The 288,358-nt window shown below is 38.2% G+C and overlaps 2 long non-coding RNA genes and 2 pseudogenes across 2 annotated transcripts, besides 4 other annotated features; 2 read left to right on the top strand and 2 right to left on the bottom strand.

The window, feature by feature from the left end:
• Positions 70,010–70,562: an enhancer, noted in NCBI's record as "NANOG-H3K4me1 hESC enhancer chr10:107604842-107605394 (GRCh37/hg19 assembly coordinates)". NCBI's record gives its function as "activates a minimal SCP1, AML or CMV promoter by ChIP-STARR-seq in primed H9 embryonic stem cells {active_cell/tissue: H9 hESC(primed)}" and the evidence as "EXISTENCE:reporter gene assay evidence [ECO:0000049][PMID:30033119]".
• On the top strand, positions 95,313–242,036 carry LINC02627 (long intergenic non-protein coding RNA 2627). The gene is made up of 4 exons (NR_120625.1): positions 95,313–95,487; positions 96,433–96,578; positions 97,620–97,728; positions 241,958–242,036. It is a non-coding gene; the product is annotated as a long intergenic non-protein coding RNA 2627 (long non-coding RNA).
• Positions 118,121–118,415: a silencer, noted in NCBI's record as "tiled region #11507; K562 Repressive non-DNase unmatched - State 13:Ctcf". NCBI's record gives its function as "represses a minimal TATA promoter and a strong SV40 promoter by Sharpr-MPRA in K562 cells {active_cell/tissue: K562}" and the evidence as "EXISTENCE:reporter gene assay evidence [ECO:0000049][PMID:27701403]".
• Positions 187,205–188,404: an enhancer, noted in NCBI's record as "P300/CBP strongly-dependent group 1 enhancer chr10:107487000-107488199 (GRCh37/hg19 assembly coordinates)". NCBI's record gives its function as "activates an origin of replication core promoter dependent on BRD2, BRD4, P300/CBP, MED14 and CDK7 cofactors, with strong dependence on P300/CBP, by STARR-seq in HCT116 cells {active_cell/tissue: HCT116}" and the evidence as "EXISTENCE:reporter gene assay evidence [ECO:0000049][PMID:35650434]".
• Positions 214,734–215,475: an enhancer, noted in NCBI's record as "OCT4-NANOG hESC enhancer chr10:107459929-107460670 (GRCh37/hg19 assembly coordinates)". NCBI's record gives its function as "activates a minimal SCP1, AML or CMV promoter by ChIP-STARR-seq in naive H9 embryonic stem cells {active_cell/tissue: H9 hESC(naive)}" and the evidence as "EXISTENCE:reporter gene assay evidence [ECO:0000049][PMID:30033119]".
• YWHAZP5 (tyrosine 3-monooxygenase/tryptophan 5-monooxygenase activation protein zeta pseudogene 5) lies at positions 225,922–229,338 on the bottom strand (annotated as a pseudogene).
• Positions 229,781–230,263, top strand: PPIAP38 (peptidylprolyl isomerase A pseudogene 38; annotated as a pseudogene).
• Positions 230,491–271,055, bottom strand: LOC107984266 (uncharacterized). Its single transcript, XR_001747580.2, has 3 exons — positions 271,020–271,055; positions 251,710–251,842; positions 230,491–238,453 (listed from the first exon to the last, which is right to left on the bottom strand). It is a non-coding gene; the product is annotated as an uncharacterized LOC107984266 (long non-coding RNA).
• Between the last annotated feature and the right edge of the window lie 17,303 nt (positions 271,056–288,358).

Below are 288,358 nucleotides of genomic sequence, written 5' to 3'. Positions count from 1 at the left end.
ATCGAGACCATCCTGGCTAACATGGTGAAACCCCGTCTCTACTAAGAATACAAAAAAATAGCCGGGCCTGGTGGCAGGCACCTGTAGTCCCAGCTACTTGGGAGGCTGAGGCAGGAGAACAGCGTGAACCCGGGAGGCAGAGCTTGTCGTAAGCCAAGATCACACCACTGCACTCCAGCCTGGGCAACAGAGCGAGACTCCGTCTCACAAAAAAAAAGAAAAGAAAAAAAGAAAAAGAAGTGTTAGCATATGTTGGTCTCTCTGGGCAAGATTTTAAAAATATGTTTTATTAAATTTTCCCAACAAACCAGTGAGATTGGTAGCCAACAAATATGACCAAATCTGTAAGTTGCAAAGTGCTTTGCAAATCTAAGAAGGTGGTATAATTACTATTACTGTTATCATGATTATGTGTAGGTTTAGGACTAGCTGTGGAAGCTGTCATAGGGCTGAAAATGAGTAGTGTCACGCATGCCCTCTTCAAAGAGCAAATGGGCTCCCCTCTTATATTTACCATGAATCTTTTTAAATCTATGATTGAAGAGGGCAAAACTTAACTACAGAGTTAATCAGCTGTCAAGTTTAAGCGCTAAATCTTGTCCATATAGCATGTCATGTATTCAAAAATCAAAAAGCACCATCTTTTCTTTTGTATGAATGAAAAAATTAAAACAAAATGAAGCAAATTTGTTCAGTAAATGCGTTTATTGTTTTCCACCTTCAATGAGGTATAATTGCCAAGTAAAAATGTGCTCATATTCTAGGTGTACAATGTGATGATTTGGTATGTGTATACCTTGTGAAATAAAACTACTACAACCAAATTAATAAGCACATCTACAACCACATGTAATTATCATTGTGTGTGTTTGTGTGTGGGCGGTTGGGGTGAGGACACTTAAGATGTACTCTTTTAACAAATTTCAAGTAAAAAATACAGTATTACTAATGATAGTCACCATGCTGAATATTAGATCCCCAGAACTGACTCATCTTATAACTGAAAGTTGCTACCCTTTGACCATCTCCCCATTTTTCATACCCTCCTGACCCTGGAAACTACCACTCTCCTCTCTTCTTATATGAATTTAACCTTTTTGTTTTTGTAAGATACCACATATAAATGAGATCATACAGTATTTTTCTTTCTGTGTCTGTCTTATTTCACTTAGCATAATGTCCTCCAGATTTATCTATTTTGTAAAAAATGGAAAGGGTTTTTTTGGCTGAATAATATTCCATTGTATACATAGCACATTTTCTTTATTCATCTGTTGACAGACACTTAGGTTTGTGCCATGTAATGCCTATTGTGAATAATGTGATGAACAAGGGAGTGCAAATATCTCTTCAAAGTCCAGATATTAATTTCCTTGGATACATACTCAGAAGTGTGATTGCTGGATAGTATGGTAATTCTATTTTTAGTTTTTTGAGGACTCTTCATATTGTTTTCCAAAATGGCTCTACCAACTTACATTCCTACTAACAGTGTATGATAGTTCTCTTTTCTCTGCATCTTCATCAACACTTGCCATCTCTTGTCTTTCTTGATAATAGTTATCATAATGGGTGTGAGGGGATGTTTCATAGTGGTATTGAATTCCATTTCTCTGATGATTAGTGATGTTGAACATCTTTTCATACCTGTTAGTCATTTGCTTGTCTTCCTTTGAAAAATGTCTATTCAGATCCTTTGCCAATTTTTAAATGGGTTATATATTTTCTTGTTCTTGAGTTGTATGAGTTCCTTATATATTTTAGATATTAACTCCATTATCAGATACATTATTTGAAAATATGTTTTCTATTCTGTGAGTTGCCTTTTCATTTTATTGATTGTTTCCTTTGCTGTGAAGAAGTTTTTAGTTTGATATAGCCCCATTTGTTTATTTTTATGTATTGTTTTGAGATGGAATTTTACTCTGTCATACAGGCTGGAGTGCAGTGGCGCCATCTTGGCTCACTGCAACCTCCACCTCCTGGGTTCAAGTGATTCTCCTGCCTCAGCCTCCTGAGTAGCTGGGGTTACAGGCATGCGCCATCACGTCTGGCTAATTTTTGTGTTTTTAGTAGAGACAGGGTTTTATCATGTTGGCCAGGTTGGTCAGGAACTCCTGACTGACCACAAGTGATCTGCCCGCTTCAGTCCGCAAAGTGGTGGGATTACAGGCCTGAGCCACCATGCCCAGCCTCTATTTTTGTTTTGTAGCCTATGCTTTTGGGGTCATATCTAAAATAATTTTGCCAATACTAATGTCAAAGAGCTTTTTCCCTATGTTATTCTAGGAGTTTCGTGGTTTTGAGTCTTATATTTAAGCCTTTGATTTCAGTTAATTTTTATATATGGTGTTCATTTTGATGGTTTTTATGTGGATATCCAGCTTTTCCAACACTATTTATTGAAGAGACTATCCTTTCCTCATTGTGTATTTTTTGGCATCTTGGCAGAGATTAGTTGGCCATATATATGTGGGTTTATTTCTAGGCTATTTTGTTCCATTGGTTTATGTGTCTGTTTTTTTTTATGCTGGTGTCATACTTTTTTATTAGTATAGCTTTGTAATATAAATTAAGATCAGAAAGTGTGATACCTCTAGATTTGTTCTTTTTCTTCAGGATTGATTTGACTATTTGGGGTCGTTTGTAGTTCCATATGAATTTTAGGATTATTTTGTCCATTTATGTGAAGAATATCATTGGTGTTTTGATAGAGATTGAATTGAATCTGTAGACTGACTGCTTTGGATAATATGGACATTTTTAACATTATTAATTCTTACAATCCACAAACGAGTTATCTTTCCATTTTTGTGTGTCTTCAATTTCTTTCATTAATGTCTTATAGATTTCATTGTCATGAATGTCTTAAAGATTGCAGTTACAGATCTCACTTCCTTGGTTAAATTTATTCCTAAGTATTTTATTCTTTTTGATGCTATTGCAAATGGGACTGTTTTCTTAATTTCTTTTTTAGATAGTTTGTTGTTAGTGTATAGAAACACAACTTATTTTTGCATGTTGATTTTGTGTCCTATAACTTTTGTAAATTCATTTATTAGTGCTAGCAGGGTTTCTTTGTACATATAGAGATAATTTCACTTATTCTTTCCAGTTTATATGTCTCATTTCTTTTTCTTGCCTAATTGCTCTGCATAAAACTTCTAGTACTATGTTGATTACAAATGGTGAGATTGGGCACTGTCTTGTTCTTGATCTTGGGGAAAATCTTCCAACTTTTCACCACTGAGTATAATGAATAAATCCTTTGAAATGAGGATGTGTCTTCAGTAGGCTAAAAAGATAAATACTCTGCTTTCAAGGAGCTCATTGTATAGTGGAGTATGAGAATAATTTGTTTAATGAGTACAGTAATAATCATCATCATAATTAACATTTATTGAGATCTTATCACATATCAGGCATTATTCTAAATATTTTACACTTAAAATCTTACGCAATCCTCACAAAAACCTCTAGTTTGGCAATATAAATAGTCCCATTCTATAGGTGACAATTTTCAGGTGATTCAAGTGATAAGTATTCTGAAAAAAAAATAGGCTGAAAGAGCACAGAACAGAGTGTTAGATCATTTTTTAAAATAGATATGTGTACTCCCTACAAAAATCTCCAATTTTTTTCAAAGAATCTTAAAAGGCTGGGCATAGTGGTTGACACCTGTAATCCTAGCACTTCGGGAGGCCAAGGTGGGCAGATCACCTGAGGTCAGGAGTTCAAGACCAGCCTTGTCAACACGGCAAAACCCTCTACTAAAAATACAAAAATTAGCTGGACGTGGTGGTGGGCGCCTGTAATCCCAGCTACTCAAGAGGCTGAGGCAGGAGAATCACTTGAACCTGGGAGGCGGAGGTTGCAATGAGCCGAGATCATGCCATTGTACTCCAGCCTGGGCAACAAAAGTGAAACTCCATCTCAAAAAAACAAAAACAAACAAGCAAAATACATCTTAAAATTGAATTAACCTTCACACCAACATAGTTTCTGCCAATCTATTTTATAGACTCATTGCTACAATCACTTGTTCATCAAGATCAAAAGCCATTAAGTGGCTTAAACTAGTATTAAAGAAGAGAAATCAGAGATAAAGGAAAATGTGGAGTTGGTTGTCAGTGAAATTATCATTTATTTCTGCTCCCTATTATCAGAGATTCAGAAATTTTTACATTATCCGGAGTGACAAATGTATCTAACTGGGTCTATCATGCGGTGTGCATATTATTCAGACCTTCTACATTCCAAATAAATGTAATCCTTTCATTTGAATTTTATGAAACTATACAGCTGTACTTATTCTTTGGATTTAGAAAGGATAACATGTTAAAGATAAAAAAGTTGTGGTCTAATGGAGTTAAATGACTTGCTCAAGTTCACAAAAGAAGTATTGTATCTGAGGTGTATCTGCAGTTTTGTTCTCGTGACTCCTGCCATTTCATTCACTCCTTACATTTATTCACTCATGTATTCATTCAATTTTTTATTTATACATTTATTTACATATTTATTCATCTGGTTTTATTAAGAACATACTGTTTGCCAGATCCTGTCTTAGGTGGAGGATCACAGCAGTTAATCTTCTACTACCACAGAGCTTAATATTTTAATGTATGAGATGGGGAATAAACAAAATAAATGAGTAAATATAGATCATATTAGATACCGATAGACATTAAAGATAAAATTTAGTAGATAAGTGCAATTGGATTTTTTTTTCCAGGGGAGGAGTACAATATTTTAGATAGGTTGACAAGGAAATCCCTCACTGAGAATGTAACTTTTGAGAAAAGCCTTGAAAGCAAACATAGGAGTGAGTCTTGGGAACAATTATAAGCAGATGGAATAACTTAGCAAAAATCTGAGGCACACATGTGATTGGCACATTTGAGGAATAATAAGGAGCCCACTATGGCAGCAATAGGGTGAGCAAGGGTGAAAGTGGTGAGAGAAAATATCAGACATATAAGAGGGGGCCAAATCCTGTTCTTCTCTGAAGGTAGCAGTTAGAATTTGGGTTTTCATGTGAGTGAGATGGGTTGCCCACGGAGAGTAGTTTCCCATCTTATTTACATTATACCATAGTGGTATGAGTGGCCTCATCCCTTTATAGGACACAGACTGCTTTTTTTAGTAAAATGGCTTTAGCCCAGTTACAGAAAATAATAATGTACATGCCCTTTCACTTTATGAACCCTATAGTTCTATGAATGGCAAGGAATATTAAACAGAAGAGAAAAGCATGTATAATTGATTTTGAATTCATTTTAAGACTTCAATAGAAGGGGTGATATAATTTCTTCAGTTATATCTTTGAAAGAAGCACCGAGCTACATTTCTAAAGGTGCCAAGATAAATAACATTAAGAATATATCTTGAATGATTGAAAAATCAAAGCAAGCTGGCATTAAGTCTTAAATTCTCATGGCTTTATATAAAAAAAAGTACTAGAAGGACTTAGTTCCCATTATGTTCCAACACAATGAAATATGACATTTTAATGAGAAATGCCACTATTCTGGGTTATAAAAGGACAACAAAAATGTTAAAACCAGTCAACATCACTGGGGTTCTTCCCTCCCACCCCCTTCATATACTCAGTATTTCATTTTGATATACTTGTCAGGCCCTTTGTTTTCCTTTGAGAAGATAGAGGAAATATTACTCAACATTTATTTATGGCTGTCATTGTTTTTAATATCGAACAGATATAGAATGAATTTTCTCTTTGTGTTTGTTGTTCTTAATCAAAATCTTTAATAATAAACTTTATTTTTTTGAATCCTAGATGCCCTTTACAAATATTACTTAGTCAAACTTTATTGCTCTCTGGAGAAGGTGGTTTGTGCTGGGTATAACTCTCTTATTGACAAGTAAATTAAGATACCAAGACACTGTCACCACTCACTAGGTAGAAGAGAGAAGCAGAAACAGGCAACTTAAGTGTGCTTCCTAGATTTTGCTTCAGTAGTGGAGCACACTTTATAAGTGGTATGATAATTCCAAAAAAGTAACAGGAATTTGATAGACAATAATCAATTTGGGGAAACATGGAGGAATTCAGCTATATTAGAGAAGACCAGAGCTGAGGACACTATCTCTTGCTAGTTGGTTATAAAGAGTCCTAAAAGGAGGTAGCTATGTTAATAAAGAAGCAAAACAACCTTCTTATAACAGATCAAACTGAATCTTATATTTGACTCCCTTTTGAATTGTCTGGCCCATTAGAGTCCTAGAGTGTTTTATACAGTCTAATCAGCCACTTGGGAAATTTTATGTTCACCTGTACTGCCAACAAGCTAGATAAGGGACATAAAATAGTCTCACAGGGGTTCGCTTTTGTCCAAGATTTATGAAGCTCAAAAGAAATCTCTTTTTTTGTCCAGCATTTCACATTTTCTTCTGATTTAGCCCTCTAGTAAAAACAAAACAAAACAAAACAAAAACAGCAAAAAACCCACCGCCCATAAGTACCACAGGTGGCAGATGTGGATAATGAAGGAAACATTATCAGGACAGTATATTTTATATTTCATACCAAAATCAACTTTTAACCCTAGGAAATTCATGTAAATGTTTGACCTCTTATGTTCTTCAGCTTCTACCCATAAATGCTGAAGATTCTAGCTGAGAAATCAAATATTCAGCATGCCACGGATAATACACATCTCCCAGGAGGGCAATGCAATATTCTAAGACATTGGAAGAGGAGGTTGTAATACTGTGGCTGTGCTTGATAGATAATGAGACATATGCTGGAGAACTCTGAAATTACTTCCTGCAAAATGACAGGGAGTTGATATATAGTTTGGAACTGTGATTCCAGACCTCCATTGCTTAAGAGGAAAGTCCCAATGACTTAATAAGAATCCTTGTGGGTTGTTTCAATTATCCATGTTTGGATTGTCTATCTCTACCTGAAAATACATGTCTGCTACTTGTGTTAATATTTATTCTTCTGAGATTCAAACATTTCAATAATATAGATTATTAAGTCTGGCTTTCACCTTTTACAGCTGAGATCTGGAGTAGTCACATCTCATAAGTGTTTGGTGGATGACCTATTCAATCCAGATAAAAATCCATGATATAGTGTGAAATAATGCATGCATGCATACATACACACCTTAGCCTACATGCATTTATTTTAGCAAACACCTACAATATACCAAGTACTGTATGCCTTTTGTCTATTCTCCCTGTAACCAGTCCCTGTCATTTTATAAAACTCAGCTAAAGCATTACCTCCTCCAAATTTCACCTCCTAACCTCCAACCTGATTTAGCAGTTTCTTTGCTATTCTCCCATAGCACAAATGCAGGTCTTTATCAGCACACATAATCACACTGAAACGTAACTTTTGAATTACTTGCCTGCTGCCCCTCACACACCCCACTAAACTCTAGCCATGAAAACAGGGATCATGTTTGTATTTACTATAAAATCCTTTTTATATGATAAGCTAATGAATTTAAATTTCATCCTGAAAGCATTGGAAAGACAAACAATACTTTTATGTAGGGAAGTGATAGAAACAGATTTGTGTTTCCAAGTGTTCACATATGCTGTGGTGTAGACTATAGCTTTTATCCATATTCTATAGTGATGAATGGCAGTAAGAACAACTGGACAATTATTTTAGTAATCCAAGTAATAAAGCATGGAGTTTGAATAAAGGCAAGGTATTTATAGAAAGTAGGGTGGAGAGAGAAAGAAAAGATTTTTAGTATTAAAGCTTTTAGAGATTTGGAGAGTGAATCTACTCTTTCCTTATATTCAATCAAGGGTATTCATATGGGATTCAACTTGTACTTTTGATGGCAACAATTTATGAAACAGTAAATAAAGTATAAATATACAAAATACAATACATTTCATTTTTAACATGCTAACCTTGAACTATTTATTTGTATGTCCCTCAGGGGTCTCAAAGTGGCAGGGAGCATGACATCATCCAGGAAGAGTGTATCACATGGGACATAGGGGGACCTTAGATGGAACTTAAAAGGAATAAGGATACTAAATTATGAGGACTTGGGGGACACTAGGGAGAGCTATCCAACTGGTTGCAACACAAAGAGTAGTGAAAGAGAAGTTGTTGATTAACCTTAGGACAACAACTTAGGCTTAATTATCTTACGCCATTCTTTTTTATGAGACAGAGTCTCGCACTGTTGCCTGGGCTGGAGTGCAGTGGCACCACCTCGGCTCGCTGCAACCTCCGCTTCCCAAGTTCAAGCAATTCTCCTGCCTCAGCCTCCTGAGTAGCTGGGATTACAGGCACGCACCACCACACCCAGCAATTTTTGTATTTTTAGTAGAGATGGGATTTCACTATGTTGGCCAGGATGGTCTCGAACTCCTGACCTCGTGATCCACCCGCCTCCACCTCCCAAAGTGCTGGGATTACAGGCGTGAGCAACTGACCTTACATCATTCTTAATCAGCATTGCTCTCATGGGGTCTCACTCATCAGGCGTTCATCTCTTCCATTCTTAATCTATAACAGCAGTCCCCAACCTTTTTGGCACCAAGGACCAATTTCATGAAAGACAGTTTTTCCAAGGACCAGGAGGGCAGGTCATGGGGGATGGTTTCAGGATGATGCATTACATTTATTGTGCACTTTATTTCTATTATTATTACATTGTAATATATAATGAAATAATTATACAACTCACCATAATGTAGAATCAGTGGGAGCCCTGAGCTTGTTTTTCTGCCACTAGTTGGTCCCACTGGGGGGTGATGGGAGACAGTGACATATCACCAGACATTAGATTCTCATAAGGAGCTCACAACCTAGCTCCTTATGAGACCTAGTGCACATTCCTCGCATGTGCAGTTCACGGTAGGGTTCGTACTCTTATGAGAATCTAATGTCACCACTGATCTGACAGGAGGCTGTGCTTAGGCAGTAATGCAAGCAATAGGGAGTGGCTATAAATACAGATGAAGCTGTGCTCACTAGCCTGCCGCTCACCTCCTGCTGTGCAGCCCACTTCCTAACAGGCCACAGACCAGGGACCCCTCATCTCTAATCCTGTTCTGCTAAATACTATATAAAGAACAAACTGTCATTCTCCAATGAGCGTACAGTAAAGACCAAAGATTGGGTAAGACTCTCTCTTTTCTTTTCTGTTCCCAGCATGGTTCTTTCATAATAAACCAATTCTTACTTTCATTCTCCCTCTGAAAAACTCAATTCATTGTAAATTGAAACAAATAAAACCCTACATAATACAAATTGCATTCAAGGTGTTCAGTGATTTGTTGGCTGATGATATCAAGAGATTGTTTTATCAGCTCTGAAAGCAATATTCATCACCATTTTGGCAGCTTTGTCACTCACATTTGGAAGCATCCCTTATGTTTAACTGAGGAGTAAAGGCAAGGACGAGCTCTTAATGTAAAAGCGTAGAGGTGCAATCATTCTAGGTTTCTCTGCCTAACTTCTCAGATTAAGAAAACAAAACAAAAAACAAGTGAGTAATTCCAACCTAAAAATGTCAATGTTAAGTCCAGGTTGTTATCTCATGCCCTGTAAACGTGGATGATAATTTCTTTTTCCCTGAGGCAAAATATAGAAAATATCAGGTCATGTTAGTAACAAAGTTTGGTCCAGTTGAAGTTGCTGCTTCAGAACTCTTGCCTCAGTTTTGGCAGTTAACAAGTTGGTCTGAAGGCATAGCTCCTCAATATGAAACTTTAACAAAAGAGTCACCAACAAAGCACATTTTTGGCAAATCACTTTTGTGTTGGAAGAGGAGTGAGATTTTGCATGAGAAGCTCACAGAACCTTTTTTTGAAAAATAGCAAAAAAGTATCAAAAAGCTTGAGGTCATTTCTTGATTCTGTGGTTAATGGTAGCATATTATTTCAACATTAGACGTAGGCTCTTTCCTTACTAAATTGCAGGAGTTTAGGCAAAGGTAATGGCAGCTACAAGTGTTCTTTAGGAAACAGAATTCCTACTGGGCTTTTAGGAAAAGTGTCCACAAACTCTTTGCCTTCAGGTCATATCAGGTCCTCATATCTAATTTAGAACACAATCCACTCTTCTTTGCTCCCTTGGGTTACCCCATGCTATTTACCCAGCGTATTTGTAGAGCACACTTTGCCAACTAGTGTTCTGCAGATGATGTACTAAGAGTTTAAAATATTAGTTGTTTTGTTGCTTTCATATAATAGAAAGCCAGGGATACAGGGTTTAGGCAAAAATATTCTATTTCACTAATTTGATGCAACATAGAAGGTAGAGATACCCACACCTTTTGTTCTTTTACTAGCTGTCTGCACTCTTTTAAATTGCTGAAAGCTGAAAGTGAAGAAGGTCGCTCAGGCTTTGTCTCTGTAATGGCAAGCAGCTGCTTAGTTTAGCTTCAACGCTTAGTGAGCAAAAGGTGAAGAGTCAAACTAAGCCATTTTCAGGATGATGTGTGCTTACAGTAGTCAAGGAAGAATTTAAATATATATATATATATATATATTTGCTAGAGATGAAGAAAATGAATGTGCAAAGAAGGGAAATAACACATTTAGAGTCACTGTGTGCATTGTACCAAGCATTTTCTGTTCTCCCTTGAAGTTTCATGTTAGTATTATTTTCCTGCTTTCAGGAGTATAGGTGTGGTCATGTGACTGGTTTTGTCCAGTGCAAATTTAGCAAAAGTAGTATGGGTTACTTTCATTTAAAAGCATTAAAAGTCATGTGTAAGTTTTTGTACCCATTTTTCTATCAGGGAAAACATGGAAGCAGGGAGATGGAACATCCCTCTGGCTCAGTCCCTGAGTGAGGACAAGATAGAGCAAAGCCTCCTAGCTGACTCATAATGGGCAAGTACTGTGAGCAAATAATACACTTTTTACTCTTTTAAGCCACTAAGACCTGGAGATTGTTTATTTTATTTTATTTTTAACACTTATTGTTTTATTGCAGCACAATCTAGCCTATCCTGAGTAATATATTCATCTAGTAAGTGGAATAGCCAGAGATAGAACCCAAATGTCTTACTTGTAGCCCAGGTCTTGGCCTATACAAAGCTTTGTGTAAAAATGCACACCAACACATGTGCCCAGTCACATATGGTCAAACGGATAAAGCATCAATTCTGTGTGCTAGATAAGTGATGTTTATGGCTGCTTCATTAGCTGGCCTTTAGAAACCATGTACGGCCTTGGTATGACACCTACAGTTTAGATGTCACACAGAAGTGCAACCTTGTCCAAAAGTATGATCACAGAAGGAAGTATTCTCTTGCTCTTTAGCCTTGCATTTCTCTCTCTACAACTCAACCCTAACCCCCTTTCTCATGTTGATGTGTGTCTACTGGGATTGTTTATAATTATCTGTTGAGATTGAATTCAATTGTAAGTTACCACAAAAACCAAACTAACAGTGCCTTAAATAAGAATTTTTTTCATATCAAATATTTAGAGGTTGGCAGCTGTTGATGACATCTTTGAAGTCCAGATCCTTTCTTTATTTTCAGTCTTTAGCATATTGCCTTCACTCTTCTGCTTGCAGGAACATGGTTGTAAAATGAATGTTGCAGCTCTAGCCATCACAGCCACATTTAGAGCAGGACTAACAAAAACATAAAGGAGGGCAGTGCTCACAGAGTTCAGTTTAGTCTTATGGGGCAAGACTGTGACTTATGCATGTTCCCTGGGGCAAGAGAGGCTGGCAAACTGCAAACCAGAATTTTTTTTATTGTCATAGAGTAATCCACGATTTGAAAGTGAGCATATTCTTGTCCAGAACAACACTGGGGTTGTTACCTGCAAGGAAAAAGAGGAAAATGAGTACAGTATTTGTCATGCCACCTGTTCAGGTTTATTCCAGGTCCTGAGATGAAAGATGATATCACCTCAGTATATCTGAAGAAGAAGTGTATTGCCCAATGCTCCACAATTGTTAATGTAAGAGCATAGAAATAGAATGTGCTCTAGGACAATGAAAATTGTGTATAGCCCTTCTACTCGAGGTTCATACAGTTCTAGCTACTTTTGTCTTCATGAATTAAGGCCCTTGAGTCACGTTAGAACAAAGATTGAGAGTGCTTGCCTGCATAGCATTGTTGGAAAATTATAGGAATATACTCAATGAGAGATATGGCTCATTAATTCTAGTTCTTGCTAAGTTCACTGGAGTGGTAACAAGCACCAGGCTTTGGATTCCATTAAACCTGGATTTGCCTTAAGGATTTGCTATTTGGCAGTTGTATGACCACATGTATAGCTCATTTTACCTCTGTGATTTTCACTTTTATATGTGTGTGATAACCCTAAACTTTAGGACTTTCAAGTAATTTAAATTATAATAGAAAACTAGTATCTATGAACATTACTCATATGTTCTTCACAAAATAAAAGCACTAAGGACAACTTAGAAAGTGATGCAGTGGAAGGAAAATCATGAGAAGGTTGCATTTCTTGGTAATAAAATGTTGGCCCCATGTTCCACCAGGAATTCTATTTTTCTACGCTACTTCAAACACTCTCCATAACCTTTGGACAGAAAAAAAAAATCTAAGAATCCCTCCTATTTCTTTCCATTTCTCTAAGCCTTAGCTATTGGCTAAGTGATTCTTTAAATTTTTCTTTATGCCATAGTGTTGTATAATTTATAAAGAACACTCTCTCCTGTCTTGTATTATTTAATTCTCCAACGTGTTTGGAGAGAGGATTTTACATGAAAGCAGTGACACAAAATAAAGCGGCATTGTACCAGTGTCTTGCATCTTTAATAAAGTTGCTCTCAAACAGCATTTCACTAAATGAAATGTACCCAGGAAAGACAAATTTTCATATATCAAAGGTATGCTCCGACCTGCTCTGGGACATAAAGCCTAATGCCATAATAGAGCCCAGAGGTTTGTGTTTGATTTGATTTGTCTTTCTTTTGTTATTTCCTTCTAAAGGAATATTACCTACTTTCCAAAATAATAATCCTAAGAGTAAAAGCCCATCTCATCCAATGGCAGAAAAAAAAGCACTATTAAGGTTGGAGACAGTCAGTGGCACTGTTCTATCTGAAGTTTTTTTGGAAAACGCACACACACACACACACCCCACAATACACACACAACAGGGAAAGTAAAGGGGGCTTTGTCAACTTTAATTATTTATAATACATATCTAGGAGTGCTCCAAACTTCATTCTGCAAGAAACTGACAAACACAAAACAAAGAAAAAGGAGAGAATCCCTGAAGGACTTAGTGTATTATGAGTGAGAGCTATAATAAGGACATGTGGGTATAGATGGAATGGTTAAAATACAGCTAGGGAAGAAAAATGGAGTCAACCCTATTTGGAGTGAGATGGCAAAAAATGCTTGATGACCATGATATCCCCATCCTGATGATAAGCATCATGCGACAGCCATGCTACTAATCAGCCAGCCTTCTTCTCATTCCAGAGTGAGCTGTTTATTATAATGGGAAATAACAGTCTTTTAAGGCCATAGAAATGCCATGTTTGTCATCTATTGGACAGATTTCCTTTTTCCTCAGGCAGATGTCTCCATGGTAAAAATTGAGGGGCAGGGAGCAGAAAGCACTGCTTCTACACAATGCCTGATGGGGAACCGAAGGGTGCAAGGCAGTGTGATACTAGTCCATTAAGTCACTTTCTTTTGGAATTTGGAAATGTGTTAATCTCCAAGTTCAAGTTTCTTCTGTTGAAAAGTAATTATCTCTTCGAATAATAATACCAAAGAGGCTGTCAGGTAACTCACAGGGCAAAGGTCCTATGAAGGTGAGAGTGGTAATATGATCTGAGGTAAGAGCTGGTAAGAAGTGCTCAAAGTCTGAATATATTTTAGCTACAGCCAACAGGATATACCAATGGATTAAATGTGAGTGTATGAAAAGAGGTGTCAAGAAAGAATCCACCTACTAAAATACCAAAGCATGGACTGGGAGCGTGCGTACCCTCTGTGCTGGCAATTGGCCCTGGAAAGGGCTGAGGTTGGAAAAGGAATAGAGGACAAGGAGGATTTCAAGGTCATCAATATGTTCTACTTACTATATATGCAAAAACACAAAAATAAAAATATTACATAAAAATAAATAATTTGTTAATTTTGCCATAAGCCACTAAAACACCAAGAGTCTGGGTGAAAATAGGAATATCCTGAAGCCTTAAATTTGGCTGTAGTTTTGATCTACAACCTTGGCCTATTCAGCTTGTAAATTTTGTCACCCTCTTTCTCTTGGTTTAGACCTTTTACATTGGGACACAAGAGACACGGTCACCCAATTTATACTGCATTATGAATTTGTTGCTCATACAAATTGGCCTCAGGGCAAGGTTGATTTTGCTTCATTCCACCTAGTTTGTTTAAATTCTTAACACATTATGTAATTCTGTATCTGTGTAATAAACCCTTTAGAAGTAGAAGTGTCACGTTTAATGGCCAAAATGAATCAGTGATTTCAGTTTCTTTTACTACATGAGAAATGTTTGTGAGAGGGAAATTTGACAGTGATGTTGCCATTGTTCAATCTAACTAGAAAACCTGATATGCAAAAACAAAGCCAAGAAGCCTGTGCTTTGTTCTCAAGTTATTCCATCAAATAAGAATGTCTATTTGCTACAAAGCCAAACTTTTTGAGAAATGGCCAGGCAAGGAAGAACTATGTCTAAACTTTTAGAATTCCTGTGACTGCGTAATGTTAAGTTAAAATCAAATTTTCTGTGAGAGGGAGGTGGTTCCTTCATCCCCTCAAAGCAAGAAATTCTTCTCAAATTATTGTAATACTGTCTTGAACTCAAGTATGCTAGGATGGAGTTGAATATTCAGCTCCTGAGCTGGAGTACAGACCATCTAGAATCACAGAATTCTCCAACTCATTCATTTCCAAGTACTGGTGGAGTACTGTCTGGTCTGTGATGTGTAGCTTCAAGGATCTACAGAAAACTGGTTTCAATAGAAGATATCCCCTTTAATCTCAAAATCCTATTATTTAAGGCTTAAGCAGTATCTCCAAGAGCTTTTCCACGATTTACTTCCATCCTCCTTATCGTCTTTCTTTCTTCATGCTCTAAACTTTAACTGCCTGGATTCAAATCTTAGTCTCACCCTTCATTAGTAGGATGACCTCAGGCAAGTTACTCAATCTCAGTGAGCCTCAATTCTCATCTAAAATGAAAAACTCAGAGGGGAGTAAGGTGAACATACAGTACTGCCTCAGCACATGTGAACATTTTCACATCAACTGAGTTCTGGGCAGATACATATTGACGTGAAAAAGACAGAGAAATAATAAGACATGAACTAATCAAGATCAAGATGCATTATTGATATGTGAATTGCATTGATACTATGGGAACAAAGTGGAAAAATTGAGGCATTGAAACACATTATTTGCTAGTCTTTCCTAGCATAGGACAACAGTGTGTTAAATATTTCATGAAGCATTGACTGTATGTGGACGTTAGTGGCTTTGTGCTAAATGTGTATAACTGTACTTCTTCAAAGATATTCTCTTTGTATGAGTCCTTCAGTTATTTATGTTCACATCATTTGTCCTATATTCTGTGTAATTGTTGTCCAGACTGTACATTTAAGAGTTACTTATTATTGACATCAATGGCCTGCCTCTATTAGCGAGGAACACCTTTATGTTTTAAGGTAAGAACCGTGATGAAATTTTTTTCATTAGATTTCAATTGAAAAACTAATTGTTCATTATCGGCTATCTAAAATTACAAAGAAAAAAGAATGAAATTAAAATTCCATGTAACCCTGCATAAACTCAGAGTTCAGTACATTATTATTTCGATGAATAAAATTCTGACTTTCTTATTTTACGTGTATGCAGGTGTTTGTAGATATATGTTTGTATTTGGTTGAGTATAGATTTTTAAGCAAATACAGAATTGTGTGGATATACATTATATTTTATGACAGCCTTTTAAAAAGTTAATATTACTGATTAGTTTCTTATTTCATAAGTAACAAATTATCACAAACTTGGTGGCTTAAAACAACATAAATTTATTATGTTACAGTTACGGAGGTCAGAAGTTTGAAATGGTTCTTACAGGCTAAAATCAAGATATTGTCAGAACTACATTCTCTCTGCAGGTTCAGGGACAATCTGTTTTCTTGCCCTTTTTGAGCTTCTAGAGAACACCTGCATTCCTTGTCTGTGGTTCCTTTCTCCAATTTCAAAGCCAAGCCAGTGGTAGCATCTCTCTCTCTCTGTCTCTCTCCCCCTCCCTCCCTCTCCCTCTCTCTCCCTGTTTCTCCTTGTTTCTCTCTCCCATTTCTGTTTCTGTTATCACACCTTCTTCTCTGATACCTGCATAATTCAAGTTTATCCTCCCATCTCAAGATCTTTACTGTAATCACATTTGCAGATTCTTTTTTTCTGTGTAAAGTAACCCATTGACAGGTTCTGGAGATTAGGACATAGACATCTTTGCAAGGGGTGCAGTATCCTCTCTGCCACAATTACATTGCACATATTTGCATTATATGGAAGATTTAACACACACATTTTTGTATACTACTGTGCTAATGAAACAATAGAAAGGGACAAATACATTTTAGTTAAAGCTATGAACCCTACACGTCTAATGGAATGGAAAAGTAGACCACAGCAAAGCAATTTAAAGAGTTTTAGGTAGATGGGAAAAATGCAAAATGATTAAACAGAAAGGAGAAAGTTGAAACATAAGTGCCTACAGTGGAATGATGGCAACAAAATGAAGATTAATCATGGTCAGTATCCAGGAAAAGTCCTGGATACAGTAGTGTTTGGAAACTCTTTAAACTGTGCCGAAAACAAAATGAACTCCTAAAAGATTATAAGAGAAGCTATTAAATTACCAGAGATACCCTCCTTCTTTTCAGTTAGGCAAACATACCTACTCTTTCCAGGCTGGTGAGAATTCCCTGGAGAAAAATAACTGGAAAGTCTTCGAAGATATATGGAAGCCCAGCATTGGAGGACAGAGTGACAGAGTTCACTGACAATTAGGGATTAACTAACACTCTGCATATAAATAAGTATGACCTCCATTCTCCTTTTGTTCAATCTACAGAATACTGGTTCTGAAGCGTAAGACGATTACAGAATTCTCCTCTGGAGTAACTGATTAGTCCCCTCAAAAATATTTCACCCAATATCATTCAGGTTTCTCCAATAAAATGGCTCCCTGATCAACCAACAATCAGACCTACTATCAACAAATATGGATCTTCCAATCAGCTTTTCAGTGACTTGCTGTAACCTATGGATAGACACCAAATCACAGCAGATATTTGAGTGAGGAAGAAAGATACAAAATAACCAATTAAAAAGAAACAAATTGAAAAAAATGGTCATTGGATAAATAAAAGATAACTTCTAAAATAAGATAATGGTTAATAATCTATTGTGTATTTCAAAATTGCTAGAAGAGAGAATTTTATCCAAATGATATCTTTAATTTTATATACTTTAGTGATGAGTATTTTCATCAGAAATGGCAAGTATTTGAGTTGATAGATACATTCATTTCCCTGATTTGATCATTATGCAATGTATATATGTGTTGAAACTTAAGTGTACTGCATAAACAGGTACAATTATTAAGCATCATTTAAAAACAAAATGAATCTATAAATTACTTTGGGCAGTATGGCTATTTCACGATATTGATTCCTCCTATCCATGAGGATGGAATGTTTCTCCATTTGTTTGTGTCCTCTCTTATCTCCTTGAGCAGTGGTTTGTAGTTCTCCTTGAAGAGGTCCTTCACGTCCCTTGTAAGTTGTATTCCTAGGTATTTTATTCTCTTTGCAGCAATTGTGAATGGGAGTTCACTCATGATTTGGCTCTCTGTTTGTCTATTATTGGTGTATAGGAATGCTGGTGATATTTGCACATTGATTTTGTATCCTGAGACTTTGCTGAAGTTGCTTATCACCTCAAGGAGTTTTGGGGCTGAGATGATGGGATTTTATAATATATACAATCATGTCATCTGCAAACAGAGACAATTTGACCTTCTCTCTTCCTATTTGAATACCGTTTATTTCTTTCTCTTGCCTGACTGCCCTGGCCAGAACTTCCAATATATGTTGAATAGGAGTGGCGAGAGAGGGCGTCCTTGTCTAGTGCCAGCTTTCAAAAGGAATGCTTCCAGCTTTTGCGCTTTCAGTATGATATTGGCTATACGTTTGTTATAGATAGCTCTTATTATTTTGAGATATGTTCCGTCAATACCTAGTTTATTAGAGAGTTTTTAGTGAGAAGGGATGTTGAATTTGATCAAAGGCATTTTCTGCATCTATTGAGATAATTATGTGGTTTTTGTCATTGGTTCTGTTCATTTGATGGATTACGTTTATTGATCTGCATACGTTGAATCAGCCTTGCATCCCGGGGATGAAGCCCACTTGGTTGTGGTGGATAAGCTTTTTGATGTGCTGCTGGATTCATTTTGCCAGTATTATATTGAGGATTTTTACATCTATGTTCATCAGAAATATTGGCGTGAAATTTTCTTTTCTTGTTGTATCTCTGCCAGATTTTGGTTTCAGGATGATGCTGGCCTCATAAAATGATTTAGGGAGGATTCCTTCTTTTTCTATTGTTTGGAATAGTTTCAGAAGGAATAGTACCAGCTCCTCTTTGTACCTGTGGTAGAATTTGGCTGTGAATCTGTCTGGTCCTGGGCTTTTTTTGGTTCATAGGCTATTAACTACTGCCTCAATTTCAGAACTTATTATTGGTCTATTCAGGGATTCGACTTCTTCCTGGTTTAGTCTTGGGAGGGTGTATGTGTCTAGGAATTTATCCATTTCTTCTAGATTTTCTAGTTTATTTGCGTAGAGGTGTTTATAGTATTCTCTGATGGTAGTTTGTATTTCTGTGGGATCAGTGGTGATATCCGCTTTATCATTTTTATTGTGTCTATTTGATTCCTCTCTCTTTTCTTCTTTATTAGTCTGGCTAGTGGTCTATTTTGTTAATCTTTTCAAAAAACCACCTCCTGGATTCACTGATTTTTTGAAGGGTTTTTCATGTCTCTATCTCCTTCAATTCTGCTCTGATCTTAGTTATTTCTTGTCTTCTGCTAGCCTTTGAATTTGTTTGCTGTTGCTTCTCTAGTTCTTTTAATTGTGATGTTAGGGTGTTGATTTCAGATCTTTCCCATTGCCTGCTGTGGGCATTTAGTGCTATAAATTTCCCTCTAAACACTGCTTTAATTGTGTCCAAGAGACTCTGGTATATTGTGTCTTCATTCTCATTGGTTTCAAAGAACTTCTTTATTTCTGCCCTCATTTCGTTATTCACCCAATAGTCATTCAGGAGCAGGTTGTTCAGTTTCCATGTAGTTGTGCGGTTTTCAGTGAGTTTCTTAATCCTGACTTCTAATTTGATTGCACTGTGGTCTGAGAGACTGTTTGTTATCATTTCCATTCTTTTGCATTTGCTGAGGAGTGTTTTTTACTTGAAATTATGTGGTTGATTTTAGAATAAATGTGATGTGGTGCTGAGAAGAACATATATTCTGTTGATTTGGGGTGAAGAGTTCTGTAGATGTCTGTTAGGTCCACTTGGTCCAGAACTGAGTTCAAGCCTGAATATCTTGTCAATTTTCTGTCTCTTTGATCTGTCTAATACTGACAGTGGGGTATTAAAGTCTCCCACTATTATTGTGTGAGAGTCTACATCTCTTTGTAGGTCTCTAAGAACTTGTTTTATGAATGTAGGTGCTCCTGTATTTGGGTGCATATATATTTAGGATAGTTAGCTCTTCTTGTTACATTGATCTCTTTACCATTATGTCATGCCCTTGTCTTTTTTCATCTTTGTTGGTTTAAAGACTGTTTTATCAGAGATGAGGATTGAATGCAACCCATTTTTTTTTCTTTCCATTTGCTTTGTAAATATTCCTCCATCCTTTAATTTTGAGTCTGTGTGTTCCTTTGCACATGAGATGGGTCTCCTGAATACAGCACACTGATGGGTCTTGACCCTTTTTCCAATTTGCCAATCTGTGTCTTTTAATTGGGGCATTTAGCCCATTTACATTTAAGGTTAATATTGTTATGTATGAATTTGATCCTGTCATCATGATACTAGCTGATTATTTTGCACATTAGTTGATGCAGTTTCTTCATAGTGTCATTGGTCTTTATACTTTGGTGGTTTTTTTCAGTGGCTGGTACTGGTTTTTCCTTTCCATATTTAGTGCTTCCTTCAGGAGCTCTTGTAAGGCAGGCCTGGTGGTGACAAAATCCCTCACCATTTGCTTGTCTGTAAAGGATTTTATTTCTCCTTCGTTTTTGAAGCTTAGTTTGGCTGGATATGAAATTCTGGGTTGAAAATTCTTTTCTTTAAGAATGTTGAATATTGGCCCCAACTCTCTTCCGGTTGTAGGGTTTCTGCAGAGAGATCCACTGTTAGTCTGATGGGCTTCCCTTTGTAGGTAACCTGACCTTTCTTTCTGGCTGCCCTTAACATTTTTTCCTTCATTGCAACCTTGGCGAATCTGACATTTATGTGTCTTGGGGTTGCTCCTCTCGAGGAGTATCTTAGTGGTGTTCTCTGTATTTCCCAAATTTGAATGTTGGCCTGTCTTGCTAGGTTGGGGAAGTTTTCCTGGATAATATACCAAAGTTTCAACTTGATTCCATTCTCCCCATCACTTTCAGGGACCCCAGTCAATCATACGTTTGGTTTTTTCACATAGCCCCATATTTCTTGGAGGCTTTGTTCATTCCTTTTTATTCTTTTTTTCTCTAATCTTATCTTCACGCCTTATTTCAGTAATTTGATCTTCAATCTCCCATATCCTTTCTTCTGCTTGATTGATTCGGCTATTGATACTTGTGTATGCTTCATGAAGTTCTCATGCTGTGCTTTTCAGCTCCATCAGGTCATTTATGTTCTCTAAACTGGTTATTCTAATTAGTAGTTCTTATAACCTTTTATCAAGGTTCTTAGCTTCCTTACATTGGATTAGAACGTGCGTCTTTAGCTCAGAGGAGTTTATTACCCACCTTCTGAAGCCTACTTCTGTCAATTCATCAAACTCATTCTCCATCCAGTTTTGTGTCCTTGCTGGAGAGGAGTTGCGATCACTTGGAGAACAGGGATTCTGGTTTTTGGAATTTTCAGCATTTTTGCGCTGGTTTTTCCTCTTTGTGGATTTATCTACCTTTGATCTTTGAGGCTGATGACCTTTGGATGGGGTTTTTGTGTGTGGGGGTATCCTTTTTGTTGCTGTTGATGTTACTGCTTTCTGTTTGTTAGTTTTTCTTCTAACATTCAGGCCCCTCTTCTGCAGGTCTGCTGCAGTTTGCTGGAGGTCCATTCCATACCGTTTGCCTGGGTATCACCAGCGGAGGCTGCAGAACAGCAAAGATTGCTGCCTGCTCCTTCCTCTGGAAGCTTTGTCCCAGAATAGCACTGGCCTGATGCCAGCTGAAGCTCTCCTGTATGAGGTGTCTGTCGACCCCTGCTGGGATGTCTCTCCCAGTCAGGAGGCACAGGGGTCAGGTACCAACTTGAGGATGCAGTCTGTCCCTTAGCAGAGCTCGAGCCCTGTGCTGGGAGAATCCTCCTTGTCAGTATCCACTGCTCTCTTCAGAGCCAGCAGGCAGGAATGTTTAAGACCATGGAAGCTGTTCCCACATCCAACCCTTCCCCCAGGTGCTGTGTCCCAGGGAGATGGGAGTTTTATCTATCAGCCCCTGACTGAGGCTGCTGCCTTTCTTTCAGAGATCTCTGCCCAGTGAGGAGGCATCTAGAGAGGCAGTCTGGCCACAGCCGCTTTGCCACACTGTGGTGAGTTCTGCCCAGTACAAACTTCCAGACCTCCTTAGCACTGTCATGGGAAAATGACCTACTCAAGCCTCAGTAATGATGGGTGCCCCTCCCCACACCAAGCTCAATCATCCCAGGTCGACTTCAGACTGCTATGCTGGCAGTGAGAATATTTCAAGCCAGTGGTTCCCAACTTTCTGGGCTCCATGGGAGTGGGGCCTGCTGAGCAAGATCACTTGGCTCCCTGGCTTCAGGCCCTTTCCAGGGGAGTGAATGGTTCTGTCTCACTGGGTTTCCAGGCTGTTCTATCAAGCTACCATTGAATTTCTTCACAGAATTAGGAAAAACTACTTTAAATTTCATATGGAACCAGAAAAGAGCCCCTATAGCCAAGACAATCCTAAGCAAAAAGAATAAAGCTGGAGGCATCACACTACGTGACTTCAAACAATACTACAAGTCTACAGTAACCAAAACAGCATGGTACTTGTAAGACAGATATATAGACCAATGGAACAGAACAGAGGCCTCAGAAATAACACCACACATCTACAATCATCTGATCTTTAACAAACCTGACAAAAACAAGCAATGGGGAAAGGATTCCCTAATTTTGCTGGGAAAATGGGCTAGCCATATGCAGAAAACAGAAACTGGACCCCTTCCTTACACCATATAGAAAAATTAACACAAGATGGATTAAAGACTTAAGTGTAAAACCTAAAACCATAAAAACCATAGAAGAAAACCTAGGGAATACCATTCAGAACATAGACATGGGCAAAGATTTCATGACTAAAACACCAAAAGCAATTGCAACAGCCAAAATTGATAAATGGGATCTAATTGAATTAAAGATCTTCTGCACAGCAAAAGAAACTATCATCAGAGTGAACAGTAACCTACAGAATGGGAGAAAATTTTTGCAATCTATCCATCTGACAAAGGTCTAATATACAGAATCTACAAGAAACTTAAACAAATTTACATGAAAAAAAGAACCCCACCAAAAAGTGGGTAAAGGATACGAACAGACACTTCTCAAAAGAAGACATTTATGTGGCCAACAAACATGAAAAAAAGTTCATCATTACTGGTCATTAGAGAAATGCAAATCAAAACCACAATGATATACCATCTAACACCGGTTAGAATGGCGATCATCAAAGAAAATATTCAGGCTGGGTGCCATGGCTCATGCCTGTGATCCCAGCATTTTGGGAGGCCGAGGTGGGCAGATCATGAGGTCAGGAGATTGAGACCATCCTGGCCAAGGTGGTGAAGCCCCGTCTCTACTAGAAATGCAGAAATTGGCTTGGCATGGTGGGTGGCATATGCCTGTGGTCCTGGCTGCTTGAGAGACTGGGGCAGGAGAGTCACTTGAACCTGGAAGGGGGATGTTGTGGTGAGCCGAGATCGCGCCACTGCACTCTAGCCTGGCGACGGACTGAGACTCCATCTCAAAAAAAAAAAAAATAATAATAATAATTCAACCAGGAAGGTAGATGTAATAAGTAGGAGGGCCTTTCTTCTCTAGGGAGCACCACTCATTCTCTTCCTGAGAATGTTAGTTTTATATGGATTTTCTTTAAGCATCACTTGGAAACACTACAAATAATGCAGCTAAGTGTTTAAGCAATTAGGGAATAGGAATTTTTTTTTACCCTTTCTCTTTTACTTGTTCCTTTATATATAAAATATATATATATATTTATGATACTTTAAGTTCTAGGGTACATGTGCACAACGTGCAGGTTTGTTACATATGTATACATGTGCCATGTTGTTGTGCTGCATCCATTAACTCGTCATTTACATTAGGTATATCTCCTAATGCTATCCCTCCCCACTCCCCCCACCCCACAACAAGCCCCGGTATGTGATGTTCCCTTTCCTGTGTCCATGTGTTCCCATTGTTCAATTCCCACCTATGAGTGAGAACATGCGGTGTTTGGTTTTTTGTCCTTGTGATAGTTTGCTGAGAATGATGGTTTCCAGCTTCATCCATGTCCCTACAAAAGACATGAACTTATCGCTTTTTACGGCTGCATAGTATTCCATGGTGTATATGTGCCACATTTTCTTAATCCAGTCTATCATTGTTGGACATTTGGGTTGGTTCCAAGTCTTTGCTATTGTGAGTAGTGCTGCAAGAAACATACGTGTGCATGGGTCTTTATAGCAGCATGATTTATATTCCTTTGGGTATATACCCAGTAATGGGATGGCTGGGTCAAATGGTATTTCTAGTTCTAGATCCCTGAGGAATCACCACACTGTCTTCCACAATGGTTGAACTAGTTTACAGTCCCACCAACAGTGTAAAAGTGTTCCTATTTCTCCACATCCTCTCCAGCACCTGTTGTTTCCTGACTTTTTAATGATCGCCATTCTAACTGGTGTGAGATGATATCTCATTGTAGTTTTGATTTGCATTTCTCTGATGGCCAGTAATGATGAGCATTTTTTCATGTGTCTGTTGGCTCCATAAATGTCTTCTTTTGAGAAGTGTCTGTTCATATCTTTTGCCCTCTTGTTGATAGGGTTGTTTGTTTTTTTCTTGTAAATCTGTTTGAGTTCTTTGTAGATTCTGGATATTAGCCCTTTGTCAGATGAGTAGATTGCAAAAATTTCCTCCCATTTTGTAGGTTGCCTGTTAACTCTGATGGTAGTTTCTTTTGCTGTGCAGAAACTCTTTAGTTTAATTAGATCCCATTTGTCAATTTTGGCTTTTGTTGCCATTGCTTTTGGTGTTTTAGACATGAAGTCCTTGCCCATGCCTATGTCCTGAATGGTATTGCATAGGTTTTCTTCTAGGGTTTTTATGGTTTTAGATCTAACATTTAAGTCTTTAATCCATCGTGAATTAATTTTTATATAAGGTGTAAGGAAGGGATCCAGTTTCAGCTTTCTACCTATGGCTAGCCAGTTTTCCCAGCACCATTTGTTAAATAGGGAATCCTTTCCCCATTTCTTGTTTTTGTCAGATTTGTCAAAGATCAGATGGTTGTAGATGTGTGATATTATTTCTGAGGGCTCTTTTCTGGTCCATTGGTCCTATATCTCTGTTTTGGTACCAGTACCATGCTGTTTTGGTTACTGTAGCCTTGTAGAAATAGGAATGTTTTAAATACAGAGTTTTGTACTGCAAAGTATTTACAAGTATTAAGAGATTGTAGTACACAACTTTGTTGTAAAACTCTAGTAATGTAAATTGATACTAAAGAAAACGAACCCAGAAAAATCAAGTAACTTGGATCACACAGCACAAGAATTAAGAAAAGGAGGAAATTATTATTCTTTGTTGAATATTTTCCATTTGAATAGTTAAAAGAAAATTAAGTATTTGCATATTATATAAAAATTAATGTGTATTGACATAGTGGAAAATAACCATGTGTAAATCTGGAACAATATTTGATATACTTACTAATAAATAAAAATTGAAAGTTAAAAAAAAGTCAGGAAATGACAGATGCTGGCGAGGATGTAGAGATACAGGAGCACTTTTACACTGTTGGTGGGAGTGTAAATTAGTTCAACCATTGTGGGAGACAGTGGCGATTCCTCAAGGATCTAGAACCAGAAATATCTTTTGACCCAGCAATCCCATTACTGGGTATATACCCAAAGGATTATAAACCATTCTGCTATAAAGACACATGCACACATATGTTTATTGCAGCACTATTTACAACAGCAAAGACTTGGAACCAACCCAAATGCCCATCAATGATAGACTGGATAAAGAAAATGTGGCACATATACACCATGGAATACTATGCAGCCATAAAAAAGGATGAGTTCATGTCCTTTGCAGGGACATGGATGAAGCTGGAAACCATCATTCTCAGCAAACTAACACAGGAACACAAAACCAAACACCACACGTTCTCACTCATAAGTGGGAGTTGTACAATGAGAACACATGGACACAGGGAGGGGAACATCACACACTGTGGCCTGTCGGGGTATTGGGGGCAAGGAGAGGGAGAGCATTAGGACAAATATCTAATGCATGTGGGTCTTAAAACCTAGATGATCGGTTGATAGGTGCAGCAAACCACCATGGCACATGTATACCTATGTAACAAACCTGCACGTTCTGCACATGTATAACTTAAAGTAAAAAAAAAAAAAAAAGGCTGGGCGCAGTGGCTCATGCCTGTAATCCCAGCACTTTGGGCGGCTGAGATGGGCGGATCACAAGGTCAGGAGATCGAGACCATCCTGGCTAACATGGTGAAACCCCATCTCTACTAAAAATACAAAAAAAATTCACTGGGCGTGGTGGCGGGCGCCTGTAGTCGCAGCTACTGGGGAGGCTGAGGCAGGAGAATGGCGTGAACCCGGGAGGCAGAGCTTGGAGTGAGCCGAGATCACGCCACTGCACTCCAGCCTGGGGGATGGAGCAAGACTCTGCCTCAAAAAAAAAAAAAAAAGAAAAACAATGAAGTAAATATAAAATCTTTAAAAATACGATAACTAACACAAGTAAAAGAAACCAGACTTTATATAAAAAAGTCAAACAGGAAATAATAATACTATGAACACTACAACCAGGATAGCAGAAATTTAAAATCAACAGAAGGATTGGAAGATAAATCTGGAGAAACACTACTTAAAATGGAATGATTGGCAGTCTATTAGTTTCCTAGTGCTCCTGCAACAAATTTCCTCAAATTGGTGACTTAAAGCAACAGAATTTTTTTTTTCTCACACTTCTAAAGACTAAAATTCTGCAGTCATGCTGTTGACAGGGTCCCACTCCCACTGAAGCTCTGGGGGCAAATTGGTCCTTGCCTCTTGTAGATTCTTGTGGCTCTGAGAATTGCATTGCTTGTGATTGCACCATTTCAATCTCTGCCTCCACCTTCACAGGGCCTTCTCTTGTCTCTGTATGTCTATGTCTCTCCTTTGCATGTCTTTTTTTTTTTTTTTTTCCCAAGATGGAGATTTACTCTGTTGCCCAGGCTGGAGTACAGTGACATGATCTCAGCCTCACTGCAACCTCTGTCTCCTGGGTTCAAGCTATTCTCCTACTGCAGCCTCTGAGTAACTGGGATTATATGTGCATGCCACCACACCTGGCTAATTTTTTGTAATTTAGTAGAGATGGGGTTTCACCATGTTGGCCAGGCTAGTCTTGAACTCCTGACCTCAAGTGATCCACCCGTCTCAGCCTCCCAAAGTGCTGGGATTACAGGTGTGAGCAGCTACACCTGGCCTTGCATGTCTCTTAATAGGATATTTGTCACTGAATTTATGCCTCACCTGGATAATCCAAGATAATCTCATCTTGAAATCTTGCACTTAATTGCATCTGTGAAGAACCTTTTTTCAAATATGGTCATACTTATAGGTTTTGAGGATTATGATATGGACATATCTTTTTAAAGGCCACCATGAAACCCACCACAGGGAGAAACAGGGTACAGTAGAAAAGGATACAAGAAAATTAGGAGATCAATTTAAGAGGCTTGACATCTGGGTAAAAGGAATTCCAGGAAAATAGGAAATAGAAGGTAAGAAATTGTCAAATGTTATATAAAAATTCTCAGAACTAATGGGCATGAGTTTTCAAATGAAAGATGCTACTTCCAGTTTTAGTTTCAACATGTAAAGAATTTAGAAGTCATTGTTCCCATCCTAACATCAAGAAAAAAGCTGTACAGATTTAAAATTAATGATTTTTTTTTTGGTCCATCTGACACCTAAGTTTGCAGGGTGAGCTGCCTCCTCAAACTCTGGAGAAACAGGCTAATCAAAAAGTCACAGATGGGATCTGTTCATCTGGAGCAGAAGCTACTTGGAAGCATTAACTGGCGAACATAATTCCAGAAGCTACTGGAAGCATTAACTGGTGGACACAAGGAATGGCAATTGTGATGAATTCTTGAAGTCTGAACGGAGACTAGACTGTGTCAGAAACTCCCAGGAGCCGCAATCTTAGGAGAAGCTTCCACACTTTCATGATCTTTACCTTTAACAACCTCACTAGATTCCTAAGAATGATGATCTCATAAAGATACCCTACTGGCTTAATAGGGAAAGATAAATAATTATGTACCAAAACCAAGGGAAATTTATTACATATATGCAAATACTGTTTTTCATTAGAAAGTCAGCCAATGAAATACATCAAAGGAACAGATTAAAGAAGAAAAATTATATGATTATATCAATTGATGCAGAAAAAGCATTTGAAAAAATCCTAAAAATACTCATTCATTAAAAAAAAACTCAGCAAACTTGGAAGACAGAGAGATTTCCTCTACTTGGTTAGGAACATCTATATAAAATCTGCATTTTATATTATATTCAATGAGAACACTCAACACTATTTTTCTAAGATTGGGAACTAGGAAGGGACGTTCTCTCTCACTCTTCTATTCAATATCATAATAGAAGTCCTAGACAGTGTAATAAGATAAGAAAAAATAAAGGCACGAATATTGGGAAGAAATAAAACTGTCTCTTAATTGTAAAAACAAATCCCAAATAATTGACAAAAAAAATCTGGAACTAATAAGTATGGCAAGATCATAGGACATAAGGCTAAAACACAAAATCTAAATACTAGTAATGTAAAAGTAGTACTTTAAATTTAAAAAGCTATAGCATTTATAATAACACCAAATCCATAAAGCATTTATGTGTATTATGTGAGTAGAATACAGGTATAACTCTAACAAAAATTTATATGTGAAAATCTACAAAACTTTAATAAAAGATTCACATAAATGAGAGATATTCCACATTTATAGATTATAAGACTCAATATTTTAAGATACCAATTTTTCCTATCTTGATCTATGTGTGGAACATGATCTCAGTCAAAATCCCAGCAAGGATATCAACAAACTAATTCTGAAGTTTTTAAGAAAAGGTAAAATTCTAGAATAGCCAACACAATACTGAAGAAAAAAATGTTAGAGGACTCAATACTACCTGATTTATTACATACTATTATATAGTAATGCAGACAGTCTGATGTTGGCAAAAGAATAGACACATATATAAGTGGAACAGTGTAAGAGTCCAGAAATGGACCCACACAATCTGGTTGGCAACTCTTTGACAAAGGAGCAAGTCAATTCGATGGAGAAGGGATAGTTTTTTTTAACAATTGGAAGAATCTATATGCAAACAAATAAGAAATGGAACCTGGAGACAGACTCCTTAGCTTACACAAAAATTAACTAAAAATGAATCATAGACCTAAATGTAAAATGCAAAACTATAAAACTTAAAAAAAATAGGAGAAAATCACCTACAGCTTGGGTTTGGAGATAAGCTGTTAAATATAATACCAACAACGCAATTCATGAAAAACTTGATACATTTAACTTTATTAAAATAAAAACATAGTAAAGAGGATGAAAATGCAAGCCATAGGTGGGTAGAAATATTTGCAAATTATATATCTGATAAAGGACTTGTATTAAAATTTATGTAGAAAACTGAACAAGAAGAAAATAACCACCCAATTGAAAATGGGCATAAGATCTGAGTGGATACCTCACCAGAGAAGATTTACAGACCAAATATTCACATGAAAATATACTCAACATCATTTGTCGTTAGGAAATTGTAAATTAAAATAACAGTGAGGTATTACAAAACATCTGTTAGAATGGCTAAAATCCAACATCGCCGAATGCTGTAGAGCAACAGGAATTCATTCACTGCTGATGAGAATGCAACTGGTGCAGCCACTGTGGAAGACATTTGTCAATTTCTTATAAATCTAAATGAAGTCTTTCCATATAATCTATAATTTTGCTCCCATGTTTACCTACATTATTTGAAAACTTATGTCCACATAGAAACATGCTTGTGCATGTTTATTTTAGCTGTATGCACAATGGCCAAAATCGACACAACCCAGCTGTCCTCAAGAGGAAAATGAATATATAAAATATGGCACATCCACACAATGAAAACTAATTTAATAATTTTTAAAAATGACCTCTCAGCCATGAAGAGACATAGATGAATCATAAATACATATTGCTAAGTTAAAGGAAGCTAGCATGAAAAGGCTTACATACCACATGATTTCAATTGCATGAAATTCTGGGAAAGGTGTAGAGATGGGAGATGGGAGGGAGGGTCAAGTAGCTGCAGCACAAGAGAATCTTTAAGGTAGTGAAACTACTATGTATGAAACCGAAATGGTGCATATGAGTTATTTTGCGTTTGTCAAACTGCATATGTCAAACTGTATAACACAAATAGTGAATCTTAATATATATATATTAAAAACATATATATTTGGAGGTCAAGGAATCCCAGAATGGAAGGAAGAATGTGATAAAATAATCTAATGTTATTACATATATATCAAACAACCTCACTAGGGTGGATAGGGCTATAAGCTACTGACTTAAGTACTTCAGAAATATCTGGATTCTAGAAAACAAAAGGTACGGTGGCTCACCCCTGTAATCCCAGCACTTTGGGAGGCCGAGGCAGGCAGATCATGAGGTCAAGAGATTGAGACCATCCTGGACAACATGGTGAAACCTCATCTCTACTAAATAAAATACAAAAAATTAGCTGGGTGTGGGGGCATGCACCTGTAGTCCCAGCTACTGAGGAGGTTGAGACAGGACAACTGCTTGAACCCAGGAGGCAGAGGTTGCAGTGAGCTGAGATAGTGCCACTGCACTCCAGCTTGGAGACAGAGAGAGACTCCATCTCAAAAAAAAAAAGGTAAAAGAAACTATATATAAGTACTGTACTCTAGTTGATAAAAGTCTGCCCCCTCCCCAGAGATATAGGTTAATAATTCTGAAATCACTATACACAGATATTGGAATTGACCATTTCGTAAATAAATGACAGATGATAGAAGCCAGGTTTCTCACTTTTGGAGTGGGAACTTACAAATAAGCAAGAGCAAGGGACTCAAATGATCATTGTGGTAATGACTTAGGGTTGGAAATATCATTATAAACTCATGTTTAGTTAAATATAAATATCGATATTGAGATAGGGGTGTGTGTGTGCATGTGCACACGTGTGTATACACAGGTTAGAACCCACACATCTATCTTCATGCTCTGTTAGCTGAGACTGCCTAGAAACAACCTCACACTAGTACAACAAACATATCTAGTGCCTAGATCTTGGTTTCTAATAGCATTCATTAGAAAGAAGTACAAGCGTTCTTTGAAAAAATGGGTTATTATAGGTCTGGTGCCAGAAATATATAAAATGTGCCTGGACCATCATAGTGCCAGAAAGTAAGGAAGTGCTCAAACACACACACATGCACATGTACACTCATGATGATAGGGGTATGTTAAAGGGAGATAGAAGACAACTGAAAGAAACCCAGTGGCCAAACATTTTGAGTATCAAGAGAAAAAGAATATTGGGTTACAACCCCAACAATAAAATATATATCCATTTTTTTCATATTTGCATATAAATGATTGAATAAATACATACATATGGGAGAGTAGATAAATATTTCATACAGAAGAGTTTAAATAATTTATATAAATACTCATCCTTAAGGAAGTTGAACATAACTTTTCAGTTGTTAAATATGAGCTGGGCATAGGGGCTTTATTCCAAAGAGTACAGTATGGAAAATGAGAAAAAAAATTAAAAAGCTGTATAGTGAAGAAACCTAACAAATACTATATCAAGCCATGTGATCACAGTTAACATCAACAGTGATGAGACATGCTGCTAATATGAACCCTCAATATGGTATGATAAAAATAGTACTTTATGTGTTTGTCTTCTTCCCCAAAACAAGAATAGCACCAGAAGAATCCCAAATTAAGATCAGTCAACAAGATATCTAACCAGCGCTCTTCTCAAAATTGTCAGTCACAAAAAAGAAGAAATGGCTGAGAAATTATCACAGCTGAAAGAACTTTAGGATATAACTAGATGTAATGTGGCATTCAGAATGCAATCCTGTAACAGAAAAAGGACTTTAGGGAAAAACTGAGAAAATCTGAAGAACAAGCATGAACTTTAGTTAATAATAATGTATCAATATTATTTTATTAATTGAGACAAACATACCATACTAATGCATAATAATAATAGGGGCAACTGGCTGTAGAAGGTACAAGGGACTTCTGTACTACTTCATAATATTTCTGTAAATTTTACCCAGCATAAAATAAAAATTTTATTAAAAGGAAGAAAGGTGCCATAAAGTAAATGTTCAACACAATGAATGAAAAATACAGTAAAGCACATCTTTACACAACTTATAACACTGAGAAATTTCATCATACTCTTCAACAACGATACTGAATATGTTATGAAAATGGAACAATATTTTTTTACTTTCATTATGCTCTTTTCTATTTAGAAAGTGTAAAAATAGCAGGGTGAAGGAGGGATAGTGCCCTGATTCATGTAGATCTCATAACTTACAGGGGAATTGATAATCTAATCCATCTTTATCTGATATCTAAACAAATGTTTCCAAAAGCATGTTCTGCAAAGCAAATCACTTGTCAGGAGATATTTTCTAAAGAAAAGACTCCATGGTCAAATTAATTTATAAATGATGAGTAAAACAGTGGTAAGCTTTTGCATTGTCTCCCTGCTTTGTGAAGCTCCAAGGGGAAAATCAATGCAGTATTTCCCAGACATATGTGATAAGGGAGCCAGCTTTTCACAAAGCATCTGGAGGGCAGATCCTAGCACTTTGGGACATTTTGCTCTAACATTCTAAATAGTAAATATTAGGTACCAGAAACATATGTTTCTAAATATTATTTCTAAAGTAACTGAAAAATCTCAATAATAATTAAAGAAAGGCCAGGAATTCTAAGTATTAGTTAAGACTTAAAGAGGAGCAAAACATTCCAATATTGGGGACGGGCATAGGGAGGAAGAAGGAAAAGAAGGGGAGGAAGAAGGAGGAGACCTCTAAAGGGGTCACCTCAGGTCAGACTCTCTTCTACCTGACCCTTCTACAAACCTTGTTTCATACCTTGCTTGGAGTTTTTTTCCCTTGTTTTTTGTTTTTATTTTTTTCTTCCTTCCTTCCCTCCTTCCCTCCTTCCTTCCTTCCTTCCTTCCTTTCTTCTTCCTTTCTTCCTTTCCTTTCCTTTTCTCTCTTTTTTTTCTTTTTTCTGCGAGAGATAGAGTTCATCTCTGTTGCCCTGGCTGGAGTGGCACAGTCGTAGCTCACTGCAGCCTCACATTCCTGGCTGGGCTCAAGCAAATCCCCTTACCTCAGCCTCTGGATTAAGCCAGGAATATAGGCATGCCATCATGCCCCACTATTTTTTTTTTTTTGGTAGAGATGGGGGTCTCACTATTTTGCCCAGGCTGGTCTTGAACTCCTGAGCTCAAGTAGTTTTTACTCTTCTATAGCAACTTAACCTGCAATGAACTGAAGCTGAAGAGATGAAATGTGATCTCAGAGTGCTACTGGAATTTCACTGTAGCATATTCATTTCCATTTGCATTTTAGGAATCTTTGTCAGGAAGTCATTATTTTTCTGTCAAAATATTGCAACTTAATTTTGATCAGCCATTTCTGCACAACAGGGAAACAGAGATGAAGTTAAAAGCTTAATTAGGTTCAGGGACTCCCTAGCCTCTGTGCTCACTATGGTCTTAAATATAAAATGACATACCGTGTATTAGTACTTATTCCTGGTTGGTCAGGTTGATGTAGTTGAGAATTCTGGACCTAGTTTGAGTTTCACTTGCATTTTATTTTTTTGCCTTTAAATATGTGGAAGGGAAATAACATTTAGTGTGCACCAGCTATATGTTTTGCCCTGTGTAAGAGATTTTTATCCACATCAATCATTTACTCAGCACAAAAAACCTGGAAGGCCATTGTAAAGGAACTTTAGTTTGGTCACTCAGGAATGGTCTTTATTTGCTTATCACCATTTTCTATGTCCTGCAGGTAGAAGATTGGATAGCTTCTGTATATTAATGTGCTATAAGATTTTATCACTTTTGCTTTGAATGTGTTCTAGCAGGGTAAAGTATCTGCAGAATGCCAATCCTGACCTTAAGCTCTCAGTCCTAGACTGCTTATAAAATGTCTTCCAATATCTACTTTGGTCTTATAGCTCTTGAGAAAAGAAAATCCTCTGCCTTCAATTTCAGTATCTAAAACACATATTCTTAGAAAATCTTATTATGTCTAATCCAGGGGTTCTCAAATATGAGTCTGCCATGGAATCAACTGTGGGATTTTTTTTAATTGGCAAGAGACTCCGATGCAACAGATCTAGGATACGGCCCAGACCTCCACACTTCTAAGACATTTCATCAGTGCTTCTGGGGCTCACTACCTAATAAAGCACTAATCTCATTATGCTTAGAACATAGGTCACATAAGTAAGTTTTAGTAAAATTCTATCTATGATACAGCACAAGTCTGGCTGACAAGCAGAATAATAGGAATAATATTACTATCTGTGGAAAAAGGAACAGAGCACCACAACGAGCCTATGAGACCATAGAAGCAGTCGAGTTTCAAACAGTGACATGTTGCTAAACATTTGATATATATGAAATTGAGTAGGTTTCACAATGTGAACTGATGCAGACTTCTGGGAGCATTTTACCCAAGCCATCTCACACTGGTACTTGAAATCTGCAGTGAAATTGGAATGGAAGGCTTTGTTTCAATCCATTCCAATATTCCCTGACATGCACAAGAATCCCCATGTAGGATAAATTAACCAGAGAGAATAGGAGCTGAATGAGTAGGACTGGCAGGCAGTCTTTTTAAATCACATACCAGATCCATATTTACACTTCCTATTTGTAGCTTCCCTCATAGAAATGGACTCGTGTGAAATAGGAGAAAAATTGGTTAAAATGTACCTTAGAGAGGATGACAAGAGAAGGAAGTGATGGATGGGTAGCATAGATGCCTACTTAGGCTCCATTACCAAACGAATGAGCATCTTTTTATGTGCTGAATTTCTCTAATAATTTGTGTTGATGATGATTTGGCAGCAAATTAAGATCAATTCATGCAAATTTCCTTCCTTACTGTGCTGAAGAGGTAGGAGAGGGATTGAAGCAGGGAACTTCCAACTCTGTGCTCTGTTAATTTATCTTCTGAGATGTAGTTACCTTTTTGCTACCCAGATTCAGAACATGAAGCCTTTCTTTCGCTCGTGGTGTTTCTGTAGTACTCTGATATTTAATATGTGCTCTGGGATCAGCAATATTAGTACCATGAGGGAGGTTGTTGTAAATATAGAGTCCCAGACTTCATTCCAGACCTGTGGAATCAGAATTTGCATTTTACCAAAATCTCAAGATGATATAGGTATAAACCAAAGATTATATAGGTATAAACCATGTTATGGAGGAATTTATTATGGTCTGGCAAGCCATACTGAGAGATAACTTCAGTACAATGAGGTAAGTGCTATGATATAAAAAACTGTTCCAGGGATGTTGGAGAAGCACGAAAAAGGGGGCATTTACCACATTTGGGCATTAGTATGTGCATTATTACAGTTTGTGGAACACTGATCTAAAAGACACAAGTGATAATGTTCTGCTACATAGACCAGGAACTTGAGATTGTTACACTTAGTTAAATTACCCTGGGGCCAGGGTTTATTTCTTGTATTGAAGGCATGGTACTTTGATGATCAGCTGTTCCAGAAATGATTTGCACCTGGTTTATGCTTCTCGGCCTGCAGCCCAGGATTTTTTAGCTTCACATGCTCCTCCTGCTTTGACTCATGCTGTTTATTCAACATCCCTACATTGTCTCCATGCCCAAATGTGGTAAATGCCCCCCTTTTTTGTGCTTCTACAACATCCCTGGAATAGTTTTTTATATCATAGCACTTGCCTCATTGCACTGAAGTTATCTATCAGTATGGTTTGCCAGACCATAAATTCCTCCATAACATAGTTTATACCTATATCATCTTTGTGTAAGGCACTAACAGCAACAGTGTGTGAAACACTGTGGATACCAAGATTACTCTTAATGAATACTGGTTTAAGTGAACGAATAACTTCATCAGCAGAAAAGGAGGCATAGGCTGGGTGACTGGGTGATATAATCAGATAGGTGGCTGCCAAGTGAAAGTGTATCTATTCAGCAGCCTTGATGAACAAGTGATATCCAGGGAAAGGGAAATAACCATGTAGGCCTACCCTGCCCACATCTTTTTCATTAAGTTCAATTCTGAGTTTTAATCTCTAAGAATTTTCATATCACTATCAAATCTAACATTGTAAACACCACTCCAATCTGGGCATCACTCCAGACCAGCTGAATTAAAAAGTCTTGGAGGTGGGGACTAAGGCCTTACTGTTTTTAAACCCCTGACGAAATGTTCATAATCCACTTTTCTATGAGGATTGTCTAAAACCATTATAGACAGAATAGAAACTGAGATACTGAAAGCTTTAGGAAATAAGAAATAGAATTATAAGCCATATTATTGTGACCATCTTCATCCTGGAAAAGATATGACTCAGAGGAAGGATAAGTTTTCTTTAAGTTCTATAGGAGCTGTCATGTGGAAAATGATATTTTTAGTGACTCCAGAAGGTACAATAAATATAAGTAAAGAGAAATTTAAGGGAGTTCAACTTAATATGTAGCAGCTGTAACATTTTTTCAAGATCCATATATATTTAGATGTACAAACAAACAAAAAGAAAATATAATTAATATCTTCATTGTTTTAGCTTTCTGAAACTCAGCCTCTGTATGGAACTTCTACTTGATGTCATAACATGTGAATTTGATGTCAGAATGTATAATTTTTGTCACTTCTGGGTAAATCCAGGTGCTTCACTGTCTTCTCAGTTATTTCAACTTTAGTTTGGTGAAATCAGCATTTTTCCCATCTCCCTTCTTTTCCTTACGTTCACGACTACATTTTGTGTGGTTTGTCCACAATCTTGGTTTTTTTGAAAGGCGGGGGAAAAGACATGTATTTCATCCTCTGTTAAAGGTAGGCATTTGCTGAGAATTAACTGCTTTGGTCACTGAATGGGTATGTCCAATAAAATGTTTGTATCTCCATTGGATGCTCTGTTTTATGATCCACAGAGCTTTACAGCTCTTGTATACACCCCTCAGGATACATCATCTCTCTCTTAGCTAGCCTTTGGCTGGAACTTTCTTAGAGACACAGGAAAGTCTAGCTGTCTGTGAAATTATTTCAACACTATGGGGCCTTTAGAGCTGCCTTTTCTGCATTGGCCTCACCTTAAGTTAATGCTACTGCATCCTTCCGGAGTTTCAGATGGAAACTTCGAAGTTTTCTTCCTGAAATACATTTGAGGATTCATCTTTCCCAAAACACATCCAAGTGTAAAAATCATAAGGTAACACCTCAAAAGTATGATTAAATCATGGAAAGGAGATCTTTTGTCAAGGGTATCTATCAAAAATAAAATGTACCAGATCAAAATATATTCTACGTCCTATTACAGGAAATTTAAACAGTGTCTAAGTGACCAGTTTTACGGATATGGTTAAGGAAATCCAAGATTATTTTAGAAGGTTGGATTAAACCACTGGTTCCTAAATGTAGTTATGCAGTAGAATCCCCTAGAGATGTCAAAGCTTAAATTCTAAGGTCCTCTCCATTTTTGCTTATTCAGAAATTTGGAGAAGAAAGGATATTTATTTTTTGATATAGCCTCACTACAATAACTGTAATAGCATTGTACAGTTTTTATCCAGAGAATATTCTCTCCCTGGTAAACATTCTGTGGCAGATCTGTTGACTTTATCTTAAGGAAAAAACAAAGCAGGCCTAGTGAGCATTGCAGAGTCCTCATGAGCCATACATTTGACTGGCTCCTGGTGTCACCCTCTTGGGTTTCCAAGGCTTTAGACTCCTCTGCTTTTCCGAGTAGAATGAGTTGGTGAGTGAGGAAGATCAGGGTTACGACCCTTAAAAAAGAAGCAGGCGGACAATCAGTGTGGCTTTGCTGACGTACTTCTGCTGAGCTCCGCTTCCAGAGAACAGCCGTTCAGAAAACAACCTGGTTTTCTTTCAGGTAAAAGGCAACTTTCTCTCTTCTCGAGAGAAAAAGAAAAGGATGCATCAAAACCAAATTCACCTCACTTCTCTCAGAGAGATTTTGGATGTTCATGTTAAGTTATTTTTGAGGTATCTGCACATGGTTGACAGATAAATGTGTGTGTCTAATGTGGACATATTCCTTGCCTCCTCCTAACCATAGGAACAGTTTTTTATTCAAGTGTTTCTGCATTGCAGAGGTTATCTGAGAAAGATTAAAGTAGGTATATTTTTATATCTTAAGTTCAGCAGTAAACCAGACCATTCGTACATAATCCGGTTTATTTTGTTTAACAACAGATATTACTAAATATTTCTCTCAAGTCAGGCTAGTTACACTATTCCTTTCTGATACTTTCACCACCAACTAAATATGTCTTTTCCCTATTTTTTTTTTGTTTGTTTGTTTTTAGGGTATGAGAATCTAAGGTCTATTTTTAAGCCTGGGGAAAAGGACAATTGCAGAGAAAAGACCGAAAATGTGAAAGAGAAAGAGATGGTCTTGGTGAAGATGGGTCAAGATAGGCTTGTAATAAACATGATGCCCTGATAGTGCCTGGAGATGCCCCTGGCCAGGCCAGAGAACACAACATATTAAACTTGAACAAATTAAACTGTTGGTCAAAACTGGCTCACCTCCCAGAGTCTGTTTTTTTTGAAACGGAGTCTTGCTCTGTTGCCCAGGCTGGAGTTCAGTGGCACAATCTCCGCTCACTGCAAGCTCCGCCTCCCATGTTCAGGCCGCTCTCCTGCCTCAGCCTCCCAAAGAGCTGGGACTACAGGCACCTGCCACCACGCCCGGCTAATTTTTTTTGTGTTTTTAGTAGAGACGGGGTTTCACCGTGGTAGCCAGGATGGTCTCCATCTCCTGACCTCATGATCCGCCCGCCTCAGCCTCCCAAAGTGCTGGGATTACAGGCGTGAGGCACCACACCTGGCCCAGAGTCTGGTTTTAATTCCTGAATTACAGAGTCTGGAGTTCTCCACCAGAGTTTCTCTTCCCTGTGACTACTCCTCCCTCTGGGGACAATGATGTTTTCTCCATGCCCTTTGAACATCCGTGAGCCCCATTCATCGATATCGAGGGCACAGTATGGTCCATGCTTGGTAAGGATGTACATCTTTACAAGTAGGAAGTTGAGAATAGTACACAACCAGTCCAGAAAATGAAAACTGTACTTCTTTGTTTTTAGCTGCTTACATCTCCATAGAGGTAAGTAGGATAGAAGGAAGTCTTGCCATTATTTCTGTTAAGTTACCACCCTTTAGTTAGAAAAGACCTTTAACAGGCCAGGCATGGTGGCTCATGTCTGTAATCCCACCACTTTGGGAGACCAAGGCGGGCAGATCACTTGAGGTCAGGAGTTTGAGACCAGCCCGGCCAACATGGTGAAACCCTGTCTCTACCGAAAATTCAAAAATTATTCCGGCATGGTGGCAGACGCATCTGTAATCCCAGCTACTCAGGAGGCTGAAGCAGGAGAATCACCTGAACCTGGGAGGCAGAGGTTACAGTGAGCCGAGATTGTGCCACTGCACTCCAGCCTGGGCCACAGAGCAAGACTTCATCTCCAAAAAAAAAAGAGAGAGAAAGAAAAGAAAAAGACCCTTAACAAAAGAAAAGCATGGATAGTAAGAGGCAGATAAGAGAAAATCAAAGTGAATCATCTTCTACTGTGAGCACCTAACTACTTTAGCCACTACAGGCCCAAATCAAGAGTTAGTTTGTTGTCCCTGACAAAAAAGGAGCTAGTTTAAAAAAAAAAAAAAGAGAAGTGAAAAGGAAAATAAAAGTCAGAAAATGACTAAAACAAAACCAAAGGAATCTATTCCAATTTTATGAACAATAAGAGAGAAACAAATTTCCAAATAGTTTTGTCGTTTTTAATTTTCTTTGACCTTCTCATATTTAAATTATGCCGTACTGCTAGGTTTCCTTTTAGACAGAGAAAGGAAATGCTGTGTAATAGGATCAAAAATTTAAGTAACTTGGTCCAGACAATACAATTAAGATGAGTGGGTCAAGATTCAACTCCAGTTTCAGCCTCAAAATCCTCTTGTGCAAAGTGGGCAATTGTACTTACATCATAGACTCATAGTGAGGATGAAATCTGATTACATAAGGAAATTGTGTAGAGCAGACTTTATGATAGAATAAGTCTTCAAAAGCTGATACTTAACCATTATTATTATTATTAACTAGCAGCTCAAAAGACTGTTAGCTCATCAAACAGGTACCAACTCTATTTTCATTTTTTTGAGAGAACTCAGAAGCAATGAGGTTCCTATTAACAATAATAATAATAATATCAGAAAGAATAAGTTGGTTTAGGCTGCAGTAACAAAGAAAGCTCAAATCTCAGTGGATTAAAACAAAGACCCACTTCTTGAGAGTCAGCTGGGAGCACTGTTCCACATCATTCTGTTCTGATTCGAGGCTGATAAACCATGGTCTTCTTTTAATGATGTGCTGGTCACTGTGGCAGAGGATGAAAGACAGCAGGATTAAGCACATCCATGCCCTTGAAGCTTCTATCTAGAAATAACAGGGCACTTCCGCTTCCATTTCATTCACTGTAATGAGTCACCTGGGTGGGGAATTACAGTACTCTGTGTGTCCAGATGGAAAGAGAACCAGAGTATCAGTGACAGCCCTATAGCAGCAGTCACACTGTCTGTATATTAAAGACCTACAAGACAGGAATCATGATGTGATTTTTATACATTATCTCATCATCATGATAATTCTCAATGAGGGCTGCTTTAATCCACAATTTGCAGATGAGGAAGCTGAAGTGCAGGGCATTTGGAAGAGTAACCCAAGTGCAGGGAACTAATAAATGACAGAGCCAAGATCTGAATTCAGATCTTCTGCTACACACAATACTACCTCCCTTATCTACACATGGACTTGGGGATGGTTTAATCTGGATGCCTTCCTTGTTTGGGAGGTACTGTAGAAAAGAAGACACATTTTGAATATGGTGCCATAGCTTTAGAACCAAAATGTAAACAAAAGTGTTCAGCAGTAATGTTTAAAAAAAAAAAAGGCCTCTGAATTATAATTCTGCTTCACCTTAATCATTAATGTCATCATCATTCTTTTACATTAAAAAGAATGTCAGGTTCTTGACAGAACAGAGCTGCTATGCAGAATTTGGAAATTATAATGATTCAACTAATAGGGGCTGCTAAGGTGAGCTAGCAAATGTGCTAACATCTTTATGCATTATCTCGGTTAGTCTTCCCAGCATCTCTTTGAGAAAGATATTATTATCTCCACTTTCATATAAGGAAACTGTGGCTGAGAGGCATTTTGTACTTTGCCCAACATACCACAGCCTGCTTAGTTTTGGCTGTGCCATCTTTAAATCCTATAGCCTGTGCTTTTACCCACCATGTATTCTTACTTCCTTAGCCCCTGAATACTCCGAACATGTGGTTTTGAGATGTTTACATTGGATACTCAATCCTAGTCTCTCTGTATACATTCCTTTATCTCCAAGACATACTACGCTTTTTCCTTACCTATTTGTGCTGCCCAAATAGGCTTTCTGAAAATTTTCTAGTTCTAGACACCCACATCTCACTGAACATTTAAAAGGCATGTCAAAAAAAAAAATGAGACAACATCAAACTAAAAAGCTTTTTCACACCGAAGGAGACACTCAACAAAATAAAAAGAACAACCTTCAGATTGGGGAAAAATATTTGTAAACTATACATCTGATGAGGTGTTAATATACAAATTTATAAAGAATGCATACAACTCAATAGTAAGAAAACATATAACCCAATTTTAAAAATCGGCAAAGGACCTGAATAAACATTACTTTAAAGAAGACATAAAAATGGCCAATAGGTATATATTTTAAAAATGCTCAAAATTACTACTCATTAGGGAAATGCACATCAACACCACCGTGAAATATCACCACATATCCATTATGATGGCTATTACCAAAAAAGACAAGAGAGAGCAAGTGTTGGTAAGGGTGAGGAAGAAAGGAAACATTTGTGCACCGTTGGTGGGAATGTAGTTTGGTGCAACCATTGTGAAAAATAGTATAGAGGTTCCTAAAGAAGTTAACAATTAAATTTCCATGTGACTCCGCAATCCCTCTCTTGAGTATATAACAAAAGAAATAAAACCATCACCTTGTAAAAATACATGTACTCTAATGTTTAATGCAGCATAATTCACAATAGCCAAGGCAGGGAAACAATCTAAGTGTCCATTGATGGCAAAATGGATAAAGAATGTAATATATATATATGCAATGGAATATTATTTAGCCTTTTAAAAAGCAGGAGATCGTGCCATTTGCACACATGGATGAACCTGGAAGACATTATGCTAAGTAAAATAAGCCAGCTGCAGAAAGAAACATATTGCATGAGGACTATAGTTAATAAAGGCATAACTCATTTTACTGCACTTCACAGATATTCCCTTTTTTTTTTTGCAAGTGGGAAATTTGTTGCAACTCTGCATCATGCGAGTCTATTGGCACCATTTTTTCAACAGCATGTGGTCACTGTGTTCTCTCTGTCTCATTTTGGTAATTCTCACAATAATTCAAACCATTTTATTATTTGTGTATCTGTTATGATGATCTGTGATCAGTGATCTTTGAGGTTACAGATTGTTTTGGGGCACAATATACCTTGCCCACATATGACAGCAAACGTAATTGGTAAATGTTGCGTATGTTCTGACTTCTCTACCAACTGGCTGTTCCCTCATTTCTCTCCCTCTCCTGGGACTTCCCTATATCTTGAGATAAAACAATATTGAAATTAGGCCCGTTAACATTACAATGGCCTCTAAGTGTTCAAGTAAAAGGAGAGAATCACATGTCTTTCAGTTTAAGTCAAAAACTAGAAAATGATTAAGCTTAGTGAAGAAGGCACGTTGAAAGCTTGAGACAGACCAAAACTTCAGGCCTCTTATACCACACAGTTAGCCAAGTCGTGAATGCAAAGAAAAAGTTCTCAGAGAAAATTAAAAGTGCTACCTTAGTGAGCACACATAAGAGAGTGGAACAATCTCATTGCTGATACGGAGAAAGTTTTAGTGGTCTGAATAGAAGATCAAACCAGCCACAACATCTTTTTTTCATGAGAGTCTGCTGTTGATGATTTCTTTGTTTTTGTATGTTTTGTTTTGTATGTTTGAAAAGTCTTTATTTTATCAGGATTTTAAAAAACTCTTTTTTTAACTTTTAAGTTCAGTGGTACATGTGCAAATTTGTTATATAGGTAAACTCGTGTCTTAGGGGGGTGTTTGTTGTACAGATTATTTAATCACCCAGGTATTAAGCCTAGTACCCATTATTTTTTACTGATCCTCTTCCTTCTTACAACCTCCACTCTCTGGTAGGCACAACATTTTTTTAAGCCAGAATCTAATCCAGAGCAAGGCTCTAACTCTCTTCAGTTCTATGAAGACTGAGAGAGGTGAGGAAACTGCAGAAGAAAAGTGTAAAGTTAGCAGAGGTTGGTTCATAATGGCTAAGGAAAGAAACCATCTCTACAACATAAAAATGCAAGGCGAAAAAGCACATGCTCAAGTAAAAGCTACAGCAAGTTATCCGGAAGATCCAGCTAATGTAATCAATTCAGGTGGCTACACTAAACAACAGATTTTCAATGGAGACTGAATAGCTGTATATTGAAGAAAGATGCCATCTAGGACTTTCATAGCTAGAGAGGAGAAGTCAATGCCCGGCTTCAAAGTTTCAAGGGACAGACTAACTCTTTTTGTAGGGACTAATGCAGCTGGTGACTTTAAGTTGATGCCAGTGCTCATTTACCACTCCAAAAATCCTAGGGCCCCAAAGAATTATGCTAAATCTACTCTGCCTGTACTCTATAAATGTGACAACATAGCCTGGATGACAGTGCGTCTGTTTGCAGCATGGTTTTGTGAATATTTTAAGCATACTTTTGAGACCTACTGCTCAGAGGAGGGGGGAAAAAAAAAGAGATGCTTTCAAAATATTATTGCTCATTGACAATACATCTAGTAACCCAAGAGCTCTAATGGAGATCTACAAGGAAGTTAATGTTGTTTTCATGCCTTCTAACACAACATCCCTCCTGTAGCCCAGGGATCAAGGAGTAGTTTCAACTTTCAAGTCTTATTTAAGAAATACATTTCATAAGGCTGTGGCTGCCATAGGTAGTGATTCCTCTGATGGATCTTGTCAAAATAATTTGAAAACTTGCTGCAAAGGACTCATTATTCTAGATGCTATTAAAAACATTCATGACTTATGGACAGAGGTCAAAATATCAACATTAATAGGAGTTTAAAATAAGTTAATTCCAATCCTTGTGGATGACTTTGAGGAGTTTAAGACTTCAGTGGAGGAAGTAACTGCAGATGTGGTGGAAATAGCAAGAGATATAGAATTAGAAGTGGAGCCTGAAGACCTGACTAAATTGCTGCAATCTCATGATAAAACTTTAATGGATGACGAGTTGCTTTTTATGAATGACCAAAGAAAGTGGTTTCTTGAGATGGAATCTACTCCTGGTAAAGATTATGTAAACATTGTCAAAGTGACAACAAAGGATTTAGCATGTTACAACAACTTAGTTCGTAAAGTAGCAGCAGGTTTTGTGAGAATTGACTCCAATTTTGAAAAAAGTCCTACTGTGGATAAAATGTCAACAAACAGCATCACATGCTACAGAGAAATCTCTTATGAAAAGACCAATGAATAGAGGCAGCAAACTTCATTGTCTTATTTTAAGAAATTGCCACAGTCACCCCAGCTTTCATCAATCACCACCCAGATCAGTCAGCAGCTATCAACATCGAGGCAACTCTCTCCATAAGGAAAAATTACAATTCATTGAAAGTTCAGATGATCATTAACAATAAAGCATTTTTTAGTTAAAATATGTATATTGTTTTTGTAGACATAATGCTAATGCACACTTAATAGATTACAATATTATGAAAACAACTTTTATATTCACTGAGAAACCAAAAAAAAAAAAATAGTGTGACTAGCTTTATTTCAATATTTGCTTTATTGTGGGTGGTATGGAACCAAATCCACAATATCTCCAAGGTATGCCCGTAATAGTATATTGTATTCAGAATTTTTGATTAATGAATAGATTGCAGCTGCTCTTGCCATGGGATAGGGAAATGGGTAATTATGGGAGATGATGTATATGTGAATTTGTTTTACTATAGTAACTATTTTATTATATATTACATATTTATTATGTGTATATTATAAGATCATGTTGTATACCTTAAATATACACTAAATATACACAATAAAATGTATTTTTTAAAGTTGTATCATTAACTCTTTTATGAGTAGCACATAAGGGACTTAATAATAAATGTGATATCAGTGCCTGGCGTAAAATAAGTGTTCAATGCATCTTTACCAGATAATACTGTAGGAAAGCATATGGAGACTAAGAAAGTTCAATTCCTTCATTAAAAGAATGTGTTGACCATCTACTATGAGCCATTGTTTAGATAATATACAAAATACATGGGCAGGCCTGGTGGCTCATGCCTGTAATCGCAGCACTTTGGGAGGCTGAGGAGGGCAGATCACTTGAGCCCAGGAGTTCAAGACCAGTCTGGGCAACATGGCGAAACTCTGTCTCTACAAATACAAAAGATTAGCATGGCATGGTAGCACAAGCCTGTAGTCCCAGTTACCCAGGAGGCTGAGGTGGGAGGATCACTTGATCCCAGTGGTCGAGGCTGCAGTGAGCCATGATCACACCACTGCACTCCAGATTCGGCAACAGAGCAAGACCCTGTCTCAAGCAAACAAATTTAGATCCTAACCCATTAAGAGTTCTCAATAAAGTAAAGAAATTTAGAATAGAGTTATATGTTTATTTTATCACACCACACATTTAATTTCTGAAAATATCTAGGAATGACTAGAACTATGATTTATTTAAGAAAATAATATCCCATTTGACTGTGTCCTGCTATATATGGGACTTAGTCTTCTCCTAAAGGTGGAAATGATAGAAAAAGCAGTTTATTTGCTGTGCCTTTTACTAGCCTTGAGGGCTTTGTCTTCATTCATAAGCACCCATGTTTTAAGGAACAGAGCCAGATAGAATTGGAAATTGCACACACATAGGTAGACTTTCAGTGTATTAAGGAATGATTTTCACTTGATCATTGTTTCCAATAAAATAGAAACTGAAGTAGTCCCCTAGAGCATTGTTTGGGGAATGGTGATTTTGTTCTATTGCTTTTATTGACTTGACTCTATGTGTTTTTTTTTTTTTTTTTCCAGAACATCGTTGCCTTTAAATTGTTTAAAATAAGTTAAAACCATAGTGATTAGCTATTTGATGGAATTGGGAAAACAAGTGGAGGCACATCAGAGCATTAATAATGAAAGGGCATTTTAAGGATATACAAAGAGCACAGATGTTCTACAGAGTAACATCAAGTTTTCTCATCTATTAGGGGTTCATATGTGAAGTTGATAGAGATTGATTATATCTCTCTCACATCCTTACCTGTATTAATCTACTTCACTTTAGGGTAGTCTGAAAACTGCTTACAGACAGTATTTGGCAGGGAACACCCCTTTCAGAGGTAGCTCAATATATTTAAACATTTGATGTTAGCAGCCTGCTAAAGTGAGTTGAAACACAGCCCAGAGTCTGGAGAGGATAAGTATAGGTGAGTGGTTAAGAAGACCGGTTCTAGTAACACATTTCCTGGTTTTAATCATGGCTTTATTACTTAACTATTATAATAACTCTGGGCCTGTTTCTGTATCTGTGCAGTGGAGTTACAAGTAATGTTAATCTTGTTGGGTTGTAATGAGAGTAAAATAACATAGTACAAGAAAAATGCCTACAAGAAGCAGTGCCTGGCAAATAATCTGATAAATGTTATTTATTATTATAGTTCAAGGGCCTCACAAATACATTTCTTGGTGACTAGGTGACACTCTGTGTATCCTGCTTTTTAATAGGTATTTGTATGAAAGAAGAATTATTTCTACATAGGATATGGGAAAAACCAAAAAATCACAAGTGCCTATTAACAAGAACTTGCATTAGAGTACAGACAGACTCTGGGGCCAAGGCTAATGTCCAGCTTTCTCTCTTTTTGTTTTTTTTTTTTTTTTGTCTCTAATAACAATACAAAGAACTCTTTATTTCCCCTATGAACAAAATAGTAGGCTTAGCTAAACCAAGTCCAAAGCTTTTGGAAGAGAAAGACTAGGGGTAGGAGGCCTATGAGTAGTTATGTTGTATAATGCCAGAGAACTCATGCAAGTATAGACTGTTGAGGTCTCAGAGCCCTCAGTAATGGTGCTGTCATCTAGACTTTAGTTAACTTCAGGGGCATTTGCAGAACAAGGCCCTTATTACATTGACTGACAGCCTCATCTCTCCAGTCCCCAAATTTGGAACATACTGGGGCAATTGTAGATTCTTCACTCTCTTGGAGGAAGCTATTAATGGACACCCAGTAAATCATCTTCATTCTAGAAAGGCATGAACACTCTACCCTGTTTTGATGGCTATCTGAAGCATGATTTGGGTTTCATCACATCCACCTTACCAAAATAGATATTTTGGGGAGAAAGAACTACATATTTTAAAATATGGAAGTGTGAAAAGTACACTGGTTTTCTATAAATATATGTCAATGGCTTTAGCTTATTGCTCCCATTGTCCTCAAACTGCAACATAAGTGACACATGTTGACTGTGTCTTTAATTAAAGTGGGATATATAACTGATATAATGGTAAAAGCCTCAGTTGATGGCCCAATTCTGTGTGCTTGAGACTTGACTTCACTACTTATCAATTTTGTCAACTTGGACAATTTGTTGGTTTCTGTAAGCCTCAGGGGTTGAACCTACTGGTCTAATAGCGAGACATTGATTGTATCTATTTATTGGGTCGTTGGAAGGATTCAATGTGGTGATATATTCAAAGTGTTCAGCATAGTACGTGGTTATGCATAAATGCTCAAAGACTTTGGCTATTAATTTCCAGGCTGTGAGTAGCAAATTAAATAGCATTTATAAAGCTGCTTTTACAAGTGGAAATAAAGCACAAAGATATAAATTCCTGTAAGATGTTTTGCTTATACTGTTGAAAAATAGGTTCTACCAGAAAAAATTAAGATATCTGAAAATTTCTCTTAAAATGAGATTCTTAGAAACTGAAGAATATCCAAAAATATCTAGGAATGACTAGAACTATTTATGTTCATGTTCACCTTATTTTTATTTTTAATCGATATATAATACTTGTACATATTTTAGTGGTACATATGATATTTTGATACCTGTATACAGTGTGTAATCAACAAATCAGGGTAATTGGGAAATCTATAACCTTAAACATTTACCTTTTTTTTGTATTAGAGCATTATAATTCTTCTCTTCTAGCTATTTGAAATACACAATAAATTATTGCTAACTCTGATTTCCTTACTGCACTATCAAATATTAGAATGTATTTTTTAACTGGAAATTCAAATTTATTTCCTTCCATTCAACTGTTGCTGAATATATTTTAGTAAATATTAAACTATGGGAAATTCTTTAGTCATTGTTAATTTGAACAGTGCTTTCCAAATTTGGATTATTATCCAAATTGTCCAGTGGCTTTTCATACAGATTCCTGGAATCTATCCTAAGAAATTATGAAATGTGAATCGATAAGTTACAGAAATGTTTTGAAAAACTTTCAGAATTGATTCCAATGACTTGTGAGATTTTTGTAAAAAACTAAATTCCATCATATGTTTCAGGTCAGGGCTGAAGTCTACACATTTTTTTGCTTTACACTCATGAAGTCAAATATAGTTTTTTTGTGTAAAATCTCTCTGACTTGTAATTTTTTTTTCTTTGGCCTGCATCTATCCTAGTCTAAATCATGATCTTAGTCTAAATCAGTACCTAACCTATCACTGATGTAGCTTCATAGCTGTCACTCTACCTCTAGTATCTCTGTACTCAAAGTCATCCTTCCCTTAGGACCTGGCAATTCCATTGTCATTTTCTTTAATAAGTAGTGAAAATGTATTTTGTAGCAAAGAAAGGTAAGATGCAGTCAGGGGTTAAATATGAGGTAGGTGACCACTATGGATCAAATAGTGTTCCCCCAAATTTTTATGCTGAAACCCTAACCTCAAATATGACTGTATTTAAGCTTTTAGGAGGTAATTAAGGTTAATGAGGTCATAAGGATAGGGTCTTAATCTGATAGAATTGGTGGCCTTGTAAGAAGAAGAGAGCAATATCTATCTCTCCAGCCACCTACATGCACTGATCAAAGGCCACATGAAGACACAGCAAAAAGTTATCTGTCTGCAAGCCAAGAAAGAGCCCTCTCCAGAACCCAACCATGCTGGCACCCTGATCTCAGACTTCCATTGTCCAGAACACATTAAAAAACAAATTTCTGTGGTTTAAGCCACCAAGTCTATGCTATTTTGTGACAACAGCCTGAGCTGACTAATGCAGTGATAAACAGCGAAATGATTATTTTGAGTATATACGTATTAGATTTTGTAGGAACAGATAAGACAGTATAATATGACAGCCAGGTACAAATAAGTAAAGATGCCACTAGCACTGCTATGTAATATAAATAATTCTATATAATACATGAGAAAAGTCAATTGTTCATTGTTGCTACTAATCTTCCATATTCGAGCAGAAGCAGAGTCCAGGTAAACATGAGAAGAATGGTGTTCTGCTGTATTCTGCAGAGGGCAGATGGTTTGATGCCTAGAGCTAACAAAACCTCTCTTGAAGCCATCCAATCAACTCCTGTCCTTCATATGCAAACTCAATCCAAGAGACCACGTGGAATAAAGGATCCTTATGCTTCTTTCCCACCCTTCTTATTTTCTCTAAGACACATTTTGATAAGTGCAAATACCTTGTGGCTTCATATTTGCATAATAAATGCTGCTTTTTTGACATGGAGATGTGGATCAAGGAGATGAAAAGACCTTGTGACTCAGAATATAAAATTTCATCTGTGTTAGAATCAAAATCTATTTACATATTTTGGTTTTATTTAATGTTTTTCAAATATAAAGAAATAAACTTTTCTAAAGGTACATTGATAATTCTATTTCTTGAGAACTAGAAATACATATCACATTTAAATGTAAAGTGTGTATGTTTTTTATGTTTATGTTTTCTATCATCAAAGCAAAAATCCAGAGATGAATCTTTCAGCCTAGGCATACAGGCAGAATACAGGTGTGTGGGGCCATTTACAGTTGCTAGGTTCAGTGCAGTACCCAGGTTGTCATTTTTGAATTTTACCACTGGACATAAATGGAAGTTATTGATCTTCTGCCCCACTAATATAATAAAAATTCATTTTTTGGGTTATTTTGTTGCTACTCTGCAACTTATAGAATGGTGTGTGGTAAAAGTTGACGTGAATGAATGTCACAATATATATTAAAGAAATTTAAAGGAGAGAACAAAAATGCAATGATCTAAGGACTGAAGGAGCCTACATGGAAAACTAGGCTTGATAGTTGGGTATGGTTTGAATTTGCAGGGATTTCCAGTCAAGAAGATCAATGTATACATGGTATTGGAAGCAAACTCTAAACATGGTTTAAATTAACTGGTTTAAATATTTGGTTTTGTGTTTGCTGCTTATTTTTTCTGTGTACATTTTAATTGAGGTATATCATGAAGTGCACAACATCTTGTGTACTTCACAAGTATGTATATCATGAAGTACACATACTTGTGTAACTACTAAAGAGATGGATGATATAGGCATCTTCAGCACCCAACTTTGCTCCTTTATACTCCTTTCCAGGCAATATTCAAGCTCCCACCAAATCTTGTGACTTCTGTTACTTACAACAATTTCCTTCCTTCCTTCCTTCCTTCCTTCCTTCCTCCCTCCCTCCCTCCCTTTCTGAGTTTTGCTCTGTCGCCAGGCTGGAGTGCAGTCGCATGATCTCTGCTCACTGCAACCTCCATCTCCCGGGTTCAAGCGATTCTCCTGCCTCAGCCTTCTGAGTAGCTGGGACTACAGGAGCACACCATCACACCTGACTAATTTTGTATTTTTAGTAGAGACAGGGTTTCTCCATGTTGGTCAGGATGGTCTCGAACTCCTGACCTCATGATCTGCCCACCTCAGCCTCCCAAAGTGCTGGGATTACAGGTGTAAGCCACTGTGCCCAACCACTTAGAATAATTTTCTAATTCTTGATCGTCATAGACAGAAAATCATGTAATACACACATTTTTTCATCTAGCTTCTTTCAGGGCTTTGAGATGCATACATGTTGCTTTCATGTAGCTCTGGACTGCCCAATTTAAGTGCTTTTTAGTATTTCATTGTATGAATAAACCAAAATGTACTATTCATTCTCTGGTGGATATTCAGATTGGGTTTTTTTTATTTTCAGTTTTGATCTTCTGTGAACATTCTTGTAATTGTCTTTCAGTGAGAACAGGCTTTCATATTTTCTGGAAATATGCCTGGGAGTACACATGCTGGTTCATAAGGCAGGTATATGTTTTACTTCAAATGAAATTGCCAAACAGTTTACAAACATGGTTGTAAATATTTACTTTTCCAGCAGCAGTGTATAAGAGGTCCAGTGTCCCACACCTTCATCAACATTTAGTTTTGTCAGTCTTGTAATTTTTACTGTCTTGACGGGCAGATAGTATTTTGTGTAGTTTTAATTTTCATATTCCTCATGAATAATGCTGTTGAGATCCATTTTGTATGGTTTTTGAACATTACGTATCTCTTTGGTGAAGTATCTGTTGAATATTTTGCCCTTTTAATGATGTTGCCCTTTTTGTATTGATTTATAAATGTTATTTATATATCTAGATATTAGCTTTTGGTAAAATGTATGCACCCAAAAACATCTTTTACCAGTCTAAGATTTGCCTTTTCTCCCTCTTTATAGTATTTTATGATGAAAGAAATACTTAGTAAAATGATTTTATTCTTTTTCAAAATTTTAGTGTATCTGTTTTATATATTTTGAATTTTTTATTACAACAAATTTAGAATTATCTTTCCTATAGTCTGGTTTTTTCATTACGAAATATCTTTCTATAATTCTAGTAATACTTGCTCTGTTAAAGTTTATAGTGTCTCATTTTGGTATAATTACCCAAGTTTTCTTTTGGTTAGTGTTTATACCTTTTTTAATCCTTTTGTTCTCTGTTCTTTATTTCAGTTGTGTCTCTTATAAGCACTAACGTTTTTATCCTGCTAAAAATCTATATCCTTTAACTGAATTATTAATATTTAGATTTTCTACATTTAATGCAATAGGTAGTATATTTGAGTTTATATTTACCATAATAATATTCATGTCTACATTTCCCATGTGTTTTTATTCTCTATTTTATATTTTGTTCTTTTTTCTCACCTTTGTTTGCATTAATCAAATATTGTTATTATTGGCCAGGCATGGTGGCTCACACCTGTAATCCCAGCACTTTGGGAGGCCGAGGTGGGTGGATCACAAGGTCAGGGTTTCGAGACCAGCCTGACCAACATGGTGAAACCTTGTCTCTACTAAAAATACAAAAAATGGCTGGGCGTGGTGGTGGCCGCCTGTAATCCCAGCTACTCAGGAGGCTGAGGCAGGAGAATTGCTTGAACCTGGGAGGCGGAGGTTGCAGTGAGTCGAGATCGCGCCACTGCATTCCAGCCTGGGTGACAGAGCGAGACTGTCTAAAAAAAAAAAAAATTGTTATTATTGTTATCATTATTATCATATTCTTGTTTCTGTTGACTAGAGTAATATACTTTTGTTGTTGTTATTAGTTTAGGGTTATCCTAGACAGTACAATGTGTATCATGTAAACATTTTGATTCTGATGTAAATTTTAGTACCTCCTGGACAATGCCAGAACCTCATAAATTTTAACTTCATTTATCGCCTTCATATTTATGTGCTATTGTTGTCCCTTATTTTATTTGTAAATTTTAATTATATAATACATTTTAATTAATTTGCATAAACAAACATAAATTGACTCATATTTATACATGTATTGCTTTTGATTACCTCCCATTTTATTGTGCTTCCAACTAATATTTTTGCATGAAGAATTTGCTCTAGCATTTTGGATGAGAGTGAGATTGTTGACATAATATTTATCTGCTTTTATTTGCCTGAAAATGTTGATTTTGCCTTAATTTTTGAAGGATGTTACTGAAGGATATAGAATTTTAGGCTGTCCACAATATTATTTTAGCCCATTCTGGATAACATTTTATTTCTTCCTATATCCGGTCTCATTCACAAATGAGTTGTCTATCTTTTTGCTACTCTTTTAAGAGTAATAATATTCTCTTTGGCTTATTTAAAGACTATGTCTTTATATTTGATCCTTAATAGTTTTTTAATGTATTTTTCTAGTGTGCCTATGTGTATTTTTCTTTGATTACCCTGTTTGAGTCCATAGTCTATCATCAAATATAAATTTTGGGGGAGGGGGTCAATATCTCTTCAAATATTGTGTATTTCTTTGTCTCATCTCCATCAAGACTCCAAAATGCATTTCTTAGCTTTTTGTTGTATGGTTCATCAGCCCTTACTCTCTTTTCTGTATTTTTCATCCCTTTAAAAAAATCTTCATTCTGAATATTTTGTCCTGGCTTCTTTTTCTAATTCATTAATCTTTTCTTCTAATTTGTCTAATATACTATTACACCCATTACTTGTTTTTTAATTTAATTTATGGTATTTTTTGTTCAGTAATTTCCCCTTTTTATTCTTATTTATTTATTGAGATGGAATCTCGCTCTTGTCTCCCAGGCTACAGTGCAGTGGCATGATCTTGGCTCACTGCAACCTCCGCTTCTGGAGTTCAAGCCATTCTCCTGCCTCAGCCTCCTGAGTAGCTGGGATTACAGGCATGGGCCACCATGCCCAGCTAATTTTTGTATTTTTAGTAGAGACGGAGTTTCACCATATTGGCCAGAGTGGTCTCAAACTCCTGACCTCAGGTGATCAACCCGCCTTGGCCTCCCAACATGCTGGAATTACAGGCGTGAGCCACGGTGCCCAGTCTTATCTTTTGTACATCTAGCTCTTTGGTAAAATTTATTATCCTGTTATTTTTTTTTCTTAAAAAATTAAGTATCAGTTGTTTTAAAATCTGTATCTGAAAAGTACAGATCTGAGTCTATTTCTATTTTATGGTTGGTTTTTATTGTTGTTTGGTTTGATATTTTGTTTGTTATTTTTCCCTCTCTTCTTATTGGATTGTTACTTGGTCCTGTCTCCAGGTATATCTGGTGTTCTTGTTTCAAGCTGAATTCTGGCTATATGGACGAGAATTTTCAAAGACTCTAAGGTGTTATCTGTATCTAGAGAGGGTTTTGTGTTCTCCTTGTATATTTAATGTAAAGGAAGATGGCCTTAATCCAGTTAGCTTTTCAAGTGACTCAAGCCTGCAGCTCAGTCTTTGTGAAGGTCTGTCTGGAATGTATGCACTGTGTGGAGGTAACGTTTTACATTCTCAACTGAAAATCTGGGTTTTACCAGGGCTTAAACTCTCTGTTGCTGTCTGCTCCAATTTTCATTCTCTCAGTACTGTGAGATTACCAAAAGCTCAGCCTAGCTTTTCAGATTCTTACCTTTCCCTTTCTCCTGCCTTCTGGCCTTCTTGCCTCACAAAAGTTAGGAGGCAGCAAATGCCCTGTGGAAAAGTGCTGCTGAACACCAGGCTTCCTCGTACAGGCTTCCTTTGCTCCAGGATTTTGGCCTTGGTAATACCAATTTCTAGTTTTTATGTCCCCAGCCCTGTGAGACTGCTGAAAGCTCAGATCCCACAATTTTGATGATCCTCTTATCCCAGTGTTTAGAAATGACAACTGCCTTGAGGGAAAAAAATGACAGAGAATTTATGGCTTACATCACTGTGCCACCAATCACTTAGGGCTCAAGATCCCTTAATTCCTCACCCTCTTGGTTGATTTCTGGTGCCTTCAAAAAGCTGTTTTGGTATTTCTTTCAACTTGTATAGCTTTTCTCTGTAGATATGGTTTGATTAAAGTTACTCTGCCTTACCGAAAAGTATTTTTCGCTTGCAGTCTTTTTAATTTTGTCAAGTAATCAGGTATCAAGGTGTACAGTTTACAAAATGAACTAAACTGAATATGACAATCAAACCTTTATTTACCGACTGAGACAGTACTAGCAACGGGCCAAATTAGCCCCCCTATTCTGTTCCATTGCTTCACGGGGAAGGGAACCAGGAAAGGGTCAGGTGGATGCTGCACAGACATAGGGGAATCATCCCACTGCTAGGGATCCCTGAACAAAACGATCTTGTCTCTTTATGGACCCCTGGGCAGAGGCAAGGGTACAGGGAAGGCATAGGAGTGAAAAGGTACTGAGTCAAACTGGAACAAAGTTCTTCAGCCAAAAGCCCCAATAAGGTAAACTTGGTGAAGATGCCAAAGAAGGGCCTTACCTGAGGCACCTAATAAGGTGGTGTATTAGTCAAGGTTCTCTAGAGGGACAGAGCTAATGCTATATATATTGCATATATATATATATAGAGAGAGAGCATATATATATTGCATATATATAGCATATGTATACTATATATATAGCATATATATTGCATATATATAGCATATATATTGCATATATATAGCATATATATTGCATATGAAATATAATGCTATATATATATATATATATATATATATATATATATATATATATATGAGTTTATTAAGTATTAACTTACATGATCACAAGGTCCCACAATAGGCCCTCTGCAGGCTGAGGAACAAGGAGAGCCAGTCCAAGTTCTAAAACTGAAGAACTTGGAGTCTGATGTTTGAGGGCAGGAAGCATCCAGCACAGGAGAAAGAGGTAGGCTGGGAGGCTAGACCAGTCTCTCTTTTCACATTTTTCTGCCTGCTTATATTCTAGCTGATCTGGCATCTGATTAGATGATGCCCACCCAGATTAAGGGTGGGTCTGCCTTTCCCAGCCCACTGACTCAAATGTTAATCTCCTTTGGCAACACCCTCACAGACACACCCAGGATCAATACTTTGCATCCTTCAGTCCAATCAAGTTGACACTCAGTATTAACCATCACAGGTGGCTTCTTAATAAAGGGCTGAGTCCTTGACTGCAATTTCCTTCCTTCATATCCGGGCACTTGCTGAATACCAAGTCTGGTGTGTGAAGGGTGACTTCCTCCCATGAGGGACAGGCAAATCTTTGTTAATTACCTTTTGTTAATTGAAGGATCACACATAAGATTTTGGCCTATAGCCAAAATGAAACATGAGGAGCCAGTGCATCTCTATCCCCCATAAGGCTACTGTTCAAGCCATACACATTCCTCAGCCCCATCTACTTTCACTTTCTATGGTTTTTTGTTGTTGTTAGAAAGTTCAGTACACCCTACTTGGCTAAGTATACACCATTTCCTCCTGATTCAGGAGTCTATCTTCCTATGAAGGTAACTCCAGGCATTGACAATCCAGGCCCTATATTTAGAGTCTGTTAGGTTCATTCAACATCCAATTTCTTTTATGGGCAAGAGTTAAACTTCATTTTGTTAATACATACATTATATCTATATTTTTATACGTATGTATATATAAAATATGTGCATATATATGCACACATAATATATGTACATATGTAATAAATAATATGTATATGTTAACAAGTTGATAGATGATTCTCTGAGAGAAATTTTATATACAGGCTAGTTTTTAAAATTTAGTAGAATAGTAGAGAAATAAATTTTACAACTTCTACATCTGCAAGGGTTTATCCTTCTGTCTTGATTTTTAAAGATATCTTTATTCCTTCCTGTTAAAGAAGAAATGCCTGAAATCTGTAGTCCCTGGATGACACTGTTTGAGGTTTTACGTTCAAAAGTATGAGTAGTATCTCTTAAATTCTGTTTACTTATTAGGGGATTTAGTCAGCCCAGGAGTCTGACTTAGCACAACCCCTCCTTAGTAGAAAATGGCTCCCAGTGGTGGTGTTGTAAGGCTAATTTTCTGGTCATTAGACAAGAGAAGATGACTTAAATTTTAGTAAAGCAATCTTGTACGGCAGAAATATATCATATTGTTGCATGCAGCTAAAATAATCATACCTACTACTCTGTGCAAGATAAGTGTTTCCCCAAATCTGCTTTCATTTCCATTAGTGCTGCATCATCATCCTTTCTCCCATATCAGATTTATAGCATGTATACAGTCTGAGGAAATAAGATTTGGAGTTTCTATTAATCATGTAACTTTCAGCCCAAACTCCCTGACCTAGTAACTCTCAATTTCTTTGTCTATTTTAACATTTCAACAAAATAAAAATGATTCTCACTTGTCCCTATCCCTCATCCCCACCATGGCACACACACCCATTGCCTGGTTTAATCAGGTGCTGCAGTCATTCTCCAACATTTACTAAAGGAAAGGAGGGATGCAATCAGATTTGGTGAGGTCTTCAGGCTGCGTTTCAGGAGTGACCGCTGACATTGCAACATTGACGGTGGCTACAAACACATGCGCACAAGATCATTAATATGGAAGACAAAGTTAGATGCAATAGTCCTCTGCTTTATCTGGGACTCAACACTTCCCTTATTTTTGATCCTTGAATCTGAGAACTAAAGTCTGTTTACTGATATAAGGGCTCCAACAAACTAAGGAAGAAGGCCATGTAAATGTGCTAAGATGAACACCACACAGGCTATTCAAGGCATGTGTGCATGTGGAGTAGCAGGAAAATGCTGGCAAGAGCATCTTGAACCTTTCAGGTAAACCTAAAATGAGGTCAACTTCTCTGTGACATGTTTCTTATCTTTAAGTTCAAAACCTGAAGTTCAATTTAGTGAAATCTTTGTGGTTTTTCAAAACTAGTAAGATTACCTTCTGAGTCTCTCAAGGTCAGGAAGTATTTCTACCTTATCAGTTACGTCTTTGCTCTTATATTCTACATTGCCTTGCCAGGAGTGCTCACATAAAAGGAATTTAATATTTGTTTATTCTTGGTAGAGAATTCAGAAATCTTTCTCAACCTTAACTCCCACTGATAAGAAGAAATAGGGCATGGAAGAGGGAGTTCTAAGACCACCTCTCCCATGTGTCCAACCCCAAGGACTCCTAGGTTATCCTCCTGTGTTTTCCTTGGACATTGAATGCCTTTAAGATATCTTGGTACTTTACCAATATACAATTGCTGATTAGACGATTAGACACACAGTTTCCGTCTTTTTCTTGAGCATGTAGAGTTTGGCTGTAAATCTTTCACTATTCTGTATGCAGCCTGCTTAGCAGGCTTGTTAACTGCAACACAAGAGGGTAAGCATTTGCAAATAAAGCATCTGTCCTCTCAAATCAATCCATGTGCCCAGAGCTTACAAATCTGAGTATGTAAACACCAGCAGTACTACACAAAGTAGACATGGGCTCTAACCGTAGCAGAGGATTATTTATATGGAACTTTTTAGCAAAAATTACTGAAATAAAAATAATTTCAGGGGTAAATTTTGAGAGTTGGCTTTTTAAAGTATGCATTCCCTTGAAATAAAATCCATACTATTAACAAACATGTTCACAAATCAAGTTTACAGCTAGATACATTTTCATAAAAAGAAACAAAACCTTCCAACATACACAAGGATCAAGAAACAAAAATTACCACCACTCCAGACCACGCTCGTTCATTTCTGAACTTATATAAATGGGTTCAAGCAGTTTGTCCTCTTCTGTGTCTGACTTATTGTATTCAATATTGTGAGAGTCATGTGCACTTTTGCTTGAATTGTAGTTTATCATTATTTCGGTCTACTTTGTATTATGTGAATATACTACAATTTAATCATTCTACTATTAGACGTTTTACTTTCCTTTAGTTTGGAGATTATTAAGAAGAGTGTTGGCACGAGCAGTCCTGTGTGCTTTTTGGTAAACATACGTCCTCCAATTTGTTGGGTAGAATTCTGAAAACTCAGGAGTAGAATTTCTTGGTGAAAGTTTATACATATGATCATCTTAGATATTGCCAAATACTTTTCTAAAGTAGCTATGGAACACTAGTGTTCTATATATAGATATATTTTCATGAATAGAAACAAAACCTTCCAACATACACAAGGATCAAGAAACAAAAATTACCAGCACTCCAGACCACTATATATATATATACACATACATATATAGTGTTCTATATATAGTGTTCTACAACTAGTTTTAGAAAAAAATAATGTATATACACATTTCCATATACAGAAACATTTTTATATATGTAATATATATATAATATATATTCTATATATATTATATATATATTATATAATATATATTATATGTAATATATTATATAATATATATTATGTAATATATATATAATATATATTATATGTAATATATATATTATATATATTATATGTAATATATATTATATATATTATATGTAATATATATTACATATATTATATGTAATATATATATTATATGTAATATATATTATATGTAATATATATTATATATATATTATATGTTATATATAGAATATATATGTAATATATATAGAAATATTCCTAAATAGATTCTATATTTAGAAATATTTTTCTAAAGTAGTTATGAAACACTATATATATAATTGTGTGTATATATATAAAATTATATATATATATGCAATTTTTATCATTTAAAGCATAATTTTTAAAAGTGGTAATACAGATTTATCCTCCCTCAGAAGAGTGTGATACTCTCAGCTGCTTCATGCCTCCACTAATGCTTTGGTATTCCCTGTTTTTACAGTTCACCCATTCTGGCAGGCACTCAGTTGCAGAGCATTGTGGTTTTACTATAACAACATGAAGTTGGGAAACTTTTCAATGTGTTTTCATCATTTGAATAGCCTTCGTTGTGAAGTATTCATTCGAGTTGTTTGCCCATTTTTAGTTGGTCTCTTTTACCCTATCTTATTGATTCTGGGAAGTTTTTAATAAAATTTTTGATGAGTCCTTTGCTTTGTCAATCTCATTACATGACTTACCAATGGTATATTTGGATTAACAGAAGTTCTTATTTAAAGTAATGCAAATTTCCATTTTATTACATAGTAGTACATTTTGTGTCCTGTTTATGAAATCTGTTTATCCCCAGTGTCATGAAAATAGCCTATATTTTTTTCTAAAACTTTTATGATTTTACCTTTTATTTATAGATCTACAATATACCTATAATTGATTTTTATAAAGAATGGGATATGAGAGTCAAGATTCCTTTTTTACCCTATATAAGTGTTTAATTGGTTTAGCCACAGTTATTGAAAAGGCCATCTTTTTCCCTACAACACATTAGTGTCATTTTGTCATAAACTAGGTAAGTCTGCTTGTGAGCTCTCTATTCTATTCCACTGGTTTATTTATTTATTCTCAGAGCAATAACATCCTGTCTTGATTATTATAGCTTTAAAATAAGCCTGAATATTTGGTAGTATGATACTTCAGCTTTGTTGTTTTTCTTCAAGTTTTTCTTGCCTATTCTTGAGCAATTTTCTTGGCTATTCTTGAGTTTTGTATTTCCATATAAATTTTAGAATCAGCTTGTCAATTTCTACCCCTAAAACCTTTGGCAATAACTGATTGAAATTCTTTTAAATCTATAGGTCAATTTGGTAAGAATGAGCATCTTCATAATATTAAGTTTTCAATACAAAATATGATGTATTATTACATCTTATTAGGTCTTCTCTAATTCCTCACAGTAATGTTTGTAACATTTGGTGGAGAGGTCTTGCACATCTTTTATTAGATTCATTTCTAGGTATTTGATGTTATTTGAAGCTATGGGGATGAGTTCAGCTTTAATCTGAAATATTATGAACTAGAACCTACATCTTTAGAGAAAAACATTGGCAAAGAATAGTCAAATAGTGAGAGCGCTACCTATCCACTGACAGGTCATTCTTAATATCCAATATACAAAGTTGAATGTAAAGTTAGTACAAATGTTCTAAAATTAGACTGTCCAGATTTGGAACCTTAACTCTACCATTAATACATGTATAGTGTTTGGTATTTTATTATTATTTCTGTGCATCCGTTTCCTCATCTGTAAAATGGGGTGATGACAATATGTACCTCCTTGTGTCTTCAGCGGCTTAGAGACACCTCTTGCAAAGCACCTAACATAGAGTCTAGCAAATAATAAGTGCTAAATAGATGATTATGATTTTATGATAATGAAGATGATGATAATGGTGATAGTTGTCATGATTTTAATGATAATAATTATCATTACATATTTATGAGTCTTGAAGAAAATTTTTTTCCCTCCGTTACTGGTCTTGTTCAGAACTCATCACACATGTTTGAAGGGCACTGCTGTTATCTGTACCTTCTATACTCATATATCTGCAGGTCCTGAAGATGTACACATGACTTTTCTCTAGCAAATCACATTTGGAGGGTCAGCAATTCACCAAGCCCCTCCTTGATTTTCATGTTAATTATAACACTATATTGGTACATTTCAACAAAATAACATAATTTAGAAAAGATATCCTTACACAGTTATCCCAGAAAGTATCAGACTTGATTTACATTACAAAAGAACACCACTTGGAGTGTGTTGAAGTCATCACGGAGTGTTGGAGTGTACTGAAATATCTTGAAAGAGGTAAGTGAAACAGATAGATATTTCTATGTTGCTCTTTTTTCCCTTTGTGTTTTTTGTTTGTTTGTTTGTTTGTTTTACTGTTTGCGCAAAGGCATTTGCCTGAATGAATAATCTCTTGTAGATTATCAACTTACGTTTTTAAAATTCTGTTGACAGAAATTGAAATTTGGACTCTACCACCTGCATTCCTAAATATCCTCTGAAGTATTTCCTCTCTGTTAACCAAGCAGTTATATGCAATGCAATATATAAGGTAGAAGTTCTTGCACCTTTGTGCTCTTGCTACTGCTCCCGCCTCTTCATGCGCTTTGTCTAGTAAAGAACTGCATGTGAATCACAAGCCCTACTTCTTCTCTAAAGCCTTTCCTGGATTGTAGTTTTTCCCTTTGAAGTCTTTATGTCCCATGATTATGCAACAACAAAAATAATAGTAACAATTTTCTCTGAGGTATCTTAAATCTTTCCACTTTCCACGTTCACAGACTCTACATGTACAAAGGTCAGTATGTGTATCTTTTCAGTGACTATATTATTCATAATATGTAGTACATTTCTTTTAGGATTTGAGCCCAGCTTATGCCCCTACCCCATTTTGAGGTATTTCTTTCCACAGAAAGGGCCCTCTGTCATGTTTGCACTCTCTGCATAGTCTGTGTCCTGGCCATTGTTAAGAGGATCAGAAAAAGGGACTGAACCCTATACAGGCTGATATAATTTGTCCTGAGAATCTGAAGCAAGGTTCAGAGGTACTAGTTGTTTTTGGCACATGCTAAAACTGAGAAGTGTTATGAAGTCAGGATGAGAGCGGCCACATCTGGCATATTCATGCCATGGAGGGAAAGTCAGTCTAGAGAGAAGAAATGTGGAGCTGTCACTTTGAAACAAATCAGTAAGTCCATGGGGTGCTAAAGAAAGTGAAAGAGTGACACTTGATTCTAACTTTCTGTTTATTGATTCAATTCCTCAGGACTCTGTATGTAATTATTTACCTTTGGATTACCTGTCTTTCTAAGATATTCCCCAAATTCTTTCAATATATTCTCTTCCCTCCCCCATTTTATGTATAGCAATTTATGCTTTTCAGCTACTTGCAGCTAAAAAGAGTCTTAACAAATATATGGCAAGATTATGCATGAGAGATCAGACAATTCCCCCTTCCTCACCTCAGCGACCTTTCCAGATTGTCCTTAGCAAAGCTACGGACGAGAGGAGGGTGGATTCCACTTGGAATTCTGACATCCTAGGCTTTCTCCTTTTCCCATTTCTTTTACCCTCAGTCTCTTTTCTCTCAAATGTACTTATTACACTCATGTTTCAAGTCTAAATATCTTAACACTCTTGGGAAATGTGCATTTTAACACAGAAATCTGCAGATGTAGGTTAATACAAAGAAATGCCACAATTAATATAATTCATATATTAATACTTCCTCATATTTATGTGAGATATGCACATATACATCATCTCACTTGGTTTTTTTTGTTTATGAGATGTGAATTTTTTTATTATTATACTTTAAGTTCTAGGGTACATGTTCACAAAGTGCAGGTTTGTTACATAGGTATACATGTGCCATGTTGATTTGCTACACCCATTAACTCGTCATTTACATTAGGTATTTCTCCTACTGATATCCCTCTCCCAGTCCCCACCCCCCAACAGACCCCAGTGTGTGATGTTCCCCACCCTGTGTCCAAGTGTTCTCACTGTTCACTTCCCACCTATGAGTGAGAACATACGGTGTTTGGTTTTCTGTCCTTGTGATAGTTTGCTGAGAATGATGGTTTCCAGCTTCATCCATGTCCCTGCATAGGAAATGAACTCATCCTTTTTTATGGCTGTATAATAGTATTCCATGGTGTATATGTGCCGCATTTTCTTAATCCAGTCTATCAATGATGGACGTTTGGGTTGGTTCCAAGTTTTTGCTATTGTGAGTAGTGCCGCAATAAACATACGTGTGCATGTGTCTTTATAGTAACATGATTTATAATCCTTTGGGTATATACCCAGTAATGGGATCGCTGGGTCAAATGGTATTTCTAGTTCTAGATCTTTGAGGAATTGCCACACTGTCTTCCACAATGGTTGAACTAATTTACACTCCCACCAACAGTATAAAAGCGTTCCTATTTCTCCACATCCTCTCCAGCATGTGTTGTTTCCTGACTTTTTAATGATCACCATTCTAACTGGCATGAGATGGTATCTCATTGTGGTTTTGATTTGCATTTCTCTGATGACCAGTGATGATGAGCATTTTTTCATGAGTCTGTTGGCTGCATAAATGTCTTCTTTTGAGAAGTATCTGTTCATATTCTTCGGCCACTTTTTGATGGGGTTGTTTGTTTTTTTCTTGTAAATTTGTTTAAGTTCTTTGTAGATTCTGGATATTAGCCTTTTGTCAGATGGATAGATTGCAAAAATTTTCTCCCATTCTTTAGGTTGCCTTTTCACTCTGATGGTAGTTTCTTTTGCCGTGCAGAAGCTCTCTAGTTTAATTATATCACATTTGTCTATTTTGGCTTTTGTTGCCATTGCTTTTGATGTTTTAGTCATGAAGTCCTTGCTCATGCCTATGTCTTGAATGGTATTGCCTAGATTTTCTTCTAGGGTTTTTATGGTTTTAGGTCTAACATTTAAGTCTTTAATCCATCTTGAATTAATTTTTGTATAAGGTGTAAGGAAGGGATCCAGTTTCAGCTTTCTACATATGACTAGCCAGTTTTCCCAGCACCATTTATTAAATAGGGAATCCTTTCCCCATTTCTTGTTTTTGTCAGATTTGTCAAAGAGCAGATGGTTGTAGATGTGTGGTGATATTTCTGAGGCCTCTGTTCTGTTCCATTGATCTATATATCTGTTTTGGTACCAGTACCGTGCTGTTTTGGTTACTGTAGCCTTGTAGTATAGTTTGAAGTCAAGTAGCGTGATGCCTCCAACTTTGTTCTTTTTGCTTAGGATTATCTTGGCAATGTGGGCTATTTTTGGTTCCATATGAACTTTAAAGTAGTTTTTTCCAATCCTGTGAAGAAAGTCATTGGGAGCTTGATGGGAATGGCATTGAATCTATAAATTACCTTGGGCAGTATGGCCATTTTCATGATATTGATTCTTCCTATCCATGAGCATGAAATCTTCTTCCATTTGTTTGTGTCCTCTTTTATTTCATTGAGCAGTGGTTTGTAGTTCTCCTTGAAGAGGTCCTTCACATCCCTTGTAAGTTGTATTCCTAGGTATTTTATTCTCTTTGTAGCAATTGTGAATGGGAGTTCACTCATGATTTGGCTCTCTGTCTGTTATTGGTGTATAGGAATGCTTGTAATTTATGCACACTGATTTTGTATCCTGTACTCTTTTTTTCTCTAAACTTCTCACTTTATTTCATTAATTTGATCTTCAATCACTGATACCCTTTCTTCCACTTGATTGAATCAGCTATTGAAGCTTGTGCATGCATCATGAAGTTCTCTTGCCATGGTTTTCAGCTCCATCAGGTCATTTAAGATCTTCTCTACACTGTTTATTCTAGTTAGTCATGTGTCTAACCTTTTTTCAAGATTTTTAGCTTCCTTTCAATGGGTTCGAACATGCTCCTTTACCTCAGAGAAGTTTGTTATTACCGACCTTCTGAAGCCTACTTCTGTCAACTTGTCAAAGTCATTCTCTGTCCAGCTTTGTTCTGTTACTGGCAAGGAGCTGTGATCCCTTGGAGGAGAAGAGGCGCTCTGGTTTTTAGGATTTTCAGCTTTTCTGCTCTGGTTTCTCCCCATTTTTGTTGTTTTATCTACCTTTGGTCTTTGATGTTGGTGACCTACACATGGGGTTTTGGTGTAGACGTCCTTTTTGTTGGTAATGATGCTATTCCTTTCTGTTTGTTAGTTTTCCTTCTAACAGTCAGGTCCCTCAGCTGTAGGTCTGTTGGAGTTTGCTAGAGGTTCACTCCAGACACTGTTTGCCTGGGTGTCACCAGTGGAGGCTGCAGAACAGCAAATATTCCTGCCTGGTCCTTCCTCTGGAAGCTTCGACCCAGAGGGGCACCTGTCTGAATGAGGTGTCTGTCTGCCCCTACTGGGAGGTATCTCCCAGTTAGGCTACATGAGGGTCAGGGACCCACTTGAGGAGGCCATCTGTCCATTCTCAGAGCTCAAATGCCACACTGGGAGAACCACTGCTTGCTTTAGAGCTGTCAGACAGGGATGTTTAAGTCTGCAGAAGTTGCTCTGCCTTTTGTTCAGATATGCCCTGCCCACAGAGGTGGAGTCTATAAAGGCAGTAGGCCTTGCTGAGCTGTAGTGGGCTCTGCCCAGTTTGAGCTACCTGGCCTCTTTGTTTGCCTATCAAGCCCCAGCAATGGCAGACGCCCTGCCCCTAGCCAGGCTCCAGCCTGGCAGGTTGATCTCAGACTGCTATGCTAGCAGTGAGCAAGGCTTCTTGGGCATGGGACCCACCGAGCCAGGCATGGGAGAGAATCTCCTGGTCTGCCGGTTGCTAAGACCGTGGGAAAAGCACAGTATTTGGGCGGGAATGTCCTGTTTTTCCAGGTACAGTCTGTCACTGCTTTCCTTGGCTAGGAAAGGGAAATCCCCCGACCCGTTGCACTTCCCGGGTGAGGCAGCGCCCCACCCTCTTTCAGCTCACCCTCCATGGGCTGCACCCACTGTCCAACCAGTCCCAATGAGATGAATCAGGTACCTCACTTGGAAATGCAGAAATCACCCGTTTTCTGCCTCGATCGTGCTGGGAGCTTTAGACCGGAGCTGTTCCTGTTCAGCCATCTTGGAATGGAGCCCCTCACATGGTTTTTGAGGCAATTTTGACGTGGATTTTCTTTCACACATGAGATACATTCTGAGGGGAACTAGAAGTCCAACCCTTTCAAAATATCTCTGTAGCTGCTTTCCTGCTATATGTGCTCAGTATCACTGATGGACATTGGTATCTATCACATTGTTAAACTGCTTCCTTTATGATGGAGTTATTTTGCACATAAGGACTAAGGACAGGAATGAGTATAAAGTGTACTAGACTTGATCCATGTAATTTTTTATTACCATTTCTGAAATTTCCAGGCTGTGGGGCTTGAGACAAGTTGCTTTGGAGGCAAAGTTTCCCACCTCATCACATAGGTGTGGCAAGTCCTGGTGGGGCAACATGCCTGATGTAGTGACCCAATTCAACTCATTCTTCAAGGTCGGTGCCTACCTGACACTTTCTCCAGGTATTGCAGTGATCTCTCCTTGCTCTGAATTCTGAAATTTAGATAGCTTTATCCAAATATATAGGACTCAATTCCAAACCAGCTTCTCCCAAATTGTTTGTATTCTGGAATAGTATTCAGCAGAATGTTAATAGATACTGAAAAAGGCTGTGGGGTGTGGGTGTGTGTTGTAAATATGTTTCCACCTCATACCAGTCCAAGTAAGACAGAGTTGAATAAGTTGCCTTTATTTACTGCAAGACTTCTCAGAGGGTTTGATGTGTTAATATGCCATGTGGACTTCCAAAAGGAGGCTATAGTACCAAGTGTTCCACTCAGCACTAGAATTAGGGGAGGGCAGACATGGCATATCCACTATGATTTCTTAGAACACTGTTCCTTAAAACATAGTTTGGGAAATGTCAGTCAAGATACTTTCATTTTTTATTCAAATTATAAGTAGTCACATTATCTAAAAAGTTTAGGAAAATAATCAAAGTTACCTGATCCCTTAATATTCTGTTGTGTGAGTTACCTAGAAAACATGCTTTCTAGAAAAGGCCTTTTTAGGAAACATCTTCAAGAATCACGGAATTGAGGAACTTAGGGGGATCTTAGAGAATTATTACTGTTGTTTTTACAAATGATGAATAGTAGAATAACTTACTGAGTCTAGAAATATTAAGGAACTTGACCAGGATTATTCAGGTAGCTAGTGATTGAGCCAGGGCGTGAATCCAGCCTACAACACCAGCAGTTCATTGTCTTTTTGTCACTGCCCCAGGACAGCTCATACAGGATCACCTGGGAAGGAATTACCTTCTGAAACTAGGGTCCTTTACAAATCTCCAGAACGCTGGCCACACGGCTGAAAAAAACTGAACCATGCAAGCATGGGGTCATCTTCTCTCCATGCTCTTCCAGGAATAAGAGAAAGCCTTAGTGCTTTTCCACATGGATGTCAACAAATTCAAATTATGACTGACAAATGAAGAAATTAGATTGGAACTTGGGGACAATAGAATTCATTTACAAAACAATTATTTCTATGTATTGGCTTCATTAAAAACACACACACACACACACAAAAACCCAGGCTTATAGGATATAGATTAGAAATAGGGAAGAGTAGGCTTCTGAATTGATAAATGTCTTGGAAATAAATTCCAAAACCCAATAAAATTTATTATATGTGATAAAGATGGAAAAAAGTTGGAGGAGGAGGAACTACCTTGGTGCATGATCCTCCAAACAAATAAATAAAAATAACAGCAATACAAAGAGTTTTAGAAAAAGTTGAAAGAAATTAAGAGTTTAAAGAAATTAGGAGGTAGAAAAAGAGTTACAACAAAACTTCTCATTGCTACAGTAACCAAAATAGTGTGATACTGGTACAAAAACAGACACATAAGCTAATGGAACAGAATAAATAACTCAGAAATAAAACCATACTTCTATGACTAGCTGATGTTTGACAAACCTGACAAAAACAAGCAATAGGGAGAGAATTCCCTATTCAATAAATGGTGCTGGGATAATTGGCTAGCCATATGCATAAGATTGAAACTGGACCCCTTCCTTACACCTTATATAAAAATTACCTCAAGATGGATTAAAGACTTAAATGTAAAACCCAAAACTATAAAAACCTTCGAAGACAACCTAGGCAGTACCATTCAGGACATAGGCATGGACAAAGATTTTATAACGAAGACACCAAAAGCAATTAAAACTAAAACAAAAATTGACAAATGAGATCTAATTAAACTAAGCTTCTTCCGCACAGCAAAAGAAACTATCATCAAAGTGAACAGACAACCTACAGAATAAGAGAAAATTGTTGCAAACTATGCAGCTGACAAAGGTTTAATTATCCAGCAACTATAAGGGACTTAACTTTATAAAAAGAAAAAAAAAACAACCCCATTAAAAATTGGGCAAAGAACATGAACAGACGAATATATACGTACTTCTCAAAAAAGATATACATATGGACAACAATCATATGAAAAAAAATCTTGGCTGGGTGTGGTGGCTCATGCCTGTAATCCCAGCACTTTGGGAGGCCGAGGTGGGTGGATCACCTGAAGTCAGGAGTTCGAGACCAGGCTGACCAACGTGGTGAAATCCCCGTCTCTACTAAAAATACAAAAAAATTAGCCAGGCGTGGTGGCACACACCTGTAGTCCTAGCTACTCGGGAGGCTGAGGCAGGAGAATCGCTTGAACCTGGGAGGCAGAGATTGCAGTGAGCTGAGATCACACCATTCACTCCAGCCTGGGCAACATACGTGAAACTCCATCTCAAAAAAAAAAAAAAAAAAAAAAAAAAAGCTAGCTCAACAGCATTCATTGATCATTAGAGAAATGCAAATCAAAATCTTAATGATATACCATTTCACACCAGTCAAAATGGCATTATTAAGGAGTCAAAAGCTCACAGATGCTGGCAAGGTTGTAGAGAAAAATGAATGCTTATACACAGTTGGTGGGAGTGTAAATTAGTTCAGCCATTGTGAAAGACACTGTGGCAATTCCTCAAAGACCTAAAGACAGAAATACCATCTGACCCAGCAATCCCATTACTGAGTATATACCCAAAGGAATATAAATTGTTCTATTATAAAGACACATCCACGTGTATGTTTATTGCAGCACTATTCACGATAGCAAAGACATGGAATCAACCTAAATGTCCATCAATGATAGATGGGATAAAGAAAATGTGGTATATAAACACCATGGAAAACTATGCAGCCATAAAAAAAGAATGAGATCATGTCCTTTGCAGGGACATGAATGGAGCTGGAGGCCATCATCCTTAGCAAACTAATACAGGAACAGAAAACCAAATAGTGCATGTTCTCACTTATAAGTGGGAACTAAATGATTAGAACATATGGACACATGGAGGAAAACAACACACACTGGGGCCTATCAGAAGGTGGAGAGTGGGAGGAGGGAGTAGATCAGGAAAAATAACTAATGGTTACCAGGCTAAATACCTGGGTGTTGAAATAATCTATACAACAAACCCCCATGACACCAGTTTACCTATCTAACAAACCTGAACCTGTACCCTTGAACTTAAAAATTAAAAAAAAAAACAAAAAACAAGAAAAAAGGTGGTGTATTTACACAGACATATATTATATTGATTGACAGCTAAATGGCAGCACCATATGAACTAAAGATTTTTTTTTTTTTTTTTTTTTGAGGCAGGGTCTTGCTCTGTCACCCAGGCTGGAGTGCAATGGCAGGATCTCAGCTCACTGCAACCTCCACCTCCCAGGCTCAAGGGATCTACCCATCTCAGCCTCTCAAATAGCTGGGATTATGGGTGCACACCACCACGCCCAGGTAATTTTTGTATTTTTAGTAGAGACAGGGTTTTGCCATGTTGCCCAGGCCGGTCTCCAACTCCTGAGCTCAAGCGATCCACTGGCCTCGGCCTCCCAAAGTGAGCTAAAGATTTTTAATACATTGTCTTATCTAATCCTCACAATATCACTATGCTATAGTAGACCACAGTGTGGCCCCCACCCAGACCAGCACAATCAGAAACATGTGGTAATGTTTTACAAATGCAAATTTGCAGTCATCAACTCAGAATTTCTGAATCAGAAGCCCTGGCGTGTGACTCTGCGATTTCCTGGTACACTGATCCAAACTCTCCAGGTGATTCTGACACATTCTGAAGTTTGAGTATTCCTGCATTACGTTCATCTTAAAGATGTGAAAATTAAGGATAAAGGAACTTAGACAATTTCCCTTAAAGTCATCCAGCTCAAATGCGGGAGAGAGGGCACTTAGACATGTGTTCCTCTACATCTGATGCCCATGCTGTGAATCAACATAGTGTATTGCGCTTCTCTGATAACAGTATTCTTTTGTATTGAAGGCCTTCTCAGAGCTTTGGCGCATAAATAAATAAGGTATTAGGATAGAAAATGAGTTCTCCCAGGGAAAGAAACAAGGGAAAGAAGGTAATAAAGCGTTCCTACCAGGCCACAGAAAGAGACAGCTGCAGAATCTATTCACCTCCATGTAAACAGCTCACCAAGAGGGAGGCGTTCAGCAAGGCAATTGGGGTGAAAGCCCTGAAAAATGCCCCAGTCTTTCCCTGCAGGGTTTATGAACCGCTTTGGCAGGCTAACAGCAGCACATTATATGTAATTGCTGGTTTACTCTACCTTGTCTGCCTTTTATTTTCACAAGGAATCCTTGTTATTCAGTGGGATTAGCAAAGGAATCTATTAAGTGGTGGCTACAAAGACTGCACAGTATTTATTCCAGTAATAAAAAGTCTAATTTTGCAATAACATGGCAATCTTTGGGAAGCGCTGGCTGATGGAATCCAAGTCTGGCAAAATTAGCCTCTTTTGGTGGTGCTTATTATGGTGCCTGTGAGAAGGGAGAGGAGGGGGAGGTTATTTGCCAAGTAAGCCCTTTTGCAAAACAAAACAAATTCCCTTTCACACAATTCTAAAATGGAAAAATGGGGAATCAGCCATCAGGCTAAGAGAGCAGAAACAGCAAGGGGGCAGGCTCTTAATTAATGTAGGCTAAGGCTAACTGCATTTAGAGGCAGGGATGTGTTCTTGGCAAACGTGCGGAGTAGTTTGCCACCTGGTCCTATTCCTCCCTTCCTGAGCCATTGGCAGGTGCCTGGTGCCATCAACATGCCTGTGGGCTCTCAGTACCGTTTATGATTCAGTGAAAATCAAACTTCACTTAGCGATTCACAGAATTTCAGAGCTTAAAGGGACCTTAGACCTTACAGATAGTTAATAGATTATGTTGTTATTAAAGACACAGCACCAGGACTTTAAATCATGTCTCTTAGTTGTCGTTTCCCCTCGCTTTTCCCACAGTTTCATCAATTAGTGTTGATTTCACATCATTGTTTCTTCATTGTACCATTCACAAGGAAGCTCTAGACCACATGAAAGTAAAACCATAAATTCAGAACTGCTTATTTCAGAAGCGGAAATCCCCTTGGTATTTATTGATTAGGATGGCAATTGCTTCTTTCTTGATCCAAAAGATGTTTTAAAATTCAAATTCCAGCCTGAAAAATATTAGCTGTGCATCTCCAGAGTTTGCCAAGTCTAGATTGAGGACAACCTTTTGTTCTCATTCTACATGCCTCAAGAGGCATAAACTAAAAACTTACTTGCTTTTGTTTCTTAAACAATGGCTTTGAGTGCTGGAATAATTTAATAAGCTCGCTGCAAAGCCTTAGTTCTTATTGCAAAAAAAAAAAAAAAAAAAGAGACCGATATGTTGTGACTGCATATATAACTAACATTCCAATTAACCCAGACACTCTAGGATCTCTGAGAGACAGCTTCAGCTTCATTTAATACACATAGTCTCACTAAACCACAAACTCAGGTTGCTATCAGTGGGAGTGGTTATCATAAAAATTAGCCAGAGATTACTAGCTGCTGTCCAAAATGGAAAGAACAAACATTGTAAAGCACCGATATAGTAATTGAAACACAAATAGAAATTTAAATCATTTCTACTTAAGGTTATGTCTTCTATTTATCCTACATACTCCTAAATTAACACCCATCCTTAACATCAACAATGATTAACATTTCATATACTATTACTTAGTAAAATTGAGAGTAGATTCATATTATTTTAGCATAACTAAATATCATCCCATTTATACAATTTATATTGAAATTGATGAGCCAAAAATTAACTTAGATTTTAGCCAGAAACCATCAAGAGGAAAGACTGACTCCTGGTTTATGTTTATGATGAAGGATAAATGATGCTTCAGTTTTTGTCCCCACTGACAAAGCTATTATGTGAGTTTTGCTTGTGAAAGCTTCTTTCTAGGTTATAGCCACTAGTGGTCATTAGGAATTGTTAGTAAATGAACATGTGTTTGAAATTCGTAAGTATATTTATGACATCTAAGTTCATTCAGCAGTTTAACTCATGGGTGCCTCTGATAAAGCACGTTTCAGATAAAGAACAGTTTAGTTAACTTGATTTGTGGCTTTGCTTGTTGTTACTCTTATGCCATTGCCTGCATCTTTCACAGCCTGGGCCTTAACCCTTTCTCTTCCTTTTGACTTTCCCTGTCACCTGTGGTGGAACAGTATGGCCTTCAATGAAAGTTCTAAAATAAAAGGGACATATTGATTATCTAAATTCTATTCAGATTCTGTTGTACATTGCCAGGTCCATGGACTCTGTGTAAGTGCTTATAGTAACATAGTGGCATAAGGGAAATAAAAAACAAGGGTTGTATTTTCAGGACAAGCTTTTAGCTGTCACTTGGCAGCAACAGTTCAGAATGTAAGTAACATTTAATGGCAAAGACATGGAAAGAAACGTGATGTATGTTTTTTGTTAACTAGTGTCCCTCTAATCCTATCCAATCCTCCTCTACCACACACACACACAGGCACACACACACACACACACACACACACACACACAAATAAACATCTTAGAAGGGATTGGGTCACTTTTGTTATTGTCACAGATATTATAATTATTAGTATTTCGCATGGATTCCAGGGACTCTACAAGAGATGCAACAAGGATTTAACACCTCTGTGTAGTAAACACTAAGGAATAGCTTCCTTATTTCTCTTAATTGAGACAGGATAAAAGTATCATTGGTCGGAAAGATGAATGTAAGCTTTGTTTGGGTATTTTGCAAACAACTGATTCTGAAAAGAGGAGATACTCCACTACACAAATCTTCGTGGACAAGATTTTAAAATTTCTTTAAGGATGGAAGAAATGCAATTGTGGATAAACAAGCATAATGATAATATTTTTTCCGATCTTGCTCTAATGTAACCACAACAGAAAGACATTTAAGAGAGCATAAAGTTTTTAAGTCATTGTGCTGTTCTATTTCCCACATTCTTGTTCTGCAACAGCAGTGCTCTTTAACTGTTCATCCTGCCACCCACACAGCAACTTATTCATGTGTAAAGGTTAAAGCTGCATAATTATGGTAGAAACACATAAAAGCTACACAGCCTTACAGCCTGATGTGTTCAGCACATAATATTGGAGAGAGTAAGGGACCATGCATATATATATATATATACACACACACACACACACACATATATATACACACACATATATATACACACACACATGCATTCATGCATATATATATATATATATATATATATATATATATGCAAAAGAGGAATAGACAGAAACAGACAGAAACAGACAGATGAAGAGAAATAGGGGTGGGGGGATTTTTTCCTTTTTGGATAGAATTTTTTCCGCAGAAAAAAGTTTGCAGCTCTGCATTAGAAAATGGCCGCATGTTACCAACTAGACTAAAAGCAAATCTGTCTCTAGGTTTGGAAAGAATCTTTGCTTCCCAGACACCCAACTACTATTTCTCTAAGGACAACTCATGATAATACCTGTGATAGTTTTAACTTACCAATGTGTGCGTACTGATTCTAGCAAAGATCCAAGTGGTCTAGTTTAGGATTTCTTTTTAGAAAAGGCACTCATTTAGGCACATAGTAGTCACAAAGTACGTGCTGGTTGAATGAAATAAATTTTATCTGGGAAATTATGTTACAGATGTATAGTTGCATTAATTTGAACTAAAATATGTTTCTGGGGAGAGTTCCTGAAAAGTCATTAAACCCTATAAAAGACTTTGCTAATTGGGAATTAGTTCTGGAAGATGTAACCTGACGGAAAAGGAACATAGATTGGTAAAAGAGGGAAAATCACTTGTAGAGCAGAAATTTTAATGGCTGTGATTGCCTTCCTTACAAACAAACAGGAAATTAGTGCCTTGAGTGTAACTTACACATTGTAACTGAAAGAAGACCCTGATGAGATGTTCAGTACTTACATTATACATCCTTACGTTAGATTCTTTTCGCTTTTTAATGCAAGAGGCCTTTAATGGCAAAGTTTCAGATAATTCCTACAAGCATGATCCCAGCAGCACCATTGTATTTCATGGAATAGCATAATTCGCTTGACAGAAACTGAATAATAATTTTCAACACTTTGACATGACATTTATTGATTTCTTATAACTAGTTCAAGTTGAGAGAGAAAGGAAGGAGAAAACCCATAACCCCAAGGCATTTAATGTTAGAACTGCAAGTGATCTTTTGATTTATTTAATATAAAATGCCTGTATTATGAATGACATGAAAAAAGCCCTCAATGATTGCCTAGTTTTGTAAGTGAGGAAATGAATGCTCACAAAAGAATCAGACCTGTCTCTTCTGGCTTATCTTTCAGAGCTTCTTTGCCATGTTCATTCCTGAACCAGAAAATCGCAAGCAAAGTTAATAGCATCCACAAGTCCTACTGTTTATCAGCGTTACTGCTCATTCTTGCCTAACTGCTAGTCAGTTTTCTTCCTAACTTAAGCCACAGAAATGTATGAGATTCCATCTCCTGGTAGAAGTTATGTGCCTCCTCTAGAAACCGGAAGTGTAGGGTTACTTATAGACGAGACATCCTGGGCTTAGGAGCAGTTTTTGATGATTTGTTCATTTATAAAGCAGTGACAACCGGCTTGAGTGTACAGATCTAAATGAAGACAGGATAATGCTGATGCAGATAGTGATGATGGCTGTAACAGCTCACATATGTTCCTGTCACTGTGCTAGGCACGGAGGCATTACAACTCTATCAGCCCTCTCCATTTATAGTGAAAACCAAGATGTAGAGAGAGAGAGATTAAGGATGTGCATGGCAGAATCCAGATCTAAATCTGGGTCTCACTGATTCAAAGCACACAGCCCTAACCACTATAAAATATTGCCACCCACATGGAGAAATCATAGAAATAATCCTCATCTCAAATCCAGCTGGATCACTGGAAATTTCCCCAGAAATCCTCTTCCTGATGCTCTTTCTCCAGAGGAGTTAGAGATGTTCTTATTTATTAATAACAGTTTTCTTGAAAGCCACACAGGGTAGTATGTTATTGGTCTTATTTATTTGCTGAGGAACTAGAAAGAGAAAAACATAGTAAGGTCAGTGATGAAGTCTATCAATGAATCACTCAAATCCCCATTCACTTTCCTAATTTAGGTATCTTCTTACTAAGAATTATTTATACCACATTTAAAATATGTGCATATAAAAATATACTTTAAATTTGATTTTAGTTCTAAATTCTTCCATTCTAAAAGTTATTATCAATAAATTGCCATACAGTTGCTTTTCTTAAACATGCTGATGAGTAACGTGTGGCTACAGAGAAAATGAAAGTATGAAAATCACTCAGACAATGTGAGTACAGAGCCATGACAGTGGACATAAAATATTCAATTCTTATTTATAAAAGTGGAAGTATTACAAAACCCTCTGGACTTTCAACCTGATCCAGTTATAATGAAAATCCAGTAAGTTCCTAGAAACTTGGAATTCTTCCTCTTGTTTTAGAAATCTTCTGGATTAACTTTGCCAGTCTATTTTTTTTCCTTGGCATTATTGCTTGAATGCAAGACTCTATTGGTCTAAAGTTGGGGCAGAGAGAGAAAGCATGGAGTCATCATCCCTTACCAACCCCACCTGGATGGACTTACAAGCAGCACAAAATGCTAGTTTCTGTTCGGCGAGAAACTCTGACATTCAATGGAACGGAAAAAAAAGTATTTTTTAAAAATATTAACTTTTATGGCTACTAAAAGATGTAAATGTTTCTGTCCTACAGGGGTGGGGTTAGGATAATTCTGAGGTTTGAATGAAGATATTCACTTTTGACTTTTTAATTTTATTAGTATACTTAGTATTGTTGAACACATAACCACAATAAAACATTTAAAAAATGCAAAATTACTGGGAAAACCAAACCCAAAAATAATAACGAGTATATTTATTTGACATTTATTTTGTATAATTCACTTGTATATGCACTGTACATGGATTATGTAATTTAATCTTTGCAACAACTTCAGGAGACAGTATTTTTAGTGTTCTCATTTTATAGATCAGAAAACCAAGAATTAGCAAGGTTTAAATGATTCATCCCATATCACCCAACAAATAAATTGCAATTAAGCCATAATTTCATATTTGCATGCTTCCAAAATGAATGCTACCACCATCTTATCCTGTGTAGCTATTTCATGTGAAGAGATCAAGCCTTTATTTTAAAGAGATTCATCAGATTTTCATTGAAGAAAGAAATACAGGCTATTCTAGTCTCCAGAAAAAAAATAATAGTTCAACTAGAAGAAATCAAACGTAAGAAATTCCAGTCCTAATGTAATATTTAGAAGAAAGTTAAAATGCAGAAATAGAGGCTGTGTGTGTAATAGCCACCTCAGTCTTAACTGTCCTGCCTTTACTTCCTGACTGTAATTTTGTCTCAGGTTCATATTTCACACATACGGAAAATACCAGCTATTCCCAGAAACATGTAATAAATGGATAGGAAAAGCTATGATTTCTTCTTCCCTTAAAGTATATGTTCCTTTGGACAAAACTACCATTAATTTCCCTACTGCTCTTCTTTTGCTGAATTTCAAGATTGTACAAGATTTTGTAACTTGCTTCCAGAGCAACTGAAAATGGAAAATGTTAAAATAAGTGCACATTTTCAACTTGATCATTTTTCTTTACTTTGCTTCCTCCCCTGTATAAGAAACAGTTTTTAACCTCAAGTCTTTTCTGCATCTGAAAGACTTTCAGAAAGGGGTGGGGTTAAGAGAAAGAGAAAGTTTTTTTTGCTAGTCTACACTAGTGTAAACAGAGACAAAGTATAGCACTTTCACTTTCATTACAGACACTGCCTCTTTAAGGCAAAACTAATGAATTTGACAGATCTTGCTCACTCCACTACATCTATGAGAGGTTGCTTAGCAACCACAGGACATTGGAGAGAGGGCAATGTTAGAGCAGGTTGCAGAAAGAAGGAACTATCATTAACTCTGCAGATGTTAGATATGATCCATCCGCTATCTCCCTTTCTTTTGTGTTATCTATCGGTCATTTCAAATGGCAGGTCCTACTGCTACCTAGAACTCAAGATTTACGATTTCATCCTTTACCTTCCAAGCCAATGATCTGATCCAACCAAAGATCCTGTGAAAAGCATTCTTTCACAGAGTGGAGGGACTGTTACAGTTAAAAATAACAATGACCTGTTTGAATCTTATGCCTCCGATCTTTCTCACATTTTTCGAGTGAGAAAAAAAAAATAAAAAGCAAAATATTTTCAACAGTTTCATTGGCTAATTTTTGTTTTGCACATTTCAGTTTGCTATAGGATATTGGACCTATTCTCTTGCTCATAAGATGGACTTGACCTTATTAGAAACTGATTTATATGAGGTTTTTTAGTCCATTTATATGAGCTCCTGATTCCCTTGAGAGCTTGCTGCCACAGGGTTCTTTCATTATTGGTTTATACATTTAATCCTCTATGTACATAAATAATTCTTATTAACCTTTATTTGACTGATATATCTTAGTAATTTCCAAAAATACCACTTTTTAGTCCTAGAAATAGATATGCAACTTTTACAAACAATTCTAAGATCATAAAGTATGGGAGATCAAATTTACTTCCTGAGTTAAATAGTGGCAAATAAGAGCAAATATTTTATTCTGTATTTACTATGTGCCAGGCTCAGAGCTAATTCCTTTAAGAAAATATAGCATGTATTTCTCATAGCAACCCTATAACGTAAGTACTATTGTTATTAGCCATTTTAAGAAAAAGGAAACCAGGTTTTACTATCTTGTTCAAGATCATAGTAATGTTAGTCATGAAAGCAGTGATTGAGCCTAAGTCTGCCTACACCCAGAAGCCAAACTGGGAACCCAAACACCATTCTATCTCTCTAAATGTTAAAGGCTCCACAACTGGTTCTTCAAAAATAATAACAAAAAAGACAGAAAGAAAGGAGGAAGGGGGAGAAAGGAAGAAAAGAAAGAGCAAAAAATATTATCACTTAGTATTAGGATCTTAAAAAACAAGAAAATGGTAAAAAAAAAAAAAAAAAGAAATGTCCTCACCTTTCAATAGGTGTCAGAGAAAAAGCATCAGATCACTTCTACATGATGAAATCCAGGAAATGTAAATATTAAAACATAAACCTGAGATATTTATGGTATGGTGAAAGCATTCATGTTTTTTAATCCAACAGATCTGAATTCAAATCCAATTTCTATTCCTGGTTCTGCAGTTAACCTCTAAACCTCTCTTCACCTCTCTAGACTTCAGATTCACAATCTATAAAATAGATATAGCAATACTAGGTTTGTTATGAGAAGTGAGATTACATACCAAAATTGCCTCGTTCACTTCCTGTAAGTAAAAGGCACTCGACAAATATTGGTTAATATTTTTCGAAAAATGAAATAAATGTGGGTAAGTAAGGATCTATAAAACTAAATGAGAAGAGTAAATAATCTCTGATGTTGTTATGAGAAATCCCACAAGACTGTCCATTATTGATTTCCATGATTTCCTAATTATTGACACCTATTTAATTGTTCTAGAAATGATACTAACCTATTCTTTAAATCCAAAATTCATCTATACACACTGTAACACCCTTTCTTTATTTTTTTATTATACTTTAAGTTCTAGGGTACATATGCACAACGTGCAGTTCTGTTACATAGGTATACATGTGCCATGTTGGTTTGCTGCACCCATCAACTCGTCGTTTACATTAGGTATTTCTCCTAATGCTATCCCTCCCCCGACCCCTCACCCCACGACAGGCCCTGGTGTGTGATGTTCCCCTCCCTGTGTCCAAGTGTTCTCATTGTTCAATTCCCACCTATGAGTGAGAACATGCGGTGTAACACCCCTTCTTAATGACACACTTTCTGTATGCAACATGCTGTGCTATATTTTATGTTCAATTCAGGTGCAAGCACAGTCCCTTTTATCAAGGATTATAAAAGGAGAAGGAAGGCACACACACAAATAAATACAACAAGGCAAACAAAACTGCTTAGCAGAGTTTGGAGAAAAAGTTTTCACTTCTGGCTGGGATGTCAGAAAATAGTTCCTAAACCAAAGAAAATATAAACAAGGTCTCCTCAGTAGGCATTTGTAGTTTGGTGGTGGATTTTTATTTTTTTCATATAGCAACCACTTATCCCATCTGCTACAACAGATTCTTATGATCTCCCTTTCATGTGAGGAATTCCCGCTCTAGAACCCACTCTTGGCGCTTGTGATTTGGTGCTACTAATTCTATCTAGTGATACTTGAGCACCCAGCAAGATCTGGGCCAGTCAACAGAGTCCATGGCCCTGGCCACAATGTTTGGTTCAGTGGTGAAAACGTAATCCATAACAAGTCAATCAACCTAGTTCTGTCTTTGACCCAACAGGAAAGCTTCTTTTCTCTTCCACAGGATAAATGCCTTTCTATGGTATGGCTGTGTTTCTATAACTAAGCTGTTCTCACATTACTATTGATATCATTTAAGCATTGAACTCAGCTATACTCAAAGCTGAACCTCCACCTCTGGTCTTGCCTGTGTATTTTAATTATCTAAGTCCATATATATTTTGTCCTACCTGTTGATTTTTTTTAACTTTTTGTGGGAAATGAAACACAGTTTATATTCCCAATTGATACAGCTTTGAAGAACAACTAAAATTTCAGCAGGTGGAGAGGGTGGAAAAGGGCATACAAATAGGAAAAATACAGGTGAGGGCATAGGCTGGAGAACCTGTTCAGGGAGAGGGAGCCCAATGTGCAGTCACCCTCCTGCTGTCCTCCTGCCTATACCCACTAATCCATGTCCCCTTCTACTGGTGTCACTGAGCTAAATGAAACCCACTGCCTTGCAGTTGAGGGTCAGGGACTTTTTGACCATCTCTCGGACACTGGCATCAAGCTTTTTATGTGGTTTCTATCCTTTGCTGTGTAGCCATCTGGACTCCAGTGAAGAAGAGAATACATTTAGTGTCACCACATAAAGAAGCAGATGTAGCCCTATCAAACAACCCCATAAAGTTAATTAGATGTGATGAGTTCTTTTTGTTCACGTTTATCTACTAAACCTGAAAAGAATGTTGGAGAGACTTGCTTAGCAGAGCTCATCACCCACCCCACAACTCCCACAGATGGGAGGAATGACACATACTGCTGGAAAGTGCGCTCAAATTCTTCTCTTTTCTTATCAAGATATCTCCTCTTGCATACTTTTCTGGAGAGTTTAGTGAGTAAAGGAATGTGTGTAGCAGTTAATTAGACAGAAAAGTGACCCACACTTCTTTCTCCCAAATGTCAGCTCACTGTCTTTCATTCTGTTTCATAGGATCAGTGTTAGGGTCTGGAGAGAGTGGCATGTTCCACATCTGGCCATTAATGGGATGGCTTTATCCTCTTTTTTCTGACCCACTCATTAAAGGCTTGGCTCAGACCTCAGCTGCTCCATATTTCCTTCCCAGAACACTCCAGTCACAACCTGCAGCTATGGGACTCAGACCCTGCTGTGGAATCATACTAAGGTGGCGGGGGTGGCAGTGAAGTGTCACAAGTAATCCATTACTAGTAAGTCACTTGTGAATAATTTATATTTTCACAATTTAGGTCAAATTCAAGCTTAGCCCTATGGAAACAATATTCTCACTCTTTTAGATACTGTCAGAAAATTCTCTCATTTCTATATTATATATCTCAAATCCCACACAGCTCTTACCTCCACCGTTCATCCTCCCAAGTCCCAGTTTTCATCTGAACTGCAAGAAGTCCCTGTCATTTTGCTTCTACTGTCGGTCTGATGCCTACCCTGGACTGTAAGCCACACATGTACCTCTCGAATACTTCTAAAATGTAGATGAGATCATTCCGTGTCATGGCCCATAATCCTCCAATAACTTGCCTACACATTGAGACTGAAACACTTGTCCACCAGCTTCTATGGGATCTGGCCCCTGACCTTCTCGTTATACTCATTTCCCTCACTCTGTTTATTCCACATCAAACCAACTGACCTCCTCATTCGTCCTTGAAAATACCAAGTACATTCCAGTCTCAGGAACTTTGCACTTACCATTCCTTTGACAGGATTGTTTATCCCCCAGATAGTAACATAGCCTTTCTCCTTCACTAAACCCAGGACTTAGCTCATAGACAAACTCCTCAGAGTTATTTCCTGACAGTGCTACTTAAAATGGCACCTGCTCCATTCACTATACCTTTACCATCAGAGCAGACATTATCATTTGACATCATCCAACCACATATCTCTTTATCTGCTTCTCAACAAGATTATAAGCTCTATGATGGCAATGACTTTGTAATAATTACTACACATAACAGTATCTTGAACAATCATTAAGGTAAGTACTCGGTACTTATTATTGAACCAAATAAATAGCCTATATTATATCTTCTCTATTTCAAAGCCAGTAATGTGTTTAGCATGTAAAAGGACAATTGTTATGTGTTTCCTGTACAAACTATGGTACCTGGCTATGCCACCGTCTACTTATACTAACACCAAAGCTTAGAATAACACTTAGAACATAGTAAACACTATGTAAGTATATGCCGAGTATTTTAATATATAATATGAATTTAATTATCACAGCTCTGTCAGGCACTATAATTGTCCACATGTTAAATATATGGAATCTGAAGCACATATAGTTTAAAGATCTTGACTAAGGTCATGCAGTTAGTACATAGCAGAACTAGGATTTGAACCCAAGTAGGCTGGCTCCAGATTCTGTCATCTTAACTAGCAGGCTATATACTACGGTATTACTAAATTGTTTGGAATGATATGATGTAAGACAGTGATTTTATCAATAGTACTTAATCAGGTATGATTTTTATTTTATTACTCTTTGTACCATATTTTATCTACTCAATGAAGATACTACACTCTGAGCAAGACCTAGGTCTTCTGTAACTCCACTGTGCCACACATATAAGATATACACAGTGAGGATTTGTTGATGGATTGTTGTAAATGCGTATACCCTGGAGGGACTAGATCGTAACCTTTTTTTTTTTGGTGGAGTCTTGCTCTGTCGCCCAGGCTGGAGTGCAGTGGTGTGATCTCTGTTCACTGCAACCTCCGTCTCCGTCTCCTGAGTTCAAGCAATTCTCCTGCCTCAGCCTCCTGAGTAGCTAGGGCTACAGGCGCGTGCCACCACACCCAGCTAATTTTTGTATTTTTAGTAGAGATGAGGTTTCACCATGTTGGCCAGGATGGTCTCGATCTCTTGACCTTGTGATCCGCCTGCCTTGGCCTCCCAAGGTGCTGGGATTACTGGCTTGAGCCACTGCACCCGTCCAGCCTACACCTTTATTGACTGCTGGTTGAGAATAAAATTTTTAAAAACCAGAACTCAATATAAACACCTAGTTGAGAAAACAATAAGGAATATGTGAACATAGAAAGCAAGAGAGAATAATTATGTCTAACTTGGTCATCTTTACAATTCTATTAATGGAGTTACTGTGGTTTTTTTTGTTTTTTTTTTTTTTTTTTTTTTTTGCTCTATGGAGTAAACACAAAATGAAGGAACTTCCCTTTTAAGACGTGTGTATCTAAAGTCGCTGTTTCTGAAACAGAACAAACTAGGGCCAATTCATATTTGTACCTTCTCATGCTTCTGTGAGCCAGGAGTATGCCTCCATTCACGGGCTTTCTTAATTAAATGAATTGTCCTGTGACATCACCATGTCAGGCATTAACATTACATATATTTTTCAAAATCTATTTTCAGAAGGAGTAATTTTCCATAAAAAATATTTGCAATAACAAATATTCAAAATCATTACGGTTCTTCCATGGTGAAATAATCTAAAATGGTGACATCAATTGAATCAGTCATTTATAATAATGGTATTCATACTGCGTTCTTTGGCCTTTTCCTATTCAGCATATGCTATTTTATTTGAAAGCAGTCACAGTGACATTTATTGGACAATTCAATGGTCTTTTACAGATAAATTTAGCCCTTCTTCCTATTTAAATAGAAAGGATAAAAATGTTTCTTCCTGGGAGCTGCTTAAAACATTCCCCTAGATTAACTTGCCTTCCTTCTTCTGATAGAAAATGTTACATTCTGTTTAGGAGGTCGTGAGTCAGAGATCTAGAGATTTAAACTAATCCTGATTTGAAAATTTTAGCTGTGACCCCAGAAATCTTTCAAAATGTCTTGCCTTGTTATTTGGAATAGATATCCAAGATAAGAACTGAATCCATCAGCAAGGATTTCCTAACTTGCCCTTAGCTTCCTTCTGATTGGCAAAAGCAATGCTCCCCTAACTCCAGCTTTCCTGTCTGTCTTTATTTTTTACACTATTAATATCTCAAGTCCTTAGCACTTTTCCTTCTTTCTTCCTTCCCCTCACTTTCTGCCATTTTAAATAGAAGGAACTTTATGAGTATTAACTTGACTCAGTTTCTTCTGACTTAATAGTGCTAGGCAATAACACAATACACAAAATTATCCCCCTGAGAACGCTAAATATCAAGAAAAAATTTAAAACTTAAAAAATGTCCTCTGGATAGCTAAATGCAGTAGGAAGATTGTATATGTGCGTGTGTGTTTGCGTGTGTGCATATACACACACACACACACACATACTTACTGCCTTTATGGATGAGTAAATTCCAGTCATGTAGTACAATTTAGGTAAGCAATGCTCTCTTTAAACACCTAGGGTCTTCTCTAAACGATGACACCACAAATGTTTGATTGAGTCAATTTAGTGAGAAAATCAGTCAAAGCAGATATTTGGCACCATGCAGACAAAACGACGAGCTGATTAACTAAGTTTTGCCACTTAACTCATGGTTGTTGGGTATCACACAGGCTTGGTCCCATAGCAACAAGCTAAAAGTATAGCCTTTCTGATATTTACTAAGTAGTTATTTTAGCATTAATCCCCTGAAGTTCTGTACATTATCACAATAGTCTTAAACTATTTTCCAATGAAACCTTTATTCCACATCATGGATTTCAGACTACCACAAGATGAAATGTGCAAATATTTAGTTATAACCTAAAAATTCATAGACTCCCTTGATATATACCAAGGAGGATTACTGTGTTCCTGTTCTCAGCTCTATCAGGCTATGAGCTCCATTTACCTGACAACATATTGAAACAGTTATCTACATTCCCTGCCTCATATTTTTCACTTCCCATTTATTCCTTAACCAAATGAAATTTTGCATCAACATCTCTCCAAGGCTGCTCTCTCAAAGGTTAGCAATAATCTTGGCATTGTCAGATGCAGTGACTTTTTCTCAGCCTTTATCTGGTTTCAAGTCTATGTAACTTGACTCAAGTGCCTCCTTTTTGAAACGTTACACTTTGGCTTTTATGGGACAATTCTCTTCTCTTTTTCTAGTGCTTTTGCCTGTCTCTGTCAGTATCTTCCACTGGCTCCTTTACCTTAAGCTGCTCCTTAAGAGTTCGTATCAACAGAAAGACAAAAATAGCATTTTATCACTTCTGTGTGAAATCTAAAAAAGTCAAACTTAGAAAACTGGAAGTAAAATGGTGGCTGACTGAGGCTATGGGGTGGGGGAAGTGGGAAGATATTGGTCAAAGGAGTATAAAATTTCAGCTATAAGATGAATAAATCCTAGAAGATCTAATGCACAGTAATGATAACTATAGCTAACAATAACATACTGTACACAGAAAATTTGCTAAGTGAATTTTAAGTGTCCTCACCATACATACACACATACATATACACATACACACACGTACGCGCTGACATAGTTTGTATATTTGTCCCTGCCCAAATCTCATGTTGAATTGCAATCCCCAGTATTCGAGGAGGGGCCTGTGAGAGGTGACTGTATCATGGACCTGGAGTGTGGATTTCTCACCAACAGTTTAGCACCATCCTCTTGGTGTTGTCCTCAGTGACTTCTCTCGAGATCTGGCTGTTTATAACTGTGTGGTACTTCGCTCTCTCTCTCTTGCTCTTGCTCCCACCATGTGAGAAGCCTGCTCCCCCTTCACTTTCCACTGTGATTGGAGGCTTCCTGAGGCCTCCTCAAAAGCAGATGCTGGCACTGTGCTTCCTGTGCAGCCTGCAAAACCATGAGCCAATGAAACCCTTTTTCTTAAAAATTACCAAGCCTCATTATTTCTTTGTAACAATGTAAGAATGGCCTAATACACACATACACACACACACACACACACACACACACACACACACACAAAGGTAACTTATGTGAGGTGGTGGGTATGTGACAGCTTGATAGTGGGAATCATGACACAAGGTCTACTTATCCAAAGACTGCATTGTATGCCTTAAATATACACAACTTTTATTTAACAATTATAGCTCAATAAAACTGAATAAAAAGGAGTAGGTGTCAGAAGAAAAGAATGTACTGTTTTTTGACCTCTTCCCTTTTCCCACACACAATTTTTGTTCATGGCTAATCTCAGTCATTTCTAGATGTAAAATCTATATAGGTAGCCTGTCAAATAGAAACCTCCAGCATAGATCTCCCTCTAGACTGGATTTGAAAATTTGAACTGCCTGCCCAACATTGATAGTGTATATCCTATAGACACTTAACACAGTCCATATCAATTTTTTTATCTTTTCCTCCAGATTTCATCACCCACCTGTAAAGAGTAAATAGATATTAATATACTCTCTATTAATTACATCGGAAGATTTAACACATACAAGTTCTTCCCATGTTCAAAGGTTTTACAAATAATGCCATTAAATCCTTATAACTACCTTTTAAGATAAGTACTACCATTATAATTGTTTTTAATGAGACACAGAACAGTTAAATAATTGTCTAAATTCATACAACTAGATAGTAGCAGACCTTCGCTTTGAACTCAATCTGGCTAACTGTTCTTAAAATATATACTAAACTAGAGAAAGGAGGGAAAGGCAGAAAAAAAGGAAACAGAAAGAGTACTTCTTAAGCAAAAAGTTGACAGAAATATACTATTCATTGCGCTCTTCACTTTACTGCAGCCTAATTCAAACTGTATTTAGTAAAACCTGTGTTGACATATACACTAGGAGTGATTTAGTTTTGAGTGATATGTCTTGCAAACATTTGGTTTATTGTTGAACCATCCCTTTGATATAGATGCCTATATATGTATATGTGTGTGTGTGTGTGTGTGTGTATAGAGAGATATATGTAGATGCTTTCCTCATTATTTTTAATCTTGTTCTTAAATAGCAATAGATCTTCAGGAGTGAAAGTTGTTAGGAATCATCTAGGATTTCTTTGTTTTATAAAGGGGCCTAGGGAGTTGAAGTGATTTGTCCATAGTTACAGAGCAAGTTAGTGGCTGAGCCAAGAATAGAATCCAGATCTTGAACCATTTCGTATTGTGTTTATTCCAATACTGAATATATATACATATATATGTGTGTGTGTTTCATAACATATGGTACATAAGAATAATAGTGTCTTCTGTGTTTAAAGTACTAATTCGCAATTTGAATCTTATGTTAACTTTGTAGAGTTCTATCCCTTCTTAGCCAATAGATTGATTAAAGATCTGATTGGCCATCTGTTATGTGCAGAGACTTGTTTTATTCACATCCCAAGCAGCTTTTAGCAGGCTTCTTGCTCCTGAAGAGCCTGTAGAGGATTAGAGAAGCTCAGCATGGATTCTTCTAAAAGCTGGTCCTGAACTGCCCCTGGCTGTGTCCAGGAAATAGGACCTAGTTGAAGAGAACAGAGTTAAGTATCAAGGGAGACAGTGTGTGCAGCACAGCTGAAAAAATGAGGGTAGGAGAAGATAGAATTCAAGTTGGCAGCTCTACCTTTTTCCTGTCTGAATCACTCCCAGGTGGTAAAGGAACAAAGAATGGGCCCTGTCGTGCCTGAAGAAAGACAACCATGCATCAGCGCATCTAGCTGATCCGCCACTATTCTGGCTAAGGTGCCCATTCCTCAGAATCAATCATGGGACCAGCCAACAGGCTGCATCTCCTGTAACAGGAGATAATGATCCTCTCAGCAAGAGTTTATACCCTTGACCTATGCAGATTATCAATCAGGCAACAACTATTATTACTTGACTTTTTATATTTTTTATTTTTATGGATACATAATAGGCGTATATATATTTGGGGTCCATGAGATATTTTGATACAGGCATATGATGTGTAATAATCATATCAAGGTAAATGGAGCATCAATCAGCTCAAGCATCTATCATTCTTTGTGACTTAAAAAAATATTCTACATTGGGAGCTGAACGTGGTAGCTCATGCTTGTAATTCCAGGTACTTTGGAAACTGAGGTAGGAGGATTGCTTGAGCAAGGAGTTTGAGACCAGACTGAGCAAAATATCAGAATCATATCTCTAAAAAAAAATGGTGGTATACACCTACTAGAGAGGTTGAAGCAGGAGGATCACTTTAGCTCAGGAGTTCCAGGCTGCAGTGAGCTAGGATCATACTGCTGCACTCCAGCCAGGGCAATAGAGAAAGACCCCATTTCCATTAAAATAAATAAAGTCTACATTGCTTTATCGTGGACTGGGTTTGCAATGTACAGAGCCCCTTCATAAACCTCCTTTTATTTGATTCCTACAGAAGCCAAAGGGTTGCAGCAGGGCAAGGGTTATTACTCCACTTACACTTAAGGAAATTGGCTAAGCTCTACACTAATGATCAGAAAACTACAGATGATTCTGGCTTCACCACCAATTAACTTAACAAGTCACTTTAGTTCTTCAGAATCAGTTCCTCTTTTTCTGTGTGCCTTTCAGTCCTAACATTCTGAATCTAGGATTCTCAAGTTAATAGTATAGTAATGATATTCTTATCAATTCCTTCTGTTCTTATTGAGAGGGAGAAATAAAGCAAATGTCTAATAATTTTTATAATTATTTCACTTTTTCTTAGTCTTTAAGTTATTGCCAAAGAAACATACTCAGAAAAAAGCTGAGTAGTGTGTTCCTTTCCCAAGAAGAAAGTCAGGCTGACAGAGTATTTGTTCCTCCACTATACTTAATACTAGGGACAGATTTGTGGACAAGTCCTCAGGCATTAAAGAAAAGAGTTGTATTTAAAAAATAGTATACCTTCAAAAGCATTCTTTGCTTCTCATATATGATTTTGATGCTACAACTATTTGGACAGATTAGAGGTGACCTTAGGTAGTTCTGTTCTAGGTCTTGTCCATATACAAATATTATATTTATATAATAAACATAACACAAATACAACTTTCCTTATTTTTTTATTTACAGTCATAGAAAAACCATGAATGTTAGTGCCACCTCCTCTAGCTGCCTGATTATGCAACTAGTTAAGGCAGAAAAATCTAACTGTTGGACATTTAGATTATTATCAAGCTTTTGAAATGTGTTATTGTAAGCAATCTTGAAATAATACATCGTTTTATGCCTGTAGTGTGTATACCTTTGGTGATATAAATTTCCCATAAGTAAATTCCCACAAGTGGAATTAATGGGCCAAAGGCTATGATTGTTGTTACTGTTTTTTAAATATATTAACAAATTACTTTATAAAAGTACTATAATAATTCGAAAGTTTGGATTCCCACTAAGTCAACACACTTGACCATCAGCAAATTTAAAAATCTCCTCTAGTTCTTGGAAACCTCAAAAACAGGGAACACAATTTTATTTGCAGGTCATAATGAAGTTCTAGAATGAGGTCTATCATGTATCACTTAATAGTTCTAAATGGAGGCTTATTCACTAACAGTGGGATGTGGTTGATTGACTCAACACTTAACACCATGAGTTCAGCCTTATAAAACATCAGAAGTAGGGAGCTTTGCTTTAATACATCATGGATATGGTGTTTTCTTAGGTTCTACACAAGTATACCCTGAGATAAAGACTTAGGCACAATTTGAGAGTAGATCCCAGGAAACTCAAGTAAATGGAGTGGGAAAAGTCTGACAGGAAACAGAGGGAGCCAATAAAAGGTGTGCTAATAAGTGAGTGATGCCTTGGGAACTGTTAGTTGCCTTGTAAAATGTTCTACGTAATTACCTGTCATAGAAGTTGCGGAAGCTGAGTATTTTTCTATCAACTTTAATCAGGTTGTCCTGGGTGTGTCATATACCAGTATTTTCAGGATGTTCTGCTCTCCTGGCATTGGAGAAATTTGTCAGGCAGGGAAACAAAAATACAACCCTGTGTGGTGAGAGTCTGTTAGGGTGTTTAGGATGTGTCCACTGAAGCTATAAGTGAGTTCAGAGGTGGCCAAGTGAATACGTAGCATCTGCTGCACCTGGGAATGAGGGCCTCTTGCTAATAGTGTTTAATCCAAAGGAAGAATGAAACGAAGAACTCAGGACCTTCCTCTAGGAATTTGCCAAGCCTACAGCAAGCTCTGGCCATTGTACTATGATCAAAAGTATAAGAGCTATTATTATATTATAGATTTGGTATAAATGTGAATATATCAATTGGTCAGACGACTTGGGAATAGGAGAGTCTGGTAAACTGAATTTTCAAGTTAAACAAAAATATTTTAAATAAAATTTAAATATCTGGTTTTAATACTTGATAAAAATAGTTTTCCACAGTCAGAGTTATTTTACCTGTGTTTTTAAGTTAAATTTTTTATTTTGAAATAATTGCAGATTCATATGTAATCATAAAAATACAGAAGGAGCCTATGTATCTTTTACCCAGTTTCCCCTAATAATAACTTTTGCAAAACTATCGTAGAGTATCAAAACCAGAATATCAAGAGTAATACAGTCAAGGCACAGCATTTCCATCACCACAAATATCCTTCATGTTGCCCCTTTATAGCCACACCCACTTCACACTAGCCCCTCCTCCTTCTTAACCCAAGGCAGGTTTACAAGGTTCTACAGCAATGCCACTGTCTAATTCGAGCACATGTTGACCACCCCAGAAAGAAATATCATACCTGTTAGCAGTCACTCTTCTTTCCTCCCTTTCCCCAGCATGTGGCAATCACTAATCCACTTTCTGTTTTGTTTCTATGGATTTGCCTATTACAAGGGACATACAATGTGTGCTTATTTGTATCTAGCTTCTTCATTTAGCATAATGTCTTCACCCACGTTGTAGTATGTGTCAGAATTTAGTTCCTTTATATAGCTGCGTAATATTTCATTGTACAGATATACCACATTTAGTGTATCCATTCATCAGTTGGTGGACATTTAGGTTGTTCTGGCTATTATGAATAATGCTGCTGTGAACATTTGTGCACAAGTTTTTGTGTGAATGTTTTCTTTTTTGTTTTACCTGTTTTAAAAAGGACAGTTCAATACATGTGAGTAAATAGTTGTTTGATGTTTAGGACATGATAAATTATTGAGATTATCTTTCTGAGAATCAATTGTTTTAGTGCACAGACTAGCTATGAAAAACTGTATGGAAGTTTGAGTTGAACATGAGTTAAGTCTAGGATATATCCTCAGGTTTTATAATTTCTTTAACAACTCTTCATTTATTGATATTTGTTAATGTTTTTAATAAGCAAAGTGTACAGATATAAGTGAATATACACACGAAGTCATACTTTTTATGTTCTAGTTCTTTGAGATTTTTACATTACTGAGTTAATAACACATGGAAATGCTTGGAACTTGAACTGCTCTCTGAGCAAGAATCTAAAGATGAATTACAAAAGTTAGTAGAAATCATTTTAAAGAAATAGAGATTTAGGTTCAAGTGAAGCTAAACTAAAAATATTCAACATACTGTTAAAAAATAAAGACAATTCTGTTTAACATAAGCGAGATTGGTCTGAAAACAATGAGAGAAAAATCATAATCACAAGAAAAAAGTTGGCTGTGTCTCTTCAAGCTCCACTGGGGCAGAGAGAATTAGGTCAGTGAAATTTGAGTATTATATTGCCATTTGAAAGGCTATCCCTGCTGTGGAGATGGACACATCAGGCTGTTTTTGTCTCACACCATTAAGCCTAAAATCATCTAATTCACTCTCCTTATTCTAATTCCATACTAATCAAGCAAACTTCTGATTATAATTTGGTTTCCCTCACTGGTCTGCCTATAGGGCGAAAATGTGCTGGCCATTCTAATGTGAGTATTCCAGGCCACAGGGTGCCTGCATTTCTCATTGTAAGTTAATGAATTATCATCCTGATCTATATTATTCTTGTGAGACATAGTGCTTGTCTTGTGATGATGTGATCTGGTTTGTATGCCCAGAAGACTGAGGTCCACAGATATCTTTTCACCACAGATGCTTCTCAGTGGGGCTTCTCAAGGCATCCCCATTGAGGCCCAAGCCCCAAACTCCAACATCGCCCTTCACTGACCATTTCCTATTCAAACATCTATTTGCTGTTGGTCATGACCATTAGGCTGAAAATGCCCACAGGTAAAACTTTTACTGTAAAAATTCAAAAGGTCTTGGTCTCTCATTACCATCTGTTTCAATATTTCTTTACTGATGAGACAGGAACAAGAGAAATGAGATTTTTAAAAAAATATTTCTGGACACCATTTCTGAAATCATTTGACAACTTCATACAAACTCAGTTCCCAAACTTCCTGAAAAGAGGAAAGGTCAGAGAGGGAGAGGACAAGAGACTATGTGGCAGCTCAGGGGACTGTGTGAGATCAGAGACCCTGGAATCTCGCTGCTCAGATTTGAATTCTGGCCTCACCACATGTGATCTTTACCAAGATACATGAGCTTTTCTATGCTGTAATTTCCACATCTGTATTAATAAAATGGAGCATTGATAGCATCTGACTTGTAGAGTTGTTATGAGCATTAAATTCAATAAAAAGTTTTAGTTAAATGAACACATAGTGAGTCTTGGCATTTTTAAAAAAAACTTATTGTACCTACCAAATATGTTAAACTAGTGGCTGAACCTACCAAGATTTGACCTACCAGTATTACAGGCCTTGAGTACCAATCTGCAACATTACTTTTCTGGGTGGCTGTTGTAAAGCAGTGTTAACTTTGGGTCTCTGTTAAACTCACACTAATGTGTGAGGCTTCTAAAAGCCTCTTTGATTCATTCTCTGGGATTTCAGCTAAAGCAAGGTTACTATGCGGAGGCAAAGGATTTATCTCTGTGCAGTGTTGTTGGACTGTACTCTCAGATCTGCCAAGGGGAGCTTTCTAACTTGGTCTTTATCTGAAACCCTAGTCTACGCTCCCAGATTCAGTGGAAGAACCAAAATGACAAGTAACAGTTGAATTTATTGACCTCTAAGATTCCTTCCAACTCTGGCCTCTAGGAGCCATGTCTGTTCACATCCATGCAATTTCTTTTCCCTCTTATTGGTCAGTGGTCTCAGATCAAGCTGAATCCATGTGCGAACCAGTGGAGATTCTTCCAGAGAATGAGAAACCTGATGGCCTGCTATTGCTCTAGGTTATGATGTAGGTTCCCACAATTTTGGAACACAAAGACCTAAGGTTTGCATTAATGTTGTGTAAGCATTTTATTTTCCTGTAGGCAGAAAAAAAAAAAGCTTGTGGTAATTTTTATCTTAATCTGTTGACTGTTGTTGCCACTGTCCTGCAGTGTAGACAACACTAGAAGCGGGCATATTAAAAAACAATAATTTCCACAGCATTCTCTGGACTTATTTGTATTAGAATTTGCCAGCAACAATTATTCTATAGGTCTTAAATGCAATAGATAGCCTACTTGGACATTTTCCAGGTGATAGTGAAATGACTAAAAATAGAAATTTTCTGTCTTCCCACATTCCTATACCTTGCTTATTGTCAGTGGAGTTGCTCCAGGTATAATCTCAAGTATTAAAATTGGAAGAATGTCAGTTTCACTAGATGTTTGCCAGATTCAATGTGATATAAAATATTTTAAAATCTGCAGTGATGACTCTTTGTGTAATGCACTGTTCTATCTCAATTGAAGGAAACAATTACATTTTAGTGTTAGGTAGATAATTGTCTTTTTATGTTAACATGATTCAGACTTATGCACCTACCTTTGCAATTCAGAATATTACTTTTGTGTAGCAAAAGTCAATCCCTTTAGGATTTCTTAATATACAGGCAGCATTGGAAACTTCACTTTAAAAATATATGCAACATATGCTAGAAATATTGTGATAGAGATATTTACTCTTACTACTCAGCTTACAGAAAAGCAATATATTTGCTTCCTAAGTGCCTAGTTCTTACACTCAATGAACATAAATCATTCTGTAGCATTCACAGGAAATGAAAATTTATTTTTGGAAAAGCAGTAGATTAAAAGTAAGAAGAAGATGAGCCAGAAGGTGTTATCTCTTCATCCTGAGCATCTGTGTATCCAGTGTCTTCCAAACTTCTGCCAAGTTCTTCTCAAATTTTTGGCCTTCCAGGTTGTCTTTACTGCATAAATGGAAATAATCTTGAGGATAAAATGTCTCAGCAATTCAGTTTCTATATAAAAATCATAGTTTTTGTTTTTAAATCAGTGACTTCTGCAAACAGCACTGGAATACACCTGTGGTCCCCAAACTTCATTCCAAATAGCAGCTTGTAAGTCTACCTTAAAATAGATTCATTTTGTTAACCATTTGCTATTTCCCATCAAAAATACAGGTCACTAGAGAGACCAAACCCGGCTATTAACATCGTGGTGACTTTATTAGTTTACCCAGCAACATTTATTGAGTGCTTATTGTGTTCCAACCATTGAGCTGGGGGAGAGTTGGCACTCTCAGTGAGTATGTGATGCCTCTACCTAAAAACATCCTGTTTATTTTGCCCGTGTAGAAGAAGGATCCATATGTAAAGCTTCTATGCAGAAATGTACTCTGGTGTAGTGGCAGAGCAGGCATTATTTAAATCCACTCCATGAACTGTTTTAACAACTGGCAGTTCCACAGTCTTACCTCCTTGTCTCCCTTGGTTCGTTTATAAATAATTTGCATGCTGCTTCAGTTCAGTGTTTGGGGAGTAAACTGAAATCTATTTACTGAAATGATTAATATCCACTCCTACTCAGTGGTACATATAAAAAATTTATTTTTTGCAAATAACTCATTTACTTGAAAAATCAAGTATATTAAAAAGGGTGAAAAGATCTGGTTTTTGTTATCTGTGTTCCATGAATCTTTGAAGTAGAACTCTTGGGGATCCTCAGTTCACCCCCCTTATACTACTCATGAGGGATGAAGGGACTAGGAGCTGACACCCCCAGATTCTCTTTCTGTATCCTCAGACAGTTCTTTTGAGATGTGAAAATATTTTCCCCTTAGATTGTTAAATCCTGATTTTAGCAAAGAAGAAGAAAAAAAAACACAAGGATGTCAAACTGTAACAGAATGCCCTTTTTCTTTGGGTATAGTTCTTTAGAAAAGATGCACAGCCCAAAATATCATAAATTTAGAGTGTAAAAATGACTAACATTTACACTGTTAATTATTTGTTTTGTGTGTCTGTGTTCTGTGTTCCACTTTGTGTACTGACTGGGTTAGTTCCTCTTTTTCTTCAGAGATAGGGAATTCCACAACTATAATTCTGATATTCTGTAAGTTTTTTCCTACCTTAATAAGTAGTGTGTTTTGCCCTTGTACTAAATAAAAAAATAATTTTCTTGGGATCTGGGTCCGGCCTGGTTCTACCACTGCCTTGCTGTGTGATCCTAGGTACATTGTTTGTCCTCTCTGGGCCTCCGTTTTCTCCTTAGTATAAAGAGTGCCAGGCAACGGCCAATGGCTTCTACAATCCCTTTCATCCTGGACAGTCCAGTGTTGTGATACCCTGACACCAAGACCCTTCCTTGGTTGTCTGGCACAGTGCTGCCACATACCATCTCAGGAACTTTCATTTATTTCCCTTTGTGTCCAAACATCAGAAAGGCTTTCTGAGTTGCTTGGTAAGGTCAAATCTCTGGGTAAAGGATTTTAACTGGTTTTTTTTGGCCCCCAGGTACACCGTTGTCAATTCGTTTTTAAAAATAAAATTTGGACGTTATTGTTATCCTGCTTTAAAACTTTTTTTTTTTGAGACGAAGTCTCGCTGTCACCCAGCCTGGAGTGCAGTGGTGCGATCTCGGCTCACTGCAGGCTCCGCCTCCCAGGTTCACGCCATTCTCCTGCTTCAGCTTCCTACAGGCGCCCGCTAATTTTTTTATACTAATTGTATTTTTAGTAGGGACCGGGTTTCACCGTGTTAGCCAGGATGGTCTCGATCTCCTGACCTTGTGATCCACCCACCTCGACCTCCCAAAGTGCTGGGATTACAGGTGTGAGCCACCATGCCCGGCCCTTTAAAATGTTTTTGAGAACTCCTTAACAAGTCCTCTAAGCCCACAGAATGTCATTCTTGATTACCTTTCTCCACTCACTTCTCACCAACTTCCTCCTCTCCTTTTATACTCCAGGCATAATTAAATGTTCTCAGCTCTCATATCAACACCAACATGCTGCCTTCCGCCTTATCCCAGGAACCCCCTTGTCCTCTGTGCTTGGCCTGACTCCTACTGATCATCCACATTACAGCTTAAATGTTGCTTCTGGGACATATTTCCTGAATACCTAACACTGCAGAGACAGGTCCAGGTGCTCATTGTAGGTGCTCCCACAGCTCCCTGGATCACTTTCTAATATTTTTTACCCATTATTGCAAATATCACTGGTATTTTTCCACTTCCATTTTATTTTCTGTTGCATGCTGTAGTTCTAACTATAGGGCAGGATGTAGAATAGGTGCTTTACTAATATTTGTGGCATAAATGAATGACGAAAAAAACAAATGGAATTAGAAAGAAACTTGTAATTCTTAAGAGTCCAAAAGGTATCTCTCTCCATCTCCCAACTAGCCAAGGTGTTCTTCAGCCTTCCCTAGGCTAAACTTCTCCATTGGATCAATAGCAGGTGGTCAACAAAGACAAAAACACCATCTTCAGAATGACTCAGATCATCCTCTTGGGCAGCCCTTTTTGGATATCTCTATGAAATTCTGCAGGTATTGTGCTGCTTCAATACCCTGATTGTCTCCCTATTTCCAATTATTTCTATTCATAATTTTTCTTCTGGCTGGCATGAAATATCTTCCATGATCACAACCCATGCAGCCTATTTAATATCCATTTCCTTTTCCTCCCCGGTTGGTACCATATACTCCAAATATTGGGACATCTCACTGTTACATCCCCATGTTTGTCTTCAGACACGGTTGTTTGTTCTACTTGAGATGTTCCCATTTCCTCCCAGAAATCCTAACCCTACTTACTCTTCAAGGAGCATTGTGAGCTTCTGTTATATCATTTGAATTGCACAACTTACTGGACTCACCAGTTGGCATTGAGGGAACCTCTACATCTGGGGCAGGTCCCAATTTACCTTTGTCCAAGTTCAATCCACAGAAAGGTTTTGTGGTACTCAGATTAGGTTTTCGAAAACATAATTAATTGCCAGAGTTCAAAAGACAAGAGGGCATGCACAAAAATAAGAATTTATTGGGCATCTCTTGTAAAAACATCAGGAGATCTGGCAATAGCAGGTGAGGCTAAACTCTCATAGAGCAACATTTGATGCTGAATTGCACCCTTCCCCTTAAATGGACCATGACCTATCAAGTTGCCATCATCTCACCTAACCCAAGTATGTTACTTGCTAGGCCCCATATGCGTTTGAGTTTGAAGACAGACCCTGTTTTCCGTTTCCCAGTTTGGGAAGAGCATGAAACAATTACTCCCTGAATAAGGAGCAGTGCTCACTATGCACACATAAATTTATCTTTTGACTGATTTTTTTATCTTAACGTTATTCAGGTAACATGAGTACCGAAAGAATTCATTGTCTCCATCTTCCTTGTACAGAATGTTCACAGATTCTTGGTGGCCACTGAGATAATAGGGAGGTGCAGACAGAGAGTGATTTCAAAGGCTTCAAGCTATTGCTTAACAACATATGCTCCTTTAAAAATACAGAAATTCATAAAAATGCCAACTTTTGGAAATTGAATTTTCTTTTATAAATCATTCTCTCTCTCTTTTTTTGACAGCTGAAAGCTGACACGCATAATTATTTCCTGTTAGATACTGAAGAAAAAAAAAAGCCCAGGAGATATTGTCGAGACTGTTTCTGGGGTGTGATTGGGGGATAGGAGATGAGTAAGTAATGAAGACTTTCCTGCATAATAGCAATATTGTTATTCATACTGTATGACAATTATTAGTTATTAGTTACTTACATTTTCTCAAAACACAATACCATTCTAATCCATCTGTGCCCAATTTAGAGAGTAGCTCTAACTTCTTCCATAATATTATTGCTGTAATTTTTTGTGAATACCTCCTAGACCATTCAGTGGACAGCAAACAGTGGCCAGCTCAGGAGACACTGATAAGGACAGAGAAGCCACAAAAGATTTACACTTGAAAGCAAGATTTAGTTTATTCTAGAGGTGCCCAGAATCAGGGAAATAGATAGAAATTGTGAGGTTAGAGATTTAGACTTAACATATTAAAGCATTTTAAACTACATCAAGTTATCTGAAAATAGTCTGGGCTTTCTTGGGAGTTGATGAGTTACCTGTCAAAAGAGGTGTTCTGGAAGACATTGGGGCAGGGGGTGGGACAGAGGTGGATGAGGAGAAATTACTTTTTTTTTTTTTTAAGACAGAGTCTTGCTCTGTCACCCAGGCTGGAGTGCAATGACGCGATCTCGGCTCACCGCAAACTCCGCCTCCCGTGTTCAAGTGATTCTCCTGCCTCAGCCTCCCAAGTAGCTGGGATTACAGGCACCCGCCACTACGCCCAGCTAATTTTTGTATTTTTAGTAGAGATGGAGTTTCACCATGTTGGTCAAGCTGATCTCAAACTCCCGACCTCAGGTGATCTCCCCGCCTCAGCCTCCCAAAGTGCTGGGACTACAGGTGTGAGGCACCCTGTGCTGGTGATGAGAAATTAGTTAATGGGGACAGTGTACTTTTTTTCTGGTGATGGATACCCTAAAAGCCTGACTTTGCTGCTAGGCAATCTATACATGTAACAAAATTGCACTTGTACACCATAGATTTTTACAAAACAAAATACATAAATCTATTTTTTAAAAAAGAATACATTGGATTACCATCTGTAGGTAGTCGGTACTGAAACAACTTCTATAGGTTGGTCCATAACCTCCCAGGTCACAGGTCACTTTTAGCCTAGCGACATAAGGCAATTTTATGCCTCTGAAACTCTAAAAAGAAATCTGTTCATATTTATTAAAATTTTAATAATGGTTTACACTAGTTGTTAGAGTTATGGGTCCTTTTAAATTTCTTCTTCAGACCTTCTGAATATTCTAAAAATGAGCACACATAATTTCTCAAACAGAAAAAAGTAACAAGTTTCAAAGAAGAAGTATTTCCTTTGGGTTGCCTAAGGAAGCCAGCACTGCTACTTGAACTTAGACTATCAAAAATGTAACTTTGAATCTTTGCAATAGCTAGGTATTGCATAAGAATAGCTGAGCTAAAATGCAGCTTCAAAACCTAATTTAAAGACCACCTTCTCCTTAAAATGTGTCCTGGTTATCTCAAGAGGTCAGGATCTCTTCCTCCAGAATTCCTTATAGCTAGCACCTATTTAACTGCTTATGGCCTGAAATTAATTGTCATCCTCTCCTGTGTGCTTATTCTGTGTACCCAACTAGACTGTAAACCTTGAGAAAGTAAAGTGTCCCATGGCAGCAATTAGCAGAGTATTTAGGGGACTTGTAGATGTATAACTTAAATGCCTCTAGAGTATCCATTGCCATTTTCAAACAAAGATAACCAGGTCTCTCTGGCAGGTTTATTTTTGTTCATCTTTATAATATTATAGATTTCATTCCATTACAAACAATAACTAAAAATAAATACATTAAAACATATGCATGAAGTTTTGCACAGATAAAATTATAGGGTTTTTCACAAACAAAAATTATTTGATGTATGTGTATCTGTGTGTATGTGAGTATTCCCTCAATACATGGGTGAATTATGGTACAATAACCTCACACAATAATCAGAAAGTTATTTGTATTGGTTTTTGAATGGAATATATTTCTTTATAATATTCTCTTGCCATTCTCAAGCTAAACTGCTTGTCTTTGTTTAAGATGTTCTCCCATCCTTGCTATTCTGATTATCATTTTCACTTTTCCTGAGCACAAACAAACTAATGAGAAGAGAGGACAGGAGACATACTTCAAGTGTATATTGTAGATACTTCAAGTGTATATTGTAGATCAGGGCTCTTACTCTTCTAAAACACATTAATATATATTCCCATTATGGAGAAAAATACAAATTTAAGAGATGTTTTGTGAAATTATGCTTGGGAACATAGTTATAGTCAAAGGGCACTTAGAAATGTCACTACTTTAGTTTCCATTAAAACATCTTTTTCCAAAATACTATACTTTAAATAGATGGGTTTTGTGTGCTAAACCAGGATAATGCTGATATTGGTCATTTTTGGTGTGCTTCTATTTTCATGATGATAATCATCTCTGGATAAAACATATTAAGCCAATCAGGCTCATCCAATTTTTCTTTTGAAGAAATAGCATACCAACTGTTTTTGGTGCAGCTCAATGTAGCCAATTTTCAACACTCTCTACAGTGGCTGTTAGATAATAATTGTTCAATGTGAGGTACAGAAGCATGGTTCTGTTGCCTCAAAGCTGAGCAAATTCCATGGTGTGATTTACATGTTGGTGCTTCTCAAGGGAGCAGCCCAAGGATAGACCTCATCTGAATCCATGTGTTTGCGGCTCTTTTCTCTTCTCTAATTGGCTTCTTGCACTCACAGATTTCTCCATGGAACACTCCTTTGACAAATGGCTTGCACACAAATCCCTCTCTCTGGCTCTTCTTTTCAGGAATAAAACCTAAGACAAATAACCTTAAAATTAGAGTGAAGGAAATAAATTATGTGCTTTGACAATAAATATTTGAAAATAATACTTATAGTAGGTAAGTGATATAGTTTGAATGTGTGTCCCCACCAAATCTCATGTTGAAATGTAATTCCCAGTATTAGAGATGGGGCCTGGTGGGAGGTGTTTGGATTATGAGGGAAAATTCCTCATGAATGGCTTGGACCATCCCTTTGGTGATAAATGAGCTCTCTCTCTTTGTTCTCAGGAGATCTGGTGGTTTAAAAATGTGTGGCACCCCTCCCTCTCACACTCTCTTGTTCGCTCCTTTTCTTAGCATGTGACATGCCTGTTCCCCCTTTGCCTTCTGCCATGATTGGAAGCTTCCTAATACTGCTATGCTTCCTGTGTAGTCTAAGAACCCTGAGCCAATTAAACTTCTTTTCTTATAAATTACCCAGTCTCATGTATTTATGTATAACAGCGCAAGAAAGGCCTAATACAATAAGAATGTCTGGGATAGCCAAAATAGAGAAGTAACAGAGGTTTTGACTTTAGAGCAGTGGTTCTCAACCAGGAGAAATTTACCCAACACAGGACATTTGGCAACATCTGGAGACATTTTGGTTGTGATGAGCCTGGGGATGGAAGTAGATGCTACCAAGCATCTAATGCATCGAAGTGAGGGATGCTACTAAATATTCTACAATGCGCAGGACATCCACCTACAGCAAAAAGTTATCAGGCTCAACATGTCCATAGTGCTGCTGTTGAGAAACACTGCTGCAGACCCAGCATCCTTCTTAATTCTTTGCATGTGTGTGAATGCGCCATATATAGTCCTTTAGTCACACTACATTGGCCCCTTCAAATTTAAAGGGAGTTTATCTACTTTTGTGCCTCTGACTTCATAGAATTTTATGAAAGACATATAATTTAGAGATCAAAAAAGTCTACTCAGCTGGGCACGGTGGCTCACGCCTGTAATCCCAGCACTTTGGGAGGCTGAGGCGGGTGGATCACCTGAGGTCAGGAGTTTGAGACCAGCCTGACCAACATGGAGAAACCCCATCTCTACTAAAAATACAAAATTAGCTGGGCATGGTGGCACGTGCCTGTAATCCCAGCTACTCCAGAGGCTGAGGCAGGAGAATCGCTTGAACCCGGAAGGCGGAGGTTGCGATGAGCCGAGATCACGCCATTGCACTCCAGCCTGGGCAACAAGAGTGAAACTCCATCTCAAAAAAATCTACCCAGACATAGGTTGGAATGCATTCAGAAAATAGCTGTAGGGAACACTTGATGGACCAAATCAAACTTTTCTTTTTGGGAAACCAAACTTTCCTTTTTGATATTTAATTTTCTTCAGTAAGTTAATTGCTCCTTTCTTCTAACTCCGCACCTCCAATGCCTAGCACCATTCTTGTTTGAGAAAAGGACCACCTCAGATCTAGCTTGATTTGTATCATGTATCTGCAAAGCAATTAACTGGGTAAATTTTGTTTTGTTTTATTGTATTTTTTAGATTTTTCTGACACAATGAAGTTAGAATCTTTTGTTCTGAATGCATTTGTGTATCATATCTGTGTAAATATATGTGTGTGTATATATATGAATATAAATACTCATATCTCTATATTATTTCTATAATAATTATTCATATTAATATTCTCAAAGATATGAATCCTTCTTCTCTTTAGGGGGAAAAAGTAAAATTAAGTATGAAGTTCTATTTGGGAACTCTAGAATTGGTGCATCTGTTATGAACATCCTTGGTAATCTCAGGTATTCTGACCACACACCCAAAAGCAACAATGTATATGACTTCTGCTACCTTATTTATTTTCTGGGACAATACACAGTCTCACTGTGTTTGAAATATATCATTCAAATCATCTGATGTGCAGGGGCATTTTGAGTTGGCTGACTCCCTTTTGTGTTGGTTTTGAATCCATCCGGTGCTCCAGTGCAATGCATTTCCTAAGATTATATGACAGAAGTAGAGCTATTAGACCAGCGGCTAACAGCTCCCCTCTAGCTCATCGTGGGGTCAAATGGAATTCAGGAGGGGGCTGGCACACAGGAAGTGGGGCGCTGCAGTGGCGACTTGGGCAAATTTGACCTGTGAAAAATCCAGGTTTACACAAATGCTAAATAATGGATTATTGAAAATAATTCTTCACTTTGTGGATTTAATGACAGAGTTTCTTTGATTTGCATTACTCCAAGAACATTTACAATATAACTTAATTTTCAACAAAAAATTATACAGAATGTTCCAGGAAATGGTTCTTTTCAACACTAAAATTATAAATCACAGACAGTGTTAGGCGAGATCTTATTGATTACACAGCTTAAATTCTAACATTTTAGCTCTGAGGAGAAGCTCTTGAAGAAGGATAATACCCAATATTTGAGACATCATGGAAACTGATTGGAAAGTTTCCGTTTTATAAATAAGTGACCATGTACCTAGAGGGGCTTGGCCTGGGCTAATGATGACTTTTCTGCACATACCGTTTCTTGTTTTTTTTGGAGAATTTCCACAGATACTGTCCAATCCGGGAATCACAATTCCCTAAGGACTCTCACAACTCCTAAGTCTGTTACTAACCTCAATACCAAAATTATCAGCCTTTCTAGGGAGATAATCTATCAACCTGATGGTTCAATAAATGCTTGTTAAATTGCATTGAACCAGGTTTGTTCACACATCCATCCCATGGTGATAGACTCTGGGGATACCATGGCAAAAACATACAGAGGTTTGGTAGACCAGCTACTCTCTGACGGGAAATTGTGGCACAATTCTAAGACAAAGATTGGGAAAGGCTTTAGCACTTCAAAACACTTTCCTCATCTGCTCTCTGAAGCTTGAAATTCTTTAAACAGTAATGGGCATCTTTAGGAAGAAATGAATTCTATGGAAAGCAAAGTTGCTTAAGCATTTAACTGAAATAGAGAGTGAAAGTGATTCAAGTATTAGGCAAAAGTGCTAGGTTAGATGTCCATTGTCCTGGACCTCAATGGTACTTGTCTGCCCTACAGCCCTTCCTCCGTCTTTCTAGCAACAGACACAGGCTACTTGGTGATAGGGGCTGGCCAGAACCTCCTCTGAGTAAGTGGAATATCTCTACACCTTGACTGTGTTTATTTATCCAAGAATGGGCTCATGACCTTTATTGGGCCAGTCAAGGCATTTCCTAAGATTTTTAAACTGGGATCTGGGATTTTCTCAGAGGCCAGACCTGCCAGTGACCCCACTTCTTGCCAAAAGTAGGAAACAGAGCTGCAAGTCAGCCTTGAGAGAAGGAGCCTTCATGCATGATAATGTCTATATCCAGAAAGAATTAAGGGTGGTTAAGTGGTTAAAAATGCAGGTTTTAAAACACCAAAAGCAATGGCAACAAAAGCCAAAATTGACAAATGGGATCTAATTAAACTAAAGAGCTTCTGCACAGCAAAAGAAACTACCATCAGAGTGAACAGGCAACCTACAGATTGGGAGAAAATTTTTGCAATCTACTCACTGACAAAGGGCTAATATCCAGAATCTACAAAGTACTCAAACAAATTTACAAGAAAAAAACAATTCCATCAACAAGTGGGTGAAGGATATGAACAGACACTTCTCAAAAGAAGACACTTATGCAGCCAACAGACACATGAGAAAATGCTCATCATCACTGGCCCCATCAGAAAAATGCAAATCAAAACTACAATGAGATACCATCTTACACCAGTTAGAATGGCCATCATTAAAAAGTCAGGAAACAACAGGTGCTGGAGAGGATGTGGAGAAATAGGAACACTTTTACACTGTTGGTGGGACTGTAAACTAGTTCAACCATTGTGGAAGACAGTGTGGCGATTCCTCAGGGATCTAGAACTAGAAATACCATTTGACCCAGCCATCCCATTACTGGGTATATATCCAAAGGATTATAAATCATGCTGCTATAAAGATACATGCACACATATGTTTATTGTGGCACTACTCACAATAGCAAAGACTTGGAACCAACCCAAGTGTCCATGAATGATAGACTGGATTAAGAAAATGTGGCACATATACACCATGGAATACTATGCAGCCATAAAAAATGATGAGTTCATGTCCTTTGTAGGGACATGGATGAAGCTGGAAACCATCATTCTCAGCAAACTATCGCAAGGACAAAAAACCAAACACCGCATGTTCTCACTCATAGGTGGGAACTGAACAGTGAGAACACTTGGACACAGGAAGGGGAACATCACACACTGGGGCCTGTCATGGGGTGGGGTGAGGGGGGAGGGAAAGCATTAGGAGATATACCTAATGCTAAATGATGAGTTAATGGGTGCAGCACACCAGCATGGCACATGTATACATATGTAACAAACTTGCACGTTGTACACATATACCCTAGAACTTAAAGTATAATAAAAAAAAAAATGCAGGTTTTAGAGCCAGACTGCTGGAGGTCAGACCTATAGCTTTCTATTAATTCTGTGACCTTAATAAAGTTATATGTTTTCTTTTTCGCTCAGTTTCACCTTCAGTAACATGGGAATAACAGTGTTTTACCCCATAGGGCTGTAGCAGATTAAAGATGTCTCAAAAGCTTTGATACTCCTCCTATGGAGAGTTGGGGTCTATGCCTCCTCTTCTTGAATCTTGGAGGGCTCTGTGACTGCTTTAGAATACAGGTTCTTCTGGCCCAGGCCTGAAGAACAGATTTGTGTGACTTGTGTTATAGACCATCCACATAGAGTTAGAATCTCAGGGTTGATACGCATTGTGGACATCATATTGGCATGAAGCTGAACCCAGTTGAAGACAAGTGGCAGCACCCTGACTCTAAAGAGATTAAAAGGAAACGTAGGGATTTATTAGTGATATAGTTTGGATATTTGTCCCCACACAAATCTCAAGTTGAAATGTAATCCCCAGTGTTGGAGGTGGGGACTAGTGGGAGGTATTTTGGTCATAGAGGCCAATGTTTCATGGCTGGGTGCTGTCCTTGCAATAGTGAGTACCTACGAGATCTGGTTGTTTAGGTGTGTGGCACCTCCCACGCCACTCTCTCTTGCTCCACTTCTCACCATGTGAGATGCCTGCTCCCACTTTGTCTTCTGCCACTACTGTGTGACTTGTGTTACAGAATTTTCTCTTTCATCTTTGTTGTCTCTTTTTAAATCTGTAATTTTATTATCATGTGCCACCAATCTGTAACCTTGTAATAAAACCAAACATAAAAGGAAACCTTTATTTATTTATTTATTTATTTTTTGAGAGGGAAACTTGCTCTGTTGCCCAGGCTGGAGTGCAGTGGCGCAATCTCGGCTCACTGCAACCTCTGCCTCCGAGGTTTAAGCGATTCTCCTGCCTCAGTCTCTCTAGTAGCTGAGATTGTAGGTGCCCGCCACCAGGCTGGGCTAATTTTTGTATTTTTAGTAGAGGCGGGGTTTCACCATGTTGGCCAGGCTAGTCTCGAACTCCTGACCTCAGGTGATCCACCTGCCTCGGCCTCCCAAAGTGCTGGGATTACAGGTGCGAGCCAGTGTGCCCGGCGCAAAAATAAACTTTTTATATCCAAAACTTACGTAGGCACAAGTTCTGTCTTTTGGCTTTTTTTCACTAGTATATAATTTGTAGGGAGTAGTACTCTCCATGTTAGCAAACATAGCAATGAAGAATTCACTGCTTACGGTCCTGTGCACTGAAGCAATAAAATAGAGAAATGAGGACAAAGATAGAGAGAGAAGAAAAATTAACTCAAGAGAGAACCCGTAGTGGTTATGGAGATAAGCTGACAGAACCAAATAGATGTCTGCAAGTTTGTGAGGAAGCTAAGTGAAGTGGGTACATAAGTATGTATTGTTAACAAATCCAGATGCTGTCTCCAAACTTAAGCCTTGTTTGCAAAGAGAAGTAGGAATGGCGGAGCTTTTATCCCATATTTTTGGAAAATTTAGATGCCATTTGTTTCTGAGGTTTTGAAAAACATTTTCCTAAAAATGCATCAACCTGTTTGCTTTTGGTTGCTCTCTTTTTTAAAAGTCACTCTGAGAGATTTGGGGAAGGGGCGTCTAAATTGCTCAGACTCTGATTTGGGGATCTAGGAGTCTGGGACAAAATTAAAGGTGATTCTGGTTAAGGGATCAGCAGAAAATACATATACACCTTTTTTCCTATGTTCACAGCCATCCAGACCCACAGGAAATGGGCATTCTTGCTGAAAGTCATGAAAGCAACTGATTATCTGCTAAGTGGAACTCCAGGGAGCATGTTCATCCTTACATCTTACAGAGGAGGCGACTTTGCCATCCAATTAGTCCTATTACCTTCTCACTGGATCACAAAGGCATTTATGGGAATAAGTCATTTTTTAAAGGAAGAGAGAAGTGCATTTAACATGAATAGTTGTCTAATAGCATCATTTCCCCATTTCTCCTTCCCAACAAAGAACCCCAGGTAGCCTTTGTGCCTGGAGGTGCGGTGGTTATTTCATTCACAGTTCCAAAGATAGGGCTGACTGGCCTGGGCGGGAACGGGAGTAGGGGGATGGGGGTGGGGAGGTAATACTCTCAAACAGTGCATGGTCTGGAATTGGGCATTTTATTAGATCTAATAGGCTGATCACTTACTCTGTAATTGTGAGAACTTTTTTGGTTTGAATTTTTGTCCGCTTGATGTGAATGAAGAAACAGGTAGGACAATTGTTATAGGCAGCCATCTGTCCATAAGTGCAACCAGACTGAGGATTAAGCCAATGCCATAACTGGCAGAACAGGCCACCCGGCCAACGCTACTGAGCTGTGAGATTGATGTACCTGAATCCTGCCCTAATACAGAACTTATACTTTACAATTCATTTCATAATCTTCAAGGCCGTTAGAGAAGGCTTTCCTGATACTTGTAGCAAAAATCTTCCTAAATTGAAAAAGAAATGATATCTGAATACTAAGAACTCGTTCCTTATTTTCTACAACTAAATTTTAATATGGGGAAGAGAAAGTGAAAGAACATATGAGGATCCACGATGACAGACGGGAGGGCTGGGTAAGGAGAGTTGAAAGGTCACAGAAAGCAGAAACTAGCAGAGCTCAAAGAAAAGCTTATTGAATTCACAATTTCTGCATGAGTGTTGTTTTTTGTTTTGTTTTGTTTTGTTTTGTTTTTTGAGATGGAGTCTCACTCTGTTGCCCAGGTTGGAGTGCAATGGCGCAATCTTGGCTCACTGCAACCTCAGCATCCCAGGTTCAAATGATTCTCCTGCCTCAGCCTCCCGAGTAGCTTGGACTACAGGCGCGTGGCACCATGCCCAGCTAACTTTTGTATTTTTAGCAGAGATGGGGTTTCACCATGTTGGCCAGGCTGGTCTTGATCTCCTGACCTTGGGATCCGCCTGCCTCAGCCTCCCAAAGTGCTGGGATTACAGGTGTGAGTCACCACGCCTGGCCCATGAGGTGTTTTAAACATAGCTAACTCTAGACTAGAGGGCTGCTTCTTTTATTCAATATATATTCTATATATATATAGAGAGAGAATATAATGATTTACAACATATACATATATTACATATACATATACATATACATATATTATGTTTATGTTTTAAATCTCTACCATGTACTAAAAAAATACAAAAATTAACAAGATAAACATTTCACCAAGATAAACATTCATTTAGAAATTCACAATATTAAAAAGTCTATAATAATATTTAAATTTGTAATAGTTCCTTAGAATTGTATTACCTCATCTAATCCTTAGAATAACCCTGTGGGAATGTTCATATTTCTCCATTTTATAGAAAGGAATCAAAGACTCAAGTTGCCATAGCCATATAATAAGCCAGTTGTGAAACTAGGGTTTCTATCTCAGTCTACCTGATTCTTACAAATCCAACCTCATTTCTTCCACGGTACTATCCTCCTTGGAGAATAGGAGATTAGGATTCACCATACCCAACCACTTTAGGTATAGTAATCCCATTTGGCAGAGGAAATTTTTAGGTAATACAGTGATAGTAGGATTCTTCTAAGACCCGAAGCTCTGAATCACATAAGGAGAGGGAAGGATACTTCAACAGGCCAAAGTTGTTCATTTGTTAGATGGCTTGAGATGATTTAAAATATGATCTTCAGCCACAGAACTGAAAAAGGGATAATGGCTTAAAGCAAGATTGAATTCATTAGCTCTAGATTCTAATGACTTAGCGCTGTGTCAGAACTAGCACACACTGCTCTTATAAAAGAACCAGAACAAGTTCTTTGCTTCATGATGGTACTTCATCTTTTCTGAGTAGAGGTGGAAGACACAATTTTGAATCACAATTCATAAGAGTTGTTAGTGTACTAAGTAACAGTGAATATCCTCTGCTGTTTGCAAAAAAAAAAAAAAAAAAAAAAAAAGACTGCAAGGAATATGTGCAAATTGCAACATAATTGGCTAATGATCATGAAACAACAAGGGAACTAGTTGGATCATGAACAGAGTGGGCAAAGATACTATGAAGCATCACTAGAGAACCGTTTGTGATTTTTTTCTTACATGGCTCCATATATCCATGATGTCGCAGCTGAAGGCTATTCGGTGGCTGATCATTGTGCATAGGTTAATGTCTAAGCTACTTGACATGCCATATACAGTCCTTATGATCTGGCTAATGTCAGACTTTATGCCCATGCTTATCACCTTCTTTCTAGCATCATATTTAGTTCTCTAAATTTACCTAATTCTCTTCTATCTCGAGGCTTTCATTATTTCTATTTTATGCAGCTAGAATATTCTCTTTTCTTCTCTTAGAAATGATAACTCCTAATATGCCTTTAACTCCTATTCATTCAGATTATAGTAGCTATCTCACTTGTAGACTACCCTATTGTCAATCCTATTGAAGCCCTTTTAATATTCTTTTAATATTTACTTATTTGAATTCTCTACCACTTTGGATGATTCATTGTTGTACTCCAAGTACTTGATAGGTACTTGTCAGGAAGTACTCTTTCAGGAAGAAGTACTGATAGTACTCAATAAGGAAGAAGAGTTTTCTGGACTGGGTGATAGCATAGAGTTCATATCATTCAATAAAATCTTACTGCATTAGAAGTCTATGATTTAATGTATTAATGAAAATTAAGTTGCATCTACCTTATAGTTTAAGATGGCATGTATATTTGATCAGACTGTGTATCTATATAGATTTATAGATATAGATGTAGTACATTCCTCAAGCCCCACAAAAATGACAAAAATGTGTAAGGCATAAAACACAAAGGAATGAAATAATGGGAGGTGAGACATAAACAAGATTTTGGAAGCTAAAAGCAAATGGAAAAGTGAAAACTGACTTAGCATGACCACAAAATTTAATTCTGTGCTTGAAGTAAGAAGGCCAGGAAGAAACCTCATGTATGAAGGTGAATCCCTAAAAGGTGTAGGATTTGAGAAAAACAGGTATCTTGGAAGTGGGTTTAACATGGGCCTAAGCAGGTTGTTTGAAGATCTTTCTGAGGAGGGACAAGACTCCCAGATATGCTCCCTGACTCTACACAGTCACATGCTGACCCTCCTCAACCTGGATTGATGACTAAGAGTTTATTCTCTGAGGAGAGTGAAATAGAGTCTATACTGGGGATTCCAGAAATATTTAATGGGAGAAATCCATATCTAAAAAATAAATATATAGAGAGAGAGTTAAATGTAAGTTTCACAGGGAATATTGAATTCTCCTATTCTAGTCTTCTCCTACATGTCTCCCAAAAAGCTGGCAGCCAGCTTGTACACTTCCAGTAGGAGTTAGAAGCAGTTCTCCTCTAAGATTATCTGACCAACTGAACCTAAAAGACCTAAAACTGCTGACATTAATGATTCCCCAAAGAAACAGCCCATCCAGATAATGTTAGAGATACGACCATCACCCAAAATTCCAACTGAATGCATAGAGTTTCTAATCAACACTTTGTTTCTCACTCTTTAATATAAGCAAAAACAGGGATGACTAGACATTAGAAGCAGGCATTGGATATGGAAAACAAAGACAGAAAACAAACACAGAACTTCTCAACTGTAGTATCTTTAGTTTATAAGCTGAACAGTTTCTATCATTAATATTCTTAGAAATATAATTACATAGCATCCACAAGAAAAGAACAGAGTGCCACATTAAAGAATATGCAAGGAATATAAATGAGTTCTTGGTGATAGAAAAATAAGTTAAAATAATAAAACATTTATAACAAAGTTAAAGAAATCTTTCAGAGAAAGAACGAAGGATACGTGATGAAGAAAAGAAGATTAAAAAAAAAAAAGAAAAAAAAACCTTGAAAAATTAAAGGACCAATTCAGGAGATGCACTGTTTGAATAATGAATGGCCCAGAATAAAGAGAAAGGAGAAAATGGGGGTGGATGGTACCATCAAAGATATAATTCAATCTTCTTTTCAGAACTAGAGGACTTGATTATACGGACTGGGTCCATTAGGTGGCCAGTATGTTGGATAAAAGCAACACCAAAGTGCATTACTGCAAATTTAAAGACATGGTTGATAAAAAGAAAGTTCTAGAAGCTTCCAGGTAAAAAGAAAAAATTCACATGAAAAATTAGAAATCATAGTTGCTTAGGATTTCTCTGCATAATAGCAACTCCAGAAGCTGGAACACTAGAGAGAAATATCTTCGCAACTCTGAGGAAATATTTTTCAACACAGAATTGTATGTTTTAGGTATGCCAGATTGTCAAGATATTTTCAGTTACACCAAAAAAAAAAAAAAATGCTTGTGTATGCATTCTATCTCAGGAAGCTATTGGAAAGTGAGTCGTATCAATATGAGGGAGAAAACCAAGAAAGAAGACAAAACAGGATATGAGAAATAGGGGAGTCAGCAAAAGAGACAGGCAGGAATATCCTTATGATGATATTAAAAGAGTTTGCACAATAGCAGTTATTCAGCAGGGTTAGAGAGCTACTTTCCAGATTAGAGGTGGTTGAAAGGGAGATTTAAAAAAAAAAAAAAAGATGAAATGGATAAAAAATTTAGTTTGATGGTATTGAGAGAAGATTTACCCAGCTGGTGAAGATTTGGGAGCTGGGCTCATGATAAATACTTAGAAAACTAGGAAAGTAAGAAGAGAGAGAAGAATGAAGAGGATGAGGAGGAAGATTAAGTAAATTATCAATTCCAGATAGAACAAACTCTTGTACAGGGAAGGAAAACTAACTATGTTATATACCACATGTCTCAGCTATGAACAATCTTAAGAGAGTAAAAATGAATTAAATAATAAATATATTGACCTGAACAATCATATAGTATCATTATGTAAGGTAGGATGGTTGTAAAAGAAAGCTATATTCTCATCTTCCATATGGAGAAGTCAAGAGAGAATGTTTTAAACTGAAAAAAAAATAGAACTAGTAATGTAGGCTTGTTATTTAGAGATTTTTGATGTAAATACCAAAGTAAGCAATTTACAGGGAAAATATTTGCCTCTGGGAAGCAGATAATGGAGGTGGCAAGAGAGTACTACAGCTGTAAGATTGTGTATTATTGTCAGGGTAACACTAATTGCTATAACAAACAAACCCCCATGTTTATCATGGACTCAAACACAATGCAAGTTTATTTCTCACTCATTTAACAGCCCAAGGTGATTGTTTCTCTACGTGGATATGGCTGTCTTTCATGTGCTCAACAAGGAAGAAGAAACTCTGCCTTCAACTTCATATCTGGGGTCACTGTGTTTATCACTGTCCAAGTCTGTCAGGTGAACAAAGAGCATGGGGAATTGTCAAGGGTGGGGCTGAGAAAGTCACACCACATCTGCTCCAGTTGCCTTGACAGAACTCGGTCATAGGGTTGCTCCTAACAGCCACAGAGGCTGGGAAATGTAGCCTAGCTGTGTATCTAGGAAAAATAGGAGGACACAAATTTTGGTGAATGGTTAGCAGTCCTGCCAGAATTTGTAAAAATATTGGACTCTTTAAATTAAGTGTATTACAGATTGTTGCTGTAATTGTGGTTTTGTTCTAAAATGATAAGAGGAAACAATCCAGCAGAAGTCATTAAAATTTAACAATGGTTAGATTATGATAATTTTTTTACCCAGCATTTTTTAAATTATAAAACTTTATTGAAGATATAGAAAGTTCTTGTCTCAATTCACCTTGCTCCAGACTTCTCATAGGGAAAGGTCAAATGACACTTCGTATGAAGACAAACTCAAAAATCCAGTTGGTTCATCTGTAAAATGAAACCCAGATAATGGAGCAATGTCAACTTCTCTGTTATTATTTTAAGATTATATAATGGGATTATTATTATATATAATAGAATTATACAGGATTATATGTAAATACATATATAATAGGATTATATAATATATATATAGGATTATATATACTATATTATATATAATATATATTATATATGTATATACATAATAGGATTATATAATACACATATAAGATTATATGTATATACATAATAGGATTATTTAATCCTAGAATATATATTATTTTATATCTTATACATTATATAAATTATATATTTTATTTACAAAATATATATAATATATAATAGGATTATGTAATCCTAAAATAATGGCAAAGAAGGTGACAGTGCCTCATTCTCTGGGTTTTATTTTACAGATGAAGCAACTGGATTTTTGAATAACTAAGTGGTGAACCCAAAGTTGGTTATTCACTCATTCATTACGCTGATATTTATTAGAGCATCTACCGTGGACAAGTCACTGCTTATGTGAAGATGGTAACAGCAGCAAACAATCTAGACAAGCTCTCCTTTCACACAGAGCTTTAATCTTAGGGAGGATGCCCAGTGGCAGTGAGGACTCTAACCTGGGTCTTCAACCTGAAGATCCCAGCAGCTCATGCTGGGTCTCTCCAGCTATTAGACGTCTCATATATCATGTCTCATCTGTTACACTGAAATAACCTTCCTGCAGCTATATGATCAGATGGCCTCCCTTATTTATGGAGTGAACAAAAGATGCAAATTATATTTGGGAAAGTCCCTGTGAATCAAAAATGACACCCGTTTTCCCTTAACAGCTTTTAGGAGATGTTTCAGAATAGCATGGAAGAAAGACATGTGCACATTCCCTGTATAGTTTGCCATTCTTTTCTCCCAGCTATTAGAGGCACTTCTGACAGGTACCTTTTCTGGCAACTTCTAAAACTTGTGAGGTATGCTCTCCTATTTGACCAGGCCTAAAGAAGTCTTTTTTCATAAACTGCAATATCTATAAGATATTCATCCAGCTGCCTGAAGATCATCTCTGCTTCCTTCATTCAGGAAAATATCACCACTGACATGCCCTGCTTGCACTTAAATGATGTATGCTTAGTTGGTGCAAGGTTTAGTGAATAAGAATGTTTGAAGAAAAACTTTAAGCTTTCACTGGACATGAGGTCAGTTACAAAGAATAGGGGTCCTAGAAGAGTTGTCTTCAAGGGATTGTCATATAATATATTGTCCAAAATGTAACACTTTAAGAGTGGGAGGTGATGCTGTTAACAATGATGCTGAGACAAAAGGCATAAACAGAACTCCAGACAAATAGGAAATGTTAGCATTAAAGACTGACATTCACTTTCCTTGATGCATGAGTTGATATAAGTTGGTATGTATGTGTGTGTTTATATATTATGTGTGTGTATATACATACATACATGTATGTGTGTGCATATACATACATGTATGTGTGTGTATATATACTGATATATAAATACATACATATATTGCATATATACTGATATATGAATACATACATACATATGTATATATATCAGTATATATTATTCAGCCTTGAAAAGGAAGGAAATTCTGACACATGCTACAACATGGGAGAAACTTCAAGCCATTACAGTAAGCGAAATAAGTCAGTCACGAAAGAATAAATAATGTTTAATTCCACTTATATGGTACCTAGAGTAGCCAAATTCATAGAGACAGAAAATAGAACGGTGACCACCAAGGGCTGAGGGAAGGAGGAAATGGAGAGTGCTTGTGTAATGGGTCAGAGTTTCAGAAGATAAACACATTCTGAGGATGGATGGCGGTGATAGTTGCACAACATTGTGAATGCATGTAATGTCACTGAACTGTACACTTAAAATAGTTTAAATGAGAGATTTTGTTATATATATAACAAAATCTACTACAATAAAAATTGATCGACTTCACTCTCTTTATTTGGAAAATGATGAAACCTAGACAAGAATTTTCCTTTGGGCCTTTGTCCCAGGCATAAGCATGTTATGATCTCAATAGAGATTCATTGAGGTGGAAACACAGTTAAATCACCCACTGCTCCCTGCTGTGTTGTGACCACTTGGGAAAAGAAAGGAAGAGTCTAATGGGGATTAACTTCCTGGCAAAGCTGGCCAGAGAACTCAGCAAGTCCTCCCACTTGCCTCCTTAATCTAAACTTGAGTAAGCCCAGACTTAAGCCAAGAATGGCAGGCAGAGAATTTGGAACTAAGACAGCAATGACCTCCTGGATCCCCAGAAGCAAACTCTGTTGGATTTGCTTATCACATGGAGTAAGGCAAACTATCTCTTTCTAAGAGTAGGATACCCAAGAACCCAAGAGGAAAAAAAAGAACAAGGGGACCAGGAGGAAGATGACCCCATTGTCTTGGTATCAGATAGTGGCTCTCTCTGCCTGCCACTCTAATAAAGCTTCACAGATGTCAGGTTCTCTCCAGGCTCAATCATCACACAAGGAGCTCCCACACACTACAATCAATGAGGAGAGACATGTAAAAGGATTGAAGGGAGTACTGTAAATAAAGAGAAAATAAAGATTCCTGTTGAAAAAAAAAATTTTATTTTTTTATTTGCTATCACTTTTATTTATTATTATACTTTAAGTTCTAGGGTACATGTGCACAACGTGCAGGTTTGTTACATATGTATACATGTGCCATGTTGGTGTGCTGCACCCATTAACTCGTCATTTACATTAGGTATATCTCCTAATGCTATCCCTCCCCCCTCCCGCAACCCCACAACAGGCCCCGGTGTGGTGTTCCCCTTCCTGTGTCCAAGTGTTCTCATTGTTCAATTCCCACCTATGAGTGAGAACATGTGGTGTTTGGTTTTTTGTCCTTGTGATAGTTTGCCGAGAATGATGGTTTCCAGCTTCATCCATGTCCCTACAAAGGACATGAACTCATCCTTTTTTATGGCTGCATAGTATTCCATGGTGTATATGTGCCTCAACAGGTGCTGGAGAGGATGTGGCAAAAAAAACAGCCTCTAACCTTTCCTTTTCCTGTGCCTTCTCAGATATACAGCAAACCTTTTACTTCTTATTAACACACGATGTTGGGGAACATTGTCTTTTCTTCTTTACCCTGTAGCCCATCATCTTCTGTGGGCACCAAGCAATTTCCCATGTTTACTCCGAAGGCTGTTCACATAAGTGAAACCATTTGCACTGCACGCTGTAAAGGAAGGGAGGTTATGGCCCTTGGATCCAAGCTGAATAATTCAGACACAGTCTCATTCCTACACATCACTCTCCCTTATTTAACCCTGCATTGTTATTTTTATTTATTTTTTTTCTTTTGAGAGGGAGTCTCGCTCTGTTGCCCAGGCTGGAGTGCAATGGTGCAATCTCGGCTCACTGCAACCTCTGCTTCCTGGGTTCAAACGATTCTCCTGCCTCAGCCTCCCCAGTAGCTGGGACTACAGGTGTTCGCCACCATGCCTGGCTAATTTTTGTATTTTTAGTTGTGATGGGGTTTTACCATGTTGGTCAGGCTGGTCTTGAACTCCTGACCTCAAATGATCTGCCCACCTCGGCCTCCCAAAGTGCTGAGCTTACGGATATGAGCCACCACACCCAGCCTCCTGCATTGTTGACTAATTGATTTATATGTCTATGACCCACCCTATCCCTGAGCCCCAACTTTAGAGCAAGATCCTAAAGGGAGCATAGCATGTTGGTTGGCTGTCGAGACCTTCTTTCCACAACAGTCCATGCCAGCACACCCTGTGGATTCCATAAATGCCTATGCTCCTGATCCATTTATTAAGTTTCTGTGCATGCCTAGGGCAGGGGCAGGTCCTTGCCCTGAGGGAACCCATTATTTAATAACAATCTATAGATTCCGGAGCTGCTGGTGGCAGGGATGCTTTCTCACAGGTCCCATGGGCTTTGGGGGGAAGATTTTCAAGAAGATTAGGAGATGAATTTGTTTTGAAAGACAGTACAGAGTTAGCCTTGACTGCAAATTGGACATTTTATTGCATTTGTCTGATGGATAATCACAGATAAAGACTTTGATCTTTATCCCCATGGCAGCAATAAGAAAAAGGCAGGAACTCTGTGTACTATCTTTTATTTCTTTTCTCTGCAGTTCTGGGAAAATTGAGCCTATTTAAATGCTCAGAAGAGTCTCTCCTTGTGCTCTTAAATGTTGCTGGGCGTTAACCACTCTGTCTTTGTCCCCGACAATACCATGATAAGATGGAGATAGGGGAGGGACTGTGAAGCTCTTCTCTCTCAGCAGAAAGACTAATGGATGGGGAAGAATAAGAATGTTGAAAGGAAAGAAAAGGAAGAATAGAGGATTAAATGCTGAGTGTCATGGAAAAGATCAAGGGAAGAATTACAACAGCAGTGCAGCATGGCCGTCCCAATGAATGCAAGAGATCAGATTGGGGCTTTATTCTTCAGACACAAGATGCTGATGGTCTGTGGCCCAGATTGTCAACATCAGGACCTTTTACTCTTCAGATAGATTCTCCCCCCATGATCAAACCAAGTGAAGCATTCCACAATTAAACTTGTGAACTGACTCAAAAAAAAAAAATGGGCATGTGGAGAAGCTGAAATGGAATTCAGGGAGTTTGATAGTACCAGATGAAGCTTCTTCCCTCCCACGATGTATTTAACTGACTCCACTGGCTATAGAATCACTATGTTTGTTGATCATGTTTATCAAGGGCAGAAAGTAACTTTCACTATAAAATGAAGACTATATTAACTCTTATTTATCCTTACAAAGGAGTTGGCCAAATGCCAGTTCCTTCAAGGCTTGAGATGAAGTCTGGTGCACTAGAGCGGATGTGTGCAGGTGGTACACATAGGTACCAGGGTGCAAGCACACAGGCCCACCCATTCTAGGCAGCTGGGCTATGCTGCTGAGCCACAAGTGTCTGACCCTATTTGGACAAAGAGACTTAAATGTAGACATTATTTACCACCATGTCCAAAGGGGATTACATGCAGAATCATTTCATTTTCATGTTAACTTGTGGGATACTTTATATGATTAGTTTTAAGTCTAATACATTGTAGTCTTCATTCTGTCTTTATTTCCCCGTGTTTTAATGTAACCATAACATTGTAACTAGCCTGGACCTCACTTGACTTTTGAAATGCCCTGTGTGTATATGTGTGTGTGCGCATGTGCACGCATGCACATTGGACAGAGCAGCGGAAGGGTCTTAAAGTGAAAGGAATTCTGTGCTGAAAATTAAGTTACACAGAATGTAGAAATGATTGCCAGTTTTGCTCACCAGCCCTTTATTTATTTTTCAACAGCAGCACAAATCCCATAACAATTAATTCTGTACCTAGCCCCGGGAACCACAGGTACACCCAGTACAATGTGTAGCAATAGTTAAAACTTCTGGAAAGAAAACAAACTTCTAAGGTTGCCTCATAATCAGGTCTCTCCTCTAACATGATTTTGAATGACACATGTAAAAGAATGACCTCTAGTGGTTAGATGCCAAACCTACAGTGCTGTAATTAAGAACCAGATCTTAATGGGTGGGGGTGGGACTGTATTCAAGCAGTTATTATACAAAGCAGCATGAGGCATCCTAATAGAGAACACACACCCACCCAACTTTCTCTCTTATAACTTAGCAATTATACTGGAAAGGCATCAAAGTTCGCATATCTCATAGAAACCTAGAATTAGATCAGGGGCTTGTAGCTTCTTTCTCAATATGACACTATACACAGTATTTGCTCATACTTCTACTTAAAAATTCCCAGTTACTAGACACATTGTACTGGTAATTTATCTTTATTTTCTTCCTGCATAATAATAAACTCTGTTTTTCTTTGAGGAATAATTTTCCCATGTGCCTAATTTAGGGAAAGGGAGTGGGAGATAGAGCATATTATTCTACATCTCAGTGTAAAAGTGAAATGTGGACAATCACTTCCTCTTCCCTTGCAGCTAGAATCTAAGCTCATGAACTAAGAGTAAATAGTCATCTTCCTCCCCAGTAATTCAAATCTGGAATGAGGGGGTTGGTGATTGATAGTGGCAGTTAGGTACATGCCCGAAGGAAGTATCTAGAAGTAGAGGCAATGTCTAGCAGGTTTTGCAGTGGTTATGTCCAATGCATCTAGCATGTTATGCATCATTTTCAGGCCAGAGTATTCATCCAGAACTGTATTATTTCTTTATTCTACCTCTTTTTAAAGCTTGGCCTTTCAGGCTCCCAACATTCTATAGTATCTCAGCAATTTTATTGCTTAGACAACCAAAGTTGTCTTCTCTTGCTTGCAACCAAGAATTCAAATAGGTCAGTCTGTTTCATCAATGGTATACACCTCCTTATTATAGACACTGCCATAAGACTTGATGCTACCTTCTTCTGCAATTTGATATTCCTTTGGTGTAAGTTGAAAGTCTTAATGTGTTCTTATTAGTTTTCAAAGCCTTGGTGTTTCTGTGCTAACACTTCTACAGAGAAAGAAAATCATTTGCTAAAATTTAAATAACTAGAAGACAATTGCTTAGCTATTTTAATTAATTTGGGGTGGGGTGTGCTGTTATTGTTTTTGTACCTCCACTTTGAGGTGATATAAGCAAAGGAAACAAAATGTGCACATTGAGAATTGGGTTAAAAATAATAGACCTCAGACCTCTGTGAGTGGGGTATATTTCCTGTACAGACTTCTATACAGGTATATGTCTCATATAGACTTCCATATAGGTATATTTCTTGTATAGACTTCTAATTTTAACTATGAACTCCTTGGGATTTCAGGGAAATAAAAATATAAAAGAAGCCAGTTTTTCTTGTAATGTCTTATGAAAATCTGTTGATCTTATGGTGCCTGCCAGCACCATGGGAAAAGGCAACATAATGGCTTAGTCCAGCTCAAGGGTATGAGGTGTCTCATTATTCCTTCCATGAAGGGATTTTTCTGTAATCTTTCAGTTCTCTAATCAGCCACTCTCACCTATGTCCCACCCACTCTTATCACAATAGCATCCCATATCTCACATTAACAGGAAAGACAGAAAAGACAGACTTTGTCTATTTTTCCTACCAATATATGCCTCCAATAGTTCTATGACTTTCTTGTGTACACTAAAACGTTTAAACCTTTCAGATTCAACTGGATTATATACTAGCATCCCCATATGAAAATAAGACTGGGCCAGTGTTATATAAATCCTCCACAGCAAATAGAATACAAATTATGCACAGCGTTAACGTTAGACTTCATGGGAAAGAAGATCAAAAGATTGCCCTGGAAACATATGAAGTTAGAGGTGACATATACCCAGAAATGTTTCAAGGCAGAAGAAAGGAAGGCTCTGACCAGTCAGCAGTCCTTAGTCCTATAAGTTGGATAATCAGCACAGCTCATTCCAATTCAATTTGACTCTCTTTTTTAAACCTGAATAAATAGTAAATATTTCTACCCAGAGTGATACATCTTTAACATCTTTAATTCTCATTGTACGAAAAGAATATTCACTTTGAAAATCAACAATATTTAGTAGGTCGAAGGATACAAAGTTGTAGTTACATGGCATAAACAAGTCTAGAGATCTAAATGTACAACATATGGACTATAGTTAATAAAATTGTATTGTCTTAGGGTTTTTTGTCAAGTAGATTTTAGCTATTGTTATCACAAAAAAGTAACTATATGAGATGATAGATGCATAATTTGCTTTACTGTTGTAACTATTTTACTACCTACATGTATTCCATAACACATACTGTAAACCTCAAATGTACACAGTAAAATTTACTTTAAAAAAAAGAAAATCAGCAATATCCAGAACTGTCAGAGTAAAACTCCATTTTGTTCACAATAGTGTACTTACTGTCCACTCCCCTAGCAAAATAAATTTGAACATGGTAGATTTTATGATGATTTACAGCAAAGACAGTTTTTAAGATGCTTCTGTTAGCCAGAAAACAAGCGTAAGCATAAAGGGCTTTGCCTGATTCTTCAGCTTACCAGTGTTGCCATGTGTTTCCTCTTCCAGTTCTACATACAGGAATTGAACAACCTCTGAACATCTCCCTTTGAATAGGCAGTGTATTAATTGCCTTGAAAATACAGTGTTTATTGGAGATAACCACAGATCTTCTGTAAACCTATCACCCATTTTAGCAAAGCATTCAGAAGCAGTCAATTGTCCTATTGAACAAATATGATCAACCTTTCCATAGCTGAGTCTTACTACACATCCATCAAAAACACAAAATAGTATGTCATCATGAACATTTGTAGAAGCTAGGATCAATTGGAGTTGTTTGAAGAAAAAAAAAATGGCCAAGAAACTCAAGTGACCTTATAAGCAGGAAAAAAAATACTAGGAATATTGATAGCAGGAAATCAAAGTATCAATCCATAGAAAGCAAGAGGGAGGCAGAATAAATTAAATGGCCCCTTAGTTCCTGGACTATATCCCTCTAGAGCAGTGCTCCAAAACACACATAAACACACACCCATAAGCAATACTTACCATCATGTTGGGTAATCTTGACCCAGTAGACACAGACACACAGACACACACACACACACACACACACAAACACACACACACACACACACACACACACACACACACACTCCCCATACCCTTAAATCAGGTTATGTCCTGACATTTCCCTACTTTTGCTATTATGGAGGAATAATTTATGCACAGCAAAGTACATAGATTTTCAGTGTACAGTTGGATCAGTTTTAACACACATTTTTAAGTTTCTCCTGGCTCTCAGGCACTTTTTTGTAGGCACCGAGATTGTTAGCCATAAGTAAAACAAATCCCCTGACTTCAAGGAACTTACATTCTAGCAGAACATGCAGATAGTAAACCATAAATATACAGAAAAACAGACTACAAATCAAGGTGAAAAGAGAAGGTGCATTATTCACAAATGGGGGTAATGGAACTTATCCTCAATACGATGACATTTCAACAGATCTGAAAGTGGTGAGAGATTGAGCCATCCAATTCTCTAACGAATGCAAATGCAGGCAGAAGAGAATGTATACACTTATGTTGCCGTCACCCAAACAATACATGGAACATTCCCAACACTCCAAAAGGTTTCTGTACCCTTTTCAGTCAGCCCTCTCCCCTACCCAGATAACTACTATTCTGATTTCTTCTATCATAGATTAGTTGTGCATATTTATGGACTGTATATAAATGGAATCATACAGTATACACTCGTTTGCGTTGCCCGATGCATTTCACTAAATTCATTTTTAGCTCCCTAGTGGGTTGCAACCCAGTTTGAAAAACAAATTGATTTAACATATACCATACATCAGATTGACTTGGTGGGCTTAAAAAATGCAAATTGTCAGACCCCCACAGAGATTCTGATTAAAATGTAGATTACTGGGTCCACTCCAGACCAATAAAAGCGTACATCCTAGTGTGGTGCTGCAGGTTGTTCAAAGACTACACTCTAATATGGTTTACAGATGAGTTTCTCAATCACTCTAAACAATGCTTTCACCACCTCCCCACCTCTATCCCAGCTAAGAAAAGACAGTGACTCCTTGTTTACTGCTTATGGAATCAAGCCAAGTACCCTTGTCAGATGTGTGAGGCCTTCCATCGAAGAGTCTTACTTTCCTGGCTGACACACCTTCCTGTTACTCAGCAACAGCAATGAGAATCTCATCTGTTTAGTGACCTCTCCTGCCCAGTCATCCCTCCACCGTGGAATCCAACGCTAAATTTCTACTGCATGCAAGAACCTATCATTGCTTGTTAAGTTGAATGACAGCCTCAGATTTATATTCCCTGGAAACTGTGTTGGTCATGGGTGGATCTGTGAATAATAGCCAAGTCTGTAAGGCATTACAGGTTCATTCAGAGGTAGATTGATTGACTTGTGTTATTAATTCTCCTCCACAAAATTGTGTTCTGTGCTATTTCTCTGTTAAAGAGAGCATTCTTTGGCTCTACCACCTTGTTAGAACATTGGTACTATGTGGTCTCCTGGGTATATCTGGGAACAGATTGGCCTCATTTCTCCTTATGCTTTCTCACTCTACAAATAGGAGAAAAAAAGGCTCTTTGAGTTATGGTTGAAACAAAAGTTGTAAAAATATATCACTAAAGGCAGGAAATAAGGGGTAGGATAAAGAGAGGGGGCTGGGAAATTAAAGGAAACCTTCCATTTCTAGTCTCTGTGTTTTGTTCTCTTCTCTCTGACCCATATAAAACACTGTAAAAATGTGTAGTTATCAGGGTTCAGTGCCCCTTCTCAGTTAAATTCCTTCATTTATTTTTTCTTTCATTAATTTAACATACATTTTTAAGTTTCCCCTGGCTCTCAGGCACTTTTGTAGGCACTGAGATTGTTAGCCATAAGGAAAACAAAGCCCCTGCCTTCAAAGAACTTTCATTCTGTTGGAACATGCGGGTAGTAAACATATAAACATACAGCAAACTATAAATAAGGATGAAAAGGGAAGGGTGCATTATTCACAAATGGAGGTAATGGAAGTTCTCAATAAGGTGGCATTTCAATATCTCTGAGAAGGGTGAGAGATTAAGCCATTCAGCTCTCTAAAGAGGGCAAATGCAGGCTGAAGAGAATTGCAAAGGCCCCAAGGTGGGGCCTTCTTCCGGTGTTTGAGCAATAGAAGTGAAGCTGTTGTGTGGGAGGTCAGAAAAGGATTGTGAAAGTAGAACACGAAGGGACGAACTTTGGCATTTATTCTGAGTTCATTAAAAATAAAACAGAGGGTTTTGAGCTGAGACACACGTAACGTATTTTATGTTTTCATAGATTTACTCTTACTACTGTGTTGAAAATAGACTAATGGGCAGAAAGGAGGAATTGTGGCAGCTATTATAATAAGCCAAGTAATAAACAGTGATGGTAACTTACAACAGGGCAGTGGGATTAAAAATAGTAGGATTATGATTATATTCTGATGGTGGCAATGACAAGATTTGTTCAAGTGTGGGGTATAGAAAAAGAGGGTATCCCAGGATAATTCCAAGGCTTTTGGCCTGAGCAACATGAGATATGAGGTTACCATTTACTGACACTATAGAAGGATTAAATTGGAAGAGGGTCTGGGAAGTCATTTTTGAACACCTTTTAGATATCCAAACAATGATATCCAGAAGACAGCACATATAAAACTGTAGCATTCACGTGATATGTTTAGTCAGAGATATAAACCTTGGATTTGTCAATTTATGGATGTCACATATATACATAGAATATTTATTTATTTATAGATGGCATATATGTAGTGGATTTGTCAATTTATAGATGGCATATCTATTTATATGTCATATATGTAATCTATAAATTGACAAATCCAATATATATGCCATCTATCTATCTATCTCCATGAGGTTGGATGGTTGTACAAAGAGAAGGAACAATGTCCAAGCACTGAGCTCTGAGATATTTCCAATATATGGCTGTCAGAGAGATGCAGAGAAAGAAATAAAGAAGACAGAAAGGAAATGTTCAGTTATATGAAAGGAGAACCAAGAGGATGTCAGATCCCGGAAGCCAAGTGAAAAGAAGATTTTAACAAGGAGCATGTGATCATACAAGATGTCAAATGCTCCTGATAGGTTAAGTAAAATGAGGTCTGATAATTAATTATTGAATTTAGGAACATGGAATTCATTAGTGATTTTGACAAGAGCCCATTCAGTGGAATTAGAAGCGATGAAATCCTCATAGAAATGGGTCGAACGCTGAATTGGAGATAAATTAGAGACAGGTTTTCTGTCTGAGAGTTGGAATAACTCTCAAGGAGATTTGCTATAGAGTGGGTAGAGAAATGGTAAAGTAGTTGAACTATATGAACAGATACACACACGTATCTCATCTTAAATAAACATACAGTACGTTTGTGAGCTCAGGAAATAATCTAGTTGAGAGAGGAAAGAGCTGAAGATTCAGGAGAGAAGTGGGGGAGTGAAACATATCCATGAAGTGATGTACTTAAGTAGGTGACAGACAATGAAATCTGGAGCACAGGGGAGGTGCTGGTCTTGGAAGCATGGAGAACTCAGCTATTGGACAAGGAGGGAAAGGGGAATGCATGGATACTGATGTTGCACATATGGTTGGGGTAGCTGGCAGAAGTTTTCTTCTCATTACTACTGTTTTGTCCATGAAATAGAAACTGAGGTCATCAGCCAAAACTGAAGATGAAAAAAGAGGTATTGGAGGAGCAAGAGAATACATAAGTCCTCTAGAAGAATTAGACCATGCAAGGATGAGGGAAAAGCAGTAGAATTTCTCGGCATCGCTGAGGGCCCATGGGAGGGTAGAGTCATCATAGTAAAATGTGAGTTAGAACTTCACATGAGTTCATCTTTATCAGACCCCTTTGCAGATGAAATAGACCCCACCATGTGATACAATTGCCAGAGGAAACCAGCACCAGATATATTCCAGGTCCTAGTTCACTGTCCCTACCTATACGCTCTTGTGTTTTGTCCTCAGTGTCATGTGTGTTGGTTTGCTCCTCTAAGCAGATCTAAAACCCCTCCTGGACAATGGTGTGTCTCCTATGCTACTTAAGATTTTCACAGGGCCTTATACTGTAGAGGACATAAACTTACTTAATTCCATCATTTATGTCTTTAGCAAGTGGTTATTTTCTGACTATCAGAATTGTGACAGATGGTAAAGCATACCAGGTCTTATTCCCTTGGGGAATGCTATAAAGTGACTATTCCCTAATTAGGGAGAAAATGAATCCAGGGAAAAGAAAAATCTACATAAGCAAAAAAACAACATGAGTGATCACCCCTCCCTCACCATTAAGATTTTGTACCCAGGAATCAGGGGACTCCAGGTAAAATAAGGGCCCTCTTTGTTTTAGAAAAGAATAGCAGTGGAATATTATTTTATTAAACTTGTAATCATAAAACATTATATCTGGGAGGAACTTTTTGATTTTCTCATCCTGAAAAGAGGTCCAAAAATGTTAGCAATGTGCTTAATTATTATTGATAGAAAACAGCATTGGAACCTCTGATGCTGGATTATCAGTCCAATTCTCTCCTTACAAAATCAAAGAGATGAACCAGAAACTAAAGATGTTCTCCCTCTGCCGCTCTAGATAAGCAGACTGCTTTGCTCTCTCCCTCTCAGGCTTGGGCTTGAAGGGGTGAATTAAGATGATGCATTTCTTTCTCTCTTTTTTGCTTTCTTTTTTCTTATTTGTAAAAGTGTGTGGGGTACATGAGAAATTTTTACATATATATAATTTGTATATAATGTATAGTACTCAAGTCAGAGTATAAATGTCCATCACCTGAGTACAATACATTTTTTAAACTATAGTCATCCTACTCTGCTATCAAACATTGAACTTATTCCTTCCATCTTACTGTGTGTTTGCACCGTTTAACCTACTTCTCTTAATCCTCCCCTCTTTTCTTCACTTACTCTTCCCAGTCTGTTATCAGTTTTTCCACTCTGTACCTCAATGTGTAAAAAGTTTCTAAATTCCCACATATAGACGAGAACATATAATATTAGTCTTTTTATGCCTGTCTTATTTCACTTAAGAGAATGACCTCCAGTTCTATTCATGTTGCTGCAAATGACAGGATTTCATTCTTTTTATGGCTGAGTAGTATTCCATTGTGTATATGTAGCAGACTTTCTTTATCTATTCATCCACTGATAGAGACTTAGGTTGATTCCATATCTTTGTATTATGAGCAGTGCTGCAATAAACATGTGAATTCATGTATCCCTTTGATATATTGATTTATTTTTCTTTGCGTAGATATACGCAGTAGGATGGAATGGTACTTTGGTTTTCCTTTGGGTAGATACCCAGTTGGATGGAATGGTAGTTCTGTTTTCATCTTTTGGGAGAAATCTTTATATTGTTTTCCATAGTGACTGTAGTAGTTTACATTTCCACCAACAGTGTATAAGAGTTCCCTTTTCTTTACATCTTCACCAGCATCTGTTATTTTTTGTCTTTTTAATAATAGCCATTCTGACTGGGGAAAGATGATGGCTCATTGTGGTTTTTATTTGCATTACCTTGATGATTAGTGGTGTTCAGAATTTTTTCAGATACTTGTTGGGCATTTGTGTGTCTTCTTTTTAGGAATGTCTAATCATATTCTTTGCCTACTTTTTAATGAGATTATTAGTTTTTTTTCCTGTTTTCCTTTTGAGTTCCTTGCATATTCTGGATATTAGTTCTCCTGTTGGATAAATACTTTGCAAATATTTTCTCCCATTCAATAGGTTATCTGTTCATTCTGTTGATTATTTCTTTTGCTGTGTAGAAACTTTGTTGTTTAATTAAATCTGATTTGTCTATTCCTGTTTTTTGCTTCCTGTGCTTTTGAGGTCTTATTCATAAATTCTTTGCTTAGACCAATATCCAGGAGAGTTTTCCCTAGATTTGCTTTTAGTATTTTTATAGTTTCAGGTCTTACCTTTAAATATTTAATCCTTTAAGAGTTGATTTTTGTATATAGTGAGAGATGGGGGTGCAGTTTCATTCTTCTGCCTGAGTCTATCCAATTTTCCCAGCACCAATATGGTGCATCTCTGAGCTCTCACAAGAGGAAATATTTAAGTTTGGCACACCAAATTGCAACAATTGAACTCTAATGCATCTGTTCTCAATACATGATCTGTCAGGGTCTTCCAGATCACAGATGCACTGGACCTTCCTAGTATTAATGTTATAAGAAGGAGAAGGAGAAAGAGGAGAAGGAGAAGGAGGAGAAAGAGAAGGAGGAGAAGGAGAAGGAGAAGGAGATAGAAGAAGGAGAAGGAGAGCAAGAATGAGAAGCAGAAGGAGAAGGAAGAGAAGCAGGAGGAGGAGAAGGAGAAAGAGAAGAAGGAGAAAGAGAACAAGAATGAGAAGAAGGAGAAAGAGCAGAAGGAGGAGAAGCAGGAGGAGGAGGAGAAGGGGAAGGAGAAGGAGGAAGTGGAGGAGGAAGAAGAAATGGAGGAGAAGGAGGAAAAATGAGGGAAGGCGGAGGGAAAGGACAAGAAAACAAAGGAGAAGAAGACAATGATCAAGCTTTCTTCTTTATTGTGAATAATTTACTCATGGAATTGAATAAAAACCAGGCTTGTCTTTACTTGTGTCTTAGAAGAAAGTCAGAACAGGTCTTTCCATCCAACCTGACTGGATGTTTTTGAAGCTGATCAAAATATATATTTAAAGCACCTACTAATTCAAGTTCCTAGCCTAAACATGGGACTCATAAGAATGAGTTTCCATATACCCTAGTGGCTAAAAACATTGTCTTTAGACTAAATAGACCTGGGGCTAAGCCCTATGACACCATTTACTTTCTCGTAATCCTAGGCAATTCCATTTACTTCTGTAAGTTTTATTGTCTGGGAAATAAAAATAATGATATTGTAATGGTCATTAGTTATATTCACTAAATATTTCTGGTTCTCTCACCTTTTAGGCACATGGTTAATTATACTTCCTCACCCCTTTGAAGTTATATGTGGTCCTGTGACCTGCCTTACCTATGAATTATAAGTTGTAGAAGCTTTAAAACACCTATGCAAGATTTGTCTCACTCTTTTCTCCTCTAGCACACCTATTAGTGATATTTAAAGTGGATGGTGGCTGCTCCATTAGTCTAGGTTCCTGATATGGTTTGGCTGTGTCTCCACCCAACTCTCATCTTGAATTGTAGTTCCCATAATCCCCATGTGTCATGGGAGGGACCAGGTGGAGATAATTGAATCATGGGGGCAGTTTCCCCCGTCCTGTTTTCATGATAGTGAGTTAGTTCTCAGGAGATGTGATGATATGATGGTTTTATAAGGGGCTTTCCCCTTCACTGGGCACTCACTTCTCTCTCCTGCCACCATGTGAAGGAGGATGTGTTTGCTTCCCTTTCTGCCATGATTGTAAGTTTCCTGGGGTCTCTCCAGCCCTGTGGAACTGTGAGTCAATTAAACCTCTTTCCTTTATCAATTACCCAGTCTCAGGCAGTTCTTTATAGCAGCGTAAGAATGGACTAATACAGTCCCTCAGTAGGTGTGATAGAAAGGGCCCATGATAGACATGTAGCATAAAGTAAGAAATGGTTGTCTTAAGTCTCTGATGTGTTCATGGAGTGTGTGCCTGTGTGTGTCTGTGTGTTTTAATGATAGTATTACTCATTTAATCCTTATATCACTCATATAAAGTAGTGGTATGGACTAACTTGTGTTCCCTCAAGATTTATATATTGAAGTCCTAACTCCCACTACCCCAAAATGTGGCCATATTTGAAGATAAGGCCTTTAATAAGGTAATGCTGAATGAGGTCAATAGGGTGTGTCATAATCCAATCTGACTGGTGCCTTGTAATAAGAGGAGATTAGGACACACAAAGAAACACCAAATACGCATGTGCACAGAAGAAAGACCACATGGAGACACAGAGAGAAGGTGGCCATCTGCAAGCCAAGGGAAGAGGCCTCAGAAGAAACCAAACCTGCAGCCATCTTTTTCTTGTACTTCTAGCCTCCAGAACTGTGAGAAAACAAATTTATGATGTATATGCCACCCAATCTGTGTCATTTTGTGATGGTAGCCTGATATGGTTCAGATATTTTTCCCCTTCAAATATCATATTGAAATGTGATCCTCAATATTGGACGTGGGGCGTGGTGGGAGGTGTTTAGGTCATGGGGGTGGATCTCCCATGAGTGGCTTGGTGCCCTCTCCATGGTAATAAATGAGTTCTTGCTCTGTTAGCTCATGTGAGTGCTGATTGTTTAAAGAAGCCTCCGCACCTCCTCCTCTCTTGTTCCCTTTCTCACCATGTGATATACTCGCTTCCCCTTTGCTTTCCACCATGATAGGATGCTTCTTGAGGCCTTACCAGAAGCCAAGCAGATGCTGGTGCCATGCTTGTGCAGCCTGCAGAACCACTGTATTAGTCCATTCTCACACTGCTATGAAGAAATACACAAGACCAGGTAACTTATAAAGGCAAGAGGTTTAGTTGACTCACAGTGACTCACAGTTCTGCATTGCTGAGGAAGCCTCAGGAAACTTACAATCATGACAGAGGGCAAAGGAAAAGTAGGCACCTTCTTCACAGGGTGGCAGGACAGAGTTAGTGCAAGCAGGGGAAATGTCAGACACTTATAAAACCATCAGATCTTATGAGAACTCACTATCACGAAAAAAGCACGGAGGAACCACTCCCATGATCCAATTACCTGTATCTGGTCCTGCCCTTCACATGTGGGGATTACAGAGAGTACAATTTGAGGTGAAATTTGGGTAGGGACGTAGAACCAAACCATATCAACCCTGAACCAAACCAACTTCCTTTCTTTATAAATTACCCAGTCTCGAGTATTCCTTTATAGCAATGCGGAATGGACTAACACACAGCCCTAGCAAGTAAATACAAGTAGGTACCACAGATCTCCCCATTTTACAGATGGAGAAACTAAGATTAAATATTTGCCTAAGGTGATACAATCAGAAAGTAGTGGAGCCAGGGTTAGAACTGGGCACTATTAACTCTAAAATCCCTGATCTAGAATCCTACTGTGAAAGATCTCTTTTCTAATTAATTAGTTAATTTCTGACATCCCAACTAGATTAAAAATTCCACGAACAAAGCAATCCTACCTGTTCTGCCCACAGCTGAACATCCGCCCCCTTGAAGAGAATAAGCAAAATAAACACTTGCTGAATAAAAACATATAGAAAGTATCAGGCACATAAAATAAATAATAGCAGAACGAGGTGGTATTTTAAGGAGGATTTAATGAAACCAGCAGAGGTACGGGCAGGTTTCAAAAGACCATCAAACTCTGCTAAAGTACCTTGGAACTAGCAGCAGTATTACCATTACTATATCCAGACCTGGAAAAAACAAAGAGGGAAAACAAAATTACCGGGACTTGATGATAAAAGAGCCAAGGGAGGGTTGTTCCCTGCCAGAGAATGTAGTTATGGAGTGCTTCCCAGTGCCAGAAATGTGCACCAAAGCAGGGAGGAAGTGGGGCAAGAAAAAAATGCCTGTCTCCTCCTACACTCTATTCTCCTTGTGATTCTCACTAAGCCAACCCCGATGGCAACCCAAAAGGCAAGAGTGAGTGATGCAGTTCATAGGAGTCAGTCTCCCAGGATACCAAAGCCAGAGAAGAGCAAAGATTTAGGAAGTGGAGAAGCAGAGGTTGGCTGTGAAGAATAAGCAGCGCCCTGGTAGTATTAAGCAAGGTATCGTTGATATCTTACTATTCGTTTTCAAGAACAAAATGTAAACACATGGAAAGACTTGATAAAGAAGTGGTATTAAAATGTTTTAGTCTAGTCATTCTTCAGACAACTCCAACAAATGGGATGCTAATTAACCTGAAAGAAATAGAACACTATCCAGAATTTATAAAAATTGACACCTTGCTATAAAGGATTATCATTCTGAGTTGCTAAGAGTTCAGAGCAGTTTGTCCTTTAGCATCCCCTCTAATCTAAATACACTCAGCAAGGAAATGATACAGCTCAAATGTTTCCTTCCTCCCCAGCAGCCCAGGCCAACCATTGCTCAGTTCAACCAATTAGCAATTTGCAGGGAGAAATGTGAACAAATTAATGCTGATGACTTGGGGCCACTAATTGGCTGCTGGGCTGTCGGAGTGGCAGCAGTTGCTAAATCAAATTGATGGCTAAAGGCTGTGAACTGTTCAGCCGTCTGCTCTTCTCATTTGGGGCTTCGAGGCCGAGGAAGAAGAGTGTTTGCTGTGGCATTTATGTCAATCTGCCATGACAGGCTCATCAACCCCAGGGCTGTGTATGGCCAGTGTGTTTACTGGTAATTGTGGGGCTGGCTGTGAGTCTGTGGCTCTGAAAAGGCAAAAGGTTGCCACTCTTGGAGAGATGCTCTCATCGTTTCTGACAGGCGGCAAGCCATCTGAGGTGAACTGTGAAGCTGACACTGTACGAGAGAAGCAGTGTGAGTCCTCAGAGGCCACATGTTGGAGGGCAGGTGCAGAGGCTAGAAGGAAAGTAGAAGGAACTGCCAAAGAAGTAGAATAAGGGGCACCAGTCAAAGAAAGAATACAGGCCTCTCAGACAGGACACCTGGGAGCAAGTTAAGTCACCTCACCCCCTTCACTATATGTCCCCTGGGTCCCTTTCTTATTTGAGAAATGAGAAGATTCATAAGAAGCACTGCTGGCCTTTACAGAGGAAGATGTATTACATGACAATGAAATGAGGAATTTAATTTATTTTCTTACATGTAAACAAACTCACAAGAACTTCAACATCAAAATCGGCGTTGTTCCCTATGATGTAGTCCTCTTAGAAGGGGTTACTTATTCCAGAGATGCTATTGTTTCTCAAATCATGTCTGGATATCTTTTCTGAGAACTGTCAGAGAAACAAACACTTGCAGCTCATTTAAAAAACAACCTTCCTAATGGTTTACAACAGTGATTCTTCAGCAGGGATGATTTTGCTCCAGGTCCCACCAGCCATTTGGCAATGCCCGGAGACATTTCTGTTTATTACATCTCTGGGCTGGAGGGGGTGGGGGGATGCCATTGATATTTAGTGGGTAGAGACCAGGGATGCTGCCAAACAACAATGCACTGGACAACCCTCCAACAACAAGTAATTATCCAGTCTGAAATGTCCGCAGTGCCAAGACTGAGAAACCTTGATTTACACTAATGTCCATCAAAAGGTAATTTGGTTGACTTTGTGGATTTATCCAAAGATCAGTTGAAACTAAGTCTCATGATTAAGGTGGTTCATCAAGCTAAAAATAATACCATTCCTGGATTGAAATGAAGGGTGATTATAGAATAATGAGACTGATTTTCTTTCTTGTCAATTTCCAACATGGAGTCCACAAAAAAGGTTTCAAGCAATATTGGCATTCATGTATTAATTCCTCTATTCATTAAATATTTATTAAACATTTAATATGCACCAGGAACTGGCCGGGCATGGTGGCTGACGCCTGTTATCCAAGCACTTTAGGAGGTCAAGGCGGGTGGATCACGAGGTCAGGAGATCAAGACCATCCTGGCTAACATGGTGAAACCCCGTCTCTACTAAAAAATACAAAAAAAAAAAAAAAAAAAAAAGAGCTGAGATGGCGCCACTGCACTCCAGCCTGGGCGACAGAACAAGACTCCGTCTCAAAAAAAGAAAAGAAAAAAAAATTAAAAGAAAATTCGTATGTTCAAGGTGTTCTTGGTCTAGAGGAATACAGGGTAATGAATCAGTGCTGTCTGGCAGGGTACACCCTTTCAACCTCTTCACTGCTCTGCTTCTCCAAAGGTTGTTTCCTATAAGGATTACATGAGTTAATAAAGGTAAAATATTTAGAACACACATACTAAGCACTCAGTAAATGTTAAATATGAGTTATTATTACTAAAAATATAATAACCATGGATGGCTTCCTAAATGGATTTCTTTGAAGAATACATACTATCTAGGAGTACACACTTGGGCATCCCTGAAAATATACAGATGCTGCCAATTGTGCATTTTCTATGTTAGGCTGTGATTAAAAATGTTCTCAACCAAAGGAAATATGCTTACATCCTCATTGGAGATGGTTAGTTCAAGAAAAAAAATTAAGCATTTTGTAGATACTCATTAGCATTTCTGATCTGGAAGGCAGTATTCAGATTACTGTCATAGATATATACTATTAATATAGTCAACTATCTCTGTCCTCATTTGGCTTTTAATAATCTTGAAAGATAAACCACAAGATAATTAACCAGGAAAAATGAGCAAAACCAATAAATGGTGGAGAGGTTCAAAAGAGGAGATCCCTCTAGGCTAAAATGACAGCTTCCAGAGGAATGGCAGTGAGAGAAAGAAGAGCAAAACAGAGAGAGAGACTTTGGTCCTTCATTCTTCTCATCCATGGAGGTCTCAGCAAAATGTAAGGTTTATTAAATCAGATGATGTGCAAAGGAAGTGCCAGGAAAATTTGTCGCAAGAAGGTTGGAATGGAGCCTTGAGCAGGAAAGAAAATGGAAGTGTTGAGCTGACTGGAAGCTGAGAACTTTGGTCTGACTGCTGATTCAGAATTATCTCAGGCTGACTAGATAGAGACAGGGAGGCCTGTAGTGGCTCAGTGAGGAAACTCAAAGCTGGATGCTCTAGGAGCCTCACTGCTATTTTCAGAAACCTGGCTTTTTTCCTAAGCTAGGAGCACCTTGCTGATACTTTCTGAGACTGGGCATAAATTGAATATTCATGAGTATCTGCTAGAATATCTGTTTAGTATTAGGCAAAAGAAAAAGTAGAAAAAGGTGGTATGTAAATCATATCTCTGCACATCGAACCCTACTTGAAATGCACTAAGGAGGTTCATTATTTAAAAGAACTTTGTAGGGAGGAGGAGCCAAGATGGCCGAATAGGAACAGCTCCGGTCTACAGCACCCAGCGTGAGCGACGCAGAAGACGGGTGATTTCTGCATTTCCATCTGAGGTACCGGGTTCATCTCACTAGGGAGTGCCAGACAGTGGGCGCAGGCCAGTGTGTGTGTGCACCGTGCGCAAGCCGAAGCAGGGCGAGGCATTGCCCCACCTGGGAAGCGCAAGGGGTCAGGGAGTTCCCTTTCCGAGTCAAAGAAAGGGGTGACGGACCCACCTGGAAAATCGGGTCACTCCCACCCGAATATTGCGCTTTTCAGACCAGCTTAAGAAACGGCGCACCACGAGACTATATCCCACACCTGGCTCAGAGGGTCCTACGCCCACGGAATCTCGCTGATTGCTAGCACAGCAGTCTGAGATCAAACTGCTAGGCGGCAACGAGGCTGGGGGAGGGGCGCCCGCCATTGCCCAGGCTTGCTTAGGTAAACAAAGCAGCTGGGAAGCTCGAACTGGGTGGAGCCCACCACAGCTCAAGGAGGCCTGCCTGCCTCTGTAGGCTCCACCTCTGGGGGCAGGGCACAGACAAACAAAAAGACAGCAGTAACCTCTGCAGACTTAAGTGTCCCTGTCTGACAGCTTTGAAGAGAGCAGTGGTTCTCCCAGCACGCAGCTGGAGATCTGAGAACGGGCAGACTGCCTCCTCAAGTGGGTCCCTGACCCCTGACCCCCGAGCAGCCTAACTGGGAGGCACCCCCCAGCAGGGGCACACTGACACCTCACAAGGCAGGGTATTCCAACAGACCTGCAGCTGAGGGTCCTGTCTGTTAGAAGGAAAACTAACAACCAGAAAGGACATCTACACCGAAAACCCATCTGTACATCACCATCATCAAAGACCAAAAGTAGATAAAACCACAAAGATGGGGAAAAAACAGAACAGAAAAACTGGAAACTCTAAAACGCAGAGCGCCTCTCCTCCTCCAAAGGAACACAGTTCCTCACCAGCAACAGAACAAAGCTGGATGGAGAATGATTTTGACGAGCTGAGAGAAGAAGGCTTCAGACTATCAAATTACTCTGAGCTACGGGAGGACATTCAAACCAAAGGCAAAGAAGTTGAAAACTTTGAAAAAAATTTAGAAGAATGTATAACTAGAATAACCAACACAGAGAAGTGCTTAAAGGAGCTGATGGAGCTGAAAACCAAGGCTCGAGAACTACGTGAAGAATGCAGAAGCCTCAGGAGCCGATGCGATCAACTGGAAGAAAGGGTATCAGCAATGGAAGATGAAATGAATGAAATGAAGCGAGAAGGGAAGTTTAGAGAAAAAAGAATAAAAAGAAATGAGCAAAGCCTCCAAGAAATATGGGACTATGTGAAAAGACCAAATCTACGTCTGATTGGTGTACCTGAAAGTGATGTGGAGAATGGAACCAAGTTGGAAAACACTCTGCAGGATATTATCCAGGAGAACTTCCCCAATCTAGCAAGGCAGGCCAACATTCAGATTCAGGAAATACAGAGAACGCCACAAAGATATTCCTCGAGAAGAGCAACTCCAAGACACATAATTGTCAGATTCACCAAAGTTGAAATGAAGGAAAAAATGTTAAGGGCAGCCAGAGAGAAAGGTCGGGTTACCCTCAAAGGAAAGCCCATCAGACTAACAGCGGATCTCTCGGCAGAAACCCTACAAGCCAGAAGAGAGTGGGGGCCAATATTCAACATTCTTAAAGAAAAGAATTTTCAACCCAGAATTTCATATCCAGCCAAACTAAGCTTCATAAGTGAAGGAGAAATAAAATACTTTATAGACAAGCAAATGCTGAGAGATTTTGTCACCACCAGGCCTGCCCTAAAAGAGCTCCTGAAGGAAGCGCTAAACATGGAAAGGAACAACCGGTACCAGCCGCTGCAAAATCATGCCAAAATGTAAAGACCATCGAGACTAGGAAGAAACTGCATCAACTAATGAGCAAAATCACCAGCTAACATCATAATGACAGGATCAAATTCACACATAACAATATTAACTTTAAATATAAATGGACTAAATTCTGCAATTAAAAGACACAGACTGGCAAGTTGGATAAAGAGTCAAGACCCATCAGTGTGCTGTATTCAGGAAACCCATCTCACGTGCAGAGACACACATAGGCTCAAAATAAAAGGATGGAGGAAGATCTACCAAGCCAATGGAAAACAAAAAAAGGCAGGGGTTGCAATCCTAGTCTCTGATAAAACAGACTTTAAACCAACAAAGATCAAAAGAGACAAAGAAGGCCATTACATAATGGTAAAGGGATCAATTCAACAAGAGGAGCTAACTATCCTAAATATTTATGCACCCAATACAGGAGCACCCAGATTCATAAAGCAAGTCCTCAGTGACCTGCAAAGAGACTTAGACTCCCACACATTAATAATGGGAGACTTTAACACCCCACTGTCAACATTAGACAGATCAACGAGACAGAAAGTTAACAAGGATACCCAGGAATTGAACTCAGCTCTGCACCAAGCAGACCTAATAGACATCTACAGAACTCTCCACCCCAAATCAACAGAATATACATTTTTTTCAGCACCACACCACACCTATTCCAAAATTGACCACATAGTTGGAAGTAAAGCTCTCCTCAGCAAATGTAAAAGAACAGAAATTATAACAAACTATCTCTCAGACCACAGTGCAATCAAACTAGAACTCAGGATTAAGAATCTCACTCAAAGCCGCTCAACTTCATGGAAACTGAACAACCTGCTCCTGAATGACTACTGGGTACATAACGAAATGAAGGCAGAAATAAAGATGTTCTTTGAAACCAACGAGAACAAAGACACCACATACCAGAATCTCTGGGACACATTCAAAGCAGTGTGTAGAGGGAAATTTATAGCACTAAATGCCTACAAGAGAAAGCAGGAAAGATCCAAAATTGACACCCTAACATCACAATTACAAGAACTAGAAAAGCAAGAGCAAACACATTCAAAAGCTAGCAGAAGGCAAGAAATAACTAAAATCAGAGCAGAACTGAAGGAAATAGAGACACAAAAAACCCTTCAAAAAATCAATGAATCCAGGAGCTGGTTTTTTGAAAGGATCAACAAAATTGATAGACCGCTAGCAAGACTAATAAAGAAAAAAGAGAGAAGAATCAAATAGACACAATAAAAAATGATAAAGGGGATATCACCACCGATCCCACAGAAATACAAACTACCATCAGAGCATACTACAAACACCTCTACGCAAATAAACTAGAAAATCTAGAAGAAATGGATACATTCCTCGACACATACACCCTCCCAAGACTAAACCAGGAAGAAGTTGAATCTCTGAATAGACCAATAACAGGCTCTGAAATTGTGGCAATAATCAATAGTTTACCAACCAAAAAGAGTCCAGGACCAGATGGATTCACAGCCGAATTCTACCAGAGGTACAAGGAGGAACTGGTACCATTCCTTCTGAAACTATTCCAATCAATAGAAAAAGAGGGAATCCTCCCTAACTCATTTTATGAGGCCAGCATCATTCTGATACCAAAGCCGGGCAGAGACACAACCAAAAAAGAGAATTTTAGACCAATATCCTTGATGAACACTGATGCAAAAATCCTCAATAAAATACTGGCAAACCGAATCCAGCAGCACATCAAAAAGCTTATCCACCATGATCAAGTGGGCTTCATCCCTGGGATGCAAGGCTGGTTCAATATACGCAAATCAATAAATGTAATCCAGCATATAAACAGAGCCAAAGACAAAAACTACATGATTATCTCAATAGATGCAGAAAAAGCCTTTGACAAAATTCAACAACCCTTCATGCTAAAAACTCTCAATAAATTAGGTATTGATGGGACGTATTTCAAAATAATAAGAGCTATCTATGACAAACCCACAGCCAATATCATACTGAATGGGCAAAAACTGGAAGCATTCCCTTTGAAAACTGGCACAAGACAGGGATGCCCTCTCTCACCGCTCCTATTCAACATAGTGTTGGAAGTTCTGGCCAGGGCAATCAGGCAGGAGAAGGAAATAAAGGGTATTCAATTAGGAAAAGAGGAAGTCAAATTGTCCCTGTTTGCAGACGACATGATTGTTTATCTAGAAAACCCCATCGTCTCAGCCCAAAATCTCCTTAAGCTGATAAGCAAGTTCAGCAAAGTCTCAGGATACAAAATCAATGTACAAAAATCACAAGCATTCTTATACACCAACAACAGACAAACAGAGAGCCAAATCATGAGTGAACTCCCATTCACAATTGCTTCAAAGAGAATAAAATACCTAGGAATCCAACTTACAAGGGATGTGAAGGACCTCTTCAAGGAGAACTACAAACCACTGCTCAAGGAAATAAAAGAGGACACAAACAAATGGAAGAACATTCCATGCTCATGGGTAGGAAGAATCAATATCATGAAAATGGCCATACTGCCCAAGGTAATTTACAGATTCAATGCCATCCCCATCAAGCTACCAATGACTTTCTTCACAGAATTGGAAAAAACTACTTTAAAGTTCATATGGAACCAAAAAAGAGCCCGCATTGCCAAGTCAATCCTAAGCCAAAAGAACAAAGCTGGAGGCATCACACTACCTGACTTCAAACTATACTACAAGGCTACAGTAACCAAAACAGCATGGTACTGGTACCAAAACAGAGATATAGATCAATGGAACAGAACAGAGGCCTCAGAAATAACGCCACATATCTACAACTATCTGAACTTTGACAAACCTGAGAAAAACAAGCAATGGGGAAAGGATTCCCTATTTAATAAATGGTGCTGGGAAAACTGGCTAGCCATATGTAGAAAGCTGAAACTGGATCCCTTCCTTACACCTTATACAAAAATCAATTCAAGATGGATTAAAGATTTAAACGTTAGACCTAAAACCATAAAAACCCTAGAAGAAAACCTAGGCATTACCATTCAGGACATAGGCGTGGGCAAGGACTTCATGTCCAAAACACCAAAAGCAATGGCAACAAAAGCCAAAATTGACAAATGGGATCTAATTAAACTAAAGAGCTTATGCACAGCAAAAGAAACTACCATCAGAGTGAACAGGCAACCTACAACATGGGAGAAAATTTTCGCAACCTACTCATCTGACAAAGGGCTAATATCCAGAATCTACAATGAACTCAAACAAATTTACAAGAAAAAAACAAACAACCCCATCAAAAAGTGGGCGAAGGACATGAACAGACACTTCTCAAAAGAAGACATTTATGCAGCCAAAAAACACATGAAGAAATGCTCATCATCACTGGCCATCAGAGAAATGCAAATCAAAACCACTATGAGATATCATCTCACACCAGTTAGAATGGCAATCATTAAAAAGTCAGGAAACAACAGGTGCTGGAGAGGATGTGGAGAAATAGGAACACTTTTACACTGTTGGTGGGACTGTAAACTAGTTCAACCATTGTGGAAATCAGTGTGGCGATTCCTCAGGGATCTAGAACTAGAAATACCATTTGACCCAGCCATCCCATTACTGGGTATATACCCAAAGGACTATAAATCATGCTGCTATAAAGACACATGCACACGTATGTTTATTGCGGCACTATTCACAATAGCAAAGACTTGGAACCAACCCAAATGTTCAACAATGATAGACTGGATTAAGAAAATGTGGCACATATACACCATGGAATACTATGCAGCCATAAAAAATGATGAGTTCATATCCTTTGTAGGGACATGGATGAAATTGGAAACCATCATTCTCAGTAAACTATCGCAAGGACAAAAAACCAAACACTGCATATTCTCACTCATAGGTGGGAATTGAACAATGAGATCACATGGACACAGGAAGGGGAATATCACACTCTGGGGACTGTGGTGGGGTCGGGGGAGGGGGGAGGGATAGCATTGGGAGATATACCTAATGCTAGATGACACATTAGTGGGTGCAGCGCACCAGCATGGCACATGTATACATATGTAACTAACCTGCACAATGTGCACATGTACCCTAAAACTTAGAGTATAATTAAAAAAAAAAAAAAAAGAACTTTGTAGTAAATCCTTATGAAAAGCAAGTAAGACCTTTGGGATTGTCCCAGCTCAACCATCTCCTAGCTGGGAAACTTGAAGTAAGTCATTTCAGTTCACTGAGACTTACTAGGACCCCATATTATAAATAAAGAGATTTTTTCTTCAGCCTTTTCCAAGAGGTTCTTATAAGCCTCAGATGAGTTAATGTATGTGATATCACCTCGTAGAGTGGTAAACCACCTCACTTTCTTGAAGATAATTAATTTCTGTCTGACTGGTTGTCTTAGAATGAAACTGCTTTCTATTGAGTCAGGTTTATAGGTTAAGAAAAATCTGAATTCTGGCAAAGTCAAGATTTAACCTAATTATTTCAGCCTTCTCTGTACATGAAATAGTATCACTGAAGTCAACTTGGAGCAAGTGTTTAAGACTTAAGCACTGTGAGTCATTCCCCTCGACTTGAAAACATCAAGGAAATAATGCCAGAACCATTTGCTCTATAGAATTTTGGTACAATAAAATGTGCTAATGGGTAAGAAAATGTTATTAAGTTAATCCTATTAAATCATTGCTATATATAGAAGCAATGCTATTTTTTTCTTCCTGTAGTATGAATTTGAGCTGAACTTAAAAATCATAGGGTGGAGGTACATCTCAGTGGAAATTAAGGTTACTTTGATAGAACCTCTTCCCACCCAAGTCCACACACACAGGATGCTCTAGAATGTGTTTTGGGAATCGCAGTCAGTCCAGTTATAAAATAACCTTGTAGTAAATCTTCATGAAAAACAAATACAATTTTGGGTTGTCCCAGCTTTATTATCTCCAGGTATGTGAGAATAGAAAGAAAACTCTACCTCCATACTGCCATTTATCTGTCAGAAACTACACAATAATAAAATTCCATGGCTGGCAGGACTTTTATCTAAACAAAACCCCTATGTTTATGCTTTCAGGTTTCCAGGAAGTAAGGAACTCACATAGTGATTATTCTTAGTGTTCCATTAAACGAGTTCCAGACTTTTTGGTCCCCAGCAGGAATTGCCTAATGAAAAGGATAGATCTAGGATGGCTCTAGCAGTCCCGCAAGATAATTGTTTTGTAAGTGCTTTAACACAGTTTCAAGAGGCAACAGAAACAGATGAACCATCAAAGGGAAAAGCAGGACTTTCACTGTCCCTCCCTCCTCATTGGCTGAGCTCTCTGCTCATAGGCTGCCTAGAGGCTGGGGGTCAGCAATTAAGTTACATCTCCATCTCAAGGGAAGAAACTGTCAATTACCAGAAACAAAACAAACAAATAAATAAGTAAATAACCAAACCTACCCAAACTTCTCTCCATTAATTTCATGTCTTAGCATTTCCCAGGCAACAATTGTGCCCCAAACAGCATGCCTGATTCTTCTTGACAGTGATTCATTTTAATGTTTAGTCTTCGGTCTCAGATATCTGTGTGTATGAATTTGTGTTTGATGCAAAAAAAAGTCTATAAGCTAAAAATGCCAAATACCATGAGCTGAAATGAAGGATAAGATACCAAGTCAAGTCAAGGCCAACGCTGTCATGGAGATGGGGGACAATGATTAACCACCTTGAAATGTGATGGTGAGAATAATCATAGCAATCCCTGACAATAAAAGTGCCTTTTATATTCTACAGAAGCCTTGAGATCCATTGCCTCTTTCATTCAATCAACCTTAGGAATCACTTCTTATGTTACAGACATTTTCTAGTTGCTGGAATGCAATGATGATAAACACACTGAATAAGGTAAATATTTCCTGGGAGCCTAAATTCTAGATGGAAGAATGCACACACAGTAAAACAGCACTGACAAGTGCAGTGATGAAACTGAACAGTCACCATCATAAGCCAGTGAAACAGCTCAAGTGGACAACTGGGATTTCTATTTTGTACAAAATTAACAAAATGTCCTGATTAAGACAAGTTCAAATAGCCAGGAATCACCAAATCAAGGATTAGCTCCATGTCCAAAACTCTGCTCCCTACACCATACTGCCTTTTAGAAGCATCTTATTTTTAATACCTACACATGGCTAGATGTTTGCACACACTGAGATACCAGCCTTATGGGGTCAGCTTGACATCAGCATTGAAGACTCAGGATTGAAATTTACCAAACAATGAATAAAGACTCTAAAGTTAGAGCCAACTTTAAATTCTGGCTTCTCCATTTACTGTCCGTGTAAACTTGGACCTCTCTAAGTTTTCATTTTCCTATCTGTTAATAGGGATGATAGTTCTCTACAGATTATAAGTTGTTGAAAATGTTGAAAGAAGATCTTATTTTTATGTTTCAATATTACCTAGCACAGGGTTGTAGAACTGGTTGAGTAAATCAAATCCTGTAGGATAAAGAGCAGGATGGATATTGTATTAAGTGATTTCCTATTACCCATGCTCTGAGAGGCAATTAAACATCCCTAAGAAACATTTCGGATGTTAAAAGTTCGATACGCTGGAATGTTGGTTATGTATTGAAAATTTTCAAATTTGCCTCTCTTTTTCACAATCTTAAGTTCAAATTATAAGAAAAATATTTTTATCTTTAAGAACTCAAGAGTATTATAGCTGTCATCTGAAGTTATAACTGAATAAAAAAGGACTAAGACTAGCACTAAAATATCAATCATACTAATTATTTCTGAACTTGAAAAATTTGGATTTCATAAGACTTTTATAGACTTCCAAATCAGATTAAAGATCAGGTCACCTATATCTAAGAGTGCTGAGCTAAATTGATCAAGCTTCCAGCAAAGTGGACAGCACACTACCAAGGATATGTAAAGAAATGAAATTCACTCTTGCTGCAAAATGTCTATCAGTTGAGTATTTTTTTGCGGCTTTCATGTATATCCAGTCAGCTGAGGTTCAAAAAGCAGCTTATGCATGGCTTAATGCTCCTTGTTGGGAACCAGTGATTTATTTTAGTATCTACATTTTAGATTCTTTAATTAAATAAGGCTAATTATAAGCCTCAACTTATAAGTAAGTTTGGGATTTTTTCCAGTTCATTGAGGTATTATTGACAATGGAAGTTTGTTTTGAAGGAAGTTTAAGAAAGATAATTTACCTCACTTATAGGATTTGGCACATAATAGGCACTCAATAAATGTTAGATATTATTATTACTATGAATCTCAAGAAGTTGAGTCCATAAAAAAATTTTAAAGTGAAGCTATAATAAAAGTTGCATAAAAGCAGAAATTGGTAGGCTAATCATTTTTAGAACTTCTTTCCCCCAGTGGCTGTGAAGTAGTGAAAGGGAATCTGCTTCTATTTATAATATTTTTGTGTTAATAATTTTCTTAAGAAAAAAATCACCTTCTCAACCTCATTTACAAATATTGAATAAATGTTTAAGAAATAGCAAATGGTAATGGAGCTCCATTATTGGCTTGCTTGAGACTTCCACATATCCTGGCCAGCTTTTTTATACAGAATATACTGCTGGAACATCCAGCATTTTATTTTACTCATTTTAACTACTGCTGTCTTTCCAGTTCCCCAGTTCCTAAACATCTGGTATCTCTTCCAATTGTGTGGTCAGTGTTTACAGGATGCCTATTATAACAATTATTTCTGTACCTGTCTGGATTCCCAACTTCAAGGAATATCCACTAGAGAAATGGAGACAAACCGTGTGCATGTCTGTAACCTTCATAGGATGTAACACTGGCACCTCCACATTGCAGGGCTAAGTGAATCCTGGACACATGAATAGTTTTCTCTCCAGGGAGTGAAGAGAAGCGATGAAAAATTATGAGGAGCCCTGAAGTGCTCTTTAGATACCTTTACCATGCCTTTCTATTGATTAAAAGGGATAAGACTGCTTTTTTCTTTATAAAGACCATGGAATCTAGAGACTTCCTGTATTTTACCATAATATTCCTAACTCATGAATACAAATGTAGGTTTCTGGATGGTGACACAGTAACTGAATTGTGTAGAAAGTTGAATTCAGCAAGGCTGTTTCCCTGAACCATATTGAACAGGGACCTTGAATGGATTTCTCTGTTTCTATGAGCATTAAGCCAAGAGAACATCTTCCATTAGAATCCAGTTTATTCTGCTGTTTGCTTGTGTGTATTGCTAAAAAGCAAGCTGAGATACTGTCTTAGTGATTCTTTTAGCTTTCCTCTTTTGTTCTGTTTTTCCTGCTTGTTTATTGTATTTGTCTAATGCTATGTTTTATCAGCATGTTGGAAATGAGATTCCTACTACCGATATTACAGGATGTAAATCAGCTTTGATTGAACTCTTGCAGACACATATTTGCCTAAATACAGTCATTTGCTATAAGCTCCTTTCTCAGGACCCAAGAGAAGGGGGAAATGTGTATGTCCTTGGTTAATCCCAACCTCAGTATCTCTGTTTTAACAGAGCAGTTAATGACTGCCCTGGAAGCAGGATCAAAGTGGAGGGGAGGTCTATTTTCAGCAACTTCAAAATACACAGCATAACGATCTGCTTCAGCTGTGTCCTAAGCACTGAGTCAGCCCACCTCTAAGCATGCAGGGCTGTTCCAGGCACCACATTCCTCAAGGACTACAAACAGAGTGCTGTTGGGTTTAGTATCTTATTAGCAGTCATTAGGGCAAATCCAGGTTTGCTTCTCAGCCTACACACTCCTTACCTTTAGAATCATGTTTTAATCAATTACATTTTACTTTAAACTTGGAAATTTTGCTGCTGAACTGCAGTGTGTCGTCAGAAGCTAACAGGGGTTTACATCATGAGTGTTAGCCAGGAATCTATGTCCTATACAGATACTATCAGTCCTATTAATAGCTACTAGCAACATATAAATCTTAGTTAATGAATTGTCTAATCTGTATCCTTTCACCACATATTCTACTCTAAACTGGAGCCCTGACAGCATGTTCTCCTGTCATTGGAGGGATGTCAGCCATATGGAACTTTCCAACCCAGTAGAACCCCTCAGTCCCATTATACACAGAGCTTGGCCACCACAATCTAAAATGGTTTGGATTAATTGTCTTTTCGTTAAGAGTCAATAAACAAGTTCCTGGGTCCACACAAGCTTCTTATAGCAAAAGCTCAATGTTGCCATTCATCATTGCCACCAGAGAACCAGAAACTCCATTTGTTTTCTCTGCTGCTGACAAATGTAATTTATAGGCTTTAAAGACCTAATTATTTTCTGCGATGCAGAATTAAATCTGAACACTTCTACTGGACAAGTGAAAGAGGTAGTGGATATCTTGGAAGTCAGCCCTCCAAACTGTTTCAGATTCTCAGGTGAGAGGAAGTAATGGGTAAAAAATTGCAAGTTCAGGCCAATATGAAAAGAGGGCAAAAATAATGTTCTTATAAACCCAGTGCCCGGCAGAAGCATTTACTACTGATGTTCATTCCAGATTCCCTCAAATATTACTGTCCATCTATCTCCTGGCTTTTTTATTTTTGGCTTCTATCTCCAAGTCCTACTCAGAGGACTGCCTGAGGGCTGTTTTGCCTTCCAGCCTGGAGAGCTAGAAGTGCCTGGAAGTTTACTTTCTTACTCTCTCCCCTGGGCATTCCTCAGCCAGTGACTAATCAGTACAGGAAAATTAAAACCCATCCACATCACCTTGATGAATTCAGAACAAACTCCAAAGTGCAATTCATCCCCTAGAATTCCTCTGCAAGATTCAGCTGAGGCCAGCTCGTTGCCTGAAATCTCTTCCTTGCTTGGCTTATTCCCTTTCCTTGTGTTTGTTTCACCACTCTCCTACTGGATTTTCTGTCGGGGGGGTGTCTCCTTAATAAATCACTTGACTATGAATCATAGTCTCAGAATCTGCTTCCCAGCCACCTGCCTTAAAGCTTACCCACAAACCAGCTTTATTATAAGGAAAGTACCCAAATGACATTGAAAAAGAGGGGTGGAAGTAGCTCTTAGTGCCCAAAAAAGACACTTGACAATGACAACATTCACAATCCGTGCCTGTCCTGGGTTAATCCCATTTTAAACCTGTACTTGGCCAATTCTCTCCTAGAAAGGGTCAGCTTGGTAGGGGAGAGCCTGCTAAAGGACCCCACTTATCATTGCAGGTACTAAATCACTTCACACCTGGGTGTGGCTTCAGCTAGCTGGCCATGACAACAGTGCTGAAACAAAATTGTAGATGCTCGATTCCTAAAACATCAAGTGCAGGCACCACTCTGTGTGCTTGAAGATTTCCGTGACCCTTCCTTACCTCCCACTTAGCCAACTTCAATTTCTACATTACTCAGCATGCATCCTCTATTCCCCAAGATATATTAACTCTTTATTGTCCCCAATGTTTCATCCTCACACCAACTCAGTGCCTTTGTTCATATTCTTTGTCTATCTAGAATGCATTCTCTTTCTACCAGTGACTAATCTACCATAAATTAATTTTGACTCCCAATACAGTCTTCAAATTCTTTTTCTGACATAAATTCTTCCAATTCTTTTTCCTTCAACACAGATTTGAAATTCTTTTTCCTTCTTTCTTATTGTCAAAGTCCCCTTCTTTGCCAATCTTTTACTTTTCTAAAAGTGAGATTTTTCTTTCCTAGATGTTGTATAAATTCCTGATATTTAATTGGAAAACATTACTTCAGTTTCCTTCTGATTCCAGATGAGTTCAATTTCACTAAGTAATTTATTAGAGACCAAGAAATGAACTCAAATAATATCAAATATATGTATTTTAAATGTTCCCCACCCCTTAAACTGCAGAAAAAGAAAGCCTGGCTAAATCCCTTAGTACATCACTTGAACTTAAACCAGAAAGGTATAAGGGAAACTTGTCAGAAGTCTTAATAAGGAGGTTATATTTATCTAGAAATTAACTGAGAGCACAGCCAATTTGTTTATTGTAAAGAAAGACCACCCACTTCTTCCAATTTACTTGACTGAAATATGGAACAACACAGATGTCTCTTTGGCAGAGAAGCTAACAGTATATATTAAAAAACTATAGAGAAAACTCTCATTTGCAGATAAATTAAATAAGTTGTCTTTGACCAGAAGATAAACCAGTCCACCCCATGTGTATATATCTCTGGGCAGGCAGGAAAATAAGTGAGCTCTTGCCCTATTTGTGTATGTTTGTTTCTGAGACCTCTGTCCACTGAGCAATAGTTGACTTCATCCATGGAATATAGGCTGGGTAATTGTTTGTTATTAGCAGATTCTAAATCTCTTCTTGGGACCTAAGTCTATTTATGTGACTTTGTAACATATTATTTAAACTTTGTTACAATGTTGCTGTTATTTTTCAACAAGGCTAATTTTCTTTTTTTGTTAATTTTTTAAAAATTATTATTATACTTTAAGTTCTAGGGTACATGTGCACAGTGTGCAGGTTTGTTACATAGGTATACATGTCTCAGCAGAATCTAGTTCAATAGGAATGTATCTCAAGGAAATTCATAGAATTTGTCATCAAACTCATTTCTCTCTCCTTTTGCAATGATAAAAATTGTTTCTACTTTTAGCAGTGCACTGAGATGCTATGAAGTTTTTATCTTGTTTGGGTTGGATAACTTCACCATATCTCCAATTTTCCTGTCTGGAAAATGGAGGAAATCAAATCTGATCATTTCTTTTTCTTCTTGATTCTGTCGAGAGAGACTAGTCTTAAAAATTTCATTTTAAGCAATAAAATATTGCCATAACTTAAAGATAATAAAGAACATTGAGGAATTACTGTGGTGATCTGATAGTCTTGGGTGACAGCTACTATTTAAATACTAATTTCTTCTCCTAGATTTTCTGTATCTGTATATTGTTGTGGTGAAATATATTTCTCACGTAGGAGATTGGAGTGTATGCTTCCTTTATATATGTGAAAAGAAGCAATTAAGAATTTTATATTACTTTACAAAGACTATTTTATCATTTTGAAAAAAAATATAGATATGGTGTGAGCTCATCACATCGTTTTAAATGACGGCAACTATCTCTCAGCAACTGCTTTTGGGGAGGACAAGCAATATTTTAAACTGTTCAGTGTGCTCTTTGCTGAAATGAATAGATGACTACAGTGATTATAGCAGCTAGGATATGATCACAGAATAAGCTACTTACACATTGCATCTGTTGGGGAGCTGTAAGGATGTTTAAAAAACAACACTCCCAGCTTCAAAATTTTAAAACAAGCTAATAATTGTTGATGGCATATTATGTGCTGGATTTTAGGATTTATTTTACTTGATCCCTGCAACAACCTTATAAAGTAACTATGGTGATTATCCTCATTTTACATAATAGAAAAGAGGTCCGGAAAAGTAAAGTTATCCCTCGTCTAAAATCACACTGCCAGCAAGAGGCTCAGTAAGAACTCAAACCAAGCAGTATGATATTACAGAGCTCTCACTCGTAACCATTGTACAATACAGTCTCTCATAGGCAGCCACATTTCACCTTCATCCTCAAAGAGCATGGAGTCAGATGTTCTGCATATGAGACTGTATTATACAAGACATTTTCCTAGTACTTTGGGATGCCAAGTGGGAAGATCATTTAAAGCCAAGAGGTCGAGACCAGCCTGGGCAACATAGCAAGACCTAGTCTTCACAAAAAAAAAAAAAAAAGTGAAAACAGCTGGGCATGGTGGCACACTCCTGTAGTCCCAGCTACTTGGGAGGCTGTGGCAGAAGGATCGCTTGAGTTCGAGGCTGCAGTGAGCTGTGATTATGACACTAAACCTGGGCAACAGAGCAAGACCCTGCCCCTTAAAATAAGTTTTTTAAAGACATTTATCCAGGCGCTTCTGCATTTCTTTGGGAGAGGGCAGACTAATAATAACCAGAGTGGACAGAAAAGATCTGTTACCTGGAATATCAGGGAATGGGTTTGTAAGATTAACCAACCCCGAAATGAGAATAAATCAGGATATATGGAGAACAAGAGAAAAAGCAGCACACAAATATCTCATTACCAACTACTCATGTAAAATAAAGTAAGTCAGCCTGAGATAAACTATCTAAAGCATCATAATACAATAGGGAAAGGGAACAAGTGACTATTGGGTGAGGTCCTCACTCTTGCCTTAATAAGTGCAATAATTATATCTGACAAACTTCCAAACTTCTCATTTATGTTGTGTTCGTTTTTCATAACTATTAAATGTAGGGATAACAGATATACTTTTCAACCAAACCCTAGAAGGTACTAATAAAACCCATCAAAGAGGGTCATTTATTTGTATATCATTTGCCCTTTGTACAGAGAAGGAAAACTTATGCGTAAAATGAGTGTTCCAGATGGATAGGTTCTATATAACTGAAGTCACCTTATATTTGGAATCAGCCAAAAGACACTGCTGCTTTGAAACATAGAAAAGGCACTTTGATAGTTGAAGAACAGACTGCCTTGAGGTAAGGGAGAGAGAGAACTACATGACTTCCAGCCATTTCGAGCATGGCATGATTTTGTTCCATTTCTCAGTACAGGGTGGCAATGCAGAAGGACAGGACTGTACAAAGGAAAGGACATTGGACTGAACATGGTGGCAGCAGGCTAAATAATTCCCCCAATATATATCCATGTGTTAATCTCCAGGAGCTGTGAATATTACCTAATGTAACAAAGGGGTCTTTGCAGTTGTGATTGAGTTAAGAATCAGGAGATGGGGGAGAGTATCCTGGATTATCCATGTGGGACCAGGATCCTCACAATAGTCCTTATGAGAGAGATGCAGGAGGAGTCAGGTCACTCCAGATGATGGAGTCACAGCGTATGATGAAGGAAGCAGAAATTTAAAGTGATGCATTTTGAAGACGAAGGGAAAGGTCACAAGCCAAGGAACATTGCCAGGTGGCTACTAGACACCAAAAAAGGCAAGGAAATAGACTCTCCCCTCAGACCTTCTAGAAGAAGCTACTTCTGTAGACATGTAGGGATAGCAGACACCTTGATTTTAGCCCAGCAAAACTGATTTTGGACTTCTGAACTCCAGAATAGTAATAAAATAAATTTATGTTGTTCTAATTCGCTAAATTTGTTACATCAGAAATGGGAAACTAATACAATGTTCAAGGTGCTTACTTTGCCAGACCCTTTGCCTCTCTGGCCACCTTTTCTAGCTCCTTAAATTAAGCCCCTATGAAATTAGAACCTTCTGTTTCTGGATCACAGTGATCTCCTCCCAGTCCAGCACTTCCCAGTATTCTAGACCTTCTTAAAGCTGGTCCCTAGTTCGGCATCATCGTCACTCGAGAACTTACTGGAAAAGCAAATTCTCTGGTTCTAACACACCCAAGTGCTCTGGTGCTGGGGGTGGGGGCAGCAACAGCGGGTTAAGCGAGCCTTCCAGGTGATTTTGATGCATGATTTTGAAAGCATGAGCACACCCATATGATGAAGCCCTGAGAGCCACTCTCTACCCACCTTCCCTTTAACCTCTTTCCTCCTTCCCTCCACAGCATGGTCACCTGGTCTTCCATGTTCCTCCGTCTTCATCCTTCCCTCATCATTCATTCTTTCTTCATGACTTTGCCCCAGCTAATTTGAGACTTAGATGGACTGGAAGTCTGATTCCTTTTTGTAAATGTGCGGGACCACAGCCCGTCTTTTGGTAGGGTGCTGGTGCAGAGAAGGAAGACAGGCAGGTTACCACAATTTCTAGAATAAGAAGTAGTTCACTCTGGATGATGGCATGCTTATTTTATTCAAGGTGGTTGTATCAACCTCCTCCCTCACCTATCTTTTTCCCTTCACCAAGGCTTCATATGAAGTTCTGGATCATGTGCCTTCTGAGATGTCATCATCCACACTTAGACTCTTCTCCAGGAAGATCACACATTTTGCTTTGAAAAATAATTCTAAAGTTGTCTTTCAGAGGACAAACTTCCTATGTGCATGAACGTATGGGTAATAAGAGGAGGATGTGCCCAACTAGCTTAGTTGTTGTTGTTGTTGTTGTTTTGTTTGTTTGTTTGAGACAGAGTCTTGCTCTGTCGCCCAGGCTGGAGTGCAGTGGTGCCATCTCAGCTCACTGCAACCTCTGCCTCCCAGGTTGAAGCGATTCTCCTGCCTCAGCTTCCTGAGCAGCTGGGACTACAGGTGTGTGCCACCATGCCCGGCTAATTTTTTTTTTTTTTTTTTTTTTTTTTTTTTTTTAGTAGAGATGGGGTTTTAAAAGCAGTTCACAATCAGTTATCCTGAGCATTGCCCAAAGCAACTCCTGTCCTTTATGTTAGCTGACAAAGTTTGAGCATCTCACCAGGTGTGCGTGACTTTCCCCTCCTTTATTTTACCTTTTATTATACCTTGAATCTGACTTAGACTGCTCTCTGTCTTGCAATATTTACTGAAAAGAAATGTTCTTCTGCTGGCTGCTTTTCTTGATTTGCAGCACTATTATAGTGTCATTATTTTTACATGTATTTTCTGTTACTTTAATGTCTTCTCTCATCCTTTACCACTGAATAGTATTCACCTGATTTTTATTTTGAGCGCTCATCCTGCAATCTTTTTAAGAGATGAGGTCTGCGTGCTGTCCTTTGGTGATTATTCTGGCTTCAGCTGTCCTCTGTCTATTGAGAAACCCCAATTTAAATCCATAATGCTGCCAACTCTTCCCTGAACTTTACATCTATTCATCCAGGTTTTGCTCAGCATCCCTGCTTGTACCCAGATTTTTGCATGTATTGCAGAAATCAGATGTATCTCCTTTCTTCACATAACCTCCACTTCCTGACCACAAGAGTGAGTCGGGGAGAAAAGATCATGACTAAAACATGGACGGTTTTTCTTCTCTCTCACTCATTTCCTTCTTTCTATATCCTCCTCTCTCAATCACCAAAGCATTGTGCTTATTTTTCTTCCTGATGTTTCTGTATTTCTGTATTACTCCTTTAGATTTGACCTCCATTACTTTTTGCCTGAAATATTATGTACTTAACTACTAAGACATCTTACCTCTAGTTTCGGTATTCATCTTCCTAAGGTAAAGCTCTGACCATTCTCCAACTTACATCTTTAAGTAAGTTCTCTTATCACTCACTGGCTTTGGATGAACACGGTTCGGCTCAACTTATTCTTCATAATCTAATCACAATTTGGATGGTCTGAAATATAACCTCTATATCCAGCAAACTGGAATTTTTAATAAAAATATAACTGTTTTCTCCCACTTTTATACCTTTGGTGTGCCCTATGTGAGAATTTACTATACACTCCTCCCCTGTTCCACCTGGAAGAATCTACATTCTTCTTTAAAGTCCGCTTAATACTCCTTATCTTCCATTCTGTATTTTTTCAACTCACCAGATTGAAGCCATTTATCTTTCCTGTAATTATAATGCTCCTATATATTTCTTATCTTATTCTGCCATGTATAATAAGTTTACCTGTCTTCGGAAATAAGTTTCTTTAGGACAAGGGACCAAGTCTTATCATTTTTTAACACCCTAGTGATTTGCACATTTTTAAGAACACAAATCTGAACTGAATTAATTGAAATCAACAGTTGCCTTTAGGCCAGGGTGACTAAAGATGTATAGTTTAGTAGAGTAGTTAATACCTGCTTCCTTTTCACAGGTCATAAAAACGTATGAGTTAACACATGACCAAAGTAGCAACAAGAAAATTAGGATAAAATAAAAATAGGTCCCTGTGAATAGTGTAACATATGTGAGACAGAGGGAGAACTGCTACTCCAAAAGTGAGCTTGTGTCTTTTTCCTCTGCAAATTATTCTCTGTAGACATTCCACATTATGTTAGATCAGCATTTGAATTTACAGGTTTAAGTTTCAGATAATTTGACTGGACCTGCACCATATCTAAGTCCCTGAAAATACAATTCTTAGAGTGTGATTATTGTGCTCTTATTAGAAAATACCTATTTATATTAGTATAAATAACATAGATTATCATCCTAAATCCGGGTAGACACTTAAGGACTTGAGAGGTCTAATTTAATCCTCCCCAAATTAGCCTCCAAATTTCATTATCAACATTTACATATGTTTCTAACAGGCATGGGTCTGATTGTTTTTACAGGTATTAGCTTATTTAATTCTCAAAACAATTTAACTTCATAGATGAGGAAACTGAGACTAATAGAAGTCTGAATATTGCCCAAGGTAGAAAAGCTAATGAGCTACAGAAACAGGATTCAAAGAGATGTTTTTCTGCTGCAGAGCCCATAATCCATAAAGCAATGCCTAATTCACTGGAATTCGTGTTCTCTACTGATGTTCCCTTACAAATTAGGGACTACTAAGCCTTGAACTGCATAAGAAAGTTAAAAGGACAGTAAAAACCTCTATTGATTGATTAGAAGAATCAATGCGTCAAATAGATGCAGATCCTCATATTCTATGTAATACTGAACTATGTATTTTCTCTCATCATTAGAACACTCTCAAATATCCAATACAAAACAAAAATGTGTATTGTGCAATTCTGTGTTAGATTTTTGCTTTAGTTTCTGTTCTTCAAAAGGAGACCCAAGGGGCTCTTGAAATGTCTACACCTGCAGCCTGAAAAAAGTACCTCAGTCAGACGAGTTCCTCTGAGAGATTATGCTCACCCATCTGTTTTCATAAAAGTTTAATGCCAGATAGCAAACTCATATATTGTTTTGTTTTAACTTAATTTTTATTTAATCTGTTGTCAGAAACCAGACTTCAGCAATCTGGCAGCAGGTGCACAGTAACACACATACAATGTGTTCTCTCTTTGCTTCCCCAAGGAACGGTTGGTTCACAGATGCACTGGCTCTACTACACATGGCAATAATTTGGACCCTTGCTGGGAGGCAGTCACTGACCCTGAAGGTTTATATCTTCCATTCTTAATCAGTACATCTCTCGTTACTTAACCAGTGCCAAGCACTGTGGTTTTCTCCCTCCCTTTTCCTTCTAAAATCTAGAGCCCAGAACTGCCCTCATATCACCACCTCACTGACCCCTAGCCAACAGCAAGCAAGTCATTTGCTGTAGTCCTGCAGTGGAAGCTTCCCTGCTGAGTCTCAAGTTTATGTCCAGCACCAATAGCCTCTGGCATTATTTTAATAATCCTCATTGTGTAGACAAGGTGAAACTTTTGTTCAGTTTTTATTATATGCTGTTACACTTCTGAGGAAGTTTCCCTCAACTTCCAGATATCATACTGTTTCCCTTCCAGTCAGCCATAGCCCATGTTGTTAGCAATGATATGTCATTCTTATTTTTTTTTCTGTGAATCAAGAATAGTAGAATAGCTATAAATTCCAGGCCCCTCCACATAAGAGAGAGACGCTGACCCTCAGCAGATAACTAAATAATCAGCTTTCTAGCAGTAAGAGTTGTGTCTCCTTTCAAGTAACCAAGTAACTCCCTGTCAAAGAGGTTCCCATCACACACACACACACACACACACACACACACACACACACACACACAAAGAAAAGAGAAAAACAAGAAGTTCCCATCAGGAAAGGTGATGGATGCAGTTGGATGAAACTTCTGTGTCTGGTTTTGATGGCCTTGTCAATGAAAGTGATGAGTACTTGCAACTAATATTTAGTCACTATCCATTATCATTTTATTCATTTTTCATCAAGATGTAGAGATGAGATTGGCTCAAAGATAAGGCCAGGATTAACATATGGGTACAGTGTACATGATCCCAGTTGGAGAGATTACAGCAAAGGATTCAACCCAAGGGAACTTGGGAAAACACACACACTTAGGAATAGGACTCCACCAGTATTAATACTTCTTAATACTAGGATAAAGAGAGGCAAAGAAATAAAGCAACTCATTGTTTTAGTGTCATGATTCTCAAACCTTAGTGTGCACCAGAATAACCTGATGGGTTTGGTGAAACACAGATTGCTGGGCCCAACCCCTAGAGATTCTGATCCAGCCTATTTGAAGCACAGTCCAATATTTTCTAAGAGGTTCCCAGGTGATGCTCATGCTCCTGGTCTGTGGCCCACACTGTTCCAGTGATTCTCAAGTCCAGTTGCACATGAGACTCACCTGAGGAGTATTTATAAAGCAGATGATTTGGCCTCATCCTAGGCCAATTAAATTAGGATCACTATGGCTGGTTCTCGGCATTATTGTTTTCAAGAGCTCCTTGGACAATTCAAACATCCAGCAAGCTTTGAGAACTACTCCAATGTAATTGTATAAGACCAACTTTCTGCTGGACTTGTTCTCACTTTGTGCCTTACATTTCCAGGAAGAGGCTCTGATACTTCTTTCAACCTTAGATCACAGTTCTTCCAGAACTTGTTCTACTCGGTATCTTCAACTTCTCAGATCTATGCAAGACATTAATTGACTAGAAAACTCCATTTTGTTCTATGGGCAGTAGAAAATGGAAATCTCTCTCAGGAACAGGAATTGTCTCCTACATTCTCACATCTCTCTCTTCCTTTCCTCCCCGCTTTCCATCTTTACATGGGAGAGACTTACTTTTTTTTTTCTTTTCTTTTTTTTAGCTCAGTGCTGGATCTGACAGAGGGCAGGCAAGGAGACTGAGGCTCCTGTTGTGTGATATACAGAGTCTGATACCCCTCATAGAGCGTATTCATTCCCTTGCAGGAGCAAAGGGTGTCAGCTAATTGCTCTATACTGGAGAGGCACCTCGAGTCAGAAATTCAGCTGAATTAATTGGCAACTCTGAAAATAATGGATTGTTGTGGTGCTGGGACTCAGCTGGAGAGAGCACATCACAACAGACTAATTAACCATCCCCCAGCCCTCACTGTTCTCCGGCTTTTCCCTACAAAGCTCCTTATTGCTTCTCATCTCCCCCACTCAGTGGGTCTGGGATGGAAGTAGACAGTCAGCACTATAGGTAGTTTGAGCAATGCTCTTTATATACTTTCAACTGAAATGAGAAATGCCCTGAACCTGGGCCTGTGGATAGTCAACCAAATGAGCAAATAAATCATGTAGTCCAAAAGACTGGAGAGATACTCTGTTTGCTATAAAAGCTTAGGAATTAGAGGTTAGATGACTGTAGCTTCTGGGGAAAGGTGTTTTTCCTAACTCCCTAGCTCATTAGGAAAGATTTATCTGGGTTGAACTAAACATGCCGTGAATTTATTTTGGGCACCTAAAAGACTGGAGTTTTTCTGAGTCTGAGTATGTCAGCATCTGAAATGTTGACACAATTTTCTTCTTTACCTTAGAAAGAAGCAAGAGAGTAGGAGAGGATGAGATAAGCCTGGTTAGAAAAGTTTTATTTTTCTTTCCAGCCAGTTTGGACCTTTGTCTAAATCAAGGTTTCTCAACATCATCACTCCTGACATTTTGAACTGGATCATTCTTTGTTGTGGGGGCTGTTCTGTGCATTATAGGATGTTTAGCATCCCTTTTCTCTACTAACTAGATGCCAGTAGCAGGCAACACCTCCACCCTTCAAGTTTTGACAGCCAAAAATGTCTACCAGGGAGAGGGAGGGGGAAATCACCACTTTGGTGAACCACTGGTCTTAAGTACATCATCCATTTCTTTTGACAAGCTTCATATGGGTTCAGATAGTCTGGCACCTGCAGAGGATTTTAATCTTTAAAAGTGTTTTTTGTGCACATTTGCTTATTTGATCCTTACAAGTGATGTACAAGGTTGAAAGGAGAGCAGATAATTCTGGAAACCAGAAGAAATGGAGGATCTTGTTTGAGGCCATACCTCAAATTCATGACAGAGCTGGGATAAGAGCCTAGATCTCTAGATTTACAGCTCTGCACTGTGTCACTGCCACCATTCTAAGTGGGCCATGAGCCTATCACCATGGTGTCATATTTACACTGAGAATTGTGACTGTCTTGAGACTCTGCTTACTACAATATCCTCATACATTCCCATGGGCTTGCATACTGACTAGAATCTACAGTGGGTAGAATGTGTTTATCTGGCTATGGTTAAGGCCCATCCATTGTTGCACTTTGTAGTTTGGAAAGGAAAATGCAGACTAAAGGAAAGTGATGATATATTCTCCTGTCTTTGGGTCTTTGTCAACTATAAAGTGCTTTCCTAAAATATTTGTATAGTCTCAAGAGTCAAAAACATATTCACATACCTTACAACTCTGAGCCTTAATCTTCTCACCCCACATGTATTGTTGAAGATTAAGCATGACTAATGCACTTGTCTAAGAGCCTGGATATTATCTAGTTGTACATACTTGGTTTGTCAATGATGCCCAAGGCTATAAAAGTTGAGTTACCGAAGGTCACTAAAGCAGTCGGGGAAGTGGCATAACCAAAATAAAGCCTAAGAGCTTAAATCAGCTCTCCTTTTTTCCCTAGAGGAAGGTGGTAGAAGAGAAAGGAATAAGCCAACCCAGTTAAATGGATTGCTTATAGCATTCAAAAAACAAATACTGGGTATATTCTCTGGGCAAGGCATTGTGCAATGCTGCCTCTCTTGAGTTCTGTTTTGTAAACCACTTCAAGGCTGCACTCAAGATTAAAGATGCACTGAGAAGCTGTCAGTCATGTGTTTGTTCATGATCTGTTGCTTCTTAGTAAACCTCTTTATATTTCTGTATTTCATTCTTATTCTATTAAATTTGCAAGTCTTATTCTATTAACTGTTCACAGATATGTGTGTGTCATCACATCTAACCATAGCTCTCCATTTTCATAATGTTTTCAAATGGTCCATTCTAACTTTTAGTCAATTTACAGAGGTTTGTACATACAAAGAGTTAAACTTTTTTCTAACTTCAATGAAATAGCGTTTGGCTTTATTATTATCATTGGCTACTTCTCCATTGAAAGAGGCTAAGTAATAGTGTTAATGAGCAATGTTTTTTTCGTTGTAGTTGTTCAAATAAAGACCTAAAATTTAATATGGAAGAATTCTTTATTTCCATTGGATGTGGCTTGCTTAGATTAAGAGAAAAAAAACCAAAAAAACCTCACAGCTCTTTTACTTTCCAAGTATGATTTACAGGGATCCTTTAACTTACTCAGTATTGATTGCAAGTGAATTGAGTGGTGACAGGAGAGGAATAGGACTTATTAAGTAGGTGGCCTTAAGTTATGAAGAGATTGGGATGCATGGGCCAACTGCCAGCCCCGAGTCTGATTTCCATGCCCCAGCTACCTGGAACCAGATAGGCCAAAGCAGATTTTTTTCTCTCTCATATTCCTTTTTGATCGAAGTTGGCTGTTCCAGAGTATCGTTTGTTATTCGTCCTGTGAATTCTTCTCCTAATCACTCATCCTGAGTAGAAAATATCAATCAACAAACCACTAAAAGTCACATTACTTTAAAAATTAATTTCAAACTTTAAAAGCATCTGTTGAACTTTATTTTTAAAGGCTACAGTTCTCTACAAAGAGCCTTGGCAGGGGTAAAATATTTTCTTTTTGAAGAGGCTTTTAAAAAAAAAATTGAAGTGAAAATATTGGCAACCGTCTCCAAGTTCTTCAGCAAATATAATTTCATTCCTCAGTATTAACTAAAAACTAGAAATGAAGAAAAGGCATATTTACCCTCTTCCTTTAATGTAATAGACCAACAGGGTTTTCACTTTGAGAAATGTCAAAATGTTCTAATGCCTCACTGCATATTTTAATTTACAAATCTCTTATTTGTTTTCTTTTCTTCCTCCTCTATTCTTTAACTAGACTACTGCAAGCTTTGAGTTTTGTATTTAACTACTTAGCCGCCAATCTTTTCCTTTGTTTTTTTTATTTTTTGTTTCTTATTTTTCTTTAAGAACTTCACTGATGCTTTTTACCATTTATAGTTGGGAAAATGAGCAAAGCTTTTGTAGATTGTGTCAGCCCCATGTTAAGCTTTAATTTATGGAGTGACTTTGAGATTTGGAACAAGATAATTGGTGGAGTAGTGAACACTGTGGGAAATATTTTACATGAATAAAAAAGGGAAAATTAGTTAACAAATATTTATTTACCAGCTGCTGTGTTCGGAACCCTTTGCTCAGCAGCTCAGTAGATAAGAAGGTGATGAAAGAAACCAGAAGTGCTGAGAGGCTTACTCTACGGGTGGGGACCCGTGGTCAGGAAAGTATTAAAATAACTTACAAAGGCACATAACAAAGGGCAAAGTCACATAAGACAAGCCAGAACAGAATTCAATAAGCAAAATAAAATGTCAGGATGATTATCAGCTCATTCTAATACACTTGTGTTTAAAACATGGTTTCATCATCTAATGGCCACATGAACTTTGGAAATTGACATACCATATACTCTTCCAATGTCATTACCCAGAAGTAAAATAGGCGTGATATTCTTTAGATAACAGGGTCAGAGATAATATCTGTGAAGCACCTTGCACGATACTTGGCACATAGGTAGGCACTGAAAATGTAATAACTTGTGGAGATGGTGGTGGGGGGTGTAATTAACTATGATTACTATTGTTGTTACTACCACTAGCACCACCGCTGCTTTCATTACTACAGTTATTGCTTTGTTCTTCCAGTCATAACCCAAACACTTGGAAGGAACTATTAAAACTTCATTTTTTTGGCTGGTTACAGTGGCTCATGTATGTAATCCCAGCACTTTGGGAGGCTAAGATGGGCAGATTGCATGAGCCCAGGACTTTGAGACCAGCCTGGGCAGCACATCAAAACCCTGTCTCTACAAATACAATAAAAAAAGTAGCTGAGTTTGGTGGTGTGCACCTGTAGTCCCAGCTACTTGGGAGGCTGAGGTGGGAGGATCACCTGAACCAGGGAGTTTTAGGCTGCAGTGAGTCGAGATCACGCCACTGCCTTCCAGCCTGGACAATACAGAGAGACCCTGTCTCAAACAAACAAACAAACAGAAAGAAAAAAAACTTCATTTTTGGCTAAAGGATATGTGAGTACACATGGTGTGTTTTAAATGTCACCTGATGACCAATCTGAAGATTTAAGTTTACAATGTTACATTTTGGAATTTTAGTAGTCATACTTAGGAAAGTAGTCGGTCTTCCTAAGTCAAGGAGAAAAGAAGAAAGCCAACACAGAAAGCTAACTTTGTTGCAGGTAAAATGCTAGGCTATCAGTAGTAGCATCTCATATGGAGCATCACTGGGTCAGGTGCTGCCAAAGTCACCTGTACTGCTAGTAACACCTTGCTTTTGAGAGGGGAGAGGAGAACCCCCAGAAGCATGCCTTGGTGGTGAAGATTGAACATAAAGACTCATGGTGGAGTAGAATTGCTACTCAAGTAGAAGTAATCTATGTGGAAACTACTTGAGTGAGGCATGGCCTAAACTGAAGGCCCTCAGTTTGGCAGGACCAGAAATGGAAATGTCTCAGCTGATCGAGAAGACTGACTCAATTTAAATCACACTTTAACTTTTCCTATGTCTAAAATTCTCTTATTTACTTGTCAGTATACTCCATGGTAATGTCAGAAATATCTGAAAAACTAGTTTGTAATTTTAGGTCTATTAATCCCTTGATACAAGATACATTTAAGAATTCAGAATTGTTTGGATTTCCAAATGGTGATGTAGTATATTTCATGGAGTTTGCCTACCACCCCCACTGCGCTCTGTAGCAGGGGTGGAAGTTGGAGGGAAATAATGACTAAAAATAGTCTTACCTTACTACAGTTCAGGTTTTTGCCACCAAATGAATTTCTTACAAAAATTACAAAGGAAGGAAGGAAGGAGAAAGGAAGAAAGAGAAAGAAGGAAGAAAGAGATAGAAAAAGGCAGGAGGAGTTTGGTTTGATAACTATTGGGATTTCAAATGAAAGTTTGTGGACCTGTAGAATAGTGTGTGAAATACAGAAAATCTGATTGATTTACTTAGTGAAAATTTATCCTAACTATAGAAAAGCCTGGTGAACGGGTCTTCCCAATGAAGGAATATACATCTCTGGAGGCCGAAAACTAACAGAAAATAGACAGACTTTCTTTCACCTTTGAAAGTAGAGAATACGGTCTTTAGGGGCTTTTTCTTCTGTACTATACATAAACTATCTGCCTTCGCTGATATTTTTTAATTTAAGTTATGAAAACTTTAGTTTTAGTTAAAAAATTATGATTCCTTAAAAAAAGATTGTCACCATTTTTGAACCCTTAGAATGTAACATGATCTGTGCTAAGTACTCTATAGAAACTCTCTCAAGTGTCTCATAACAATATTATAAGGCAGGAATTGCGTTTACTAATAAGGATACCTGTTTACTAATAAGAAAACTGAGATTTGGAAAAGCTAATTACCAAGATCAGATATCTGATAACAGAGCCAGAATTTTAAAATGAATGTCCATCAACAAAATATTTAACTGCAACTCTAGGGTACCCCTGATTAATCTGCAATCATTTTTTAAATGTATAAGAAATATACTTCTATGTGGATTACTTCTGAGGAAGGTCAGTGTTTTCCTACTCTCCATGTTGAATTTCTTTCTTTTTTTTTCATTTATGAAATAGCTTTTTCAGTACTTCATCCTCGAAACCTGAACTTGCCTTCATCCCATAAGAATCAGAGGGAACTTAAGGTCTTGAACCACTACTACTTCTTGTTATCCTGAAGAGCCTAGTCACTTTATGGTTCTCTGGCATAGAGCTAGACAAAGCAATGCCTTCAGTGTTTTTGATGGCCCCAGCTAATGCTGCTGTTAAATACCTGATTTTTGCAGTAGCAGCAATCAACGCCAAGTCACCAAACTGGTACTATATCCATTAGCCAAAGGGGAAAGGGTGATTACATTGGGCCCCTTCCATCTTGGAGAGGTGTCTGATTTGTCTTCACCAAAAATAACTTGTTTTTAAAACTGGTGGTCAGGAACAGTGGCTCATGCCTATAGTTCTAGCACTTTGGGAGGGTGAGGCAGGAGGCTCGCTTGAACCCAGGAGTTCACGGTCAGCCATGGTCCCGTGTTTGTGGCACTGCCCTCCAGCCTGGGCAATAGAGCAAGATTCCATCTCAAAAACTAAAAATGAAATAAAATGAAATTGGTTATCCCTTTTCTGCCTGCTGTGTTTCTGTCAACATTATCATCCATACAATTACAGGATGTCTTACTCATCATTATAGCATCCAATACTATGTCGCTTCTAACCAGAAAATCACAGTGAAAGATGCAAAGTAGTTCTTTCATTAGCATAATATAAGGGATAGAAGAGAGCATGCAGTTGTCACTATTCTAAATAAAGATATATTTACAATAATGTTTTAAATTATTCCTGTGTTTTAACTTAAAACATATCCATAGTCAGGAGAGAACTCTTCCACCACACACACACACACACACACACACACACACACACACACACACACACACACACACACAAAACAATGATTCCTTTGAAATGAAGCTGAGACTGCCACCTGACCAGGTATTCCCAACCTGGCAAAAAAGGCAAAATGGTGAGGGAGTTACATTGCCCCCTGGGATGGTCGATTCCCACTGGCAAGGGATTTAAGGGATGCTGTTGTACAATGGGAGCAAGAAAGAATATGGAGTCTTAGAGGATCCCTTTAGACATTAGTACTGCTTTCCTCATGGATATATTTTAATGGAAGACTGCAGGTAACCCCATATATGCAGAAACATTAGAAGCTAACATCTCTCAGGAAAACTTCCAGTAGTACTTGCTGAGCGCAGTTTGAATGTGGTGTGAATAGTAGAGACGTTATTTTAAGTACTAATTATGCCTTTGGGCCAGTTACAGAAACAAAAACTGTAACATCTACCTTATTTTTGCCATGTATATACATGCATGCATATATATTCTATGCACATATATCTATTCACCTATAGAATTATCTCTTTAAACTCATTTTCCTCTGCATTCTTCTTTGCCCCATCATTTGATATATGGTGGTATATCGAAGGTTAACTTATGAGTGTAGTCCTTTGGTTATAGGACATTAAGACAGGGTCATTGTAGTGGTTGTAAGAATACCCCCCACAGATTCTCAACCACAGGGAGTGTAATTGACCAAGTTCCCAGCTGTTGTGCTCTGAAGTCCAAAACTGCGTTTCTGCTGGGGCAGTGTTTTCCACGGACTGCTTCTAGCCAATGATCAGGTATAGCAGTGATGCTAACACAGGCTTTTTCCTAGGAGATGTGGCTCTCATTTAATGCAGAGCTTCAGCTCAGAGCTCTTCCATGGCCTTGCCTAGACTACACATTCCCCAGACTACCCAGGAGTTTAGGATGATTCCACTCAACTTTCCTTCCCACTTTACTTCCTTGTGGGGGTGGGTGGGAGACCTCTACCACACTCTGGCACCTTTCCAAGCCTCACCCAGCATCCACCTCATTTTCTTTTACAAGGGTTTCCTGGGTAACCCCTTGCATATTTAATCCTTGGATGTTTTAGTATGCATGAAATCATTGCTCATTTAATCCCATCTTGTTCTCATCTTCCTAGACCAAAAAAATCATCGTAGAATAAGAAAAAGAATAAGCATCATGCAGACTCTCATCTCAGAATTGGAGGCAGTAATTGATAAGTTTCTGGGCTGAGATTTTTTGATAAGAGGGTAAGAGGGTTTTGTAAGGAACATTAAGTTAGATAAGAGCTGTCTTTCTTTATGTTTCTTTTAGTAAGTAGAAGTTGGGAAGAAGGCTATGTGGGTAGCCAAAATAGTCAATCTTACAGATGATTGCCAGCATCTGTAACCTCTTTTCCTTAGGTTCAAGTATGTGGTTGGCAGTGTCCAGGTCTGGCATTGATGGTGTCAGCAGTACAAGCTGGTGTGTCTGTACTTAGTAATAGCACAAGAGTTTTCAGGGACGAATTTTTCAGCACCATAGTTGGCTTTGTTCTTGCTGCTTAGCCAGTGTTCCTGGCTTTCCAGCTCTCACAGGTTGTGGGAGCTTTAATACTTCCTCCTTTGCTTTAAATTGCCAGTTTTTCTTCCTGTTGCATACATAGAAGTACTCTGACTGTCAGTCCAGATTTTTATGTGAAACAAATGATGCAGTCAAAAGGATAACTGGAGATAAATAAACGCTTTTGACAAAGGTGTGGACAGTGTTCAGAGAAAACTGCAAAGGATGGTGAAGCCTCTTGCAGCTAGCAATAGCAGGGAGTCAATATCCCTACCATCTCTGAGGGAGCCAGGGATGGTCACTAGAACTCAGAATGAGGCTTGTAGCTAAAGGATATGGCTGTAGCAAGAAGCCTGGCCTTTGGGGAGGAATACAGCCATGGACAGTCTTTAGCACAGCTGAGAGGCAACTAGGGCAATAAAGAGCCATTCTCTCTCCTTTCACTCCCCACTCTCCTACTGGTACCTTCCAGTGGTTGCACCCAGGTAGAAGCTGGAAGGCAAGTGAGGCTGTCAATGCCATCCATAAACATCAGCATCCCAGGGCAGAAAGAGGGTGGGAAATGATGGAGACATATGGAGAAAAAGAGGATATCCAGTACATTGGCTGACAGAAGAGGAAAATGTTATTGTTTCTCAGCTTTGCTTAATTTAAAATGTAAGTGTATTTTTCTTTTTTTAATTTTATTATTATTATACTTTAAGTTTTAGGGTACATACACCCAGAAGAAGAATCTTCTGGCAGCATTGATCTGATCAGTTGATTATGACATGAGACTTTCAAAATCATGTATGGTTTATACCACATAATTCAGAAAGGTCAGTGAGGCTATTGCTTCACCCTTAATTTTGACAAATAATTTCACTGAATGTAGAATTCTGGATTCACTTTTTTTGTTGCGCATTAAAAATGTCATTCTCTTGTCTTCTGGTCTGCATTGTTTCTGTGGAAAAGTTGGCTGTCATTCATATTGCCATTCACCTATATCTGAGGTGTCTTTTTACCCCTAGCTGATTTTAAAGTATTCTGTTTTTATTTTGGTTTTAGTCATTTAATTATAATGTGCTTAGATGAAGTTTTCTTTACATTTATTGATACCACTTACTTTTTACTAAGATATTAATGTGTTTCCCGTCTCTCCAGATTGAAAGTCTTACATTGCCTGTTGTTGATGATTGTATTAGTTCATTTTCATGCTACTGTGAAGAAATACCCAAGACTGGGTAATTTATAAAGGAAAGAGTTTTAATTGATCACAGTTCTGCAGGGCTCGGGAGGCCTCAGTAAACTTACAATTATGGCAGAAGGGGAAGCAAATACATCCTTCTTCACATATTGGCAGCAAGAAGAAGAATGAAAGCCCAGTGAAGGGGGAAGCCCTTCATCTTGGTAGTCTTTTGATAACACTTGAATAATTTTTCACTATTGCTCTATTTGCCTATTTTATTATCTTCTGTGGATAGATATAGGATATTTTATTTGCTAAGGAAAGCATTTATTTCATATGGATTTCAATTATATTTTCACAAACTTGAGCTAAGATGTTTTAGTTTAATAACATTTTGTACCAATAGTTATTTTGCTGGTCCCATTTATTTTATAAGTGTGCTTTCTCCCTCTTTTAATTTTATTTCAATGGATAATCAATTTTTTATTTTGTTCCAATTTTCAAATGAAGAGCAAATAGATTTATTTATTATGTTTCCTACCTTTCTCCAACTCTTTTTTATTATATCTTGATGACTAGATTCTTCTTTTTCCATAGGTTTTTATTGTTGGTCAGTTTTAACTTGTTGATATACATGCTTAATTTTTACTTTTTGTTATTTGAAAAGTATTTACATTTTACATTGCTTTAGCTATATCTCATATGTTGAAATATAAGTCTTTTAAACTTTACCTCCTATAAATCCTGTGGTTTCATTTTTTATCCTCTCTTTGCATTTTTCGTTTTCTAGCTTGTATAAATTAATTAATTTTTTACTAAAGAATATCATCTGCACCATTTCTGTTTTTTGGAATTCATTAAAATTTTCTTCATTATTATAAGTTCAATTTTATTAGTGTCCCAGGTTGCTTGAAATGTAGTGTATTTTCCCTTTTTGTGAAATATATCAGACCACGTTAGTTAGATTATTTTAACCATCTCAACTTTTACTTTTTCAGGCTGCATGATCTCTCATGGACATAGTTATGATTTGACATTCTTTTTATGTGTGGTCTATATCCTCTAAATAGTATTTATAGCTAAATAAAAGGTTTTTTAAACAACATAATAAGTATTATGATATGAGGAAATAATGTGATTTTTTTTTTTATTTTTAGAGTATCAAAGATCAGTCAATAAAAATTCCCACTTGTTTGTCTCCCACAGTGAATTATGTTATATTTAAAGAAAACATAGAAGACCGGTGGATTCAGTTATTTCTAGCATTTGCTCTGGCAAGAGTGAGAAGAGTAGTTAAATACATACACACACAAATATTTGCATATACATACAACTATCATATCCCCTGGATTTGCTCACATTTGTAATAAAGCACTCTTTACAAACTAGTAAACACTGTCATTACTTACAAGGCTGGTTGACATGCTGTTACGAAGTCAGAATAAGTAAACGTTTAAAAGTTCTTTTCTATTTTGCTGTCATATATACAAAATAAAATGGCATGTACATTTTTAGATTCGCTGTGTATTTCCTTTGCAAGATATGCTCACTTTATCTGTGAATGAGTTCACAGGTGGTTGCATATTTTAAATATACCTGAAGAACCAACACGCATAACTTAGTTATGCGTGGAAGGAGAGTGGAAGTGGGGAGAACAAGAAAGTCAGTGTAAATGTGGTTAAAGAGGAAAAGCCTTGAATTCAGAGCTAGTAGGGGGGTAGGTTTTTATTTCATCACCATCACAATCTGAATAACTCTATAAAAACTACAATTATATCTTCTAGTTTTGCCATCTGTATAATAGGTGTAATTGCCATTTTCCTGCATACTTCATTGTATTGATTCACCAAAAAAAGAGATGTATTTTGACAACTCTGAAGCCAAGAAGCCTCTAGATTCAAAATGATGGATGATATTGGCATTTCCTCCTAACCTTCTACCCCTAGAGCAGGTATATTTGTCCTCCTCTCCACTCCAGCCTTGAATGCATTGTATGTTAGAGTTTTCAGCTAAACTTGTGTTTATCTTCTCCACCTGCTCAGTAAATCTCTTTTACTGTTTTGTTTACTGGCTCAAAATTAGGGGGTTTATATTCTAAGTGTATCTTCACAGAAATGCAAATGGATTTTACGATAGCTAAAGTCAGCTGCTCAAGCACACTAGTTTGCTGACCTTTCATGGTTGCTTTGGAGCTTAGGACATTTAAGAGCCAAAACAAAGACAGGTCACCTGTCTGTGCATGCAGTTCTACTCATTTTCAACAAACATTCATTTCTTACATGCTCTAACAAAACCTTATGTTGGGTGCTTGAGGAATAAGCAAAGTTGATTAAGATTATGTCCTCCAAGAGCTTCCAGTCAATTCCAGTGAATGTTGCTATTTTTTTCTATTTACAAAAATACACTATCACAGGCAGTATAATCATGTGGAAACCTCACATTGGAGCCAAGAAGAAAATGAAAGTTTCTAGAGTAACTTTCACAGTTCTTAATATCATTAGCCTATTTCAAAATAAATAAGAAACTACCAGGATTGTGGTGAGCCCATATGATAACAGAAGCCTAAACACTCATAATGAACTGCCCTAAAAAGATGGAAAGTTAGCAATTTCTATGCAGTTTCTGTCAGGCTTTCTCCAAGGCAATGAGTGGAATATAGGAATCATTATGTAGGCAAATGAGGTTGGCATTAGGCACAAAAAGTCCCACTGGGAATGACAAACGTGCTAATGCTCATTAATTATTTTGGCTTATTAGCTTAAAAATATAGGAAAAAGAATTCTGTTTCTTTTCCTATGTTTGGGTTTGTTATTTGCTTTATAAAATGCAAAGTGCAAAAGAACCGTATCTAGTGCTGGAGTGTCTAATTAAAGTAATCCCTTATATATTGTATTGTTGCTATGTTTTCATCTTAATATCAACATTTCCTACTGAGTGTGCGTGGTTAGAGTTGTGTTTGTCCAAGGTTTACATTCAAGACTCATGTCACAAACAAAACAAAAAGTGGATTTTTATATGCAAGAGCCCAGGCATTGCCTCTTTCGAACTGAATCTTCTTACGTGTTCCACAGCTAAGTTAAAAATGGAAGAGCCTTTGTATGTATATATCACAGTGTCTTTATCCATTCATCGTTCAATGGACATCTAGATTGTTTCTTGGCCATTATGAATAGTACTGTGATGAACACTGAAGTGCTATATCTCTTCAAGATCCTGATTTCACTTCCTCTGGGTAAATACCCAGAAGTGGGATTGCTGGACCCCACATTATAGTTTTATTTTTAATTTTCTGAGGAACCTCCATACCGTTTTCCATAATGGCTGCACAATTTTGCATTTTTACCAGCAGTATATAAGGGTTCTGGTTTTGTAACATGCTCACCAACACCTGTTGCCTTTTGTTTTGTTTTTTTGTTTTTGTTTTTTTAGTAATAGCCACCCTAACAAAGAAAGAAATCCTGCAATATGTGACAACATGGATGAACCTGGGGGAATTATGCTAAGTGAAATAAGCCAGTCAGAGAAAGACAAATACAATGATCCTTCTTACATGAGGTATCTAAAATAGCCAAATACCTAGAAGCAGAGAGTGGAATGTTGGCTGCCAGGAGAAGGGGAAAGGGGGCAATGGGGATTTGCAAGTCAACAGTTACAAAGTTTCAGTAACACAAGAGAAGCGAGTTCTAGAGATCTGGTGTACAACATTGTGCCTATACTTAACAATATTGTATTGTATACTTAAACATCTGTTATGAGGGTAGATCTCACGTTAAGTGTTCTCACCACCGTAAAGATAATGTTGTAAATGGCAAAGTCTTGGGGTCACTCTGCTGTTTCTTGGGGTGACTGTAAAACTACAGAACCATTCTGAGGGTCCCCACCATGGTGTTCATGAGCAGGATAGTGTATAAACATCAGTGCATTTTCAGCTACCATGTCTGAGTAAGAAGGATCTGAAAATATTTAGGTGGCCAAATGCACAATACAACATCATTCTGTATCTCTGTCTACTATTTGGGAAAATAAATCCCTGCCAATTCTGAGCAGCTTCAGGAAAGCTATTTATTGTGACTAATTATTCTGGGGCTCCAGAATATCTAGGCAGCTTTCCTGATCTCACACGCCTCAGCTATTTGCCAGTACGTATGATATGCATGGGCACTACAATTGGGTTCTTAATGCCTAGTCTCATTAAATCAGTTTTATTTTTTGTTTTAGGGGTTATTGTATTTGTAGAATTCTATTCCTTTAAACATGTGTTCCCATGCACCCAAGCCTGGATGTTCAATAGAACATAGGTGATTCCATTAACTATCTCACTGATTGCATCCATAAATAACTAACATGAAAACAAATCAGTTTTACATTCAGGTGCTTATTTCCTAACCCCTCTTGCTCTTCCATTTTTGCTCATAGTTGCGTTGAACATTACCCTGTCAACTCTTCAAGTATTTGACTACAAAATATGCTTGGTAAATAATATAGGGAGATTAACTAAATGGTACATAATTACCACAAATTTAGAGTCCTGTAAAAGAATATATTTTATCCATGATTAGAAGGCTTACAGACTTTCCAAATCCATTTTAATATATTTGACAGTAAGCCATGGGAAATTTTAAACAGCAGACAACGCTTATTCAGAATTTATAATAAGTTGGCCCTAGATTACCGTATTATTAAAGACTTCAGCACATGAAGCTGCTAATTTGTTTCCTTTCCTAAACACACATGCTCCCTCCCAGCACGTTGTTACCACCCCCCACATCAGCAACAACTATAAACCTCTCTGTGTTGAAAGCTGCGTGGAATTGAAATATAAGTCGATTTTTAAACTTTGCCACACTAACAAGATATATCAAGTTCTGGCACACACTCAAACAAGTCAATTAAGTAAAGCAATGAAGCAGTACAAGAAACTCTAAATTTTTCCTTTTTTTTTTTTTCCTTTACTTAACTGGTGCCAGGGAAGGCTGGGCCCACTCTGTCTGGCAAGGGAAAATGTCCGTGTAGTAATTGTCTGAACAGCTTTGAAATGTCACTAAAAAAACTTCATCTTCTCATAACAGGTCTAGGACCATGAAACCAGCATGCCTATCTAGGAGCAACTGGGGAACCCCACTAAGAACTTGCACAATTTTTTTAAACTGGTCATCAAATGGACCAGAACTGATGAATACATCTTATCTCTATCCATGCTTTCTCTCCAAAAATGTGTTTTCATGTTGAAACAACAGTGCCATTGCCATCTTTATCCCACATAGGACTCCTTGGCATTGACTCTTCCACCAGCAGCTGGTGGCATGACTCTTTGCTAAAACCTTCCTTTGCTAAAGCCTTCCATGAGATTGTGCTCAGTTCCCATTGTGCTAGCCATTTAGGCTAGACACGTATGAGGGTGGACACCCCAGGAACAACCCTAAAGAGGTAGGAACTGGTGGGTCAGCTTCCTTGCTAATCGGGTGGTGTGATTCTGATCCTATCCCATCTCCCAATGGGCCCCAGCAGGGTGAGCCCCAGCCCAGCAGTAACCTGCTCATTAATGCATCCTGTCATTGGTGTCCTTCCCTTCTCTCTCTCATTCTTCAATTCTCTTATCGATGCTTCTTAGATCACTTCCCAAATAAACTACACTTAAATATTTTCCTCAAGCCCTCCTTCCATGGGAACCCAATCAAAGGCAAAATTTATTATAACTAAGGTGGCAAGAACATGGATTCTCCAGTCAAAATACCAGGGTTTCAACTTTGTCTCCATCAGACTAGCTGTATGATTTTGGGAAACAAACTTATCTTTTCGTCATTTTGCCTCAGTTTACTCATCTTTTGTGATTATCACATGGAATAATGTATGCAAAACACACTTAAAATATTACCTGGCACATAGCAAATATCAAACAAGTATTAAGCTAAAATGAATTACTATTATTACTATTATTGTTTTGGCCAAACATTGAGCTAAGTGCTGGGATAAAACAATAAATTAGTTAAGATAAAAATCATATCCTCGAATTGCTTATAATCTAGAGGAAAGCTAGACATACAAACAAAAGTCAGAATAAAATCAGTAAAAACTGTTGTGTGTTAAATAGAGTTTGCTTTTATCTTCCATGAATGTGTGGATGGATTTCTACTTGACATAAACATGTGTTTATCTACAAGAATAATTGAGTATAAATGTAATTTTCCTTGTTATTTAAGTGAAATACTATAGAGTTCTTATAAAACTAACACTAAAGGATCCTGCTTTAAATTAAATTTAGCAAACACTGATGCCTGGATTAATCAACTTACATATTTTGTGTGTTGTATTCCTTTAAAATTAGGCTAATCTGTATTGAAACACTTGTCAACTGCTGCTTGTAGCCTCCATTCATACCATGGTCCGCCTTCAGTCCAATAAGCCGAGAGGCTGCAAGAGGATGAACAACATGGTCACCTGTAGGCTGATTGATACACTAATGCAACCATTCCATTTCATCAGAACATTTTCATTGTTTATCCCTGGAAATATCAAAAGGCAGTTTTCAGAGGAGTCTTTCATATTGTCCCAAAGGACAACATTAATACAGGATAACAAGGAAGAGATGGACAGTGGAGTAGGAGTGCTTAAACCGACCCCGATAATGCAGTGTACCAGACTATGCTTCTGAATGTGCACTATGCTCACTTTATTAGATAGAAATGTACCTAATGGAACAATTTTAATGAGGAGACTTTGTTATCCATTGGGCCAGGACCCAGTTGGCTTCATGATGAACCTGTGCTTGGTTCTGGGATAGAGGCCAGTGCCATGTGGTACATGCAGAGTATTGAGAGAAAAGTTTGTTCACTGGCCCAAATCCAGAAATGAGTCTGACAATAGCAGCACCAGCTCTAATTAGAAGGGAAAAGTCTGTTTGTTCCTTCTGTGTGCTATCTCCTTCCCTTCCTCCAGTCACCTCAAATAATGATAGTATTAATAATATATTTTAAAAGAAAAATGTAAAGATAATAAAGGTTTGTGACCCTGGTTCTCATCCACAACTTGGAGCTGGTGCCTGCAACATATCAAGTATCAAAAAAAGGACAGGGTGTTTGCCCTTTAAGAGACAGCATTTTCCTCCAGGCATGTTTACAGACTGACTATAGCTGGCGTGAGCTCACGGGTATGGCTGGTTTCTATAGATGATCAGTTCCTTTATTCCCTTTGAAAACATATGCATTTGAACTGATGAAAGAAGTTTTGTTGTTGGTAACAGGGAGACCTGCCATGCTATAACTTGAAAGTCTACCTGCACTTTAAAATTGAAACCTTGGCCCAGCTCGTGGGAAAAAAAATAAATTAAAAAGAGCAGTTCTGTTTTGCTTTGAGAAAAATCTCAAGTTTCAAGAGTGAATAATTAGAGAAAATCATGGTTGTACCTTGCAGCATTTTTTATTCTTATTATTTCTGTGTTCTCCTTGGCAAGACCTTGACATTAACCACAGTTTATTCTTTCTTTCCTTAAGATTATGTAACTCAAAATGTGGACACTCCCTAATGGCTGTGGCACACAGACATCTGAGTTTGGCATCAGTGCCATGTGGCTTTAGAAACTCATGGTTGGGCACTTTTTTCTTAATGGATGATACTACCACTGTGGATCATGAGGTGACTCCATTAGGACCTAAGAGAATTTATGAAATAATTTTTTCTTCAAATTATGACAGCATTTATTTCCTACACCGCTCATTCTGAAAAAGAATTGTCTCATCTTGGATCCAGCCCAGATAGAACTACTTAGTATTCACTGACCACCCACCCTGATACTGCCCTCTTTGCTTGTGTGTTCTCTTCATCTAGAGTACTAGTCTCAAATGTCTGTATGCTCGTAAAACAGTAGTTTTGTTGTTTTATCCTTCAAACTGCAAATCAACTTATTTCATAAAGCAATCTTGATTTTTTCAGATATAGGATCTTTCCTTCCTCCTATAACATGCTCTTTTTACTTATTTTTAAGTGAGCCCTATTCATTTTGTCTATTTGTAGAAGCTTCCTATTTGACACTTCCTGGTTGGGTTAGAAGGCTGAAATAAGCAATTCCAGAAGACAGAATAAAAGGAGATCTAGAGAAGAGGCATGTCAGTGGATCTAAAGGAATGGCCAAAAGTGTGCAGATCTTTGAGTCTTACCTCAGTACCCAACAGAGATCTTCAACTGTGTATGAGGGATTAAAGAAGCCGGTGGATAAATGACTCATCCAGTGGCTATCAGCCAGCTTCTGTGGTAGGCCACTCCAGGCCTGGTACAATGGGGCTATAAAAGGAACAGTCCTGGTGGCTGAGATAAAAGCTCTGTATGGGCTCTCTAGTGAAAGCTGATCTAGCCACTGCTGATAGCCAGTCAGCAGCAGTGACAGAATCTCAGTGCTCAATATGGGACTATCCCTAAAGAAGATCAAACAGCCACTTGGTGGCACATTGATCCAGTTGGAATCTTTCAACCCTGAAGAAGCAGTGATTCTTCCTTACTAAAAATGACAACTATTTCCAATATGGGTTTAGCATGCGTCTCTACTATACTCTGCTAGCTTTACTATCTGAGGGCTTACAAGTTATTAAGATTATCATGATTTAGTGGCATGGATCCTATATAATATTGCTTTGGAACAAGAGACCCACTTTAAAGCAAGTGAAATATGACGATGGACTCATGACCAGAGTATTAACTCTTCCTGCCATATACTTTATCACCTCAAAGCAGATGTCTCGATAAATTTTATTTTATTTTATTTTATTGTTTTTATTTTTTATTTTATTGTTATTATACTTTAAGTTTTAGGGTACATGTGCACAATGTGCAGGTTAGTTACATATGTATACGTGTGCCATGCTGGTGTGCTGCACCCATTAACTCGTCATTTAGCATTAGGTATATCTCCTAATGCTATCCCTCCCCCTTCCCCCCACCCCACAAGAGTCCCCAGAGTGTGATGTTCCCCTTCCTGTGTCCATGTGTTCTCATTGTTCAATTCCCACCTATATGTGAGAACCTGCGGTGTTTGGTTTTTTGTCCTTGCGATAGTTTACTGAGAATGATGATTTCCAATTTCATCCATGTCCCTACAAAGGACATGAACTCATCATTTTTGATAGCTGCATAGTATTCCATGGTATATATGTGCCACATTTTCTTAATCCAGTCTATCATTGTTGGACATTCGGGTTGGTTCCAAGTCTTTGCTATTGTGAATAGTGCTGCAATAAACATACGTGTGCATGTGTCTTTATAGCAGCATGATTTATAGTCCTTTGGGTATATACCCAGTAATGGGATGGCTGGGTCAAATGACATTTCTAGTTCTAGATCCCTGAGGAATCGCCACACTGACTTCCACAATGGTTGAACTAGTTTACAGTCCCACCAACAGTGTAAAAGTGTTCCTATTTCTCCACATCCTCTCCAGCACCTGTTGTTTCCTGACTTTTTAATGATTGCCATTCTAACTGGTGTGACATGGTATCTCATTGTAGTTTTGATTTGCATTTCTCTGATGGCCAGTGATAGTAAGCATTTTTTCATGTGTTTTTTGGCTGCATAAACGTCTTCTTTTGAGCAGTGTCTGTTCATGTCCTTCGCCCACTTTTTGATGGGGTTGTTTGTTTTTTTCTTGTAAATTTGTTTGAGTTCATTGTAGATTCCGGATATTAGCCCTTTGTCAGATGAGTAGGTTGCGAAAATTTTCTCCCATTTTGTAGATTGCTTGTTCACTCTGATGGTAGTTTCTTTTGCTGTGCAGAAGCTCTTTAGCTTAATTAGATCCTATTTGTCAATTTTGTCTTTTGTTGCCATTGCTTTTGGTGTTTTAGACGTGAAGTCCTTGCCCATGCTATGTCCTAAATGGTAGGTAATGCCTAGGTTTTCTTCTAGGGTTTTTATGGTTTTAGGTCTAACGTTTAAGTCTTTAATCCATCTTGAATTAATTTTTGTATAAGGTGTAAGGAAGGGATCCAGTTTCAGCTTTCTACATATGGCTAGCCAGTTTTCCCAGCACCATTTATTAAATAGGGAATCCTTTCCCCATTGCTTGTTTTTCTCAGGTTTGTCAAAGATCAGATAGTTGTAGATATGCGGCGTTATTTCTGAGGGCTCTGTTCTGTTCCATTGATCTATATCTCTGTTTTGGTACCAGTACCATGCTGTTTTGGTTACTGTAGCCTTGTAGTATAGTTTGAAGTCAGGTAGTGTGATGCCTCCAGCTTTGTTCTTTTGGCTTAGGATTGACTTGGCGATGCAGGCTCTTTTTTGGTTCCATATGAACTTTAAAGTAGTTTCTTCCAATTCTGTGAAGAAAGTCATTGGTAGCTTGATGGGGATGGCATTGAATCTATAAATTACCTTGGGCAGTATGCCCATTTTCACGATATTGATTCTTCCTACCCATGAGCATGGAATGTTCTTCCATTTCTTTGTATCCTCTTTTATTTCCTTGAGCAGTGGTTTGTAGTTGTCCTTGAAGAGGTCCTTCACATCCCTTGTAAGTTGGATTCCTAGGTATTTTATTCTCTTTGAAGCAATTGTGAATGGGAGTTCACTCATGATTTGGCTCTCTGTTTGTCTGTTGTTGGTGTATAAGAATGCTTGTGATTTTTGTACATTGATTTTGTATCCTGAGACTTTGCTGAAGTTGCTTATCAGCTTAAGGAAATTTTGGCCTGAGACAATGGGGTTTTCTAGATATACAATCATGTTGTCTGCAAACAGGGACAATTTGACTTCCTCTTCTCCTAATTGAATACCCTTTATTTCCTTCTCCTGCCTAATTGTCCTGGCCAGAACTTCCAACACTATGTTGAATAGGAGCGGTGAGAGAGGGCATCCCTGTCTTGTGCCAGTTTTCAAAGGGAATGCTTCCAGTTTTTGCCGATTCAGTATGATATTGGCTGTGGTTTGTCATAGATAGCTCTTATTATTTTGAGATATGTCCCATCAATACCTAATTTATTAGAGTTTTTAGCATGAAGGGTTGTTGAATTTTGTCAAAGGCCTTTTCTGCATCTATTGAGATAATCATGTGGTTTTTGTCTTTGGTTCTGTTTATATGCTGGATTACATTTATTGGTTTGCGTATATTGAACCAGCCTTGCATCCCAGGGATGAAGCCCACTTGATCATGGTGGATAAGCTTTTTGAGGTGTTGCTGGATTCACTTTGCCAGTATTTTATTGAGGATTTTTGCATCAATGTTCATCAAGGATATTGGTCTAAAATTCTCTTTTTTGGAGCTGTCTCTGCCCGGCTTTGGTATCAGGATGATGGTGGCCTCATAAAATGAGTTAGGGAGGATTCTCTCTTTTTCTATTCATTGGAATAGTTTCAGAAGGAATGGTACCAGTTCCTCCTTGTACCTCTGGTAGAATTGGGCTGTGAATCCATCTGGTCCTGGACTCTTTTTGGTTGGTAAGCTATGGATTATTGCCACAATTTCAGATCCTGTTATTGGTCTATTCAGAGATTCCACTTCTTCCTGGTTTAGTCTTGGGAGGGTGTATGTGTCGAGGAATTTATCCATTTCTTCTAGATTTTCTAGTTTATTTGTGTAGAGGTGTTTGTAGTATTCTCTGATGGTAGTTTGTATTTCTGTGGGATCGGTGGTGATATCCCCTTTGTCATTTTTTATTGCGTCTATTTGATTCTTCTCTCTTTTTTTCTTTATTAGTCTTGCTAGCGGTCTATCAATTTTGTTGATCCTTTCAAAAAACCAGCTCCTGGATTCATTAATTTTTTGAAGGGTTTTTTGTGTCTCTATTTCCTTCAGTTCTGCTCTGATTTTAGTTATTTCTTGCCTTCTGCTAGCTTTTGAATGTGTTTGCTCTTGCTTTTCTAGTTCTTTTAATTGTGATGTTAGGGTGTCAATTTTGGATCTTTCCTGCTTTCTCTTGTAGGCATTTAGTGCTATAAATTTCCCTCTACACACTGCTTTGAATGTGTCCCAGAGATTCTGGTAAGTTGTGTCTTTGTTCTCGTTGGTTTCAAAGAACATCTTTATTTCTGCCTTCATTTTGTTATGTACCCAGTAGTCATTCAGGAGCAGGTTGTTCAGTTTCCATGTAGTTGAGAAGTTTTGAGTGAGCTTCTTAATCTTGAGTTCTAGTTTGATTGCACTGTGGTCTGAGAGATAGTTTGTTATAATTTCTGTTCTTTTACATTTGCTGAGGAGAGCTTTACTTCCAACTATGTGGTCAATTTTGGAATAGGTGTGGTGTGGTGCTGAAAAAAATGTATATTCTGTTGATTTGGGGTGGAGAGTTCTGTAGATGTCTATTAGGTCCGCTTGGTGCAGAGCTGAGTTCAATTCCTGGGTATCCTTGTTAACTTTCTGTCTCATTGATCTGTCTAACGTTGACAGTAGGGTGTTAAAGTCTCCCATTATTATTGTGTGGGAGTCTAAGTCTCTTTGTAGGTCACTCAGGACTTGCTTTATGAATCTGGGTGCTCCTGTATTGGGTGCATATATATTTAGGATAGTTAGCTCTTCTTGTTTAATTGATCCCTTTACCATTATGTAATGGCCTTCATTGTCTCTTTTGATCTTTGTTGGTTTAAAATCTGTTTTATCAGAGACTAGGCTTGCAACCCGTGCCTTTTTTTGTTTTCCATTTGCTTGGTAGATCTTCCTCCATCCTTTTATTTTGAGCCAATGTGTGTCTCTGCACGTGAGATGGGTTTCCTGAATACAGCACACTGATAGGTCTTGACTCTTTATCCAATTTGCCAGTCTGTGTCTTTTAATTGGAGCATTTAGTCCATTTACATTTAAAGTTAATGTTGTTATGTGTGAATTTGATCCTGTCATTATGATGTTAGCTGGTTATTTTGCTCGTTAGCTGATGCAATTTCTTCCTAGCCTCGATTGTCTTTACCATTTGGCATGATTTTGCAGTGGCTGGTACCGGTTGTTCCTTTCCATGTTTAGTGCTTCCTTCAGGAGCTCTTTTAGGGCAGGCCTGCTGGTGACAGAATCTCTCAGCATTTGCTTGTCTGTAAAGTATTTTATTTCTCCTTCACTTATGAAGCTTAGTTTGGCTGGATATGAAATTCTGGGTTGAAAATTCTTTTCTTTAAGAATGTTGAATATTGGCCCCCACTCTCTTCTGGCTTGTAGGGTTTCTGCCGAGAGATCCGCTGTTAGTCTGATGGGCTTCCCTTTGAGGGTAACCTGACCTTTCTCTCTGGCTGCCCTTAACATTTTTTCCTTCATTTCAACTTTGGTGAATCTGACAATTATGTGTCTTGGAGTTGGTCTTCTCGAGGAGTATCTTTGTGGCGTTCTCTGTATTTCCTGAATCTGAATGTTGGCCTGCCTTGCTAGATTGGGGAAGTTCTCCTGGATAATATCCTGCAGAGTGTTTTGCAACTTGGTTCCATTCTCCCCATCACCTTCAGGTACACCAATCAGACGTAGATTTGGTCTTTTCACATAGTCCCATATTTCTTGGAGGCTTTGTTCATTTCTTTTTATTCTTTTTTCTCTAAACTTCCCTTCTCGCTTCATTTCATGCATTTCATCTTCCATCACTGATACGCTTTCTTCCAGTTGGTCGCATCGGCTCCTGAGGCTTATGCATTCTTCACGTAGTTCTCGAGCCTTGGTTTTCAGCTCCATCAGCTTCTTTAAGCACTTCTCTGTATTGGGTATTCTAGTTATACATTCATCTAAATTTTTTTCAATGTTTTTAACTTCTTTGCCTTTGGTTTGAATTTCCTCCTGTAGCTCGGAGTAGTTTGATCGTCTGAAGCCTTCTTCTCTCAACTCGTCAAAGCCATTCTCCATCCAGCTGTGTTCCGTTGCCGGTGAGGAACTGCGTTCCTTTGGAGGAGGAGAGGCGCTCTGCTTTTTAGAGTTTCCAGTTTTTCTGCTCTGTTTTTTTCCCATCTTTGTGGTTTTATCTACTTTCGGCCTTTGATGATGGTGATGTACAGATGGGTTTTTGGTGAGGATGTCCTTTCTGTTTGTTAGTTTTCCTTCTAACAGACAGGACCCTCAGCTGCAGGTCTGTTGGAGTTTGCTAGAGGTCCACTCCAGACCCTGTTTGCCTGGGTACCAGCAGCAGTGGCTGCAGAACAGCGGATTTTCGTGAACCGCGAATGCTGCTGTCTGATCGTTCCTCTGGAAGTTTTGTCTCAGAGGAGTACCCGGCCATGTGAGGTGTCAGTCTGCCCCTACTAGGGGGTGCCTCCTAGTTAGGCTGCTCGGGGGTCACAGGTCAGCGACCCACTTGAAGAGGCAGTCTGCCCATTCTCAGATCTCCACCTGTGTGCTGGGAGAACCACCGCTCTCTTCAAAGCTGTCAGACAGGGACATTTAAGTCTGCAGAGGTTACTGCTGTCTTTTTGTTTGTCTGTGCCCTGCCCCCAGAGGTGGAGCCTACAGAGGCAGGCAGGCAGGCCTCCTTGAGCTGTGGTGGGCTCCACCCAGTTCGAGCTTCCCAGCTGCTTTGTTTACCTAAGCAAGCCTGGGGAATGGCAGGCGCCCCTCCCCCAGCCTCGCTGCCACCTTGCAGTTTGATCTCAGACTGCTGTGCTAGTAATCAGCGAGACTCCTTGGGCGTAGGACCCTTCGAGCCAGGTGCGGAATATAATCTCCTGGTGTGCTGTTTTTTAAGCCGGTCGGAAAAGTGCAGTATTATGGTGGGAGTGAGCTGATTTTCCAGGTGCCATCTGTCACCCCTTTCTTTGACTAGGAAAGGGAACTCCCTGACCCCTTGCACTTCCCGAGTGAGGCAATGCCTCGCCCTGCTTCGGCTCGCACACGGTGCGCTGCACCCACTGTCCTGTGCCCACTGTCTGGCACTCCCTAGTGAGATGAACCCAGTACCTCGGATGGAAATGCAGAAATCACCCGTCTTCTGTGTTGCTCACGCTGGGAGCTGTAGACCAGAGCTGTTCCTATTCGGCCATCTTGGCTGCCAGACCCCGATAAATTTTAATACATTATTAAAGGCTCACCTAAGGCACCAGCTTGAGAAAGACACACTAAGAGGGTGGGCAGTTCTTCTGAAGGATGCTATGCTATGCACTAAAGCAATCACAAGACATCGAATACATCAGACTGGACACCAAAAGTGAGATGTATGATTGGCCTCTTTATTACTCCAAGCAGCCAATTACAAAATTTATACTTTCTGGCCTCAGAATGTTAAGCTTTGCTGGATTAAAAGCACTGTTTTCCAGCAAGGAATATTTCCACCAAGAGTCACAATGAGAATTCGATTGAACTGTAAGTTACAATTCCACTTGGTCACTTTGGGCACCACATGCAGGTGGGCTGGACAACAGGCAACGAAAAGTTTAGGTTTGCTATGCACTGAATGTTTGCCAAAATTCATATGTTGAAGCCACAGTCCCTTGTGCAATTTGGAGCTGAGGCCTTTGAGAGGTAAGTAGTTCATAAGAGTGGAGCCCTCATGGTGGGAGTAGTGCCCTTATAAAAAGACAACAAGAAAGACAATCTATCTCTTTCCCTCTCTTTCTTTCTCTCTCTGCCACGTGAGAATACAGCAAGCAGCCGGTCATCTAAAAACCAGTGAGAGGGCCTTCACCAGGAAACAAATTGGTTGGTACTTTGGGATCATGGACTTCTCAGCCTCCAGAACTGTAAAAAATAAATATTTGTTGTTTAAGCCACCCAGTCAATGGTATTTGTTCAGGGATAGCAGCCTGAACTAAGACGGGATTATTAACACTGCATGAGAAGCTGGGGTTGCTACCATATCATGGAGCTGAGAAAGACTATATGCAGAACTATGGGAATTTACTAGAATGTATATTTGGGCTTTATGTCTGGTGTTAACACTGTGAAGAAAATTGAGGCAAATAGTCTGATGAGTATGAGAAAATAAAGGAATTATCCCTCAAGGATAAAGGATTAGATCACCACAACATGTAGGCAACCTAGTGACTGAATTTCTCCCTGAAGGTGAGGGAAATCTACAACAGGATGTCGAGCCAAAAGGAAGAAGCTGAGGAAAAATTAATACAAGTAGAGAGTTTATTTAGGCCAAGTATGAGGATTGCAACCCATGAGTATAGATTCTCGGTATAGTCTTTTCAACCCTGAAAAGATTCTCTGATTACCAGCAGTTACAAATGGATTTTATTTTATTTTATTGTAGCAGTGAGGTCTCCCTATGTTATCCAGGCTGGTCTCGAACTCTGGCCTCAAGTTATTGATCTTCCTACTACAGCCTCCCAAAGTGCTGGGACTGTAGGCATGAGCCACCCTACCTGACTACAAGTCAATTTTTAAAGAAAAAGTAGGGAGAGTTCCTGAGTAGTTTCCTAAGAATTTACATTAAGATATTGATTGGTTATAGATTGTTATTTGTATCACACATTCCAGGAACATGAAAATAATCACTGAGGCAGCTAGTCAGAACCAAGAAGACTTTAAACAATTGTCCCCAACCATAAAGGAGAGGGCATGATGAAACTGCTATACTCTTGTCTCTCTGGGCCTGCATACTTTACATAACTTGGACTGCCCTAGGACATTTTTATTTTCTCAGGTGGTAATACTCTCAGAACTTATTCTGGTAGGACAGCTGCATTGCATTCCATTAAACTATGCTTTTTTTTTTTTTTGCTACTCTTTTCAGAGATCCTTGCCAACTTCAGTGCTCTTTGCCAACACCAGCACCTTCATAACAGGTCTTTATTGAATTTTCTTCCTTTCCTGTCTCAGTCTCCCCACTGTCACTGCTTCCTTTTGGAATTATTTTCCAAAGAAACTATCCCAAATTAAGTCGTTATCTCAGGTTCTACTCTTGGCAGAATCCAAATCAAGGGAAGCACCATTTTTATACAATTTATAAACACATATACTTTGAAATGTAATACATGTCACGCACGTCCGTGTGAAGAGACCACCACATGGGCTTTGTGTGAGCAATAAAGCTGTTTATTTCACCTGGGTGCAGGTGGGCTGAGTCCGAAGAAGGAGTCAGTGAAGGGAGCTAGGGGTGGGGCCATTTTATAGGATTTGGGTAGGTAATGGAAAATTACAGTCAAAGGGGGTTGTTCTCTGGCAGGCAGGGGCGGGGTTCACAAGGTGCTAAGTAGGGGAGCTTCTGATCCAGGAGAAGGAATTTCACTAAATAATGTCATCGTTAAGGCAGGAACCAGCCATTTTCACTTCTTTTGTGATTTTTCACTTGTTTCAGGCCATTTGGAGGTATACGTGCAGGCTTGGGCTCAGAGGCCTGACATTCCTGTCTTTTTACATTAATAAGAAAAATAAAACAAAATAGTGTTGAAGTGTTCGGAAAGTGAAAATTTTTGGCGGTGGTATGGAGAGATAATGGGCGATGTTTCTCAGAGGTGCTTCGAGTGGGATTAGGGGTGGCGTGGGAACCTAGAGTGGGAGAGATTAAGCTGAAGGAAGATTTTTGTGGTAAGGGGTGATACTGTGGGTTGTTAGAAGGAGCATTTGTCATACAGAATGATTGTTGATGGCCTGGATATGGTTTGGGTTGAACTGAGAAACTAAACAGAAGACACAAGGTCCAAATAAGAGAAGGAGAAAAACAGGTATTAAAAGACAAAGAATTTGGGAGGACCCAGGACATCCAATTAGAGAGTGCCTAAGGGGGTTCAGCATAATTACTTTCTTGGTTGGCAAGTTTTTAGACTCTATCCTTTAGTTTTTTTATATTGTCATATACCAGGCCAGATTGATTTATGTAAAAACAACACTTTTCATTTAAAAATATACAGAATCCTCTTTTTTTAGCAGTGAGTAAGTCGAGGCCTTGGCAATTTTGGAGGAAAGAGAAATGCAAAGCCAGCAATTGTTTGTTAAAGGAGGATTAGAAACAGCTAGGAGAGAGTGAGTGAGATTGAGTGTGATGGAGATAGCTGGGGAGAGGTAGAGGGTGGCATAAGAACGGGAGTGAGAATAAGAGTAAGTATAAAAGTAAAGAACAGGACTTTATCAGGGTGAAAGTATTGGAGTGCACCCTGTCAGCAAAGATTATCTATCCACTTTAAGAGAGACTTAAGGGTGGTGGTTTGAGGTAAAACCAGGAGATATCCTTTATGATGGTTTGAAGGAAAAGTGTAAACTGGCAGTGTAAACAAAGGCAGGGTATTTACGAGTAGTTGAGAATGGTGAATGGGAGTATGACTAGACAGAAGACAGTAGGGATGACCAGTTTTTGGGGTGCAGTTCAAGTTGGGCTGGTGTCTGGAATGAGACTGGGGCCTAATAAAAATGAGCATCCATACAGGAGCTCAAATGGGCTGTATCCAGTAGCATCCTGAGGACAGGCCCGAATTCTGAGAAGGGCAAGTGGTAAAAATATTGTCCAGTCCTTTTTAAATTGGAGGCTGAGCTTGGTGAGGTATGTTTTTTTAAAGACCATTAGTCCATTTTACCTTTTCTGAAGATTGAGGATGGTAAGGGTATGAAGGTTCCATTGAATACCAAGAGCCTGAGAAACTGCTTGGGTGATTTGACAAGTAAAGGACAGTCTGAGAGGTGGGAAGGCCAAATCGAGGAATTTTGTCTGACAGAAGGGAAGAAATGACCACGGTGGCCTTCTTAGACCCTGTGGGAAAGGGCTGTACCCATCCAGTGAAAGTGTCTACCTAGACCAAGAGGTATTTTAGTTTCCTGACTCAGGACATGTGAGTAAAGTCAGTTTGCCAGTCCTGGGCAGGGGCAAATTCTCGAGCCTGATGTGTAGGGAAGGGAGGGGCCTGATAAATTCCTGAGGAGTAGTAGAATAGCAGATGGAACACTGAGAAGTGATTTTTAGAGGATAGATTTTTACAATGGAAAGGAAAGGGTTTTAAGAGGTGGGCTAGCGGCTTGTAACTTACATGGAAGAGGTTATGAAATGATGGCAGAATAGAATGGGCCTGTGAGGCTGGAAGGAGATATTTTCCTTGGTCCACGAACCATTTGCCTTGTGTAAGAGATTGATAGGTGGAAGGTTCAGTGGGAGAGGTGGGAGTAGCCAATGAGGAGGAGAAAAACTGGCTCTGAGAGACAGAAGTTGGAATGCTAGCTGCTTTTTTAGCTACCTTATCAGCATAAGCATTGCCCTGAGCAATGGGATCTATCCTTTTGATGGCCTTTGCAGTGAATGATTCCAGCTTCCTTTGGAAGTAAAGCAGCCTTTAGAAGAGTTTTTATTAAAGAGGCATTAATGATGGAGGACCCTTGTGTAGTGAGGAAACCTCTTTCTCCCCATATAACAGCATGGTGGTGCAGGATGTGGAAGACATATTTAGAGTCAGTATAAATATTGACGCATAGTCCCTTTGCAAGAGTGAGGGCTCGAGTTAAGGCAATGAGCTCGGCTTGCTGAGAGGTAGTGGAGGGGGGCAGAGCAGTAGCCTCTCAGTGATAGATGTGGAAGATACTATAGCATAGCCTGCCTTTGCTGGTGAGTGGCGATTAGGCCTGGTGGAACTGCCATCAATAAACCAAGTGTGATCAGGGTGAGAAACAGGAAAGAAGGAAATATGGGGAAATGGAGTGAATGTCAGGTGGATCAGAGAGATACAGTCATGGGGGTCAGATGTGGTATCTGGAATAATGTGGGAGGCCGAATTGAAGTCTGGGCCAGGAACAATGGTAATTGTGGGAGACTCAACAAAGAGTGCATATAGCTGAAGTGGGTGGGGAGCAGAAAGTATATGCATCAGGTGTGAGGAAGAAAATAGATTTTGGAAGTTATGAGAACTGTAGAGAGTGAGTTGAGCATAGTTTGTGATTTTGAGGGCCTCTAAAAGTATTAAAGCAGTGGCAGCCACCGCACACAGACATGAGTGCTAGGCTAAAACAGTAAGGTCAAGTTGTTTGGACAGAAAGGCTACAGGGTGAGGTCCCAGCTCTTGTGTAAGAATTCTGACCACACAGCCCTGTACTTCAGCTGTGTGTAATGAAAAGGGTTGGGATGAGTTAGGGAGAGTTAGTGTGGGAGCAGCTTTTAGGGCTGTTTTTTAAGGAATGGAAAAGGGAGTGGGGAAAGGATTTAGGATTTATGGGGTCAGCTAGGTTTATCTAGAACAGAATAATGGGTTGTGGAGGGAGGTATTGAGGATAGGAGAGTATATGGGTTTGGCACCACGGGGTGGATAGGCAAGACAATTTGGTTGGTAAGGCGTAAATCCTGAATTAACCTGTAAGACTTGTCCGGTTTTTGGACAGGTAAAATGGGGGAATTGTAAGGAGAGTTTATAGGCTTTAGAAGGCGATGCTGTAGCAAGCCAGTGATAACAGGCTTTAATCATTTTAAAGGGTGCTGTGGGATGGATATTGAGCAGGGTAAGGGTGATTAGGTTTTAATGGGATGGTAAGGGAGTGCATGATCGGTCACCTAGGAGGGTGTAGAGGTGTCCCATACTTGTGGACTAAGGTGGGGAGATACAAGGGGAGTTTGTGAAGGAGGCTTTGAACTGGGAAAAAGGGTGGCAATGAGGTGTCGCTATAGTCCAGGAATAGTCAGGGAAGCAGATAATTTAGTTAAAATGTCTCAGCCTAATAAGGGAACTGGGCAGGTGGGGATAACTAAAAAGGAGTACGTAAAAGAATATTGTCCAAGTTGGCACCAGAGTTGGGGAGTTTTAAGAGGTTTAGAAGCCCGGCCATCAAAATACACAACAGTTATGGAGGCAAAGGAAACAGGCCCTTGAAAAGAAGGTAATGTGGAGTTGGTAGCCTCCATATTGATTAAGAAGGGGAGGACTTACCCTCCACTGTAAGAGTTACCCAAAGCGTCTGTGATGGTCCAGGAGGCTTCCGAGGCAATCAGGCAGCGTCAGTCTTCAGCCCGCTAAGCCAAGAAGATCTGGGAAGGAGTCAGTCAGAGAACCTTGAGCCAGAGTTCCAGGGTCTCTGGGAGTGGCTGCTGGGCAAGTTGGACAGTCTGATATCCAGTGGGGTCCTGCACAGATGGGACACAGCTTAGGAGGAATCTCAGGCTGAGGGCATTCCTTGGCCCAGATTTCTGGCACTTGAAGCCAGATTTCTGGCACTTGAAGCAAGATCCTGATGGAGGAAGTCCTGAAGGAATGCTTGACTGCTGTGGCTTAGGCATTTTGAAGTGTTTGTGTGCTGGAGGTGCAGCTGGGTTTTGTCTCACAGCAGAGGCAAGTAATTGTAACTCTTCTCTATTATTGTACACCTTGAAGGCGAGGTTATTTAAGTCCTGTTGTGGGGTTTGAGGGCTGGAATCTAATTTTTGGAGCTTTATTTAAAGTCGGGAGTGGATTGGGTAATAAAATGCATATTTAGAGTGAGACGGCCTTCTGACCCTTCAGGGTCTAGGGCTATAACGCATCTCAGGGTTGCTGCCAAATGAGCCATGAACTGGGCTGTGTTTTCATATTTGATAAAAAAAAAAAAAAAAAAAAAAAGAATGCCCAAATGCTAACTGATTTGGGAGAGGTCGAATAAAGAAAAAGGAGCATTAAACTTGACTATGTCTTTAGCTCCAGCCACCTCTTTAAGAGGAAATTGTTGGGCAGGTGGGGGAGGGCTAGTCATGGAACAAAACTGTAAGCTGGACTGGGTGTGATGAGGGGAGGTGATTGAAGGATTATAGGGTTGGGGAGCAGAGGCTGAGGAAGAATTGGAGCCTGATTCAGCCTGGTGGGGAGTGACTTGAGGAGGAGCAGTCTGGGGAGGAGTGGAGAGGTCAGATGGGTCGGTAGAAAAGGAAGATTGAAAAGACTCAGTGACGCTTGGGGTTGGGACTGAGGGGACAGGCAGGAGGGAAAGAAGGAAGATTTGAGACGAGTTGCATTGGGAACAGAGACTAGGGAGGGACTGATGTGTAAAAGAATGCCTGGATGTCAGACACCTCAGACCGTTTGCCCATTTTATGACAAGAATTATCTAGATCTGATAGGATGGAAAAATCAAAAGTGCCATTTTCTGGCTATTTGGAACCATCGTTGAGTTTGTACTGGGGTCAAGTGGCATTGCAGAAGAAAATAAGGCATTTAGGTTTTAGGTCAGGTGTGAGTTGAAGAGGTTTAAAATTTTTGAGAGCACAGGCTAAGGGAGAAGAGGGAGGAATGGAGGGTGGAAGGTTGCCCATAGTGAAGGAGGCAAGCCCAAAGAAAAGAGAGGGTAGAGACACAGAGAGAAGGAGTGGGGGGGGTACTTGCCCCCCAGGGGAGGTGGTGCTTGCCCCCCAGGAAAGTGGTACTTGCCACTAAGGGTGAAGGATCAAGGCAGGCGTCCCCGCAGTGATCAGACACCTCTGAAACATGGGTGAATAATCAAGCAGGTGTCCCTGCAGTGATTAAACACCAAGGGAAGACTGTCTTCCTGAGTCCGTGACTGATGCCGGAGTTTGGGGTTCACGGATAAAACGCATCTCCTCTGTCTCTACCAGAAAAGGAAAGGAACTGAAATTAACAGAAGGGAGAGATTGAAGGGTGGCGCCAATATTGAAAGGAGAAAGAGGTTGAAGGATAGTGAGAGAGGTTGGAGAAGAGAGTAAAAAGAGGCCGCTTACCTGATTTAAAATTAGTGAGATGTTCCTTGGGCTGGTTGGTCTGAGGACCTGAGGTCGTAGGTGGATCTTTCTCACGGAGCAAAGAGCAGGAGGACAGGGGATTGATCTCCCAAGGGAGGTTCCCTGATCTGAGTCATGGCACCAAATGTCACGCACGTCCATTTGAAGAGACCACCAAACAAGCTTTGTGTGAGCAATAAAGCCATTTATTTCACCTGGGTGCAGGCGGGCAGAGTCCAAAAAGAGAGTCAGCAAAGGGAGATAGGGGTGGGGCCGTTTTATAGGATTTGGGTAGGTAATGGAAAATTATAGTCAAAGGGGGTTTTTCTCTTGCAGGCAGGGGCAGGGTTCACAAGGTGCTCAGTGGGGGTGCTTCTGAGCCAGGAGAAGGAATTCCACAAGGTAATGTCATCAGTTAAGATAAGAAACAGCAATTTTCACTTCTTTTGTGATTCTTCACTTGCTTCAGGCCATCTGCATGTATACATGCAGGCTTGGCCTCAGAGGCCTGACAATACATACATAATGTGATTTTTTTTTCTATTTTTTATTATTATACTTTAAGTTTTAGGGTACATGTGCACATTGTGCAGGTTAGTTACATACGTATACATGTGCCATGCTGAAGTAAAATTATATTTTGGAAAAAATACTGTGCTTATGGCAAGTTGCTTCTGACTGCCTTGACCAAGTCCACTTTAAGGTTTCCCTCAGCTTGATCCGACTTTACACCCTTCTCTCCCTGTCTCAAGGCCCCTGGCCTCCCTTTCCTTAAGTTAGAAAACTTGTAATTGCAAATTCTCTATCTGTCCCTTTGAGATATAAATCTTATTCCAGCCTCTGGTCAGTTTTACAACCCAGGAATGTCTTTCTCTAGGACCAGGAGCCACCCTTTGAAATGGAATCAACAAAGTAAATAATGCCTCTTTCTCCAAGTCTTTGAGGGCGCATAAGAGCCTAATGGCCTTGGGTGTCTTGCTCCCAGTTGTAAAAATATATGATGCCATGAAGATAGGAGAAAGTTTATTTTCTTTTAGGTATGGCCAATTAGCCAATACAAGTGGAATAAGATTGGGCCCCACCAGCTCTGGAAACCTCTCCGACTTCTTGTTTCAGCTGGATCAAGTTCAGACTGAGTTCTGGTTTCTCCCTGCTATCGCATTACTCTTGAATAAAGTCTTTTCATAACCATTTAACATTGTCAAGCGCAATTTTTGGCTTGCCAGTTCCAAGAAATCCCAGTCTTCTTCTATGGGCAGGGACTGTCACATATTTTTTCTCCTACAAGACTCTGCACAAAACTGTTGATATAATATGTGTCCACTATGCACTTGCTAAATAGTAATATATTTGGTCTGGCTACCTCTACCTCGCCTTTGCCTACCTCAGCTCTTCCAAGCCTCATTCTTACTGTAGCCAGAGTTACATGCCTGCATACAACATTTCAATGCCAGGAAATCCTTTGTTCATGAGGTAAAGTTCAAAATTAGCATGATATGCATGATTTTGCAAGATCTAGCCCTACCTTGCCTTTCTAGATTCTTCAGTGATCATGCTCCTTCTCAAAATGTATGCATGAAGAAAGTTGCACAAATATATTATCTTAGCACATATTGCTCTTTCCATCTTGAAAACTTTTCCTCTCCAGTGTTCATTTGAATCCCATCCTTCAGGTCACAATAGACATATTTCCTTTGAGAAGTTTTCTGAACTGCAAGTCTGAATTAGATGCCCTCTTTTAGATCTTTGAATTTTTTCTATTTTATTTTGTTATTTATTTATTTATTTATTTATTTATTTAATTTATTTATTTATTTATTTTTGAGATAGAGTTTTCACTCTTATTGACCAGGCTGGAGTGCAATGGTGCGATGTCAGCTCACTGCAACCTCCATCTCCCAGGTTCAAGTGATTCTCTTGCCTCACCCTCCCGAGTAGGTGGGATTACAGGCACCTGCCACCATACACGCCTAATTTTTTGTATTTTTATTAGAGATGGGGTTTCACCATGTTGGCCAGGCTGGTCTTGAACTCCTGACCTCAGGTGATCGACCTGCCTCAGCCTCCCAAAGTGCTGGGATTACAGGTAACTTTTCCTATTTTAGACTTCATCTTTACTATTCCTTGTGGACTTGTTTGTCTCCCTGCTACATCCACCCTTCCCTTCAAACTGTGAGGATCCTAGTACGCAGCATATAATAAGCACAAAATAAATATTTGCTAAATGAATGATTAAGAACCTTCTTTTTTTATCATGGTCATATGCTACCTTTGGCTGATTGATATTTGATCTAATAGACAAGTCCTCAAAAATAATGGAAGAAAAACAAGCTTCACTTTAGAAAACATATTTCCAGCCTGGAAGAAACAAATGAGAATTTGAGGAGGCTTTATTTTATTTCATTCCTATGCTTTTCTAGAAATTACCAAAAACATTGAAACTTACTTTCTGGTGTCTGATTTATGTAATTTATATAATGTCTCCTAATACAAGAAAATATTTCCCAAAGGAGAAATCACCCACTGAAGTAGAGGGCTAGGACTCTCCTCTCCAACTTACAAGACGCTTGGAGGCTATTAATTCCACCTGCTAATGAAGACATCAAACTTTTCTGATACAGGAAAGAAAAAAAATTCAGATTACAAAAAGTTAATCTATCACAGCATTGGTTTTCATAGAATGATAGGTAAGTCTTTGAAAATCATGATAGCAATCAGTTAACGTCAGGTTATTAAAAATTACTTACATGGAACATTCATATACCTATTTTTTAATGCTGTAACCACATTGTGAGATTCACATTATCATTATACAGATAAGGAAACAGGGCTCAGGTGATCTGTAATACATGTCCTTAGGTCAGTCGGAGGCTCTGGCATTGGCCACCACTCTCTGTGGCCGCTGGCTATTCAAAGGAGTTGTGACTCACCTTGACCCGCCTCCTCCATCCATAATCTACATGTCCACGATTAATTCGTAATCCAGCTGCCCACCCTCACCCTCAGGTTGCCTGTGATCAGATGTACTTGATACCCTCATAAGGGCTCAATTTAAGAAGTAGGTGGCTCTTCCTCTTAATACGTGGAGAGTTTTTACCATCTGCCACAAGAAGCACACACACGACCCCTCCGAAAGGCTGAAAGCAGCGTTCCATTTGGTGGCAGGTCAAATGGTCATGCAGAATTGTTACCAATGTTGAGAGCCTTCAAAGGCCAATCCAGATTGCTACCATAACTTCTTGTTTACAACAGCAATGGGTACTAATAGGCAGAAAAGAAAATACAGAGATGTGTGAGAGATAACCCACCCCACAGATTCAAGGAAGGGTCATTTTCTGATGTCATTAGGCTGTGTTTTGTTTGCTGATAAATGTTCACCCTGGCGTGGAGTGGAGGCTGAGGAACTGCATCATACTGCCACAAGTCACAAGCAGTGTGTTTTTTCACAAATTAGTGTATACCATATACTTACACAGTCAGGAGAATCAGACATAGCCAAAGGTTGGGGAAATTTAAAACCTACAATTTGTGCTTGATGGGTTTTTTTTTACCTCTTGTTTTACTTCACCTCCCTATCTCCTGCTTCCCACAAACCCCTGTTATATACAGTTTTTTTTGTACATTATTTCTATATATCACTTATTGAGTTTTCATTTATTGGGCACTCTGATAAATATTTTGTTTTGTTTTGTTTTTTCAATTAAATTCCCCACAACCCTATGAAGTGATGTTAGTAAATCTCTCATCTTACAGAAAAGGAAACTGAGGCCCAGAATGTTAGAAAACATGGCCAAGGCAACATAACTAGTAAATATTAGGAAAAGGTTTTGAACATGTATTCGACTCTTCAACACTCATGCAATAATATTACCCAGAATCTTCCTCTAAGATGACTAATTCCTGACTATGATATTACTTTGATTACAAGTGTATATATTTTTCCAACAAAATATGATTTTATTTTAATAGGTCATAATGACTTTCCCTCCAAGAAATATATTTCTATTGCAGAAAAGTTAGGCGTTAAGGGCAAAAACAGTATCTATTTCCAACACTAGTCATATTGATGGCTCTTCATATGGTGGAGGTCTAAGTTTCAAGTTGTGGTATGTGAAGTATTAATCACTCTAGAATTGGAATGCTTACCTAGGGTTGAATCTTGAATTGGAATGTTTATCTAGAGCTCAGATCAGTACTGAAATGCACAATAACAAAATTGCATCTCTCCATCAGACAAACTCCCTGAAAACCTTCGTTGAATGTGTGAGGTACTGGATTAGGTGGTTTGGTAGATATACACATGATTCATATAGAGAACTTTTGGGAGCTCAGAACAAAAAATGAAATGTCTACATATATAACTTGCACAATATTGAAAATAAAAATGCTAAAATGGAAGTTTAGATAAAGAACAGTGAACATTCAGGGTAAGGTAACATTACTTTTGAAGTCACATTTGTAGTGGATGAAGAAGTGATTTTAGAGCCACACAGACCGAGGTAGGAAAAAATCCCAGCTCTTGAACCTCAACTTCATGTCAAGTGAAACAAGTCACTTAATCTCATTGTGCTAGGTTTTTTATCTATAAAATGAAGATTAAATGTATTTTTTATGTAAGAAATAATCTGTTCTATATAGATATAGGTATCTATACATACCCACACACACATCATAGTCTATGTCTTACTGTAAGAACTCTGTAAATCATGTTTTCTTTTCAATTGTGGGATAAGAGAAGAGGCCATAGAGAAATAGCAAAGTAAGGGGTCTGAAAAGATCAGGAGAATTTGTCAGAGCCAAGATGTGTTTGTTAGACAGGAAGAGGGAGAGAGGATGAATCCAGGAACAGTGAAAATCCTAAGTGAAGCTAAGGGGAAAAAAATACTGAGTTGCATCTTCAAGCTAAGTCCTTTCTACATTTGTTAGTACAAAGGTAAGTCAATTTGGAAAGACAGTTTAGAACCAAGTAGGAGAGGACGTGGCAATAGACTAAAGAGTTTAGAAATATTCATGAATGTCACAGAGAATCACGGGAGCCTCTGGGTAAAGTATAGGAATGTTGTGTTGTCATGATCACGTATATGCTTCTGGAAAACTATTAAAAGAATTTCAATAACTGATTAGAAGAGAGAAGGATTGTAGCCTAGGAGATCATAATAGTAGCCAGAGCATTGATCTAGGCAAAACTATTGAATGACTAAATTTGGGAAATGACTCTGTCAATGAGGTAATTAGGTCGGGATAAGATAGCTTTTGGAAAGAGTGGTGTAGTGCTCAGTGGCATAGTGCTCAGATCAAAGATTACACTGGCATTTTGACACTAAAAGATTGGGAATGTAGTGTTATGTATAATAGAACATTATTTTGGAGTATACAGTAAGGTTAGAGGAAATGATCTGCTTGGGGGTTTGAATTTTCAAGTTCCAGAGAAATTTATAAAAGTAAGTAAGAGAAAGGCAGGAAAAAATATAATCTTTTAGCTTGGGAGAGAGGCTGAAACTCTAAAAACAGGCTATATTTCTCATTTGCATAGAGGTCATAATAGAAGTTGTACAGTTATGTGAGGAAATAATAGAAATTGATTTATTTAGGGACAGGTCCATAGAGCCTTACATTGGAAATGCAGAAGGATAAAAGATTTGAGAGTGAAAATAATCTCAGAAGTCAGATGAAAAGCAGAAGATAGAACATCCTGGGAACAAATGTAGGTGTAAATCAAAAGGGATTTTTAAAAGCTGGATAAAAAACAAAAATGATGAAGATATGCCAAATAGTCATTGCATTTGGTGGGCAGTAAACTTCACAGAGAACTATTACTGACTAATGATATATAAGTCAAATTGTAGGATGTAGGAATAAGTGGGTGGAGAGTACATAGAAATAATTAGTGAAGAACAATAGTTCTTAACTGGAGGTGATTTTGCTTCCAAGAAATATGTGGCACTATCTGGAGATGTACTTGGCTATCACAATGGCAGGGTACAGTGTCTGCTAGTGACACCTATTGAGTAGAGCCCAATGATGGTGTTAATCATTCTGTAACACACAAGACAGCCCCCCACAATAAAGACTTATTTGGCCCTAATGTCAATAGTGCTGAGGGTAAGAAACTGGTGTAGAATGAAGGGAGAGACTTGTTGGGAGTTTGGGAGAACAAGATCAAAGATGAATTTCTTATTGTGCCATTAGGTAATGTTGGCGAGTGTAGATGAAGTAGACCTTGGAGAGGAAATACTAAGTGTTCAATTGAGAAAAGTTTTAATTGGTGGAATATTCCAGATGAGATGGCTATGAGATCAAATCAAGGGCATGATTGGAGGACTTTGCCTTAAAGGAGTTTGCTTTCTCTGAGATGCCTAATCCAACAATATTTCAACCACACCTATTTGTCCACTGTTCACTCTCTTGACTCTATTATTCCCTTCCCTCTCTCATTTTCCTTCTCACCCAACTTAAATTCTATAGTCATTATTATAACCACTCTTGCAAACAACCATAACTTCCTGAACCTCCACTTTTTCTATTATATTCACTTACCATACCACCAAATATTAGTAAAATCCTATTGGTCCCACTTTTGACTTATGATGTCAAATTTTAAAATGGGCTCTTAACATTGTCCAACCTCTCTTCCATAGTGCGTTTACACTTCCACTTTTTGAAATGATAATTTCATAATTATCTCTTTAAACTTACTTTACCCTTTTACCTTCCTTAATCTCAGATGATGACATGGCCCCAAACTTCACTTATGAAATAGGAACAGACAAAAACTTCTCAAGTTTCTATCACTATTCTGTCATTTACTTGCATCTACTTCCAAATCTCTGCCTCTCCTCTAGTTGCAATGAAATAAATACCCTTATCCTCATCAAAGGCCAATCCCTTTACTTGCGCCTGGTTCCCCCCTACCCGTATGTATATATACACATTATTATCTTCATAATACTCATCATTATATAAAATTATCTTATGTATATATTTGTTTTTAAAGGCTTATCTTTTTATATTTAGAGTTTAATTTCTAAAGAAGCAGAGAATTTTCCTTTTTTCCCTCTTGCATCCCAAGAAACTAGAACAGTACCTGGACAGAATAGGTTCTTATTTATAAGCTTAATGAAAAAAAAATGCAAAAAAAGGAGGAAAACGATTATATCTTTCTCTTAGTTGTAAAAGAAGTCTGAAAGGATGTATTTTCAGCAAGATTAAAGTTGTAGATATTCAAATTATTTTACCTCTATTTTGGGACTGTGTCTTATACATCTGGGTCCCTTCCAACTATAACAATGCCTAACTCATAATGGATACATATTAAATATATTTTAAGGAACTAGAAAACCAGGGTATGCATTCTTTTTCAGATGTCATGATTGAAGCAGCAGAGTTGAAGCCTCAAAAATAAGGGCCATGGATAATTGAGAGACCTCAGGTAAAGAAAATGCAGTTGAGTTGAGTATCATGGATTTGTAATAATGTCACAGCACCAGGAACACTTAATGTACAAAGGTCATCAGTCTAAGCATACTTGGCTATCTCCAAACAACCCAGCATGCTTGACATAAGGGAGCTCTTCATAAGGAGCTACAGCTCAAGAAAATTAAATATTAATGAATATACTTTTTCCATTAACAATCTATAGTTCCCTTAACACCATGTGAAAAGCCTTTAGAGAAAACAGAATCATCTTTGTCTCTGGAGTCAATCTCAGCCTAGTAATCATTTGCCATGTGCAGGACTGGAAGCCTCTGTGAGGTGCCTGTGTGTGTCAGCATCAACCATGGCTCTCACATATGTCCACACAAGAGTTGACAGTAATTGGCATGTGGGGAGGAATCGCTGGCTCTAAACACTGAACAGTCCCTTATCAAAAATGTACCTGCCAGACAAAATTGAAGCCTGGCTGCAAAAACTGGAAAAAAAGAGAACATCTTTTGTCTCTTGAAACATTTCCAGAAGAGTAGAATTCTTAACAGCTGGCAAAGTTACCCCAGTATTATGAATTATTTGTACTCAAATAACATTGAACTGGATAGTACGGTGGCTTAAAACTTTATTTATGATTGTCATCTATTATGGACTCAATGTTTGTATCCCTCAAATTCCTTTGTTGAAACCCTAACCCCCAATGTGATGATATTTGGGGGTGGGGCCTTTGGGAGGTAATGAGGGTTAGATTATGCCATGAGGTTCAGGCCCACGTGAATGGAATTCACACCCTTATAAAAAGAGGAGACACAGGATCTCTCTCTCTCTCTCTCTCTCTCACATACACACACACACACACACACACACACACACACACACACACACACCCCATTCTGCTATGTAATGATACAACAAGAAGATAGCCATCTGCAAATAAGGAAGTGAGCTTTCACCAGACATCGGACATGCTGGCATCTTAGGGCTGGATTTCCCAGTCTCTAGAACTGTAAAACACAAATGTTTGCTGTTGAAACCAGGGGTACCCCATTCTCCGGGCCACAGACAGTACCAGTCCATGGCCTGTTAGGAACTGGGCCACGCAGTAGGAGGTGAGCAGCAGGCAAGCCAGCATTATTGCCTGAGTTCCACCTCCTGTTAGATCAGTGGTGGCATTAGATTTTCATAGAACCCTATTGTGGAATGTAGGTTGCATGCTCCTTATAAGAATCTAATGCCTGGTGATCTGAGGTGAAACAGTTTCATCCCAAACCATCTCCCTATGCCCACCTCCATCTGTGGAAAAATTGTCTTCCATGGAACCAGTCCCTGGTGCCAAAAAGGCTGGGTTCTGCTGGTTTAAACCACCTAATCTATTGTAATTTGTTATAGCAGCCCAAACCAACTAGGACATATCTTTCTGCATTCCCTACCCTCGTGCTTAAACACACACACACACACACGGTTTGAGAGACCTCTATGTGTCTGGTTTGTCCTCTATGATTTGGGGGACACAGAGGAAGCAGAATACAAGTTATATTTTTTAGTTATGATTTTTTTTTCCCCAAAAAAAGGTTAGAAATTACTACAGAAAGACACAGAACTCTGGAAGCCAGGTGGGGGGAATTTGTGAGAAAATTAGCTATAATATGAGTCAGAATAGTGCAGAGGTGACAGTGTCTGAGCTTGATTCAATAATCAGAGATTAAGGCCAAATAAAGATGTGGCAAATTCAACCTAGTCCTCAGGCAGACATCCAGACCTAGAAGGACATGGTTCATAGAACATGGTAGAGTGAGAAATTGTACAATGGAGGACAAATTGCAGTTTTCCAAGTAGCTCTGGAAAAAAGAAATGGGTAGGTTATCGCTACATAACCAGAGGCATGAAAACATGGTGCCCCAGATGGGCCTGACTAATCCGTAATTAGTTCCATGGGAAAGTGAGTACTCTTTCCAGAATGGCTGGGATATTGTGCAGCTGTGGAAGGCTCAGACCAAGAGATTAATAGAGATGAAAAATTAAAGAATAGAGACTCCAATGTCAGTCCTGAGCACTGAGACTGTCTTTTAATCAATGCTTTGCTAGATATGAAATGCCTTCCTTTTTCTCTGGAAGAATTTCTTTATTGTGTCTCTTAATAGATGTTTCTGAATGAAGATAAACAATTCTTCCAAAACAGTAGCCAAATCAATAATTTATTCAATAGATTTGTGTTTAACCCACATTTTATGAAAGGCATGGTGCCATGGGCTGGGCATACAGAAGGGAGCTGCAAGTTCAGCAAACTTCTCACATGGAAGTCTGTGAGAGAAGGAAGTGAGAAAGCAGGTGGTTAGAAAACGAAAGTGTGCTAAAGCAGTAGATAGGAAGGACTCCAAACCCAGGCTCCAGGGGAGGTTCCCTGGAGAAAGTGTTATCTAAACAGATTTCTGAAAGTAGAATTGGATAGCTGGATGTCAAAGAGATGGGTGGATAATGTTCTGTGCAAGAGAAAGAACATCCAAAGACTTGGAGATAATACAGAATTATGGAGCATTTAAGGGACAGGATGAAGTTTGGTATAGCTGAGTTGTGGCATGAAAAGAGGTTGCAAGGGAGAAGAATGGAAAGAGATGAGATGGAAGAGGTAAGTGGGTATGGATTGTGTAGGGACATAGAAATCTTGATCAAGCCAAGGAGCTTGACCACAAAGCCCCTCTCCTCCTCAGGTTTCCTCTGATATTTACTAATTGTGCCAGGACATTTGCGCTTGATCCACCCCCTGGTATTGTTACCTTTTTGTGTGTGCTCCATATTCCCAACTAGTATATAAGAACCTGGAGGAAAGTAATCAGCATTTGCAATTCTTTGGATGTCCCCAGTGTTTAGACCATGTAGGAATTTGATCAATATTGGGAATTGATTGGTTAATCCCAGTGAATATTTCATGACATTCAACCCACTACTGTGAACTAGATGGAACAAGTCTGCACACAGATAAGTTCATCAAGTCTTGGAGGAGAGAGGGTCCACAAGAGGAGGCCAAAGGACAAGCAGGAGCAGGCAAGGTACAAGGTGGCCAGAACAGTCTATACACATCAACATGAACAAAAAGAGTGCTAACATTTTTAGTCCTTGTAAGGTGCTACTCTGTGGTTTTTTTTTTTTTTTTTTTTTTTTTTGTGAGAACTCTGTCGCCCAGGCTGGAGTGCAGTGGTGCAATCTCAGCTCACTACAAGCTCCACCTCCCAGGTTCACGCCATTCTTCTGCCTAAGCCTCCCGAGCAGCTGGGACTTCAGGCGCCCGCCACCACGCCCAGCTAATCTTTTGTATTTTTTAGTAGAGACGGGGTTTCTCTGTGTGAGCCAGGATGGTCTCAATCTCCTAACCTCGTGATCCGCCCACCTTGGCCTCCCAAAGTGCTGGGATTACAGGCGTGAGCCACTGCACACCCGGCCATGTTCTAAGTTCTTTACATGTATTAACTCACTTCTTCTCAAAATAACCTAATGAGATCAGAAGGATTACTATCTTCCATAGTAAGATTACCATATTCCATGGTAATATCTTACCATTCTTCCAGGTAAGGAAACAGAGGCACAAAGAAAGTAAGTAGCTCACCCACAGTCACTCATATGAAATGCCAAAGTGGGGACTCAAAAACAAGCATTCTGACTCTTTCATCCATACTTCATCCATGGGGAATGCTGGATCCCAACACACACACATACAGAAACAAGCATGGTGGGATGTGCACTAAGCCATTACTCATATCCATCTCTTGGAAATTTTCTTTTTAATTATCTGTATCTGCTACTGTCTTATTGTCTGTGCATCATAGGTGGAGTAGTGAACAATATGAAGGCTATAGAATTCCAGAGCATCAAATCAAAAAGGCACTTGACAAACCCTAAAATCTAAGACCTTAATTGTAAAAGAAAGAAAGAGGAAGGAAGGAAGGGAGGGAGGGAGGGGAAGAAGGAAGGAAGGAAGGAAGGAAGGAAGGAAGGAAGGAAGGAAAAGAAAGAGAAAGAGAGAAAGAAAAGAAAGAAAGAGGGAGAAAGAAAGAAAAGAAAGAGAATGAAAGAAAAAGAGAAAGAAAGAAGAAAGAGAAAGAAAGGAAGGAAGGAAAGAGAAGGGAGGGAGGGAAGGAAAGAGAGAGAAAGCAAGAAAGAAAAGATAAAGCAAAAGAAAATAAAGGAAAGAAAGGAAGAAAGAAAGAGAAATAAAGAAGGAAATAAACTAGACCAAATGAAGTGAGGTGACACAGATCCTTTATGCAGGCAGTGCCTGCTCTGCTCAAGGAAGCGCTAGGCACAGTAAATGTGTGGTAAACAAGAGCAATCAAAACAACAAGCCAAAGCCATCCTTGGATAGGACTGTCATCCTCCTGGGGAAGAACAGCAATAACAAGTAAAATAAAAGGTAGTGTCAGGTAGATATGAGTCACTGAAAATAACGTAGAGTAAGATATGGATGGTGTTGGGGGCAGCCCAGGTAGGGAGGGTGGTGAGAGAAGCCTCTCTGAGGAGACCATGTTCCAGTGCAAGCCTTGTGAGGAGCCCAAGAAGGGTGTCCACTGGAGTCCCCAGCACAGGGAGGCTCCAGGCAGAAACACATCTGTTGATGAGCAAGCGAGCCAGTGTGGCTGGAGCCCAGTGAAGAGGGGAAAGAGTGGCAGAAAAAGTGGGAGAGTGAGCCAGGGACTGTGTCCTTTAGGATGTGGTAAGAGTAAGAGTTTTGGAGAATGTTCAAAGTGAGGTTTGAAGCAGGAGAGTAATCTAATTTTTTGTTTTAGAAAGAGCATTCTAGCCAGGGGAAGTGACCCATGCCTGTCATTTCAGCACTTTGGGAGGTAGAGGTGGGCGATTGCTTGAGCTCAGGAGTTCAAGACAGCCTGGGCAAGATAGTGAGACTCCATTTTTACAAACAAACAAAAAAATTAGCCAAGCAGGGTGGCACACACCTATAGGCCTAGCTACTCGGGAGGCTGAGGAGAGAGGGTAACTTCAGCCCAAGAGTTTGAGGCTTCAGTGAGCTGTGATCACACCACTGCACTCCAGCCTGGACAACAGAGCGAGACCCTGTCTTTCTAAAATTAAAAAAACAACATTCACTTAATGTAATACTACACAGCAGAAAAAAAAAAGAGCATTTTGGCGGCTGTGTGTAAAGATGATGGTAACATGGACTTTCATGGAATAATGATAAAGATGGTGAGAAGTATTTCAATTTCCTGATGGAAGAAATGAGAAATATTAGAGAAACAGGCATGAAGGGTTTGGGGTCTGAGTAACTGAATATTGGAAGTAGAACTAAAAATCAGACCTAGGTTCTTGACTTTTCAACTAAAGTTTTTGCTACTACTCCATAATGGTAGAAGCCATAAAAATTATTGTCATTTAACTCTAGAGGAAAATAATGATGGAAAAGCTGCAGTTAATAATGACACTTCTGTTTTAAACAAAAAGGTAATAAAACATTAGAGGGATTTTACATTTCCCTACTTTCCTCACTCCACTCCCTTCAGAATTCAGGGTAAAGGGAATTATAACTTAAATGCCATAGAGAGGCAATAACAATTGCATACATAAATTGGAGACTTTGGAATGTATGCTTTTGGCTAAGCAGTGGCTGCCATTTAAAATCCCCTCCTCTCTAGGGTAAGAATGGCAATTTTTTTGGGGGGTGGGTGCAGAAGGGGTTGGTTGTTGTTTTATTATCCTGGCTTGGTAAACTCAGGTTTTGGCAGAAACGTAATGCATCAGCTGTAGTCTGAGTGTTAACAGAACAATCCAGAAAGTGGTTGCTTTCAGATTCCTGAAATAGCTTTTGGGCAGCGTGCTCATTCGAGCTAGACAGAGTTCATTTGTCCACCTTGTCTTCATCTGGCCTTGTCTTCATCTGGCCTTGTCTTTCTTCCCTGCCCTCTGAGATTCTTGTAAGCACAGAAACTGGACTTTTCAGAGCAGATTTGGGAAGAAATTATTATTTCTAGTGAGACATTGCTGCAAGGCCCCATATTAGGGACCTTATGTGAACAAAGCCCCTAGTTCCACTCTCTGGTCCAGAGGTTCCACTTCTATGCAGCTGGCACACAACTCCTACTGGAAAACCATCACTAAGCCAAAAGCATCCAATCTAAGCCCACAATCATTACACGTGTTATAGTGTGAACCTATTACCAATAATAACCTTTTTGAATCTCCATTTCTCATGGCTCCAAGAGTAATGACGATTTTTTTCCAGTTCTTTCTAATGCCACCATTATGAGTGCCATTACTGAGGTAATAGCTGATGGAAAAGAATGGAAGCGTTTTATTTCTCACTTTTCACTCACTCTCCTTGATAAGCGAATATGGGGCTCATTTAAAAGAACGTCGCTATGTGTTAGAGCAGACAATGGGGTTGCCCTCAGTGAACAAGCAAGTCTGGGCATCAGAAAGTCCTCACTAAGGTTCTCTTGCATTTTTTTCATATCACGCTTCTGGGAAGCAGTGAGACTGGGCCAATTTTCTAAGAGGAATAGAATGCAGTTTCTAAGCATCATTCATCAAGTCACTGTTTTTAACAATATTTTGTTTAATCCAGTGAGTCCTAACCTTTGGTGGAGACTGAGGAAGGGAGTGGGTTACCCTGTTAAAAAAGTAGGCCATGTGGTGAAGTGCTTAGAGAGATTATGCAAAGTAAAGCAAACATTAAAAAATAGATGGGAGTGTTACCAGTTGCTACTCTGTTTGTGTGAAACCCACTCTGAATTTCTACTACTGTTAGCTCTGACTCTACTTTCTATTGCTGTCAAGTCTGACTCTTCATAGTTTCTCAGGAAAGGTTCTCACATGGGTGGGATTGAGGGTGATCAGGTTTTTATTCTTTTGAATGGCTGCTGTAGGCCAGCTGCTCTGAAAAAACAGAAGTGCTGGTGGACTTAGGGACAGAAAGAATGAGGAAGAAAATGTTGAGATGGTTTGAAAGTATCTGACTCTGCCCAAAAGGGTGGGCCAGATAGGGAATTACGGCAGAGTTTCTAGATAGCCACAGAGCCACATGAGTGTTATGCAGCAACAGAATGGCTGGGAGGCAAGATTTCCTAGAGATGGATGAGGAGAGTAGTTCTCAAAGAAAGCACAGAGAAAGGCATGAGTTTTAACATAAGATACTTTTTATTAAGAGTCTCGCTCTGTCACCCAGATTGAAGTGCAGTGATGTCATCCTAACTCACTGCAGCCTCGAACTCCTGAGCTCAGGTGATCCTCCCGCCTCAGCCTCCTGAGTAGCTGTGATTACAGGCATGTGCCATCACACCCATGAGATAGAATTTGATCAACTGTTGGTCCTGCTATTTGCTAGCTTTGGGACTTTAAGCAAGTAACTTATTTGTTTTAGAATCCTGAACAGGAACAGAAGTACCTAAGTCATAGAGTTGTTATAAGTATGAAAAGTGTTCATGCTAGAATGCTTAGCACTGGATCTAGCACATGGGAAGCATTTAATAAGTATCACACATCATCATCATCATTGATACTGATAATAGATTTATAGCAACATTACTCTGGGGCCGGACACGAAAGAGGAAGAATCAGAAGGATAGGATTTTTGTACCTAAAATGGAAACAGAAAGCCTAGAAAGAGAAAAGCAAGTCAATGTAAACCATAGGAATGTGCCCACATATATGTAAATGGTAAAAAAATATGGCACTGACCCAAACCTTGGGAAAGATTCTTTTAGTCATCCAGTTCCCGGGGACCTTAGAGTCCCATAGTGAAATAATTTTTAAGTTGATATTTTTGTCTCTTTGATTCTGTTTTCATCCACAAGAATTGAAAGGGAGTGGGACACAAAAAAGTTTGAAGAAGTCTCCAAACATTTGTAAGTTAACATCCCATTATTATTAGAGTCGTGGCTATATTGAAATTTTATTCAATAAAATATACACTCAAAAGGAGAGTGACACCCTGCTTTCTGTTCATCACACAGGGAGAAAAGAAAGCTAAAATTCAGGGAAAGGGCTCAGTGTATTAGAAAGACTGTCAGCTTTGGAAGCCTGGAGAGAGGGATTCCACCAGATACTCTATTACTTTCTAATGATACTCCCTTGAGAAAATTACATTGAATTTCTAAAGCTGAACTTTCTCATCTCCAAAACAGAAGATGATAAAGTAAAGAAAAATAAAGATGTGATATCAATAGCAGATGGAAATAAACCATCAATTAACTTTTCTGGTAGCTTGGAACTGCATGGAGGTGAAACAGGAGGGACAATTCCACAAACGAATTACCTTGGTTTCTCACGGCTGCTGTAAAAAGGACCACACACCTAGTGGTTTAAAAGAACCCACATTTATTCTTTGACAGTTCTGGAGGCCAGAAGTCTGAAATCAGGTTCACTGGGTAAAGCAAAATTGTTGGCAGGGCTGGCTTCTTTGGGGTTGGGGGTCTGGGGAGAACCTGCTTTCTTATTTTGTCTCACTTCTGAAGGCTGCCTGCATTTCTTGGCCATGACCTCTTCCTTGCATCACTCCAACCTCTTTGTTCCATCATTTTATCTTCTGCTTTCTTTTCTGTAACCAAATATTTTTCTGCCTTCCTCTTATGAAGACATTTCGGCCCACCCAGACAATCCAGAAAAATCTGCCCCTCTGAAGATCTGTCATTTAATCACATCTGCATGTTCCTTTTGTGATAGAAGTGAACATTCACGGGCTCCAGGCATTAAGATGTGAACATCTTGAGGGCTACTAGTCAGCCTGCCAAAAGAGCCATTTACCTATTTCTTCACCTGCCTAGTCAAAGGAACACTAGGCAAACACGCAGCCCAGCGATCCAGGATATAGGAATGAGAAGACACATAAATCGTGGGATGAAGAGGGAGATATAGGGCCAATGTTGAGTTCGACTTTAATAAAGATTTTGAGGAGCCTGGATTTGAAAGGCCTAAGATGTGGAGGATGAATATATCATAGAGTAGAAAATGAGGGTTAGCCTCAGTCAGACACACCAGCAGCTGCTCAGAGTGAGCTCTTCATCTCACAAATTGCCTCAGCTCTGAGCCATCTAATCCACATCAGTGACTGACAGCTATGCCCCAAGTAAGGTTATCATGAAAGTAACGCCTCAGCACTGTCTTGAGACAAACATGAGCATAAGTATCGTAACTAATTGATAGTGGAACTGCACTTTCCAGCAGAAGACAACACCATAAAGACTAAGGTTTTTTTACAGACAGACTGTTAAAACAAGACTAGATGAAAACAAGCAAAAAGTACCATATTGTGTGAACTACACTAACATTTTGAATTCCCAACTATTTACTTGATACGGGCTGATAATTTTATTCCTAATTCAATGTCAGATACTCAAATGAGCAGAGCTCTTGAAAGTCAGGTGACTTACTTTGTCAAAATGTAGGCATACTTTGGAGATATTGTGGATTCAGTTCCAGATTACTGCAATAAAGCAAAAATTACAATAAAGCAAGTTACACATTATTTTATTTTCCTAGTAAATATAAAAGTTATATTTGTGCTATACTGTAGCCTAAATATGCAGTAGCATTATATCTATAAACTACATACTTCAAAAATATTTTATTGCTAAAAAATGCTAACAATCATCTGAGCCTTCAATGAGTTGTAAAATATTTTTGCTGGTGGAGGGTCTTGCCTCAATGTTGATTGCTGCTGACTGAATAAGATGGTGCTAGAGTTTTGGGTGGCTGTGGCAATTTCTTAAAATATGACAACAATAAAGTTTACCAATTGACTCTTCCTTTTACAAAAGATTTCTTTGTACATGTGATGCTGTTTGATAGCATTTTACCCACAGTAGAAATTCTTTCAAAATTAAAGCCAATTCTCTTAAACCCTGTCACTGCTTTGTCAACTAAGTTTATGTAATATTCTTTTTTTGATGCACTTCTTATTTATTTATTAATGTTTGAATTTTTTTTTATTTTTATGGATTTAGGGGTACAAGTGTGGTTACGTTAAATAACTATATTGCATAATGGTGAAATCTGGGCTTTTAGTGTACCCATCACCCAAAGAGTGTACATTCTACCCAATAGGGTGGTATTTCATTCCTTACCCTCCTCTCACCCAATTTATGTAATATGCTAAATCCTTTGTCATTTCAACAATGTTCACAGGATTTTTACCAGGAGTGGATTCCATCTCAAGAAAATACTTTCTTTGCTCTTCCATAAAAGCAACTCCTCATCTGTTCAAATTTTATCATGAGATTGCAACAATTCGGTCACATCTTCAGCTTCCACTTTTAATCCTAGTTCTCTTGCTGTTTCCACCACATCTGCAGTTACTTTCTTCACTGAAGTCTTAGACCCCTCCAAGTGATACATGAAGGCTGGAATCAACCTCTTTCAAACTCTTATTATGTCAATATGTTGACCTTTTCCCATGAATCACAAATGTCCTTAATGGCATCTAGAATGTTGAATCCTTTCCAAAAGGTTTTCAGTTTACTTTGCCCAGGTCCATCAGAAGAATCATTATCTATAGCAGCTGTAACTTTATAAAACGTACTTCTTCAATAATAAGACTTGAAAGTTGAAATTGCTTCTTGATTGATGGGCTGCAGAATGGATGCTGTGTTATCGGGTATAAAAGCAACATTAATTTTCTTGTATATCTCCATCAGAGCTCTTGGGTGACTGGGTGTGTTGTCAGTGAACAGTAATATTTTGAAAGGAGTCTTTTTCCTGAGCAGTAGTTCTCAACAATGGCTTTAAAATATTCAGTAAAGCATGCTGTAGACAGATATGCTGTCATGCAGACTTAGTTGCTTCTTTTCAGGAGCACAGACAGAATAAATATATCATAATTCTTAAGAGCCCTAGAATTTTTGCAATGGTAAATGAACGTTGGCTTCAACTTAAAAATCACCGGTTGCGTTGGCCCTGACCAAGATCATCAGCCTGTCCTTTGAAGCCCGGCATTGACTTCTCCTTTCTGGCTATGAAATCCTAGATGGCATCTTTTATTTATTTTTTTAATAGAATGCTGTTTCATCTACATTGAAAATCTCTTGTTTTGTTCAGTCACTTTCATCAGTTATCTTAGATCTGGATAATATGCTGTGGCTTCTCCCTCAGCACTTGTTGCTTCACTTTGCACTTTTATGTTGTATATAGAGAAGACATCTTTCCTTAAATTGATGAACCAACCTCTGCTAGCTTCAAACTTTTCTTGTGATGCTTTCTCAGCTCTCTCAGCCTTCACAGAATTGAAGAGAGTCAGCACCCCTTGCTCCGAATTGTGCTGTAGCTTAAGGAAATGTTCTGGCTGGTTTGATCTTCCATCCAGACCACTACAACTTTCTCCATAGCACCTATAAGGCTGTTACACCTTCTTACTATTGTGTGTTCCCTGGAGTACCACTTTTAAATTCCTCCAAGAACTTTTCCTTTGCATTCAGAACTTGGCAAACTGTGTGGTGCAAGAGGCCTAGCTTTCAGCCTGCCTTGGCTTTTGACATGCCTTGCTCACTAAGCTTAATCATGTCTAGCTTTTGATTTAAAGTGAGAGATGTGTGGCTCTTCCTTCACTTGAACACCTAGAGGCCATTTGAAGGGATATTAATTGGCCTAATTTCAATATAGTTGTGTCTCAGAGAACAAGATGGCCCAAAGAGAGGGAGAGAGACAGAACACAGCTGGTCAATGGAGCAGTCAGAACACATACAACATTGATTAATTAAATTTGTCATCTTACATGTGTGAGGTTTGTGGTGCCCCAAAATAATTATGATAGTAACATAAAAGACCACTGATCACAGATCACTATAACAGATATAATCATTATGAAAATATTTGAAATATTGTGAGAATTACCGATATGTGACACATAGCCACAAAGTGGGCACATGCTGGTGGAATGTAGCACTAGTAGAATTGCAAGCACTAGTAGAATTGCACTAGTGGAATGCAGCACTAGTAGAATGTAGCACCAGTAGAATTGCAAGATGCAGGCTGGGTGTGGTGGCTCACACCTGCAATCCCAGCAGTTTGGGAGCCCGAGGTGGGCGGATCACCTGAGGTCAGGAGTTCAAGACCAGCCTGGCCACCATGGCGAAACCCTGTCTCTACTAAAAATACAAAATTGAGCCAGGCATAGTGGCTTGCACCTGTAATCCCAGCTACTCGGGAGGCTGAGGCAGGAGAATCGCTTGAACCCAGGAGGCAGAGGTTGCAGTGAGCCAAGATCATGCCATTGCACTCCAGCCTGGGTGACAGGAGCAAGACTCCATTTCCAAAAAAAAAAAAAAAAAAAAAAAAAAAAGAATTGCAAGATGCAGGATTGCCATGCACCATCAATTTGTAAAAAAAAAAAATGCATTTTCTGTGAAGTGAAGTAAAACAAGTCATGCTTATGTAATTCCTGGAGTTCAGTTCTTTTGTTCTGTGATCTTCCATTTTGATTGGGATTCAAAGTTTTCTTTTTGTGTTTTTTTTTTTTTTGTAAATATTCTTATTTCTACTTGAGTAAGTGACTGGCCTACTTATCTAATGAGCTACATAACTTTGGGAAAGTCTTTAAACTTCTCTGGGTTCCAGTTACACTTTTCACAAAGCAATGGGGCACATAAAATGGTCTCTTTAGTCAGTGGTCCCAATCGTTATTCACCTCACAACTCACATAGAACAAAATATTGTAATGGCTTGTTGGAGTCAACAGATGCGACAATCCAACGCCTGTGCTTCCTGGCCCAGGAGCTCTGCTGTCCAAAGCCCTATATGTTGCCCCAAAGGCTAAGAGGATCAATATATCTGCACATTTATAGTCCTCTGTAAGACGAGGCACACAGAGGGTAGCCCTGAGTAAAAGAATTAAAAGTCTGTGGGATGGCAGTTTGGTAATATCCTAAACAGATAATCTTTCTTAGCTTTGAAACTTTCTACTTCCTTAAATTACGTCATCACCAAAGTCATCAGTTATATGTACAGAAAGAGACATATTAGGCACCTTGATACTTTTTTCCTTTTGCTTTTTACCTCTTTCTATGCCTCATCCCAACAGACCTATTCTGTAATTCATTTGCTTAATATTTATGTTGCTGGTCTCCTAAGCTTATTGTTTTGCTTTGCTTTTTTCTTTTATAACTGAATGTTTTGGGATTCATGTCATTGTCAAAATGCAAGCCATCCAAACAAAGTGAAAGGGAAAACTAAAACACCCCCAATTTAACTACCTCCTCTTCACATTTTAGGGAAATCCTTCCAGGCTTTTCTCTATGCTAATAGCGTATTTGCATTCTATTTTTTATATATGAGTTTATCTTTACTCATCCTTGCTACTAAGTGATCTGTTGTAGATGGACATTCATCTTCACTTTTAATGACGGAAGAGAATTACTTTGTATATGTTATGTTGTTGAACATTTAGATAATTTATTTTCCCTACTTCAAAACAATATTTCAGATAAGCATTTTTGTGCATTTTTTTAGTCTTTTGCAGTTAGTAGTGAAATTACAGATACAAAAGTCATGGCCCATTTATGTTTTGATAGATGTTGACTGAGCCTGCTCCCAAGGATGCATGAGCACATCCTCTTGATGTTTTCTCTATTTTCCTAACATCATACTCCTGCCTAACACCCACAGCTGCCAAGAACTATCCAGCCCTACACTTCAGTTGTAGTGTTACTGCTTCAGGGAAACCTTTCTTACCTTGCTCAGAAATTTACTATTTTCTTCTTGTGTTCTCTGACAGACCCTTCTACATACCTGTAATATGGCATTTATTAAATGCATACAACATATTCTGCATGTCTGTCTCATCCACAGCTGTTGGCCCTAAAGCACAGAGATCATAGGAGGCCATATACGGAACACCACAGTAATATCTTGAGCTCTGGTTTCAATTGTCTGGACTCAAATATTTGCTCTTTCACTTAATAGCTGTGTACTGTTGAGCAAGCTATTTACTCTCCTCAACTTTTTATTTCCTCATCTGTAAAACAGAGCTAGATATAGTGCCTACTTCATAGGATAGGTGTGAGAACTTCAATGAGATAATGTACAAAGTACTTAGACTCCGTGACAAAAATGGAGAAGTAAACAAATTTCATTGAATATTCATTTGGTGCCAAGCACTATGTTGATACATAACTGATGCCCACTGTATTTTAGATGAATGAAGAGCTCCGAAATCCTAATTATTTGGACCTATGCTTTTTCAGTCAGCATACTCAAGTTGTAAACCATGCAATTTGTGTATAGTGATGTTTTTACCAGGGCTGATTGTATGTACACATACACACAGGGCATTTATCATTGCCTCTTTTCCCTATTACCTTTCTGCTAGATCTCTGGTCATTGAGGGTTTGCACTCACCCCCTGATTATTCATTGTTTTATTCATACACCTCCCCTGTAGTATTTTGTTCTTCATATGGGGCCTGTTCCAGAACAAGGAAGGAAATAATTGTTCATTGGAAAGAAGGAAGAGAGAACAAGAGCTCAAATCTATTAAGTTGTTTAGCTTGACTGTTAAGTTGCAAAGAAGGACAACTACAGCAGCAAGGTCCTTTTAATTTTCTTGTTCTTAGCACTTTATTTCAAAGCAGCATGATGCTCAATCTCTCTAGTTGAGTTAACCACAGTAAAAACTAACAGTTATCTCCTAGGCATATTACCTCTTGAGTTAAGCTATGCTTTTCTTACCCTTTTCCCCAGTAAGACTTGAACATTTGGCGCCTCTTTCTCCACTATCTGCTACTGTACCTTGTGGTAACTCAGAGACTTGACCCTATTGGGAACTTCCAGTCTACTTGGAGGTCCTCTGTTGACTTTCCTCCACCTGTCCCTAACACCCACTCAAATTTCTGCCTCCCTTCTAAAATTTAAAGCACACAGATTGTTTGTTTGTTTGTTTATTTCCTTGTATTTTGAGTTTTTACATGTGGTTCGTATCTGCCCACTGGATGTGAGCTTCCTGAGACAAGAGAGAAACACCACATCTTACTCACATTTTATTTTTCTACGTGATTAGCGAAGTTACTAGAATATGGCAAGAGTTCTCCCCAAAATGTAAGCTATTTTATGTAGGTATTGCCTACCATAATAATAGAAGCTAACAACTTTTGAGTGCTTTTTATGTAAACGATGATGTTAAAGACTTTACATATATATCCTTTCTATTCTTCTCAGTTCTCTGACTCAGTTGCTATTATTATTCTCACATTCTCTTTATTGCAGAAAAGAACCTAGGCACAGAGAGATTCGGTTAATTTGCCTAATGTCACACAGCTGCTAACAGGTAAAGACAGTGTTTGAGCCAAGTCATTATGACTCTGGAGACTGAGTTTTAGCAGAAATAGAACGTTGCTGACCAGAGGGGATGTGTCTTTGGGGAAAGTGCATGAAGGTTAAACAAGACACCTGCATCAGGAAATAAAGTATAGCTCTCCTGCAGAGAGCTTAATCCAGAGGGACTACCCCAGCTTAAAGGGGGCAAACAAGCCAAAAAGTGTTCTTCCAAAAGGATGGTGTCTTGCTTGGTATCCCATACTTGTCTTGTTTGGCTTCTAGAATTCACATCACCTAGGAGTTAGTGTGCCGCATCAATAACCTCTAAATGCAGATGCTTTTAAAAATGTCAGTACAAATCACAGCTGTTACATTTATGGAGAGTGCAAAAGAATCACTGCACTTTATATACAAATAAGAAGTAACAAAATTTATTTCTATTGTTCTCTTTATTGACTAATGAATAGAATGATGAAATGATACCTGTAGGCATCCAAAAGGCCACCACCACATCGAAACTGATCTTGAGACCTACTGCTTTCACCTGTACACAGCTTAAGTCTATAGTCATAACCCACATTTTATTTTAGAAAAAAGGCGAGAAGACAGTGAAATATCACTGCTGCTGATTTTAGGAAACATGGTATTATTAGTTGTTATTTGGGAGGATTTAATCCCAAATTGTAGCCTTATCAAGATACTTTACAAGTGAGTGGTTGGCGGACTCCCCAAGGGCTCTGCACCTATGACATGAAACATGGTAGCAGATATGATAGAAATTAGCCAGCCCAGACTCAAGAACCACTCCATCAGTACATATGTATTCATGAACATATGAACATATGAACATATGAACATAGAACAGGGCTGGGCACTGCATTAATTAACGAAGTCTGTGAGCCAAGTGCTAGAGTGTTGGCCCACGTGCTTTGCACTATTAATTCAAGAAGGCATTTAGGAATTATTGAGTGGCAGATATCATGCCAGGCATTTACGCTCACAATAACCTTATTGGGTGAGTATGTTTTTAATCTCTGTTTTGCTAATGAGGGATTGAGACTTTGTATCCTTCATGGTTTGGTCAAGAAAACCAAAGACTCTCCAACTAGCCCAAGTAAAACTCTTTTTATACAGGAACTAGAGGCTTGCACGATTGTTGGGATCTCTTCCTGGATAAGGGAACTGAAAATCAGAGAAGCTTCTAGTGGAATTCCAAAATCAAGAAACCTGTGCACAGGATCTCATCACCTGTGGCACTAAAGCAGGAATTAAAGGTGTTCGTCCAGGGAAAGATTCACACAACAACAATCACAAGAAAGAGCAGTCAGGGATTTTCACTCTCTGTGTCACCTGTGTGGGTACTTCTCCAGGTACCCTAGGTCATGGTTATGACATTCTTATCTGCCCATGTTTCTGCCTGCAACCACCACCAGAGAAGAAGTGCTCTCCTTCTCATCCAATGTTTAAATCTCACAAACATAATGGAATCGATCTTAGGACCATATAGGGAAAATGTTTCTGGGTATTGTTGTTACAGATTTTCCCCCTTCTATACAGAAGACAATGTAAAAGGGGCTGGTAATGATTCTAAATTGACAACAGAACATGAGAAATGTGCTGGTAAATGTGATGAAGCTTGTCCAACAGCATACAAGTCATTAGTAGCAGGAGTGTCAGGAATGGAACCCACAATGGTCTCACTCCAATGTGTATTCCACTGAATGATTGACATATATTACAAGAAATACAATATAGGAAATATTATATTACTAATATAATACAAGAACATTAGCCTAGGTAGCCATGAAAATCTTCAAAGAATAGAAATAATTTGAGTTGGTCAGTAGAGTTCTTTCTCCCTTTCTTTCCTTCCTCCTTCCTTCCTCCCTCCCTTCTTCCTTCCTTCCTTCCTCCTTCCTTCCTTCCTTCCTTCCTTTCTTTCTTTCTTTCTTTCTTTCTTTCTTTCTTTCTTTCTTTTCTTTCTTTTTCTTTCTTTTGACAGGATTTTGCTCTATTGCCAAGACTGGGGTACACTGGCACAATCATAGCTCACTGTAACCCCCAACTCCTGGTCTCAAGCAATCCTCCTGCCTCAGTCTCCCAAGTAGCTAGGACTATAGGTGCATACACCTAGCTAATTTTATTTTTGTAGAGATGGGGTCTCACTATGTCACCCAGGCTGGTCTTGAACTTCTGGGCTCAAGCAGTTCTCCAACTTTGGCCTCTCAAAGCACCGAGATTACAGGTATGAGCCACCTTGTCTGGCCTCAGTGGGGTTCTAACGGGTAGATGGGAGCACTGTGAATATGCCAAAAGCTTGAAATGACCTGAGCAATCAGAGAGGAGTGTTGGTGCATAACAAATCAATCTGAAGGACTGTAAATCCGAAAGTGCATTTTTGTCACTTCTTGTCTCTGCCTCCAATTCCCGGCCTACCCTGGGCAGTGAATGAATAATTGCCGAAAATAATGACAATGACCTGTAATCAGCCATGTTTAGAAGCATCTGGATCCCTTCAGGCAGTGACAGTGGACTGAAAGGGCACATGTTACGCTCCTGCCTTCTCTTATCCCTGGCCAAAAAACAAGGTGAGCCGGGGAAAAAGTCCAGGACCAGCGTAAGTTAATGAGTTGCTTCTAATCTCAAAAATTTGTTATTGTGAGGCTGGGGTATTTTGCTCTTTTTTTTTCACACTGGGTTTTTTTTTTAATCCTATATCTACATAAATATGACAAGAAAGAAGAGGAAGGAAACAAAATGATAAGCAATCCAGATATTTAGATGTAAATATGAAACCCACACTTGTTCTGCATTCAAGAGATACAGGATTTGACAATCATTACTTTGAAAACAGCTTTAGCTTGCTGCGGATTTTTTCTCTTCTCTGCCCATTTCCAGCGACAGAGCCATCATGAAGAAGGATGTTCGAAGGCATCACATCTATAACCTTTGCCAAAGGCACACACAATCTTTGGAAGGAAGACTTTTATTTTCCCTGTCACCTTTAATGCTGGATATACCAGCTGAAAGCTGAATTCCAAGTATAAGGTCACTGCACGGAGGCTTCCTAAAGACATAGAGCTTGAAAAGAAATCTTTTCTGAATGTCACTCTCATTTCAGCTCACATTTTCCTGATACAGCACAGATGTACTAATTGGCCTTGCTGTCGACAGAAATAAACAAAACAAAACATTATTTGCCAACATCCCCCATAGAGGCATTCATGCCCATAATAAGCACAGGTCTCAGTTCAGGGTAATTAATTAAGATACACACAGGAAATGTCTAATGCACAATTTCCTTGTTCACATATTGTATGAATGGCCATGTTCATTCTTTAGAAAAGAATACTGCGCATTTTGTCTTACTTGAGGTTTTGAAAGAGCCTCTTAGAGATCAAAGTATAGGAATCAGTTGGTGAAAGTTTATATTTTTCTCCACACTTTGAGAATTTTGCTTTTTATTATTTTATAATTTACATTTCACAACACTCCCTTAAATAATGCCCACTCTCCTCTTGCAGTAATCATAACAAGGCCTGCTGTCTTAAACTGGTGGCCTACTGACCACATCTATCTGACAGATGGGTCTCAGAATTTTAAGCAAAAATAGCAAATTGGCTTCTTGCAACTAAAAATTTCACCAAAATTCAGATGATTTGCAATAATAGTAGGCCTCTGTCCTTGCATAGAAACTGGCTGAAATTAAGTCACTTCCACTTCCCTTTAATGAAGCAGACCCTTCAATATAGCATCTTCTTAGCCCTGTTCACCTTCCTGTGTTACTCACAGTGTAGCTCACAGAGCCGCAGGTCAGCATCCCCTGGAAGTTTATTACAAATGCAAATTCAGGGCGGGGTGCCGTGGCTCACGCCTGTAATCCTAGCACTTTGGGAGGCCGAGGCAGATGGATCATGAGGTCAGGAGATTGAGACCATCCTGGCCAACATGGTGAAACCCCGTCTCTATTAAAAATACAAAAATTAGCTGGGTGTGGTGGTGCACACCTGTAGTCCCCACTACTCGGGAGGCTGAGGCAGGAGAATTGCTTGAACCTGGGAGGAGGAGGTTGCAATGAGCCGAGATCATGCCACTGCACCCTATGCTGGCAACAAAGCGAGACTCCGTCACCCCCACCAAAAAAAAGAAAAAAAAAAAAAAAGAAAAAAAGAAATGCAAATTCACTGGCCCCACTCCAAACAATTCAATCAGAATATCCAGGGAAGAGGCCCAGCAATCTGAGTTTTAATAAGATCCCAGGTGATTCATATGAATATTAGAGTTTGACAAATCCTGCTCTCTACTAATTCACTTACCTGCCCAACTTTGCTTGACATTTAGATTTATGCCACTAACCTGGGCCCAGCAAACACTGTTATTTCCCTAGGTTTCCATTACCTTAGGAATCTCATGAGAAGAGCAAAACCAAAAACACTAGTCTTTATCTACAGTAGGTTAATTATAATTGATGCAATTTTCTTTTCCCCAGCCTGGATTATATTGCAAGCACCCAGTTGCTTTGCGACTTGCCAGAAAATGTGGACTTAGTGATAGTGGGTGAGTAAAAGCTATTGACACCTTTGGTTATTAGTCAGTGAGGTATCCCTGATTTGTTTTGCTTTGCAGGATCACTGAAAACTGCCAGATTTATTTCTTTGTTTTCTGGAGCTCAGTTATTTTGCCACTCAGATTTTATCTCCTCCCCAAGGGCAGCAAACTGGCTTCAGGCTACAGCAAAAAAGAAGGCAAAGCAGAGTGGTCTTGTGTCTTCCCCAACCATGTTTAATCGCACAAGGTCCTCTGGCTAGAGCCATGTCCCTACACTACAGTATAAAATTAGACCTCTCCCAGCAGTGGCAGAAGCTTAGTGTCCTTCAATCACCATTCAAAGCTAGATCTTCTCTGCCCTAAAAAAGCAGTTTTAAATGGCAGCCCCACTGAGTAACATCATAGCTGATAATAGCTCTGTTAGATGCTATGTAAAGCATCTTGGCCAAACTCTTCATTACCATTTGAAAACATCAGATGCTTTAGAATTGCTTCAGGTCTTTAAAAATCCCAGCTTCTACTCCTGGCAGGACTAAGAGATTCAGTAAGCCGGAGTCATGCCTCAGCCCAGAGATTCAAAATCACTATGCCATGTAATGGTAGTTCACATCTCTCTTTAGATCACCCAAAGCTGAATAGTCTAATTGTTCATGCTCAATTTATTTGTGCTCTCAGTTGCATTCACATGGGCAGCGTGGACAGTCTAAAGGGGGAGCAGAGTGTAAAAAGCATTCAAAATAGCAACTGGTAGTTACAGTAATTGAGGAATCAGCCTCGAGGTTAAGGTATTGATTCATTTTGATAATATTACATATGCTGTGAAATTTTCTGATAGTTAAACCATCACTGATATCTACTGAGGTAATAATACACACTTAATAATGTTTCACTCAACACCACAGATTTGAAAATGCATTTCAAAATTGCACTTTCTAGCTCCGCCATAAATTAGCATACAGGATTCTGTGGACACTGGCATCAGCTCAGAATTTCACAATTTTAGAAAACATTACCCCAGCTTCAGCAGAGCCGGTGAGGTTTTCCTATCAATAACTTCAGAATGAAAAAAAAAAAAAAATCTGCCTCCTTGTCTCTTTGCATCCAAATGGAACTTAAAATACAGTCACTCTTCTCAGGATCCAGGCCAGAACTGCCACCGTCATCTCTGTGCTTGACAGTAAAAGAAACACAGGAAAACCACAGGGTGCCTCTAGGTACTCAGCACTGGAAATTGGCTTTGCTAATAAAGAGAAAGTATCACCTACAGCAGCTACTGGTATTTGTCCCTAAATGAGTGAGGATACTCGCCTCCTGGGACCGCTGGGGAGGGATGCTGCAAAGGACTCAGACTTGGAGGAAAAGCAACTGAGAATATATTCTCTGAGGCTCTATCTTGAAATGTTTGTCAGCACAACTGAGAGTCCGTCTTAGAGCACAGGGGCTTCAGAGAGCAAATGAAAATGGTGTCTAACTTGTGTTAGGTGGAGTCCAAACTGTTTACTCCAGCATTCAATGCCTACCAGTTCTGGTCTCTCCCTCTAACTTTGTCTCCTATGGCTCTGCAGCAAGGACCATGTGACCTACCCATCTCCTAGGGACAAACTGTGCCTGTCTGCCTATCTGTCTGCAGAGCATACTCACAGACTCAGCCCCTACCTGGAGTTCTCCCACTTTGTTTATGCATCTGAGGCTTTCCTTTCTTTTTAAGACTAACTCTGTCCCATGTTCCTTCTCCAGAAATCTTTTCCTACAGCCCCAGGCCTCCCTCCTTCCTTTCATCCCTCTGCTGAGCTGGATCACACGGGCGTATGGTGGGTCCTACGTAGTCAGTCGCCTTGCTCTCCTTTGCAGGATACATACTCAGTGAGCACTTGTTCTGGAGGAGACGTACCTTTTACTTCTATTATTTGTTCTTGTTGTTTATGTGGCAGGTGGAAGACCTCTGCATATCATACACTGGCTTGGCACTTTTACTCACCATTTTGAAGGCAGCAACATTTCTTCTCACTAATATTACTAAAAACCATGAATACAGGGAGGGGAGTGGGAGGCAGGTGGTATGTGTAATACAGTTCTCCTGGGACTTAGCAATATGTATGCAGTGGAGGGTGGGGAGAGCTCAGCCGTCTGAGTTGGTGCAAGCTTAATAAATCAGGGAGCTGAGAATAAATCAGGGAGTGTTTGGAGAACTCCACCAAACATTCATCCGTCTGAATATGATCTAAGCCAGGCCAAGGAGGGTAAGGGAGCTTATTCACAAAAGCAAGCTTAAAATCTCCATGTTTTGAATAAATTCCAGCATTGATTATTTATTAATTCCACAAATATTTGTTGAGCATTTATTCTATGAAAAGAGCTGTTCTGAATGCAGGAGTTGGGGTAATTCGCAAGGCAAACACTTTCCCTGTCCTCATATACCATGCATACCAGTAGCAACGATACTCCATAAGGGTGGTAGAGGGATTCAGTTTCTTCTCTGTCTCTAGGATTTAGGTTTGGAGATGGGTTTTACAGGATGCATAGGAGTCTTTCAGGAGAGAACAGCATACACAAAAGCATAAAATTTTAAAGCCATGTGGCTTAATTGGGAAAATGCAAATAGAGTTCAAAGACAAGAGCAGATGCTGGAATGGCCAGGACCCTTTTCATAGAGAGCCTCAAATTCCCACTAAGCCAGAGCACTTAGAATCACAGTAATAACAGGAATATAAAGTTGTTGTAGCCTTTTTCTTCTCCTCTGAATTAAAGCACAAAATAAATTTTAAAATAATCTTATTCTTCTTCAATGTCCACTCTGGCTTCAGAGGTAGCAGATAGTAGGTTGTATACGTTGAAAAAGCACAGAGATCTCATAGCTCCTCTTTTTTCTGGATCACTTTCCAGGTCTCCTTCAGGGTCCAGTACATAGTAATAAGGTTTTTGCCAGATTATCTAAAAGTAGACACAGCTGATGCGTAGAAAGGAAGAAAAAAGAATAATCAAATGCCCCAGCAGCTCATACCCACTTTACTGTGATGCTCTCCCCTTCCTAATGGGGAGACCTTAGCTGGAGAAGTGGCTCCCACATTTCCTCTGATCACCATCAGTACATCTTTATGTTCTGGATAAAATACATCCTTTATCTCATTAAATTCATGTGCTCAATGGTTATTAAAATGGTGCACCAATACAGTAACTTTGTTTGAGGTAGTGTGCTGGGTAAATATTTTATTTTCTGATGAGTGCTTGAGTTTTATTTGCCAGCATTAAAACTGGGGCAGAGTGACTGGAGATACGAATAGAGATATTTACCAGCACAAGGAGATGATACACAGATGTTAATGAAAGCTCTGGGGGTAGTTTTCTGGGCTGTTGAATGTAATTTCTCACATCGCCAAATGGCTGTAATAGGGAAACACCCTGAAAAGAATTCTCTAATGTTTGTGCATATGCAGCAGAGGATCATTGGGAAGTTAATGTGCTATGCAAGACAGATATTCATTCATTCATTCATTTGGTATGGTGTAAGGCGTGGAACTGAACACTGGATCTTTTGTGCCTCTCTGTCTGTCCATTTGGTTTCCTTACCCCAAATCTCCATTTCTGCCAAGTTAGCTTCCCTTTGAAGGTCAAGGCTAAAGCTCTTATTTTACCTCCTCTTAGCACCTTTCCAAACCTCCTGGACTGACTCATCTCCACTCATAGAGAACCATAAACACACTTCTGTTAGAATAATTTGCACATTTATTAACTCTTTGTTTATGTCCTTGTGTAGTTCACTGGATTATGGTTGCTTAAAAGCAGAAAGCATGCTTATTCTTCATTGTATTTACTCCATAACCCCTTTCCAATGTGCCCTGTATTTAGCAAAGAGATCACCATGTGTTAAACTACCCTCTCATTATTCCTGGTACCAAATATGTGTTTATTGGATGAAAAATCAGTCAGCGAGGCAGGAGATCTTGGCTGACTCTACAAAAGACACCTGACCTTTTCTGTACTTTTTAAGAGCTTTATGGGCTAGCAGTCATTTATGTGTTCACTCATTTTATAAGCATTTAATATGTCCTTAACATGAGCAGAACACTAGGAAGATGCAAGCATCTACTCTCAAACTCCCTGGAATCCTGGAGGAAGTAGTAGGAGCCATTGCCAAACAAATATAAATGTATGTTGTTGAAACTGTAGCTAGAAAATTTTGAGAAAATACAAAGTAAGGTCATGATCAAGACAGTATAATTTTGCTTCTAACTTCTTAGGACTACCTATGATTCTAGAAAATGGTTAGTTGTTCCTTGCAGATGCAAGACACAGAATATATAATGTACAGCTATTGACCTTTGTCCATTCCCAAATCCAAATTCCGGCACCAAGATGATAATTTTTGTATGGAGGAGAACCTAGCCCAGCAAAATCTCAATTGTTCACTTGATGCTGAAGATAAGACTCCAGCCAATGATCTGATCCTAATCAGTAGCCAGATCTATACCTCTGAGACTCATGCATCTGTTTGTGTATTTACCTGGGACACTTCTTTAATATAAACCATATTTCCTCCACCCAGTGCACATTAGATGGGTTCAGTCTTCTGGAAACTTCCTGTGCCCGAGAATGGAAGTCTCTTACAATAAAGATTGCAGCTCTTGTCTCCATAAAGAGCCTCGTGCACTGTGTCGATCCTCTCCATTTCTAGATACTGTTCATTACACATGCCACGTAGTCTCTTGAAATGATTTGGTACAAACACCATGGCTATTATCTAAAAAGGAAAAGAGAACACAGTAATTGATAACACAACCCTAAGAAAATTAATTATCCCCCTTTCTGATTTTCACTTAGAGCAAAGTACACAGTAACATTGCAGTCTATCCGCTGCCCCAACCTACTCCAGCAACTCTTTACTGAATGAGCAATTAGATGAACTATATATTGCATGCCAAGCAAACCCTGCCATGATAAAAGAACTTGTTTCATGTTATCTTTTCTTTTGTATGCCAAAGATTAGAAAATACAAATTCAAGTGACTGAATTATCTGCAATACAAATTGCTGATATTTTTTTAATGTGCCCTTGACTGCATACAAGAAGGAGAAGTGTAAAGAGGCTAGAAATGAGTGCCTTATCACAAAAACCCATCTGTGTGTTTCATGCAAGAAAAATAAGATGACATGATTTTGAAAATAGACTGATGAGAGGCCTAGACTTAATTTGGGGTTTGAAAGTAGAGAAAATGTCAAATCATCTCTAACAAAGGTCGACCGAAAGAGCAAGCATGCAGAAATGCCTGCCTTCTGGCTTTCTCAAGGGAGAGTCTTCATCATTGTAATCTGCTTGGATTCTTGGGGGAAAAAAATAGAAGAAGAACAATACTGGATCAAAGCAATGGGTGCTCTGTGACAGGAATGCACTTCCAGACCGAAATGTGTAACTATCTCTGCCACTTTGTTTTGCTTTTGCATATATTGAGACAGAAATGCCCGGAAGACCAGCCTTTGGAACAGTCTAAACAAGTATAAAAAGGATGTCCATCCTTTCATTTTTCTCATAGTCTCTTCAGTTGGGAAAGTCCTTATCTTCAACACCATGCATAGCATCCCCGCCTGCTCCCTGCCACCTAGAAGCCCAAACATGATTTTGGTATGTCACATGTAGGTCGGCTCTGTCCTCATTCCTCACCATCTCATAAGGTCCTCAGCTCTCTTTTGCTGTATTTGTCATTTTCTTATTTTATTCCCTTATCCCTCTATCTAGTTCCCTTATCCCTCCATCTGACTTTTCAACTAGTTTTTTGCTCCTATCAAACCACCTTAGCAATAGCCCTTGAAATGATATGTTAAAGTTATAGTTTAAATATCATAATTTAATGATAATCTTTGAATGATAAGGACCTCCTTTTTCTGCTATTACTACTTAAAGTCATGCCTAATATTCCGAATGTTAATCATTTTGCAATTCTTGCAAAATTTAATGCAAGAGAGGTTGCAAACTTTTGGTGTATGGAAGTGAGAGAATGAATAAGTGGTTTGGCACGGTTTAATTTTGACTGTGGAGTAAAGAGAAGAACCACTCAATCTCTGGAAAACAAAGATTATCATGTGTGATGAAGAATTAATATTAGGGGACAGATATAACACCTTATATATTACTTACTTTAGTCCTTACATATTTTGTAAATGAGGAAAGTTCAGAGACAGGACCAGTAATTTGCCCAAGAGCATATTTGTAGCAAATGGCCGAACCAGGATTCAAATTATTTGTCTGCATTGTTGATAGATGTCTATATAATATGAATTCAGTAGGAAAGGAGGAAGGGTAAGAAAGGGGGTTCAAAAGGAATTCATGCCCCATCTGTATACATCCCCTACAAACTCTCCAAAAAGACTTGAAATTCCAGAATAGAAGTTTCAATTCCTTTGGTTAAAATATTGTTCTGTTAAGAAGCAAATAAAAGCGATGTGGGAAAGATTAACTTTCAGCTCTCTGTCATTGTCACATTCATGACAGTTACCTTTGGAACTCTTCCTGAAAGTTGACTTTAATAATCAAAAGAGCCAGTGTGCCAGAAAGAGCTAGTACCCTATATAAACAGCCTCAGGCTTAGGGCTGAGGTGGGATCTGCTTTAGTATTTTGGTCCTGGCACTGTGTAATGTATGCCTTTCCTAGATGTTCCAAAGGAAGTGGCCATAACTTAAGAAAATCTAATTTGAAAAAGAATTAGAGAAGGATAATCATTGAAACACCTCTGCCCTGATTCAGTATATAATTTAACACTAATTTTCCACTCCTAAGGAGATGTTTATGCCATCTGTTTCGTGCTGTCTACACAGCCAGCTTCACAGTAGTTTATTCTTGGTCTCTTTGAATATACTGCATTTCTTGAGGGTTATTAACAAAAAGGCTTTTTGCTTTCAGATATGGCTCCTGGTTCATAACAATTCAAGAGCAAACAGATTGATGCTATAGAGTTTAAAGAGGTGCCCATCCTAGAACCAAACAAGGACCAACCAAAGATCATAAAGAAGGTCTACAGATTTTAAATAGCTGTTCTTGGAAATAAAAAGAAAAAAAAAAACAGAGGAAGGGAGGAAAGAAAGAAGGGAAGAAAGGAGGGAAGGGAGCAAGGGAGGGAGGCGGGAAGGAAAGGAAAAGTTTATCTTAAAACTCTGTCTTTTGTTCTATACATGGTCTTTGCCAGCCTATTTCTAGAGACTTCAAACAATACTATCTACATAGCCCATATAACTGAGCTGAGCTGAAAGCTACCTCAAGCTCCATGTTTTTTGTTTGTTTGTTTTGTTTTGTTTTTGAGATGAAATCTCACTCTTGTCACCCAGGCTAGAGTGCAATGACGCGATCTCAGCTCACTGCAACCTCCGCCTCGCGGGTTCAAACGATTCTCCTGCCTCGGCTTCCCAGTAGCTGGGATTACAGGTGCCTGCCACCACGCCTGGCTAATTTTTGTATTTTTAGTAGAGACGGGATTTCACCATGTTGTCCAGGCTGGTCTCGAACTCCTGACCTCAGGCTATCTGCCTGCCTTGGCCTCCCAAGGTGCTGGGATTACAGGCATGAGCCACCATGCCCGGCGAAGCTCCATGTTTTTATTGGGAGCTTTTATTTTCTTGTGTACTATCATCAACTTAATGACACAAACAAAATTTGCTCCCCAATACCAAAGCAGTGGGTTTTGTCTTTGTTAGACCTCTAATACCCCAAACTTATTTCCAACTTGGCTGTTGCCTGCAAAGAAACAGAGAAGAGTTAAACATAATGAATGACCAATAAATGTCAACTATGATGATGATGATTGATAATGATAATGATGATTGAGATCATTTTTGCTAATGAATATTTAAAAGACATAATTTATATCATGTGACTGTTGTAATTTCCATTTCTGCATGTACCTTTTTGTCTACTTAATTTTAAAGTCATTGCACAAGTATGCATTTGGGTACATACACATAGTCTACAGTTTTGAAATTTTTCATTTAATATGATCCAAGGAACCTAAAATTTGTCATTTAAAAAATTTCCATTTGTCATTTCTACTTTTCTACCCCCAGGAGAGAAGTAAATAATGCTTCTTTAAAGATAGTATTCCCCAACTCACTCATAACTCACCCAGGGCTCCTTCCATTGCAACCCAAAAGCCTCCCAGAATAGCACTGCTCTCATTCTTGGGAACCTCAAACCTATGAGGATGATGGACAGAATTTTAGTTCTCCATCCTCGGAGAGTTGGCAGAAACCACATTCCTGTAACAAGTCAGAGCCTCAGAGAAGAACAGCATTCTCAATACTTAGTCTCAATACTCAATACTTGGTCAGCTTGTGTTGACTTAAGGGTCTGGGAGTATGCTTGGGGAACTTCATGTCCTCTTTTTAAGAAAAAGGTATTATTTGGAGCTATTAAGTAGTTTCAGAACACAAATTATAAAAGTCATCTACCCTATGTGTTGCATTGGTTTTTTTTTTGTTTTTTTGTTTGTTTGTTTGTTTTTTAGTATTTGCAAAAGTCAATAGGGAAACATACCAAACAAGGTACCTCACATCTTTCTCTGTATCTACAGATCTTCTTATTATGGTGTACATGACAGACACCTACTACATTATGTCCAATAATCAATTAATGAGATGCTATCCCTAAGAAATCTCATGAGCTAGTGACATCAGATGTTCAAGAGGGATAGAAAGATAAATAAAGGTATGTTTGTGGTGAACATGGACTTCGAACCCATTGCCAAATCTTCAGAGTGAGTGAAAATGGAGTTTATTGAGAAAAAGAGTTCATGCACTTTAGACGCTTGGATCCATGTAGCATCCTATAAATCAGAACAGTGGTGGGATTTTAAGTTAATTAGGGCATGATCAAGAGTACTCAAAGAAAGTTTACAAAGACCACCTGCTTGAGGTGCATATGATAAATCTGGGAAAATCCTCCCAGTAGAGGGGGCTATAGGCTTATCAGTTGTACCTGTCACAACATGCAAACAGGGCAAATCTGAAGATTCCATTTATCTGTATATCCCTAGGACATTCTTGCTATAGCAAGATACATATCAAATATATCTATCCTATATCAAATACACACATATCTATTTAACTATTCATCTACTTATCAATATTTTTATCATCATCATCACAATATAGAAATTGGGGCTTGGGTGTGGAGAGTAAACAAAAGGAAGGTTGTATTTAACTCCAGGAAATGATAAGGGGGAAAAGTAAGGAACTGGAAAGAAATATTTTATATAGTTTTCCAAGCTTGAAAAATTCTGAACGTTTACAGGAAGATGAAAAATCCCTGGAGTCATTTATGACAACATAGATGGAATTGGAGGACATTAGGCTAAGTGAAATAAGCTAAACACATAAAGACAAATACTGAATGTTCTTACTGACGTGTGGAGTCTAAAACAATTGAACTCATAGAAACAAATAGGGAAGAGGTGTTTACCTGAGACTGGATGGTGGAGGATTGGCGAGATGATAACAAAGGGTACAAAGCCTTAGATAGGAAGAATGAGTTTGTTTTTGGTTTTTGTTGTTGTGGTTTGTTTGTTTTTTGAGATCTATTGCACAGTGTGGTGAATATAGCTAATCACTGAATACTGCATATTTCAATATAGCTAAGAGAGTAAACCACAAATGTTTTTTATCACAAAAAATGCCAAATATTTGAGGTGATGAATAGGTTAATTAGCTCTATTTAAACATTCCACATTGCATTCAAAAATCATTACATTGCTTTTTACCCCATAAATATATACAACTATAATTTGTCAATATATCATTTTTAAAAATCATTAGAATCCATTTTCTTGGTCCTTGTGGGATTGATAACAAGTTCATGTTGCACATGGAAAGTTCTGACTTACTAGGATCATGATTCCTGAGGTCAAGGTGGAGTGGGATGGTGGCTAATATGCATATCTATTTCCAAGAATCTGGCACTAGCAAGCACTATTCAGGTTGTTTGGAAGCTAGTACAGAGGACCCCTGTGGAAAATGTTAAGGCTGAGGAAGAAGAACCCAGTACCTAGGAATCCTGACTCTAAAGAAATAAGGAGACAAAAGAGACTTATCCAGAAAAGTGATCGGCAAGGTACTTGAAGAAAGCTCTAAAGCTGATTGTTAGTGGGACAGATATAGTTAGTTGTAACAATCAATTGTTTTCTGATCCACATGCAATGACCTGTTGATCCCAGTTCACCAAAGATGGAAAAAAAAAACAAAACAGTAAATCTAACTCATAGGAAAGTCATTAATAATGACAGCAATGATAGAAAATTGTCCCTTTCTTCTCCTGTCAAGTAGGATAGGGTGCTATAGCCATCAAGGCCCCAGGGTTCAGCATGACTAGGATTTGAAGACAGGGCATAACTACTGTGCTAGAGGCTTGAGGTGCAGGAAAGAATAAGGTCAGGAGGTGTCACAATGAAAACCGATAAACAGCTCTAATTGGACCGTTTTAACGGCTCCCAAGAAGATTGTGTAAGGGCCCAGCAATCTCCCATTGCAAGAGAGAATTTTAAAGTCCTGGTAATTCCAGTGGTGGTAGCTCAGAGCCAAACAGATTCCTATCACCCTCAGTTTTATTATTCATACTAAAAATAAAAACACTTCAAGCTACATCTATCTAAAATTAAATAAACAAAAAGTGATAAACTGGCTTGTTGCAGGTTCATGGGTTGCCTCTGCCAGCGAAGACATATTGTCAATTTACTCTGTAAACTTTCCACAGGCGAAGTGGCTATTTCAAAATATTTTCAGTGGGTTCTTCATAACAGAATAGCAGAAATGTGAGATTTGCAGTGACCTTTTCATATGCCTTTAAGAGATTTTTTTGAATTGATCAAGTAAACAAATGGAAAACTTGCTGTTTAATTCAATGTCACTGCTTTCACTGAGTATGATATCCACCCCCTTCTTGCTCCCTGCCCCCAGTGTAACAACAGATTTCGTTACACCCGTTTTAATAAATGGCCAGCATTTCACAATATATGTTTATATTATCTTAAACCTGTAATCCCTTAAATATTTGGAGCATAATAACTTCATGCAAGAGATAAAATAATTTTAGAGCTAATGTAGACTTTAGGAAACATACAGTTAATGCAACCATTTATAGATTTAAAAAATAGGCTAAGAGATATTATTCAACTTTCCTAAAGTGATTCAGCAGAGCCAGAAGTACATTTTAATCTTTTAATTCCAAGTCTCCTATTTTTTTTCTCCATTGCACTTTTATTTGAATGTAATATTTGGGACAATTATCCAAAAGGGCCAATAGTCCCCAGTTTAATCTGCAGTCATAATAAAACAAGCAACAAAACAGTGTTTGGGATTTCAATTTCTCACCCTTATCATCAAGACTCACTACCTCCCATCATCAATATTTATTGAGCATTTACGGTGTACTAGGCACAATAGAACATACAGAAAACATTGTCCCTGCTCTTGAGGAGCTTACATCCTAAAAGAAAAAACACACCTTTTAAAATGGCATTTTTGTCTGGTGTTTTCTGCAGAGTACTGAGGAAATATTTTGTAAAGTGAGCTTTGGGTGTAACTTAGCCCCATCATTATTTAGAGAATAGAGGGAGAGAAAGAGGAAGGATTTTAAAGGCAGACAATGACAGACAATTCAGGATAGGTAGGGTTTTAAAAGGAGATAAACACACTAAGGAGAGATTTGCTGCAGTAAATAGGATGAGGGAAGTAGTTTGTGGGATGCGAGCAAAGGAAGCAGGATGTCTTAGATATTGAGTAGAGCCAGAAAGATCATGCAGCCTTTTTCCAAGTACGTGGCCACCAAGTAGGAATGGCTGGTGACAAGACAGAACGCTAAAAAAGGAAGGTAATCTTGTGCCCTTGACACATAGAAAGAACAAGGGACCAAAATTGAAGGCAAGCTATAAGAGTATCAAGAAACTCTTAGAAACCAAAAAGTGATTTGGAAGCACAAAACATAGTTAATGCTACCCAACGTCATGATAGGCCAAGAACACTGTGGATTCCTAAGTTAGAAAATGCCATATACCAAAATTTTAAATGGAACATATTCCTTTTTTTTTTTTTCCCAATCAATCTCCCCCTCTCCCAGAAAAAATAGGAGCTCATTTTTTTCAGAGTGGGGAGGAAGAGAGGGGATCATGGGACATGGTTGGAAACAGTAGTGATATTAGTAGTATTTTTGTTGTTATGATAAACTTTGAGAGGGGATCTTGGGACATGGTTGCAAACAGCAGTGATATTAGTAGCATTTTTGTTGTTATGATAAACTTTGTGTTTAAACTTGGAAAAGACCATTAGCTGCCAAGAGGGAATAAGGAATAAATTTCAAAAAATCTACAATTTCCTTTAGAGAAGTTTCAGAACCAAAAGACTAAGTTACATGAAAAGCTGTGGAAAAAGTAGTTGAAAAGTCCATTCATAAAACTTTTATTCCAGTTGCATGAATTTAATACATGTGTTCTTAACAATTATGCTTGGATTGTTCATGAAAATTTCATAAGACATTAAACCAAGCTGGCCATCATTTCAAGTTATTTGCCTGTTAACTGTCTTTACAGCACATGCATGTTAGGCAAGTATCAAAAAACAAAAATCACAAAAGAAAAAACCTTAAAAAAAACTAAATACATGGGTTTTTATTTTACTGCTGTGTTTGATATACATGAAGTAATGAATATCAAGCAATTCATTTTTCCTGCATCTTTACTTTTTCATTTGTTCTTAGGTTGCCTAAAACATTTAAATACAAATAAAATAAATGTAGCAAAAATAATGAAAGCTAACAGCAGGTAACTTTACAAATAATGAAATGTGAACCATTTCTGCCCTTATCCAGAGTAAAATGGGTCACAACTTTGTCTAAAGGAACCCTTCTGCAGCTGTAGTCAAAGGTGTGCACAGTGAGATTAAGTATTCCACAGATATACATGGTTTAACATGCGGTATCCATGGGATATCTGTTTCTACCACAGCCTTGTAAGTGCTCCAAACCTTAACGTACCCACAATTACTACACCTGTGACTGGAACCAATGATCCCTTTTATTCCCCACCAGGACAAACCAATATGTAGACAGTTTTCTTTGCTTAGATATGGACGCAGTTTTAACACTCGCCCTTGTGAAGCCACAATGTACCGAAAGTACTATAGCAAACATTTACAACTTGTATAAAAATTCCACATCCCCATATTGGCCACCTCAAGATGAAAACAGATAACTCCCTAAATGTTAACTGGCTCTACTCCCCTAATATATATATATATATTTATATACACACATATATACATATATATGTGTATATATGTATATATGTGTGTATATATATATGTGTATATATGTGTGTATATATGTGTGTGTGCATATATATACACACACATATATATACATATATATATATATTTTGTGGGTGTGTGTTGTGTGAGACGAAGTCTCACTCTTGTCCCCCAGGCTGAGTGCAATGGCGTGATCTTGGCTCACTGCAACCTCTGCCTCCCAGGTTCAAGCGATTCTCCTGCCTCAGCCTCCTGAGTAGCTGGGATTATAGGCACCTGCCACCGTGTCCAGCTAATTTTTGTATTTTTATTAGAGAAGGGGTTTCACCATGTTGGCCAGGCTAGTCTCAAACTCCTGACCTCAGGTGATCTTCCCGCCTTGGCCTCCCAAAGTGCTTGGATTACAAGCATGAGTCACTGTGCCTGGCCACTACTCCCCTAATATTAAACATAAAAACCACATGGGAAATATAGAAATTCAAATAAAAGTAACACACATCTGCCATAAATTGTAAACAAAAAACCATTTGTGGGACACCATGGATGACAAATGGTCTACTGTGTAAATTTTAGAAAGAGGCAGACAAAAGTTGGAAGGCCGGTTAATTTTCCCCTCTTTCTCCTGCTTCAGCTTTGTCTCCTTGGGTATCCAGTGTCCACAATGTCAAGTTGTCTCTCGGTAATTGCATTATTAGCGTGCTGTCTTTGTATGACTCTTCATTTAATGTATCAAGTTCAGCAATGCCTTCATCAAAAGCCATCTTTGCAAGAGAGCAGACTTTATCTGGGGAGTTCAGAATCTCATAATAGAACAAGAGAAGTTAAGGGCCAGACCCAGTCTGACAGTATGTGTTGGTTGCATTTCCTTTTTGCTGATTTCAAAAGCTTCTTGGTATGCTTGTTGTGACTGACCCACAATCCCTTTCTTGCCATCACCAGCGGCAACCTCAGCCAAGTAACGGTAGTAATCTCCTTTCATTTTCAAATAGAAGACTTTGCTCTCTGCTTGTGAAGCATTGGAGATCAAGAACTTTTCCAAAAGAGATAGTACATCATTGGAGATATCTCTTAGCTCCATCTCAATTTTCTCTCTGTATTCTCGAGCCATCTGCTGTTTTTTCTCAACACCTTCCGTCTTTTGTTCAATACTTGAGATGACCCTCCAAGATGACCTACGGGCTCCTACAACATTTTTATAAGCAACTGAGAGAAGATTCCTCTCCTCATTGGATAATTCAGCTCCTTGCTCAGTTACAGACTTCATGCAGGCTGCCATGTTATCATATTGCTCAGCCTGCTCAGCCAGTTTGGCCTTCTGAACCAGCTCATTTTTTTCCATGACTGGATGTTCTGTGTCCAGAGTGGGTGGTGGTAGCAGATGGATAGGGGTTCAGCAGTCTCTGGACGGTGGTGGCAGCAGCGGTGAGGCTGAGACTGTGTCCCCAAGTCTTCTTTTATGGTTAATGTAAGTTTTATCTAAATAAAAAAAAAAGCAGGAATAATAACAGTAATGATTCCAAGCTTCTGATCACTCCATTTTATTTTAAATGCTTTCAGAAATTTAATTTCTTAAAGCAAATGTTTTAATCATAGGCTAAATTTCTGGTTCTTGGGTAAAATTCATTCAGATATGACTGGGGCTCTGTCAAGGTATTGAATGGTTTGAGCGGAGATTGCTTGAATTTTTTAAGACCAGCAAACAGAAAGAAAAGTAGTCAAACAATTTGGATTATTAAAAAAAAAGTTAGGCTTTGCAGATGCCAACACTGCCTGGAGCCCCCTGCCACCAGCCACAATCAACCTCACTGTGTTCTTCAACAACGCTATTGCTGGTGAGCCCTTGGGCCAAGTTTCCTTCAAGCTGTTTGCAGACAAATTTCCCAAAACAGCAGAAAATTTTCATGCTCTGAGCACTGGAGAGAAAGGATTTAGTTATAAGGGTGTCTGCTTTCCCATAATTATTCCAGGATTTATGTGTCAGTGTGGTGACTTCACATGTCAAAATGGCAGTGGTGGCAAGTCCATCTATGGGGAGAAATTTGATGATGAGAATCCTGAAACATACAGGTCCTGGCATCTTGTCCATGACAAATGTTGGACCCAACACAAACAGTTTCCAGTGTTTCATCTGCACAGCCACGACTGAGTGGTTGGATGGCAAGCATATAGTCTTTGGCAAAGTGAAGGAAGGCATGAATATCATGGAAGCCAGGGAGCACTTTGGGTCCAGGAATGGTAAGACTAGCAAGTAGATCACCATTGCTGACTGTGAACAACTCTAATAAATTGGACTTGTGTTTTATCTTCATCACCAGACCATTCTTTCTGTAGGTCAGAAGAGAACTTCTTCACCCTATTTGCTCACAGTGTCCTATAATCTTTGTGGTCTTACTGCAATCCCTTTGGGTTCCATATTTTTCTTATTCCCTTCCGTGCCTAGTGGAATAGCAGAGTTAAGTTCATGATTATAAAATAAAAACTAAATAAACATACTCGTAGTTCATTTCAGAAAGGTTTTACTTAAAAGGAAGAGTAACAATATATTTCCTTATACCATCCATTAATAGATACCTAGAAGAAGGAAAAAATCACTGGGGTCATATAATGTTTACAGATTATAGACTGTGGTAGTGAGGGTCACTCCACCAGATCACTAAATAGAACCTAAGATGGAAACAAATTAGACAAAATATCACATATGATGCGTACATATGCTTTGCCTTCTCTACATTGGCTTGGTGATTAAGTGGGGCTAGATGAGCAGCTGGTCTATTTAGATTGAAAATAGCTGCCCTACGCCCAGGGGAAGAAAAATGAAGTTCCATGTAAGGGAAGGCAGCAAAAGAACAGAAGGAAATGTTATGCCACATCTGTGTAGGTCATAACCAATGAGTCCAGTGTCATAAGAACAGTGTGATGGGGCAGAAGGATGGAGAAGCCAGAGGACAAATGGCTTCCTTTTCTGTGCAGTGGTGGCGAAGAATAGAAACCTCTTTCCTTCTCAAGATTTTTTTTCTTTCTTCTCTTTTCTTTTTTTCTCCCAATTCATTTAATCCCAAACCAAGGAAAGGATATTGCCATTAGTTGTGTAGATATAAGTCTGGAATAACTGTAACTCAAAAACAGGATGAAGCATAGCTATTATATATACTTCATTTATTCATATATGTGTTAATATAATGTAGATCTGTAAGTAAAAGCTATCATTATTTATAGGGATAGAGATATGATGACTGTTTTTAATCTGTTGAAGTTATAAGTTTAATCAGAAAATCATTCTAACAAACATGGGTTTATAATGTGAGAAACTGGTTCCAGAAAAATGACCTTAATGAATCCCAAAGTGTAATAAAAGTCATTTGCAATTTATATAAACAACAAAATAAGGGTGAGTAAGCAGCAAATCAAAAATGTTGAAGGCTTTCTAAAAGATAGAACATTGATGAATTGAATGAAAGAAAGAGGCCACAGACCAAAACACATTGAAAAAAGATAATTAAAAGGGAGGATAATTTCAGAGGTTGTTTAGTCTCAGATATGATGAAATTAGAGAAAATAAAAGGGCTCTGGGAAAATAATCAGGATGCTTAACTAAAACTTTTTTAGAGCACAAGCCTGGTGGAACCTCCGCTTATTCATGTATTTGCTGATGAAGGATTTTATCATTTGGAAGGAGAATCAGGGCAATGTATTAGGAGAAACAGATTCTTTACCCCAAATGCAAAGCATTGAGCACAACCTCTTCAGTAGCATATCCAGCCAAACTCTCAAAGATTTCAGAAACAGTCTTCTGTAGTCAGACATGGCATCTACATAAAGTAGAGCAGGGATCCTGAATGGCAAATATAACCAAACATTTGAAGAGGACCTACAACTCAAAAGAATGGCAACTTACTCCACAAATGAAAGGAATAATACACAAGGAGGCAAGACACATTTTACTTATTTTAAGATCTTCCTATAATTTGTTTTGAATATTAAATATTCTAGAGGATATTACATTCCATCCATTTAAAAAGTACCCAGAAATCACAAAAATAAAAATATAATTATAAAAATGAAAACCTAAGACTTCTAGTTTCAGCTTCAACAAGTAAAGATTGGAAGTCATCACTCCTGTTCATACCACAAGAAAAGACTAAACAAACTAAAACTCAACATTTTTTCTTGGATGCATTAGAGAACTGAGATTGGCCCAAATCTGGAAAAATAGGCAAATCCAGCGAGTCACAGCCAAGATCTGCTTACCTGAAGAAAAAGCCACTGTAGCCATAACTTGGTGGGGACATTTAACTTGTAATGTTAATTAACTGCTGGAGCTGAATATAGACTAGCTTGAAAGTGAGAAATCCTGGGGTGGAGGGATGCTATGCTGCTAGGAGGGCCCTACATTTTTGTGGGTTTTATCTTCAGGAACTATACCAGATCCTTACTGTGAAAAACTTAAGAAAGATTCTCCCCTGGCTTTATCAAGGGAGGGGAGGAGTAACCATTGTGACAAGCACACCGAGTATTCTCCAGAGCAAAGGCCTTATTCTTCGGGGGAAATGACATTACTAGTCTTATCTTATCTGGGGGAAGGGCATCTCTCCCACCCTGGCCCCCTCTGACCTTTCTGTCTCATCTAAGGGGGAAGAAAAAGACTAAGAGATCTAAGCATAGGTCACACAGCCTTGGGACACAGGCGCACTGATAAAACAGATTTAATTATATGATTATAGAATATCCCTTCTTCCTCACACTTTACCAGCATACCAACAGGGCTCCACTACAATAGTAGCTGAAAGAGCTGCAAGATGCAAATTGTGTCTGAGAATGAGTTTTTAGGAAATCCCAAAATAACACAGGAGACAAAAATAAGGATACAAGAGAAATGTAAAGCCCTTGGCACCCACAGCTACAGTAAACATAAAACACAGCAGAGCTCTTAGCCAAATTAACATAAGACCACACACTAAAGGCCTAGAAAAAATATCTAAATTTTTATTACATGACATATCATGTCCAGCTTTAACCAGAAAATTACAAGTCACGCCAAAAGACAAGAAAAACCACAAACTAAGCATCAGAACCATGATCAGATATGACATAGAACAGGAAATGTAAAGTAATTATGAATAATATGTTAAGGGATCTAATGGAAAAAATAGGTAAAAGCAAGAAAATATGGGGAAGCTATGCAAAGACATTGAAATTGTAAGAGAGTATCAATAGAAAATGCTGGAAAACAAAAACACTACAACAAAAATGGAGAATGTCTATGATATACTTATCAGTAGGTTGAACACCAAGAAAATAGTGAGCATGAAGATAGGTCAATAGAAATTTCCCAAAATAAAATACAAAGAGAAAAATAATAATAATAAAACATTATCTCAGAAATGTAGGATACTTTGTCTAACGTGACATGTGGAATTAGAATAGCAGTGGAGAAGAGAGAACAGAGCAGAAGAAATATTTCAAGTAATAGTAGAGGAGAATTTCTCAAAATTAATGACATATACCAAACCACGGATCCAGAAAGCTTACAGAACACCAGCCAGGAAAAGTTCCAAAAAAACTACAACCAGTTATATCATATTCAAACTGAAGAAAACCAAAGACAAAGAGAAAAATCTTGAAAGAAGCCAGAGAAAATTAAATACTTTACATAGAAAGGAAAAAAGATGAGAATTACAGTAGACTTCTTGTCACAAACCATGCAAGCAAGGAGAGAGTTGACTAAAATATTGGAAGAGTTCAAAGAAAAACCACCAACCTAGGATTCTATATCCTGTTAGATTGCCCTACAAATTACAGATAATTAAAGACTTTCTTAGGAAAACAACAACTGAGGGAATTCATCACCAGCAGTTCTGCCCTAGAAGAAAGGTAAAAACGGATAATGAAATGAAAATTGTATAGGCTGGAAACTTTGATTTACATAAAGAAGGAAGGAGCATCAGGAAAGAAAGAAATGAAGGCATAATTTTTTAAAATTGATAAGTAAATTAAAATATGTCTTTGTTTAAAGTAATAATGGTAACAGTGTGATGGGTGATTTTAGCATACGGATAAGTAAAATAAATGACAGCAATTTCACAAGGTATGAGAGGGAGCTACTGGGGATATTCTGTTATACAGTATGTGAACAACATGTAAAGTGGTATAGAGTTATTTGAAAGTAGACTAAGATTAGTTTAATATTATTTAATACATTGGAAAACACTAAAAACTTTTTTTTTAATGAGAATAATTGATATGCTAATGTTACAGGAAAGGGGATCCGGATCCAGACCCCAAGAGAGGGTTCTTGGATCTCATGCAAGAAAGAATTCAGGGCGAGTCCGCAGTGCAAAGTGAAAGCAAATTTATTAAGAAAGTAAAGGGATAAAAGAATGGCTACTCTGTAAACAGAGCAGCCCGAGGGCTGCTGATAGCCAAATAGCCTGTCTGCAAGCACACTAATTCTTTCTTCCGCTTTTAAAAGACTCTGATGCATTGTTCAGTATACCAGCTGCAATTTTCAGCTCCTGAATTTCTGCTCATTTCTTTGTAATTATTTCAATCTCTTTGTTGAATTTATCTGACAGAGTTCTGAATTCTTTCTCTGTGTTATCTTGAATATTTTTGAGTTTCTTCAAAATAGCTATTTTGAATTCTGTCTAAAAGATCACATACCTCTGTTTCTCCAGGACTGATTCCTGGTGCCTTATTTAGTTCATTTAGTGAGGTCATGTTTTCCTGGGTCATCTTGATACTTGTGGATGTTCGTCTGTGTCTGGGCATTGCAGGGTTAGGTATTTACTGTAGTCTTTGCAGTCAGGGCTTGTTTGTACCCTTCCTTCTTGGGAAGGCTTTCCAGATATTTGAAAGAACTTGGGTGGTGCTGTCTAAGCTATATCTGCTTTAGGGGGAATCCCAAACCTGGTAACACTGCAGTTCTTGCAGACTTGTAGAGGTACCACCTTGAAGTTCTTGGCAAAAATTGGGAATAATTCTCTGGATTACTAGGCAGAGGCTCTTGTTCTCTTCCGTTACATTCTTCAAAACAAATGAAGTCTCGCTCTGTTCTGAGCCACCTGAACCAGGGGTGGAGTGACACAAGCACCCCTGTGGCTACCAGTCCTAGAACTATGCTGGGTCTGACCTAAAGCCAGCCCAGCATTGAGTCTCAACAAAGCCCTGCTCTAACCACTTGCTGGTTACTACCTATGTTTTCTCAAAGCCCTGGGGCCTCATGATCAGCAAGTAGCTAAGTCAGCCAGGCCTGTGTCCTTTCCTTCAGGGTGGCAAGTTCCTCCAGGCCCCTGGTGAATCTAGAGGTGCTGTTCAGGAGCCAGGGATTAGAGTAAAAAACCTTACATATCTACCTGGTGTTCTATTGTACTAAGGCTGAGGTGGCACTCAAACCATAAGATGCAGTCTTTCCCACTCTTTCCTACCCTTTCTAAAGGCAGAGGAGCCTCACTGTATGGCCACCACCACCTCAAATCAATGGGAAGTACTGCCAGACTACCATCAATGTTTTCTTAAAGCTCAAGGCCTCTTAAGTCAGTTTGTGGTGAATGCTGTCTGGCCTGGGACTCACACTTTAAGGCAATGGGCTCCCTTCTGGTCCAGGGCACATCCAGAAATTCTGTCCAAGAGCCAAGTTCTAGAATCAGGGATCCCAAGAGCTCACTGGTACTCTGCCCCCGGTGGCTGAGCTGGTACCTAAAGTGCAAGACAAAGACCCTTTTATTTTTCCTTCTACTTTTCTCAGGCATAAGGAGTCTTTCATTGTAGCCACCACAGCTGGGAATGTGCTAAGTCTCACCAGACACCAGCAAATCTCAATGTCTCACCTAAGTTCCTTAATATACCTGGACATCACTGCTGTTTATTTAAGGCCCAAGGCCTCTTTAGTTAACAGGTGTTGAATTCTGCCAGGACTGAGTCCTTCCCTACAGGGAAATGGGTTTCCTTCTGGCCCAGTGTGTCTAGTAATGTTGTTTGGAAGCAAGGGCCTGGAAAGAGGGGCCTCACGACTCTGACCGGGGACCTTGCCTGCTATGGCTGAGCTGGTATCCAAAATGCAAGAAAACATTTTCTCTACTCTTTCATCTCCTCTCCTCAAGCAGAAAGAAGGGGTCTCTTTTGGAGCTACAGACTGTGCAACCTGGAATTAGAGAAGGGGTGATTCCAGCACTCCCTTGGCTGTTTCAGCTGGTGTCTTCGTAGGTCATGCCCTCCCTAGTCTATTATCTGTGGGACCAGTTCGGCACTAGGAGTCACCTAGGAGTTACAATTCTTGTGGCCTAGACTGTCTTTCAGGTTTATTTGTTACCCCAGAACTCTGTAGCCTGTGGTGCCAAGGCTTGTGGGAGCTCAAGTTCTGACCACTGGGATCTGTGATTCTGCTCTGACTAGGGCTGGTTTAAAGGCTCCCTCCTTGGGTGTCACCTGAGTTTGGTCTTGTTTTGCTTTCTGCTCTTCTCACTACTGCACAGAAATACTCTCCACACCACACCACCACTGCTGGGGGATGCAGGAGAGGAGATGCTGGTGATTCAAAACTCTTTTCTCTATTTCTTCAGTGCCTCTTTCAGTAATATCAACTTAAAACCAGGTACTATGAGTGCTGTCCTGATTCTTGGTTCTTATGCTGGTGCTTTTTTTGTGTGTAGATAGTTGTTAAATTGGTGTCCTTATAGAGGGACAGTTGGTCGAGCCTTCTATCTGCCATCTTTCTGATTCTTTACAGAATTAGAAAAAACCATTTTAAAATTCAGATGGAACAACAACAACAAAAATAGCCAAGACAGTCCTAAGCAAAAAGAGCAAAGCTGGAGGCATCATGTTACCTGACTTGAAACTGTATCACAAGGCTACAGTAACCCAAACAGCATGGTACTGGTACAAAAACAGATATATAGACAAATGGAACAGGCAAGAGAGCCCATAAATAATGCTGCACACTTACAACCACCTGGTCTTTGACAAACCTGACAAAAACAAGCGATGGGGAAAGGATTCCCTATTAAATAAATGCTGCTGTGTTAACAGACTAGCCATTGGCAGAAGACTAAAATTGGACTCCTTTCTTAGACCATGTACAAAAATCAACTCAAGAGAGATTGCAGACTTAAATGCAAAACCTAAAACTATAAAAACCCTGGAAGATAACCTAGGGAATACCATTCTGGACATAGGCCCTGGCAAAGATTTCATGAAGAAGACACCAAAAGAATTTGCAACAGTACCAAAAGTTGACAAATGGGACCTAATTAAACCAAAGAGGTTCTGCACAGCAAAAGAAACTATCAACAGAGTAAACAGACAGCCTACAGAATGGGAGAAAACATTTGCAAACTGTGCATCCAACAAAGGTCTAATATCCAGAATTTATAAGGAACTTAAACAAATTAACAACCAAAACCTATCAGGGAACCTGCCCTGATAGTCACGTAGGTTCTTTTCTATTTTCCCTAAGCATCGGCCGCTTTGAGAAATAAAGGGACAGAGTACAAAAGAGAGAAATTTTAAAGCTGGGCATCCGGGGGAGACATCACGTGTCAGTAGGTTTTTTCCATGATGCCCCACAAGCCACAAAACCAGCAAGTTTTTATTAGGGACTTTCAGAAGGGGAGGGAGTGTGCGAATAGGTGTGGGTCACAGAGATCACGTACTTCACAAGGTAATAGAATATCACAAGGCAAATGGAAGCAGGGCGAGATCACAGGACCACAGGACTGGGGCGAAATTAGAATTTCTAATGAGGTTTCAGGCACCATTGTCATTGATAACATCTTATCAGGAGACAGGGTTTTGAGAGCAACCGGTCTGACCAAAATTTATTAGGTGGGAATTTCCTCTTCCTAATAAGCCTGGGAGCACTGTGGGAGACTGGGGTTTATTTCATCCCTACAGTCTCGACCATAGAAGACGGCCACACCCAAGGGGGCCATTTCAGAGACCCTCCCCCCAGGCACGTATTCTCTTTCCCAGGGATGTTCCTTGCTGAGAAAAAGAATTCAGCAATATTTCTCCCATTTGCTTTTGAAAGAAGAGAAATATGGCTCTGTTCCGCCCAGCTCACCAGCCGTCAGAGTTTAAGGTTATCTCCCTTATTCCCTAAACAATTGCTATTATCCTGTTCTTTTTTCAAGGTGCCCAGATTTCATATTGTTTAAACACACATGCTCTACAATTTGTGCAGTTAAGACAATTATCACATGAGTCCTGAGGTGACATACATCCTCCTCAGCTAACAGGATTAAGAGATTAAAGTAAAGACAGGCATAGGAAATCACAAGGGTATTGATTGGGGAAGTGATAAGTGTCCATGAAATCTTCACAATTTATGTTTAGAGACTGCAGTAAAGACAGGCATAAGAAATTATAAAAGTATTAATTTGGGGAACTAATAAATGTCCATGAAATCTTCACAATCCACATTCTTCTGCCATGGCTTCAGCCGGTCCCTCCGTTTGGGGTCCTTGACTTCCTGCAACAAAAACCAAACAACCCAATTACAAAGTGGGCAAAGGACATGAACAGACACTTTTCAAAAGAAGATATATATGTGGCCAATAAGCATATGAAAAAATGCTCATCTTCACTAATCATTAGAGCAATGCAAATCAACACCACTATGAGATACCATCACACCAGTCAGAGTGGCTATTTTTAAAAAGTCAAAAAATAACAAATCATGGCAAGGTTGTGGGGAAAAGGAAAGCTTATACGCTGCTGTATAGTGTAAATTAGTTATATGGGAATGTAAATTAGTTCAGTCATTGTTTGGTGATTTCTCAAAGAACTTAAAACTGAATTACTATTTGACCTAGCAATCCCATTATTGGATATATACCCAAAGGAATATAAATTGTTATACCATAAAGACTCATGGAATCATGTTCATTGCAGCACTATTCACAATAGCAAAGACATGGAATCAACCTTAATATCCATCAGAAGTAGAATGGATAAAGAAAATGTGGCACATATACAGAGTGGAAAACTATGCAGTCATAAAAATGAATAAGATTATGTCCTTTGCAGCAACATGAGTGGAGCTGGAGGCCATTATCCTAAGCAAACTAACAGGAACAGAAAACCAAATACCTCGTGTTCTCACTTATAAGTAGGAACTAAATATTGAGTACACATGGAAACAAAAAGGGAACAACAGACAATAGGGCCTACCTGAGGTTGGAGGGTAGGAGGAGGGTGAGGATAGAAAAACTACCTATGCTGATTAAACCGATGATAAAATCATCTGCACATCAAAGCCCTGTGACATGCAATTTACATGCATAACAAACCTGTACCTGTACTCCTGAATCGAAAATAAAAGGAAGAAAGAAAGAAAGAGAAAAAGAAAGAAAGAAAGAGAAAAAAGAAAGAACCGTCTTCCAATTTTACAGCTTACATTATATTCAGTGGTATAAAACTAAATCCTTTTCTCCTAAGATCAGGAATATGGCATGTAAATTCTTTCTTAGCACTTCTGTTCATGATCATAATGGACCTCTACCCTGTGGAATAAGAGAAGAAAAGGAAATATATATAGTTTGTGAAGGAAGAAACAAAACTGTCTTTGTTCACAGATGACATGATTGTTTGTATATAATATCCCAATGAATCAACAACAACAAAAAACTCCCACAACTAATAGGCTAGTATTGAAAAGTTGAAGAATGTAAGGTTAATATTCAAGTCAATTGTCTCCTTTTTATCAGCAATGTATAATTGGATTTTGAAATTTTGGAAAAAGCAACACAATTATAGTTGTAGGGGTCAAGGGGAAACTATCCCTTTGCCCTCTGAAGGTTCACTGAAAATCAACTGGCCAAAGGCAAATTAATGGGAAAAAAAAGACATACAAAATGTATTTACATGCATCTATAAGCACTGGAGCCATACAAAATATAAAAACTCAAAGGAAGAGCCAGATAGTTGATGCTTTTGTACCATCTTGAGGTTACAGAAAGAATGGGAGCTTGGAACATGGCAAGATATGTTAACAGAGGGAGAGAAGAGGAAAGGGATGGCTTGCAAAGGTGGTCTTGTTATGTACCTGCTGCACAGGTAGCAGCTCTCAGAAAGAATAGATTATAGCCTGTGGTTGAGTTAATCTTTCTTAGATGCAGACAATGGGGGAGGGGCTCAGAGAAAGCCTGGCTGTTTATTTCACTAATGCAGATTTTCTCTACAGATGCAAATCTCCTCCACAAAAGGCAACTTTGCAGGGCTATTCCTGTCTGCAGGCTCTCTGAATAGCCATCTCAAAATATGTCGGAGAAATATATTTTGGGGTAGACAATTTTTGGTTTACTCTACAATCAAACTGAAAATAGAGTAAAATATCTAGGTATAATTTTTTGTAAGTTTAGAATCTATATGTGAATAACTGTAAAACTCTAATGAAATAAACAAAAGACCTAAATAAGTGAAGAGACATACTGTTTTTATACATTGGAAGATCCAATAGTGTTAATACATCAGTTCTTCCCAACTCGGTCTATAGATTTTACACAATCCCAACCAAAATGGTAGCTAGCTGTTTTGTAGGTATCAATAAACTGATTGCTATGTTTATCTGGAAAGGTAAAAGACCTGTAATAGTCAACGTAATAGTGAAGAAAAACATAATTAGACTCATACTACCAGATGTCAAGATATATTTTAAGGCAATAGTAACCAAGATGTAAGAGGCATTTGAACCAGAGCAACTCCGTCTTGAATAGCGGCTGAGTAAAATGAGGCTAAAACCTACTGGACTGCATTCCCAAATGGTTAATGCATTCTAACTCACAGGATGAAATAGGAGGTTGGCACAAGATACACGTCATAAAGACCTTGCTGATAAAATAGTTTGCAGTAAAGAAGTCGGCCAAAATCCAAAACCAAGATGGTGATGAGAGTGACCTCTGGTCGTCCTCACTGTTACACTCCTACCAGCACTATGACAGTTTACAAATGCCATGGCAACATCAGGAAGTTACCCTAGATGGTCTAAAAAGGAGAAGCATGAATAATCCACCGCTTGTTTAGCATATCGTAAAAAATAACCACAAAAATGGGAAACCAGCAGCCCTTGGGGCTGCTCTGTCTATGGAGTAGCCGTTCTGTATTTCTTTACTTTCCTAATAAACTTACTATCATTTTACTCTATGGACTTGTCCTGAATTCTTTCTTGCTTGAGATCCAAGAACTCTCCCTTGGGGTCTGGATTGGGACCCCTTTCCAGTAACAAACACAGTGTGGTACTTGTGAGATTAGTTACATAGATCAATGGATCAGAATAGAGAGCCCAGACATTGACCCACACAAACATAGTCAACTGATCTTTGACAAGGAGCAAAGACAATTCAATGAAGAAAATATAGTCTTTTTAACAAATAGTTTTCGGACAACTGGATATCTACGTTATAAAACAAAACAAAACAAAACAACCTACAAGCTTTACCCACATCTCTTACAGAAAACAGCATAAGTTGTATCATGGACCAAAACGTAAAATATAAAATAAGAAAACGTTCAGTAAAACATAGAAGAAAATTTGGGTAACCTCAGGTTTGACAATCATTTTTTAAATTATTAAATTAAATTTAACCTAAAGCTGCCTCCTTACATATTTTAAGTTTGGCCTGAAGTTTTCTCTGCGCACAGTGAATTGTAACCTAACTGGATGGGTAAACACAGTGTAACATACTCTTGTACCAATCACCAAGTTTCTGCCAATCAAAGGCAGCAAACTGCTCAAACCAAGTTCAAATAAGGCAAATGCCAAGCTGTAAGCAATCAGCTATTTCTGCACCTAACTTTTTCTTTCTGTACATGACTTTCTTTTTCTGTCCATAAATCCTCTCCAACCATGTGGCAGTGCTGGGGTCTCTCTGAGTCTATTCTGGCTCAGGGGGCTGTTTGATTCATGAATTAAACTCTGTTAAATTGCTCAATTAAACTCTGTTATTGAATTTGTCCAACGTTTTTCTTTTAACAGATGGTGTCAGAATTGGAACATGAAGTAGAACTTCCAGTAACCCCTAGGAGCATCAAGTGACCCAGAGAGGTAACCCCCTCCACCAGGGTCCATTGCATCCATTGCTCTCTCACAGCAACTGAGGCTCATGGGTAAGTTCCCTCTCAGATTCTGAAGCTTCACAGATTTGTGTTTTGTGCTATCTGAGTTTGTTTTAGCAAATTTTTTATGTGAACTGTGTTCGGAAGTCACAACAGAAACTAGACTGGGTCGAGGATCAAATTAAATCCAATAATTAATTGGATTAGATCGAGCTAGAGGCTTTAGATGTATGACTGACTCAGAAACTGGCAGTAAAATGGATAATCATACAGAGGATGTAAATTTTGGCTTTAGGAAATTCACAAGGATTTTTGTGTTCTATCCCCTTTGTTTCTTCTTGCATGTTTAGGTAGGGAAAAATCATTGGCTAAATTGATCAAGGGGAGCTCAGAGTCAAAGCCAAGATCTTGCATAAAAATGGAAACCTTGGCCAGGGGCAGTGGCTCACGCCTGTAATCCCATCCCAGCACTTTGGGAAGCCGAGGCGGGTGGATCACGAGGTCAGGAGTCCGAGACCAGCCTGGCCAATGTAGCGAAACCCTGTGTCTACTAAAAATACAAAAAATTAGGCCGGGCGTGATGGCTCACTCCCGTAATCCCAGCACGTTGGGAGGCCAAGGTGGGCGGATCATGAGGTCAGGAGATCGAGACCATCCTGGCTAACGCGATGAAACCCTGTCTCTACTAAAAATACAAAAAAATTAGCCGGGCGTGGTGGTGGGCGCCTGTAGTCCCAGCTACTCAGGAGGCTGAGGCAGGAGAATGGTGTGAACCCAGGAGGTGGAGCTTGCAGTGAGTCCAGATCGCGCCACTACACTCTAGCCTAGGTGACAAAGTGAGACTCCGTCTCAAAAAAAAAAAAAAAAAAAAATTAGCTGGGCGTGGTGGTGCATGCCCGTAATCCCAGCTACTCAAGAGGCTGAGGCAGGAGAATCATTAGAACCCGGGAGGCGGAGGTTGCAGTGAGCTGAGATTGTGTCATTGGACTCCAGCTTGGGTGACAGTGTGAGATTCTGTCTCAAAAAAAAAAAAAAAAAAAAGGGCACTTAATTTCTGAAGAAGTGAGTACCCCACCTTCCAGCTATGCCTGTCTTTACATGTACAAGTATTAGGCCCTGAAGCAACAAACTGTAACAGAAATGGCAAAATATTAATAAAGATAATTTAAAATTTCAGTGGAATGTTCCAAATGAACAACATTGAATTTTAAAAAGTGCATTTAAAAATGAGGGCTCCCAAATTAGGCTAACCAAGGAATTCCTATTAATATGCAGAAACTTCTATAAAGATTTCAATATTTTTATTGATTTTTTTAAAAGACATTATTTAAAAAAAATGTTTTTTCTGGGGATTGGGTCTTGCTATGTTACCCAGGATGGTCTTGAACTCCTGGCCTGAAGTGATCCCCCTGACTTGGCCTCCCAAATGGCTGGGATTATAGCATGAGCCATTACACCCAGCCAATTTCTTTGTTATATATATATATGTGTTATATATATATATATAACACACACATATATATATATATATATATATATATATATATATATATATATATACATGGCAAATAAAAAGCTTAAGCAGCCAAGTGATAAGAATAATTAAATGTGCTAACTTTTTGGCTTGGTTACTACCCTCCTTAAAGGTTAAAAGAAAGCTATGCTGGATAAAGTATGTGTAAAAGGTAGGCCCTCAGCTAACGTAGACTTGCTTCTTTTTCAAAGCTATCCATGCTGAATCCTGGCATAGGGAATGCTTTTTCATCCTATTCCTTAATGGGATCTACCCTGAACTTAGTATTTTAGCTAAGAAATAGTAGCTAAGTTAAAAAAGACCACCTATTTAATGAAATCAGTCTTCCAAATACATATTCATGGAATTTAGCTGGCTACTTTGAAAACCATTTGTAAAAAATAAAATTTTTTAATCACCGTTTTAAGAGTGTCTGCCTTTGTACACCACAAAGAGAGGGAGAACTGAATCATTAGAACCTTTTACAATTAGTTTAAATTTATGTCATAAGACTTACCTTTGCTTAAGGTGCTCTTCCTGTCCATCTTGTCTTAATTGCACTTTTACCTACAACTTTTTTCCTTTGTTTGAGCAAATCATTGTACAGTATTTGGCCTGAAATCTCTGCTGTGTGCTTTTGAGATATAAATTTTCTATCTTGTTTCACCAAAGACTCATCCCTTTAGAAATGCGAATTTAGAGTTGCCCAGCTAACAATTGCTTAGGGCAATGAAACAGTAAATTAGAAGGGTGATACTTTAAATGGAGAGAAGAAAATCTATTTGAATGTCAGTAAAGGAGAATTGTCTATGAAATCAATAAGATCTGCTTCTGTCTGTATGTTTATAGCTTTATACGATTATGTGTATGTGATAATATTTGGTAAGTAAAGCCAGTTTTAAACTTGTTCTCAAAATAAAATAGGAATGTCTTTGGAATTGCCAGTTACATATAATTCAGACATTTTTGCCTGGGTCTATGGGTGAGAGAGTATTATGCTGTCTCTCATACATGTTTTAAGGTAATAAAACTGCTGCTCAGTAATATTTTTGATACTTCCTTGATTTGTCTGTGAGGTTATGTTTTTGGTTTTGGGGCCTCTGGATTCTAGGGTCTGAATAAATGGCCATGGTGAGGACTGGGTTTATGTCCTCAGCACTTGGACCACCAGCTGCAAGGCAGAAGAAAGCACAATATGATTCCATCCTCCTTGTCTCACCTTTGCTTCCTAGCCAGGCTGACAGCAATTAGATCCTCCAGGCATTATCTTCATAGCTCTGTTCTCTGTCCTGAACTCTACACCTGGTATGTCAATTCAGGACCCAAATGTATCATATCCTTCATAGCCATCCTTGGGTACCGCATGAGTATTTGGGACCCAGGACAACAGGGGAAGACATTAGGGAGGGTACCTCTGTCATAGGATCAAAATTCTTTTCAGTAATATAATATCTTAAAGTCATGTTATATTAAAATAAGAGATAATCATAGAATGGCTGAGTCATCTCTAAGTAAGTTAAAACACTGAAATATTAATTATTAAATATAAGTTTAAGTTTATATAATTTGGCATCTTATTTTCATATGGCATAGAAAAAATATATTTAGATTTGTTTACAAGTTGAGAAAACATCTTTCTACAAAAATTATGAAATGGTTTTTATCTACAAATATTGATATAAAATAGTTTGAAAATTATTTATTTCCTAGGTTTTCATTAGAAAGTGGGGTTAATAAGAGTTAAAACTGTGGTTATGTAATTAAAATGACTAGATATAAAAGAAACAGTTCTATATATAGACTGTATAAAGAAAAACAAAATATGTTTTTGATGAGATGAAACATAAAGGCATGAAAATTTGTGTTTAGTGAGAAAAAAATAACTTTGTGTTGTTTAAAAGTTAAAGATTGTTTCAAGTTGAAGGAAGAAAGATATAGATAAAACTAAATACAGAAAGTTGTGAAAAGAAGGAAAAAAATTTGTAAAAGATTCTAAAAGCTTTATGAAAATCTTGTGTAGTCAAAAGCTGACTGATATTGGATATACTCATAAGGTTTATTAAAATTTATTTTAGTATTGATAATACACTAATACAAAGGTAAAATTTGGTTTCCTCTTTTAAATAATAATTTTATGTAATATAATAAGAAACAGTAAAAATAATTTTACTCACCTTTTGAGTAAACTCCAAAAAATAACAGGGAAAAGGAGAGATGGATATATATATATATAAAACACATATATAGGTGTGTGTGTGTGTGTGTGTGTGTGTGTGTGTGTGTGTGGTGACTGTTCTAAATTGCTAACATGGTTTATGACCAATGTTTGGTTTATCAAACCCATATTCCTGGGAAGTCTCAATCAAAACTTCAGGTACATTTTTGCTACCTGATAGGCCATTTGAACACTTATAGAGGAGTTTCACTCAACTGTCATTTCCAGTGCATGTTTTATGGTTGTATAGAAGCTTTCTCAAGCAAGAGGGCTGTTGTTATAACAGTAGCTAAAAGGTTATACAGAAATGTGTTTTCCTCATAGGACATTCCTGGATAAATCTCCAATGATAGAGGTACTTGTTTCACTGGACAAGTTGTAAAATTGTTGAATAAGATATTACAGATACAATAGCATTAGGAAAAGCAAACTGAATTGCCTGGATTGCCTTGGTCAAAGGTGTTGCATATTGATGACAATCAGATCCATTTAGAGTGGAAACATAAGTTGGCCCCTTATAAAATAGTCACTGGAAGGCCTATGCATATGTTAATAGAACCTTATGTATCTTCTGCTACTAAACTCTGACATGACTGTATTCTGCAAGGCTCTAATGAATTATGTCAAAGTGTATTTTCACCAGATAATGAAAGCTTTTTATGATCCACTGACCAAGGGCAATCAAAGCCTTCACAACCTAGAACCCAGAGATTGGGTTTTCTAAGAATGACATCAAAGAAAGACTTCCCTTATCATCACACTGCAGCAAAACTTCAGGACCTTGAAACCTGAGTTCATAATCTTGCAGTACCCATTCTATGAATTTAGCATTTTCTAGAAAACCTTTTATTGTTATTTTAATATTATTATTATTATTATATTATTATTATTTAATAATATTAATATTAATATTATTTCAGTATGCCCACCACATTCTTCATCAAATAAATTTACTCAGTCTGGCTGAGCACAGTGGCTCACGCCTGTAATCCCAGCACTTTGGGAGGTTGAGGCAGGTGGATCACCTGAGGTCGCAAGTTAGAGACCAGCCTGACCAATATGGTGAAACCCTGTCTCTACTAAAAACACACAAAATTAGCCAGGCATGGTGGCAGGTGCCTGTAATCCCAGCTACTCAAAAGGCTTAGGCAGGAGAATTGCTTGAACCCAGGAGGTGGAGGTTTCAGTGAGCTGAGATTGCACCATTGCACTCCAGCCTGGGCAACAAGAGCGAAACTTTGTCTCAAAAACAAAAAAGATTTACTCAACCTCATACCCATTAATGGAAGCTACTCTACCAGAGCATTCTATCACTACTTTCCAATCTGGACTGTTTTCTCTGTAGGCTTGCTCCACAGTTTTTAATTTTAGACATAATTGTAAATTTAATTATAATTAAAATTTCTGCAAATATGTTCTTGTTTTTTGATTTTCTGCAAATATGTTCTTGTCTTTTGATTACTTTTTATTGCATTTTCTGCAAATATGTTCTTGTTTTTTGATTATTTTTATTGCATTTTCTGAAAATATGTTCTTGTTTTTTGATTATTTCTTTTTCATAACATTTGTTTTTGTTTTATAGATGTAATTTTTAAAATATTTCTGAGTTTATTCATTAATATACCCTCCCCTAATTTCTTTTATGATGTCTAAGTTATCTCTATTTCCTCTGGTGCCAATTTTCAATTTTTTAATTTTGGCCATTCTATCTCATTCTGCTGCTTTACTCATATGTCTGGTAATACCAACTATTAAAAAAACTATCATTAATAAAAGTCCACTACTTTTGTGTTAAAACTAATTTCCATTTGGAATTCTCACCTGGAGTTCTGTGTGAAGTAAGCAAATATGAGACTTTGCTTTAGGTGGATCAGTAAGAGAACTAGGAAGCCATCTGTCAGGCTTCAGGTTCACTCAAATTCAAGAGTGAAGGTTTCACCAGGGACCTGGCAATTTGTTCACTTTCACTGAGAAAGTGTCAACTGTTTTTGCTGGAGGTAAATGCCTGCTGCCTGATTTTTGTCTGCATTACAGATGGGGGAAACAAGTGAAAAAGTTGCTGTTTTACGGACCTTAGATTAATCCCTTTATCTTCAGTTTCTTTTTCTCATCCGTCTTAAACCTTTTATTTTTAATTGCATTTATCCAATATAGATCTACAAAAACACACGATTTTATTTCAGATGTTTATTTTGTTCTGTTTGTTTGGATTTGGCTTATTTTATATAAAGGATATAATCTTTACATATTAATCTGCATGTTTCTTCTTTTTACTGAACACTTGGAGTGAAACAGCTTCTACTTAGATGTCTATCCATATCAGGATATAAACCTACCTCATTTTACTTAACTGCTCTTTATTCCAATATTCTGTTGTTTATCTTATAATTTTCCTGTTGATAAATATTAAGTTGCTTCTGAATTTTAGGCTGCTGTGAGCATCTTTATGCATGCTACCTTGTGCACATGCGTGATTTATTTCTCCTGGATACAGATACCTGAAAGTGATTGTTAGAATAAAGAGTTTGCTCATTTCAAATGTATTAGCTTATGACATATTGATTTCCAAATGGTTGTACACATTTATCAGTGTAGTATGAGGTAGTATTTTCCTATAGTTTTGCCAACATTTGATATTAAACTAATTAATATTTGCCAAATGATGAGTGAAATCTTATATTGGTATAATTTCCTTTTCTTTTATTATAAAATTAGTCATGTTTCATGTTTATTGTCCAATTGGGTTTGCAGTTTTGCGAATTGCCCCATTTGGTATTAGATTTCTCTGTGTTTTTGTTTTGCTTTTTGTCTTATTGGCTTGTAGAATTATTGTACGAATTTTGTAACTTAATCCTTTTTATATTATATGTATGGTAAATAATTTTACCCAATATGACAGTTGCCTTTTGTTTCTGAAATGATACATTGGATCATTCTCCCATTTGGACCTTTAAACATATATATTCATATGTTGTAGAGAATAAGGCATTATAAAATTATTTTGACTATGAAAGTAAGACAAAAGTAGGAAGTATCTAAAATATATATCAACCAATATAGGGAAAAAGGGGCCAAAAGACACACACACACACAAACACACACACATAGGTCATTGTAAAATGCCTCTGACAATCTCAAAGGGAAAACAAAAACTGTGACAAGGTCCTGGAGCAGGTGGCAAAGTTAATAGACTCAGGTTTGCCAAGGAGAACAGAAGCCTTCTATTCTTCTGAAAAGAAGGAAAGATAAGAAGACTGACTTGGAATCAGAGTTAGACAGGGGAATAGAAGATGATAAAGTAGTGAAGCTTATATGTAGCATTACCAGATTTAACAAATAAAAATATAAGATATCTAGTTAAATTTGTATTCCATCCAGTAAGATTTGTATCATGAAATACCCAGTTAAATTAGTAATTTTTTTAGTGAAACTATATCTCAAACAATATTGGGATATACCTATATACAAAAAAGTATTCATTGCTTAAATTCAAATGTAACTGGACATCCTGCATGTTATCTGGCAATCCTACTCATGCTGTGGCCCTATTATTGATCTAAGAGCAAGATCATCTATGAAGACTTTAGTCTGAGAAGTATTTATCTACCGGATATCTTAATGACTAGTAATGACTCACAGACTTCCCAACATATTATATTAAAAAACAAACTCCTAGGCTATGCACAGTGGCTCACACCTGCAATTCCAGCACTTTGGGAGCCTGAGGTGGGAGGATTGCTTGAGGTTCGGAGTTTGAGAGCAACCTGGGCAACAAAGCAAGACCCCATCTTTATCAAAAATAAAAAAAAAATGACACCTTGAATCACTCAAGCCAGAAGCCCTTCCTTGATGTCTTCATCTACCTTACTGACAATATGTAATTCATCAGCAAGCACTGACAAATCTGCCTTCAAGATATACCTGAAACCCTATACATTTCTTTCCATACCTACTTCACCATCTGTATTGAGGACACCTAATCCCAGGACTGGATTAATCCAGTTGACCAAAGTGAACTTCACACCTTCCCTCACCACACATCCAGAGTGGACCATTTTTCCCCCAGCTTATAAACCTTTAGTTGGTTCCCTGTAAATCCATACAAAATCAAACTACTTATCACAGCCTACAAGACTGAATATGAGCCAGCTCCTGCCCTTCTCTCCACTGTTACCTTGTGCTGTCCACCCACCCACCCCAGCTCACTTGGTTTCTGCACCTGTTATCTTTAATCTTAGTTCAGCTTCTTTCCTTCCTTGTTAACCCATTTGCATACACTGCATTCCTTGTTTTCTTTAGGTTTTAGCTGAATATTACCACTGCAGGACACCCTTCTTCCTGACCTTATTCAATGTTGGCCTAGCAGGCTGGGCACAGATTTTACTTCCTCCACAGATACCAACCTTGAGAAAAAAACATGAGTGACTTTGAAGGATGTAATTCTGAACCCCACAAAAATGAATGACATGAGCACATTCTGGTCTCAATTCTCTCTGATTTTATTTTCCCTGTGGAGTTTCTGCTCCAAGCAAACTAGGTTATTCGCTTCCCCAGACCATTCCACATGCACATATTTGCAAACATCCTTTCCCTTATTAGATTGCCCCCTCCACCCTCTCGTTTGTCAGGATAACATTTTTTTCCTCACATTCAACTGAAGTTCTGCTCCCTCCATGAAATCCTGGGGCATTCCTCCTGCCTTCTTTAATTTTTACCTCCCTTGAACTACTATCATTCTGAGTATTGTATTCTGAGGCAGAGAATGCATGGAGCCTGACATTCTTGGTTTCAGTCCCACCACTGCCACTTACAAACTTTGTTTTTTAACTTCTCAGAGCTTTAGGTTCCTCAACTATGAAATATTGATGACAAGATGATGCTTACAGATTTGGAGGAAATAAAACAGATATAATAGCAGAGTTCCTGGCACACAGCAGACAATTTACATTAGTTTCTGTTTTCTTTTTCCTTCCTTCTGTTTGATATGTAGAATATGCCACCATAAGATCTGATGAGTTAATATAGATTGACAAGAGCATACTGATAAGGAAGAAAATTAATAGAGTCCCAGGACTGGCAGAAATCTTGGAGGTCATTGAACCCTTGGTTAGCACTCTCCTTAGGTCATTCCAGACTACTTCAGAAGAACAGCTATTCTCTTCTAAAATGCCCCTGTCAAGATTATATTATGAACTAATCTCCAAGAGGCTCCTAAAGGAATTAGATACTGAAATTTATTCTTGTCTCATCATAGGAACCACTGGAAGATGGTCATCCTTTTCCTTCTTATTCGTGCTACACATGCATCATCTAATTCTGTCTCAAATATGGAAGATTCTGATAAACTAAAAATATTGTTTTTGAAGTGTTTACTCTTTAAGACAGATACCTTTAAGATACTGATACTGATATCTTTAATATAGATATCAGTTATAGCTAATTGGGGTCATTACACTTGCTTCCAAATTACATTTACTTTAGTCTAAAGTTAACAGTTTTAACTTCTAAATGTTTTGCTTTCAATGTCTAAAAAATTATTTTAAATATATTTTAACTTGAAAAAGTCGCTTATCCCTTTCTCCTTGGATCATAACAAGAAAGAATTTTCAATGAAGGGAAAGAAGAGATAATTTTGTGGATTTTTTTTTCTTTTTAAAGTATCTGTATTCTGAAAATGAAAAACACAAATTTTAATTCTGAAGGAGAAAAAAAATCACAATGTAGATTGTATATAAAGTTATTACATGTGCAATGACTACAAAACATCATACTACAGTTTAATTGGCATGAGGTATTCATTTCTCACCATTGTCTTCGTTAATGGCAAAATGAAATCTAGTCAGACAATTTACCTTAGTGGGGGATACCTTAGTGCACTCTTCAGTCATTGAAAGTCTCTGGAACCTGAGCATCTTTTCCTTCCGGTCTCTCTAATGGTCCCTACCTGGATGCAGTACAAGATGCTGAGCTTCCTCTTTGCATATCAGATTCTGCTTAACATCAATTGTAAGGTGAACAGATTGGCTGATAGAACAATGTTGTCCTTCTCATTTCCTTTTCCAAGGTTTCTTCATTGGCTGGAGAGAAACAGAAATGGAACTTCTTTCAGGTTCTGTTTGGAGGATAATATGGCTTTGAGAAGCCAGATTAGGAAGCTTGAAAAAGGAAACTCCATTTTCCAAGTGGATTTGGTTCTAATCAGTCTGTTTCTGCAGAGAAATCCTGAAGTGGAGGGAAGGGGATGACTTGATCAGCTAGGTTGGGCCTATCAAAGAGTTGGATTTATTTGTATTTATTTTACATTTGTGCCAGCAGTGGAACCTCTTGAGGAAAGTACACTGTACATACATACTAAATATCAGTTACATCGGGTTCCCACATTCACGTTCCTCATAAAACATGATTGGAGCACAATAAATATGGAAATATGAAATGCATTAAATTAAAATGTTATTAGTTGAAGCAGTTGTAAGAATTTCTTATGCATAAACATAAAGCCATGGCTCCCATGAGAGCATCAGGCAGGATGTTTCCGGCAGTTTTCCCCATGGAGACCTGGAAAGCATTGGGCATTATAAAAATCCTTGCTCATTTAAAATAGATTTATATCAGCCACTGAAAAGTTCGAAACTATCGTCACTTTGTATGTCTTATACGATAGACTTTGTTTCCGGGTGAAAAAAATCTACAAATGCCAAAATAAATGTTGGGCTCTCATTTTGTTTTGGAATTAACCAACACTAATGCTAGAGAGAGTGATTTTCTAGTTTTTATCATCTATATATAATATATAAAAGAATAATGATTAATTCATTTTAAATTTATCTCTTCAATAAGTAGCTTGCAATGTGACTTTAGGCAAGTCTTATATATTTTCTAATGTCTCTCTTTCTCCAATAATTTAGGACTGGAGTGGAGTCGGTAGGAAGGAACAGTCTTTGAAGTTAGATGCGCCAGGTTGTAACCCCACTTCCACCAATTGGTAGGTCTGTTACTTTATGCTGTTTACCTAACTTCTTTAGACCTCTTTCTTTTAAGTTTTAGATAAGAGGGTAAGTGAGTAGAGTAGGATGATAACCGGTGCCTAATAAGTATTAAGGAGATAATAAATATTAACATAAAGCATCAGGTTGAGTAGCTATTATTGTAACATTTATATGTGTCATATACCTTGGCAGACATATTATAGGAATATGGATTCCAAGACATCAACTAAGTGCAATTGTATATCAAGCACCTACCAAAAGAAAAACACTCTATGCAACTTTTTTTTTTGAGACAGAGTTTCACTCTTGTTACCCAGGCTGGAGTACAGTGGCGTGATCTCGGCTCAACGCTACCTCCACCTCCCAGGTTCAAGAGGTTCTCCTGCCTGAACCTCCCGAGTAGCTGGGATTACAGGTGCGTGCCACCACGCCTGGTTAATTTTTTGTATTTTTAGTAGGGGGTTTCTCCATGTTGGTCAGGCTGGTCTTGAACTCTCGACCACAGGTGATCCACCTGCCTCAGCCTCCCAAAGTGCTGGGTTTATAGGCATAAGCCACTGCGCCCAGCCTCTACGACACTTTGTAAAACCATAAAAGATGTATGGGATAACGTACTGCACTTTAGGACTCTTTAAAAAAGGAGGAAACAAGTCTAATCCTCTCAAGAACACTGCAGACAAATAAATATTGCTGGCATCACATCTTCAGTATCTAGCAAAGAGCACTAGATCTCTGGATAGAGGCAGTCAAGCATGACTTCACAAAAATGATGACACTTGAGGGAGGGAAAGATAGAAAGAAACCATTCAGACAGGATGAAGAGCATAAACTAAAGCATTGAGTCAAAAAGTATATAGCAGCACATTTGGGGTCTGGGGAAGTAGAATCTCAGCTAAAGAAGAGGCTTTATTTATGCCCTAGTAGGAAGAAAGCAAGACAGCTAGGCTTGGGCTTGTAGCCATATAAATTCCAGAGCTACAGCAGTCCCTAAACTAAAGAAACAGAGTCTGGAGTCACCATAAATCATGGTTATTAGTTTTTTCAATGTAGTGAAGATTCTAGCAAATACCACCCAAGGTGGTGGTTAGAGAAGGGAAGATATCTGGGAGGGAACTGGGAGAACAGGATGAGAGGGATGCCAGGAGCCAGGCCTGCGGGTCTATCTTTAATTATTCCATTTCATTTCCAAAGAGGAGCATCCACAAGGCATTCATTGACAAACCCTTGTCTTTGTAGACATATGTTATGGGTTCAATGATTAGATTAAATTATTTAACAGGCAAGCTAGGTTTCTTCTTGCAGGAAACATTGTTCCTTTCTTTTCTATTCTTTTCTTATTTTCCCCTTTACGAAGATTTACCCTTTTCTCTGCTGGACACCATTAAACTTCTTGTTCTCTTCCCGGAGAGCTTGAGAAAATGTGCTTTTCAAAAGCCCATAAGAGCAAATTGGTGAAATGGCACTGAAAGTGAACGTGTTACACAACTAATAAGCCCTGTTACTCTCCATCCACCCCCCAGGCAGGAAGGTCAGAGCAAAGAGCCTTCCACAGGAGGCCCCCCTGCCCCACCACCCCGTGAATGGTGTGAAGCGTCTGCTTAGCACTCAGTCTTTGTTGGCTGAGGTCTGACAGTTTATTTTGAGCACTGATTCCACAAAGGTTGAGAGCAACATAAGGTGGCTCCGGAGACTTGAGGCTTCATCAGGAGTGGAAGAAAGAAGCCAGGCTTGTGGTTGTTGTTATCACTGGGGCCTACTACAGAGAACTAGTCCTGAGAGAGAACCTAGCTGTGCAAACTGGGCAAGCCCATGAGAAATGTGTAAATTCAACAGAATAAGAGAGGTAGTCAGTGGAAGAATTTGTAGGCTAGCAGGTTCCCATTTGGTCTTTTGCCCTAAGGTGCTGGTTCTCAAAGTGAGATTCTCATGTCAGCAGCATTAGCATCACCTGGGAACCTATTACAAATTCAAAATCTCACCTCTGCCCCCGACCTGACCTACTGAATCAGGAACTCTGAAAGTGGAGCCCATAAACTAGTTTTAACAAACCCTCTAAGCTCAAGAACTACTGCCCTAGGGAATAAACTCAGCCCCCAGATCTTTTCCTTTTGGTGCTAGGAACCTATGAGATTTAACTTAGAAGTTAGTGTATTACAAGACTGAAGTCATAATTCTAGGCTCTTCATTTCTGTCCAGTGATCTTTTTATAATGGTTTGAGGAGTCTAATCCATTACTAATGCAAATCAGCATTAGAATGACACTATTTCAAAACTTCCAAAGGTTGTTGACAGGAAGAATTAGAAAACTCATGCTAAAACTTCCTATCTGGTTATGCAATTGCTCCTAAATTCTATTGCATTTTGAAATTCAATCCAAGATTTTATTCTATTTTAGGCATTTTGTTCTATAGTAATAGGCACTTAAGAATCTTGTGGTCTTTTATGCATTTTTGAAGTCATGCTTTCTCATCTAATTGATTTTTTGCATTTCGGCAAAGTAAAGGATGTGTTTTTCTAGATAATTATATCTTTAGAACAAGACTGGTCACATATACTGGCCTGCTATCAAATGACTTTCTAATTTTGATTGTGTTGTAGATAAGCACTCACTCAATCACCATTAGTTTATTAAGAGAATTTTTTTTTCTTTTGCACAGGAATGTACTGGTCTTCTGAGTATACTGAATTAAATACAAAGGCACTACCCTCAAAGAAATTTAGATTTACATAAAAATAAATCTGTCAGAAAATATATGAAAGTGTCAGAAAATATACCAAACTATATTCAAAGGTAGCTGATGTAGTACAGCCTGGAAATCCCGTAGAAGGTGCCAAGATTCCTTATTTTCATTTGATTCTAATTGGAGAACTAGCAATCTGAGTTCTCCTTTATTTTTTTCTATGATATAAATGCTATCTTCTGAAACTATTATTCTCCCAGTCCTCGATTGTGTTATTCATGCCTGCTCTCACCTGTTTATGCCTGAATCTCTTGATTCAAGTCGATCATTTATTGAAATTACATTTGAGAAATAAAAAGAGTAGCTTGTCTATGGGAAAAAAAGTGAGAGTGGGGGGGTTAATGTGGGACTGACAAGTGGTGTATGCAGGTAATTCCACCAGAGACAATTGATGCTCCTCTACAATAGGAAACCAAACAAGATGAGATTTTCCCTAGTCCTCTGGGGAAATCATTCAAATATACACTCTTACCAAACTCTAATATTGTTCTTGCTTTTGCCTGTTTGCTTTGATGAAGCTGATAATAACAGAAATTTACATTTATTTGCATTTTTCTACTAGAAGTCACTGAAGCATCTCAGAATATCATTTTAAAGTGCATATGCCTATAAGTGGCAAAAACATGAAATGTCATACAAACGTAGGCAGGGAAGTTCAGGAATAGAATCATTTCAAGAATGAGCTGTGAGCTTGCACCCCTCTTTGTTTTTGAACTGGGTAGTACATAAGGAAGCATCTTTTTTTGTGAGTCTACTTCAGGCTGAAGAGATTATAAAAGCATTTCTTCCCAACTAACTAAAGCTTCTTCCGTTTCCGTTTCCATTTCTAACCATCCCCCAAACCCATGCACACACACACACAAACTAATTGGAAATAATAGAAAGACAAAGAGTTTTAAAGGTCATCTATTACATTCATTTCACTTTACAGATTTGAACAGTCTATCTCAGAGAAAATAAATGATTACTCCAAGGCCACAGAGCCAAATCAAAAAGCAGATAGAGGAGGAAAGAAGGAAAGTTGCCCCGTTCCCATAGTTGTACCCTCCAACACCTCACCATCCTGAAGGCTCCATGCTCAAGCTCAAAACTCGTATTAGGGAATCTCACCTGCTTTTTAAAAATTCCATTTCTAATTTTATGCTCTTTCTTGATGCAGATTACCTTTTTCACTTGATTGACTAGTTGTGAAAGAACACTGGTCCCTTCCAGCTCTGAAATGTTGAGATTCTGTGATTCAGGTTAATTTGCGTGAGTCAATTCTAAAGGCATTTGCTGGAGCTGACGCAGAATGAAAATAGACCTTGGCAGCTTCAGACTCAGCTACTTTCTTCTTAGACGTTTGTAATTTTGTGATTTACTTCCTAGGGCTTCTAAGGTGCATTGGTGGCCATGGGGAGGCATGATTTTAAAGAGGAATTAAAATAGAAACTTTGAGAACACATGGACACAGGAAGGGGAACACCACACTCTAGGGACTGTTGTGGGATGGGGGGAGGGGGGAGGGATAGCATTAGGAGATATATCTAATGCTAAATGACGAGTTAATGGGTGCAGCACACCAGCATGGCACATGTATACATATGTAACTAACCTGCACATTGTGCACATGTACCCTAAAACTTAAAGTATAATAATAATAAAATAAAATAAAAATAAAATAAAATAAAATAGAAACTTTGGAAAACTTACAAAAATTAAAGGCAAAACCTGAGTTAACAATTTAAAAAACAAAAGAAAACTTTCTGCCACTACAAAGCACAGAAAGTCCCCATCAGTCTGTCAGAAAGTTTCCATCCATTTTTCAGCTACTCTTAGAGTAGTTGAAAGGAGCATTTAGAGACTCTCTCCTATCAACTGGCAGAGAGCCTAGCAGACTGTGTGGCAATGGGTCCCAGCACCATCACCTAGTACTGTAACTGGGTGATGTTAGATGAGTTACTTAACCTCTCTGTACCTGGGCATCTTCATCTATGAAAGGAACAACACTAGTACACACTTAGACATTTGTTGTTGTGAAAAATGAGTTCGTACTTGCAAAGCTCTTAGAAAAGCATGTGAAATAATAAGTGGTCAAAGATGTTAGTAATTTTTTTAGTTATTGTTAATATTAATGCTAAATATGAAGTACATTAAGTTGGTAAAGCCAGTTTTCTACAAAATAATAAACCATTCTATGGTACTTCTCAGTGCACAAGGTCTTTTCTGCTACCTGATCTTATTTGTTCATCACACTACACTTTGAGGGAGGAGAAAAGATCTTCATTATTCCCATTTTATAGATTACATAACTGAGACTAAAATTTAAAAAGAGGAATGAATATACCCAACTTTTACACAGGCAAATGGGATTTGAACTCCTGACTCAAATCCCATGTTCTTTGCATTTACCATGTTTAGTTACTTAGAGGCAAATGTTGCTATTTCAAATTCCTGGATTGAAGTTAGAGTGAATGTTCCCAAACTAAAATAGTGCTGATCGCTTGAACTAATATAATGTATTAGTTATATGTAACTGACTTTCAAAAAATTATTATCCATGCATTATAAAAATTGAAAATAATATAATAGTACAAATGATTTAAAAATTTAGTCCCTATCCCAAGATTCTGGTCTCAGAATCTACGTCTAAAACCAAAATTATAGTTTCAGAATAAGTTCATGCAGGAATTGAGCATAACATACGTATTGTTCTGCAACTTGTTGGGTTTGTTTTGTTTGGGGATTTTAGATTAACAATAGGTGTTGGACATCGTTCCATGCAAGTATACCTATTTCTAATTATTTTCAGTGTTACAAAGTATAGCACTGTGTGGATATAGCATATCTTAATCAGTTATTTTCCTTAGTCTTTTACTGTAACACGCAATGCTATAAATATGGACCTGAAGGGCTTTTGGAAACACAAATATTTTTCTTTTTGAAGTTTACCTATCAGAATTAATGTGTTCAATTTTCACATTGCAGCAACTCCTTTCATGAGTTGACCCTTCCTGAGAAAGTCTTTGAATATTCTCAGCATTCTGGGAGTCTTTATTTCACTCCCACAGGAACAAAGCAACCATTAACCAAGAGGACAATGAAAGGGTAAAGAATGCAGAGAAGAGCTTTCATTCTGTGTTTCATTCTCTTCATGATGATGGGGTCAACTGTGGGAGGAACAGAACATTGTAGTCATATATCTGAATCTTATCATGAATACAGATGTCACATCTTATTCTAGGGCCATTTGAACACCATCCAACAGACAAAAAAGTGATAACAATAAGACAAAGAGCATCAATTTTTTTAAAACCTAAAATGAAATCTTATTCTGCAGCCAACTGTTTCTTTGTTAACATTAAAGGAACTCCCTCAGTGAAGGAAAAAACTGTTTTATGTTTTTTTTTTAATTTTACCATTTAGCTTGTTTAAAATTAATTTTTATTTTTAATCAGTGTCATTTATCTATCTCTGGTAAAAAATTATCACTTTTAACTGTTTATTCTTCTATAATCTTCCATCTTAATACATTGCATTTTACTGTGTTTTTTTCCCAATTTTATAATATTTCTTTCTTGTTAAAATAGTTAAGAATTTTTAGCTCTGTACCATACATACCCTATACAATTTGTGCAATTGTATAGGCTATTCCATGGCTGAAATCTTTCCAACACAGTTGTATCACTCTTGAGAGAAACTGAACCAATTAAGTTTGGCATTATTCTAACTATTTGCATGTGGTACTACAAATCTAGAATGTATGCAATTACATTTGTATTCTTATATTTCTTTTTCTTTTTCCTTTGTGTAATAATGGCTTTTTCCCTCTAAACTTTTTATTTTTTGTCACCAAGCTTTTTCATTATTTGTTTTTCCCCTAAATTTGTTTTTTCCCCTAAAAGATTTGTCAAATGTCTATAAATTTTGTCCAAATGCTCAAATATTTTCAAACACAATATAGGATTCTAATTCTTTTTCCTTTGAAGGCATCCCTCTTGTAGTCCTTCAACTTCCTGCTTTAATGTAAACTGTTTGCTGTCTACTGCACAGCAGTGGACCTGGCACCTCTCATCTGGATGGGATTTCCTGTTTCTTGGATCCTAAATCTCATTATTTTTTTCTTTATGTTGCTGAGTGCACTTGCTAGTAGCTTATCAAGAAAGGGTGCCTAGAAGCACATTTTTAAAGTCCTTTTATTTATACAAATGTATCAATTATACATGAAACCAATAGTAATGGTTAGATACAAAATTAAAGTTTGAAAATTATTTTTTGTCAACATTTTGAAGGTATAAGTCTCCAGCCTCCAGGCATGTGCCATGGCTAGAACAGGTAATGCCATTCTTCCTCTTGGTCCTTTGTAAACTCCATTCTGCTTTTGCTGTTGCAGTGGGGCCTGATAAGATGTCCTGGTGTGGATGTTTTCTCTCTCTCAATGGCCTCTTTCAATCTTGAGAATACATATCCTGCTGTCCTGGGAATTGTTTCTTCTGATTTATTTGAAAATCCCCTATGCTTCATTTTATCTGTGCTCTCTCTTTCTGGGGAATTTCCTTGACTCTATCATCTAATCTCTTTGTTGTTGTATTGTTTTTGTTCTTATTTTCTTTGCTATCATATTTGTAATTTCTAAGAGCTCATTTTTGCTTTTTGTTTTCTTATCTCCCTTAAATCTTATGTCATTTATAGCATCCTGTTTTTATTTCATGGCTTGTATTAGTCTGTTCTCACATTGCTATAGAAGAAATACCTGAGACTGGGTAATTTATAAATAAAAGAGGTTTGGCCGGGCACTGTGGCACACGCCTGTAATCCCAGCACTTTGGGAGGCCGAAGCGGGTGGATCACGAGGTCAAGAGATTGAGACCATCCTGGTCAACATGGTGAAACCCCATCTCTACTACAAATATAAAAACTAGCCTAGCCGGGCATGGTGACTTGGGAGGCTGAGGCAGGAGAATCACTTGAACCTGGGAGGTGGAGGTTGCAGTGAGCTGAGATCGTGCCACTGCACTCCAGCCTGGTGACAGAGTGAGACTCCATCTGAAAAATAAATAAATAAATAAAAAATAAAAGAGGTTTAATTGGCTTATGGTTCTGCAGGCTGTACAGAAAGCATAGTGACTTCTGCTTCTGGGGAGGCCTCAGGAAACTTCCAATCATGGTGGAAGGCAAAGGGGAAGTGAGGTGTCTTATATGGTGGGAGCAGAAGCAAGAGGGGAGAGGTGCTATGCATTTTTAAATGATCACATCTTATGAGAACTCACTCACTATAGCAAGAACAGCACCAAGAGGATGGTGCTAAATCATTCATGAGAAATCCACCCCCATGATCCAGTTACCTCCCACCAGGCCCCATCTCCAACACTGGGGATTACAATTGAACATGAGATTTGGATGCAGACACAGATCCAAACCATATCATGGCTATTAAATCTTGCCTTAGTTCTCTAAAAAAATTAACAATAGACTTTTTTTTAAATTGTATTCTTCTCCCTGTGTGGAATCCATTTTTCTGAAGTCTCTTTCCTTTGGACTCCATCTTACATATTGAGGTTCTCATCAAGTATCTGATAATCCTTGGTTATTTATTTGAATTGTAGAGTAAGACATTAAATCTCTGATAGAATCTCTAGATGCAATGGAAGTTCTTTCTGACTTGAGGCCTTTATAGTAGATTGGATAACAATTCTGATTCTTATTATAAACTCTTCAAATGCTAATATCTGTTTTCTTTAGGGTTATTCTATTTCCCTTAAAAAAATCCTCAAAGTCCATTCCCTGGGTGTTTCTTGTGCTTTGGTTGGATGGGTGGGTAATACATCTCACCAACCTTACTCTGGGAACAGGGCAGGGTAAGAAGATTGGGTGACTTATGATTCACTTCGCATACTTTCCTAATGCTCATATTTTCTCTCTTGTACCTAAATACAATTTACCTACCACAAACACCAGGACCAGCTACATAATTTATAGGGCCCAGTGCAAACTAAAAATATGGGACTTCTTCAAAATTATTAAGAATTTCAATTTTGACATCAGAGTATTAAACAAGTATGAGGTTCTTTTAAGCGTGGTATTCTGTATAATTGCACAGGTTTTACACCCATGACTTTGGTCCACACAAACACACACTCTGTCCTCTGCTTTGTTCAGTTTCTCCAGAAAAGAATGAATATCCTGTCTTCTGAGAGATTATAAAAGTAATAATAATCTGGCTAAGAGGCATGAGAATGAGGATCTGGGGAATGAACTTTAAGCCAATCCACCTGTTTCAGTCTTACACCTAACTCTCATTTCTGTGACTCTTGGTACCTCTAAGAATTCAGTCTTTTCAGGACTCTATGGGACAAAACAGTTCATTTCTCCCATTTTCATAATGATCACCCTCTGTAGGCATGGTCTAGTCTTCAAAATGAATTGCTTCTTCACATTTTTCAAAACTCTGCTGATAACAATTATCAGTACAGTCTCCATTCTCATGATGTTTTTCCTTATGTGCTTATATCTTCTATTTTTTAATGTAATTTTGTGAGAATATCAAATGGAATAGATATAAAAGCATTTTCTTTCCCAAACTGTCATGTCTAACCAGAGCAATGATATAGTACTTGGTCATTTTCTTCTTTTAGTATATTTATAAAAGATATCTCATTTTACCCTCAAATGACTTAATATATGTCCACCCTTGGCTAGATTTTACTTTACTGAGTCATTTAAGATTCTGAGATCTAAGTTTGAATGCATTTTTCTCTCAAATGCCTCCTATTTCCACCTCCTCCTCCCAATCTTTAAAAAAAGGTGGGTGGATGTCACTTTTTCTGGAAAATAGAATAGGTTATGTCATATATTCATTGACCCAAATATTTCAGGACAGTATATGTCTTGTTCCAACCAATCTGCTGCCTGAAGAAGATAGGATATTGAATTCTTAATTGCAAGCCATTACAAAACTAGCTGTTTTGTATCAACTAACATATAATCAGTAGTTAACGATTCTCCATTGGTTTCAAGACAAAAACCTCAAATTTAATTAGGACTCTGAGGCACAGCCAAGAATTTGGTGACTGATAACCATTCTGACAGAACTAAAACTTGAGGAAGTAGAATGGCAGTAGAAACCTTGAGTACTAATGAGGAAATGGATTATTTTGACCTTAGAATGTTTGCATATACCAGTGCAATACCATTTTAAACAGAATTCTTGGTTCAGACTGCAAACAGCGTTGTTTCAACTCTTCCTTGCTAGAGCTTCACTTAAAATTAATACAATGTGCTGTGTCAGTACCCAATTTTCTAGCATAACTGAAGAGACAGTAAACTATCAAGAGAATTAATTGGACCAGACTCAACTTGTTGATGATCTCAGCCATCTCAGAATCATAGAAGCCTAATAGATCCCAGCTCTCCCAATTGGTTGTGTATCGACTGTCTAATTAAGAAGCAAAACTGTCTAAGGTGATTTAAGATCTAGCCTCATTCTACAATGAGATGGATGTCTTGTCAAAAATCTGATAAAATATTCACCACCACAACCTTTTCAACCCAGATGCTACTCAGTCAAATGTGGAAAAAAGAGTGGAAGAAAGAACATATATTTTTTGTGTGAATTTTTTTTTAAATTTTTGTAAGGACTGTTGTCCTATTTTATTTCCCTAGGACTGAATGACTATCTTCACTACATTTCTTAGAACTAGGAAAATAAATGAGTATGGGCAGATTTGTCAGATAACTATTTTGAGGGAAGGTGATTAAGATTTTCTTCTTGTAGTATGGCCTGCTCTACCCTGGCCTCTTTTAAGAGAAGGAAGCAGTAGTGAAAGTCCAGAACTAAGTATCTTGTTACCCCTGACAATAGAGAGCCAAAAACTTTGAAGAGGTCTTTCTTCATATCTCCCTGCCAAAGGACTTTCCAAAGTTACTCTCCGTGAAATTTAAGGCTGCTGCCTTTAACTCTTATGAAGCCAAAGCACTTCACTTTTATTTTTCCAGCAATGAAAAATACCCTAAGCACTCTTGATTCAACAAAAATATAAAGAATTAAGAAAGGTGAATTCTCTTTATCACCTTTTTATAGGTGAAGTGTTCCACTGACAACATGTGAATTGATGTTCCCCAAAGCAGAGTAAACTTGTGATAATGTAGAAAGAACACCTACCTACCTGGAAATTTGGGTGTCTAGTTCAGTTCTTTGATCTTCTAGCTATATAGCCTTAGATAAATCTATTAGATTCTTTGGATCTGAGTAGTCACTTTTTAAATTGAGAATAATGACACCTGCTCAATTGTTTGTGGAATTTATTAAATGTTTCCTCTATGTCATACCTTTTGCTATATGCTCATATTAAAGCTATTATTTTATTTTAGTCTGTACAATAATCTTACTATTAGATGTAACGTCAATATAAGGTTCAGATAAGTTAAATTACTTAAGGAAGGTCACACAGTTTATAAGCAAGAGAATCAGGATTCATAGTTAAGTCAGTATGGCAATGCAATTTATAACCGAAAGCCATACTGTTCGGTATGACTATAGACCAACCATTCCATATCTTTTTGACATCAGTCCTTATCTATGAAGTGGAGCAAATAAAATTATTATTTCATAGGGTTGTGAAAAGATTAAATAAGGCAATGCATGCACAATAATTAGACCTATGCACACATGAAATAAAATCGTTGTTGATATAATTATTATAATAAAAATAATGAGTATTAGTAAATGTTTTTAGCATCTTCAGGGCTTATCACTTAGGATCTGTTGCCATTCATTAGCTGGCTGAGAAGCTTCTAAATTAGCAGTATGCGGGACCTCATGCTACTCACGGGGGCTTAGAAGCCCATTATGCCCCATTATCTTTGGGGGATTTCATCTACCATTCCTAGAGGAAGTCTGAGCACTGTACTCTTTCTCAGTTTGTATCAGCAATAACAAGCCTTCCCTGTTAGCCAAAACTCCCATGCTGATACCAGAAAGTGTTTGGGACAAAGCAGATGGTTGTTCTCTTCCCCAGTTTCAGGAAATCTCACAAAGACTAGGCAGATTATACATAGTTTGGGCTTGGAAAGGAAGAGTATCCTAAATACTAGAGTATCCTAAAGATGGTCTAGAAACTGTGATTAATGTTAGTAGGTTTCTTTTTTTATCATGTGAGCATTACTTCTTCCCACTCAGATCCCCAGCGTGATGATACACCGCATGACTTCTCAAAAACCATACTCTGTAAGGCAACTGCAGGTGGAGTTGTATTCTGGTAACCAGAACCCATTCTAACTCTCTGCAAACATATTGGTTAATTCCTGTTAAGTGCTGAAGTGGTGGTGCCACAGACTGTGGGTGGGCCATTTTAGACCGAGATGTATGCATTTTCTCAGATTAGGACTTCCAGAGCATCAACAAATCACATTAGGGTTTAGGTTGCTGTCCAAGTCCTCCTTTGCTATTCTTCCCCTCTCCCTGGCCCCCCATCATTATGTGAAACTCCTATCTCATCTCAGTTAAACAGGCAGCTGCACAGGCCCCTGGAAAGCCAACAGATATATTGAAGTTTTGGTTTCTGCAGCACAGCCCTCAGGGTGTCTGTGCAACTGTCAGGATTGATGCGCTTTAATGGTCTTCTTGGAAGAAGCCGCCTTGTGTGAAATAGTTGCCTCTTGAACTGGTCAAATACTTGTTACTGGTCTCCCCTGCTGTGAGGTGGGATGATCCCTGACAGATAAATAGCAGCCAGAGTTAAAAGGAAGCCTCTTAAAATAAAAGCAATTCATTTCCCTTTTCTATTTTAAAGTGCAGCTTTGCAAGGGGCCCTCGCCTCATCTTCCTTTTCCTTGTTGCAGCAGCCCCCATAATGAACTCCCCACATATAATGAGAATGTATGTATGTAGGGCAGGAAGGCCTGCCCCTATTCTGGGAGAGCAGCGTGACAATTGCTGCTTGTTTATTACTTATTACTGAAAGGCATAAAAGAGGCTGCTGCAACAAAGCAGCCTCAAAAGAATCACTGGGGGGAAGGTCAGAGCCCCCAGAATGAATCTATATTTATGGAAGGATAGAGATGGTCAATCAGAGGGTCTCTTAGAAGAAAATACAATAATCAGAGCATGCTGGGGCCCATTTTAACAGTTTGTTCAAAATGTATGTTTCTTACCAAAGTTGGTGTTTTTGCAGATTAGTTTCCTATTGAATTCCGTAAATAGAACAGAGGTAAGCCCTTAAAAGGAAAAATCAGAGGCAAAGATTGTGGTGAGCAAGAGGAGACAGGGGACAATATAACAATTTTAAACATGGCATTTGGAAGAAAGAATAGACTTGAAGAAGGCAAGGAATTCAACAACCAATGGGTTATGTGGGCAATTTCTGTTTGCCAGTGTCTCTGCAGCGCAGTCGGGGTCTTGCTTTAAATATTTTTGCCTGAGCAATGACCCAAACACAGACACAGTTTAGTTATTTTAGTCTCGGAGCCATTTTTGGCAGAAGAGCCATTCGTGCATTTATTCTGGAGGCCAAAGGAAGAGATTGCAAGTAAATACTAAGTTAAGATAGCTAGTCAGGCAAGCTGGGGAAAAATTTAAAAAAAAATTTTTTTTTAAACTACCTTAGGACACTTGCCTAGCTTTGAATAATAAATGTCTTCCAAATAACACTGTGGATTCAGTTAAGGACAAGATTCACTCTTGTCAATAGCAGTAAAAATGGAGAATTAGCAAAATATTTCGTGCTTCTCTTGCATTCAAAGGTGGAATTTTGTGAGTATCTGGAAATGTTGAGGCAAATGGTTTTGTTTGGAGTATTTTGAGTTAATCTGTGCAACAGTGAACTGCTTTACAGACTTTAAGATACATTTCCAGTTTAATATATAGATGGAAAATAACTTCCTTCCTCACTTCTCAGCCGGTCTGTATATGCTGGAAACCAATTTTTAATGTTTTAGATGTGAATCAGTAAAGCTGTTAAGTGTGAGGATTTTCAATTATATGGAGATTATTCTGGATAAGAAAAACTTGACTGCAGGTAACAGTACTTGGTCTCAGCAGAATTTACAAACTAAAATAAATTAGGCTTATGTTATCAAATAGCTATTTATGTCTTATTAACTATCTTTATTTATTGGGAAATGATGGCATCTGCTAATCCATAACACATAAGCACTCTTGATAATCAAAAGAGCAAAACACTTTTTAAAACATCATTTGCCAGGAGATGATGTTTTAAATGAGTTTAAGATTTAGCAGCTCAGTTTCACTTCCTGTTGTCTAATTTAGGCCAACTCTAAAATTGCAATTTTGGGAGCAATCCCTAACAGCTTATGCCATGAGATTTCAACAATAAAAGGTCCCTGCTTAAGGATTCAATCTTCCCATCCACTGACATAGGTCTGAGGCAGTTTGAGTTAAATTGCCTTGTGGAGTAAGGTTAAAGACTTTTGAATGGGATCAGATGTAGGTTGATGAATTCGGGATTGCAGATATTTTCATTACAAGGAGCACTACCTTGCTGCAGCTGGAACAATAGTTTTTAATTAATCTGAATAAACAGTGGGGCTTTGATAAACAAATAATAACCATCAAATTAAATAGCTTTCTGGGAGGAAAACCTTCCAAAGTGGCAGTATTGCCTTTGGGCTTTTGAGAGATTATATACAATAAGAGGCTCACTGCATTTTTTTTTTTTTTCTTGAGACGGAATTTCGCTCTTGTTGCCCAGGGTGGAGTGCAATGGTGCGATCCCGGCTCACTGCAGCCTCTGCCTCCCAGGTTCAAGGGATTCTCCTGCCTCAGCCTCCTGAGTAGCTGGGATTACAGGCACATGCTACCACGCCCAGCTAATTTTTTGTATTTTTAGTAGAAATGGGGTTTCACCATGTTAGTCAGGCTGGTCTCAAACTCCTGACCTCAGGTCATCCGCCCACCTCGGCCTCCCAAAGGGCAGGGATTACAGGCGTGAGCCACTGCACCCGGCCAGCTCACTGCATTTTTTGAGGAAGAAAGGGAAATCGAGTTCCTGTATTGAGGTGCAGGGAGAAGTATGGGATTTACCTGGAATTGCAGGAATGTGAGAACAATGGAATTTTGGATCTGAGTGGGATGTTGATCATTATGTATACCATCTAGCCCCTTATAATGTCCAAAATGGGAAAAATATTGAACTGTAAAGAGCAAACAAAACTTGCTCAAGGTCTTATGTTTCATATTCATAGGAATAATCATAGATTATAGGAGTGGGGGAATCTATATTCAGCTTATTCAGGAAAGGGATTGTAGGGAGCAAAGGCAATACCTCCCTTTTGCCCTCTGCAGTTTCAGTGAAAAACCAACTGAAAAAAGGCAGATTAATAGGAGAAAAGGTATGAAAATTTATTTAATGATAGTTTTATGTCACACAGGAGACTTCAGAATGAAGACCAACAAATACAGAGAAAACTTTCCATTGTTATGCTTAGGTTTAATAAACTATGGACCGTTGTGTAGAACTGTGATTGAACAAAAAGGGTATGAGCTAATGCTAATAGATGGAGTGGGAAAATCCAGCAAGGCCTGTCTGCTTAGATTCTTCTTGGCCTTCCAAGAAGAAAGGAAGTACAGCTTTCCTTCCTTCTGGATGTGGGGCTGGACCCTCTCCAAAAGGAGGTCTTATGACCTACAATCAAACTAGGTAGGTCAGATAATTTTTTTACAGCCAGCTCTTACACAGAAAGGTAAAGGAAAGTTAGAGTCATATTTTTAGGTTTTATGGCTGGCTTTGGGGAAAACAGGTTCTGGTTTCTATAATCTGGCTTGGAGAAGAGGGATTCTAGTTGCTATGGCTAGCCTTGGGGAAAAGTGAGAAGCAAGAGATAAGAGGACAGGAGAAGGTCAGAGAGAAACTTTTGCTTCTGAGGCTTTCACTTTGGCATATTATTTTCTGATCCAAACAGAATGCAATTAAAAACCTTATAAATCTTAATAAAAAGGTTCTGAGTTTCCAATAACTAGAAATTCATGATATCCATGATGTCTCCAGAGGTTTGCATTAATGAGGGACCGCTGACCTATGTCATGTATTGGGCAGAATCATTATCAAATGCATTATCCCAAGAGATCTATGTCTTCAAGATTTAACTCAGATCACCACATTCTAGAACGTGGTGTTTTGAATAGAAGCATTACATCTATCTAACCACCTTTCCCCATCTGTGGAATCCAGGCAGTTTCACTAGAAAGGACTTCTTAGTAAAAGCAGCATTACCAGCCAGCTCAGCCTGCTATGACCCTGCTCACCATTGCTATTCTCCCTGATCTCCCATATAAAAAGATGAAAGGCCAGACTGCTGTGATTCCTCTAAGACTCAGTTCCTTCCATCCTGGGGTGTGAGTTGTGATACAACACCAATAAAAATTCTAATCAGTCATTTTCCACCTTCAGTCACCTCCTCCAGCCTCAGACTCAGGTCTCCATTTTGGGTGGGATTTATTGGCACCTTTTGTTAAGCTATGGGCAAGGGGAAGGATGATGACCAAAATGTAAAGTGAAAAACAAACTCTCTAGAAAACCAAAAAGGGTGCTGTAAAGGTGCCACAATCTCTATTTGTACCTAAATTATTATTTTGTTACCCCTGTAATTATTATTTTTTGTTTTATCAAATGTTTCTCTCATCTTTTTTGAGACAAAGTCTCACTCTGTCATCCAGGCTGGAGTGCAGTGGCACAATCTTGGCTCACTGCAACCTGTGTCTCCTGAGTTCATGCAGGTCTCATGCCTCAGCGTCCCAAGTAGCTGGGACTACAGGCGTGCGCCACCAAGCCCAGCTAATTTTTGTATTTTTAGTAGAGACAGGGTTTCACCATGTTGGCCAGGCTGGTCTCAAACTCCTGACCTCAGTTGATCTGCCCTCCTCAGCCTCCCAAAGTGTTGGAATTACAGATATGAGCCTCCACGACCAACCAAATGTTTCTTTCTTGAGGCCAGCAGAGTCTTGGTATGTCCCCAAACATTTAAGGTGGGCTTATTGGAAGGTTTACTGTACAGACAGGATATAGATGCATTATTTGGGTGGCAAGTAGAAGCCACCCAATGCAGAAGCTAAGACAAACAGCTTCAGTGATATCTTTTTTAATGTTTCATTGTGTCATGGTGAAGTCCTTCTATGTGAAAAGACATACCTTCTCCCTTAAGATGAACATAAAATACAGTTGCAGCTCTTACAAGTTTTTTTAAATCCTACCTTAATCACAGGAAGATGGATATAGAGTATCTTGGAAGGAGGAGGAATAGGGTGGAGGATGGTAGTAATGAGGGTCTGAGGCTGGTAGCAGCACGGAGGAGAAAGACACAACTCAGCTTTCTCACGGAGGAGAAAGACACAAGGAGCAGCTTTTGTTGCCTCCCTCTTTTTCATAAATACCCTCATTGTACTTTACCTCCCACATCAAGATATGCTTGCTGGCAATTTATGCCATCCTACATGCATGGTACATGCACGCACGCATACATACACACATTCACACAAATACACACAATCTTGCATCCACGGCATTCACCTACCAAAAGAGTCACATATATCTTCTACAGCAACATCCCAAATTTTTTACCATCTCCAAAGCCAACACTTACTTAACTTTCTCCCATCTCTGTTATCTCCCAGAGTGCCTAATAAAATATATGTGCTGATGAATGTTATCAAATATTTCCAGGACCATCTAAGATTATGTGCTAGTAATCATCTGGTGACAGCAGCCCTAGAAGTTTTTGGCTCATTTAGAAAAGGAGACATCTAGAGAAGAAGTATTTGGCTAAAATCAAGACCCAGAAGGCCAGTCCCACTCTTGAATGTTGCACCCAAAGTTTGCTTCACTGGCGGTGAAGTCAGTTTGTGATTCTACATTCCTCCTGCGTTGTCCAGTAAAGAGCATCCTTGGAAGAGCTTCCACAGTTTGCTGACCACAGGCAGAAGCTTCCACCAAATCCTCAGATTAGACCCCTGGAGATGGTGTGTGTGACCATGAGCACATGACTGTGTCATTGAGTTTGTTAAACTTTTTCCCACTGCAGAAAAACAAACAGAACCTTCCACTGGGAAACTTTTCAACAAGGATTAAGCAATAAAAGTATGATAAACAGGATTTTCTTCTTGCTCTCAAAGACAGCTGGATGATCATTCTCTACTGAGAGTTCTCCACTTTGCAAAATGAGATGAAAAAATACATAATATATTTTTTCTCCCCCAAAATACAAAATATAGGGCATGGACTAAGTAATTTGACTCCAACAGTGAGATGTGGGAGAGTGAATTAAAAATAACTCATTTGCATTTATTTACTATCTACTATGGATGACATACTATGCTGAGCATTATATATTCCTTGTATATACTTCTCACGTGAACCATGTAAAATGGCCAAGGTTATCCAAAGCTGGGTCAGCTGGTTCTGTCATCCACCTTTCCCAGTGTACTGTTAGCAGTCTTTCCTGGAACACACCTGTATTAGTCAGGGTTCTCTAGAGGGACAGAACTAATAGGATATATGTATATATGAAAGGGATTTTATTAAGGAGAATTGACTTACATGATCACAAGGTGAAGTCCCACGATAGGCCATATGCAAGCTGAGGAGCAAGGAAGCCAGTAGTGGCTCAGTCCGAGTCCCTAAACCTCAAAAGTAGGGAAGCTGACAGTGCAGCCTTCAGTCTGTAGCCAAAGGCTGAAGGTCCCTGCCTGGTAAACCAATGATGTAAGTCCAAAAGTTCAAAAGCTGAAGAATTTAGAGTCTGATGTTCAAGGGCAGGAAGCATCCAGCATGGAAGAAAGATGAAGTTGGGAAAACTAAGCAAGTTAGCTTCTTCCTGTTTTTCTAGCTGCGCTGGCAGCTGATTTTATGGTGCCCACCCACATTGAGGGTGGGTCTGCTTCTCCCCGTCCACTGGCTCAAATGTTAATCTCTTCCAGCAACGCCCAGAAACACCCAGATACATCCAGAAACAATACTTTCCGTGCTTCAATCCAATCAAGTTGACACTTAATATTAACCATCATAGCACCTATTAAAAATGACAAAGTCATGTCAAAGAAATGGAGGATTTTTATATAAAAGGCTTCCCAAATAGTAACGCTTCTTGAATAGGAAACATTTTGTTCTCTTTTAAAGCAGAATTCATTTAGGATGAATATGAGGAAGTATGTGAGAAACAGATAAAAACTCAAAAATGAATTTTTAACCTATGAGCTGCCCAGCTGTGGAACAGGGACAGCCATGGGAAAAACAAGACCATCTGTTCAGAATTCTATAGAAGAGGATTGTATGTCTGTATCTGAGTAATTGGTTGTCAGGGAACTCCCAAGTTGTAAAGTTCAGTGATTCTGCTAACTGGTAATAGTGTTTTCCAAGCTTGGGAGATTTTATTTGCCTGCCCTGCACCTTCCAAGCTAATGTCAAATTTACTCTGACTGCATTAAATAACTTTTGTGTTGCAGATTTCATGCTTGCTATTTTATAGTTAAATAGTAATGAATCCATATTTTTATTTTTGAGTATTTTTGTAAGCAGCATTTGAGAAGCCCTTGGGGCAATGTAGTATGTGCTTCTGTGATCACAGTGATAATATTATAATTATTGCTTTGAGATCAGAACTTTAATCAATAAAATGAGCGCTCTTGAAAAATGTAAAATAAGAGATGTATAAACCACCAGAATCACCAAGTCTTTAGCATGTGATATTCCATATGACTGTTACAGGAAAGGGGTCCCCATCCAGACCCCAAGAGTGGGTTCTTGGATCTTGCACAGGAAAGAATTTAGGGCGAGTCCATAGAGTAAACTGAAAGCAAGTTTATTAAGAAAGTAGAGGAATAAAAGAATGGCTACTTTACCGGCGTGGTGGTGCATGCCTATAATCCCAGCTACTCGGGAGGCTAAGGCAGGAGAATCTCTTGAACCCGGGAGGCGGAGGTTGCGGTGAGCTGAGATTGAGCCATTGCACTTCAGCCTGGGCAACAGAAGTGAAACTCTGTCTCAAAAAAAATAAAAAATAAAAAGAATGGCTACTTTATAGACAGAGAAGCCCCAAGGGCTGCTGGTTGCCCATTTTTATGGTTATTTCTTGATGTTGTCTAAACAAGGAGTGGATTATTCATGCTTCCCCCTTTCAGACCACATAAGGTAACTTCCTGATGTTTCCATGGCATTTGCAAACTGTCATGGTACTGAACTGTCATGGTACTGGTGGGAGTGTAGCAGTGAGACTGACGAGAGGTCACTCTCATGGTCATCTTGGTTTTGGTGGGTTTTAGCCAGCTTCTTTACTGCAACCTGTTTTATCAGCAAGGTCTTTATGACCTATATTTTGTGCCTTATCAGCAAGGTCTTTATGACCTATATTTTGTGCCGACTTCATATCTCATCCTGTGACTTAGAATGCCTAACTGCCTGGGAATGTAGCCCACTGGGTGTCTGCCTCATTTTACTCAGCCCCTATTCAAGATGGAGTTACTCTGGTTCACACACCTCTGACATGACCTCCAACAAGTTGTGAACATTGGTAAGAATGAAGTCTAGCTTGTTATAAGAAATATCTTGAATTTAGTGCACTTTGGGTCACATGTCACAAAAATAATCAGAGATTTGGACAAAACAATGTCTTTTATCCAGGAACCATAAGTTTACCTTAGAAGTTCATTTAGAGCTTATAAAGACCGTAGAGTTCATTACCTTCTTTATCTCCTTTATTTGTACACACATACACAACAGCATTTTACTAGTTTCTTATAACACATTCCTCACCTCTATTTTGCATATACATTTTGGTGTATTCCCATAAGATTAAATTATTTGAAATGTTGTGCTATTTATGAGTATCAAACACTATTAGGCTCATTTTGGTTCTCAGTAACAGAAAATTAGCTGAAGCAAAATAGGGAGATTAAATTGAGGATATATGTGTGGTTCAATGACCCCCAAAGACACGACCTCAAAAGTGAGTTTAGGACCTTCAATGTTGTGAGGAAGAGCTCTCTTTTTCTGTTGTTTTTTAGTGTAGTTGGTTGGTTGGTTGGTTGATTTTGCTTTGATCTCATAGGTGTGTCTACTTCATTCATCTCATACTTTCTTCAGGTCAGTTTTATATATCTCCAATTCACTTGGAAACAAACAAAACAGTAAAAACCACTGCCAACAGACCACAAATCTACTCACACAAATCTGACAATTCAAAGAGAGCCTTACCTCTCTCAGACTCAATTGCAAAGTTTCAGGAAAGAAAAGCAGATGGGCTAGATTGGGAGAAGCCAAATTGAATCTGGCCAGAATGATTCATGTTTTACAAAGATGGCTTCTAGGAGCTGCAAAGTAAGTGGCTTGGAAAATAAGGCACAATTCCCTGAAGACCCACAGAGGTCTGTCTAGACAAACCAAGAATGACAGACAGACAGCATAGTGCAGTAGTCTTAAGCAAGGGTTGTATAGACATACTGCTTGAGTTAAAGTCCCAGATCTACTACTTAATAACTGTTGTCATGGACAAGTTATATAATCCCTTTTTTCCCAGCTTCTACCACTTGTCATATGCAAATAATAAATATCTACTTCATAAGGTTGTTGTGAAGATTAAATTAATGAATATATGTAGAATGCTTTGAAGAGTGCCTTCTATATAGTGCACACATAGTGAACACAGGGTAATGTTAGCTGTGATTCATCCCAACTTCTGATGGGGAGAACACATCCAGAGATTGTCTTGCCTTCCATAAGATTGGGTCTGCTGGTAAATAGTAGGCCCCCACAAAATAAAAAGATTCTAATGTTAAAAACTGTATTTAAATATAAATATCTCAGTCATTCTTTGCTCCCTCTCCCCTTCCTTTTTTTGTTTGGCTCAAGTATAAATTAAAGCAAATCCAAGAAAAAAAATTCACAATAAATCTGGCACACAAACATTCCCAAAATGCTCATTTTCAATGTTCCCTGCTATAATAGATTGAAATAATTTATGTGGCTTTAATTCCAGTATAAATATAATTGTTTATTCAGCTTCTCTTCCACTTATATCAAACATTTTTTTCATGTTACTTCATTTTAAGTTTGTTTTAATGGTTAAATGATATTTCAAAATGTTAATTTACCATAATTTTATTCCATTTTTCATTCCCCTATTGGAATATTGCTGGATATGTGTACATTTCTTTTTGTTATAATGAAGATATAATGGTCAAATTGTTTTCTAAGACAGGGTAGGAACTGTATTTATAAATAATCATTGACTCAAAGTCAATCAGTTTTTGCTAATTAAAGTATTGCTTTCACAAGTAAATTGAAGAATCAGCCAAGAACAGAAAATTTGAGGAACAATACAGACAATAATGTAAATGATAAAGTTTTTTTAGATAATTCACACAATTTTTATGTAAATGTGAGATGTCATAAAATGTTCCATATTATAAATGTCTGCTGAAATTTATTATTATATAAAAAGCATGAGCTTTAAACATCAGTTTCACTGATGTGGATTTGTGTGAGTAAGCCTAAATAATATTTATAAAATACATTTTAAGTAAATTTATTGCTTTCAAATACCTATAGCAACCAATTATAAATAAGTGCTTCTGAGCAAAAACCATGGTGGGCCCTAATTACTTGATAACTAGTTATAAAATAAAAAGTCCTTTGCATTACAACCAATTAATGGAACTTAAAGTCCTTAGAACAGTTGATTCTTTTAGTAGGTACATATATTTTTATACAATGTCATTTATACCAAGCAAAACTTAGCAAAGCTTTTCTTCTTATTGAGAGTCAAAAGTAAGTTTTAGCCCAAGCTAAATCAAATGAGGACTAACTTCCCAATTATTAGAGTGTGAATTAATGTAAATTTTTTGTGTGGTACCATAGGTGGAGAAAGAATGTATAATTATTTGCTTCTTAAGGCACTTTTCCTTTTTAAAAATAAGTAGTAAGTACAAGGTCTGATGCTGACCTGAACCCTATCGGGGTTGGCAATGACTCAGATAGCCTCTGCTTCTAAAATCTAGACTCATTAGGTCATCTTTATATAATTATCATCCCATAAATGAATATAAATATTTCTTATTAGAGTCAATGAAGTTACAAACAGATATTGGGGAAAAGACATTTGGGTTTAAACTCACAGGGTCTCTTAATAAATCTAGAGGTAGTCTTTATTCTCCTGTTAATTCAAAGCAGTGATAAAGATTTTCTTACTGAGGCTATTGAACATTCTCAGCCCTGATCTTCTTGGGTAGTGAAGCTAACATGTTTTGAAAATGTGGCCCTTTTTTTGCACATAGATACATTATGCTATAGTAAAATGGATCCAGGAGTAAAAGTAGTCCTCAAAATGTGTGCCACACCTTTCCAATGATGATGATACAAACAATACTATTATTATGTGCTTACTGTCTTCACTGACATTCATCTAATTGCATTGTATGTTTTTCATTCCTTGATCATCACAAGTCAATGAGGTTAATAGTATTTTTATTCTCATTCTACAGATGAGGAAACAAGCTTAACCTCATGATTATCCAGATATTATGTATTGGAGACTGGATTGGCTCTAAGGAAGTCCGGTTTCAGTGTCTACTCTGCTTTTCTGCTGTTGGTAGAAATTAACCGTGAAACTACCAAGTTTTCTGAAAGTGCTGAAAAAAGTCATTTCACTTAGCACTTATCAACTACTTATGGGCTCAGCATTCAGTATGTATTTATAGAAGTCTTAGAGAGACAAGTCAAGCCACAACATCTTGGTTTTGTTTAGGCAACTGTCTTAGTCTGCTCGGGATGCCCTAACAAAATATCATAGGCTGTGTGGCCCAACACGCAGAACTTTATTTCTTATAGTTCTGGAGGCTGTAAAGTCCAAGATCAAAGTACTGCTAATTCAGTTCTTGGGAAGGTTCTTTCCCTGGCTTGCAGATGGCTGCTTTCTCTCTGTGTGCCTGTATTAGTCCATTTTCACACTGCTGATAAAGACATACCCAGGACTGGGCAATTTACAAAAGAAAGAGGTTTAATGGATTTACAGTTCCACATGGCTGGGGAGGCCTCAGAATCATGGCAGAAGGCAAGGAGGAGAAAGTCATGTCTTGCATGGATGGCAGCAGGCAAAGAGGGAGCTGGAGCTTGTGCAGGGCAACTCCCGTTTATAAAACCAACAGATCATGTGAGACCCACTCACCACAAGAACAGCATGGGAAAGACATGCCCCCCACAATTCAGTTATCTCGCACTGGGTCCCTCCCACAACATTTGAGGATCATCGGAGCCACAAGATGAGAATTTGGGTGGGGACACATAGCCAAACCACATCAGTTCCCATATATCTTTTTCTTGTTGGATAAATGTGTTTTGTCTCATCTTATAAGGGTACTAAACCTATCATTAGAGCCCTACCATGGTAACTTCATCTAAACTTCATTACCTCCTACAGGCCCCATCTCCAAATACTGTCACATTGGGAGTTAGAGCTTTAACATATGGATTTGGGGAGGGACACAATTCAGTTCATAGCAACAACATTTGAAACTGTAAAATTCTATTCTCTTTCTATCATCATCTCCCAGTAAATTAATCATCTTATCAAGGATGTAATAGAAGATAGTCTGATTTGGAAGAAGTTGGACTCTTTTTTCTCTAAAGTCCTTTTTAATTCTAGAATGTTTTAATTCCATCAAGTTACTTCTCTATAGTCAGCACCTGTGGAAGTTTGCCCTTTTAGAGATGTAGATGATTATAACTCTAGATTATTTTAAAAATATGAGCCCGATGTAGTAACTTGGATCTCTGAAGCCTTTTTGCCATATCTTAGAATCATGTGCAAGCACATGCCTTCTCACTAACATTGTCACTTGTTGATTCTCCAGGAATATCTACTTGTTGGTGGAAACAGAAAACCTGGTACATTGGCAAAATCTGTGTAACATTATTTTATTAATTTATTGGTGCAGGGCTTCTTTAAGGGTTCCATGGTACAGTTGAATGTAGGATTAAAGACTATTAGCTCTTTAATAAAATGGTGAAATGTGAACCATAGAAACGTAGCACAGGTTAGGATATCTTTTGTGGACATATGAGATGAAAATGTCATTCTTGAACTTCTATTGCAAATTAGTGAGCAAAACAGTTTCGATTTGTAGAAATTAGATTTATGTGTGTCCCTTCAAGAGTACAGATGCTGCAAAAAGTGAAATATGCCTATGTCAATAAGGCAATGGTTGCAGAAGAATTTAATGATGTCAAAATCTTGTTGTGCTTTGAAAGTCTTCATGATGATTTGATGTCAGTTTCTCAATAGAGGCCTGCCCAGAGACTCAGATTATGAATAGGCATAATCCAGAATCCAAGGGAACATGAACTTCGGTACATTTTTTTACTTCCTTTAAGTCCCTTTATATTTTTATGTAAAATAGACAAATATTGGTACCTTCTTGTTGCACCAGCCACAAACCTTAGGTTCTTTTTTCTTAGATAAAAATAACCCTCTAAGAAATGTGAAATACCAGAGATCAAGGAACTAAGCCAACCTAAACTAATACCTCTGTGTGAATTAGAAAAGATACCCCCTTCTGGACGGACAAAGTGAAAAACTAAAAAACAAAACAAAAGTTATTCTCTTGGAGTTTCTACTGCCCTGACTGGAACAGGGCTATTGGAGAACAAGGCTGGATTCAGCTTCGACATGCTATCTTGGCCTGAAAGCGCAAGCAAAACACACACTTTACAAACAAATGTTATGGCTTTATACAGGATTACAATCTTGCTGCTGGGCTATAATGAAGCCAGTTCAGAGGAAATTCTACTGCATATAGTGACATGTACTGAGTATTCCATAGTAATTAGGAAAAACAACTATTCTGTAAACTCAAAGTTCACCTCTCTCTCCTTTTAGATGTTCCAACTACTCCTTGCATGAAATGTTCACGCAAGACAGATGAAACAATATTCCAGAGGCAGGGTACTGTTTTTCTAGTGATTGGCATAAGGCAGTTAGAAATTCTCCAAACCAATGGTACAGGTCTGTTTAAGAATAGAGTCTCAAGTGCCAGCTCCAGAAACAGAGCAGGCTCTACCAGGTTCTTATATTCTGCTTTGCAAGACGGGGGGAGAATCTCTGTACTTTAGCTATTGCATCTATTGAAAATTGTCATGGAATTGATGAAAGCCTACTTCTAACATTTGTTATGCCATTTAATAAACATAATTTCATCGATAAAGTCTACTTCTGAAATTGCTAATTAATGAAGCATTTAATGTTTTATTGGATATGAATAACAAAAATGTTTGGAGTAGTTGCCTCTGAAGCATGACCTTCCTGATTAGATGGCTAGCTCACTACTGCCAGAGTATGTATTCCCATTAAAACCAACTAAACCTAAGTTGCTGCTTAAGAAATAACCATACACACATAAAATCAAAAACATTCATGCACACATAATGCACTGTCATACTCAACGACACAAACTACAAAGCAAGTGATACCACTCAGACTGTCCTAGAGGCAGAATTTCATATCATTTATGCAAAGGTTTACCATGGTTGCTAGTAAAAATAAGAACTTGAACTTGAGAGATTTTCATATTTCACTGAATAGAAAACATTTATTGTAAGATGCATCATTATTTTATATATTTTAGAGAGAAAACCCAAACTGCCCAAGATGAGGAAGTTAGTGAGAAAGTGGTACCTAAAGCCATGATACCAACGAGCTCTATGCTTCTTGAAAGGGTAAGCAGAAATAAACCCACCATGCAGAAAAAGATCACAAGAAAAGATGCATATCTCAAACTTGACACCAAGTAGAAAGAGCGGAAAGAAAAATCTCCACTGAGTATTTTTTTTTAACCAAGCATGTACTCATGCAGATTTAAAGTCTGAATGCAAACTACCAGTACAGTTCCAACACCTTAATTTAATTTAAAGTGATCTCAAGTGAGCAGTGCCCCTAACTGACAGCAACCAATGTAAATCCTCTCTGTAAAAAAACAATTTCTGTCCCAGCAATAGAAAGACAATTGATTTTTTTCCTTTCTTTCTTTCTTTTTTTTTTTTTTTTTGAGACAGGGTCTTGCTCTATTGCTCAGGCTGGAGTGCAGTAGCATGATCATATTTCTCTGTAGCCTCAAACTCCTGGGTTTAAGCTATCGTCCTGCTTCAGCCTGCCAAGTAGCTGGGACTACAGGCATGCACCATCACTATACATGTAGTGGTATGGCTATATACATATAGCCTGGAGTGGTGATGCACACCTGCATTCCAGCTACCTGGGAGGCTGAGGCGGGAGGATTTCAGAGATATTAACATCCTAATTTCAGAGACACTAACATGTAAAAAAAATGTGCATATTATAGCCAATGAAGATATGGTTTATTTATTTATTCCTTTGTGTACTTACTGCATTGAAGAGTCTGTAGACAATGAGTTTCCTTTACAATGGCTATTGAAATGCTACAGAATAGTTTTCTGGGAGCAGTTAAATATTATTGGCTGTACCTATAGTGCCAAAGGAATTATGATGAGTGTGGTGGAAGGAGATAATTTCAAAGCTGTATTCTATCATCTCAGTGGCATTAAAGTCACCTGGCTTGAAGAGAAAGACTTTCCTTTTGCTGACTTCTCATCAGTCTTCTCTAATGGAAAAGAAACCCTTTGGAGAGAAGGCCCGAAGGAAGCCTCTTTTATAATATTAAGTTCTTTCAGGTTCATCTTTTGATTTTTTCAGTAGATCTCTAGCAGATAGTTCTGTGCCTCTGAAGTACAGTTGTTGGGAGTTTTAACTTGATGAAGCTGTCACTCAAAATTGTTGTTTATATTATCGATCCAACATCAAAAAGCTGCCACGCCATGGATCTGATGTCAAAAAGTTTTAGAGTGACAGCAGGAGCAGAGGGAGTATTAGAGCTTGGATGCTCATTTCTAAACCTCTCTGAGGTTCCCTCAACTACCTGTGGGAAACAGATCTTAGATTAACCTCAGGACATGTACAGAGAAAACTGAATAAAGTTTGAGTTGGGAGATCATTTGAACTGGTAGGTTTCTCAACCTTATATTTGAAAAAATAACTGGATTTCAAAATACTTTTTATAATAAACTTTGTATGTTGTAATAATTTTAGATTCAGAGAAAAGTTCCAAAGATGATTGATCTCTCTTTTACCCCTCACCTAGTTTCCCCTAATGGTTTCATTACCACGGTACATTTGTCAAAACTACGAAACCAACATCCATACATTTAAAGCCTTTGAAAATAGTACCCACTGTGAAGCTCCAATAATACATAACTACAACAGAAAATCTACAGAACAGCCAAGCTTCTTATGTATGCTAAGCTCTATTTATTTCTCACTTTGTTTATGCTATTCCCCTCTCTGCCCACTTCCTCCTACCTAACATTTAGATAAAGAACCTTACTAAGGCTCAATTTAAGACTCAGCTCTTCCATGCTCTACTCTTACTGTCAGGGACTTACTGTTCCCCAAACTCCTCTTCTGTATATGGAGTCCTACACAAATTCGCAACTATTTTATTTTTGATTCATATAAACATGTTTTCATTCATAAATATATTCTAAGCTGGGAGTTTGGGATATATTCTAAACCTGGGTTTTTATCCTGATTCCTCCATCTCCCATAGCTATATAATCTTGAGCAAGTAGGAATAGTATTACTGCCATCTACCTGATAAGAAATGTTAATATTTAACTCTTACAGTGTTTAGTACTTGGGACATAGGATAGGGCCAATAAATGTTAACTATACCTACTAATACGGTCATTACTACAATAACAGGGTTCAGCAAACTATGATCCGTGGGCCAAAACTTTCCCACTGTTGGCTTTGCAATAGTCCATAAGTTAAAAATGGTTTTACATTTTTAAGCAAATGAAAACAATTTAGAAGAAGAATATTTGGTGACATATGAAAGCTATGTGAAATTCAAATTCAGTGTCCACAAATAATTTTATTTCAACAGAACAATACTCATTGGTTTAGGACATTTTTATTGATGTTTTTGAGCTACAAGGACAGAGTTGACTAGCTGCAACAGATACCACATGGCTTGCAAAACTTAAAATATCTACTATCGAGAACTCTTCAGAAAAAGGTTGCTGCTGCTTGCTTTATAAGCTTTGTTTCCTATATTCCTCATATTGACATCTGTAGAAGAATAATGATGTCTTATTGGTTTATTTACTTTGTAAGCTGTGGATACTACCTGTCTTAGTCTAATGGGGCTTCTATAACAAAATACCATAAACTAGATCACTTATAAACAACAGAAATTTATTTCTCACAGTTCTGGGGGCCAGGAAGTTCAAGATTATGGTGTCTATAGATTTGGTACCTGGTGAGGGCTCACTTTCACCTTCTGTGGTCTCACATAGTAAAAGGAGCAAAACAGCTCTGTGGGGCCTCTTTTACAAGGGCACTAATCCCATTCTTAAGGGCTCTGCCCTCATGACCTTGTTGCTTTCCACAGATCCCACCTCTTAATGCCATCACATTGGTGATTAGGTTTCAATATGTGAATTTTGGAAGGAAACAAACATTCAAACCATAGCACTACTTAAGGGGAGCATAACTAGGTCACAGCACCACTCTGAACCAAAGTTTCTTCATCTTAAAATGGAGGCAATAATAAATATCACCTTCTCACATAATTAATGAGGATTAAATGAGAATGCATGTGAAGTACCTGTCAACGTTTCAATCACAAAGTGCTCAACGAAAAGAGTGTTTTTCTTTAAACCTCTCTGGGTGACTTTTCTAGATAATGGAAACCCCTTAGAGCTATTTATGACAAACCCACAGCCAATGTAATACTGAATGGGCAAAAGCTGGAAGCATTCCCTTTGAAAACCAGCACAAGACAAGGATGCCCTCTCTCACCACTCCTGTTCAACCATAGTATTTAAAGTCCTTGCCAGGAAAATCAGGCAAGAGAAAGAAATAAAGGATATTCAAATTGGAAGAGAGGAAGTCAAATTGTTTTTGTTTGCAGACAACATGATCCTATATCTAAAAAACCCCATCATCACAGCCCAAAAGCTCTTTAAGCTGATAAACAACTTTAGCAAAGTCTCAGGATACAAAATCAATGTGTGAAAATCACAAGCATTCCTACACACCAACGACAGACAAGCAGAGAGCCAAATCATGAATGAACTTCCATTCACAATTGCAACAAAGAGAATAAAATACCTGGGAATACAGCTAACAAGGGAAGTGAAAAACCTCAAGCAGAGCTACAAACCACTGCTCAAGGAAATGAGACAGGACACAAACAAATGGAAAAATATTCCATCCTCGTGGGTAGGAAGAATCAATATCATCAAAATGGCCATATTGCCCAAAGGAATTTATAGATTAAATGCTAGTCCCATCAAACTACCATTGACATTCTTCACAGAATTAGAAAAAACTACTTTAAAATTCATATGGAAGAAAACAAGAGCCTGTACAGCCAAGACAATCCTAAGCAAAAAGAACAAAGCTGGAGGCATCAAGCTACCTGACTTCAAACTATACTACAAGGCTACAGTAAGCAAAACAGCATGCTGCTGGTACCAAAACAGACACATAGACCAATGGAACAGGATAGAGAGCTCAGAAATAAGACTGCACATCTACAACCATCTGATCTTTGATAAATCTCAGAAAAACAAGTAATGGGGAAAGGATTCCCTATTTAATAAATGGTGCTGGGAAAACTGGCTAGCCACATGCAGAAAACTGAAACTGGACCCCTTCCTTTCACCTTATACTAAAACTAACTCAAGATGGATTAAAGACTTAATGTAAAACCCCAAACCATAAAAACCCTAGAAGAAAATCTAGGCAATACCATTCAGGACATAGGCATGGGCAAAAAATTTTATGATGAAATCACCAAAAGTAATTGCAACAAAAGCTAAAATTGATCTAATTAAACTAATGAGCTTCTGTACAGCAAGAGAATCTATCATTGGAGTAAACAGATAACCTACAGAATGGGAGAAAAATTTTGCAATCTACCCATCTGACAAAGGTCTAATATCCAGAATCTAGGAGGAACTTAAACAAATTTACAAGAAACAAACAACTCCATTAAAAAGTGGGCAAAGAACATGAACAGACACTTCTCAAAATAAGACATTTATGTGGCCAAGAAACATATGAAAAAAAGCTCAACATCACTGATCATTAGAGAAATGCAAATCAAAACCGCAATGAATACCATCTCACGCCAGTCAGAATGCTGATTATTAAAAAGTCAAGAAACAACAGATGCTGGCAAGGCTGTGGAGAAATAAGAATGCTTTTACACTCTTGGTAGGAATGTAAATTAGTTTAACCAATGTGGAAGACAGTGTGGTGATTCCTCAAGCATCTAGAACCAGAAATGCCACTTGACCCAGCAATCCCATTACTGATATAATGGGATTCCCAGAGGAATATAAATCATTCTATTATAAAGGTACATGCACACATATGCTTATTGCAGCACTATTCACAATAGCAAAAATGTGGAACCAACCCAAATGCCCATCAATGATAGACTGGATAAAGAAAATGTGGTACAGGCCAGGCACGGTGGCTCACGCCTGTAATCCCAACACTTTGGGAGGCCGAGGCAGGTGGATCAAGAGGTCAGGGGTTCGAGACCATCCTGGCTAATACGGTGAAACCTTGTCTCTACTAAAAATACAAAATATCAGCTGGGCATGGTTGTGGGCACCTGTAGTCCCACCTACTTGGGAGGCTGAGGCAGGAGAATGGCGTGAACCTGGGAGGCAGAGCTTGCAGTGAGCTGAGATCACACCACTGCACTCCAGCCTGGGTGACAGAGGGAGACTCCATCTCAAAAAAAAAAAAAAAAAAGAAAAAAAAGAAAGAAAGAAAATGTGATACATATACACCATGGAATACTATGCAGCCATAAAAACAAATGAGACCATGTCCTTTGAGGGGACATGAATGAAGCTGGAAGCCATCATCCTCAGCAAACTAACATGGGAATAGAAAGCCAAACATTGTATGTTTTCACTCATAAGTGGAAGCTGAACAATGAGAACACGTGGACCCAGGGAGGGGAACAACACACGCCAGGGCCTATCGGGGGTGGTGGGAGGTAGAGCATCAAAATAAATAGCTAATGCATGTGGGGCTTAATACCTAGATAGGGGCTGATAGGTACAGTAAACCACCATGGCACACTTACCTATGTAGCAAACCTGCACGTTTTGCACATGTATCCCAGAACCTAAAATAAAAATAAAAATAAAAGCTCAAATCTCAGACGATTCTTTCTTAAGCTGATCTCCATACTATACCGAATGCCAAATGATCAGGGTTTAGTATGTATAGAGTCCTAATATCTACAAACACTAAAACACATTCAATATAGCTCATAATACAGTACTGCCACTGAGTACTTTTTCAGTTACTACCCGTTGATTAAAATTCTCATTTCCAAGTGGCTTATCAGAGACTAATTGGTAGAAAATAATTACTTTTTATGTTAACTGAAGTTAGTATGGTTCTTGTTTAATCTTGATCACACACCTAACACATTTGCATTCATTGAATCCTGGACTTTTCAGAATTAATCATGTGTTTGTTATTTGAATTTATTCAATGAGTGCAACACTAGGCATAGTACTATTTGCAGGGAATAAAATAATGAAACCAAACAGACTCCATAGAATTTACAGTCTAGTGAGAAAACAGGCATTATTGATATGTCATACAAAGGCATACTATATCGTCCCTGTGTTAAATGCTATGATAAAGAAGTATAGGGAATTATGGAAACCTTTGAATCAGTCAGAGATAGGAATGAAGGATGACTTGGAGTTGACTATGCTGCAGGAGATGAGATTTAGAGTAGAAATAGCATTATATACAAAGGCCCAGTGGTTTAAGGGAGGACAGAGAACATGAAAAGTGCCAGGCTGAAGGACAATTAAAAGGGAACAACCTAGCACTTTGTCAAGTCTTCTTTGGTCCAGTCCCTAGTTTCTTCTCCAGTCGCACCAAAGAACTTGACCAAGTGCTAGATTGTTCTCTTTTAATTATAAGAGTAATAGATATCAAGGCACTATCACCATTGCCCTGGGTGTCTCTGCTGCAAAGTAAAACAATTCATTTATTTAGTAAATATTTGTTAAGTACCTACTATGTGTCAAGCAGGCTCTAAGCACTGAGAGTACAGCAGTGAAAGAAAAAAAAAACAGGCCTAAATTCTTGTGCTTAAGGAACTTAAATTCTAGTGGATTCCTACACAAAACTTAGGAAAGGATTATATCACACCATGTTTGTCAACATATTTTTTTATTACTATCCCCTACCCCCAACACACATACGAGGAGCCCTTGAGACATTTTTTATCTGATTATTCCCTCCATGAAATTTTAATACCAGAGATATACTTTGTATGTGTTTAGGTATTATATGTGTTTCTGTGTTTATACGAAAAACAAGTAAGAGATTTGGCCCTCCAAGAATCAATTTTTACTCCCTTGAAGGCAATATCACTTGCATGAAGAAGGCATGATATACAAGTATGGGCTTATGATAAAAAAAGAAATTTCTATTTGGTAATAGCTGACCAGAGCTTATCTATGAGGCCACTTGACTAATATTAATTCTGTATATTTGTCACTGCCTTGATTAAAAATGATAAATTAGTAATGTTTGTATTAGCTCCCTGTTATTGCTCAGTTTGCTTTCCTGACCCATTTCCCTATTCTATGTATGTCTATTTGTCTCAGTATCTCAAAGCGTCCCATCATCCTTGCTTCCTTAGTCACAACCTTTTTACTCTTAGCACTATCTACCTGAAGACCTACTTTCAAATTATTCTTTATTAGGATAAGTTTATAAAGTTTAGTGATTCTATAAATAATTTTATGTCACCAGTCTAAATCTATGCCCTAACATCTTCATTTATTTTATTTAGTTTACATTATTATTAATGAAAATAACATGTAAACAACAAGACTGTGGGTGGTTTAGGTGACAAAGAAAAGTTCAGGACTATGGATAGTTCATTTGTATGCAAATATGTTAGTCACTGTGCATATTTCAGTGAAAAATTAGTAAATGACTTCATAAAATGCAAGATAATTGGGAAACACCAAAACGGGTGAATTCTAAGTTGTTTTGCAAACTTTATATAGATGTGTTGAGCAAATCATATTTTAGGCTGCCAGTTTTTAGTCCTGTAAAATGCATTAAAAAGTGCTGGCCATATATCTTGGATTTTGTTTTCTCTTTGTAGAATTTAATTCCAGATTTGCTTTGATCTCATTCTTGTATTTACATCTTGCTCCTTTGTTTAAACTGTCTTCTTTTATTTACAATATGCAGAGAGGGAAGCAGGTTTAAGTCCAATTACCATAATTTCTGCTTGACTTATGTGCACTTAAGCAGTTTAAATCTTGCTTTGGTGACAGGAGACTTTTCCTTCAGGATTCCACAATAAATCCTTCCAAACTGATGAATAATTGGATTCACAGTCAGTCCCTTCAGTGCACAAAATACTTAGGTTCCTGGGTCTCACTAAGTTTGAGGAGCAGGCCTTGCATCTGGAACACAAGTCAACAGTAGAAACATCCCTTGGCTGTGCCAAGTCCCTAACACATCAAACTGCTATGCACAATTCCCTTTCTCTCTGAAAATATCATGAATTCTCAACTGCTGAATCAAGTGCAAATTCCTTAGCTTGAAATTTCTTAAGGTTCTTCATGAAGTGGCTCCCCACTTTTACTGACTCCTGTTGTATTACCCTCAGATCAAATGTTTGGCTTCGGTGGGGTCTTTCTCTGTTCCATCTCCAAGCGCTTGCTTGTACTGTGCACCCTACTTGGTTTACTATTTTGCATCTCTCTACCCAAATCCTACTCATCATTCAAGGGCAAGCTCACATTTAAATCTCCCTTGGCCACTTCAGCTCCTGTCCATCTAACCCTTCTCTAACTCTTATGGAAGTTTATTGATATTCATTTATTTTCACCAAAATCCTCACACAATTTTGTTTTATTATTACTAGAATGTTCAATGTGAGTCTGTAAAGGTAAGCAGTGCCATTATGCAAACTTGAATCCAAAAAGTCACCTGTCATAGTTTTACCATGTATGCACAATTCTTTGGGGCTCTTGTCTTCAAAAGGTGAACATAATTCTCATCCCCTTGAGTATAGCTGAATTAATGACTCATTTCTCATGAGGAGGACATGGTAAAAGTCAGTGTATGTGACTTCTGAGGCTAGTTTATAAAAGGTTACTGCAAGATCTAACTTGCTCTGTCTCTTGGATCACTGATTCTGGAAAAAAACAGCTGCCATTTTATAAGGACACTCAAGCAGCCCTGTGGAGAGGCCCATGCATGGAGAAACAGGAGGCCTCAGCCAGCAGCCATATGAGTGCGCCATTTTGGAAACAGATCTTCCAGCCCTAGTCAAGCCTTCAGATGGCTGAAGCTTCAGCTGATGTCTTGATTGTAACCCAGCTGACTGCACCCAAAATTCTAACCCATAGAAATTGTGATACGATAAATGTTCGTTGTTTTAAACTGCTATGTTAGGGGGTAATTTGTTATGCAGTAATAGATAACAATACAGCATCCTTTACTCTTCCTCTCTTAACTTGCTACATACTTCCTACCCATCATTAAAGCCTGCCTAGTTTTTCTCCAATATATATCTATAAACTGTGAAATTTTCTTCACCTCCACTGCCAGCATCAGCTCTCACTATGGCATTATCTTTCCAACTGTTATTCCTGTTTCATTATTTATTTTCTCTCACCACATTTTACTCCCCAACCCCTAGTAAATCCTTCCTACTGCATTTAGAGAGATCTTTATGCAACCCAGTTGTATAAAGTAGCTGTATTTTGCAATGGCTGAAAAGCATACTGAA

The sequence above is a fragment of the Homo sapiens genome, chromosome 10 (genome assembly GCF_000001405.40).
Source record: "Homo sapiens chromosome 10, GRCh38.p14 Primary Assembly".
Classification (NCBI taxonomy): domain Eukaryota; kingdom Metazoa; phylum Chordata; class Mammalia; order Primates; family Hominidae; genus Homo; species Homo sapiens.
This window is presented reverse-complemented; position numbering and strand designations above follow the sequence as displayed.